Source organism: Dysidea avara, chromosome 7 (assembly GCF_963678975.1).
Source record: "Dysidea avara chromosome 7, odDysAvar1.4, whole genome shotgun sequence".
Taxonomy (NCBI): Eukaryota; Metazoa; Porifera; class Demospongiae; order Dictyoceratida; family Dysideidae; genus Dysidea; species Dysidea avara.
Window position 1 is genome coordinate 10,026,665 of NC_089278.1, and position 240,603 is coordinate 10,267,267.

Sequence of the window (240,603 nt, forward strand, 5' to 3'; positions counted from 1 at the left end):
TAGTAGGATATTTGATAAGTGGCACTAATCCGCAGAATGTGAAAAAAGACGGGCATGTGATGAGCGTGTTAGAGAGGTTGAGAGAGCTCAGTTGCTTTTCACCATTGGTGTTTGCAGCTACTGGTGGCATGGGGCCCACTGCTACAACGGTTTTCAGGAAGCTTGTTTCAATGTTGGCTGAGAAGCGTAGCATTAATTAGGGTTTCCAACTCGATATAGGAAGGTGCTTTCTTTTGTTGTTTCTGGAGATTTTCACATAGACTGACCTTTAAGATACAGCAAACAAGTGGTAATTTGTTATTGGACTGCTTGTAGCATTGGGCATCAACATAAGTTTAACACAAAAACATACAAAAGGTGGCCATGTGACCAAAAATACTATAATGGTTGTGGACAGCTTATTTGAAATTCTTGGCATTTTAAGTCACACTCAGTGTATTTCTTATCTTATAATGAAGACTTCTACATCTTCTAGCGTTATAGCATATCCTGTGTAGCTGTAATGGGATTATTGACCACATGACCACTTTTTGGGTATTTACAGTCAAAACTGCACACAATACAGAGTTTAATAATATATTAACACTTGTTCATTTTATCTTAAGGTCAGTCTGTGTGAAAATCATCAGACACAATGAAAAGAGCTGAGGCATCATCCTATTTTGCAGTGAAAATCCTATATAAAGAGATTTTTGGTCACGTGACCACTTTTAGGATATTTACGTGTGTTAAAATTATGCTGATACCCAAAGCCGCAAACATTCTAATAACAAATTAGCACTTGTTTTGCTTTATCTTAAAGGTAAATCTATGTTAAAATCTTCAGAAACAACAAAATGAAGCATCTTCCTATTTTGAGTGGAAACCCTACATTAATTACAGCAAATGCTTATTCTGGCTGCGATGTAGGCTTTGCTTTTCATTGTTAAGATCTGCAGTGATGTGTTTGAAGGGTCATCGCTCTTCAGTTGGCTGTCCATCAACCACTGATATTGATTTGGCCTACTCCGAGGGTCGCTTGGAGTCTGGTGGCCTTGTTTGATTGCTGGTATTTCCAGCTGTCCAGCACTTTAACACCTAGTGTTGGGGGTGGTGGCAAGGGCAGTCCATCTAGCCCGGGAATAAAAAAAAGAAAGAAAAAAAAAACTAATCTGCAGAATATTTGGCACTTGGTGAGTGCCAAAGTTACTGTCACAGTCTCGGTCACTGTGTCAATTTCATCATGCTGCAAATGCCAAAACTTTCAAGTTTCAGTTACAAGGTACAAGTAAACACATGTAACAGCTAGTACAAGATAACATAGATACAACACACTTAGCAACTGGCGCACCTGTAACGCATGCGTAGTTTTGCTAATGGTGATATTTTCCTGAACCAAAAATCAGGCCTGTCAAACTAGTTGATAACATTTTGTATAAACAGATTACTAGTTTGGCTTCTTGTCTAGGGCTCGACGGAGACATTTGTTAGAAACAATGTTTTTAGTGCTTGTGATATGAATTTAAAAATTAATGTTGTGACCACAGTGTCTTGCTTTAGGCCATATTGTAGCAGCAACTATACACATTGTTCACAAATCCTCTTGTCAGCCCCTCCTCACAAGTGATGTTCTCCAAACCTTAAAATTGTTAGTGAATTCTCATGGTTCTTTATTGGTCTGGTTTTTGGTTCACAGTTTTCACTAATTGGCATGGGGACAACTCATGTTTCCATAACAACATTTGAATTTCATGTCGATTAATGAGAAGTTAAGAATGCATAAATATTTGTTAACAATGGATTAAGAAAAATCAAAACCCTACATCATGAAAAATGATTGATAGTGTACATGTGGGTTTACAGTATCCTGTAACCTTAACACACTAAATGTGGTTATACATAAAGGGATTATTATATGTGACCTAATTTTAGAAAACCATCGATATCCGCACAATTTTCAAAATGCATTTTATTTGTTCTTTGTTTTTTACAGGGACAGAGGAATGGACTAGCTAAGTTTCAGCTTCATAAGTTAAGCAGCGTTGGAAATACAGCACTAGATAGCCGGACGAGCAAATAAATTGATATGTCAGAAGCTATCAAGAAAAGAATCTACAGGCGCTTACATAAACCATCGTAACTTACTGATACAACGGAGTTAGAAAAAAAAAGTAGGGAACAAGGGAGGTCACCTACACGGTATAAGGTTTATATTATCTATGCCTATATACACCTGCAGATATAATAGTGAACATTTAATCCCTACTTTAGGATTAAAGATAATATCAAGAGTTAATAATAGTGAAACACTATTATTAACTCTTGATAATATATACCTTACTGTGCATGTAATTCTATGATCCCTAATCGAACTTAAATTCCTAAAGTTTTCTACAATTCAGTCATACATCATTTGGGTTTAAGTTTATTAAATCATCTCAGTTTGTGGTAGTCCTTCATTCTTGTTTGTGCCCCTCCCCTTGCCAGCTCCTGGATCCCTTGTGTTGATTACGTTTCATATATATGGGGAGCCCAAGAACAGACAGCATATTCTATAACTGTACATACATAGATCTGGTATAGATCACTGATCAGACATGCAGGCATATCAACATAATTTGTATAGGTGATATACACTGCAGTGATGATTAATTTTGTAGCATAATTGCTTTGTTACCCTGTTATAGCCTTCAAGCTAGGGCATGCACTCAGGTCATCACTGATAGTGTATGGGGTCAATGTTCATTTGCTGTGATCATTTCGATCTGAAAACTATTATACTGTTAAAACTGATGCATGTGCTATGGCAGCATCTTAAAATTATTATTATTAAAGCTTTACAGTGACTAGCACTGAAGGTCTGACAGCAACTTGCGCTGCAGCCTTAGGATTACCTAACCTAACAAACAGAGTTGGAGACTTGGTTAATACAAGTTAAAAACTTAACTAAGGTGAAACAGAAAGAAAGGAGAAACCCAGGATTTGAAGCACCCACATGCAACTACCTTCTCCTGGAGGGATGGATTTTTCCTTTGAACTTATTATTATCGAGTCCATAATAGAGAAGAAAGTGCAACTCAGTATTGGTCCATCAAAAATTAGCCCATTAGCTAATATGGTGCTATTGTAGTGTCAAAATTATAGCATATAAAGTTTTGTAACTATATATTTTTGAAAGTATATAATTCCTATTTTGTATTTAGGTATTACTTGTTTAAGTTCATGCTAATATTGTTACTTATATATCATACAATGCAATAGTACTGTATATTAGGGATCATGGAGATTTGGGTTTTCCTAGCCAAAAAATTCACCCAAAAACCAGCTTCACAACTCCATCCTGGCACCTTGGCAGTATTGCAATGGCGGATCCAGGATGGGGCATTTGGGGCAAATGCCCCCCCCCCCTCTAACCTTGTGGAGGAGCTGGCTATAGCTAGCTACTTCTGATTACAATACTAAACTTTGCCAGGCCAAGATCAGTTTTTCTATAAAACTCATGAAAATATGCACATTTTAGTAGCATTTGGCTGAAATCAAAGCAAACCAGCCAAACTAGTTGTAAAATTGTTACCCACCACCTTCGTGCATACTAAACTCCTCTAAAAAATTATTGTGTTGCTGTTTTTTTTATCAGGAAAACAGCTTTTATCAGCTTTTAATCAGCTTTTAAGACTTCACAACCATCTGGAAAGGCCAAAATTTAACAGTGAGACACTGTTGAGAGGTGATTATTTGCTGCTTCAGAAATGCAGCAACTAACGAGAATCTGGTTCCTACTGTTTGTGCCCCTCCCCTTGCCAGCTCCTGGATCCGCCTCTGTATTGGTTAGGTACAACCAAGCCCAAAAGTGCCTTCAGTATAATCCTAAAGGCTTCCAATAAATAGTTACAAATTTTTTTAAAAATTAATTCAATGGAATTCCCTATACTGACTATAGTATGTTCACGTTGAGCTGAATCCTGAAAAACAGCTAAAAATTAAAAGTGGATTTTTTCTCAACAGAGTTATAACATTTCAGCCAACTAGATGATTATTGGTAACAGCAAAGGTGTCAACAACAAACATGTATGGTTTGGTTCCATTACAAGTTTGAGAAAGGGCTGTAATGGATACTGTGCTTATATGACTTCCCCATAGGAAATGTATTGTGAAAATTTTGATTGGCCATAAATATTATGTCAAACATTTGAACAAAAAGATTTTGAAATATTTTTAGCGGGTCAAGCAGTACTACAAATGAACCAAATTTCAAGATCATGTGCAATTGCATCCATGAGTTATTAAATGTTTTTGAGGATTCAGCTCAACATGAACGTACTATAACTGCCTGCCTAGTCTGGCGGCGCCCGCCCCTTCGCATAGAATAAGGCTTACTCTATGCATATACTCTATGCGAAGGGGCGGGCGCCGCTAGACTACTGCCTGCCTGCGTAACTCAATAACGGCTAAGGTTTACTGTTAATAACCATGGTGGTTACTGTTAATAACCATGGTGGTTACTGTTAATAACCATGGTGGTTACTGTTAATAACCATGGTGGTGAATTTTTTCCCCTGGTTTGCGAGTCGTTTGGTGTTTGGACACCCTTTGCTTTATCAACCTTATCCACGATTGCCGACCGTACCACTGTTAAAAGTGGTATTCCCAGACAGTTTGCAAGGAAACAATTGCTTCAGCGCTTGTCAGTTACTCTCTGGCGATATAATGCCAAAATGATCCTGAGGCATTATGGCTTATGCCCAGAAGATGGCATAGACTTGTTGAACTAAGTTATTAATTAAGGTTGTTTTGTAGTTAAAGTAGCTAGTTTTGTAGTTAAAGTAGCTAGTTTTGTAGTTAAAGTACTTAGTTTGGTAGTTAAGCTAGTTAGAATTTTGTATTTAATATATCTAATTATATAACGGCTAAGGCTATGGGCTTGATTTTTTCACTATTCGACGTCGCTTCGTCCTGAGACATGCCTTTTGGCATATACGTACACGCATCATGGAGTTACCTTTGTCCTCCTTTGTGTCCCATTTCTTTCTGCTGACAGCCATGGGTGTCGATCCGCAGTAGCGTCAGTGAGCGTGATGCATGGCTTCCCTTTTGTAAACGGGAATCGTCCGTATAACTGTTTTCCGTGGTGAATGGACTGATTGCAGAGAGGCTTTTCTCTTGGCAACAAGCTACTCTTCCTATGAGGTTGGGAGGTTTGGGCATTCGTCAAGCCTCAGGCATGGTCTATGCAGCTTACCTTGGCAGTTGTTCAGACTTCAAGGACATAGTTCGTCAATTATTGGGCATCCAGAGAGATAGCGATTTCACAGGGGCGGATCCAGAGGGGGTTCAAAGGGTTCCATGGAACCCCCCTTTTGAAAGAGCCTCTCTTACTCGAGATACTCTAATAGAGCAGTCAAATCGAGATACTCTAATAGAGCAGTCACAGTAGTCTTTTGAGGAGCAGTGTAGGAAGCTATGTATCTAGTTATAAATAAGGAAATATAGTTGGTGAGGGCATCTATGGTGAGGGGCAGCTATTGTCAGCAGGTGATGACCTTTTTTTTTTTTTTGGTTTTCAACTTACAGCTAGGCTGAAGTTGCAATTCCAAAGTGGAAACCCCCCTTTTTAAAAGTCTGGATCCGCCCCTGTTTCATGTTGGTGGGAGAAGCTGCAGCACAGCAAAATATGATTGGTCTACTTCCATCCACTTTCAGCTTCTCCCCTGCTTCACAAACAGATCTGCAGTTACATCTTGATGAACATTTTTACTCTGAAGTTTTGCTTCAACGGAGTATACGTGATAGGGCTCGTTTACTAGCTTTGTCATATTCCTCTGGTTTAACTTGTGCTTGGCTTCAAGTGATACCTTGCCCCCAACTTGGGTTAGCAATTCTACCTGCTGAGTTTGTTGTTGCTCTCCGGCTTTGGCTGAGTATTCCAGTTTTCTCAGATGCAGATTCACCATTGTGTGTTTGTGGACAAATGTTTGATCATTTTGGAGATCACCTGATAGGATGTCCACTTCACATAAGACGACATAATGCTTTGTGTGACCTTATTTATTACGCACTTTTGGAGGATAATTCTGATGTCCGGAAGGAACAGAAGGTGTCTGGGGAATCTGCTGCTAGACCTGGTGATATTTTTCATCCGGATTTTTACAATGATCATCCAACCTACTTTGATGTTTCTGTTCAAAGTGCCCTCCATTCTGGGGTTCTGTCACACTCAGCCATCACTCCTGGGTTCGCAGCTCTCAGAGGAGAGATGGAGAAAGATGCTAAGCACAAGGCGCTGATAGAAGCAGTAGGAGGTGATTTTTTACCCTTAGTAGTAGATAACTTTGGTATTTGGACACCTTCAAGTGTAGAGATTCTTCGCTCAATTGCTCGGATTTCCACTGTATGGAATGGGCTGTCCACAGACAAGGCATTTTGCTACCTTGTTGAACGGCTGAGTGTTCAATTATACTGTTATAATGCCAAAATGATTTTACATTTTTGGGCACTTCACCCCCACTCTGAAGATGATTGGTTGCAGGGTTGTTCGGTGGAGGAGGAGGAGGAGGATTTGCCCCAAATGTTGTTGAGGGAGATGACAGTCAGCCCTGTGTCGATATGAGTGAACAAAGTTGTATAGAAGTATCATCTGGCTTCTGCAGGAACAACACAGTGTCTGATGATAACTTTCCTTCTGCAGTTCCTGTCACCAATAGGTTTTCATCGCTCTCAGTTGAATATGCTTCCTTGGACCCCAAAGATGCGGTTCCTCAAGACGTTGGTATTGAAGATTCACAGATTCAGTTCACTTTTGTGTCATCTCAAGGAGCTGTTACAACTGAGAACATTGGGCCAAATGATTTTGAGTTGCTTGAGGAGGCTATTGCTGCTGTTGCAGAGCAGAAGATTTCACATTTGGTAACTTCGGCACCCCCAGATGCTGTGAACTCTCCTTTAGTTGTTGCTAATGGGATTGCTTCTGAAACTGTGTGATGGACAACCACATGATTTGAGGCACTCTAGTTATCGAGCTCACTACCCGTTAGAATTGCCCCTTTATCATCCACCTACAGTTAGTAGTAGACCTTTAGCACTTTCCGGACCAGATCTATCTGTTTATGAACTGACTTCTGACTTTAATGCTACACACTATTCCAATGTTTACCATCCATTCATCTCTTAATTCAATCCACTAGTACCTACCAGTTCCCACTTTCCCCCTTTACCTCCTTCCCCACTATGCCTAGCGTCTCCCTTCCAACTTGACTGTATATTTAGTATAAGGCCAGGCAAAGTTGATTGTTAGTTTCCCGTTTCAAGATTTTCAAAATATCACGCGGGCGGGTGGTCATTATTCATTATGGCTAAAACCTTGAAGAAAACACTAAAATAAGCTAAAACCTTGAAGAAAACACTAAAATAAACCGGCCCACTATTACAATAATGAAATTATTGTGAATATTTGAAAATCCATGCGGTGGAAATAGCCATATAATGAAAATTTTGTGGCATTTCTATTAAACCATGCGGGCGGAAACGGAAAACTAACAATCAACTTTGCTTGGCTTAATTGTGATCCAGTCTGAGAAAACCGGTCTTATCGCCCATGTCAGCAGATTTGATTTTCCACCCAGGACACAAAGCTACATGAATAAACTATCTAATTCCACAATCAAAATCAGCTAGACTGACTTGAGTGGTCTGGTTTTGCTGGCTGCTCAGTTTTTCCAAGCCCAGTGGCGATCTGTACGTGCGGTGTGGGGCCTTATTGGATCGAGCTCTGGTCAGCCTGGGGATGACTGTATGTGGCTGCACAGCTCTGTGGTGTTGAATAAGTACCTCTGCTGTGAATTTCCTATCATTTAAGCCAATTTTGAGACCTCAATGGCCCAACACTTGGCGTAATTCATCCTTACGCCTTCCTTTCAATTTTTGAACACCATCTTGATTCGGATTGATTGATTTTTTTTAATTTAAGCTTGCCCGCCTCCCACCCATTTTGCAGCTCGCCTGATACAGTCAACCTTGGTTTAAAAATTATCTAAAATGGCGGGAGACTTAGTTGTTGCTACTTGCACAGTGCATGCTGTGGAAGGTAAGGAATTGGTGTAAAACGTGAAAATTTGGTACACGGCGTAGCTACAACCATTGGCAAGCTACAACACACTAAATACTTAAAACCGTTTCTCGATACTTTTAAATAGGCGATAAGCCCGGTTTCCCAGACTGGGTAGCTAACATTTATTGTTTTAGCTCACATGTGTATGTTGTATTAAATAGTGGTACTGTTCATTTAATTATTTATGCTTTTCAAATCACTAATTACAAATTATTGCAGAGACGATTCTAACACTGTTCTTCGTTTGTAACGCTGTGTAATGGGCTGAACATAGTTGAAAGCGAAGCGTAATGGCCACTGCACTTTCGAATTTTTGATAGCTGGGGCGCGCGTTCAGACGAAAATATTTATTCAGGCGCCATCCTTTTGATGCGGTATGCGTGGGTTCACCAGTAATAATGTTACAAAAAAGTAAGCAAACAAGTTTAAGGAAAAATTACTTTCCTTATTACTGTAGCTATTTTATTTCGTGTGGCAATTTTTTATTTCTCTGAATTCCTACAAGTGCCTATAATGTAGCCACGCGACACTACCTATAAGGCCACTCCAAATAAATTCTCTGTTTCCCGTCCTGGACTCAGGCATATTTGCATGCGAGCGGGCGGTCCATTTCCATTATTTCATAAGATTGGCTAGCTTTTCAAGCCATTGGCACAGCCAAAAAGGCTGCATAAAAGCATGCTTAAGCTTGTTCCTTCTTTGTAAGTTGCAAAAATAACTCATTGACCAATTTGTGTTGACTTGATAGCACTGCTGACACTGTTTCAAGATAGCTTTTACTGAGCCTATCAGTATGCAAGAATAACAAAAAAAAACTTAGGTACTTAAAAAAAGTATGAAAGAATAACCGGATAATAATGGAAGAATACGGAATAATGGAATATTTAGAGCTGGCAGTATAACCAGATGCGGGCGGTCGACGGGAAACAGAAAATTTATTTGGAGTGGCCTAATGGCATGCGCCAGCTCTATATGATCAACCACTTCCTCGATGACACTAGTACTGTTCTGATGTATAGTCTGTGTCTGTTGTGTCCACTGTTCTGCTGTATTCTGTGTGTCTGTTGTGTCAGTCCTCTAGTGTTACTCTGTACATCTGTTGGTGTGTCCTGTATCCACTGTGCATACTTTAGTGTCTGTAGTGTCCAGTATATCTGGTGCCCGTGTCCACTTTGTGTTATGTTTGCTGTGTCCAATGTGTCTGCCATGTCCACAGTTGACACCACAGACTCCATTGTGTCCACCGTTTCTGCATGTGGAAACAATTTTGCGACATCAGTGAATGTTCTATTAGAGTATTCATGGATATAAGCGCCGAAGGAGCATGATACTAGTGGCCAACATTTGACTAATTACTTAAACCTCAGTCCATGTAGGGCATTCATCCTATATTCACTGCTACTTAGAGGTTTATTGCATCATCACCTTCAAGCTGTTTATCTTCAAAGGAAGCCATGATGAGTCTAAGTACTTGTGCGCTATCTGTAAACTAAAAGAAACTGAACAACTCTTAACAATGAACTAAGTAGCCATATGTTTTGTAAGCTCTCTGTGCTGTACTGAGGACCAGAAACAGAGCTGTGTTGAAATAATTCTTAGATATAGCTCTAACCAATTTTGATGGACTAAGCCATGTTGACACTTATACAAACCTGCCAGCGGCTAACCTGTCATCTGACCACTACATGATAATCTTTACTATTGAGCACATCACTGAAAAGCATTCACATTCAAATTCATTTGCCACAAGACTAGACTATAATCATGCTAACTGGGAAGACATGAATCAATTTCTTTATGAATATGACTTTACTTTAGCTCTATCATCGAACAACACTGAGTTCATCTGGTCATACATTAAAACAGCCATCAACAGTTCTATAGACCTGTTCATCCCAATGGTCCCCATTAAAGACACAAATCAACCTATAGTGGTTTAATTCCACTATTCGCCACAAGATAAAATGTTTACATACACTGTAAAGGAAAAACACAACAGGCACCCTGCTAAAAACACAATGCTCAAAGTAACTAACCTACAAGAAGAACTGCAATCAATGATTGCTGAAGCTAAATCAGAATTTGAATCCAATCTTGCACTAACCTATGCCCATACCAACAATAACAAAATATTTCAGTACATCTCTAGTATCAAAGGTCATGACCGTCATCCCAATCAGATGTTCTACAATAACAAGACTGAAAGCATCAACTGATTCTGAAAAAGCCCAGCTATTCAACAACTACTTCTACTCTGTATTCTCATCTAGTGACCAGCCAATAAACGACTTCGACACAACACCCAGCTCTGATGGTTCACTACATGACATTGTAATGTCTCAATCTGATGTTTTTGATATCCTTACATCCCTCGATGCAAACAAAGCAAGTGGAATTGATAACATTAGTCCCAAAATATTCAAATACTGTGCTGCACCACTGCTCCAAGTTATCTGCCACTTGTTCTCCACAAGTTTGCAGAATAACTCCATTCCACAAGAATGGCGTACTCATTGCGTGATCCCTATTTATAAAGCTGGGGACAAGTCCTCTGTATCCAACTATCAACCCATTTCCTTACTGTGTATACTCTCCAAAGTTCTAGAAAGAATTGTTTATAACAACATCATTAGACACGTACAAGGTAAACTTACATAACTCAATTTGGATTTCTCCCAAATAGATCAACATTGCAACAACTGCTACTATTTACTGAAAAACTTCTTGAAGCCAAGTCAGAAGTATACATGGATTTCAGAAAGGCATTTGACTCAGTATCCCACAATGGCCTTCTCAATAAGCTCTACTCTATTGGAATAACAGGCAAACTATGGAAGTGGTTTCAAGAATACCTGCTACAAAGATTTCAGTGTGTTAGAATTGCTCATTATCAACCTTCTGTAATGTCCTCTCCGGAGTTCCCCAAGGGAGTGTATTAGGACCCCTTTTGTTTGTCATATTCATTAACGACCTTCCTCAACACATTCAATCTGCATTACCCTTTGTATTTGCTGACGACACCAAATGTCTACTGGCAATCAAATCCACAGAGGATATTGGTAAACTACAAAGCGATGTCAACAATACAGCTATGTGGAGCCACTCTACATACTTATTATTTAATGAAGCCAAATTTGTACATGTTTGTTTCTGGGTTAAACCACCCTTTGATCTGGACACCACAACTTACACAGTTAATGGAAACCCTATAAAGCGACTCCTACAACACAAGAATCTTGGTGTCATTTTCTCCTACAATCTCAATTGGACAGACCACTATAAAACTATCACTACTAAAGCATATCAGATTCTAGGCTTGATCAGACGTACATTTAGGGTCAATTGTATAGAAGCTAAAAAGCAACTCTACATTTCCTTGGTTAGATCACAAATAATGTACTGCTCACAAATATGGAGACCTCAACTAATAAGAGATATGACTACCCTGGAACGTGTGCAGCGTACAGCTACTAAATTCATACTGAATGACTACATCTCATCTTATAAATCAAAGCTACAACAACTAAATTTATTACCGTTAATGTACATCTATGAACTGAATGATTTAATGTTTCTGATCAAATCCTTGAACACACCAACAGACAACTTTGACATCAGAAATTTTATCTCTTTTAACACCAACAGCACTAGATCTGGAAGTCACTTAAAACTATGCCATCCAAGGACAGTATCCACCACTGATCATCATTTCTATTTCAATCAAATTGTAAGACTATGGAATCATCTACCTGTTATAAACTTATCTTACCACTTTATGTCATCAAACAAAAGCTCACTAAACATCTATGGGACCATTTTACAGTTAACTTCAACTCTGATCAATCCTGTTCATTTCATTTCTTATGTCCATGCCACCGATGCTCAAGACAACCAATCTCCACCAATTTTCTCCCTCTTTAATGACACTGAACTACAAATTCGTAATAAGTACATAGTTACTATACATAGTTAAGTAATAAGTAATTGTAATATAATTAATGTATAGCTGTACATTTCTGGCTGTGGGCACAGGTTGCCCACAGACCTTTGATGCAGGTTCTCCTGCTTCAAAAAGCTTTACAAATAAATAAATTTTAAAAAAAATTCTTTTAATTACCCTACCAGCATTACTGACACTCTATGGCTGCATATTAACTGCTAGCACCTGTTAACATAACCAAGCACAGCCCAGGAAATTACTGCTCTCTTTATAAGGACATGTTTCATTAACAAAAGATAGAACACAGCTATACCCTGAGTGCTACGCTCCTTCCTGATATACATAACACCTTCAGAATGTTTGTGTGTATAGACACTTAGTAAAGTGCTATATACATCATATGGACCAATGAATTTGCTTTAATAATGAATAACATTTAAGAAACCAAATATGTCATACCTGTCTCATTGAGTGGTATGAATATACTTAACAGTTGTAAGGATTTCATTACCTGAATAAGTAAGTAGCTGACCACTAAAGAAGGCAATACAGAGCAACTGACTTTAAGTACAATTATTTCTGATATACAATAACAATTATTTTGAAGTTCTCTAATAAAGCAGTCGGCCAGGTTTGGATTAATTTGTTTACAGTAAATAGTGATCACTTGAAGAAAAATTGAAGGGTTTGCCTTGAAGACAATTATTATGTGCACTGTATGAGCTAATGAATTCCCTTCAATAATGAATCATGTTAAAGAAAATTAATGCGACATAGAAAAGGCTTACTGTTGCATATTGCCATATGAATATAATTTGTACTTATAGGCAACTGATCAACAACTAAAGATGTTTGTATACATCAAACATCTCTCAGTATGGCTATCTCTGTTATATGACAGAAAGATTTTCAAACACTCTAATAAAGCAGTCTGTCATTTTTTTGTATTGAATTCTTCCATATGTGTGTCTGTCGTGCAACATGGATAGTGGACATGGCAGACACAGGGATACAGCAGACACAATCAACACATGTAGAGGACATGACAGATACGTTGGACACAACAAACGCAGCAAATGTAACATGTGCAGTGGACACAGTAGATAATGGACACAACAGATGCAGAGTATCAGAAGACACAACAGACACAGAGGATACAGCAAAGCAATTAATGGACACAACAGACACAGAGGATACAGCAGAACAGTGAACACAACAGACACAGAGGATGTGGACACAGCAGAACAGTGAACACAACAGACACAGAGGATGCAGCAGACCAGTGGACACAACAGGCACAGCTAGAGGCTAGAATTAAGACACAACAGATACAGAGGATACAACAGAATAGAGGACACAATAGACACAGAGGATACAGCAGAACGACACAACAGACACAGAGGATACAGGAGAACAAAGGATATAACAGATACAGAGGATACATCAGAACAGAGGACACAACAGATAGAACAGTGTCATTGAGGAAGTGGCTGATCATATGAGTTGCACATTCCATTAGGCACTTGTATGAATTCAGAGAAATAAAAAATTACCACACAAAATAAAATACAGTAATAAATTTTATAAGTATGTACTTAAAGTAACAATATTAGCACGGACTTAAACAAGCAATACCTAAATAACAAAATAGGAATTATATACTTTCAAAAATATATAGATACAAAAACAAATTATATATGCTATAATTTTGACACTAAAATGGCACCATACCAGTAACTGTTTGACCACGTTTTTGCCATATTATTTTCAAAGAAGCCTTGCTATGAACTCAAAGTGTTTAAAGGGCTTCTGTCAAAACTCACTAGGTTTCTTTAGGCTAAAATATGGTCACACAGGGCAATTACCACTATGTACTTATGGGGCTCATTTTTGATGGGCCAATACTGAGTTAGACACCTCTCTATTATGAACCCTTGTTAGGGGGAATCTCCAAACTGATTTTGGTACATTTAACGTCATAATGACGTTAAGGGGGAGGGGGGTTCAGCCCATGATGTATGTTATTAAAGCAACTATAGTGTAAACAGCTAGGAATAGAGAAAGTGAAATGATTGAGCAGCAATACTGGTTGTAGACTATGTTTTAGTATGATGCTAAAGTAGGGGGTCTGAAGTTAGCATCATTAAGATGTTAAGCATACCAAAATCAGTTTGGAGATGCCCCCTTATTATTAAAACCTATACAGTGACCATGGCCAGTACTGAAGGTCTGACAGCAACTTAATTGTGCTGCAGCCTTACAAGTACAAGGTGAAACAGAAAATGGGCCAAAGAAAGGGAAAAAATGCTGTATGGTATAGCACCTAAATATTGTCTGATCTTGTCTATATATGCATGCGCATGCAGGCTACACATTTGGATTTTTCAGTAAAGATGGAGCAATTCACAACCTTTAAGAGCAGCTAGTGGCCAAGATAATCCCTGTAGAGTTTCCCGCCATTTTATATAGGTTTTTTCACCAGTGTTGCTGTATCACGAGTCCTCAAAAAGGGGTGGAGGGTGGGGGTGGCAGGGTGGGCAAGAGATAGACTACAAAATGGACTAACTGAAGGCACCAGACCACAAAACAGCCCAGCCCGTCAGAGGCAGGAAATAGACTGAAATCTACAAAACAGACATACATCACACGTTCAGCTCCCTGCTTGTCTGTCCACAGTGTATGAACCCCCTAAAGCACTTCCCTGTTATTCACAGACCTGTAAAGACGTCTGGGGTGGTTATACAGGCCGCCAGAGAACAGTCCACCAAAAGCAGACCCGACAAGTTGAAGGCGAGTTTGATATGGAAATTGTTAGCCTGATAGTGCAGCAATTTCATGCTGGTGTTATCTCACTTTTGGCTTTTGCACCCATATGGTTGATTTTGCTAAATCCGGTCACATATATGCATGGTGCTATTTTTTGACTAGATCAGACAATATTTAGGTGTTTATACCATTAACATGCAGTGTATAGCCTTCAAGTACACGTAGCTATAGTTCACACCAGCTTCACTGTACACAATGACTTGATTAAATTCATGCAACCTGTATCACAATGGAACTCACAATATAGTATTGCCATGGACCACATGCATGGCAGTTCTAACCTAATAAGATCATCCAATTGTATAGGCCCCAACCAACTATAATGTACACACTGAATTTACCATCACTATAAAATACTATAGAGTTTGTGAAGACATGCATAGCTATAATTATGATAATCCATTTAACATAAGATTCATTTATTACTGCTATAACTACTGTATCCATCGGTCAAACCTTGAACAATATCAAGCATGAATCAAGACACACCGTAGGACCAAGAAAGTTGACACACCACACTGGGTGTATTGATATGAAAAAAGAAAATATGATTTTCACATGCACATATGTAGCTCAGTGCTCCCTTCCCCACATGAAATGATTTTATGCTGCCAATTCCCTCCACCTTCATCACCCCATGTACCAAATTTGAGCAAGATCATAGTATGTATTTGAGTAATACGAGCCCTCAAAGTTCAGGTTAATTTCTGTAAAAAGACTGATTTTTTGTCAGATCCCTACATTGCGGGGTCATTGTTATTTTTAGCATTTTCCCATGTTTTTGGCATAAATTTTAGGCTGTTTTCAAGCCTTTAAATTGCAAAAATCCTGCAGCTTCTGGGGGTTGCACTCCCAGACCCCCCTGAAATTCTACTTTATACTACCACCAAACAACAATAGCTATGCTGTTCCTTACTTGGCCCCCCTGAATATGAGGTCTAGAATTGCCACTGAACTATAGTAACTAGTTATATTATTTTGAAGTATAAACTCTGCCCCCATTTGTAATTAATTCTATCTTTTGTACTAATTACATGATCAAAGAAAATACGCATATGGGCAAACCAGACTTATAATTTAAGTATAGATTACAACACAAGTATACAAAATGAACTAAGACAGTTAAGATGTATTGTATATGATCAGGTCAAGTTGAACAATGTACCTGTTGTTGCTATAACCCATGATCATGCACATTATACCAGTCAACATACCCATGTTTGTATGGTCCATCTATATAGCACTGACATCATCTATATAATTTCTGCGTAGTATAATAAATAACAATTATCTCACTAGTAAAAATGAATGCCATTTTATTGGACAGTAAATGAATTACTATATATGCATATGGCAGTGGCTCCATATAGCAATAGGAGTATGGCTAGGCCTGTGCCTCTAAGATCTACAATAAACTAGTGAGATGTTGTACTGATACTGATAGTCCTCTAACAGTTCAGCATCACCGCCATGTATGCATGCAATTGTCAAGAGCAACCTAGGTTGATCGACCACCAGATCAAGAAATGACGTGAAGTCAACCAACTTTTTTCCAATAACCATCCCCGAACTGATTGCCACAGATATTGTTCATGCTGACAAATTACAGAGTTTCAAAGATATACAAGCTGTAACATGTGATATAACCTTTATGGCCCAGGGTAAATAATAACAATAGACTATAATAATCCAGCAAGCGGCTTCCAGAAGCTAGGGAGTTTTATACATTTTAGTGCTGAAGATTTTAGAATAGTTTTAGCCAAAATATTATACTTTCCTTATTATAGTTTCTCATCCACTAATACTCAAATTTGCAATGTGAGTGGGCAGATTTAAATTTTATTTTTATACATGGCTGAATTTTATATTATATATATCAGGCAAAGCACAAGTGACTGTGGTATAACTGATGTGTTCTACTTTGACACACTCGGCTGTTATCTCTTCTCTTAGCTATATAGGAAACCAGATAAGCTGTGATTGAGGGATTGAATTTTACCAAATAAGATGTGATTGTGGGATGGAATTTTAATGCAACAACAGTAGTTTATGCTAATACAGTAATAAAAGGAATGTAGAGGTGTTAATTATGTTTCTTTTATTACTGTATATATGTATTAACAATAAAAACCATAAACTACTGTTGTTGCATTAAAATTCCATCCCACAATCACATCTTGTTTGGTAATATTCAATTCCACAATCGGTTTCCTACATTATAAGAGAAGAGGCATCAAACATAACATAACAGAAATCTGATGATTTCTGGGTAAGATACTGCAAACCTATTAGGTATGCAATGTCTTGAGTTTACGAGACATACGCACTGCTTTAACGAGATATACGCACTTTTTACAGTGTGTATATCTTGTTAAAGCAGTGCGTATATCTTGCTAACATTTTGAGCCAGTGCAATATGTGATATATTATGTACTGGCTTTCCTTTGATCTGCATGAGGTGTGAAAGTGGTACATGTATATATATATAAGCTCACATGGCCAACTTTCTTTAGTTTGATACTAACACTTCATTCAGCTACCTATATAGTTTAAAAAATCATTGATGCAGTGAGCCGGGAAAACAGCAAGGCTAGCGAGGATGAGAAATTATGCAGTTATTTGGTTTATGTGACCTATAACTGTGTAGTCACATGTGTAGTGACTGTTCTATTAGGGTATTACTATTTTATTAGAATATTATGTATGCCACTGCTATTATATCTATAATAGCTAGCTCATTGCATGCATGTATGATGCAGGTGAATAGTCACTGCAAATCGCACTCCTGATTAATAATTGTGTACTGCATGCGGCTTTATGAAACTCACTGACAATTACTGGATGTCAGTTGCAAGCCAACCAGAATGTTTATGACAAAAAAGGTTACTTCCAGTCTGAAATGGTAACTACATGATTAATATCTTGTGTACATAATATAGTTAAAGGTAATGAAAAATGTGTGTGCATGTGAAGTTTTATACCCAGACCAATTTTGGTCTGGCTGGACTGTTTTTGGCATTCAAAAATGGTCAGGACCACTTTTGGTTGACCAAATTTGATCTGGGTGGATCAATTATGCTTACCAGAAATGGTCTGGTCGGACTGTTTTTTTCCCAGATCATTTTTTTTTCTGTGACAGCTAGGTCAACCACTGAAGAGAATAACTTGAAAATCGGTCTATGTATAGGTTAACCATCATAGCTTAATTTTTTTTTGTGGTTGAAAAGAAATTGCAGTGAGAGCTATTGAGTTACAAGGAAAAACAACCTGGTGTATATAATTGCTAGATACTATAATAGAACAGTCACAGGAAAAAATTGGCCACCAGGACTTGAGTCCGCAACTTGAAAAAGTCTTGTACAAGATTAAAATTCTATGGCAAGATTTCAAGATTTCAGAGCAAAATCTAGAATAATTGGATCATAAGATGTTTGGTATACGTATGGAAATTCTTTTACAAGAAAATCTCACATTCTCTAAGATGCTATACGAGAGTTATGTAGTCTTCATGAAGCTGCAAGGCATAACACAAGTGAAGCTGCATATATGGAAATATACACCAACAAATTTTTCAAGCATTTGAGATTAAATTTGTGACCATATTTGAAAAACCATACATTTGGGCACAAGCAAAATTTGTGGAAAAACTCAATTGAAAATTTCAGAGATTTTTTTAAATTTTTGCACATTCTGATGAAGCCATTATTAAGCCTTCTTGCTGTGAAGTTTCACACCCATAGCTTCTTTTATCTAGGAGATATACTTAATTATATCAGACTATGTAGCAGTTTCACATTGCGTGGGATAACAATTAACCTACAAATTGGGTGATTTGTTCATTTATAAAACCAAACATTGTTTCTCTTTAGACCATAGGCATAGTACATGTGATTTAATTGAAGAAAAGCACTAAGAGCACATAATTAAACTATCTAGGATCCCTTTTTATCCATTTTAAATTGTAGGAATGGAAATATATGTCAACAAAGTGATTTGTCATCATTTGTCCCACCTGATCACTATACAATACTATAAACTGATATTGAAAAGTTAGTTTGTTATGCATTAGACAGTAAATTAGCCATAACTTTGGAATGCTTCATTGTATCATCACAAAATTTTCACACAAGGTAGATAACCACTCAGTGCTTCATTTTAGTAATAAAACAGAAATTTGACCAATTTGCCAAAATGTATGGTTTTCCAAAATAGTTAACTGTATGGGATTTCAAGGAGTTGCGGGCCCCTTGGAGCCTCACTCCCAAGCCTTGCACCACTGAACCACTGTTGTCAGCTGCTCAGCTCACTTATAAATCAAAATACTAGTTTAAATCTACTCAATACTAAAAGTGTGTAATTTCATAGATCTACCAATGGAAAATCTAGATTGTTCTAGAGCATTTTATACGTGTTCTATACTTCTATTAGAAATCCTCCAAAAATTTGCACTCTATTAGAATATTACAAAAATAATTACACAGTCAAATAAAGTCTGCAATACAATACTACCGTCTTCTATAATCATCATTCCATCTGCCAGTTTATGGTTGGCTTTGGGGGTATTTAAAATACACAAAGAGTGTAAAAAAGGGTAAAAAGCCCCATGCAGGTAAAAAAAAAGAAGAAAAATAGCAGTATCATGATGATAATGCTAATAAATATTGATAATGTACAGCCTGTGGAACTAATTGCCACAAGATATCTTTGATCAACATTGCAAAGATTTACATGACTAATTCCTAATCTGTAGCAACATTATATACAAATTTTGCACCAGTTTGGTAAATCAATTATTAAATATTAGCTAACATCATTGTAGCCATTTTTCTTAGCCGCTGACTTTGATTTTCACCCAAGGTTTTTAAAAGACTACACCCACTTGCATGCAGAGGTCTACATTTTTACAGTAAGAGCTATTCATTATCAATATTTTATCCAACCGCTTCCAACTTTATATAGTTGTTATATAATTGCTATGCAATTATCAATTAGCTGATTGGTTTTTTGGTTTTTGTACAGGTCAAGTGTTACAAGACCAATTCAGTTTCTATAAAGTTTAATAATCTACCTGCCTGAATTGCAATTTTGAGTACACTGAGTATAAAGGGGAGACTTAAAACGATAATTTGAGTTAATTAGCATCATAATTAGAAAAACAAAACAGATTATAGGGTACAACAACTAATCAAACTACATAACTATCTACTTACGTGTACTCTACATACTACTACTAATACAAGCAGGGGAATACAGCTAAAATTTGAGTTAATTGGCAGGTCAATCCACTGTGATTTTGGCCAATTAAAGTTTCAGCATTGGTGAATGATAAACTAGTAATTATTTTTACATGTCCTTACAAGTTAAAGGTTGGGTTGTACACTGACTGCTCTATTAGAATATATTATTTTTTGGTGGATGTTCCACTTCTTGATCCACCCCTAGGACTGTTTGGAATTAACAAATAACCAACACATTTATGCTTAAAAAATAATCCATTTTTAGCAGTAAAATTATATAGCTAATGAGGTTTCACTGAACCTACGCCCATAGAGTAATATTGTTAACTAACATGTATGCTACAGTATAACATGAGCTATTCAGGATGATGTTGCATTTATAATTAGGTATAGTAACTACTGCATTAGTTACTATACTCTTGCTATAGCTAACCACTAGCTCTGGCCACCAAGTTGACCACCAACGTTACTTTAATAATCTCAGTAAACCACAAGGTATATGCTATACACAAGCAGTGACATAAACCATCATAATACACATTTGCTGTTACCATGTGCATAGGGCACGTATATATTATCTATGCCATGTGATACCAGTCACAAGGCTAGTCTGGCGGTGCCCGCCCTTTATGTGAAGGGGCAGGCGCTGCCAAACTATCACAAGGCACAGTCATTTTGAACTGCTGTTGTTGTCGAGCTCCACGCCAAATATTGAACTGCTACATATTCTGGCTTTTGTACTACAAGTAGTATTGCCAACTTGCACAGTTATTATTATTATTTAATGGGCTTGTAGATACCCAGGCAATGATAAATTGTGGGCCAGGCTAGGCCGTAGGCCTTTGTAGGTGCCCATATCTAGATTGCTTCCAAAAATTATCCAAGCACTGCTTGAAGGTTGCAACTGTTGGTGCTGAAATGATGAAGTCAGGTAAGGAGTTCCATAAATTGACTACTCTATTTGTGAAAAAAGTTCTATCTAACAAGTAATTGAAATTGATAATGATGTACAAAATCATCCATGGACTAATTTATATCCAGCATAATTTACCACTAACTTACTCCAACTTAAACAACATCTCCCAAGACCATCTTTATAGATTCATTCAGCCAGCTACCAGGGTTGACTCATATAAACATTCATTTTTTCCATCAACTATTTGTATGTGGAACAGGTTACCAAGTGTCGTGGTGATGTCAAAACCGTTGTCTCAATTCAAGAACAGTTTAAGTAATCTTTATAATTAATTTGTACTTTTACACTCAACTTTGAGTTCTGTACAATAATCACTAATAATAATCTCGATCTTTCTTTAAAAGCTTAAGAGAATGGCCCCTGGTGGTAGCAGTATTTAAAGTAAAAAATGTAGATGGGTCCAAGTAGTTGTAGTAGTAATGTAGATGGGTCCAAGTAAATCAATGTAGTTGTAGTCATTTTCCCCACCTATGATTAAAACTGTATGGGAAAGTAGCTATGTTGGACTGGACAGAACCTCTAATGGAACGTACATGTGAACACAGGGTTTGACCATAATCACAACTTGCTTCATTGTCAGGCACCACCCACTGCTGCTGCAGGAGATGCGTCGACCATATCTCAGATTAGATTCACAGGACGGCACGAGCATGGAGGTATTCAGCACGTGATCATGACTATAATTATTATTATTATTTAATGGGCTTGTAGATGCCAAGGCAAGCTAACTTGCCAGGCTAGGCCGCAGGCCTTTGAAGGTGCCCATATCTAGATTGCTTCCAAAAATTATCCAAGCGCAACTTGAAGGTTGCAACTGTTGGTGCTGAAATGATAAAGTCAGGTAAGGAGTTCCATAGATTGACTATTCTATTTGTAAAAAAGTTCTGCCTAACAAGTAATCTTGATCTTTCTTTAAAAAGCTTAAGAGAGTGGTCCCTGGTGGTAGCAGTATTTAAAGTAAAAAATGTAGATGGGTCAAAGTCATAATGTCGTTTAAGTATCTTAATCATATCACCCCTTTGACGTCTGCAATACAGAGAATAGAGATCCAGAATTTCAAGACGGCTTTCATAAGTCAAGTGGGCTAATCCGCGAAGGTGTTTAGTTGCACGTCTCTGTACCTTTTCAAGGGTGTCGATGTCTCTGGCCAAGTACGGACTCCAAGATTGCACACAATATTCCAAATGCGGTCGAACATACATCTTATACAGAAATATAAACATATCAGAACATATCAGTAGAGTCAATTCTAAAAGATCGCCTAATAAGCCCAAGAACCTGTGTAGCCTTGACTGCAGCTTTTTGGCAGTGTAGAGATGGCTTGAGATCACTTGTGCACCACACTTCAAGGTCCTTCTCCTCGTTCACTAGTTCTAGGTCAGTAGATACATTTGTAGTGCCATCGTACATGGTGCATGATGCAGGAAGAGAGTTACCAATCTGCATTACTTTGCATTTGGCTGCGTTAAATCTAAGCAACCAAACACTTGACCATTGCATTAACTTGTTGATATCATGTTGTAGTTTAAGGCTGTCATGAAAAGATTTAATGACCGAGTATATCTTGGTGTCATCTGCAAACATCTTCAAATTACTCTCAATGAGGTCAGGCACATCGTTGACATACAGTATAAATAATAAGGGACCCAAGACTGAACCTTGAGGTACTCCACTCTGAACATTAACCCAATCTGACTGAGACCCATTAACCACTACTCTCTGAAAACGATCTGTGAGAAAATTGGTAACCACAGGGACAAGTTTCCACGCACACCGTATGCTTCAAGTTTAGATATAAACTAATTTAATAGAATACACGAATGATAGCCACGAGGGAGCACAGAAAGCGGAAAAAGCACCCCGTCTCGGTGCTAAGAAGGTGTAACAAAGCATTTAATGATTGGGATAGTAGAGCAAGCGAGGACGAGCAGTATAACGATACGAGGGTAGCGAGTGCTAATTATAGCTCACCAGCTGAAGAGTTAGAAGTAACTAAGAAACTGTCTTCTTTAAAATTCTCCGTTCGACCAGATGTTCACAACAGTTCAGTGTCCCGTACAAGCTTAACTGTACCAGTTCATATGCAGCCAGCTAAGTCTAGTAGCAGGAAACGACCAAAGCTAAGACGAAAAAGACTCCTCAAGTATAAAGGTCAAAAGAAAAGGAAATGGACAGGTTACATCAGTGATTCTAGTGTAGATAATTCACAGAGGAAACAGAGAAAGACTGAAAATTTTAAGAAAATGGCTCCAGTGTCAAGGACCAATACACAAACACCAAATGATATTGAGATGGAATGTAGCAGTGATGATGAATGGGAGGACATGCCAGTGGACCAGTGTGACTTGAGCTCTGATAGTGAACTAAGTGAAACTGCTGATGAACAAGGCCGTGATGGTGATGATGAAGAAAGTAGCTATGAACAAGCTATCACCATCAAGAACAAATGGTGGGAAAACCAGCACTCGGATTCTGATGATATGTGCCTTTCTGATGATGAAAAGGTTTTTCAGAAAGTCCTTACTGGTAGTTTTCAGCACATGTCAACTGAGAGTAAGATGAACTATAAGGAGCAAGTATTTACAGAATTCAAGATTCCATCAAGGGTCAGACTGAGAGATATCCACAGCTCCAAGCAGAAACCAAGGAGGAGTACTTCTAAGTCACATCTTCACAGTGCCAACCCAGTTGATATTAATGAACGTATCAAATCATTTGTGGGATGTAGTGGTCACCAGGAACTTAGACTGCCTCTGTTAACCAGAAGGGTTTACTCCATTATTGTAAAGTTAGCTGATTTGTACAATTTACAATATTCTATTGATGGTGGTATGCAGTCACCTGTAATATCGTTGACATTGTCCAAGACATCTACCACTAAACTACCAAGTGCTAGTGAAGTGAAGTCATTGTTGTGTTCAGATTCTCTGACATCAGCACCTATTGTTGTTGGAGGTGATGCACCACCACTTGGTGAGGCTAATATTGGGAGCAGAATGTTACAGGGAATGGGATGGACTCCTGGTACCGGCCTTGGACCCCACAGCAATGGGATAGTTGACCCGGTAACAGCAGTAAGAAGACCAAAACTGAGTGGATTAGGATTCCAATGAGCAAGCATCAGTCACTTAGCACAGTCACCATAAGTAGTGAATTTGATAGCCATGATTATCATATCTACAAAAATGTGTTAAATTCCTTCTGTGTAAGTCAGTTTAGATTTGATCAGTTCATCAATTGGTGGTTGTCATTCATAGTAGAGGCCATATACAGTGACCACAGCTATCATAGTGGAGTTGTGTTTGCTAACTGAGATGCAGCGATCTGTTTCAGTATTCCACAGGCACCTGCTCCCCACCATAACTCCTTGCTTCTTATCAGCCACAATACTGACAATACAAACTAGCTTAAACCTGTAGTGAAGAAATATTTAACTGTTAATCAACAGATTACCTTGTCACCTTTGTTGATTAAATGGTTTAACCCTTTCCAGTAGCAAGTCTGCCAGTGTAAGACACAACTAAGAAAATAACAAAATTTTATGTAAATTGTGTACATGTGCATGTGTTACTTTTTTTGATTCTTGACCATCGTAAATTGCTGGCATAAAATGTTCTTCCAATGTTTCATCCAATACTTGCTTTATCTTGTATTCCTGCAGTAGCTTGTCTTCAGGTGGACACAGTCGGTATGTGTTTTCATATATTGGACTAACTCTTGTACCTTTAAACCAGTTGGGGTAAGCATCAGTCTTCTTGTTTTTTGCAGTAAAATGTGTTAATGTGATGTTTGAGCTTTCGCTCACAGTAGAATATCGTCTACTGCTAGAGCTACCAGCAGTGAAAGTGCTTTGCCTTCTGTGGAATGGTATAGAAACAGTACTGTGGGTGTCTGTATCTTGTAATAAGTCCCTCTCCTCCATGTGGTCACCAATCCGCGTGTTCATGACCTATTTACTAATGACATGTAAACTACGTAGGTATTATTTACCGCTAGTTTACGTTGCTCACGTGCGTCAAGAGGTAGGTTCGTGTTGATGTAGCGAGTGAAGTCCTATTCAAGGTTGAGTTTAATCGGTGTCCATTTTCTTGTTGTTCGACGTAACTGATTATTTATTCCTGTCCATCGATCGTTAGATGATTGTTTACCCGTCTCCATCGTAGCCAGGTCACATGAATGGCTTCGCTGATTGATGGCTTCGCAATCTAGAACTGTTTACCCGCGTGATTATAAATAAAGTACTTTGGCAGCAAGTGGTCTGCAATAAACCCAAAGTGCAGCTTTTCTAAATAGCTGGATTTTCATGTACTAAGCTAGACAGCATTTTGTAGGCTTGTACCGGACGACAGAGAAGGTGATTCATACAAAATTTAACTCAATTTTGCATTGTTCGTGATTTTTTGTTTTTTTGCAGTACAAGTGAAGGCATTGTAAGCCAGCGAGGAGCTAATGCGATTACAGCTGGCCAGCTTGTGTGGAAGAGTCAATTGACCAATTACAGTTAGCCACAAACTGTTTTCTTGTCTCGCGTGGAGGATGTCTGGAGGCAATGCTGATTGCGTTCTAGCTCTGCCCGAAGATTACACAACCAAGTATGGTTTCCAGGTGAGTAATATCGGTGTGGTTATTATTTGTTAACGTGTGCTAAACGTATTTCGTGCTCGTATTTGGTACACACGGTACAGGCCTGTGTTTTGCTTGAGCCAAGTAGTGGTAAGTCTGAGGTGAGAAATCTGGCGAAGCTTGATAGTCTTTTTGTGGTTATTCAATGCATTTTTATTGGTTTTGGGGTAGTAGTTTCTTTACAACCATGTGCTACAAGTTTACATACTACACTTCACTGTAACATATACAACTACTTAACTGTAATGGTAGGTCCTATAAATCTTGGTATATTTCTACTGTTGTGTGTTTCTAAATAAAGTGCGCTGCTATATTTTGGATTTCTTTCACAGTTTTCCCAGTTCTCGCCGATAGCAGAAGTTGAAGAGGAAGAACCTAGTGTTAATGATAAAAATCAAGATGAGCAGTGAGTTTATTTATGGTTGCTCGTTTCCAAAGTTGTATGAGATAACAAAGTTACCATACACTTGTTAAATACTGCACCTTTCCATGATGTACAGACCAATTGTCAGTGTGGTGACTTGTTAGGAGACTGGATCATTTAGAAACTGATAGCATACACAAGGGGGATAATATTACTGCAACACAGCTAACCACTTCACTATAATAGGAAGCAGTAGGTTTGAGATGGTCATGAATATCGTAACAACTGCTTAAGATCATTAAGTGGCTTGTTTACTGAGTGAACCTGTCTGGTAATGTTATCCCAAGTGTCTAGGGGGTTAGTTTAGTTATTAACCCTTGTATAGCTCAGTCTTGTTTGTATGTGTACATTGCCTACATAGCCTACATAGTGATATGCTTGATGAGTGAAATTGTTATATGAACACAACAAACCAAAGTTTGCCAGCAACATTCTGTTTCAACTCACCACTATGAAATTGTTTTAATTAGTGTGGATTGTGTTCACAAGAAAATTTAACCTGGCTTGTCACTATCAATCAACAAGATAGATGCTGTCAGTGCACAATTGCACATATAGTATTTTCTTGGATTCAGTCAGTTAGTGTTATTACTTTACACTGTGGGGTACTTATTGATGGCTACCTCATGAACACTTTTGTGATGTATTGGTATTGTTAATTTTACTTGTTGTCAAGGAAGATGATGTTATTAAGTGTGTCCTTTTGTAACTGCTGGTGTTTATTTTGTGCTAGGTCATTAATAGTGAAGAAGAAACAGCTGCTCTTATCTCACCAAAAGGCAAATTTGTACATTCCCTTGTCAAAGTCTCAGACACCACCCGTGAAGCACCCCAAGCCTACAGCAAAACAGCGAGAAGCTAACAGGCAACAGCAACAACAAAGACACCAACAACAACAAAATCAGCAACAACAGCAGCAGCAACAACAACAAAGTCAGCAACCCCTTTCACCAAAGTCACAAAAATCACCATTGTCACCTGTGCGATCTCCACCAGCCACTAGGCCAGTGCAACCAGTATTTCCCTTACCAGACAGACGGCCCGGAGAGGAAGGTGCCAGTCCTCCAGTTCAAGACGCTGCAGTGCATATGCAGCACTACAAAGTACATCAATCCAGTCGGTCACCAAATAGTGGTTCACCCAATGGAAGAGCTCATATGTTGATCAGTTCACCTTCTTCGTCTGTAGAACACAGTCCAAATTCTGACAATAATTCTGGTACTTCCACCCCAATGTACAGTGAACGTAGCTCCCCATCTGGTAGCAGTTGTAACACTTCCACTGGTGTACACAACAAGTCATATGTTAGACCATCCATTGCTGTAATGCAACACTCTTATACCGCTGATCCCAGCAAGAGAGGTACTGACATTACTAAAGTGTATTCTTTTACTGAACCAATGGATGGTATTAATCTCTCACAGTGTTCCAATAGTTCCAGAGACAGTAACTCTTCTAGTCGATCCAAACGAGAGATACGCTCGCCAGAATCTCAAAAACCTAAATTCCCTTCCCCAGAAGGTCAGTACAGTATGGACGGACAGTTTAGGAGTACAGATATGCCAACAGCTGTTGTACGGCATCATGCTACTGGTGTACATAAGCAACGACAAAATAGAGATGAACAAGACATGTATACACGCCTTCATCCTAAGGGACTAAGTGGTTACATTTCTGATGGTGGAATGTCAGTAACTTCAAGCATTGAAGAACTCTCGGCGATCAACCAAACCAGTGACTATACTGACCTATCTACACAACCTAATGTAGTGATAGTTAAGCCACAACCAGTGGCTGGTACTGCGTACTACCATCAAACTGGCTTCAAAGATCACATGCAGTCAACTAATGACCACAAGCAGCAATCTCGAGGTGGCATCCCCCCTCCGAATCAAGGTGTGATATCACCACCAAACAGCAAGCAAGGAAATAGTAGTTACTCTTACCACACACAACCCCAGTTTTCCACTAAAGGCTTTCCACCCAGCCACCATGGCCAGTTTAAGCAGTCATATCCCCCTACACAAACTGTATCTGCTTCCCCACACTGGGCCACCCAAAGGCAAGGACCACCCAGCAACAACTATAGCAAACAGGGCAAACCAATTGAGTACATCAAGACTGCTTCCCCTCCTGGTGTGAAGGAGGGAAAGGCAAGGAGCTACTTGGTAGCTGATGGGACTGATTACTCTAATGAAATGATTGTAAGTATTGTTGTTGATTTTGTAGGTATTCACATTATGTGTATGTGTGTGTTCCATGTACAGTAGCTAAATAGTTAAATCAACCATTCAGTTGTTCCCATTGAAGGATGAAAGTGTTGTTATATAGTATTAATGATGTAATTCTCTTACTGATAGGCTGCTTATAGGGCACATGAAGCTGCAGTTAATGGTGATTTTATGTACCTGGTGAGCTGTGTATTGTATCATAGCAGTTTTGTTAGTTAAAAGGTATTTTTATCTTCTTAGTATCGTGTTGTGAGTTCTGGTGAGATTCCACCAACGCTTGCTGACCACCACAAATCTACACTAATCCACAAGTCTGCACTAAATGGACACTTGAAGTGTCTATCATTTTTAGTGAAGAACAGTCATCCTGATGCCATTAATCTTCTTGATGACAACTTACTGACTCCAGTCTTGTTGTCTATCCAAGTGAGCTTGACTTGTTCTTTTGTTAAAGTAGGTCTCATTGGCTGTGTAATATGTTCAGGGTGGACACCTTGACTGTGTACGCTGGCTGGTCGATGAAACAAATGTGGAGATGGTAGTACCTGATGCTGGTGGTGAGACCTTACTCCACCATGCTGCATTTCACGGCAAGGTAAAGTTTAGACATTAAAATCTCCTGACTGATTTATATCCCATACACTGTTTTTGTTGTGTAGGTAAATATTCTTGAGTGGTTGATAGAGAAGATTAAGAGTCGGGGAGAACAGCTACCGGACATAGTAGACGACTCTGGTGTCACCCCAGCACATTTTGCCGCTCAACAAGGTCACTTAGATTGTTTACAAGTGAGTGAGTGTTACTGAGTAACCATGCAACCATGTTAGATTTGAGTGTTTCATTTATGTTGACTTGTATGCTTATTACAATATGCATTGAGCCCAATAACTGTATGCTTTGTGAATTTAGAACCAGTTCATTAGGATAATTGGCGTACTAAGTGTCCCTTGTAGTCTAAGTATGTTTTTCCCTTGTGTATATTTCAGAGACCATCTGGTTTGCTTATGGGAATGATATTCACAACATGATTAATTACTATGAGCCAATATGTTAGGTGCTAGACTGGAAGTATAGGGTGTGTAGTTCAGTGATTTAATTTTATGTCACATTTGGGGTTTAGAATAATGGGGTTGTATTTCGTGTAGCTGCTTTATGATAAGGGCTGCTCACTTACATTCGCTGATCACGATAACCAGAGACCAATGGATTGGGCAGATGCCTCAAACCAGATGCTTTGCTCACACTACCTACTAATTGTAGAGACTTGTTGGCAGCTCTCCAATGACGTTGCTATGTTGAAACAGCAACTAATGAAGTTAGTTAAATGTGATTTGTTTTGATGTCATTTAAGAGTATCTTTCAAGGGTCCAGACTGAAAACCAGAGTCTAAAAGACATTATTGGTGGAATGGAGAAGGAGCACAACAAAAACATGAGTAAAATACAACTACAGTATGAGGCAAAGATTGAAAAAGTGAGATGCCTTGTGTAATGAGATTTGATGAGGTCACTAATTCAATGTACTAGATTCGTGAGAATTATGTCGACTTAACTGCAAAGTTGATTCAAGATGTGAAAGAGAACCAACAAGGTACTGGAAAACTACCAACATCACGAACAATGTCAGATTCCACCAAGTTAGTGGTGTGGTTAATTATTCATGAACATTTCCCTTCATGTGGTGGTTCTTATTATTTAGTGCTCACTATCATTTCCAGCAGGCTGATGTAGATAAGGCCAAAGTAAGTCATATACTTGTGTAGTAGTACTACAGACATGTCTGCTATTCTTTTAGGTTCCAAAAGATACTGATTATGATGCCAATATTTCTGGCTTAGCACAAGAGGTGTTGAGGTACAAGCAAACAAACACGCAAACACACAAAACTAGTTGAGTACTTTGTTGTGTATAGGAAAAGACAATCAACAGTGGCACAGCGAATGCTGGAGAACCGTGAAGTCCGACGCAGGCAGCCAGTCCTTGCAGGCAGAGCATCGCCCCTCTCCCCTTCATTACATCGTATGGAACAATTTAACACAGAAGTGTGTTGTGCCATCTGTCATTATAATTTCATTTTAGTGTGTAATTTTTATATTTACAGAATGAGATGACCAAAAGCCATCAACCTCACCAAAAGTATGTTGTTTTTCAGTCACTTAGTTTGTTGATGTAACCTATTTTTGTACCTGTAGGAAGGCTGGTGGCCGGGTTGTCACTTTTGCTCCTCATGTTGAGGAATTTCCCAAGTCTCCGTCACCCAACTACACTGTAGACCATGCCCTTCACACACTTACTGAAGAGCCACCCATACAACCAGATCAACGATATCATGAAAATACTGATTAAAATAGTCATGTCTATAAATCACATTCCAAAATGTAACAAACCAAATCAAAATTGTGTACGAATCGTAATTACCTGCATAAGTTATATCGATACTGTACTCCTCAGCACGACAATTATACGCATGCGCGTTCCACAAGGGCGTGTCACTTGCTGCACCGGCTTGGGTGTGTCAGTTAACACGGCTGCTGCTTTTTTGAGAAGCAGGTATGTTCATCAGCGAACTCATATAACATGATTTCATTATAGCTGTTTTCGTGTAGGCGTTGAGTGATCAATCCACACCTTGAAGCCGAAATGGCGAAAAATCCGCCCCTGAAGAGGACTCAGAGCAGTGCTAGCTCACTTAACATCGAAGGATACTATAACTGTTCACGAGAAGAAGCTAAGGAGCTTTTCCAGCCATTCATACTTCTAGATGGCATGTACCTGGTTAGGCCAAGCGAAGCTCAGAGCTCGAACATTTTATACACCATGAGTATCACGTGAGTTTATGCGTTAGAAAACTTTGCTATAGTTAAATTGTGGTTGTAGGAAAGAACGAAAAGTGTACAATTATCGTATACAACAGGATCCCAAAACAAAACAATATTTTGTACAAGAAACAGACAAATTTGCTGATGTACCAAGCCTGATCAAAGCCTATAAAGAGAAGCCAATTAATCCCAAACTGAATGTCATACTAGTAGCTCCACTTGTGCAGGGAAAAAAGCGAAAGCAAAATTCACAGGCCTTTCTGGCTAACTTCAATAAGGGACATCAGCAGCAACAAGACTTTGAGGAATTGCCTGGGATGCATCAGTACTTGCCTAGATCTGAGGTAGCTAAATGATGTATGTGAACCAGTTCCTGATCTTATTTTTTTTGCAGATTAAACATGTGATGGCAGGATACATGAATAGGCCAGGTACTTTCTTGCTTAGGCCAAGTTTGACTTCTGAGGGCAGTCTTACTTTAACAGTTGTGTAAGTACTAAGCTATACTAACTGGTAATAATGTAATGTAAATATCTTCATATAGGCATAAATATGAACTTCTAAATTTTAAAATTACACAAGATCCTAATACAAGAGAAGTGTGTGTTGCAGCAAAGAAGTTTACAAATTTTAATGAACTATTAGAATTTTATAAATATAATCCACTAAAGATAAAAAGTCGTCCAAATGAAAATATTTTGTTAACGTTTCCACTACCAGTTGACAAGAGCTTGGAAAATGTACACAAATCAGCACAAGAGGAGTTGTATGCAGAACTATCTGGTAAGAGCTTAATACAAGTTTTTTTTCTCAGCACCATAACTAACTGAGTACCTGCAGTTATTGTTGCATTCATCTATAGGTACTGTTGAATGTGTTGTTGCTATATAGTTACTAAAGGAAATGATATTTATTTTGTAGGTGTCCAGCCTTTACCACCAGATTGGACTGAACATTATGATGATAGCTACAAAAGAAATTATTATTACAACAACAAGACAAGGGAAACAAGTTGGACAAAGCCAGTTCCTGGGCCACCCAAACTGCCAGCTAGACCACCTGTGTCTCCCACAAGCTCAGTTGGTGCACCCAGTTTGCCACCTGCTAGAAAGCCTATCTCTCAATCTGTATCAGCACCTATTATAGCACCACCACGAAGCCGTGCATCACTAGCTGAGATTCCAAAAACAGATTTACCACCCACTGGAGATATGGATGCAGACTCGGAATATATTGCAGTTGGTGATATACCAGCCTCCCAATATAAACCAAACAAATTAAAACAACCAGATTTTGAGGAAGAGGACGAGTATATATTGGTGGGATCACTACCTCCTGTACCAGAAGACAGCGTTCTTTCTGATAACACTACAAAACTATCAAGAGCAACTTCTGCTCCAGTTACTGGAGTAAAAAGGATGAGTGTAATTAAAGCAAATAAAGATACCATGAAAGAAGAAAAAGAATTGTTGAAACAACAGAAACTGGATGAGAAAAACAAACTAAAACGGGAGAAAGAAGAAAAGAAAGAAGCTGCTAAAAAATCAAAGGAAGAGGCAAAAAGGCTAAAAGGTGAAGAAGCAAAAAAGAAAAAAGAGGAAGCTAAAAGATTAAAGGAAGAGGCAAAACAGCAAAAGGAAGAAGAAAAGAAAAGAATCAAGGAAGAGAAGCAAAGGAAGAAGAGTGGAGCTCAATCACCAGGTCCAGAAAGTGTAACGTTGGAGAGTGCACCATCGTCATCACAGACAATGCCCGCTTCTATGAAACCTGGTCCCCCATCTCCACCTCCTTGTGTTGACCTAGGGGAGCAACCAAGTGCATCCCTTAGTTCTGGTCCTCCATCACCACCACCTCGTGTTGACCTAGAACCAGCTGAAGAAACTAAGCAAAGAGCTTCAACTATGTCGGGTCCCCCAGCTCCTCCACCACGCGTTGATCTTTTCCCTGAAGAAGACAAACCAAAAGCATTAACTATGGGTGGTCCTCCTGCTCCACCACCTCGTGTTGATCTTGAACCCCAAACAAATTCTGGTCCCCTTGCCCCACCATCACATGTTGATCTTGAACCTCAGACTAAAGCATCTGGACCCCCACCGGCACCCCCACCTCCACCGCTGTCTGAAACAGCCCTAAAAGCAGCTGCAAACACAAAGAGTAGTCAGCAGGTTGAAAAAGATAGAAAAGCTGCTGAAAAGAAAAGGAAACAAGAAGAAGAGCGCTTAAAGGAAGAAGCAGCAAAGAGAGAGAAAGAAGAAGCAAAAAGACAGAAAGAAGAACAGAAGAGAGAAAGGAAAATGAGCAAATCCCTTTCTAAGACCAGTACTACAACCTCTACTAGTGATGTTCCTACTACTGATGTACCAGCTGCTACTACTGCTCCACCACCTCCTCCAGCTGGTAATGTACCAGCCCCTCCCCTACCTCCTCCAATCAGTGGTAATGAAACATCTGCTAGTAATGTTCCTTCTCCTTCCAGTACCACTCCAAGTCAACCAATACTGCCACCACAAACTACATCTATGCCACAAGTAGCTCCTACAACATCATCTGCTCCAGTTTCACCATCACCCCCTCCTGTGGCTCCTATCACACCACCAGCTGCACCACCAGCTGCACCACCACCCCCACCCGTGTCACCTATATCACCTGCTACTGCACCAGCTGCCCCACCACCACCTCCTTTATCTCCTCCACCTCCACCTGTCTCATCTCCTACCTCTCCAACCTCACCATCATCTAGAGGATTTTCTGCAGAAGACCTTATGGCCGGCCGTAACAAGCTTACAATGGCAGCAGCTCCTATAGAGAAAGCCCCACAGAAAGCAGCAGGTTTGGGAGGCATAATGCAAAGTGCTTTTGATCAGTTTAATGATAAAATTGGTGCAATGCGATCATTTGTTGAATATTCTGATGATGAAGACTTTGAGGATATTGAAGAAGATGAAGACTGGGATTAACACTACTGCAAACTTTAATACTGAACTATAATAGTCATGTAAGTTAAGTGTCTTTTGTATAGAGAGTCGTTTATTGCATAAACTTCTATTTCTGGTTAAAGATAATAGGTATTACTGACTAGTCTGGCGCTGCCCGCCCGTTAATCTATCGGGTACATAATAAAAAGAATCACGTAGTTAAAATTAGGCGCCTAATATTATGTGCGCTTAAAATTAAAAAGTGGGCGTAGCTACACGAATTGCAACTATGTCTGACGCTGGTGCAAAGAAAGCTAGCCTAGCTAGATCTCTCAACTTTGAAGGTTATTACAACTGTTCTAGAGAGGAAGCAAAAGAACTATTCAGACCTTTTGTGTTTTTTGATGGTATGTACCTAGTTAGACCAAGCGAGTCCAAGGGAGCCTTGTATACTCTCAGTGTAACGTAAGTATCGTAGATCTATAAACCAAGACATTTCTTTCAGCTCTTTCTTGTAGAAAAGACGAAGTTGTGTACAACTACAGAATTCAACAGGACACCAAAGTAAACCAATTTTCTCTAAACGAACACGACAAATTCCCGACTATTGATGCTTTAATTCAAGGCCACAAGGACAAGCCAATCAACAGTCAACTCGACATCAAACTAATAGCTCCAGTAGTACAGGGGAAGAGAAGGAAGCAAAACTCGGATGGGTTTATTAACAACTATAATAAAAGACAGGAGGGATATGGCACTATACCAGGCCTGCATTGCTTTCTACCTAGATCTGAGGTAACTGCACATTGATTAATAATTAAACACTGCACCAACTATTTAAACTATAGCCACCACATAAAGTATAAGAGTCCTTCATTCAGTTGAATACGTAAACAAAACAAATCGTATTGCAGAACATTTCTAAGTGATGTGTTATACTGTGTTGATGACACTAGGTAAAGAAAGCCATGCAACCCTACAAAAGTATGAGTGGAGCATTTTTGGTACGACCAAGCTCTACAGATGAAGGAAGTCTCACCTTGAGTATTGTGTAAGTATATTTTGTATGAAGTACTACAAATCAACTCAGTTTCCTTTCAGGCACAATGGCACTATCCTCAACTTCAAATCTATTCAAGATCCAGAAACAAGGGAGGTATTCATTGCTTCCAAGTCATTTTCAAGCCTAGAAGAAATGCTTGATTATTATACTAAACATTCACTCAAAGCTCGTGGTCGTGAAGCAGAGAAAATATTATTGAGATATCCTATTCCAGTTGACAAGAAGTTGGAGATGATTCACAGAATGGCACAAGATGAATTGTACACTACACTAGCTGGAAAGCTGCCTGCTGCAAAGCCTGCTCCACCGTCACCTTCAACTAAGCCAAGTCTTAAAAAGCTGAGTGTACAAATGGCAAATGAAGATGAATCAATTAGCAAAGAGAACGTTAAACGTCAAGAGACCACCTCAGTGACAGTTAACCCTCCCAAAGATAATTCTGCAGAGAACTTATTAGATCAAGCCTTACAACAACTTGAAAATTTTAAAGATGAGCTTAACACAGAAATAGCTACATTGTCTTCTGGTGCAACCCACCATGATGTTCCCAGTGTGCCATCTGAAGAAGTGGTAGTTGAAAAACCTGTATCTCCTCCTCCTGACAAAGTCACCACAATATCACCTCCAAAAGAAGCTGAATCACTACCAGCTACAATTCCCAGTGAAATTGTCAAACCACCTGCTGCAAGTGAATCCATCACTCCTCCCTCAAGTGAACAAGTAGTGGCATCAACCACCAACAAAGGAGATGTAACAACAACCACATCACCTGTGCAAAAATCTAAGACAGCTCCTCCCCCAGCACCGCCACCCCTCCCTCCCATAGCTGAACCAACAGCAGCCAGCACACTTGTAGGATCAAAGATTCCGCCCACAACTCCTGGAAGCGTTTCCTCTGAACATCTACTAGAAATGCAACAGAAATTGAAGAAGACACTGCCTAGAGATACGAGCCTTAGCAAGTCAGGTGGGGCTATGCATGATATATTTGCTCAGTTTAATGACAAGATCAGTTTAATGCGATCCATGGTAGAACACTCTGACGATGAGGATTACGAAGAGTTAGAATGGGACTAATACACAAACACATTGCAGACATTTTATATTACATTTTAATACATTGTAGTGTTTCTTAAACTTTGTGTACTGCGAGTGTGATATCTCCATGAGATTTCATAAGTATATTGCTACATAAGAAAGAGACTCTAACACCAAGACATTACAAAGTAGGCTTACCCTGTGTCTAGTTCAATAGTTACAACTGGTTGATCATCAGGTGCCTTTCCATGTTTTAGTTCTTGTGCTTTACTCACTAATTCTTTGACTACACCAGCAGCTGATGGCTGTAGTGTGCCATGAGCTACACATGGTAACAATAGCACAATACTAAAAAAGTGTGTATACTACAAATTAAGTAGCAACTCTGCATGCGTGGGTGTATGTGTGAATTAGTACTAAAATTGTCAAGTACTAATATAACTATCCTGTGTTTACAGTCGTCTCTTCATTACAATATAGCATCAACTACTATAAGCATTAAAGATATAACTCAAACGTGTATGTAGCTAAGGTCACTTCACATGGATAGATTGAGTGAGCGTCTTTGCCAAATGGTTTGCTGATGGCACCAGTATTAAAAGTTCTTATGAATAAATAACCCATCACAGAGTCATCATACAATAACGCATTGCAACCTCAAAATTGATCACTTGACCTTGTGACAGGAGATTGGTCACACGTCATTAAACATCTTGTGATCTCAAAGAAAAGTTAATAATCCCATTCAACTCTGACACCTCAGTTTTGACTAGTCTGGTGCCAACACCCATTCGAAAAAAGGAAGGGTCTGGTGAAATACAAATATCAAATCATTTCAAAAGGAATTCAATTAGACAGTGTATGTAACTGCTTGTTACATCAGATGATTGCCCTTCAATTTGAACAAAAACATTGCATTGCCAAGGCGATTTCTGTGTGAATGTAATTGGCACACATTAATTGGCTACTACTGAATCTGGATGGTAGAAATGATTTAGTATCTGTATTTCACCTACTTTTAAGGGGTGGGTGGTGCCAGACTATGGAGCATTCTAGTGTACAAATTGATACTGACAAGTGACAGTTCCTAGAGCCCTTCTTGCAGATACCAACATTACTTTTGCATGCTAAGAAACAACACTACTACATTGTGTGAATGTGAAAAAATTAAGACTTGATACTAACGATACCAATATCAACCACCATGTTTGGTTGTGTAATCACATGTACGTAGCAATACGTCATAAGGCTATCCGATTAATGATATATATCACATATCTACAACACCCTACACAATACTAACCAGAAACACACAGTCCCTGGTCGTCTGCACATAATGCCCCTATGATACCAGGCTGGGCCATTCTGTAATGAAGAACACGCACGCATCTTTTAAATTGTTACACCATAAAAAAACACTCACATATCTTCCATCTGGTTTTCAACGGCTATCTCCATATCTCAGTTTGATGTCGGGTTTACCTTTTGGTACAATGGCCGAAAATATTAGGAACTTTAGGAACTTTAGGAAGCGCCTGTGTGCTCGTGACTGTCTCGTGCCCAGAGAAACAAAAACCTGATAAACTGGCTGACATTTAGACCTCTGCACTGACGCTATGGCGGTCCCCCTTTCCCGTGCTTCGTTCTCCGTTGAGTCTCGTCCGCTGAACAGGTCAAAACCTGTATACACCAGGCTCAGTGAAAAGTCTTTAGACGAGTCTGAATTTGGTCCCTCCAATACTTGTAAGTGTTCCATATTTGAGTAGTTATTTTGTGAGTGGTTTGATTTTAGCACCAAGTTGTCCACAATACATACAGTCCAAACTATGTATTGTCACTGTGGGCTTGCCTGCACGTGGAAAGACTTATGTAGCAATGAAGCTGGCTAGGTACCTACGCTGGATTGGAATCAATACTAAAGGTGCACTGGCTCATACCATTAGCTAGTATTATATTACATTGTGCGTAGTATTTAATGTTGGTAACTACCGACGAAAGAATGTGGGAGCTCGACAGTCACACACTTTCTTTGACCCCACTAACAAAGACGCTATCGAACAAAGAATGTGAGTGTATGATTGTTTGTGCTACCTCATTTGTGCGTGTGTGTGTGCATGTATTGTGTACGTGGGTTATCCTACTTCTTATGAGTTTTCTATTGTGTCTTTAATTTGGAGAGTCTTATAGGAGAGGGTTCACTATATTTACACCTACAGGAAGTGTGCACATGAGGCACTCAAAGATGTGGTCCATTACTTGTATGAAGAAGACGGTCAAGTTGCTGTAAGTGCATATGGCCTCTTTACTGCTACCATCTTGTGGACCCATTAGGTGTTTGATGCCACTAATACTACGAGGGAGCGACGACACATGATAGCCCAAGAGTGTCATAAAAATTTGATCAAGGTTTGCCAGAGGATCTTTGTAGTAAACACACATGACCAAATACAATAGCTGTTTGCCTTTTTGATTCTCTTGGCTTGTTGAATAGATCATGTATATGATGCAGTGCCTGGTGAATTATCTGGCAAATCCAATCAGGCAATTAATGTGCATGAAATATCTGTAGGAAAATTCTAGCATTAGGAAGCATTCTCTAAAAGGTATGATGATCACTAATTGACTGAAAAATGTTGACACTTGCTCACTGCATTTATCCTATTATATAGTCACTTAGAAGGTTTTGTTAAGTGCCTATTGCAACTATCACACTTTGTTTACAGCTAACCTTTATTAGTGCACACTCTTATTTTGTAACAACATTATGGGGGCAGTGTGTGTTTTGATTGTGAAATAGCTACACTCTGGGATATACAGCAAAGTGAACTAGTTATTGCTAAAGTAGTACCATCAAGGCTTCAGAATGATATGTTCTATGAATATTTGATGTTGCCCACTATGCAGGGGCAAGGGTCATATGTGCTGATGTGATGTGATGTCTCTCTTACAGGTGTTCTATATAGAGCTGGTTTGTAATGATGAAGAGTTGATCACTGAGAATGTAAAGGTGTGTGTGTGCATGCGTATGTGTGTGTGCTCAGTTGCTATTATCTTTGTATCCTTGAGCAAGAAAATATTTGTTGCATTGCCTAGCTGTAAATGAGTACTTGATGTTAACTGTTTGGCCCCGAACGTCATTATAGTGGCTTTGGTTTTTAAAAACAAAATTATATTTTACGTAAATACGCGTTTCAACATACAACATTCTAGCTTTCACTACTCCCTGTACGAATCACCTATTCTTCCGTGGTAAACATTAAACTATTCCCTATAAACAATCCTACAATATTATATAACTTATGTTTGTTTCCTCTATCCGTTATTACAAGTAGAGAAGGAAGGAAAATCAACTCCAGAATGATGGAAAATTTAATCCACTTTCTGTCCGCCTTCCATTGCGCTTGAGTATGATAGCGCTTCCAAATAAAGCTCACAAGAATGGGCGTTGACCGCAGAGTAGCATGGTCAAATCCGTTTACGCGTAGGATATTCCATTTACAAGATACGTGTCTTTGAATGCATGCGTGTAGTGAGAGCCACTATGGTGGCATTTGCATTTAATGAAACGCTTTTTAATATAAACTTCAGGGCCAAAAGGTTAATTAACTGGGAAAGCAAAATGCCAACTATCTATGTCTAACATAACAAGTAAGGGTACTAGGTGACACATCTTCATTTGTGGGCATGGTACAGCCTCTGCTCCCAAGAGGGTTTGCCTGCACTAACTCCTAGTAGTACACAAGTGACCTCTGTTTCTGACATTCTGGGTAGGCATGACTGTGTATACAAAAGCTGAAGGCTTGTGCATGCGTGCACGTGTGTCAACAGGGGAAAACAAATGCCCAATATCACTTAGCAATGTTGGGGTTGTTGTGGAACTCCAGGTTCGGTGGCTTGTGTGGCTTGAAAAGTTCTCCTACAGGTTTCTAGTTCTGTTTCTGGATGATTTGCACTCAAGTACCTAAGCGGTGCACAGGTACCCCAGTGCTGATTTGCTAGATAGCAATAATTGTCTGCTGGAGGCTTTAGCTTTGTGTGAACATGTGTGGTCAGTGTGTGCACCTGTGTGTGGCTGTGAATGTGTAAGACTTCCTTCTGCTATATTTAATAGGAAGTTAAGGTAACAAGTCCAGACTATGTGGGTGTAGATACAGATGAAGCAGTGCAAGATTTTTGCAGCAGGATAAAACAATACGAGACAGCTTATGAACCATTGGATATGGATTTTGACAGGTGCTTATTCACAAAATTTTTCTTAATGTTTTCATGTTCATGGTATAGAGAACGCAGCTGGGTTAAGTTGATCGATGTTAACAGGAGGGTTGTAGCCAATCGGGTTGTGGATCACCTACAGAGTCGTCTAGTTTATTTCTTGATGAACATGCACATTAAGAAACGCAACATTTATATCTGTCGTCATGGAGAGAGTGAATGTAACATGTTAGGACAGATCGGAGGTGACTCGGATTTATCACCGAGAGGAAAAGAAGTATGATAAGTACTTATGTACTTGTCTGGTGATGATATGTAATTGATTCATTTATTTAGTTTTCTGTGAAACTGGCAGACTTTATTAATGGCAAAAACATTCCAGGACTGAAGGTTGGCATTCGTAAATGATTAGTATGGTGAATATAGTTAGTGCATACAGTCTTTCAATAAAAATTAAAAAAAACAAAAAAAACAAAAAACAGATAGGGCTGGAAAAATAACTATATAATTTACTATTATTAAGTTTTAATACTGAAGACATGATAAATGATAATAGTTCAATAATGAAATTGTGAATTGTGGCATGGAATAGTTTTACAAGACCCTTTCTTATGAGTATACCAGCTGTAGGAGGTTTGCTAATTGTTATCTTTATCACAATACTGTAAGTCATGTAGGTATTTCGATAAGTGTTTTATCACGATTATTGCACAGCCCTACAAACAGACATTACTTCTGCATAAGCAAGTCACTTTCAATTCCCTGATATGTAATTTATGAATGGCCTGCCTAACCTGCTTATAGGGTTAGAATTTTTTTTCCATACAAATGTGGTGACTGACATGTTAACATCACCACTGTAGGTGTGGACCAGCCAGCTGAAACGTACCATCGAAACATCCAGGCATCTCAATGTTGATAGTGAACAGTGGAAGTCACTGAATGAGCTGGACGCAGGAGCATGTGATTCCCTCACTTATGAGGAGATTCAAGAGAGATTTCCTGAAGAATTTGCTTTAAGGGATCAGGACAAGTATTATTACCGTTACCCCAGGGGGGAAGTGAGTGTATTGAACTATCAATCAATGATGGACGCTTTACAAACCTTCTTAGCTAATCACTTTCTTTAAGCACTACCGCATACCAGCAGCCCAATAAACAAGACATATGGCACTTGTGGGCTTCTGCTTTTGCTAGTAATATTTTATCATTTAAAACCATAAAACTTTACAGAGAAATTGTATTAAAGTTTATTTATATATAGGTATGGGCAAGAGTTCATAATATAAAATAGTGAGGGTTACTTAATAATTATTATGAACTCTTGGTAATGGGGTTCCAGTATATAAATGTCAGTTTATCCATGCTCACTTTATCTTTGTGTAGTCTTATGACGATTTAGTTCACAGATTGGAGCCTGTCATTTTGGTGTGTTATTGAGAAAGCTGTAACTTAATAAATGTTAGATTTCCATTAGGCATTGGAGAGACAAGAGAATATTCTGGTCATATGTCATCAAGTGAGTCTGTGTGTGTGTGTTTCTGTATCTGTATGTCACGCATGTATGTATGTATCTACTGTGTGTATGTATACAGGCAGTGATGAGGTGTTTGTTAGCATACTTCTTGGATAAATCACAAGGTGTGTGTGTATGTACATGTATGTGTATCTGTCTGTTCACTGTGTGTCTGTCACTGTGTGTGCATGCCTGTGTACACACACATGCACACATGTGTGTGTACATGTAGTGTACAGTATTTGTGTGTGAGATACACTATCGCTATATTATAGAGGAGTTACCCTACATCAAGTGTCCACTACATACTGTATTGAAGTTGACTCCTAAAGCTTACAGTAAGTGGTAGAGTTCAGTATTTAGGTGTATCAGTATTGTCTCCATTGTATACAATATATCACACGATACAAAATATAAACACTGGTATTTGTTATTACCATTTTGGAATAATGAAACCTAATTTCTTTTCCAAAATGCTAAATAATCATTTTAAGTGTAAAAACTGGCATCTACAATATAGAATACTTTGATTCATGAGAATGTCAGCCATTAATTAAAATGTAGTACATTTCTTATGTCCATGTACCTCAATACATTGATGCGCAACATATTGTTGCAATCTATTGTTGTGTCTCTAGTAAGTGGTAATTTGATTAGTCATTGACAGGTTTCACACGCGCACGCACGCACACACACACACACACGCACACACACACACACACACACAACAATAATAATAATAATAATTGTATCTGTCATTCTTGTACAGGATGTGAAGTGGAGTCATTCCCTATTGATGTTCCTGCAGTAGACACACACCGTTCCAAGCCTAAAGTAAAGTACCTACACTCACAACATAAAAGTGATCACATCATATTCCTCAGATCACTGATCCCACTCGTTCATTAGAAGAAGCTCTTGAAAATCTGCCAGAACATTATTAAATGTTTTCCATACTCAGTACCTATTTATCAATGTACATAATACCAAGAGTAAATAATAGAGAATAATACGTATGAACAAGGAACGATGAAAAAATATTTAGAAATTTTAACATGTGTGAAGTATAAAGGTAACGTCTCACGTGAGTTTACACCGGAAATGCCGTTAGTGTTAGCTAGTGTTGATCTGGACGGATCTAGAATTACGTGACAGTACGGATCAGTAATCGGTGAATGAACTAATTTATAACTCACGGAAATATGTCAAGTACTGGAGCTCCCCCGCCTGCTTCCTCTACTGAAAAACTTAAGCCACCTCCTTTACCGGACATGTTCAAAAGAAGAGCATATTCGTTCGGTGAAGTGGATAACGTTAGTTGTAAGTGTTGAGATTCTGCAGGATTTCCTAGTACAACTTTTATGTGTATTCGCTTAGCTCCAAGTTGCCCGCAGATCTTCAAATCCAAGCTATGTATTGTGACTGTGGGCCTCCCTGCTCGCGGAAAGACTTACAGTGCAGTGAAATTGGCTCGTTACCTACGCTGGATCGGTATCAATACTAAAGGTTTGTTAGCTAAATAAGTCTGTATATGTTTTACTAATTATTGAGTGTGAACCCCTCCTCCCCACCCCTCCTCCCCCCGTTTGTTAGCTCCTTGCTCAGCATCTATCCCATTTGAGATTCATGCTATATACCTTTGAATTAAATTTGATGGCTAAATTTGAAATGTCGAAATTAAGTGACCAACCCTTAATTTGCAAACTGAAGTTTAAGTGTTATATGGTGGTATTAAATCAGTATACACAATATATGTGTGACACGTACGCACGCACGCACGCACGCACACACACACACACACACACACGTGCACATAGTCTGGCAGCGCCGGCCCCTTTGCTTTTAGAGTAAGGGTCTGGTAACCATAGTATATGGTACTTGTGCTACTACCACTATAGTGGTAGAGCCAATCAAATCGCACTATCCAGTTTAAATAAGTATTTGTGACGTAAACCGTGTAGTTTGCGCCATGAAAAATGCAATAACCATGGCGACTGAATTAGGAATAGTTGGAAAGCAGCTGATACTCTCCGAGTGAGACTCCGAGATACACATATGCCTTAATGATTTACGTTGAGAAGTATGGAAGTTTTGTGCTTTCTTCACCGAGTTACAACAGCATGAACAGGTAATTTATTACGTCACGCGCAATTTGAAACCACATTTGAATTCCGGTTGCACAAGTACCGTATACTACGGTTACCAGACCCTTACTCTAAAAGCGAAGGGGCGGGTGCTACCAGACTAATGTGCACGCACACACACGTATTTAAATGTACATGTGGTATGTACTTTGGAATATGATAATTTCATGTGCCGTGCTCTAATGTTATTATATCACACAGTGTTCAATGTTGGCAACTATCGACGGAAGATGTTTGGGGCCTACCAGCCACACCATTTCTACCACCCTGATAACGAAGATGGAGTCGAGAAGAGAACGTCAGTAAAGTGATGTAATTGTACCGGTAAACAACTATGTGTATCACAGGAAGTGTGCTATGGAGGCACTCGGTGATGTCATTCACTACCTGAACATAGAGGATGGCCATGTTGCTGTGAGTTATAGATGTGCGCATTGGTTGGTACATCTCAGTGGGGCTTATAGAGCAGGCATGTTCAATCTGTATACACCATGTGTAGGTATTTGATGCTACGAATACTACCAGAGAACGCCGGAAACTTGTGGAGCAACGATGCAAGGACAACCGGATTGAGGTTAATTATAGATTAGTGCTTGATATTTACACCAACTTCTTTTGTACAAAAGGTATTCTATATTGAAATAGTATGCACTGATGATAAACTGGTAGCTGAAAACATTAAGGTTAGTTCATGGTGACTAAAAGAGTTAAGTTTTAAAAAGTGTTTTTCTGTTTGTGATTCACAAAGCTGAAATACATAGTTTAGCTGTAATGCACATTTATAAACTATACCTACTCTATATGCATACACAATATCCAATGCTACCTTGTAGTGGATCTCTTGTTATTTCAGCATGAATTGTGCACCTAGTCACATCACTGTTTACACCAACCCAAAGTCATTTTCAGCTAGTCTTTAAACGAACTTGTTAACTCAGGCTTAACAAGCCATATGTGTACACGGTATGTGTGTGTGTTGTATAGGAGGTTAAACTGAGTAGCCCAGATTATGAGGGGATAGAGAATGAAGAAGCTATTAAAGATTTTGCTCAGAGATTGAAGAATTATGAAGCTGCTTACGAGCCATTAGATGAGGACTATGACAAGTAAGATATGAATATGTTACTTGTAACCATGTTTGGGATATTACAGAGACCGTAGCTGGGTCAAGTTGATTGATGTCACAGAAACAACTGTTGGCAACCGAATTTCAAACCATCTTCAAAGTCGTATGGTATACTACTTGATGAACACGCACATAAAAAAGCATAATATTTACATTTGTCGTCACGGAGAGAGCAAATTCAATCTGGAAGGACGAGTTGGTGGAGACTCAGAACTCACAGATAATGGAAAAATGGTAGGGACCAATAGGTCAGCCAGGGATAAGACAGGAGGCACATGTCCCTTACCCTTTTCAAACCAATTATTACAAACAGAACTTCATAATGCACTCAAAAAGAGCTAGAAATTAAAAATGCTCTAATTGAACAATCATCACATGTAATGTTGTAAGAATTCTCCAAGTGCATCCATTTGCAAAAATCAGTGAATAAATAGTGCTAACAAATGCAAATTGTAGTGGCTGTCCTTCACATGTACCATGGATAGGTAGCTGTATGTCACAGTTTACAATTGGGTTGTGAACCACTCATAGAAATCACCACTGATACAATAAGCATAAAACTTTATACCAAAAGGTGGAGTGCACCCACTCCCCCCTCCTCCATCCTGTACTTAGTACCTTGGTGTGACCTCCTTGCTAAGACTGACAGCTGAGACTTTCCATAATTTTGTACCTAATAGCACTGGAAAAGAAATCTTATAGATGAGTGTGGTGTGTTAGTGTCAATTATGTACATTACATATATTTTTTTTAGTTTGCTAAGAAATTAGCAGAGTTTGTTGGTCAGTTAGAAGCCAAGCCACCACTAAAGGTGAGTTTTATGGCAGTGTGGGAGCAGTTATGTAAGTAGCCCTATAGGTGTGGACTAGTCAGCTGAAGCGCAGTGTTCAGACAGCCAGCTATCTTAGCATGGACAGTGAAGAGTGGAAGTCACTGAATGAGTTGGAAGCAGGCGCATGTGACGCACTGACATATGCACAGATACATGAAAAGTTTCCAGACGAGTTTGCCTTAAGGGACCAAGACAAGTACCATTATCGGTACCCCAGAGGAGAAGTGAGTACTTCCATTTATGTTGAGTGCTTTTTTAAAATCCTAATCAAACAGTCATATGCAGATCTTGTGCACAGGCTTGAACCAGTAATAATGGTATGTACTATACTATAGGATTAGTTTGACCTTGTTAACACTTATTCAGGAGTTAGAGAGACAAGAAAATGTATTAGTAATCTGTCATCAGGTGAGTAGTATTGTGGTTAATGTGTACCAGCTTATTATATGGCACTGATGTATCCAGTCAGTTATGAGGTGTCTGCTGGCATACTTCTTAGACAAAACACAAGGTATCTATACAGTCTTTATAGAACAGGGGGACAGTGTATATGGATGCTAGGCCATATTGACCTGTGACTCGCATCCATACTCTGTGTCTTCTATTAGAGTGTTCAGTATCCCATTGTTCTGATCCCACCAGCGTTGTTTGTTGCCTTACCAAGTTATCCCAGTTAGGCTTCCACAGTATACACACAACTAAATGTTTGGTGTGATTTGTAAAGCATGCATAAACTCAATTTGGCTGGAAGACAATTAATAAACTTATTTGCGAAATCATAATCATGCTATAGTCATTGACAATCTTAGTCAGTACTTTGATTTCTGTAGCTCATCCTGTAAGTACCAAATGTAGCTGAAGTATTTTATATCTATGCACATGCTCGGCTTATATTTTACTACCAAAACTATGATCCTGGGAAAGTTACTTGTGTGCTGTGCATTCAGGACGGACTGAGGGATTAGCTTGTCCCTTTGTTTCCTGTAAGTATACACAGTGAAATTATTTTATTGAAAGGTTTAGTGGATAATAACTATATAGATAGTTGTTTTCAAATTCACTCATTTTCCTTCTTCAGTTTAATTTCTTACATACTACATTACTAGTTGTGTTGTCCTGCAGAGGAACTACCGTACATCAAGTGTCCATTACATACTGTATTGAAGTTGAAACCCAAAGCTTATGGTGAGAACATTAGATGCCTGATACACAGATATGTTACATTGAGTTTACAGAATGTGATGTGGAGGAATTTTGTCTTGGTACAGGTGTAAATACATACCGCCCAAAACCCAAGGTATTTTTTATCTAATGCATTATTATTTCTATTGTCTGTAAAGGTAACAGATACTCAACGCACCACAGAAGAGGCTCTTGAAACTGCACCATAACATCACTGAACCCTGTTGCATTTATTTCATTCAAACTAGAGTAAATTATTTTTGATAGATGAAAATGTATTAACATGAAATATTTAATGCATTACGTTGGATCTGACCAGTCCATATTCTCTAACTTCTCCTTGATCTGATGGTGGGTTAACCCTGTGGTCTCCACCTCAACTAACTGTTGTGTAGATGAATGGTGCAGTCTGAATCGAAGGTAACTCTGGCTCCCATCATTTTCATATACCAACACTTTCAGTTTTGGATTATGGAACTTCATTTGTGGTATGTGTTGATAGAGGAACAACCTTAAAGGTGAACATATGGTACAACTCTATAGTAACGACATCTTACTGTGACTCACTGTGTCCCCAGCTGAGGTTCACCAGATTGAGGAAGTGACACTTCAGTTTCTTTGACAGCCTCTGGTAGTACCAACTTCCATACCTTAAGATGCTCTAAGGTCCGTTCATAGCCGGATGCGTACTTGATACTAGCAATAACACGAGGGGACAGCAATCGCTCACCTACTTTCTTCATTGCATACTTATGTGATTGTGGGTTTGATTTTAGCGCACGTGCGTATTGCGGGAAGGCACACATGCTTTTGGCGCGCTTTTGTTAATCAATTTCGATATTGTTTTCATTGAGATGGCTGTAAGTTTGTGGATATGTCTATTAGTAATACACATTCTAACAACTTATAGGAACCTTCATCAGACGGGATATTTTCCAGCCCTCGAGGAGACGCCAGTTCTGTGCAGAGTCCCGGATCTCGAACAGGTGATCAATGATCTTGACGTGCTGGTGCAATATTGCTTCCTTTACAGGTAACTTAGAGCCGTCCAGTAGTCCTGGGAGAGACTTGCCACCGTTTGAGGACGAGACAGAAAATGTAGATAATGCTGAGGAGGAGGAAGGAGAAGAACTGTTTGGAGAAAATTTAGAACGGTAAAGAATGTTACACTAGCTGTGAAATCCTGTTAGTCAACTTGATATATTGACAGAGAATATGAGGCAATCCCAGAGCTTGATGTATACGAGAGGGAAGGGATTGATGATGATAATATAGATCATGAAGAGATGAGCATGGAGACACGATTGGCAGCTGAAGAGGCAATGAGGAAACGAGATCGATCGATGGGAATTAGTCAAGGAAGAATGAGACATGATTTGTTGTATGGTGAGGTTATCCTTGCATTTCCAGAACAAATATCATATTTGGATGTTCACTAGACGAAAGTGAAGAGGATGAAGTAGCCCCGCCATTATCTAAGAGGCACAGGATAGCAGAAAGAACTGCTGAAGGCAGAGAACCAATGGAGGAAGTTAGTACACACAACTCAGACCTGCTGTAACTTAAGCATATTCCTAGGGTCCAGAATTGATTGAGAACCTAGAAGATACTAAAGGTCATTCCGTTAGGGAGTGGGTATGTATGACTGGTCCTCGGGCTGAAATCAAGAACAGATTCAAGTCTTTTTTGAGTTCGTGTGTCAATGAACAAGGTCATAATGTATACCGTGAACGCATCCGGCAGTTGTGTGAAGGTCTGTAAAATTCTTGTTTTTCTTGCATGGTTGGATTTATGTTGTTGTCATTGCAGCAAATAAAGCAAGTCTGGTAGTGGATTACAATGATCTTGCTCGATGTGTGGAAGTGTTGGCATTCTTTCTTCCTGAAGCTCCTGCAGAGATGTTGAGTATCTTTGATGAGGTATGACCACGTGTGTACCACATGGACAGTTGCATAGAAAGTGCAAACATTAAAGACAAAAGTGTTGTTGTGTATGACCTGTTGTTGTGTATGACCTGTTGTTGTGTATGACTTTAGCCTTCTGTTATATCGTAGTAAAGCCACAGTTCTTAGTATTTACTGAAACTGTACGTTTGTTACCTAGAGGAGGTCCAGGAGTTTGTACAGAGAACCAATTATCGGGAAGGTATTGCTGCAATATACAGAGTTCTGTCCACACTGGTTCAAAGCGACCAGTACTCCAGTACCTGTAAAAAACCGACCAGTACCTGATTAGTACTATTCTTACATATATCAATGATATACTCTAATATAACACACAAACATTTTAATACAATACACAGCATATCAGTTCATGTTAACGAATTCTGGCAGAACCCTGAAGATAGCTTTATCCAGTGCCCTGAAGGTTGAAGGTTTGACTTCAACAAACGCAACGAACTCTCAATATGAAACTGGGAACAACCATTTACCAGGGAAGGGAATATGACTGAAACACTTTTTAAAAAGTCTCCAGCCTGCAGGAAGCCTTGCAATCATACAACATGGATTTAGACATTGATTTTTAGCAATTTAAAAGTTATGAAAGTAGCATGATTTTTTTTTTTGATAGTGCTTAATAATTACTGTGTCAGCCCTCCTCTGGTAGTTACCCGCCATACATTTCAGTAAGGTGTATTAAAAATTGTTTATTACAAATAACAAGAACAATATGCCTCTTTCCTCTACCAAATGCAGTGTCAAAGATTTCTGTGAATGCTATCCTACTAGGGACCTGTGAGAAGGCTAAAGCCTGGAGTCATAAACATGTAACTAAAATGTTAAAAGAATGCAGAAAAAAATGACCCAGTGGTGACTTGATCCCCAGCAACATGCAGTCTACGCATGTGCTAAAGGAGCCACAACAGCTGGGATCTGAGATTTTCTCTGTATTCAACCTATACTTAAACATTGACTTCTTGCCAGCAATGGTTAGAATGTCCTATATTATTATTAACTCTTGGTGTAATGTGTTCATACAAACATAGACTACTAGACTTGTGAGAGGAATTAAGATATTCTACTCTTTCTGTCTTAAGCTAGTGCTAGCTCTCTTTTCATTCAACAGTGGAATATATGTTTATGTGATTGTTAATCTGATGCAGGCTGGCAAGGAAGTGGTGCTATCTTACTATCCAAACTATGAGAGAATAAGCTCTGTAATTCATGTCAGGATAGCTGAATTACCATTGATTGAGGATCTAAGATCTCTAAGGTATATATGTGCATGGTGGTTTAGAATTTCCCATATTATAATTATTGTGTTACAATTTTTCAGGCAGTTGCATCTTAACCAGCTGGTCAGGACTTCAGGTGTTGTCACTAGTACAACTGGTATATTGCCACAACTTAATTTAGTCAAATACAACTGCCTCAAATGTGGCTTTGTGCTGGGACCATTTGTTCAGGGCCAAGAGCTGGAGGTGAAGCCAGGATCGTGTCCAGAGTGTCAGGCATCAGGACCATTTGAGATTAACATGGAGCAGGTCAGCTTAAATTTCCACGCTAAGAACAAGAACGTGTGAGAGTGAGAGAGAGGCAACATAGCCAAGTGGTTAGAGCACTAGCCTGATAATCGATAGGTTGCAGGTTCAATGGTTGGGTATGCCTGGTTGCTGTTGTTCCTTGAGCAAAAAAGTTTGTTCACATTACTCAGCTGTATAATGGGGACCTGGTGGCCTGGGAAAAACAAATGCCCAGCTCACTTCAGGGGCGTAGCAAGGGGGGGGTTCCAAGGGGTTCAGGAACCCCCCCCCCCCCTGTAAAATTAGACTTCTGAGTTTACAGCAGGACCCTAACACACCATTTAGTGTGGCAGGACAAAGTGAGTGAGTAATAGTGTATGTCACAGCGCAACAATTGATAAAGCTTGCATCATCTCTCAGGGAAGGATTTACAGAGGTACTTGAAAAGATCGATATACTCTAATAGAGCAGTCATGTATACTCTAATAGAACGTGCATTTAAATAATATCCTTATGTTAAGGAACTTCATTAGTGGAGTTTTTCAGACATTCTAACGTTTACTAAATGCAAAACTGCGTTTGACTTTATACAGCTATAGCTTTGGTGTGCAGTGTTTAAAGATATAGAACTCCAGTAATTTATCACTTGGCATGCAAAATAAATCCATGCTATGCATATTTGTAGTTATAATGTTTTGATTGTAAGTCATTCCATTTGTATCAGTGGATTCATGGTTCCTATACTAGTGAGATAGCTATCACTTATATGTGTCTATGTGTTATGCTGTCTGTTTCCACTAGGTAGCTTATCTATTTCATCCCAGGGGCACTTATATGCATTATAATTAATGTACTATTTTTTGCATAAAATATAGCAATTTGCTGAATTTAGACTCATTTAAATATTCAAAGTCTGGAGGCTGTGCCCCCAGACTCCTGCTTGTGGTAACTCAATACTGCTGTTGGAATCCCCCTTCAAAAAAATCCTGGCTACACCCCTGCACTTAGTGGTGTAGGGGTTGCAGTGAGATTTGCTTGTATAGACTCAAGTGCCTTAGTTTATTGGGTGGCAATAGCTGTGTTTCACATAGCTGTCGGAGACTTTGCATTGTGTGTGTACTATTTGGAGACACATGTTATTGATCAAACTTGTTAAATCTGTATTTCCGAAACATATGTTGTTGCTTGTGTGGTTTCTTGTAGACTGTCTATCAAAATTACCAACGCATCACAATTCAGGAGAGTCCAGGAAAGGTGGCCGCTGGTCGTCTACCACGTTCAAAAGATGCCATCTTATTAGCCGATCTTGTGGACAGCTGCAGACCAGGGGATGAAATTGTGAGAAACATATTTGGTTAAAACATGAAATACTTTTGCTTTTCACAGGAATTGACTGGGGTGTACCATATCAACTATAGTGGGGCTTTGAATACTGCTAACGGTTTTCCTGTTTTTGCTACCGTGATTCAGGCCAATCATATCTCCAGAAAAGATGTCAAGGCAGTAGTAGCTGCCCTGACTGATGAAGAAATTAAGAGTATTCACCAGCTAGCAAAAGATGAGAAGATTGGAGAGAGGGTAGGACATTGAGACACATCCAAGACATGCATCTAAAGATTTATTGTCAACAGATAATCTCTAGCATTGCTCCATCAGTTTATGGCCATGAGGATATCAAACGTGCAATAGCTCTTTCTCTGTTTGGTGGAGAGGCTAAAGACCCAGGTTAATTTGTAATGTGTGCATGAGCTCAACCATGTACAGCAGTATTGTGTTTACCACAGGCCAGAAGCACAAAATCCGAGGGGACATCAATGTACTACTCTGTGGTGATCCAGGGACTGCCAAATCCCAATTTCTTAAGTACACTGAAAAGATTGCGCCCCGCCCAGTTTACACAACAGGTACAGTTAACTACTCTTGAACTGTCGCTTGAATAACTGATAAATATTCAGGCCAAGGTGCTTCTGCAGTGGGTCTAACAGCTTATGTACAACGTAGTCCTGTCACAAAGGAATGGACTCTGGAAGCTGGAGCCCTTGTACTGGCTGACAAGGGAGTATGTTTGATTGATGAGTTTGATAAAGTATGTGTAGTTGGTTGACTTGTACCCACTGTGATGATTACAAATAGATGAATGATCAAGATCGCACTAGTATACATGAAGCTATGGAGCAACAGAGTATATCTGTGTCTAAAGCTGGTATTGTCACATCATTGCAGGTAAGTAGAAAATGTTTCCACTTTCACTGAGAACAATTTAGCCATCATGAAGAAAGCTTTCACAACTTTGTCATTTTTTGCTATTGTTTATTTCACCAAACATTTCTGGATTTACGCACATACTAACACACAAAACACAAGTACTTGTGCATACTATAGTTAACGTGTGTATTATTTGTTCACTCAGGCAAGGTGTGCAGTTATTGCAGCATCCAATCCAATTGGTGGACGCTACGACCCTTCACTTACCTTCTCAGATAATGTTTGTTATTCATAACACTGCACATATCGTATTACAACTCATCAGGTTGATCTTACTGAACCTATCCTTTCCCGGTTTGACATACTGTGTGTGGTCAGAGATATAATAGATCCTATTGAGGTGAGGATTTATCATTGTATTATGTAAAGTGATTTTATTGAGAGAATAGGATGAGCAACTAGCCAGATTTGTTGTGAGCAGTCACATGAAACACCATCCACAAGCTTCTCAGGAGGACCTCAATCTTCCAGTGAGTTCCATCTTGTTATAACTACTAGTAAAAAATGTTAATTTAAAAATGAAGTAGGGATCTATGCAATAAAAGTAGTTCATTTTTAAATTAACAATGTTTAAAATACTAGTTTACTTAGTTTTTGCTGTAGCACAGCTAGCTACAATGTAACTTATGACTGTTCTAATAGAATATCATGCATGACTGTTGTATTAGAGTGACTGTTGTATTAGAGTATAACTCGAAAGGTGCAGCTAGCTAGACCAATATGGGGTGAGGTCAGCTAGATTGTTAAGAGGTGTGGTCCCCATACTCTATCGCTATTAGTCCACCTAGATCTTTAATTGATGGGCATGGTCGCAAATTAACCTATCGCAAACGGGATCTTAATTGTGAACTTTCAGATATCTAGCTAGTATATCACCAGGACTGAAGCGCTTCTGAAATCCAGCTCTGAAATAATTCTGTGGTGTCTATATATGTTGCTGAAAGAAAGTGTTGATACAGAAAATTAATGCCTCGATATGGTTTCGTTGGATGAAGAAGAAGACAAGCAGCCTGATTGAAGATAAGATAAAAGACAAGGTACAGAGGGCCTACACTCGTCAGAACCCAAAAAAAAAACACATCCCACTGGTGAGTTTGTTATTGTGGCGTAAAATGGTGGCTGCGCACTGCTTCGTTTGGCCTCTAGCCTTGCGACTGTGGTCAGTGAGGCGGTGAGACTAAAATTCAGGTTTTGGTGATTTTAAAAAATTCTATATCCAGCCACCTGTAAGTGTTTTGTTATATTTAATGCTGTTTTATATATTATGTGGACTAGTACTATTCCGTAAAAATGATTTTCATCGCATAAAATGTCTCTATGGTGATTTTAAAAGGCATAATTTTGGGTGGCGTGCTAAATTTTCTGGGCAGTCCCCGCTTTAGCAGTACTACTGTACCATTTGATATGTGCACTTATTTCTTTTTGTGAGGAAGTGGTTTAATTTGTTAATTGTTTACTTGGCAAATGTAATTTTTCTGTGTAATTTCTTTTTTTCAGCTACCTCAAGCAGTGCATAAATCAGTTGAACCAATTCCTCAGGAGTTGCTAAAGAAGTATATTACTTACTGCAGGGAAAGTATCAGACCTAAGCTACAGCAAATCGACCAGGATAAAGTGGCACGACTGTATGCCAGCCTAAGAAAAGAATCAATGGTAATTTATTTTAAATTTAAGGAAGTTGATCTTTATTATTTAATTTTAGCGCACTGGTAGTGTTCCTATAACTGTACGACATATCGAGTCACTTATCCGGATAGCAGAGGCCAATGCTCGCATGCACCTTCGAGAGTACGTCCATGATGATGACATTAATATGGCAATAAGAGTTCTACTGGAGAGTTTCATTGACACACAAAAGCTTGCTGTGATGAGAAATATGAGAAAGGTGAGATGACTGACAATGGTTCAAATCTTGAAGTAAACTCTGCAGGCATTTGCTCGCTACCTTGCTTACAAGAGAGACAACAATGAACTGCTATACTTTCTGTTGAAGCAGTTGGTTAATGATCAAATCAGTTACAACAGAAATCGATATGGTGGGGAGGAACAAGATATCATTGAAATTCCTGAGGATAAATTCATCGAGAAGGTATCTGTCTTACTGCATAGCATTACTGTTTCATATTTTGCTTCTACTAGGCTCGACAAATCAACATTCACAACTTGTTATCGTTCTATGAGAGTGAACTGTTTCAAGGAAACAAATTCTTTTATGACCACAAGAGGAAAATGATTGTACAAACACTGTTTGAACAATAGTGTATGTACTATTAGGCTTGGTCGCTATGGTAACATAATATCCTTATTAACGCACCCTACAATATTGTATCAAGACCAATTTTACATGAGCAGTGTATATTTTAAGATAAAAGGAAGAGAACGCATTATGTGTATACTGTAACTGCATGTATAACGGCTACAGGAAAGGAAATGAAGACCACGTAGAATTCCATTCGCGGCAAATTGATTTGATCACGTGTACTGATGTAATTTCGTAAGGCGGGAAAACGTTCAAAAGGTTTGCTCCGGGATGGACGTTGCCAGCAGCTCAGGCGAGGATGATATCGGCATTTCAACACTTCGTCGAAGGAGAAGAACAAAATGCGTACCCCAAGACACAAAGGTGATAAGATATGTCCTAACAGATTGGTTTTTATTTCGTTTTGACACTCAGAAGGAAACAGATTCTGAGGACGAAAGACCTTCTGAAATTTCTGTCTCAAAAAGCGTTGTAAGAGGCAGAAAGTTTGTGTTTAAAGAGAGCGACACTTCAGATTCTGACGTAAGAACAATTTAGTGTGTTCCAGTCCCACAGTGTATGCTATTATGGCGTGTTAGGATGAGAGCGAGGAAGTGGCGAAAGTATCAAAGGTGAAAACTACTCGGAGCGGCTCGTCCAGTCAAGCAAGAACTTCAAAATCACCCCCGGCTATCTTAGAAGAGAACCAGTTTGATGCTCCAAGCCCTAAACCCTTTGTTTCAGAAAGGAAGACTCGAAAATCTATTAAGCAGCAAAGGATTAAAGAACTGCAAGAACAAAATGCTGAGTATAATGCCAAAATGGATTCACTGGTATCGAAGCATTCTGATCTATTTGACCGAGAAAGCGATAATGAAGATAATTATTCAGCACCTTCTGCCAGTCCTCCTAATGGCTATGTTGAAGATGAACAAAGTGTTAAAAAAATGAAACGAATGAAAGAACCAAAACCGGCTAGAATGAGTAAAAAGAAGCAAATGGAATTGCACAGTGAATCGCAGAGAATGATACGAGGTTTGTTGTATTGTTGTGATAACATGTTTTAGATCTCTTGTGTCTTGCAGAGGCTGAAATTTGTCTGCCAAAATACCAACCAAAGGTGAAGACACTAGATGACTTCCTAACAAAACTTAAAAGTAGAAACACAGAGAGAATCAAGCCCATCAAAAGGTATTTTATTAGGTTTTGAATTTTGGATAAACTTTTTTTGCAGAGATAAGGAAAATGTCAAACCGGAAGCAAAATTGATGCCTGACACTGTGACAGATGCTACATCTATCTTACCATCAGCCAATAGCCAAGATGAACCAGTTGTCATGTCTGTAGAAACTACAACTGTTAGTCATGCAGTACAGAAAGATGAGCAGGCTTCTCAGGATGCTATTTCTAATATGAATGAGCCAAATCCTTCTATATCACAAACTGATACTCTCCTTCACCAAAACCATGACACTTTTTTGCTGGAGTTAGAGAACTCAGAACAGTCACAGTGGACTAGATCATCTGACATGTTTCGTAGTCAGATCATGAAGGTTGCTAAAGGACGTCCAGCTCCAAGACTTAGCAGCCATTTGGACTGGGAGAAAAGTGAAATAGTTTCTCCAGTGGAAGAACTTCAGAAGAGGCTGTCCAAGCATGCTACTGTGTCTGCAGTTGTAGAGGTTGTAGAAACCACTGAGAAATCAACTAGTGGTATGGTTCATGTGACTCCTATGTGAATTGTGACATTTTGAGTGACCTATATACATCTTGTAGTATGATAATGTATAAACTACGTACAGATTATATAAAATGTTAACTAAACTGAGTCATATTTCTTGGCTGGTAATTTTTCTTCACTTGAATGTAAAGATTTAGTTGAGTAGGATACACTATAAAGTGCCTTGGGGGGAGGGGGGGGTAACAAGGTAGTCCCAGTTTGAACAGCTTAGCCTGTTCATGGCATCAGGGATCGGTAAGCCATGACCAGGGTGTAGGTCATGTGAGCAAGAGTTCATAATATATGCTACCCGTCCCATACTGCCACTCTTAGCTAATAAAGTACTGCTCATAATCTGTGCTGTTTGCTACTGGTTTTTCATTTGTATAGCCTTTACTCGGGACGAGTTCAAGTCAACTCTTCGTAAGCAAATCAGTGAACGCAGAGCCTCAGAAAGAAAGGCCATGGAAGAGGCCACAAAACTGGACAATGAATATATTAGTGATCATGAAAGTGAAGCTGAATTGACTGATGATGATGATGAGCCCACTGGGTTTGGCAACAAGGAAGAAATGAAAGAAGAAATTGGAGAGGCAAAGGTTGACAAAGAAATGGTAGCAGAAGACTTTACAGAGGGTAGTCATGAAAGTAAGGGTAATGATGACACAGGTTGGATGTCTGACTGCAGTGAGGAGGGAGAGGAGGAAGATGGCAGTAGTTCTTCAGATGATCTAGAGAGTGATGGTGCTGAAGGGGATGAAGAATCAGATGATGAACTAGTTGTGAAAAGCAACAAGAGATCTGCTAAACAACTTGAATCAGATTCAGAAACTGATGAACCTATACAAGACAAGTCTCTAACTACACCACCTCCAATCAGAAATTTTCCATTTGATAAAGAAACCAGCGAGACCAATGACTTTACAAATTATGAACCTGAGCTAAAAGACGAAGCATTACAAGACAAACAATCAGTAGCAGGTGGAAAGGTGCTTGTAGACAGTGGACTTGGTACTAGTCTTATTGATGGTGCTTTAGAGGAGGCTGGGAATGACATAACCAGTGATAGTTTTGCCACATCAAGTAGTCAACATCCCATAATTGATGATGATACTAATGGAGAGAAAGTTCCTAAGAGACCAAGTGAAGATGACACCAATATAGTAAGTAGTAAATATGATATATCTTTGATTTTCTGTTTGTAGTTGTGCGTGTGTGTTATATACTAGTACAATTAAAGTAAGGTTCCAGCAATTAAACGTAGATACATGAATGATGATATATAGCTATTGCAACATAATAACTATGTGGGAAAATCCCTACATCGGCATGTTTACCATCTGTTTGATGCCACAGCTAGGAATTTCCCACATAGCTAGCTACCATTATTCATATCTCTTATTTCACTACTTTAATTGTACTACCATAAAGTCAGGTTGTTAAGCGCATGCACTTATAATATTTGGAGAAAACTTTTTGTAAAAATCATACTAACTGTTAGGCGCATATGCCTAATAAATAGTTGTGGTGAGTGTAGCATGGAATCACTACGTTGTGAGAGTAGTAAATAGTTTGTGCCAGTTGCCACACCAGTGTGTAAGGATATTTGACTCCATTTCTGGGTGAAATCCTTCGTGATAAACAAGATTATCACTATCTAGATGGCTGATTTGCTGTAGGCATAGTGAAGGGAGACCTCAAGGGAGATGTAAGCGCTTGAGAAGACATTAATTTTTCAGTACTTTCAGCTTTTCTTGCTGTTTCTTGCTGTGTGTAGCTTTATCGTCGCATTTGGCCATGTGCGCTTATCAGCCATGGTTAATTACAAGAAATGTGTATGCGCTTAATAGATTGCAATGGTCTGGCAGGCAAACAGGCCAAAATCTTATTTTTTTAACATCCGGCCATCTTGAGTGTTTTCTTGTTTTTAATGCACTCCATAAAAGTGATTTTCACCGTGTATGATGTTTCTATGCTTTAACAACAGCATTTTGGATACTGCCTATCATATTTTAGGGGGGATCCCTACTAAACAGTGCTACCATACTGTTTGATATATGTATGTATTGTGTTTGTGTGCATTGTTACATCACATTTCTGTTAGACCACAGAGAGTGGATCAATTCTTTCTGATACTACTGAGCTAGACAGGTCAAGAGGCATGTCCACCTCAATGTGTAATTTTGATGAGGAAACACAATTCCTAGACTCCAATGGGTAAGAGCCACTACATTTGCAGTGCACATTCTTAATTAATGCATCAACTTACAGATTTTTGAATGTTCAAGTAAAGAGCAAACCAACTGACGTGTTCTCTAGCATACCAGAGGTGCCATCTCAATTACTCCAGTTATGCTCAGGACAATTCTCATCCCAGAATATGCCATCAAGTATTGTGACAACACCCAAGAAAGTTACTGATCTCAATCAAAGTTCACTGCAGCGCAAGGACTCTAAGGACCTCCCCACAACTCAGGGTCTTCGTGAGCTGCTGGGATCACAAGAAACTGATAACAAACCTTCATCAAAGCCAACAAATAATATATCATCTCTATTGGGAGTTAGTACTTGTGAAGGAGATGATGGTTCACAGCTATTAGCATTGTGTTCGGGCAAGTTCTCCACTCAGTTGACACCATTTAATAGGGGTAAACTGGAGACTAGCGATGGTTTATCAAATGATGATAGCAGCAGCGATGACAGTGGAGATGACTTAATGGGACTGACTAGAGGAAAACCAGCTGGCTCCAGCCAGGTAGCTAATGGCTTGTTTGGCCAAAACAATAGTGATGATGAAATGCCAAGACTAAGCAAGAGAAAAAGTAGGAAATTTTTGAAGAACAGAGAAAGGAATATAAAGAGGTAAACACGATACATATATGTATGTATGTCTGTATTGCATTGTTTTTTGCTTCAAGGAGAAAGCTAGAAGAGTTTGTAGAATCAGAGGCAGAACTGTCTGGTAGTGATCATGGTGTACCTTCTGATGAGGAACGGGCCTACCTTGATAATGAGAAAGATGATGTGTTTGAGAGATGGTCTGGTGACTCTGATGTAACTGTGTCTGATGATGAACTGCAGAAACAAGTCAACCGTGTTCACATGTATGCAAATATTCTGTTTGTCCTTTTTTTGTTGTCTTACCTGTATTGTGTTCTACAGGAAATACACACTGGCTGATGACAGTGCTAAAATTAAAGATATAAAGGAACAGTTTTTACCTGGTGGGGATTTGTTTGAGGATGGCATGATGCTTAAGGATGGCTACTTCCGTAAGAGAAAGTTTGCTCATGTTGGCTCTGAGGCCTCCTTGGACCTGTTTGCTGATAACCACATGTTGGATAGTGAAGATGAGCAACAGTTTGATGATGAGAGTTTACAGGCTGAAGCGTTACGTCGAAAGGAGTGGCTGGAGAAAGAAGAGTTCCTCGCCCAAATGAGGGTCAGTACAATGGTGTTTATTGCACTTACAATGCCTCACAACACAAATACTCTAATAAAACAGTCACAGCTACATAAAAATTATTGATTGCTATAATTAGTATATTTCACCAAGATGCACTTCCGTAAAATGGTCTTTTGGCAAGAACTGCAAGTAAAAAAATGGTAGATCTTTGTGTTCCTTTGTGGACCCCAGGTTTCTCTGGCCTATCCAAAAAAAAGCCAAGCTCATAGTGTTCACTATAATGAATCAGTAGAAAATCCACTCTATTATTTTAATTCTGTTGAAAACACGTATGAAGGCATTTTGGGCTTGATTATGCCTAACCAATACTGCCAGGCTGTTATGAATTTAGTTTTTGGGGTGATATTTTTGGTAGGAAAGTGCAAATATTTATGACCCCTACTATACATTTAGTCTACTTTTTACACATGGTTATAGTTATTATATGCTTAATCTAATTATATTCCTTCAATATTTACATCAATATCATACACTACAATAGTAGTGTATAGTAGGGACCACAAGGAGTAGGCGTGGCCCCCTGGATAAGATCACCCAAAAACCATCCTCAATTTTCGCTGACGATGAGACAGTATTGGTTAGGTAAAACTAAGCCCAAATAAGATTTCAGATTGACCCGAAACCCTTTCAACAAATTGCTACAGAATTTTTAAAAATATTTATTTAACGGAATTTTCTACTGACGACTGATGCCTTCAGACAAGCATAACTCGATAATGGCTAAGGCTGTGGGGTTGATTTTTTCACTGTTTGACGTCGCTTCAGCCCAACAGGTGCCTTTTGGCATACCAAAGTACGTACAATGCTTTCTTCATGGACTTACCAGTGTCCTCCTTTGTGTCCCATTCATCTTTGCTGAAAGCGAAAAGTGTTGATTTGGCGATAGCACATGATGGCTTCCCTTCGTATGGAAACAAGAACGGAAATTGTCCATATTGTCATAGTGGCTATCATGAACCACGATAGTGGGTTCATAATAGGGATCGCCCATGTTTTTTACAAAAATTCTAATAGAACGCACGCCTAAAAACTACCTTGGAAAGCATCCTTCAACTCAAAACCACCCTCTGGTGGTTATTTGCAATGAGTATTGGTCCACTAGTAAGTATCAAGTGAAAAGGTAACAGTATGTGTATTTGGGACAAAACTGAAATTTACTGTTTTGTTCATATTATTATTATTATTCATAATAATTATTATTTTGTTTCACTCATGTACAGCAAAAGTTATCCACCTTTTCGCGCTAAAAACTATATAGCCATGCTTACTGAGTCCTTCCGCGTGTCCATGACCTATTAATAAGCCCGTATTCCACAGATTGCCAACCACCCTACACCTCTTAAGTTCTCTTTGCCATTTCACTATTGGCAGCAGCTCTGTATACTAAAGAAGCCGTATAACAATAAAATTACAGGATTCCATTGTGTGAGCTTTTTTGGGTTTTGTTGCAGAGTTAATTAAGTACTCAACAGCACTTCTTAGACTTAAAAGATCACGCATAGCATCTCTGCATGGTGAGTATAGTCTACTTCTTCCTGTTAGCGCACAGTAGCGATTTCGCTATGAGCGACCATACAAGTGCTCTCTCAGAGACATAAAGAAGTGATAGCGCTGACACCAGAGATTATTCATTGTTATGAATATAGTTTCTATAAACCATATTTTCTTTCCACGTAAAGCCTAAAGTTGGGTGGAGTCAGTATTAGTTGTTAATTAAAATATTCGTGAGTGCCATAATTGTCTGACCACATTGTGTAAACAACATGGTTTACAACAGGCATTGCAGCTATACACAGTACCTGACTGTTGTTATGAATGATGTGTGTGCATGCACATTAGCTTCAGACCTTCAGTGCTGGTCACTGTAAAGTGTTAATAACACATAACGTTTATGGGAAGTCATGCATTCATATACATTTCAACATAGATTTCTTCACTGTGGTATACTCAATGAATACAATACTCACATAAACAACACTCTAGCTACACAAACTATATTGTACGTAGCATTATATTATCACTTATACTACTGTGCACCAGTGAGCCAATGTTGTAGTCCATGCACCCATGGAAAATCTGTATATGACTCTAATTGTGTACGGTCTTGGCTGAAATAATAAATGCACAGCCACTGACTATTTTAACTTATAATTATATGCTTGCCAGAGTTCCATGTCTTCAATTGTCTTATGACAGGTAGCTATAGCTCAGTATCATACCATTTGGTGTGTGTATATTCATGAACACTGCATTAGGATGCTAATGTGAATAAGAGACTAGAGTCCTGACACATGTAGTAAGACAAGTTAGACAACAGCTGCTCACTGTTGTGTGTAATGTATAGTCTTGTCCACAGTCAAGAGCAGTCAGGTAAATACTCTAATAATGAGGTCAAGTGTGTCTGATAACAACAAAGCTTACACTGAACTTGACGGCCACTAATTGTAAACTGCTCTACGTATATCTACAACAATTATCATTATCAGTAAAACAAATCCATTACTGGGTTAATAAAAAAGTACACAAACTAGATGAATAAAAATTGGAAATTTTAAAATGGGAATAGGGGCTGAAAAAAGCCACCAAACAAGAAGGGATCGCTGGGGTGGTAATGCAAACCACAAATCCCTATTTTGACTCATTTTAAAATGACTCAGGAGAGCATGTAACTAAATATTTATGACAGAGAGTCAAAATAGGGATTTGTGGTTTGCATTACCACCCCAGCGATCCCTTCTTGTTTGGTGGCTTTTTTCAGTGATCCCTATTCCCATTTTAAAATTTCCAATTTTTATTCATCTAGTTTTGATAGCAGAGGTGCTTTTCAAACAGTTCTTGATTCATACTGCTATGTAACAGGTTAACAAAGCCGACAATGAAGCGTAATGGATACTTGACTTTTCAGACGATAATTGATATAACCGGGGGGCGTGGCACCATTTCTTTTGGTATGCGTGGATTGCAGAGGTACTTTTCAAACAGTTCTTGATTCGAAATGCTGCGTAACAGGTTGAACAAAGCTGACAACAAAGCGTAATGGATACTTCACTTTTCAGACGATAATTGGGGCGTGCAGTGCCATTTCAGATGCGGAACGCGTGTGCTCACCAGTCATAATAATTATTTACAAAAAAAAAGTTAATAAACAAGTACACAGAAAAATTTGGAATTTTCAATTAGAGTAGGGACCATAGCACATCGATAAAAAGTACTGAAACAAGCTGGAGTAGTGCACGATATTAAATCACAGTAAAACAATAAGAAGTGTTATATCTCTACTGTGCTCAAGATGCCATAATGGAAATGCACAGTAGGGATATAACACTTCTTATTGTTTTACTGTGATTTAATATTGTGCACTACTCCAACTTGTTTCAGTAGTTTTTATCGGTGTGCTATGGTCCCTACTCTCGTTGAAAATTCCAAATTTTTCTGTGTACTTGTTTTAACTGGCTCCATTTGTTTGTGTATCTAGTAGTCTGGTATTAGTGACCCTATTTACTTCCACTATGTCCCAGCTAGGGACTAGGGCTGGGACGAAGCTTCAAATGTTTCGTGGGTTTGAAGGCAAAGTAAAGTTTGAATTATAAAACTATCCTTTGAAGGTTTGTAATGCACTCATAGAATTACAAATTGCAGCTGCTTATTCATCTTGCATGGTTGATGTTTGTACGAGTTGGGTTTTCTGCATTTATGTACATCCTTCTTAGGTTTTATCATTTATAAGCATTTGAAAAATGTGTAGCACAGCAGTTCTGAATGATGCAATCAACCAATTGCAAATGGAGGTGTCCACTATACTGCAATCATGCATAGGTAAACACCCACTAATGGCTAAAAGAACGTTTTCCATGCATTATCTATGTGTTTTAAGACTACAACTACAGTAACAAGCTAAAATACGATAGTTTAAAAGTGGGCATGGCACATAGCTAACACCAAAGCTTCAAATGTTCAAACATTTTATTAGTGAACGTTTGAGAATAAATTTCCTAGCCCTACTGTATAGGCACACTCACAGAGATACTATAGCACACGTGATGGCCTAGTCTTTGATGCTGTTGGTATAGCACATCTCTTTTGTGACTACAGAAACAAGAGAGTTTACTAGATGATGAAGACAGTCAGCAGGTACTGAAGTTGATCAAAACACCATCTGTCAAAATATCAGCACCAAGTTAGTGGTATATACCACTACCTGTTGTCATGTTATGTGATCTACCTACCACAGCAATTGCAAACAGACAGAGGCCATCGACAATCCAACTGTTTTCTGCTAAAGTTACAAAGGTAATATTTATACATAAGTGAAATATTCTGATATCTTAAGTGTATGTAAAAAGTGTTTCCAGATATGTCATATCATTTTAAATCCAGTATGTATAATTACTGAAGTAAGTTTGGCTTTGCTGTTCTAGCATTCTTGTGGATCATTTTTAAAACGCAACAAAACAGAATTGTCCAAGTTGTCTTCATCAGTAGCAGCTAATATGACTGTTAACATGAGCTCATCCAGAAACTTTGTCTTCCAAACTAAAAGCACACCTACTACAACTCCATCAGAGAAAAATGTGCCTCAGGTATGTGTTGGTGCACATCGGTAGTACACACTTTACACCCAAACTCTTATTCTACAGCTAAAGAAGAGTCACACTGTTAAGCACAAAAATCAGGGAAAGTCTCCAAGGAAGTCAGGATACAAACGATCTCGTTCTCTGCCCCAAGATGAGGACAGTATTTTCAATGTTCTAAATTAAAATATGTATCAAAGAATGTTCAATATAATGGCTATACGCCTGTGTATGTTTATTTATTAACAAAGATGTTTTATTCTCACTGACTCAGCTATAGTGTAAGGCACTCCATAAACAATATGTTACAATGCCAAGTTTGAGAATCTTGGAGAAACCAACTATACAGGTCATAAGAAAACTAAAGATGAGAGTAATTTATTATTGTGGTACTTGTCTCCAATAGCATCCCATAGTTTTCAAAGGCTAAGTCAGCTTACGCAATGATCCTTGGTCGCTATGGTAACCTAATATCCTTGTTAACGCACCCTACAATGTCGTTGGATGTGTTCGCTTCGAAACAGTTTCAAACTCGCGATTTGAGGATAAGCAAAGTCTTTAGAAATTCTTTTGACATATTTGGCGAATCAACATTAACTAGAAAACGAGTCATAAATGCACAATCGATACAATCATTTGAAGAAACTGATTTGCCTCCCAGTTGTCTTGTGAATTCAGTGTACGCTAACCCAAGAACATTTCCTAGTAACAAGAAAAATGACGCGATTAGCAGTGACGATAGAAAGGATAACGAACAAGATGAATACCACAATTGGTTGAAACGGAGGCGAGAAATGCGGGAACAGTTGGAACGTCTAGGTGACATGGAAAGATGGTTAAGTAACAAACAGTGCAATCCTTCGGAAAAGAAAGTGTTAGAAACTTTACAGTCACAAGAAAGAAGACCTCCCTTACATGTTCACGATGGAACACAGGTATCAATGTGTGTGCACGTGAGATGTGTACTGTAGGGCAATAATTTTTCGTGGTATAAAATTTTCGTGATCTCTATGTTGTTCCATACAACTTGTACGTGGGCTGTAAAATATATTAATTTTGTGGATGAGGCCGCATAAACCTAATTATTAGTTTCTCATCCTCCTGTACTCTAAATAGCAGAGGATTTTTAACTAGATAGCTGAATTAGTTGGTTAAAGTAGATTGCTTTAGCAAGGTGTCACTTATAAAAGGTGCTAATTGGCCTCCCTTAGCCACCAGTGGTGTAAAAAAAAAATCTTTGCTGAGGTAAGAAAAATGGCGATGCAGGCAGGGATGTGAGAAACTAATAAAACTAACAATTAAGTTGGTGTGGCCTAAGATGTCCATAAAATCTATGAAAATTTGCATTCTGTGAAAATTTCTTGCCTTACGGTATTACAGGAAGGGAGTGAACGGCCTCAAAGTAACCGAAAGCAGCGACGGTGTACGAAAGCTTCAACTAAGAAGACAGTACCTTCTATCAAACGTCCAACTCCTCAGGCTATAGCCAAGTTGGAAGAGTATGTCAGGAAGCACAGACTACGTCTTGTTGACATGTTTACTAGAATGGACAAGGATAAAGACTGGTTAATAACTTGTAAGGATTGTCAACAAGTGTTCAAAAAACTTCATGTTCCTGTCAGTGACGAGGAGATAAGTGAACTGATGTCTGCACTAGATACCAATGATGATGGTCACCTTGATTATCGAGAATTGCTGTCAGGCAGGTTGTCATACAAATTAGAAAAGCGGAAAAGGAAAAAGGGCACACAAGAGGATACAGGTCTCACTACACCTCAGGTGACAGTTCAATCGCCAGAATTTTTATCTGTGCCAGAAACAAGTAGTGGTACAGAGAGGTATAGCTCTGATTCTGATGATGAAGACAACACTAAGCAAAAAAAGAAGGAGAAAATGAAAAGTAAGCAAAAGCAATTCCTCAGAACTGTCAAGAAGTCTCCAGAGACAGCACAAACCTTCAGAATGAAACAACATGTTGCACCCAGCACTCTTTCCTCAACTACTGGGCAAAGGACAGACCACTACAGACAAGAAGAATTAAAGCACTTTCAGAATCTACTGCTCTACTGTAGATCCCGTGGTGTTGTACTAAACCAGTCACTTCTGGAGAGAGGTGAGTAGCATGGTGTAAAATGATGTAACCATTAGGGTATATTTTCTATGTGTAGCACTGCTGTCACCTGGAGACCAGAGCATGCAAGAATGTATTAAGAATGTCAAACAGCAGGGTCCCATTCTTTTACCATCTCACTTTACTGATACACCTGTTCAGGAAGATGAAATAATAGGAAAGTCAACATTCACTGAATGCTTTGGTGGACCATATCTTGAGTTAAGAGGTAGCAATAACCACATTAGACTCATTATATTAATCATGAATAACTTAAATGGTTTATTTGGTTTGCTTACAGGACCACATAAAGAGCAAGTGGTAAAATTATCCACTGGAACTGCACACATTAAAAGTAAAACAGATTGTTGGCTAACTTTCGAGGACTACAGAAAACTTACAGAGTAAGACACAACAACATATTACACCATATAATTGACAGCTGCTGTTTTCCCCTCTGCAGACACATCAAGTCAAGGTTCCCATTCAGGTATCATGGCATACCTGATGATAGTGTATTTTGGCCAGGACATTTGCTGCACAAAATCAGACTGTGTATGCCTCCCTATAATAAATGCAACGATGACAAAGTTGCATCAATGAAAAACTTATTTCAGCCAATCCATCGTATTCAAGCCAGTGTCTTACCCCCAGTTTCCCCTCGTGTTGTTTGGCCCATGAATAATGCCGGCTACGTGCAGTCAGGAAATAACAATAGAAAAAGCTATGCTATTTGATAAAATACACTCTTTACAAAAAAAATACATCAATAGAAATTATGACATGTTCAATATTGTCTTTATGATGGACAATCATCTGATTTTACTATATCCTCATCAAAATACTCTTGATACCTTTTCTTGCATTCATCCTCTCGCCTGATCCATTTGCACACTTGCATGTAACGGTGTGGATCTAATCTCACACCTACATTGAATCTCCGATGATAAACTGGTGAATACCTGTTCCCTGATAGCACACCTACTACCCTGCGAATTGACTCCTTTGTTTGACAGTTCTCTTCCCTTGTGTAGATTCCAGAGCCAGACACACCATGGATAGCATCACATTCAAAGTAGAACAATGATTGCGTGGTAGCCAGGACAGTGCACCATGAACCCCATGTTTGGTTCAGTGGTTTGTCATCTGGAAATCCTATGAAGTAGACGGTGTCGCCCTCACCATGATGATCCCCGATGCTCAATCCTGGCTCGATGAAACCGCGTGATTTCCCCAATTTACGAGGGACTTTGATCACTGCATAATCGTAATCCGCCCAATCCTCGATCTTCTTTTCTAATTTCCACTGTGTCGGGTAAAATATCTTTTTCGCGTAATGCCATTTCGTCTTGCCTTGTTTATTCAGGTAACCCACACGGATATAGCGGGACTTGACTTCTTTTCGATCATGAATACAGTGAGCTGCAGTGAGTACAAATCTCCTTTCGATCAATATTCCTGTACAACCTGTGGATATCCTAACTACAGTTGAATAGGGAAACTCTTGGTTTGTAGTAGCGTTGAATTGCACGCGGTCATCAGGGTGGTAGATTTCCCGTCGACGACGATTCGCTTTGTGCAATGGAAATAGCTCTACTTCTGATGTAACCTGCCTTTCCCTGGTTACAATTCCATTGTTAAGTGTCACTTCATTCCAAGTGAGCTGTTCAGTCTCAGCTTTTATCAGCCTCAAGAGAAAAAACAGACTTGTTAATACCACACCTAGCTGCATTATACCGATCTTAGTACCATTGCCTTGGCAGAGGTACATTAATAGCTATAAACAAAAGACAATAAACATTGTGGTGGCTCGCACGCGGGCGTGGAAGGGTTTTATTTGCCGCAACTTCAGTTGCTACTTCCTTTGTTAGCAATTTACATGCATACTGCCACAACCAAAGTCTAGTTGGTTGCTTTTCTTAGTAATCGATCCATCCTGGTCATTTAATTACTCCGCCCTCTTCTAAAACCAGCACTATATAGCCCTTAATTGAAAAGCAAGGAATCATCATGTGGCTTGCACAAGCTATTAAAGGTAATACAGTTTGATGGTTGCATACATCATGGCCATAACCATGCAACGTTTCAATTTTAATGGTATCTTGTGCATGCCTAGTAAACTTTGATTGTAACTAGTTTAGCACCCGCCTACTATTAAGGGCATATGGGGGGGGTGGGTCCTGCATGGGGGACAGGAAACCACTTCTGAAATTCAGCAGGAACACCATCATGGCAAACACACAGAACAAGGGTAGGGCAATATATAGTGTATAAACTTACACTGATTCCTCAAAAGTGGATTAAGTAAGAGAATATTTATATACTCTAATAGAGCAGTCAGATGTATATTCTATAGAACAACATAATTATATACATATTTTAAAAAAACAGGTTTGTTTACAGTGTTATACACAGTACTGCACCCACATGTCTGAAATTAGCAGCAAATTCAAAGTGTAAACTAATTTAGATATCTTGAAAATTCTATGATGGTACCTTCTATCACTTAGATACAGAAATTTAAAAATTGTGGGTTGGTTTTGGAAGTTTATGGTAAGGAGAACTATATAGCGTAAGCATGCACTTCAAATAAGCTTTGTCACATCTATATAATTTATATATTATGTGTACCTTAAAAAGTGTCCCAATATGAAAAATCAACACCTATACATGCAGTTTCCTACACCATTTTTCTACCTGATATTTCTTCACAACATATCCATGTTAATATGAACACCATCTGATCTACATTTCATGATAAGGATTGCAGGCAACGCACATGCATAGAACAGATATTCATTGGAAGACTGGGAATAAACTTGAAATAATCCAGCAATGAGCAGCCAGATGGGTTACAATAGAACACTCAAAATTAGTAACAAATACTCTAATAAAGCAGTCACCCTAATAGAACAACCATGTATACAGTATCCTATAGCTAATAGTCACACGTGTTTATCATAGCTATAGAGGACTTGCACAGTGAGTAACCACAGCTGTCAACCATGTTTGAGGATAATCAATGCGGTAACCAAAATAGTTTTCTCACTATTTATTGCATTTCACTTTCATTTCACTTTATGGACACAAGTTCACACAACTCATTAGAAACTACAGAATTAAAATTTATAAGCCACCAATTCACGCACCACTAACCTATAGCCCTATTTTCCACCCAGCACTTTGTTCTGCACCATAGAACTCCCTATTAAGACGTGGTTGTATGATAACCATTGCCAGCTCATGTCAACACAAGTGCAAGTCCACTATAGCAAAAAAGGCTAAAAATATTTTATAGTAAGGATTGAAGTGATAAAAAGTAATGAAACAAGAGATACTGTATGAATGATGGGGCATATAGCTTTGTGAGAAATTCATACATTAGAATTTTCTGTACAAAGCCTTCGAATTCAGTCTGCTCTTCATTTTTGTTTACATGTGAGATATTTATCCTGAAGAGATATGCCATTTTTGGTAGCCAACAAGGCCCACTCTGCCCCATTAGAAAAGTAGTTCATAATGTGCATGTCGGCTACCCATTTCATCTGTATTTAAAAACTGGCACACAGTAACCACTTTCTTTAGCTTACTTGTCTTAAAAGCTTACCAGGTTGCAGTTTCCCACACACTGGCTGCTTTTATAATCGTAAACTTGTGTATAGGTTACACATGTTTTATCAAAAAATGTTCATGCTTAATTTATAGGTTGCACCATTATGACAGACTTTAGTATATCCTTACACCTATGCAAGCCAGGCATGGAGTCTTGGCTTTTTGGTTTACACTCACTCATTAGGCTAGCATGCATGCTTTTGATTTCATTTATCTCTGAGGTTATAAAATTTTCTAAAGTGATCCACTGGATAAAAATCCATTTCCTCAAAGTTGTTTTATGACTTCTTTGTTGTCTAGAGTGAAAACTAATAGTCTGATAAAGTTTTAGGTGAATACTCTTATAATTACAGTGATAGACAGCAGGAAGAGCAATTGTACAGTGCATGATATAATTACAGTCACTCATTTAATTGATTATATCATGTCACAAGTGCAGCAGGCTATGGAGTTGGGACTCATCTCATTTTGTTAGCCATAAACTGGGAAATTCATCAAGGTACAATTTTTGGCCTTAATACATCCACACATGCTTTGGTTGTTCAAACTTAGGAATGGCAACAAAAAAGTTACATTTTATCTAATGAAAGCAAATACACTACAGAAATGAAATATTTTTACACTCCATGCAGAGGTGAGTCCAATTAATGGTTGTGTCTTGTTTTACTATTAATTGAAACGATTAAAACAAGAGTAAAATTATTTCGTAGCATAAACATGTTATTTATCCAGTAGGATTTATAAAAATCAGAATAATGCAACTAGGTTTCCGCTTAGTAGGTACCAGTGATGCAATATATCGTACATCGCAACAATCGTGATAGAAGCATTGTGATAAAGAAAAAGCTATATTGTGATATAAAAAATACAAACTATTTAGTGAAAAGTGACTTGATAGTTGCAAAATATGATTCTGGTAACATGTAATGATGTATAAAAAGTGTCAACTTTACTGTCTTGTGATATCGTTCATGATATCGAGATATTAAAATTTTCATATCGTGGCATCACTAGTACACTCTCCCATTATTTACTCTTGCTAGTACATAACATATTTTGTAATTGTGATGATTATGATGTCTGACATAAGGCCACTTATTGTTTGATATTTAAGTATCCAAACAGGAAAGTCAACTCATAGACCAATGCATGTATGTAGGAAGCTCATTACAATCTTGCATATCTACCAAAGGTGCATGCAGTCAGAATATTTTAGGTGAGGCTAGCCTGACTGCTCTATTAGAGTATTTTTGTGGTACTAAATTTTCTGTTTTCTAATTTTCACAAAGCAGCTGTGTCAGTTGTCTCAATGGTATAGCTACACTACTGCATGCACCTGACTGTTTTATTAAACAAGCTGAATGAATATCTTGATCTCAAGAAGAAAGGGGTTTAGCCAGGGTTTAGCTACATAACACTGGGACTGTTGACTGCTCTATTAGGGTAACTTCATTTATAGTAATAGTAAACTGTCCCCAACACATTAAACCCTGAATGTGTACGGCAGTTTCCTGACTGCTGTATTAGAATGACTGTTCTATTAGAGTACTATATTGATCCTATAATAATTGATGTTTCTAGTTACGCCCAGCCATCTTGTCCCCCTCTCTATGTCTATATGTAAACGAGTTAGTTTATTACTCCCATACAATTGACATGCACACTCTATTATTCAAACAAAAATACTTGGCTTAGCAGCATGCACTATTCACAAATCCCATATTAAACTACAGGTAGCAAACAATGATCCAACTGTTACTTGCAACTATCACTACTTGTAAGGAATTTCTGTTGTCCTGGAAGAACCACTAATCGTAATGATTTTTGCTGTCTATGCTAAACTACAATTGCACTTGTAGCTTCGGATATGTCTTCCTAGCCAGCATACTACCTTAATTTGCTTTATTTTCGTGCAAAAATTTTCGTGTAAAAATATTTTCGTATGATTTACGTGAATGACTGCTCTATTAGAGTAGTTCGATCTTTAGTAAAAATTATCGTGTAAGATATTTTCGTACAAGTTTTGCATACGAAAATTATTTTACAACGAAAAAAAAAGCTAATTACGCTAAATATTTTGGAGATCATTTTACAACTTCCCAGGTTTATATTGCCATAAGCTCTGACATCGGTACTTTCTGTCTTCTGCAAGTCGATTTCATTTCTAGCCATCGTTTACGTCCAGTTGTTAGTCTGGCGCAGCTGCCCCTTCGATTAGAAAATTAAGGGGTGGCTGCGCCAGACTGACCAGTAGTCTCATGCCCAGACCTTTTTTCCTTAGGGGCGGCGCATATAATCCCCTCCCTCATCCTGGATGGGGCACTTACGATCTGTTACAGTTGGAAGTGTACAATAAATAAACTTGAGACAATAAAACAGCTATTCAGTCAGTGTTCTGTTTCAGTTTCATGCTACAGTTAGGATTTCTCAATTTCCAGCAGCTTCATAAGCCCATCATACATGTCTTGGACACACCGCACCTCCGACAGACCAAGACGACGTCTGTTGCTGATATCATACACACCAGCATCTTCTCCAGTTGATTCGCTGTGCTCTCCATGAATACCACGTGGCTGGATGTGGTACTTGTCACAGATAGCTTTGAAATCTGGGTGAGCATGGGCCTTGGGGATCTTTACATGGACACTAGCACGCATTCCTGTACCCAAGTTAGTAGGGCAGGAGGTAATATATCCTAGGCCAGGACTATGCTGGAAGCCAAGTTTGGCATCAATCTCATTCACTGCCTTGCACAATCGACGAAACACTGATCCAATATCACTTCCTTTCTCCATGCTGATGATCCTAAGCTGGTCTTCCTCATTGATCCACACAAGAAAGGTCTTGGCATCATTGTGATATATGCCACGGCCCTCAGGCCATTCTTTGTTGCAGCCAGCAGATTCCAAAAATCGGTCTCCTTTCTTGAAGAGGAAATGGTCATCAACAAGCTTTTGCCTGGTTGCTTCATCCATCCCCTGAAGTGGGTAATACTTGCCAGCAAGGTCTCCAGTCAATGAAGTCAAAACCTCTACAACTTTTCTTTCTATGTCTAGACGTTCTTGTTTGCCAAGATTTGGTGCCAGCCCATATCCCTTTAGATTACGGGCTACACGAATGCGAGTGGAGCGGATATACTTTCCCTCAGGATCAGGATTGGGGCAGTTAAGATGGTCAGGATTCATGTCAGGAGTGTGGCCATCAGCTATCTTATATGGAGCATGATAATCTTCAACTATGTTGTCGAGCACATTCCCAAAGGCTGTGTAGCACTCCTCATCGCCTGCGTAAAGCCCAGTGTCGGAATCAAGGTTCTGTATCCCCGACTGCATACAATCTAGCAAAGTATATCCGCGAGACGTCTTCTTGTTCTTGTGCTCTTCGAAGACTTCCGGGGTTACATACTTCTTCGCGAGAGAATGCACTTCTGGCTTAAGGAAAACTGCAGGGTACTCCATTTCAACCAACCTCGACCGTGACGTTCCACGTAATGCGATCACACCTTGCCTAGCAACGACCTTTCAAATAATGGAATCGCGTGAGTTACCGGTAGTATGCGGACTCAACGCAATACTAAGGGGGCGGGCGCTATCTAATCAACATCAATGTGAGCTGAGATGTGCATACAATGTTATTTCAATGAAATATCTTTCATATCTTGTTCTAGTCTGGTTAATATAGCATGCCACTCATCCATGCTGGAGCTAGTACTCACCAAGCACCAACTTGAAATCCCCACTACAATGCACCACAAAAGGCAGAAAGATAAACACCCAAACAAATATATCAAACACTCAAATACCTGAATTGCTAGGGAGTCGAACAACATGTGCTGAAAAATTAGTACTGTTTCCTCGACAGTGTAATAGCAGGTGTTCATTACACACTACCTACAGGTAAATGATACTGATAATATAAAGACTGAAACAATACCTGATAAAGGCCATAGCTGCACAATAATCCAGACAGTCGGCAAAATTCATTGGATGCTGTGAATTGCATTGGTTCACGGAGGTTACATTTAGCTGTGAGCTGTACTAATAACTGGTACAACACAGGCAATGCAACATGACATGTATCCTGATTCAACATGCACTTACGTGATTTGAATGCTTAATATTTACAGGAAAGTCTTCATCAAACTGGAAATTAACAGAAATAGATTCAGGATCATAAAAGATGTAAACAAACCTCTTCTGACTCTTGTGACACATATGATGAATAACTCTTCTTCATTGACCCACTATTAGCCCAAAATATAATTAACACAAACTAAACAGTCAACCTTACATTTCTGGCAGACTTGACGTGGAAGGATTGCCAATATTGCCATTCACAATGTCATCATCATCAATAACAGTGTCTTCATTTGTCAGTGTATCTTCCTGGGAGGAAGTGGGAATGGCATCTCGGGCAATGGCTTCCTAGAAACTCACTCAGTATACACACCACACATTTTCATAACTTGTTAGATACCTCAACAGCACTCAGTAAACCATTAGCATACTGGAGTATAGTTAAGTCCATGCTACAAGTCAAACTAAATTTAATCATTTACGATACCTCACTCACTCTTCGGAGCTCAGAAACATGTTGTCGTCCATGTATAAGAATCCAACACTCTCGAAGAGTTTAAAGACTGGTGTACCTGGTTTGCACCAAGGCTCTATGGGCATAATTCTGTAAGTGTCATTGTCAGGGTTCTGAAGGATTTTATGGAAAATTTCTTGGATAGTTCGTAAAGTGATCATAACATCGACAACATCAGATGCTACAAGTTCTTCCTAAACGATGAGCATCAAATAAAAGGTGGATACAAATAAGTAGCATGTTCATATAGTACCATTATACCAAAGATCTAAAAACTTACATTCAATTGCTAGAATTACATCATACACTCAACCATTCTGCCAACACTGCTATAAACACATTCCATATAAAATAATACCTGGCATGATTCTAGCTGGAGCACCTCATCAGACCAAACCCACACTTCTCCATCAGTGGCATATCTACATGCCAACAGTTGATCATACAGCACACACTTAAGTGATCACACTCACTGATGGCTCTCGCCTCGTGACAAGCTCTGTCTCAGTGTAGCTTGATCAACTCCTCCCAGCAACTTGTGAGCAACAACTTGGGGATGGGGTTGGTGCAGCAGAGCATCACCAAGATTGGGGCACCTACACAAAAGCAGAAACATTGAAAACACTATTATTTTAAGCTGCTACTGTTTAGTTGTGTTTTGTTCTACAAATAAGTATAAAAGATCCATAAGTTTGTAGTACATTTAAAACCAGGAGGCCATTATGTGCCACAAACCCTATGGCCATGGATTCCTGATAGAACTAAGCATAGCATAGTTAAAAAATTAGCAATGCAATTAACATCCAAAGTTTCCCACACTAAACTACACATTACCGTGACTCCATTTCTTTGCAGACTGCTTCCCCATTAAGGCGACTAAAGGATAACCAGCGATGTTTCATGATGTAACGCAAACTAATCCGACAACTCTAGGATTCAAGTATTTCACTGGTGTGTATGTACAAGGTAACTTACTGGCTCAAAAACAAATATTCTGTTTAAGAGATCAATTATCTCCCTAGAGTGATTCTGATATACATCACACCACTACAGCACAGAAAATTAACACGGTATATACAAAAATATATACAAAACAAACTATCACATATACTGTATCTATAGACACATAAGTGCACTATCGTATACCCAGCAATTTTTTAGTGTTAAACTTTTTGTAGGTTGATGCATCCACCAAAATTTAACACATAAAAATTAACTACTAATGATTTGTAATGGCATAGATACTAGTGCACATATGCAGCTGTACTATTGTCTATTAAATCCAGGAATGCCTCTCAGTCTCTTTACTTTGAAAGAGCAGTGTATGATGGTTTGCCTTATCTGAAGGGACCATTGAAGATTATTTTTTTGAACAAAAGCAATGCCCATGCCTTGTCGCAGGAAAAACTTCCATATAACAGGTGAGTATATAGCAGTTATCATGACTAGCTAGTGAGGTAATTAGTTATATCTCAATCTAGCATATCGTTCACAGTGTTGCTGATCTTTGTAGCAATGGAATGTAGCAGGTTGCACCAACTACGTAGCTAGCTGCACCAACTACATAGCTAGCTGCACCAACTACATAGCTAGCTGCACCAACTACGTAGCTAGCTGCACCAACTACATAGCTAGCTGCACCAACTACGTAGCTAGCTGCACCAACTACGTAGCTAGCTGCACCCACCTAGCTAAGTAACTACATAACTGTCTGCCTATGTACTCAATGAGTACATACAGGATGTGCGACTCCAACACTGTGATGAGAATTTGACACTAAATACTAGTAGTTCTGTAATGCACATGCAAATTTGTGTTAATATTTTTGTGGGTAGCTTAACCTATGAAACTTAATGAAGACAAATAATAAAACAAAATTAATTTGCGAACAAATTCAACAAAAATTTCATATTTGCGAGACACACACACAGTAACCAGGAGGATTAAAAACCACTGCTACTACATACACATCCTTCACTACATTACTCACACATAATCACCTCTTCTTGCCAAAACTGGTCATTACTGGGTGTTCCACCTTTCAGTGACCCATCACAGTGACATTTATCCCACAACTGGGAACAAGTTAACATGCATGAGTCCAACTTGGGAAAGTGTATTGGAAATGGAAACAGCATTCCTAGTGGGGCAAGAGCATTCCTCATGTACTTCTCCAATGATTCACACTTCCTAAACATCACATCAACTGATACCTAAGAAAAAAGCAGTATAACCAACACTGCACAATGGTACACACCAAAAAGAACAAAGTCATTCCAATTGACCAAATATCAGCACATCCTGGGTCATAGCCTGAGTTATGGGAAACCTCAGGAGCTCGATAATATTCCTGTTAATCAGCAACCACAATGAACAACCCTAGTCTTTCAAGTGTATACCCACCGTGCCTGTGTTTCCAGTGTTTGCTCGAAGTACTGTCTTAGGACTTGTCATTAGAATCTGCAGAAATAGTTGCCTTGGCTAATGACACCATACAGTGAGGTAAGCATTGTAAAAGTTTTAGTATTCAACAATTCAAGTACTCTGTAGAGTTAATGATCGAGTACTCCCTAGCTAATCATATGATTAGCTGTACTAACTCAAGTGAATTTCTATACGATCCAAGTACCAATGAGTAACTGACTTACTATTGCCTTCAGACAAGCATAACTCGATAACGGCTAAGACTATGGGCTTGATTTTTTTATTGTTCTACATTGCTTTCAGCATACAATATGTGGTATTTTCAGTTTTTAGTGTCCATGTTAACAGGTACCAATAGCAAGCTACCTTGTTGGTGCCAAAGTCGGTCAGCTTCAGGTTGTAGTCTTTGTCTACCAGACAGTTTTCAGGCTTGATGTCTCTATGATATACACCCTTCTCATGTAGATAGGTGACAGCTAGCAAAAGCTGAAAGATGTAGTGGCAAGCAAGAGGCTCTGAGAATGGCTTTATCCTGAAATATAATTGAAGAATTTGTGTTATGCAGTGTGTGCATTCATGTGTAATTAGCGTGTGTGTGTGTGTGTGTGTGTGTGCATGCGCGTGTGCCTGTTCGTAAACATGCTATGTATGTACACGCAAATAACATCACACTATAAACCACACACACACACATACATTTGCTGCTTTTCCATGGGTCCAGTCACTAAGTAATTGAACAAGTCTAACTTTTCACAATATTCAAATACCACAAACCGCATCGGCATCAGAGGTCCATCTAACAAAAAAGTACAAGAACACTAACACTATAACATCCTGTGATATACTGTTAATTAGTTAGTTAGCTACTAACAAATATCTTTAGAAGGGCAAGAATGAATTTTGATGGTCACAATACACATTGTACAGGAAGACATTATAATATACACATTAGTATGCATAATGTACTATTATTCTACCAAATATTTACATTACAACTACACAAATACTTTGGAATCTTCAACTAGAGTAGGGACCATAGCACATTGATAAAAAGTACTGAAACAAGCTGGAGTAGTACATGATATTAAATCACAGTAGGGATATAATATCGTGCACTACTCCAGCTTCTGGTGTGTTCTGAGATACTTGAGAAATAACATGCTGCTCCTTAGACTGTCATAGATTGCTTTTGGTGCGTTCTCAGATAGCTGGGGCACGTGGCACCATTTCTTTCTCATGATGCCATATGTGTGGGTTCACCAGTCATAATTTCACAAAAAAAAAGTTAACAAACAAGTACACAAAAAATTTGGAAGAGTAGGACTATAGCACATTGATAAAAAGTGCTGAAACAAGCTGGAGTAGTGCATGATATTAAATTACAGTAAAACAATAAGAAGTGTTACATCCATATTGCAGAGTTCTGGTGTGGTATGTTATTCTCAGGTACGCACCTGAGAATGCACCAGAAGCAGTCTAAGAGAGTTTAAAACCCTGGAGCTGCATGTCATTCTCAGGTAGCAGCATGTCATTCTTAGGTACATGAAAATGTACCAGAAGCAATTTACAAGAGTCTAAAATGCAAAAGTTTTTTTGGAGCGGCATATCACATTCTCAGTCCAATTATCGTCTGGAAAGTGAAGAATCCATTACACTTTGTTGTCAGCTATGTTCAACCCATTACACAGCATTACAAATCAAGAACTGTTCAAAAAGCACCTCTGCGATCAAAGTAGCTACTATGAAAAATATGGACAATTTCCACTACAAGGGGAAGCCATCACGCAACAATACCTTTTGCCGTCAGCAAAGATGAATGGGACACAAAAGAAGAGGACGCTGGTAAGTCCATGAAGAATGCACTGTACATACTGCGGTATGCCAAAAGGCATGTGTCCGGCTGAAGCAACGTCGAACAGTGAAAAAATCAAGCCTGTAGCCTTAGCCGTTATTAAGTTACGCTTGTCTGAATACATCAGTCAGTCAGTCAGTCACTAGAAAATTCCATAGCAACTTGTTGAAAGCATTTCTGGTCGATCTGAAGGCTTGTTTGGGCTTAGGTTTTACAATACTGCTTCATTGTTGTTGCAGGGAAAAGTGAGGCTGGTGGTTTTTGGGTGATAATTTTTCATGGGTCATGCCCATGTGATCCTTATTATACAGTACTATCAGACTGTATGATTAGGTGTCTACAAAACATGTACATCCTGGCAATGAATTTTCTTGTGGACTTGTTTATTAAATTACTATTACCACATTATTACAGGTTGTTAGCTACCCCATCCACGATCAACACATTATTAGTATGACTTCTTAATCCTACAGCCTTACCTGGATGGTAAGCTGACCGTGGTTCTAAGGCAACATCAAATATCTCACAAAGGTTCTTATGCTGAAAGTGCGCCTTCTTCAGCTGGTCCAAAATTTTCAGCTCTTTCAACTGCGCTTCTCCTTGACCTTCAAAAAAGCTCTACAAGAACGGGTAGACTGTAACATTTTTTAATATAAGATTCCAAATTATAAAGTTATTAAACTGGTGGTTGTGTCACCTTAATGCACACTTTGTTGTTCATAGATGCAGCAGAAAGATCAGACGCGCGCCATGTAGTCCCGAAGTAGCCGCTGCATAACTCGCCATCTACCTTGTATCTACTTCCTAGCACCACTCCGGTCAAATCCATGTGTACAATCACTTGCTCGACATCACCTACTCCTCTTCCATCTCGACAAAAGTGCCCGATTGTAAAGCGAGAAAACTAAGAACCACAATCAAAACAAATCAGCCTCGCAAAAGATGTATCGAAGGGTGCTTCTTGTCGCCAATGTTGTCACCAGATAGCAGTTGCCGTCATCTTTAACCAGTAAGTAACGAGGGAACCTTTCACCAGTTCAGCAGTAATACTAGTGTATTTGATGCGCGCACGAAATGTTGGAATGTATTTCGGAATGAATTGTATCGTTGTCAGCTGGGCTGTCCAGGCAGTTTGTAGTATTGTGCTCTCCTAATACACTACTAGAGGTTAACCTGTTGCTAACCTCACAGTATGAGTATTTTTTTTTGTTGCCGCACAGGGTCCGACAACGTACGTATTGAATGAGGTTATTATTATTGTTATTAGCGCTTTACAGTGACCAGCACTGAAGGTCTGACAGCAACATGTGCTGCAGCCTTAGGATTACCTAACTTAATTGCAAGGACTTAGACTTAGTGGCTTATAGCTGACAGAAAAGGGGCCAAAGTAAGGGGGAAAAAATCCCAACCCCAGGATTCGAAAAAAAATCCCTCTTGAGGTAATCACTCAGGAGAGGTTTAAGAGTACATGTACATAATGAGCTATTACATTTTGGTTTTGTCTTTTGTAAATACTCAGTCCTGTACTCCAATAATGCTGTGTTTATGTAAACAGCACAGTCCAAGTGGGTTAACAAGAGTGTTTAATGTTTAAGGTAACATACAGTTGCTGGTGACAGCCACTGCAGGGGGTGGTAGCAAGGGCCAGTCCAATGTTTACATCTAGTGACTTTCAGTCGAGTGTAATGTGACAGTTGTCACAAATATTTGCCAAATGCATGTACCCTTCCGCTATGTTATATAGTAATTGTTCTCCTTGTACTTAAGTCTTGTTACAGTGACTAAATTATCGAATTATTTGTTCTTTGCCTGTCAGGCCTTCATCTAGGAAATGACTCAGGGGGGTACTATAAGCATCTCTTCTTACATGGTATCTAGGGGCCACTGTCAGATGCTCCTGGTGCATTCTCAGGTACAGTACCTGAGGATAACATGCCACACCTGAAAAATTTTGTATTTTAGACTCATAGATTGCTTCTGATGCATTCTGAGGCACTTTCATTTAAACTATTAAAATTTAGGGGAGGGGGGGGGAGAATTTGTCAAGGGGCCTCCTGCCCCACCCCCAAATGAAACCCTGGTTGTCAAGTTTGCAGATTTGGGGATATGTAGGACTCTTAGTAATGAGCCTATCCACTGCTACATCTGACCAGCTGGACCAGTTGAAAATTCCAAATTTTTTTTGTGTACTTGTATTAACTGTCTCTGGTATTTTCCTGATTGTGTGGATGCCTTTGGCATGTATACCATTCTGGGTTTCTCAAAATGTAATGTCTTCTTAAGTTAAGCTTTTTTTTTATGTTTACATGTTAACCCATTGCACAAATGCATGTGTATGCTGGTAGTGTTTTTAACTTAGTACCAGCTAAATGCGGAACCGACCAAATTTTTCCTGATTATAGAGTCATAGATACATACTAAGGGGTACTTTGGAACCTTAACTAAGTGTCTGGTATCCTCATTGTCCATGTCACCATGCCTCGTAATTATACTTGTGTGTTTGTTGGAATGTACAGTGAGCAGGGTGGAGGGTCACCAGCATTTTCCATTTGGTATCAACAAGGACCGAGCTACGGAGATAATACAACTTGAAGTAAGGAATTTCCCTGGACATGGCAGAAGTGAAAAGGTAACCATATATTATATATTGTGCTATTTATTTTGTAATCATTCCTAAAGGACTCTGTTTCTTTGGTAAGATTGTCTACATGTTGTTTTGCTGATATTTATTAAACTCTTGTTTGTCAAGCTGTGGGGATCTATGCTGGCAAAATACGTAAGTGAAATAACACGGAAGCTGTTTATGTTGTTGAGTGTGATTGTCTACAGCAACTCACAGTTTTTATCAAATCAGCCGTTCACCTAGCTAAAAAAGATTTGTTTGGTCTAAGGTGTGTGCATGAGTATGTCTATGTGTCTGTTTGTCTGTCTGTCCATTTAGACATGTTTCCTACAATGTAATTCTAATTGTTGCAGTGATCCATATGTGAAGATGTCATTTCATGGTAGCCATTTAAAAGTATTCCCACACTTTACAACTTTTGCTCATGTTGCTGTGCCAGAGAATTACAAGACAAAAACTATCCCTAAGGTACCAGCTTCACTGATATGATGTGATCTCTTTAGTATGGTGTTACCAGACTCTCAACCCTCAGTGGAATGCCACTTTCAAGTTTACGGTGAGCCTTTACTATTGTTACTGTAGTTATGAATACACACCAGATATCAGGCACTGAGGGAACTATTATATTTGACTGCTATGATGAGAATGTCCTGGTAAGTCAGTGTAAATATTTGTGTAGCATAAGACGCTGTGTGTTCTACTAGAGTATATTAGCAACTGAATGTTCTGTTGAACTATTTATTGTTGTCATTTTATTTCCCATGGGATTTCATGATAATGCATTAATAAAATTGCCTTTTATATAAATAGAAAGTGATTATTAACTGGCACTACAGTACCTACTTTATTTTGCTTCTAAATGGTTGTACATAATACAAGCTCAAGTTTGATTAAGGATTCCAGGGATTAAATGTCCATTGGTATATCTGCAGGCATAGATGACCTCCCTTGTTTCACTATTTCTGTGATCCCTAATTGAATTCAAGTTCCATTGTGCTTGTTTGTTTGCTTTTATTGTAACATCATTATGACTGTGGTAGACCCCTGCACATCACATCAAAAGAAAGAACGGTGTTAACATGTTATAAAATTAATTTTGCATTTGAACGTGCGTCCCAACCATATGAAGTGAAATGACCATTATGCTCGTATTAGGCTGTCAGTACATAGTGATACAAAGAACAGTACAAGAAGCAATCAATCCAGTCAGTACGGATAATACAGAGGATTCCTGTTATATATATGTGTGTGTGCACACGCGCATGTGAGTGTGATGGTCGGTCACACTGTCATCGAAAGGAAATGAGACACAAGGAGGACAAAGGTAGGTGCATGCATTGTACATACTGCAGTATGCTAAAAGGTACCTGTCAGGTTGAAATGATGCCTAGCAGTAAAAAACTCGAAGTCTATAGCCTTAGCTGTTATCGAGGTATGTTTGTCTGAAGGCATTAGTTAGTTAGTCAGTCAGTCAAGCAATAGAAAATTCCACTAAATATATATTTAAATTCATAACAACTTATTGGGAACACACTGAAGGCACTTTTGGGATCGGCTACATCTCACCAATACTGCCGAAGCATTGTGAAGGTATTGTGAGGTTGGTTTCTGGTCAATATTTGTGAGGATGCATGCAAATCTCCATGATCCCTAATATATAGTACTACCGTACTGTATGATGATTGGCTCAGTTATAAATATCCAGAGTTTGTAGTTACATCCAATTACCTTCCTCATCTTGAATTTTTTCACTTCTTCTGGTACTGTATGTCTTTATCACTTTGGGCTGGACTTTGTCTCTTGTTCCCATACCACCAGTTTGTATCTTGTCTTCTTGTGAGAAGTACTGCACCTTGAACATTTGAATCATTCTTTGAAATGACGTTGTAAGGGTCCATGTGCCAATGGTGAAACAATTTTCTTACAGGTCCAAACTCTTATCAGGCAGGGAAAGTGTACCAACACCAAATCCCTAACTGTGAATGGTATAGATGCTGCAGACTTATTGTACCATTCCTTGTATTTTGTCTGAGCTTTCTGTGTTGATACTGCTGTTAGTTCTCAAGCATATTTCATTCAATTCTCAGTAACTTCAACTTCACTATTGGGTGAGTTTGGTAACAATGATGCCCCTGTGAGTGATCTGCCAAACAATAGATATGACAGTTTCTCTATGATAGATTGATGAGGGGTATTACAGTAAGCCCAGGAATATGCTTGTCCCATTACATGCCAAACTGTTCAACATGTTTCTTTAGGATGTCAATTAATGTTTGGTTTAATCTCTTGATCATTCCATTACATTGTGGGTGGTATGCCATTGTATTTGTGCTTCTTGATACTTAAGTCATCAAATAAAACAACATATTGATGCCACAATCTGACAGAAATGCCAAACAAGGACACAACTTTGTCAGCTACAAAACAAGTGACTCAAATTGCCCTATGTTCTGGGGCTGGGTATACCATGGGCCACTTGGTTAGGAAGTCTTGAAATACTGTTAAATACGTACTATTGCAGCTATTGTCTTGGAAAGGTTTTGAACAGGAATTGGATGTACACATCAGTGTACATTCCTTCCCTCCACCATAAACAACTGAGTGCAGCATACTCAAATGACTTACGGTAAAGTTACTGTCCTTTTCCTATCAAGCAAGTTGAAACAACTATCCTTTTTGAGTTCAAGGGATAAGGTTTCCCAATTGGAAACATAGTTTAACATCTTTCACCATTTTCGCCTCTACTGAGTGCGGTCCAGACTTCAGCTTCCTCTGCCATGTCCAAATTAGACTTTCTTTGAATTACCACATTAAAATTAGTTCAGGGCTTAGTAGGACTTCTAATGTTGCAGTATGAGGGCTGCTACTAATGGCATTATTAACAGAGCAATAGCGACACTACTAATGTGTCTAAGTGGTAACTAACAAATATGCACACATGTGTACAATAAAGTGATATGATTGGCTACAGTTTATGTCAGTTATAAATATCCTGAGTTAGTAATAAGTCAGTGATACATATGTGCAGTATTGTTGAGCTTTATTTTTTTGTGTTTTAACAAATTTAGTTTCAAAAAGTGACCACAGTATAGTTGAAACTTCGACACATAGGATCATGCTAAAGTAGAGAAATGCCCTCTGAGTCCAAAGTTCTAAATGAGATTATGGCCAAAATAGTGTCAAGGAGTCTGTTTTTAGGGTGTTCTGTTTCTGATAATCACCTGACTGTTCTATTAGAGTGTTTCTATTCAGCTGCATATTGTGGCATGCCATTGTTCCTTCATTAGATACCAGATGATTTTCTGGGTAGAGTCTACTTCACATTCAACTTGACTGATCCAGATAGTCTACATTACTTCCCTGTGGTGAGCCCAGTCTGCTATAGTTGCTAACTGTACTGTACGTGTTCATAGCAATCTACTGGAGCTGATGTTGGCACTAAGGAGTATCCACTGAAGGAGAAATATCAATCTAATACTGAAAAGTGTGTGTATTACTATTAGTAGAGTAACAGGTGAAAGTTCAGGTGGGACACTTCGGGTGCCCACACCTTTATATGGTACAGTCTCTTGCGGATTACTAGTCAAGAGGATTTGGCGTACACTGAATCATAGCACCTGAGTAGTCCATAGGCGTCCCAGTGCTGGTAGGCAGACCATGCCAGCATGCTAGCCAATGGCTTCGATCTGCTTTGTGCTTTTGTCTTTTTTTTTAAAAATTGTGTCGGGTGTGTTGCATAGAAGTAAGTAAAGGTTGCGTGATATCCACTACAATGTGCTTACTACATTTTGTATACAAGTTAAGTATGGTCACTTTTGGTGTAGTATTCCTCATCTGAGAAATATAAATACCTACCTGAAGTCAAAAAAGCGTTTAATGAAGAATCACAAGGTGAAAGGGAACTTGATCATGAAAATTGTGTTTGAAGAAAGAAGTCGTTGGGAGGACCTGATAGAAATGTATGGACCTCAAATGGGATTACCAACTGGTAAGGGATGTATTTATCATGTTGGTGTATTTTTATTGTTTCTATGTTGGTTTACAGGCCCAAGTGAACACTTGCAGTCTTTGTCATTAGAAGTTAGTGTGTAGCCATAGTAACATAGTAAAACAGTGTGTGTAATATGTGCTTATAAACTGTACACGTTTGGTACACTCTATAGGTGTTATTGTTCTGTAGGCATCAAGTCCACAACATGATATATCAGACCCTGATGATTTTGAAGAGCTACCAGCAGGCTGGGAGCTCAGACTTGTAAGTACAGTCACAGTTTTGTGCTAGTTACTTTCATCTTAACATGGCTTATGGCAGGACTCCAATCGTCGTCCATTGTTTGTTCACCATGATACCAGAATGGCATCACTACAACGACCAACAAATGAGCAACAACAACAACCAGAGACATCATCACTGAGGCCTTTTCTACCTCGACTTCATAGTGTGGAGGAGGAGGAGGAGGATGAAGAAGTAAGTTGAGGTTGTCCTCCACTGTGGTGTGTAGAGTATGTGTGTAGTACATGTATACACGCACCATATACAATTGGTTGTTAGTGTCTCTGGATGACCAGGGCTAAGACAAAGTTTTAATTTGTGTATATACACTGTGCTTAGTTATTTGTGTCTGGCTAGAAACAGTGTTATTCGTACAATATTTCATACATTTCAGGTTGAAGATGGGTGGCTACTTGTGGTAGGTGACAGTATTCGGGGTGTGGTCACTGTGAGATATACTAAATGTGTCTTCTCTGGCTAGGGGAGTCCGACAGCGACCATCAGTCAAGCTTCTTCTGATTCTCAACAATCCACACAATCACAGGTGAGTTGAAGTATAGGTATCATTGTCACATCAAAATACTCTAATAGAACATTCACTAAATAAGCAGCACCAATATATATACGTACTTGTGTTATTAGTAAATACCATTTTGGAAGTAAACTTTGACCTGTTGAGATAAGTGTTCTTTTTAGTTCATGGGATCCTTCAAATGTAACATAACTGGTTTCCTTTATACTACGTACAGGGAAACCATGTAGCCAGTTGATTTGAAAATGCCATTTAGTCACTAATAGTATTGTATGTTTATGACTCTACTATATTATCATCTGCGTTTCATACTATCACCAGTATCAACACTATCTCATCAGATTTAATAGTCAAAAGAATACCTCAGTTCACAAAGAATTTACACAGGGTTAAAACTGGGTGTCTCGGTCATCCGGGTCTGACCCACTTCATAAAATATCCTGGGTTGACCCAGAATGGATCACATGTGAAAATGAATGAATTAACTTGACATAGTCTAATCATACAGTAGTCCAACTTTTATAAGCCACACCCACTTATAGTGATTAGGCAAACATGGAGCCACGCCCATTTATCAGTAGGTGTATTGATGTCCATTGCTTTCTACTGGGCTTTCTATAATTGGTTGTTACTGTATGACTCATAGTCAAGTCTTACAGCAGGCCAGTACTGGTAAGCCATGCCCACTTATCAAGAGTGTTCTGTAAGCATAAGTGGTCCAGGAGCCATGCTAATTTATCTCAGTCAGTCAGTAAGTCAAGTCATTAGGTCTAAGTCCCTGAAATTAGGTTAGGTAATCCTAAGGCTGCAGCACATGTTGCTGTCAGACCTTCAGTGCTGGTCACTGTAAAGTGCTAATAATAATAATAATCATTAAGGTGCGGTGAAGTTTTGTAGGTATGTACAAAGCCACTTACAGTAAACGTATTTTGCTATCTGTAGACTTATGTGGGACCACGCCCATTAGCTGATCTTTAATTATAAAAACTTACCTGTTTTGTTAGCATATACTAAGCTACTCATTCACTTAATATGCTGCAGAGTGCCCAAAATGTATACACACTTCAATTTTAATTAAATCTGGTCATAGTTTTCAGCTCTCAGTAAAGATGAGTAAATTAATTAATGGTGACTTTCTTTTAGACTCAAGAGAGCACAGAAGAACTACCACCTGGATGGGAAAGAAGATATACCAATGATGGAAAACTATTTTATATTGATCATAACACACGATCAACATCTTGGGTATGTATGCTACACTAATACCACCTCCTGTCATTATTGATATGTGGCTAGACACTTCCTAAGAAGCAGAAAAAGAAAAAAATACCTCCTCCTCCTCCTAGAAGAACAGCGAGCATGAGCTCTTCTGCATCTGTGCAAGCACAAAAACAAGTGAGTTGTGTTTGGGCTGGAGAAGTTGTAGACACTTTCCTTGACTGAATTAACCATGTACCGAAATAGTTGCTTTGCATTTTGTTTAAAGTACACAATCATGATAGAAGAAATCACTCAACTTTGTTTAGTGCAGTAAGTAGATACCATGTTCATTGGGTAATCCATTTCAGCCATTTCACATGGTTGACATTTCATTGCCAAACATGTGATGCAAAAAAATTGAGACACTTAGTGAAATGCTATAGTCACTACATGTATATTGATATCCAGGCTATATCCACAAGTTCAAGCTATTAAGCCACTGGTTGGCACACGGCATCTTGAAGAAACTTGCACACTGTTGAAAGGAAATTTAAAAATCAGTAAGTAGCTAAAATCTGAGTCAAAAATTTCATACTCAATGACTTGTCAACCATGTGGTCAAGCACTACTTTGCAGTATGCATCTATTGAATTACTGCCCACCCCTAATTTGTACGTTTCTCCAGTCTTTATAATAGCAGTAGGTATTGTGATAGTGTAGGCCATGTGTTTACTACTGTAAGTGTTACATAAGTGTTGAAACTACTGTTGTTGTTGCTGTTGTTTAGGATGAGAATCTTCCACCTGGTTGGGAGACGAGACTCACTAAAGATGGCAAGTTATACTATGTAGATCACAATACAAGGAATACAACCTGGGTTAGTGCATTGTCATAACAACATCCATGTCATGTGTGTTGTTTCCTTTTCCAGGTACATCCAAACAAACAGGGAATGGCACAAGTTCCCTTACCAGTAAGATGGACTTACCTACATGTGTATACTATTGTGTGTTTGATAACAGTTAGGGTGGGAGGCCAGGAAACACTCTGATGATAGAGTATTCTACATTGACCATAGTAAGCAAATCATTTAGGGAGCGATTTTAATTTTCTATGTTACATTTCCTGTGTGTGACTATATTTATTAATTTTGTGCTTGGTGCTTACTTCCTCTGTGTATGTGATTCTATGTAGATTTTGTGTGTGTATGTGAGTGTGTGTGTATTGTGTGTGTATGTGAGTGTGCATAATTATATTTTTTACTGTCTTGCAGATACAAAGTCCACACAATGGACCGATCCCAGACTTGAACTCAAAAACAAACCAACTGCTGTGAGTGAGATTCTGTATTGTTTGTTCTGATGTGGTTATGGCACAAGTGAAGTATTGTTTTTGATTGAGTGCATTGTTACTATTGTCTTCATGTTGACTTCTATTAGAAAATTGAGTATGACCGTGACTACAGACAGAAGTATATTAACTTCAGAACAAAACTTAAACAAAAGGTATGTAACTGCTAGCTGTGTATAGGCTTCATATTATTGGATATTACCAGCCTGGGATGCCAAAGGAATATCGGTTACCAGTGGGCCGCACTTCTATCCTGGAGGATTCATTTAACGTAATTATGTCAGTTAAAGATGCCGATGCAGAGAAACTAAAAAGTAGACTCTACATTGTATTTGAAGGAGAATCAGGGCTTGACTATGGTGGTCTAGCAAGGTAGTCAAGTTAATAAGTTGATCTGGTAGTCTATTTGTTTTGATAGAGAATGGTTTTACCTTCTGTCTCATGAAATGTTTAATCCTTACTACGGATTATTTGAATACTCAGCTAGGTAAGAAGATGTACGTGCTCATTTTACATGTTGAGCAGGGAGTGTGCTATAGTGATGATTTGTTCTCTTCTTCTTTTTATCCAGTGATGACTACACGTTACAGATTAATCCTGATTCTGGTTTCTGTAATGGGAATCATCTTGAGTACTTCAAGTTTGTGGGCAGAGTGTGCGGGATGGCTGTTTACCATGCTAAACTGGTTGATGGTAAGTCATAAGGACTTCCTACATGGTATGGAGTGTGTGTGTTGTGTGTGTGTGTGTGTGTGTGTGTAGCATTCTTTATTCGTCCATTCTATAAGATGATGTTGAAGAAGAAGATTTTTCTGGATGACATGCAGTGTGTGGTATAGAATGTTAGTATTTCACATTCCGATATGTACCCTTTCACAATTCCCAGGATGTGGAATTCTACAACAGTTTGAAATACATACTAGACAATGATCCTGAGCCACTCTGTTTGCAGTTCACAACGACAAAAGATCATTTTGGAAAGGTAGTTAATGGCATCATCTTTGTGTAACCCTTCATAAGCTATGTCATAGGTTAGTGAAGTGGAGCTTAAGTCAGGAGGTGCTGATATTGCTGTTACTGAAGCAAACAAGAAGGAATATGTAAGGTGAGAGTTGTGTTGAAACTTGGCCAGCATATCTCATAGGAATGTGTTGTCATAGGCTAATGGTACGGTGGAGATTCACATCTCGGATTCAACCTCAAATGAATGCATTTCTTGATGTAAGGCCATTTGCTTCATTCATTTTGTGATGTCTACTGTATGAGGTGGTTTGTTGTATTACAGGGTTTCTCCAAGTTAATTCCATTACATTTGATCAAAGTGTTTGATGAAAAGGAACTAGAGGTTAGTGTATATTGGGTAGTGCCTTTCATAGTATTGGCATGCAGTACTTGATGGGTGGACTATCAGAGATTGATGTGGGTGACTGGAAGAGACACACTGACTACCAAGATTATATTGCCACAGAACAACCTATCGTGTGGTTCTGGAAGGTACTGAGTTTGTTGTTGCGTGTAGTAAGAGTGTAGTACATGTGTGTGCTAATGTTAATGAGCATACATACCTGTTATTTTTGTTCCTTTAAAGGCTGTAGAGACATTTGATAATGAGACACGTGCAAGACTGCTACAATTTGTTACTGGAACATCTAAAGTCCCAATGAATGGGTTTAGTGAATTACAAGGTACCATTGTTATAATATTAGTTACCATAATCATTTATATATCCAATGCAGGGAGCAATGGTCCCAAAAAGTTTACAATTAAAAAAATTGGTAACATCAAGTCTCTCCCATGTGCACATACTTGGTGAGTTGATATATAGCCAACAGTGATGGATTTGTTAGTGTTTATGTCTTGCACAGCTTCAATAGAATTGATCTACCACCTTATAAGAGTTACTATGACTTGAAGGAGAAACTCAAACTGGCAGTGGACAATACTGAGGGCTTTGAAATAGAATAATGTGATAATGTGTATATAGTGATTACCAAAACATAATATTGTATATAATTATGTGTTATAAATTTGTATTTTAATTGTTAATAGCTACTCCTGTAAAGCAAAACTCTATAAGATTTCAATATTGCCATACAACAAAACCTCATTAATGGGGCCACTTATGGGATCCTGGCCCTATTAATGAGGTGGCCCTATATTAATGTGGCCATAAAGGACAGTGGGTTTTTGTTATGCTGTAACATTTTATGAGGAATGTAACTTGCAGACTTTTAACTGTCACTAATACTGCATGTTGAGAGATTTCCATATACCGGTATATCTGCATGAGAATAAAGTATAGATGCATGTACAAACCTGTTTACTCCAATAGTTTTGATTTTGTAAATGACAACAATCAATATACAAACAAATAACATAACATAGATATAAATAATCTATTTATTGAGGCCGGTATACAAATCCAACTTATAAAAACTGGTGAGCTTAGAATTGAAAATGACAATATTTTTCTTGTCTATTTTTACTATGCCTCAAGTGACTTCACAGCCTCCACCAATAAACTTAAGGTGGCGGTATACTGGAAACCCATGTAATGGGAAGCCTTATGAAGTGAAGCCATAATATTACCACAAGAATTTGCTTTATCAGATCACGCGATTACACTTACGTAATAATAATATGGCTACGTTGCATGTTAAAGCGCGTGGCTTTGTTGTAAGAAGAAATTCATCGTTGTTTAATATGTAGTAGTAAAGAAGACATTCACAAAAGTAAGTAGGGTAGTATAGAAACTTAGTTTAAGGGGATTCGTATCCTTTGCGCGAAATTTTGGCGGCAAGGGTAATTTGTGGTTTTAGTATGGTATCCTTAATGGTGAAGACGGCTTTTCTACGTCAAATTTTTCTAGTATACTAGCTTTAAATCCTTGTATAACAAGATGCAGTTGTGCAACAAAGGTGGGCGAAGGGCGCAATACCCGTAAAAAATTTTCCGTGTACGTAATCCTGGCACTACCGTCCACTTTTCATAGTCGTGGACGCTTGGCACAAGGAAACTATATAAATAAAATGATGTCTGCTTACGCTATTACTATGGTAAACTCATTACGCCCTAGGCATTGCCTGGGAAAACCTGAACAACCCATCGTTTGATCCGTCTTGGTATAAGGCTGCGAGTAAATTGACGTAAAGATGATTATAAAAGGGGTTCCTGAATTGCTCTGTATCCGCATTTCCACGTGTTTTAGCAGTGTGAAATTTCTTATGGCCACAGTGTAATGGTCGTGCTAAAACGTGATACAGCATATAACTTCGTGCACTCTTTATTCTGTGTTTTATGAATTTTATAAATCCGTGTATCGATTAATAATTTTGCGGTTACCGCCACCTTAACCATAATATTATAGTTTTTCAATTTTGTCAAAGTGACAGGGATGCATGTGTACAAATGAATAAGCCTAGAAATAAACATACGTATCAGATGATAACAAGTAAACACAGCATTACAAAAAAATCAGTAATACAATTATTATAACAACAGTGAAAGGCTGAGTGGAATAAACTCGACTTCTTAATGATACAGTGTTCCAAATGAATTGATTGGCTGTTTATAAAACTACATAGTTTATAGACATAACTATAGCCAGATGGATAGAGGATGAGATCTGGTTGATCATGGAACTTGAATCCTTGTGTTAGACAGTGTATATGACAGAGACTCATGTAGGAAGTATAGGTGCTTTACTGTGCTTAAGCTGCTATACTCACCACCCGGTGATGTCTACAAATTTCAAAATCAGTCAAATTGAAAGGCATTTCAAGAAAATCTTCATGATGTAACTATCTTTATAAGCATGCAGCAACCCATTGAATGTATATGCTCTACTGATTAGAGTATTAACACAATACCCCAGACTTATAGAGAAGTATGGTATAGCAATCTGTACGAACCAACTAATGGCTATAATATGTGTTTTATTGCTGTCTTGTGGTCAGTGGTGGATACAGGGGGGTTGCAATGGTTTCAGCTGAAACCCCCTCTGAAAATAGCGTGCGCCCCTAATTTATTTATGATTTGTGCGGGTGACGATTCTCAATCGAGAGTTATTTATATTAAGTACTGGCATTTCAAAATCAGCATTAACAGCAGGTAGTAAACTTTTTTTTTTTGCCTTCAACTTAAAGCTATGCTGAAGATGCAATTCCAGAGTGGATGCCCCTGACAGTTATTGAAAACTTCCTCAATCTGAAACCCCCTCTGAAAATTTCTAGATCCGCCACTGGAGGTCATAGCTAATTGGCTATTAGCAATCACTTATGCAAACAAGCCAGATTGAAAGTTTTAAGTCAAATATGGGTACCAGGTAGCTATCTGAACACTTCTAGTAAACGGCTAGATCCCACCCCCCATCCTGCCTAGCTACTCAGTGTCAAAAGTACTCAAAATTCTATTATGCACTCTTGCTATAGGAGACTAGCAAGTGTACAATAGTAAAATATGTACAAGAAGGCTTCTGGGCTTCTGTATGGATTCTTACGCAGTGGAAAACCCTCTGAGCAGTTATCTGATCTTAACTCACTAGTTTTGAGGTAGCCAAAGTTGTGATCATCATCAGACAATGCCTTTTAAATAATATGTAGCTATTTCAAATTAATCTGATAGAGTGAACAACTACTTGAATCTTACATTTTGGTTTTCCAGTACTCTGGTTGTTCCAGCAATCTGAGTCAAATAACTGAAGTGGTCATCAGATAACCAGGTAGCTAGCTATCAGCTCATTAGCACCCCCAACAAAGATTTCACATTTTGTGGTTAGTGGTTTCCACTCTGGACTTCTCCTGTTGCAGGGTGTAGGAGTGATAGTTTTGGATGCGGTGTAGAACTTGCCTGAGTTTCAGTAACTCAGTGCTGAGCTACACTGTCTCATTAAGAGACATGAAATGAGGTGACCATGACCGATAAGGATCACTAGGTGGCTAATTATCAACCCTTGGTATTACTTTGGCCATAGATAAGGGGTGTCTATTATCTATGCTTTGGCAAACTAGCTGTAACAGATAAGAAGCGCGGGTGTTTAAAGATAGGTACGAGGTTACACGAAATTATCGCGCAGGTTGCTTCAGATACTGTATTCTAACATTTTAACTCGCAGGTTGGTCAGGAGCAACGAGGCACTGAGCAGCGAAGGCAACAGATCTGTACGTGATAATAAGCACGGGAATAAATTAAAAAGGTAGCAGTACAGTTTTGTTTCAAGTGTGAACTTCACAGCAAGCTATATAGTCACGGTTACACCATACACACTACACTCCTCAGGTAGAGATGGAACGGCAAGCTGACTACCCGTTTGGATTAGATGAAGCTAGGGCAGCAGTAGCACTGTATAGTGAGACATTTAAATTGCCAGATGTAAGTGCAGTTTAATTCAAAGTTTTAATATTTATAATATAACTAAGCTAAGGTACTGTTTGTGAGTGTTTAATTAAGGATTGCCAGATATGTCATTATGGCCTCAATATTTCAATGTACTTTGTGCAGTCACAATCTGTTTACTTACCAATCTTGGACTCAAATTATGACCTGACATGATAACATCTTGTCAGTAACATGCCATGACTCTGTATACACTGTATAGTTTATTTTACTGCTTTGTGAATGATGCCCTAAATTCTTGGCCAATCCTCTTTTGTCCTGCAAGAATTCATAGGTACTGTATATGGTATATTATGGACTCTTGATGGCATGCATTAATGCAAGCCATACATGGATATAGTCTCATAGGATATTTGATATCAAGTACTGTATTGGTATTTGTTATATTGAGTGTTGTTTTACAGGATCAAGATGATCGATATGGCCGAGTAAGTTTTCAAACAACTATTAATACTACCAATAATGATTTTTTTTTGTAGCTATGGAGGTCAATGAATGCTTCGTATGTGAGTTATGTGTAATTATGTGTGCACATGTGGAATAAATACTACGGTACTGTTCAAACGTAATGTCACACTCGCTTGCACCGCCCGATTAAAAAACCCGCTAATTAAAGGGCGTGGCACCTGTTTCCTTTGCGAGTATTCATCCCGTTTCATATGGGATGAATACTCGTGAAGGAAATGGGTGCCACGCCCTTTAATTAGCGAGTTTTTTAATCACTCACAGTTGAGTGGTGCGAGCAAGTGCGATGTTACATTTGAGTGGTACCATATACGAGTAAAGGTATTTTTTCTGCTAAAATACATGCAACATTAATTTTGATGCATGCAATTGTCACTAGTGTATGTAATAGTGCCAAGATTATGTGTGGCAATCTGTCAAACTGCAAGCATCAATCTTTGTGATAACACTATTGATATTGGTGAATGGGCTTTTGTTAGAGTTTTGTACATATTTGGTCATGTATAAACATGTGAGCCAGAGGAGGTTGGACGCATTCATGTGAGCTGTACTTTAATTGCATTCTTTGATTTGGTATTTCACGTGATAGTCAATACTCACAATACAAAACTGAAAAATGGTGGGGATCGTTAGATATTCAGATCGTCCTTCATGTAAGCTTCAAGGCAATGTGCTTTGTTTTGTAATCAGTGCCTTGAAGTCCTGGTGAAATTAATACCTTGTGGTTTGGTGTACACTACTTCACCAGCCTTCATGTACGTATTCTATAACGAAACATGAGATGATTCAGTGAGTTACTCTGAGATCGCGATGTATTAACCTCCTCAACAAAAGGGATTTTGTGTAATTTGTTTTAGTGGCGCTTAAAGCGCACCCAACCTCCTCTTCATGTGAGCTTATAGTTTAAGCTTGAGTTCGTAGAGAAATATGCTGGACTCAAAAGTTTCAAAACTGGGCCTGAAGTATGGAAAAGACAACAGCAATGCCATTCTATATTCCCCCATGACTTGGAACCTGTGAACTTACACCATTTCCACCATATTGAGTAACACTTTCCATGTGCTGCATGTACCTGTTACAGATATTGAAACTAAACATAAAGTCTGCTGATAAACTTGCTAAAAAAGATTTCTTTGGTTTGAGGTATGTTTGTGTGTACATCCTCAGTGCCTTACAAGTGCTCACCTCATAGTGACCCTTATGTGAAGTTCTCAATTCAAGGTGGAGAGGACATGGAAGTGTTTCCGCATTTCATTTCTCTTGATGACCACACCCCTATGGCGTACAAGACACGTGTCATTCATAAGGTAGCTCAATGTTGCTGGGAATTTGTCTTGACATATGTTTCTCTGTTTAGACTCTGCACCCCAAATGGAAACAAAAGTTTCACTTTTCAGTTAGTAACCATGTAGAACAAGTTAACCCGGATTGTCAGGTTTTGTCCTTGTAGATGACTTCTCCTGTCGGATCAATAATTTTAGATGTGTATGATAAGAATGTTTTAGTACGTATACATGTTGCTGTATTGACCGACCCTGTCTGTACTTGTCCATACATGGGTTGTGTTCAAAACATGTGCAAGACCTTTGTTGTGTGTAATATTATTTTTTTGTTTGTTTTGTTTTTGGTCTGGTAAATTGACCTTATAGAGTAGTATGACCCGAGAGTTTATTTTCCAGTACATTTGTCTTAGTTGTTGTGGACAAAAGGCTATTTGTGTCTGTTCTAATTGTTTATACATAATGTGAATGTCATTACATGTACATTATAACATTCACTGTAGATACCTGATGATTTTCTGGGAAGAGTTTACGTACCTTTCAACCTTACTGCCACCCACAGTGAAAACAATTTTCCCCTGGTGAGGAAGTGTAAAGATATGACTGGTATTGTGTACATAAACATTTTCAGCTATGCAGACTTGTAGTGAGTAATAGTAAAATCTCAATGCTAGGACAACCTATGGAATCAAATATTATGGCCTCAGGTGGCCAATGATTTTTGGTATACCTTTGTTTTTACTAAGAGTGACTGCTAAAATGAGATATAGTCTTATCAAGGAAGTGGCCGTTAAGTTTAGTTGAAATAGTCAAGATCCATTTTGAGGATACAGTTGCTGCATAGGAAAGGGGCTAACCCCTCAGACTAAAATTTCTAAAATGGCACTGAAAATTAGCATACTCTAATGGAACATTCAAATACTCTAATAGAGCAGTCAAAAGCATTTTCATAAAAGCATATTCCTAAAAGTATGATTATATTTATCCAAATGACTCCTATCCAGAATTGAACTTGTGTCTAGCTTGTGTATCTACTAACAGTTCACCATATTTCTACAATTCTACATACTCTTGTATGATAGAAGATTTGCACTTCCCTGCCAACAAAAAACATGCAGCCTGTCTATTATATTATCAAGAAATATGCTTTCAGAGTGGCCTGAAACGTCTTCAAAGAATTTTTAGTTTTGAATTTAACTGACTAATATAGCTTTAGCCTCAACACTGTAGGCTTGATTTCTTCAATGTTCAACAGTAATAAGAAAGTTACAGAAAGGTAAGCAAACAAATACAAGAGGAATCATAGAAATAAAAAGTAATGAAACAATGGAGGTCATCTACACCTGCAGCTATACTAGTGGACATTTAATTCCAATTTCAGTCATGGGTATAAACTGAAGTGGGGATTAAATGTTCACTACTATATGCAGGTATTGTCACTTTTATTTTTATGATTCCTACTTGAATTTAAAAGTTCTTTGTACTTGTAATAAGACTGCCACAATGCCTGGTATTGAGATTGTCTAACGTTAAATAACCTGACAAAAATTGTCAGTTGATGTAGTTGAAATTTTATTATAGTTACTTTTATTTCTGGCAAACTTTTACAATGGCTATGCTGGACTCCTTGATGATACATGATTCGCTGGATCTGTGCCATGGTCAACCCTCCTCACTTCAATGACTTCTGCCATTGAATTCCTGAAAATAAAGTTATCAAAGATTGCTGCTCCATATATGTTTTAATGTGTGCAATCAATGCATGTATCTTTAGTGATAGGTCACTCTAGCATGTTAGTTAGATTTGTAAATCATTTAGGACTCTGATGATTATCCCATCACTTTACAACTTGCACTAAAGGAGAAATATCAATGGGATGTTCTTACCAGGTTGATGTGCTGTAGCTGCCATGTTGCTGTGCTCACTTGTCTGCTACAACTAGGGTGCCACATCTTCAGGCTATTTATAGCCATTTGTCAGCCAAGAAAACACTTGGCACACTAAAGGACCACAAAATCACGGGAAATCTAATTCTGGAGGTGTCCTTTCATCGCAGGCAGGAAGAATGGCAAGGCCTAATTGACCGTTACGTTGAAACATTCCAGACCACAAGACGGCAACGTACACACAGTAAGTACAGTATGTATAGTTAGTATTAGCATGCTTGCTGTGAGGAGGACTCATGTGTGCGTCTTCACTTTTACATATCAACATGGATGTCTGTCTGTCTTTCTGTCTGTGTGTGTGTGTATGTCTGTATGTATTCATTGACTTTCACCAGCATGTATAGATCACAGATCAGTTTACAGTGGAACTTCCATTATCCAAACACCTGTGTACGAGTCCAGTTGCAAAAAAAAAGTTCAGATCAGCAAATTTGTATAGTTAAATGATAAAATGCTCTACTTGAACAGTCACTGCTTAACTGGATAATTGAGAGTTTGAAATTCAGATAATCAAGGTTCTACTGTATCTGTCTCTTGAATAAATGGTCTTTGGAATGTAGGTTGTAGGTAGAGTGGAAAGTGAAAGTCAAACACAGGGTTACAAAATAAGCGTGTTATGTAGATAGCTAAGCACTTACAGCTGTTTCTTAGTGTGTTTGTACATATATTGTATGTATGTGTGTAGATGTGATGTCTATCATTATACTAGGTATGGGACCCAGAAGAACAAGTGGTCTGTCTCACAGTATAGGTGGACTATTTTCTTCTTTAGTTGATGTGAGTTAGCTATACAGTACATCTTGTGTGCACACACACACAACACATGCACATGATGATGTATGTATGCATTGTATCAAACAGTATGATAGTACTATTTTTAAACCAGGCACGCGCCCACAACCGGCCTTCATGGGTGCGTGCCTGGTTTACTGAATTTTTTTTCCGAAAAGTGTGTGTGTGTGTGTTTATATGTATGTATGTTTGTTTGTATATTTGTTTGTCTTTCCGCACCCACGTGAGCAAAACTTTGTTCGCTAAAAACAGCCTTTATGTGAGAAATAAAGGCCATATAGAGTCTGTATTAAACTTCTGGGCAGGTAAGCTGTGGTTTAAGACAGTTAATACGTGCCAGTTTGAAAAATGGGTGAAGTGGTGAAGGCCTTTCCCAATGGGCTTTATGGACGTCAAATAGCCAACAGCTGGCCTCCTAGGCTATCGGGTATTATGAATTCCTTCGAGATGAAAAGGGGCATGCCCGTACATACACGAACGAAAATGAAGAGCAGCTTCAAGGCTTTTCCTGGAGAATTTGCATAAGAAAATGCTATAAACAAACTATAAAACGGTTAAGAAGATACTTCTGTGTATTATTAGTGGGATAAAGTGATTTGTTTGAGATACACCTCCTTATGCACCTGTCAATGTCATGCCCCACCCCCACCCCAGGGTAGGGTGGGGGAATACAGGGGATTTGACAAAGTGGCTAAGAAGCTTGTCAAAACCCCACTATGTTCCCACCTCAAGAGAGGGGTTTCTATAAGGGATTTGATTTACCTATTAAAATAAGTTTTGGTTCAGCAAATTGCTGCCGTCAAAAGTCCCAAGGGTGGTGAAGTGTAGATGTCAAATCCCCAGTAGTTGTATGGGGACCCCTGGGGGTGGGGGGTGGGGCATGACTTTGATAGGTGTATTAGCAGTGCTTAGCAATGTAATTACAGAATTACAAAATATTTCATCAATTACAAAATTACTATGTACGTATAGCAGTTCATACATTGTTAGTTAGGTTTGTTTGCTGCATGGCACCTGGTTTTTAGAAGTAGCACAACATCAACTTGTTTAAGTAGGGATCCCCCTGAAAATAATGTACGCCGCCTAAAATGCCACCTTCGAAAATCATCCTAGAGACATCTTGCGCAATGAAAATCATCTTTACGGAACAATATTAGTCCATCTAACATCAACTACAACATTGAAAACAAGAAAGCATTAATAGACGGCTGGATTTAGAATTTTTTTAAAATTGCTAAAACTTAGATTTTAGTCTCACTTCCTACCTGCCTGACCACAGTCGCAAGGCTAGAGGCCAAACGAGGCAGTGCACGGCTACCATTTTACGCCACAACAACAAACTCACCGGTGGGATGTGCCTTTTGGGGTTCCGATGAGTGTAGGCCCTATGCGCCTTGTCTTTTCTTTTATCCTCAATCAGGCTGCTTGTCTTCTTCTTCATCCAACGAAACCATATTGAGGGGTTAATTTTCCTTGTCAACACTTTCTTTCAGCAACATATTTAGATGCCACAGAATTATTCCAGAACTGTATTTCAGAAGTGCTTCAGTCCCAGCACTACTGTAAGAGATATACTAAATATCACAACCTCACGATTGTGATCCCAGGTTTGCGGCCACGTCCATCAATTAAAGATCTAGGTGGACTAATAGCGATAGAGTACGGAGACCACACCTTAACAATCTAGCCATTTACTTAATACTAAACAAGATGACCTCACCCCTCATTGGTCACACCCCTTGGCTGACTTGAGATATGCTAACTAGATATCTGCAATTTCGTGATTGGGATCCCGTTCGTGATAGGTTCACAACCACATCCATTAATTAAAGATCTAGGTGGACTAATAGTGATAGAGTACAGAGACCACACCTCTTAACAATTCTAGCTGAGATATACTTTAATACAACAGTCACTCTAATAGAACAGTCACTCTAATACGACAGTCATATATGATAATCCAATAGAACAGTCACAAGTTCATTGTAGCGAGCTGTGCATGCTACGACAAAAACTAAACAAACTAGTATTTTTGTAAAAATTGTTAATTTAAAAATGAAGTAGGGATCTGTGCAATAAATAGGAGTGAAACAAGAGATAAATGATGGTATTACAGAATAGCTCAGTGGGAAAGTCCCTACTTTGGCATATTAGCTATAACAATTATTTTGCTCAATGCCAAAGTAGGGACTTCCCACCGAGCTATGCTGTAATACCATCATTCATCTCTTGTTTCACTACTTTTCATTGCATAGGTCCCTACTTCATTTTTAAATTAACATTTTAAAAAAATACTATAATATATGTAATATTTTGTTTGTGCATACAGCAATTGTAATAAGTGTCTGATTTTTTTTATTTTGGGACCTTAACTTGCTTTCTTTATTAATGGTAATGAAATTGTTTTGTTTTAACTTTTCAGACAGTTCGTTCTTATCGTTCAAGTCATGAGGACAGGTCTGATGATGAAGAATCTGATGGTGAATCTGATGATGATTCTGATAATGAAGAGGAGCCACTTCCTGAAGGATGGGAGGAGAGAATTGTAAGCAATGACTAACTTCAACAAGGCCACCACAGCAAGCCTGTCCTTCTGTTGTCCTTGTGAATGTTATATCTACGGACCATTCAAATGTCAGTCTTACTCCATGTGACCCTAATACATGCTAGACAATAAAGCTCAGTGACTTACACAATGTATTGTTTGTACAAAGCACTCTAATTGAACACTCGCCCTTTAGGTCAATCAAAAATTTTTGGAGCCGTGTATTACTGAGAGTCATGCATTAGAAAGATGGAGAGTTGCCAATACATTTTATTTCACTGAAAGAATGACTAGTTCATGTTATAGGCTGTCTTGTACTTGTGACTGTTCTATGGTGTATTATAACATCAAGTCTTGATAACATGTAATGGCTCTTATAAGTAATAATGTCATACATGTTCCTTGCTTCTTGGAGAGAGAATCAGTGTAGTAGTGCTTTGGGAGAACAGTAGCTATACTTTGAATTCCAGGGTTGGCAGGATCTTTTTCTTTTTTTCTTTTTTTTATTCGTTAATTGTTGAAGGCTGTAGCACAAAATGTTGTCAGATGGTTAGTACTTCAGAAATCTACTGTGAAACTGTCAATTATATTAGAATTGTACTTGTTTTACTGCTGTTATTGTACAAATCTTGTATAGGACTCCAATCGTCGTAGAATGTTTGTTAATCACGGCACTCGGAGAGTGTCAATGCGACGGCCACAGGAGACCCAGCAATCGTCGTCACAACAACCCAGAGTGTTCTTACCACGTTCACATAGTATTGAGGAGGTACTGCCACCATGTCATAAAATTATGTATTAGTGTGTGAAATTGACTATATGTAGAGCTAGGGTCAGTCTTCAGTTTGTGTTATGTTTGTGTACGGGGGGGTGTACATACACACATTTTGTAAACAATGATGTTGTTAAATGTTGTTTTCCTTTTAGGAACCGGTTACCCCGGTTGCTGCTGCTCCTCGGACTTCTAGGACATCAAATTTAGATGTGCCAGAATCTCGCCAGAGAGCTCACAGTATCACCAGGGTACTGACCTTTGTCTGTCTGTCTGTATGTATGTATGTAATATGTACGTACGTGTGTATTGTATGAAAATGCGTAGTATATACTTTTGGGAAACCTTAATGCTTATAATATTCATTCGTTTATTATTATATAAAGGATACAGACATTCGTGTTGAAGAACACTTTGGGCAACAAACTGGTAATACTTCTTCACTACAGTCTAGGCCACAGCAAGGTTTACGGAGAACTGGCAGCTTTGACGAGGTAATGATCTATGTCCTGTGTCATTATTGTATTAAGTACTGTACAGTACACATATATGTACTATTCTCTGTTATCAGGCCTCTGCCATTGGCGCAGCTACTGAAAGGAGACCTCAACAAACACCACAGCCTAGACCAAGACGCCGGCAACGAGCTGGAAGCATGGTAGACAATCTCAGTAGTTCATATGCCATCTTCTTCTTCTTCTTTGCTGTTGTGGTAGGAAGAGACAAGGTGGGAGTTCAGGAGTACACCACAGGGGACTAACTTTGCTGGCTTTGTCAATCTTGATGATGTGACACCATCCGCCGATGTGGTTGAGCAGGTCAGTGTATTACTGTACAAGAGATATAATCATATCAAATATTTGTGTACATGCAGACTAGAAATGTGGATACAGAACAAGTGAGGGTTATGTGTGTATAGCTCTTCTATTCATGTGTGTGTGTGTGTGTGTGTGTGTGTAGGGCCGCCCAGAGAAATTAAGGGGCCCAGGGCAAAGAGTTAAAGTGGGGCCCTTGACCCAAGTTGTAAGGTGAAGACCAAAAAAAAAAAAAAAAAAAAAGGTCACAACCTGCTGGCAATGACAATAACTACCCATCACCAACCATATCTCCTTATCTATAAGCTTGCTACACTGCTCCTCTGAAGAATACTGTGACTGTTCTATTAGAGTATTTAGATCTGACTGCTCTATTAGAGTATATCGATCTTTTAAACAGGTATTCAGGGGGCCCTTCATGGGGCCTCCTGGGGCCCGGGGCAAAATGCCCCAGTTGCCCCCCCCTGTGGGCGGGCCCTGTGTGTGTGTGTGTGTGTATGCTTGTGTTCATGGTAGTGTGAGTAATATGGACTTTGGTTTGTCTTTGTGAACATAAGGTTTGTAGGTATGGCATTATAGTGTGTAGTGGAATAAGTGTGGTAAATCATTATCAGTCAAATTGGATTAGAATAGTTTGGAGGGTAATAGTTCCACACAACTACTCTAATAGAGTGTACACTTTCCAGAGAATAGTCATTTCTAGTTACAGATAACTGGGTCTACTGTACACCAATATGGTATTTAAGTGTATGTATGTAATTCCTTTAGCACAACTGTACACAATTCTTATCGTTGATGTGCTATTTGTTACAGACTGAACAGTCAATAGAAATAACTGTGCCGACAGCACCTCCCCTACAAGATCTGCTTGCTCAGGTGAAATAAGCACAATAGTAATGGATAAGTATTACCCTAACCTAGCCCAACCCCTTGAATAAATAACCCTACCTGCTATCATTATAAAACTGGATGACAACTAGCTTATAGTACTCTAGTTCATTAAAGTGGTTAGTATTAAGGTAGAGAGTATGACATGATAGTAGCCGTATGGTATGTATTTACTGTAAATGTACTATTACATAAATGTGCTATTACGTAAATGTACTATTCCTCCCAGGAAAGCAATATACCTACCACCGCTCCTACAGGACCACGGAGGCCAGAGGTAGGAGACTTCTTTTTTATTTTCATTATGAATATATCTTAGAGTGAAGGGCTGTTAGAAAGTACCACCTCAGCACCTGAACAACCACAACAGTCAATGCCACAACCTCAGGTAAGTATATAGGTCACTTGCTTGTACAGTGTAGTAGTTGTTGTACATTCCATACTTATAGCTTCACTGTACAATAATACAATCTACTTCATGTGCTGTGTTATTTTGTATGATATAGGCTGAGGCTTTACCACCAGGGTGGCAAGCTGCTGTAACTTCTGATGGGCGGACATTTTATATCGACCACAGTACAGAAACCACCTCATGGGTAATATAGGTGGACCCTACCATTACCACATACACTGTGTTATTTGGAATAGGTACATCCTGCCAGGAGGGAGGCAGAGAGGAGGACTGAGACCACTAGTGCTAGTGCTAGTGCAGGAATTGGCATTGAACAAGTTAGAATGGAAATGTTGTTCACACCATATTGAGTGTCCTGGACAATACTGACCAAATTAGTGTAGTGTTTACACAAGTGTTTCTCTGTTTAGGACGTGAGTCTTCCTCCAGGTTGGGAACAGAGACAGACTCCAGATGGCAGAGCATTCTATATTGACCACAATACCAGAACTACCACTTGGGTTAGTTAAGTGCAAGATGGTGCACATCAGTGGTACTGGTGATTTTTGTGTTAGGAACATCCTCAAAGACACAGTGCATCAAAAGGACCACTGCCAGTAAGATTCATACCTGTGTATGATTGGTTATTTAATAGGGAATATTGTAGCGTAACTGGGAGGCTGGACAACTTCCTGATGGCAGAGTGTTTTACATGAATCATAGTAAGAATAAGGAAGGGTTGTGTGTGTGAGCATGTGTGCAAGTGTAGTTCACAAATTCATAAACATCTTCTTCTCATCCAGTAACAAAAGAGACACAGTGGGCTGATCCAAGAATTTCCCATCAAGCCCAACAAAACCAGCAGGCTCCGGTTAGTGGTCTAATATTGTGATCATATTTTATCACTTCCTTGATCACTTGTAGAAGATACAATATGATCGTAACTACAAACAGAAGTATATGAATTTCAAGGCATCACTCAAACCCAAGGTAGCTAGTTTATATATACAAATGGATTATTTAGAGTACCCAAGTTTCATGCATGGTCTCACGATTTGTATGACAGTTAGCTGGTACATGTCAAGACTGCATTGCTGGATTATTTACTGCATTGCTGGATTTTGCATAACCCATAGCTAACTACATACATAAACCACTAGGGCAGTTGTGGAGACTACATAGCTCAACAAGTAGATTTCTATTGCAAAGAAATGTTCTCAACTGGTATTTGATACATACAACTATGTGGTTGTCTGTTGCATGCCCAAGACTTAAAGGCAAGAGGGAATAATCTCATCTAATGTAAATGTAAACTTTGACAAGGATGGGAGCTGAGCTAAAAAGTGATGCAGTGCACAAGAAAGTTTCTTTTAAGGCAAAACGGAGTATTCGTGAAAATTTTGTTACTAGTGAAATGTCTTCTTGTGTGTACTCTTCTTACATTGTTTTTATTCTATCAGCACACTATTCCCAATCAAGTGAAACTATCAGTCAAACGGACAAATTTACTGGAAACTTCCTACGAGTCAGTCATGAGAGAATCTGATCCAGAAAAGTTAAAGAGCCGGTTATACATCCAGTTTGAGGGAGAGTCAGGTCTCGACTATGGAGGACTGGCAAGGTAGTAGTAACCATTGAGGGTGTAGTGTCCATCAACCTTGTACTGATTATGTAGAGAATGGTTTTATCTGTTATCACATGAAATGTTTAATCCTTACTACGGCTTGTTTGAATACTCAGCCAGGTCAGTGTGATACAGTCCAAGTTAGTTGTAGTTACTGTTTGGTGTTCCATTAGTGACGACTACACCCTTCAGATCAACCCATACTCACATCTTTGTAATGATAATCACTTGAGATATTTCAAGTTTATTGGTAGGGTGTGTGGGATGGCAGTGTATCATTCTAAACTGGTTGATGGTTAGTAGTGACATGGCTGAGTTGTGTGTTAGTAGTAGTAATCTTTGTAGCTTACTTTATTCGACCATTTTATAAGATGATGTTAAGGAAGAAAATAGCACTAGCTGATATGCAGGCTGTGGTATGTTGATGTGTGAAAAAACACTCACTGTTTGCTGTTATAATCAAATAACTAATGTAGGATGTGGAGTTTTACAACAGCTTGCGTTACATACTAAACAATGACCCTGAGCCACTTTGTCTACAGTTCAGTACAACTAAAGATTTTCTTGGAGAGGTAAGAATATAATATATGTATGTAGAAAGAACTGGCTGATTGTTTTGTTGCGCGTGTTCAAGTTTGGTCACTGCTGTCTAGCACAAAATTTAACAGACTGTATTTCCAGATTACTGAAGTGGACTTGAAGCCAAATGGTCGTAATATTCCAGTAACAGAGAGCAATAAAACTGAATATGTGGAGTAAGTCACAAATCCTGTGGTGTGGTAAATGAATTTGGGTCTAATGCATTCCATTTGTAGTTTAATGTTGAAGTGGAGGTTTGTTGATAGAGTTCGTGACCAAATGGATTCCTTTATGGAGGTACAGTATCATACTGTGATTGTTACGAACAACTACAGTACAACTTGTCTTCGTGGCCACCTGTATTTCTCTGAAAACTAGTGATAAGTTTATACTAACTTACCAGCCACTTGTCTAAAAATTTTGGCCCGAAAGTGACTAGCTCAACACTAATGTAAATTTGTGTACATGCACTCTCAGGTATCTTTAGGGTGTTGTATCATTTTCTGTGGGCAGTTAATATATTGTGTGTCATTATTTCATAGTCAACAAGGGAACTGTAAAAAAATCCCAAATGTATCTATTTAGCGAAAAGTGCTTGAAAATTCTTATAAGTTACTAAGGTTAGGGAAACTAACCATATACTACCAAATTTTCCAGCAACTTTTTAATGTCATGCAACTTATCCTGTGTACAATATGTTTCAGGGATTTTCAGAACTAATCCCCTCACGGCTGCTTTCAGTGTTTGATGAAAGGGAACTTGAGGTATAGATTTTTGAGGATGTGTGCTGTTTCATCTGTACCATTGACAGTATTTGTTGTGTGGATTATCTGCTATTGATACAGAAGACTGGAAGAAGTACACTGAATACATTGATTACAAAAGTACTGACACCACAATCCTGTGGTTCTGGATAGTAAGTACACCTACCACAACTTAAATTGATAAAGAAAAGCATTTTATAGCTACAAGACTTAATATGTTGTTTTGATACATGACTATGGAATCAAGACACATGGTATTGAGTCATGTGACCAAGAAAGCCAGCACCACACCACACCCTGGGTATATTGACAGGAAGAAAGAAAACAGCTTTTTCATGCATGCATAGCTCCGTGGCCCCTTCTCCAATGCACACCATTTTTGCATTGTAGCTGTCCACCAGGAAGGGTAGGCCACACAGCAAATTTGATAAAATTCACACCAGCCATTTGCAAGATGTGGGTATTCAAAATCTTATTTTTCTTCTTAAGCCATGGGGGATTTGATTTCTTTTCACATGCTTTGTAAAAATTGTTATAAAACACAAATGCATATCTCGATTGCCTTGATCTTTGGCACAAATTAAGAGCATATAAAGGTGAATGCGCTTACTTAAATTTATTGTGAATCTGATGAATATCCAAGAAGTTGTGAGCATTTATTCATGTAAAAATTTATTATAGAGTTGCAAAGTTATAAAGCAAACACCTGTAAATCGTGGGATCAAGATACTCTAATAGAGCAGTCACTGCAGGGTAAAAAAGATACACAAAAAATTTACTTGAGTACTTCCATACCTAACACCCGCATCCTTAACCACTGAACTGCTGCTATCTTTGCTGATCACCTCACTTAATTTCTGCTTTATAAATGAAAATTTGTTCTGGTTTAAATCTGCTCTACCAATAGAAGTACTAGATTTTCTAGTTATGCACTTTATTAGAGTAGTACAATAATATTATCAAAATATTAAAGTAAAACTCTACCAAAGGAAGTTCTAGATTGTTTTAGAACATTCTACATATGTTCTATTGGAAGTCCTTAAAATGTGTAATCTATTAGAGTATATTACAAGTGAACCATACAATAGATCTACCAATGAAAGTTCTAGAACATTCTATATGTATGTTCTATTAGAAGTCCTCAAAAAAATGTGGACTGTATTATAGTTAATAGTTACCACGGCTGTGAGGGATTTGCTGATATATACACCCAGAGCCCCAGGGCTGCGGGTGTATATATCAGCTAGTACCAAGCAGCCATGGTATACATGATATTATGTCACTTGGGGTGCACTCACCTAATAGGTGAAAGAACTAATGAGAACTCATCCCGTTTGTTTTATATAGTAGCATTTGAAAATCGATTGTGGTTTTAATAGCGTGGGCTAATAGCCACCAGAACTTTATCCATACGTTAAAACGTCATTAATATGTTACTATACTTCAACACGTAATGTTAGAAAACTTGTGATTGTGGGATATTATTGTACTAAGTTAAGCCAACTAACTTCGCTATTGGGACAGTAAGTAAGTTCTTAGGACTGTAAGTTACTAACCTATTTCAGTGTAGCAGTAGTATTGCCATTCTGTGGTCTGTTCAAAGGCTGATACTTGGTGGGTATAAATACGCATCCACGATCACCTAAACAATTATTTTGTGCCTTCATTATACTAACAACCAACTAGTTTATCTTAGCAAATATACTCAGCTTAGCAACCACTACAAAAATGAGCCCCACAATACAAAGCTCTATGTTGCTCAAAGCGAGTCTTTGAACTGGCTGGGCATCAAAGTCATTGACAAACCGCTTTTCCATGATATTGCCCGGGCAATATACGAGTTAAACCCTGAGTGGCGCTTTTGAATGCCCGCACTAAAGTGGTATATTATTACAATAATATTACCAAGTATTCTGTGAATGCTATCCCTGCACTAGGGACCTGTGAGAAGACTTAAAGCCTGTGAATACAGGGAGTCAAAAGCATGTAACTAAAACATGAGGAATGTTGAAAAAACCCCAGATCATGTGGTGACTTGATATATTGGAGTAAAGCATCCAGCACAATACATTTATATGTCTTCTATAATCATCATTGTGTCTGTATAGAAAAGAAGAAATGTGAGTAAAACAAATCCACCCAAAGTCAGCCATAAGCTGGTTTTGGGACCTTATAAAGTACAAAAGAAGTGAAATCCACATGCGTGCATTATTAAAATTTATTATCATCAACATCATTGCAGCCATTTCTTGGCCGCCACTTTTGATTTCACAACTTTTTTTACCCAGGCTTTTTAAGGCTGCACCATTTTTTCACATCTTGGCAGTTTTTGTGTGGTATAACTAACTTGTAGTAGCTCATGTATGCAAAACCCTTGTATGATTTTTTCATTATTTCCTGCATACTTTTTTTCAGGCAGTGGAGAGATTTGACAATGAGACACGTGCAAGATTACTACAATTTGTTACTGGAACCTCTAAGGTCCCGATGAATGGATTTAGAGAACTACAAGGTGATACTTAATAATCGTCTATGATATTCACTTGTCTTATAGGGAGTAATGGACCTAGAAAGTTTACTATTAAGAAGACTGGAAGTCCAGACTCTCTACCAGTTTCCCACACCTGGTGAGATGAAATACTGACACGAGATGATTTTCATCTTGTACCGTTGTAGCTTCAACAGGTTGGATCTACCACCATACCAAACTTATTTTGCTTTGAAGGACAAATTAACATTGGCAGTTGAGAATACTGAAGGATTTGATATTCAATAAGTTTTGTATGTAGATATAATTTCTTTATCAAAAAACCTCTTTTACTGGTTGCAGGTCTATAATTTTGTATATTTTATTAATGAATTTTGTGTTGATATTACACAATGGAAATTGGTTGAATAGGGTTGAACAAATATAGTAACGTATAATAATTTACAAATGTCATCAGGGGAGTAGGAAGATATTAAGGTACAACTATTGTGATGATTTAATTAGTTTATAAAGCAAGTACATTAAATTCCTACTTCATAAAGCCTGTGTGTCAACAGTATAGCCTTGACGAGCTTGTGTCCACTATAATAGCTACAGTTGTAGATGACCTCCATTTTATTTCTATGCACAATTTCTGACTTTTCTTTAGTAGCTAACATACATAATTCATGACTGGTGAACCAATGCATATTACATCAAGGGAAAGAACAGGACCAATCAAGTGCCCTGACCAATTACTATATACATTAATGTGCACGCATTCTGCTTTGTTCTGAGTTATGTTCCACCTGTGTTATGAACAAAGAACTGTGCAAGAAGTCGCTCTGCAGTCTATCTACTCACTACTAAAATTAACAATGATGGCCACAAGAAGCCATGGCATGCATGCTACCCATGAATCGACACCTATACGTGGTAGGGGACACAAAGGAGGACAAAAGTAAGTCCATGATGCTAGTTATCTGAAGGCATCAGATTGTAATAGCCAATTAACCATTGCCACTAACAACCTGAATTTTATATTATGTATGTGTCAATGTCTAAAGTAACCTCTCCAAGTTATAAAAACATAGCATAATTATATCAAGAGTACACAATACCCTATGTACTCTTGATTATATAGGTCATGAGACACGATATTTTGAAGTTTGTAGTTTTCCCATACATTGTCTATGTGTGGAGTAACAGTTGTACTGTTTTCGTATAGATAACTAATGCATGGAAGCTCAAATTCAAAAAATGTCATTATCTCAATTTACATTATGATAAATGTCAAAAATATTATTGTATATAGGCCATAAAATATAACATATTTCATTGTAAAGGTGATCAAACTTCAAAATGTCATGAGATTAGTGTAGACTTTGACAGGTCGTGAGGGGCAACGATTAATTTTTCCTAATCTGTCTATTACAAGCATGCATATAAACACAAAGATTAGTCCTTTCACAGGTTCAAGGAGGACGTCACAGTAAATTAAATCTGTTGAGGATGATTAAATAATAACCATATTGAGCTATTGCAAGCAATGCCATGTAATGTAGCACTGTCCAATATACTTGCAGAAATAGCAAATGTGTGAACTGGTATAGTTATTATTTATCTATTGGCATAGATTTGTAAATAATGTCCAACTCTGTCCTCATCCACAATATGTGTATGAAACACCTCACTGATCTATATACAAGGGATATCTTAACACACATAGTGAGAAGGTGTTAGCAGACCATGTTGTAATGGTTGTCTATCAGAAATTGCTCCAGTATCTATAGTAACACAAAAGAATAACATATAACACAACAATTAGTATCCACTTACTGGTGTTAGGGAATTGTACATGACCAAATGAGAAGGCAGATCTACAGGACTGGGGTACTGTGTGCTTAGCCACTGATGTGGACTTTTGTAAAACTGTTCTAGTTCATTATTCTTTTCACTGTGAACACACCAATACAAATTGAAGTAGCACTATAGTACACTTACAATGGAGTACAGGTCAGTATCCTCATTGATACGTTTCTATGAACATGACTAAAAGTATATACAAAAAAGGAATTGTGATGCTAGCATCCATACTATGTTACGTAACAGCTAGTGATTGGGCCTACCCGGCTACGCATTAGAGATTTCAGTGAAATTTGATCAAAGATTTAGAAACTATTGCTCATCTTTCTACATGCTGAAATTAGTACTTTATTTAAAAACTTCTAACTATTAATATCTGTGGATATGTAAAAGGGTTGCTGTAAACTCCTCAAGTGTGGAGGAGGCAGTAGCATGTTCACGTAACCCACTGTATTATTGTGATGTCAATAGTAAAACTGATTTCTATAATGGATCCAATAGTTGTCAAAATAATCAACCAAACCGGAAACATTAATTAATTAACCCCTCCAGCACACCTGTAGAAAGGTGTAGAGTGACAGGGAGTGAGAAACAAGACAGATGGATTAGGGTAATCATCAATAGCCTACGAATACAATACAATTTATGGCAGTTACTCAGCAGTTATAGTTTACTAGTCTGAGCTCATCCATCACAGTCAGCGACCCTCTCTGGTGTATCAGTGAGAAATATGCAGCCATAGGAATATTGCTAACCAAAATCAACACAACTACACACTTGTACACTGCAATGATATCACATGGAATTCAGGTTCACACACTCCAAACATTACCAGTGTGTTTGTACTTAGTCCAGACAGTGTGCAAGTGGTAGCCTGGAGTAGGAACATCATTGACAAAAGCAATAAGAGATGTAACTGACCAGCATAAATACAAGCAAATGGAACTACAGGAAATATAAATCTGAATTCTTTGTGCTGCAGTATACTACAGTGACAACACCAAAATGTAGATACAGTTTGAGTGCCTATATGTAGGCTAACCTATGGATCATAATGTACCAGAGGCTGACAAAATAAAGACTTTTGTGATTGGCAACCTTTAGTCCACCAAGCAGAAAAGATGGGTATAAACTGAACAAAACAACTGGAACTCCTTGACTAAAGTACCTAAATGCAAACTTTCATATAATTATGCACATGCCAAATTCTATGTTACCAATGCCATGAATGTGTCCCATAGAAAGCTGATTGTCCCTCAAAGACATTGAATAGTAAAAATCGGTACTGAACAAAGGTCCACTAAAATGCATATATTGTGACCAACAACACTGCATGTAATAGAAAATATTACCTCTCCGTAGAAAACTCTGTCCACTGCAAGAGACCAACAAAGTGCACAGCAACTACATAACACACAAGCTACCACATAATAACTCAACTACATAGAATCAACATACCCTACTATGATAGTTTTGAAGACACATTTTAGTCTTTCACTGGAGTTCAACCAGTACAGGTGAAGTATTATAACTGGTAGCCAGAATATAGCAGCTGTTGGACGTATCAAACAAGAAAAAGCCGCAACTCCAACTCCACTTATATAGCACCTAACAGAAGACATTATATGTATACAAAATATACTACTGTACTACAGTAAAAAATTGTGGTAGCATAGACCTTTTAGTAGACACATAAATACAGTGGAGAGTAACTGATGTGAGGTAAAATGTTCAATTAAACAATGTTTCTCTGTAGGCCAGTGTTTGATAAAATCAGTGATTTGTTCTTAACGGCACTGCTTAAATACTCTATTAGAACATACACTGATTATTATTATTGTGGAGCAGCAACATTGTAGTTACTTGAGAATGCATGGAATATCTCAAACAAATAATAGATAACAAAAAAAAAAGAATATTTCTGGAAAAATCGTTAGCAATAGCAAAAAAGTTCTCTTGGAGGCACCTCTTAAACACTGCTAGCCATTAATAAAACACACAAGTAGGATCTATAGTTATCACCCCAAAGACACTGAGGCATTAAAACCAGATATCCTGTGGGGTATAACTGATCGCTACATGTAGTTTTGATTGATTTCTGACCAATCGTTGTCTTTTCTCTGTTTACATGAAATCGTAACCTATGGCTAAACTAGGGCTGGGTGGTATCAAGACACACGGTAGTGTGTCGTGCGGCCCAAGAAGCTGGCGCGCCACACCCGTGATCAAGACACACGGTAGTGTGTCGTGCGGCCCAAGAAGCTGGCGCGCCACACCCGTGAGTATATTGACAGGAAGAACGAAAACGTCATTTTCACACATTTGTATCTCGGTGATCACTTATCTGATTGGAACCAAATTTGCTACACAGTTGCCCGCCAGCCAAGGGAGTCTACATTCCAAATTTGAAGGAAATCGCTCCAGCCATTTCCGAGATACGAGCTGCCAAAGTTTCGTTTTTTTTTCTTCGTTTTTTTTTTCTTCTTCTTCTTCGTCTTTTCGCACACTTGCAAAAATTGCTATAACACGCAAACGCGTACTCCGATCGCCTTGAAATTTGGCACACAGAAAGGGAGTCCAACGGCGAATCCTAGCATCAAATTTGGTACAAATCCGATGAATGGTTCAGGAGTTATGACCGATTATTCGCGTAAAACAAGATCGATTTGTTGTCACGCCTACAGGGTAAACCGCTTCATGGAATGAGCTGAAAATTGCTATGTAGATGGAGTAACCATCGTAGGAGTGCCTTTTGGTGGTTTGAAAGGAATCGAGATAAAGACCACGGAGATATGACACAAAACCCAACCTGTGTCACAATTACGCGATCGATTTTTATGAATAAAAAAGTATTAGTTTTCACGCCTACTAGGCAAACCGCTTAGAGCAATGAGCTGAAAATCGGTGTATAGCTGGAATAATCTTCATAGAAAGTCCTTGCAGTAGTACAGAAGAATCGGATTACAAACCACTGAGTTATGATTCGAAAGCCAACTCCGTGTAGCAGATGCGAGATCGAGATACTCTAATAGAACAGTCACCCTAATAGAGCATTCGGCTAATTTATTTATTCCATTATAGAATTTTATTACATCACAAGTTATTCTATAGGGAGTTCAGCTGCAAACAGTTAATCTTATAGACAGTTCAGCAAGAAGACAGTCACCATGTGGAGAGTTAAGCAAATATATCACTATAGAGATTCAGAACATTACAAGTCACACTGAAGAAAGTTCAGGTCATGCACTGTGTAGAGAATTCAGCTACAATTAAGTCACTCTCTAGAGAATTCAGTTACACAGAATTCAGCTACACACAAGTCACTGTGGAGAGAGTTCAGCTACAAACAAATTACCCTTTAGAGTGATCAGCTACAAACAAAACACTTTGCAGGGTGTTCAGCTGCAACAAATCAACCTTTAGAGCGATCAGCAATGAACAAATCAACACAAATCTACCTTTAGAGAGATAAGCTAGAAACAAATCACCCTGTAGAGAGTTCAGCTACAAAAAATCACCCTGTAGAGACATCAGCTAGAAACTAGACACAATGTAAGGAGTTCAGCTACAAGCAATCACACTGTAGAGAGTTCAGCTAAAACAAATCAACCTGCAGAGAGATCAGCTACAAACAAATCACCTTATAGAGAGTTCAGCTACAAACAGATTACCTGTAGAGAGATCGGCTACAAACAAATCAACCTGCAGAGAGATCAACTACACACAAATCAACTTGTAGAGAGATCAGCTACAAACAAATCACCCTGTAGGGAGATCAGATAGAAACTACACACAATGTAAGGAGTTCAGCTACAAACAAATCACCCTGTAGAGAGTTCAGCTAAAACAAATCAACCTGCAGAGAGATCAGCTACAAACAAATCACCTTATAGACAGTTCAGCTAAAAACAAATTACCTTGTAGAGAGATCGGCTACAAACAAATCAACCTGCAGAGAGATCAGTTACACACAATTCAACTTGTAGAGAGATCAGCTACAAACAAATCACCCTGTAGAGAGATCAGCTAGAAACTAGACACAATGTAAGGAGTTCAGCTACAAGCAAATCACCCTGTAGAGAGTTCAGCTATAAACAAACCAACCTGTAGAGCGATCAGCTAGAAGCAAATTACCCTGAAGAGAGATCAGCTACAAAAAATCACCTTGTAGAGAAATCAACTACAAACAAAACACTTTGCAGAGAGTTCAGCTACAAACAAATCAACCTTTAGAGATATCAGCTAGAAACAAATCACCCTGAAGAGAGGTCAGCTACAAAAAATCACCTTGTAGAGAAATCAACTACAAACAAAACACTTTGCAGAGAGTTCAGCTACAAACAAATCAACCTTTAGAGCGATCAGCAACAAACAAATCAACCTGTAGAGAGATAAGCTAGAAACAAATCACCCTGTAGAGAGTTCAGCTAAAACAAATCAATCTGCAGAGAGATTAGCTACGTACAAATCACCTTATAGATAGTTCAGCTACAAACAAATTACCTTGTAAAGAGATCGGCTACAAACAAATCACCCTGCAGAGAGAACAGCTACACACATATCAACTTGTATAGAGATCAGCTACAAACAAATCAACCTGTAGAGAGATCAGCTACAAAAGTAAGGAGTTCAGCTACAAGCAAATTACCCTGTAGAGAGTTCATCTACAAACAAATCAACCTGTAGAGCAATCAGCTAGAAATAAATCACCCTGAAGAGAGGTCAGCTACAAAAAATCACCCTGTAGAGAGATCAGCTAGAAACAAATCACCTTGAAGAGAGGTCAGCTACAAAAAAATCATCCTGTAGAGAGATCAGCTACAAACAAATTGCCCTGTAGAGAGATCGGCTACAAACAAATCAACCTGCAGAGAGATCAGCTACACACAAATCAACTTGTAGAGAGTTCAGCTACAAACAAATTACCCTGTAGAGAGATCGGCTACAAAAAAATCAGCCTGTAGAGAGTTCAGCTAAAACAAATCAACCTGCAGAGAGATCAACCACAAACAAATCACCTTATAGAGAGTTCAGCTACAAACAAATTACCCTATAGAGAGATCGGCTACAAACAAATCAACCTGCAGAGAGATCAGCTACACACAAATCAACTTGTAGAGAGATCAGCTACAAACAAATCACCCTGTAGAGAGATCAGCCAGAAACTACACACAATGTAAGGAGTTCAGCTACAAATAAATCACCCTGTAGAGAGTTCAGCTAAAACAAATCAACCTACAGAGAGATCAGCTACAAACAAATCACCTTTTAGACAGTTCAGCTACAAACAAATCACCCTGTAGAGAGATCAGCTAGAAACTAGACACAATGTAAGGAGTTCAGCTACAAGCAAATCACCGTGTAGAGAGTTCAGCTACAAACAAACCAACCTGTAGAGCGATCAGCTAGAAACAAATCACCCTGAAGAGAGGTCAGCTACAAAAAATCACCCTGTAGAGATATCAGCTAGAAACAAATCACCCTGAAGAGAGGTCAGCTACAAAAAATCACCTTGTAGAGAGATCAACTACAAACAAAACATTTTGCAGAGAGTTCAGCTACAAACAAATCAACCTTTAGAGCGATCAGCAACAAACAAATCAACCTGTAGAGAGATCATCTAGAAACAAATCAACCTGCAGAGTGATCTGCTACAAACAAATCAGCTTGTAGAGAGATCAGTTACACAAAAATCAACCTGTACAGAGATAAGCTAAAAACAAATCAGAGTTCAACTAAAACAAATCAATCTGCAGAGAGATTAGCTACATACAAATCACCTTATAGATAGTTCAGCTACAATCAAATTACCTTGTAGAGAGATCGGCTACAAACAAATCACCCTGCAGAGAGATCAGCTACACACAAATCAACTTGTATAGAGATCAGCTACAAACAAATCACCCTGTAGAGAGATCAGCTAGAAACTACACACAATGTAAGGAGTTCAGCTACAAACAAATCACTCTGTAGAGAGATCAGCTACAAACTAGACACTAAGTAAGGAGTTCAGCTACAAGCAAGTTACCCTGTAGAGAGTTCATCTACAAGCAAATCAACCTGCAGAGCAATCAGCTAGAAACAAATCACCCTGAAGAGAGGTCAACTACAAAAAATCACCCTGTAGAGAGATCAGCTAGAAACAAATCACCCTGTAGAGAGATCAGCTAGAAACTAGACACAATGTAAGGAGTTCAGCTACAAGCAAATCACCCTTTAGTGAGTTCAGCTGCAAACAAATCAACCTGCAGTGAGATCACCCAAAAAAATGCACTTGTACAGAGTTCAGTTACAAACAAATTACCCTGTAGAGAGATCAGGTAGAAGAATTCACCTTGTAGAGAGTTCAGCAACAAAGAAACTACCATGTAGAGAGTTCAGCTGCAAACAAATCACCCAGTAGAAAGATCAGCTAGAAGAAGTTACCTTGTAGAGAGTTCAGTTACAAAGAAACCATCATATAGAGAGTTCAGCTACAAAGAAATTACCCCGTAGAGAGTTCAGCTATAAGAAGTCACCTTGTAAAGAGTTCAGCTACAAAGAAACCATCATGTACAGAGTTCAGCTACAAAGAAACCAACTGTACAGAATTCAACTACAAACAAATCACCCTGTATAGAGATCAGCTAGAAGAAGTTACCTTGTAGATAGTTCAGCTACAACAATTCACCCTGTAGAAAGATCAGCTAGAAGAAGTCACCTTGTAGAGTGTTCAGTTACAAAGAAACCATCATGTAGAGAGTTCAGCTGCAAACAAATCACTCTGTAGAGAGTTCAGCTACAAAGAAACCGCCATGTAGAGAGTTCAGCCTCATACAAACCACCTTGTAGAGGATTCAACTACAACAAATCATCCTGTAGAGAAGAAGTTACCTTGTAGAGAGTTCAGCTACAAAGAAACCATCATGTAGGGAGTTCAACTATAAAGAAACCACCATGTAGAGAGTTTAGCTGCAAACAAATCACCTGTAGAGAGTTCAGCTAGAAACAAATCACCCCGTAGAGAGATCAGCTGGACGAAGTCACCTTGTAGAGAGTTCAGCTACAAAGAAACCATCATGTAGACAGTTCAGCTGCAAACAAATCACCCTGCAGAGAGTTCAGCTACAAAAAAATCACCCTGTAGAGAGTTCAGCTAGACGAAGTCACCTTATAGAGAGTTCAGCTACAAAGAAACCATCATGTAGAGAGTTCGGCTACAAAGACACCACCATGTAGAGAGTTTAGCTGCAAACAAATCACCTGTAGAGAGTTCAGCTAGAAACAAAATACCCTGTAGAGAGACCAGCTAGAAGAGGTTACCTTGTAGAGAGTTCAGCTACAAAGAAACCATCCTGTATATAGTTCAGCTACATTTCAAGTCACCCAGTAGAGAGATCAGCTGCAAAAAAATATCCTGTGTGGCATAATGGGCATGTAATAAATATATGTATATAATTTGTATAATTACTAATAAAATCAAAAATAATTGAAGTGCTAAAATTCTTCTTTAAGTTCTTTTCTTCTTCCTGTGGTAAATAAAAAAACACATGGGTTAAAGAAGCCCCAAAGCCAGCCATAGGCCGGCTTTGCAGTATACAAATACAAAAAGAAGTGATATCTAATCAAAAACAGCCAAGCTGTAAAAAAAGGTGCGGCCCCCAAAAAGGCCATGGTGAAAAAAGATGTGAAATCCAAGGTGGCGGCCAAGAAATGGCTGTGATGGTAGGTTAATGGTTACATTTTAATAACGACAATTCAGGTGAATTTTGTGCCGCTTGATCTTGGCACCAAATTCACCTGAATTGTTGTTATTAAAATGTAACCATTAACCTACCATCACAGCCATTTCTTGGCCGCCACCTTGGATTTCACATCTTTTTTCACCATGGCCTTTTTGGGGGCCGCACCTTTTTTTACAGCTTGGCTGTTTTTGATTAGATTGACAATATCATGGCGATCTTAAGTCAACTTATAAATGCCAGAATATTCTAACAGGGTAGGTGACTGTTATATTAGAGTGGCTGACTGCTCTATTAGAGCATCTTGCATCTTGATCTGCAAGTTGATTGGCATCATGATGTAATCCCTTTAGACTAGAACAATATCACTAATATTCTAGAGCAGAAAAGCAATTAATCATCAGTGCTAAATATTGCAGAAATATTTTGTGATTTTGCATTTTACGATTATACCGAGTTAATTTCTAGCATTGCTCAACAAGATAGAATACTGAGATATACCTTAATAGAGCAGTCACCCTAATAAAACAGTCACCCTTGTGCTATATAACTGTTTTATTAGAGTTTCAATTACTGCAAGTTAGCAATTCTATTCATTGTATTGGGTAATTGTTTCCCCAAGTCAATTATTATCCTTACTTGTGATACAGTAAGTATATACCAATGCTCCCAAGTATAGTCTCCAGTGAACTTGTGAGTGTTCGGACAACACAATAGAAAGTGAACCAGTTAGAGATGCTACACAATAACTTGCAAGTGTTAAGGACAAAAATCACCTATATTGTGATAGTTTTTGTACTTAATAAAGTTATAATTCTGGATGCACGGGTGAAGGATACAGCAAATATGCCAACAGATCTACTGTACATTTTACATGTCACTTTGTACAGGCACACATCAGCAACAGCTGCACACACGGCTTGTAGTAGTCTTGGCAACCTAATCTATTAGCATTACATATGGCAATCCATAATGAAAACAAAATAGCTCACCAATAAGTAAGGCCAGTCCATTCCGATCAGTTGTAGACACTTGTAAAGAACAGCAAACAAGAGAGGGTGTGTGTAACCACGAATACCCTTCTGCCACTCCCACGTCAAGTATCCATATCTACGTGATATATCACGTGCATCAGTCACCATCTACCCACCATACTACAATTACCTAAATACCATCCTGTGTGCAACCTCCAGTGACTGCCAGGGCTCATCTGGGACAAATATAGTTTGACACAGCAGTGCATTGAGTGATCTAAAAGCTAGCAAAGCCAAGAATAACAATCTCACGTGAGCCGACATTTGACTATCTAATAAATGCGCACCGTTACTTTCAGGTAGCTCGTTACAAGGTAGTTATTTTCTTGTGTTTATTAGCATGCAATCGTTATAGGTTGTCATGTTTAATCGATTACCAAGTCCGCCAGTTGTAGCTGTCACTCTGGGTGTACTAACGTCATTGTACGTATGGTATCCTACCATACAGCAACATAGGTTTGAGAAGAAACTGAAGAAAGAACAAACTAGCAGTAACAATAATAAAGCATCTTAATTTGCTGAATGTAATATTAAGGTTATAATGATACAGATATCACCTAACCTGTTTACAAGTGTATGTGCTACAATACTGAATAACGACCAGGTTTCTGGAAAGGTTGTGCTGAGCTGGTGATCTTTGTTATTTCCTCTTTGATAATCTGTTTCAGTTCTTGTTTAGCTAGTTGAATTGCCAGCTCAGTCATGCCCTCAAGACGGAGATACAATCTCTTTTCTCCTTCCTTCAGTTGCCGCCCTTCAGGAATGTAGAGACCTCTGACGGATATCATGGCCTCAGAATATTCAGTGACTTGATCAAGTGCATCACGATTAGTGAGTTTCCATCGTATTTGCTGGGGAAAACTGTTGATTTCTATTTCTTCCTCAAAACGAGAATCCTTCTGAGCACCATGCTGAGATCCTATTGTCATTCCAGCTGGTAAGACAGTGTCCTCTGCACTGGCTGGACCTACACCCAGCTTGGCATTGATGGCAGCAGCTGCTTGGGAAGCTACAACGGCTTTTGGTACAGCCACATCAGTACCTTTCATGATATTGCTGGCTGCTTGCTGGGTGGCATCAACAGCACTAGACCCCAAATTCTTGTTGGTTGTGATTTTACTGGCTATTTTAGCTGCCATGGCAAGTGCCTTTCCAGCAGCACTATTGGGTTTGGGGAGATTCTTTTGTTGCATTGAGTCAGGCACAATTGGGGCATTTGGGTCCCTCAGTCTAGGCTTGCCACCAAATGCTTTCTCCATTTTTTTGTCAATGGTAAGGAGGGCAACCTCATCGCCTTCATCATCAGAATCCACCATCAGCGTACTTTTCTGTTTCAACCTTCTCTCTGTTATTTTCAAAGCTTCTGCTTCATTGAATTTGAATCCTTTACCATGAAAACCAATTGCTAGTCGCTGTTTACGCTTTTTTCTTTCCCTTCCTTCTTCTTTAAGCCGTTGAGTATATTTTTTCCACATCTCCTCCAGTTCAGGAGGTACCGGGCAATCAGATAACTCCAGGGCTTTGATTATTTCTCCAGAGACCTTTTGGTTATCATAAGTCATAAGCGTGTAGGCAAATCCTTTCCTGCCAGCTCTCCCAGTACGTCCACAACGATGTACATAGTCCTCATAGTGGTTGGGACACTGGTAGTTCACAACCAACACCAATTGCTTGACGTCCAACCCTCGAGCAGCTACAGATGTTGCCACAAGCAGTTTAACTACTCCATTCTTGAAGTCAGCTATAGTACTGTCTCTGTCAAACTGGTCCATGCCACCATGAAGAGCCATACATGGATACCCAACCTTCATCAGTTCCTTCAGTAGTGAGTCAGCCTCTTCTTGTCGCTCTACAAATATTAAGACACTGCCTTGTTCTTGGTACAGTCCTAGTAGCTCAAGAAGTTTGAAATACTTTTGATCATCTCGCAAGACTACAACATGCTGTTCAATGTCCCTACAGACAATACTCTTCCCTCCAATGTTGACTTCGATTGGCTTGTTGAGAATCTTTCGTGCTAGAGCTTCCATCTGTCGAGGAAAAGTAGCAGAGAACATCACAGTTTGTCTATCAGGTCGGACGTTAGCAATGATGCGGGTCACTTGAGGCTCGAATCCCATGTCAAACATTCTATCAGCCTCGTCCAGTACAACATAAGTAACACGTCTCAGATTAGTGACCCTGCCATTGTTGGCTGCCAACATGTCAATCATTCTTCCAGGAGTGCAAATGATAATCTCTGCCCCTCGTTTGAGATCAGCAATCTGTTCACTGATGCCTGTGCCCCCATACACACAAACAACCCTCAGCTTAAGTGACTTGCAGAATTTTTTACACTCACTGTAAGTTTGAATGGCCAGTTCTCTGGTAGGGCTCAACACTACAGCTACTGGACCATCTTCATATTCCAACGGTGGTTGGTCAAGAACATGTCGTAATAAGGGCAGAAGAAACGCAAGTGTTTTACCACTTCCTGTCTTGGCTGTACCAATCATATCTCTACCTGACATGACTACAGGAATAGCCTGGGATTGGATAGGGGTTGGCTTCTCATAGTTATTTTTCTTGAGAACATCTGTGATTTTATTACTCAAGCCACACTGTGCCCAAGTTCTGACTGGCTTAGGACAATCTTTGCCCTTGACTTGTATATTTTCTAATGACTCACGATAGAGTTTAACATCTTCTTCATTCATTTTAGCAAGTTCTGGGACTTCAACATAGAGGTTCTTGCGGAAAGGCTTGTAGTCAATTTTACTGTGATCTACCAACGGCAGTTCTTTCTTTTTATTTTTAGCTACAAGTTTTGATAAGACTGTACTAAAGTCATCTTCTTCTTCATCAGAGTACTCAACAGCATCTTGATTGTTGAGTAACAATTCACCTTTGGCAGCTGCTGCAGCAGCTGCCACCTGATCATCTCCTTTGGTAGACACTCCTTGAGCTTTGGTCACTGTCACTACTGTTGTTCCTACTGTCTTCTGCTTGACCTCTTCCTCTTGTCTTCTCTTCACTTCTGCATTAACGTCCACCATGAAAGCATCTAAAGGGTCAACCTCCTCCTTCTCTTGTCCATTTTGATCAGATTTAGTTTCTGTTGTATCAGACTCTTGTGGAATTTCATCAGGTTTCGAGTCATTTTCAGTCAAGTCCATCTTTTCATCACTAGTTTTTTCATCTCCAACATTCTCTTCTTCTTCTTCTTCTTCCTCGTCATCATCGTCGTCGTCATCAAGTGTCCAACCTTTCTTCTCTTCTTTCAGTTCTTCAGTTGATTCTGCCTCCTCCTCCTCCTCACCTTCACCATTCTCGCCATCCTTGGCTTTCTGTGCTGCCCTCCAGGCTTCCAAACGTTCACGACGTTTCTTCATTTCCTCCTCAATCTTTTTTTGTTCAGCTTTGACTGCCTCAATAGAAGTTTGCTCGTCTTCTTTTCTGCTTTTAGAATCATTGCTTCTTGCACCAGACCTTCTTGCCTTTCTGGACTCTGCCTCCTCTCTTGGTTCAACATCATCTTTCTTCATTTTTATAAACTCTTTCAGTTCAGCTGTGTTATCAGTCTTCCTCCTTTTTGGACTAACCGATCTACGCTTTCTCCGAATAGGACTATAAGAACGACTGCGTGATCTCCTTGGTCTCTCACGCACTGGACTTTTAGATTTCCTTTCACGTACTGGACTTTTAGATCTCCTTCTTTCACGTACTGGACTTTTAGATCTCCTTCTTTCACGTACTGGACTTTTAGATCTCCTTCTTTCACGTACTGGACTTTTAGATCTTCTTCTTTCACGTACTGGACTTTTAGATCTCCTTCTTTCACGTACTGGACTTTTAGATCTATTTCTGTCACGTACTGGACTTCGCCTTTCTCTACTCACTCTTCTTTTCTTTACTGGAGATCTACTTCTAGATTTATTTCTCCTGGAGTCAACTGGAGATCTATTCCTTCTTATGGGAGATTTGCTTCTGTTTCTTCTTGAGGCCCCTGGAGACCTACTCCGATTTCTTTTAGAAACTGGTGGGGATATACTTCTATTTCTCTTCGACCGCTTAGCCTCGTTACCAGTAAAGTTTCTCTCATCTTCAGGTGATTCTGATCTTTCCCTCTTACGGTAGTGTTTTTTGTCCCTTGGCATTGTCACACAACTACAGAGCGAGAATTTGCGTTACTAAAATAGGATACAATATAGCTTAAACTAAGGCAGTTGAAGTGTAATTTCACATGTGTGTGGCATTAATTAGAAAACTAACTACAATATATCACGTATTTACCCCTCAATCCTACAACATATTTAAATCACACACAAATACACATGTAAATTAAAACCTCGAGCTCACAGGCGTCAGAAAGAGCTGCGTGCAAAGCTAGCACGATCGAGCAAGCGAGAAGTCAACGAAAAGAACCGATTGTGGTTTATTACTTGATGTCGCATAGAGATCGTTTGCTATTGGAGCTCAGTCAGATCTATCAAAATGAACATAATTATACTATCAGCGACCAAAATATTATCCACCTCGTAAGTTTAGCTGATTGAATCTTTTTTTTTTGAGCTGAAGCCTAAGCCTTTTCGAGCCAATTCCTCCAATTACTGGCAGATAATTTTAAACAGCTGCTATGATGGTAGCTACTTTTTGTATTTTGTTTCAGGTCACAGAGATGCAAAGTGATGATAAATTTGTTAGCTATACAGCAGCTAAAGCCTTGCATTCTGTCTTGATCAAATCAAAAGAGCTGGTAAGTGGTTTTGAACTGAAAGTGTATGCTATTATGTTATTAGGCCAATTAGAATCAATTGTTTCCCATACACCGCCCGCATATGGTTACTTTCAGCTCCATTATTCCGTATTCTTCCATTATTTCCCAGTTATTCTTGCATACTGACAGGCTCAGTAAAATCCATCTTGAAACAGTGTCAGCAGTGCTATCAATTCAGCACAAACTTTACATTTGTGTTAATTTTGCAACTTAAAAAGGAAGGTACAAGCTTAAGCATGCTTTTATGCAGCTTTTTATGGTTGTGCCAGGCAAATAATGGCTTGAAAAGCTGGCAATAAAGTAATGAAAATGGACTGCCCGCCCCCTGCATGCAAATATGCCTGAGTAGCGTTTATCACTACACTGATAAGGTTCTTGTTCATCAATTGCCTCTGCTGGATGCTTCTTGTGTAGGCCTGTAGCAGTACTATCCTACACATGTATACAACCACATGTGGACAAACTACTTCAGCATCCACTCTATCATTCATCTGTGGCATTGTGACTAACTAATCTATTACAACTTCTCATAACTTGTAATTATAACCTACCATTGTGTTAACAACTCTCACACTGCCATACATTTTGTGTGCTTGCAGAGTCTTCACTCGGTGATGCTAACCAGGTTGTTTGGTGGGATTCAGACTGGTACGTAGACATGTCACTTAATATACATGCTGTGTTCTGTGAACATGTAGTAATTGTAAACTGGTGTACTACTAGCAGTTGTACCATACACCTTTGGCTCTTTTTGGTATCATAATGTTATTTTATGCTTCAGGTGCTTTACAGTCAGCTCTGTTTATTGGATTCAGCCTGGAGCTAATTTCTAAATTACTGAAGAGTTTTCATGACAATGATCAATTTATTAGAACATCTGGTTAGTTTTCAAATAGACTGTGGAGTATCTTAATATACAAACCCTGTGACTAATTATAAGCTTTGCAGTGGTATTTTGTTCTGTGAGTGTACACAATTATTTTTCACACTTAACAGGATTTGGTCAATTATATTTTGGCAGTCTGCAAAAAGTGTGGCCATCATTGCTGCAGCTTCATTTAACCAGTCAGTCTACATGTGGAATAATATCATTTGTAAGCTTCACCTCAGACATTTTGAAATACCGGTTTGATGGTTGCAGCCCTTGCAGAACTGGTGAGGAGATATCATCACTTTTGAGCACCCTCTCCCATGATGAAAGAGCAATATTGTCTTGTCAAGTATCTATAATTGAGATTTTCACACATGAGATCGTGTCAGGCCTTCTCAATCTCTGCATCAGTTTATTTGAAGTCAAGAAGTGTCTTGGGCTGTTTACTAGAATTAGTAAATTCACTTGTACTCCACATGAATTGTGTGGCACTGTACTAAATGTTCTCACAACATCCACCTTAGTGCAACGTGTCCTATTGGACTGGCTGTCTTGTCAGTCCAGTACAACAGATGTGTGTTATATCAGAGACATATTTGAGGTGACTACAGTAAGAACAGAAATTGACAATTCTGGCAAGAGCTTACTGGCAACTGTAGTCAGAAAACTTCTTGTGCTCAGTATTAAATGTCTCAGTGTAGTTGTGACCAATGGAAAAGGTAATTTTTACAACAAAAAGTTTACATGTTAATGTTTGTGTAACAGATGGTGGCTGGCTAGGGCAGTTAGAAATGTTGTGTAACATCCCAGGATCATCATCAGAAAGTTTTAGCGAGAACAGCCTCAGAAATTTGATACTGGAAGTTCTGTTGGATCAAGACACTGCCATTGTTGATGCATTAACCTACTGCCTGACAATCACACAAACGATGGCGGCCAGGTAAGGTACTGTGATGGTGCCACAGTTAATGTTATCAGCAGGTTGTGTAGCAGGGTAGACAGTGGAGCAGTTCTTCATAAGGTACTGGACGTCAACTTGCTATTCATCAAGTTCCTGTTCTCCATATCACATGACCATTTGGTACTGGTAGATTATGTCATATCAAATGAAACCTGTTTTGTAGACTTCTTAACACAATACATGATGTACATACACGACAACTGGTCAACATTTACTGCCTCACTTTCAAAACTTCAAGACATTACAAGAACGGTACACGAACCAGATGACAATAAACCCATGACACTAGTTTTGTCATCTAGAAAGAGAAAACATGATCACCTTACCCAGCCCATAGCTATAGTGTTACCAGATTCTCAGTTACAGTGTAACCTCAATGCCCAACCTACACCACAGTCCCTTGTCTCATATGACTTGACTGATAGCAGCGACAGTGAAGCGGAATATCTCCCAACTAACAAGCCCATCCTCCATGACACCATGAGCTGTATGATCAGATTACGATTGGCATTGGAGCGGATGTTGGACAAACAGATCATTTTAAATCCACAAGCTCCAACTGAGTTAGTGAACGTCATGGAAAAGGTTGAAGTGCTCTACGAGTCTATCGATTAGCAGCAGACAACAGATATATTATCAAGAGTTAATAGAATTACTAATATGTACATTCATTAAATTGCTAACACATATACATAATATAATAATCACTAACAGTGCATATTTCTAAAGTGAAAATTGACAATATATTCATAGCTAGTTCGCTGCATGGAGATGATAAATGGTTCATAGGGGTGGAAAATGAAGGCAGCTAGTCTTCGAGTGGACGTTGTTGAGTTCTGTTGTGGTGGACTAGTATGGATTGAGAATTTCAATAATCCTCCATTTCTTGAGAAAAAGCTGTCAGAACAAAAACACAATTCTGGATAAACAATATAGGAAACAGGAAATATGCATAGGAATATAATGAATAATGTGGAATAAAGTTGAGGGAAAAGCATAACAACAATATCCTTGTATATTCTTACCTAATGGGCTGCTCTGCACTTAACTTGGGCCGCTCAAGAGATGACACCCATTTATCATCATAACTGAATAAGGCTAAATCTAAGTAAGGGCTAGGAGAAAAAGATTGGGAACTAATCGGCAGCTGACCAAGTAGGCGTTTCACGGCCTCTAATGGTCCTCCCATTTTGGCATTGGTGATAGTCTGCTTGAAGCGTTCATGTATTAGTCGAGCATATGAACTGCAAGCAGTAGAACAATTCATTTGATAAAAACCATCAGGACGAGAACTTGTATTTCTAAAGTGATCAGCATAATCTTCATAGAGCCTCAATAGCTCATTGGAAGTGTTCTCATAAACAGAAACAATTTCTGTAGTCTCAATGTTGTAGAAAACAAAGAGGGAAGGATGACTGATGGAAGCAGCCATTTGTAGGGTCACTATGGCCTCATTGGTGTATTTCAACATCAAATGTTTTTCATCAATCAGCTGCATCTTCCAAATTCTAAGTCGTTGAAAGTAGTCATACTTGTAGTAAAAATCAGATAAACTATTTTTGTTTCCCTGTTTATATAACTTCAATGCTTGACGATACAGGTAGGTCATTAGTCGATGTCTCAGTGAACTAAATGTCTTCTCAGTGAATGGAGTTTCAGAGTTAACAGCCTCACTAAAAACTAGCTCATCATCTGGGTAACAAAATCTTCCAATAGCTTGTTCATACACAAAAGAACCTGTTGGACCGACTTTGAATATATGAATGGTTTGATGGAGGACAGAGAGCACCGCCAATGTGTCATTGTATAATGATATTCCTTGATTATGTGAGAAGTGAATAAAGTCATGTCTAAATGAATGACTATGTGTTACTCGACCACCAAGAAGATCAATCAGATATAAGGTTGAATGCTCCAGGGGGCAGTTTTCATTTGAGAACACATATTCATTGTTTCTAATTGACTCGTACACCTCATTTAATGAGGTATCTGGCAATGTTCTGGTTGACACAACGATGACATAGCGATTGTCGATGGTGAATAAGCTGCACTCTCGATTCAAATGTTCACTATTATCTTGTATAACTGAAATGTCATGTCTCAGACGAAAGAAAGTATCAAACAATTTCAGTTTTCGTTCGGACAGAGCAAACCCCTTATGATACAACTCTTGTCCAGCTCCAGATCCCATGAATGCATACACAAGAACATTTCTCTGGTCAGAACTGATAGCAATGAGGCTATTACCATCTGGTGTAAACTTTCTGATGTAACACAGTGGAGTATGCACATCCAATTCAGTACAATTTGGCACAACACTTTGATACACTGCTCTTTGTCGGTGTAGCATAACATTAGTTGAAGGGGTGCATATGGTTTGTCTGTCCATCAGAACCTTAATAATATTTTGGTTTGGTAATTCTTTGAAGTGAATTGGCTCCTGAGGGTCAGTGAATGACTCAAGTTCTGCAGAGGAACCATTCTTAGCTACACCAAACATGGTAGCTACGGAAACAGTAGCTCAGCATTCCATATTCCAAAGAAAACTCCCCCCGGGACACGGTAGAACAATCGTTTATAAAAACGGAGACGGAGTGAAACGCTACAGTCGTAATTAATTTTCTTATTCTAATTAACGCTCATTTGGTTTATAACGAGTACTCGGTGAAGATTGTAACGAGGTCGTTGATTTTCGCGCGTGTTGTGTTGTGTTTGTTGTACAGTAAGATACATTAAGGTGAAGCAGTTGAAGAATTTATGGTTTTGTTCACTGAGATTTTTCGAAATTTGTAGGGAGGCGTTTCCGCCCGCTGTGTGTGAAATAGTAGTTCGTTTGTAGTTACTGTTTGTTGGTATCGTACGATGTCAAGTACTCAAGATGGTTGTTCAGCTAGAGAAAGTGAAGAGCGTTGTAAAGTGAGTGTATTATTACAGCTATTTGCTAGTATACACCGCACAATCGCGTAGTATTGATAGAGTCTGTGCTGCAGTGTAGTAAGTAAAAGGAAAATAAGTGCATGATATAAAAAGTAAAGCCAAAAGGATGTTATGATCCACTGGAAGTGTGTAGGAGTGAGAAGTGTTTATATAATAATTTCTAGGAATATTTTTGTAGCAACTGCATCTTCATATTGTATGGATTCTTACACTGGACCATTAGACATTGATAGTGTATCCCACTATCCAGATTAGGTTTTTAATGTGGTTCCAATGTGTACACTTATTCATTACCTGCTAGGCTCTGTGATTTCAGTAATGAATTAATTACATTAGCCATAATCATATTATGGGATGTGAGGTTGTGGTTCAACTTGTGGTTTTGTCATGTGACTGAAAGTGCTGTGTAAGCAAATATATTGCACACATCTATATTTGGGTATGGCACCCACACTCAACACTTAATGTGTGATTATTTGTTTATATGTGTATGCAAAGTGCCTATTGATTTATGATTATTTTTTGATGATGTTTGTAGAGACTTCTTCGGAGTTTTCGGGTAGCTGAATTACAGAATTTGTTGCGTTTGTACGGACAGCCACGGACTGGAAGAAAGACTGAATTGTATCAAAGAATTTTGAACATGTTTCGGTGCCAAGACCACAAACAGCTGGAGGAAAGGATAAAGCACCTTTACTCACAAATCCAATCCTCTCGTTATAATAGTTACCCTTATCTACCAGTCTCATCTTCATCATCTAGTAATAACAATAGTAGCAATAGCAGCGAAGATGAAACTTCAATAAAATTTAAATTACATCATAGTAAAATCCAGGGTAGCATGAAGGGGCTTACGCCACACTGGGGAGTGAGAGCACCCTACCATCATGGTGGTGCACATTCTGCTGTTATCCATCCAGATGTGAAATTTAAGGAGTTGGCATTTTATACTGTCGTTGATAATATCATTCGACCAACTGCTTTAGGTGAGAAATATTTACATCATTGATCTTGTACTCCCAATCTCACAATGATTCTATAACTACAATGTGTTTCAGTCTGGATAATAGTATATTGTATATGTGGGATTGATAGTGGAATTCATCACCCATTTGTCAATTTTCAGTTTCGCAAAAAAATTACAGTAGAAGTAATTCTGGCCACACACAAGATGCATCATTTCAATTTCATCTGTCACCACAACAAACACACAGCATTGTCGCTTCAAAGTATGTTCCATTTTTCTTATTGTATGTGCTTATTAGCCTTTTGCTTTTAGAACTGGTAAAATTTCTTATGGTGTACAAGTACAACTGAGGTAAGAAATTAACTGATGTGTTGTCTTTGTTATTTATGTAATTGATGGACACAGAATTTGTCGACAAGAAACTAGCTGTCCACAAGATGATGTCTTTCCTAAAATGTGCTATTTAAGAGTAAATGGGGAGTATACTCCACTGCCTGTGAGTAAATGGGGCGGCTGTAATACAAATTACTTGTATCCATTTATGTAGGGCTATTATCCCCAGCTCTCTCAGAAGCCAGGTTATAAGCCATCTGGTCGACCCATTGATATCACACATCTTGTCAAGTGAGTTACCTTCTACTGTTGAGTGTGCAGGTCCACTTTCATTACTTTATAGGTTGTCAGCTTCAGAAGTGAACAAGTTCACTGTCTTATGGCAGTATGATGTATCTGTGCCACAGGTAAAACTATTACACTGTGTGATGTAGTCATGATATGCTGTAGGGTCATGTGATCTGTGTTGATCTGGTGAGAAGCCATTCAGCTTATGATCTGTTGATGAAGTTGAAAACCAGGGGAATAAGAAGTGCAGAATTCTCGAGGGCATTATGTAAGCTGTTTTGGTTTACAATTTTTACATTATATTTAGCTTTTTTTTGTTTGCAGTAAAGCAAAAAATGTCACATGATTTTGATGCAGAGGTGGCAACAACCAGCCTAAGAGTTTCCTTGATGTGTCCAGTATGTTCTTTAGTTTGTGATATAGACACATGCATGATAATTACATCACATCCTTTGTGTAGTGTATGTTCTATTTATGCTTGACATCATTGCCACTGTATTTGTTCTCACAAAACTCCCTTGATATTGGTAATATTTCTCCCTTACTTACATGGGAAGTAGTAATTGTGATTTCATGTGTTGGAACTTTTGTTACGATGTAGCATGTAATTGTAAACACTTTTGTGCTCTACTTGTTTGTGTAATGATCATGAGTGTTGAGATACTAAAAATAACTTTCATTTTTTTTTTAGCTGGGAAAGATGCGGATGAAGATTCCTTGTCGGTAAGTTGTTCTGTGATGGTTTTGGGGTTCTAGTTTATATACCATGTGCTTTCAGGTCGATATCTTGTAACCACTTGCAGTGTTTTGATGCCAGCTTGTACCTACAGATGAACGAGAGGTAGTTACCCTGTGTTCTAATGTGGTTTGTGTGTCAGGAAACAACAGAGGCCAATTTGTGTATGTATGTTTGTAATCAAATTACTGGCACTGCTGTATGTGATCTGTTTGTGCTGCATATTATTAACCAGTTACATCACAGTGTTGTTTACTATACCAATACCATGATACCAATGCTTTGGATTTTACCCTTTGACCTTTGTACTTGCTTCTAGGAAAACTACCTGGATATGTCCAGTGTGTGATAGGCCTGCTCCATTTACTGAACTTATTATTGATGGGTTAGTTAAAGCTATCATAATTATGTTACAAGGTTACGGTAATTTGTCTTCTTTAGTTTATTTCAGGAAATCCTTTCCTCCACAAATTCCAATGATATCGAGTTCTTCCAGGATGGGTCATGGAAACCAATCACAGAAACTGAAAGTATGTGTTTGTGTTTGAGAAACTCTGGGGTGCCTACCTCACTCTATAATGCACTTGTGTGTTTGGTGTAGCAAATGGTGTGGCTGTGTGTTCCCCTGAGAAGTTACTACTTGATAATGGTGTACATCAAGAGGACGGTGGAACTTCATCAAAGAAACAAGGTGTGGACACTGACTGTATCTGTTGACAGTGATGTACATGTTGTATGTTGGCTAGCAGCAAATGTGATTGATCTTACACTGAGCGACTCTGAAGATGAAGAAACAACTCCAGAGAAAAATATCATTAGTGATAGGTTAGTATCAGCGTCCTTTGAACTACGTATCAGTGTGTAGGGTGTGTGAGTATGTGAGTGACTTTGAATGGGTACAATCAAAAAGTATATAATAGAAACCAAGAGTATCGAACGGGTGTATTACCCCTTGACTAATGATTGCGTGAAGTAACACAGATATTTCAGTAATTGTTCATTTATATTGCCATTAAGGGTTGCCCCAATTTGGCCACTAAACCAAGTGAAAACATGTTAGCATTAAAGGGAAATGGCTAATGTTAAAAGTTCTGGCACTGCCAAGTGGATCCCTGAAGGTATGGCAACACGCTCATTTGTACAACTGTTGTTTTAGCGAGCTGGAGTTATCTTGGATCCATTCAACACTTTTGGTTTTTATTATATATTCTTGGTACAATGTGTGTGCATGTGTTTGATTTAGATTTTCGTTTTGATACCTTTTACAGTGCTAGTACAACATCACTGTCATCAGGACACTCATCAGTGGAGTTGACAGCATGTCAAGAGCAGCCACCACTACAATCACAACAACAACTATTACTACCACCATTACAGCCCCATCACCATCATCATCAACAACAACAACAACCACCCCATCATCATCACCAACAGCACCACATACACCAACAGCGTCAGTTGCACCCGACTGCCTTTAGACTGCTCATTCCATCATCTTCATCATCACAGTCCAATGAACTGTCTAACTTATTCCCCACAGGAGTTCAATATATACACCCCATTGATCCTGTTATGCTCTCTAGCCCACAAATAAGTGAAAATGTTTTGGATAGAGTAAGTATTGATTGATGGCATTTAACGAGTTATTTTAATGAATGTTTCCCCCTTAGAATTCACCAACTGTGTTATTGGATTTAAGCCAGTTGAATGTAAGCCAAAATACCATTGATGAATTATATTTTTAAATTCCCACAGAGAGACAGTCCTGTGTTATTTGATAACAGATTAAATCATGTTTAACTCAAGATGCCATCATCACTTCAAGTGTACTACATGCTATATGCAGTACAAATTGTACATGAGAAAAAGCAGTGCCATTATTAACGCACCTTACCATACATTACACATGTCTTTTGATGTTTTTGTATCGTTCATTCCATATGCATACCGTGTATTGTAAATTGAATTTACGGAAGTCCGTATTGTAATGCACTTGAGCACAGGGCGCGTATTAAAGGATGTGACTTACTCTTAACTACGTAGTACCGGCTGCCTTTTCATTTTATCTCGTGACAAAAATGTAAGTAGCCTCTTGGTTACGTTAAAAAATATATATATATGTATAATCATTTGATTAGGTCACGGAAACGAAAGGCTCCGTTGAAGTGTGACAACTCGGTGTCTGATGCGGGTAAGTCATTTATAGGCTACTCCAAATAAATTCTGTTTCCCGTCCACCGCCCGCATCAGTTATTGTCAGCTTTAAAAATTCCATTATTCCGTATTCTTTCATTATTTTCCGGTCATTTCTTGCATACTAACTGTAAACTCACGTGTCAGCAGTGCCATCACTTTTGTGTTATTTTTGCAACATAAAAAGGCCAGCTTTTTATGGTTGTGAATAATGGTTTGACAGTCTTATGATGGAAATGGAGTGCCTGCATGCACGAGTTCAGGACAGGAAACAGCAGTGTTGGGCAAGTTACTTTGTAAAAGTAACTAGTTACATATTACTTGCAACTGAACTATTTAGTTAGTTACATATTACCCATAAAATAAAGTAGCTATAATAATATTACATATTATATTACTTTGTGTCCACAGCCTTAAGCTGTCACGTGTGAAACTACCACTTTATCATGTGACATGATTGCGTTGTTGGACAATGTGCAAATCTTGGTTATAAGTAAGAAGCTGGTGAATAAGCTCCATTACTTTGTTGTGGCTAGGCGTTACTCAGAGGATAACTAACAAGATTAGTAACTTCGTTACTTGTAGAAATAATATTGCGTAATATTAGACTCGTTACAGTAACTATATTACTTAGGTAACACGTTACTTTTGTAAGTAAAGTAACTTGAGTTATATTACCCATTTTTATAGCATATTTCGTTATATTACTTAGTTACCACAAATGTTATAATATTACGTAACACGTTACTCCCAACACTGGGAAACAGAATTTGTTTGGAGTGGCCTTACCAGTAAATTATCGAAACACTTCTCAGCTGTAGAACTTGAAGAGCCCTTTTGTCTGGAATCTACTTAAGGCTATCATTGTGAGCACCCCTATTTCTTTCCCTTTTTTAAAGGGAATATTTAAAAGGAAGACTATTCATCATAAAACACTGCTTTTCCAGCAGTGCCCCCAAAGTACACAACACATCTGTATACATGTATATCCATTTTTAGTGATTATTAGCTAAGGTGCTTTTTAATCTCAGTACAAACAACTGATACAGGTTTCATCCAACATAAAGTAAGGTCCTAGATTTCATTCAAATATGAACTCGTGCAGGTTGAATACAAAGGAAATGTGTGAGTAGTTGGGAATCAAGTTCTGTGTCTTAAAACAGAACTTCATTGTTAAGGTTCTAACTTGCTATTCTTACAGCTAGGTCTCTAGTGAATAATAAACAATTTATAAAAATTGTGTATACAACAGTTCTGTCTTGTGTGGCTGCCATACAACACATCACAGTACTTCACAGTCCCTAAACCAACCATCTAGTTATAACTTAATATATACCACTTCATTGTATTGTTGCTAGTGTTGACATTGTATGTGTTGTATAGATGATTCAAGCCTTGATGAAGACTATGTGGTAAGAACATCACAGTCAGTGAGAAGTGGTATGGTCCACCTTGTAGGCTGTAGACACATCTCATGAAGTGGAGTTCAATATTCCACAACAGCTCAAGCTACTGCTAGAAAATGACTCATTTTATATCCAGAGAAGGAACATGGTAGGTACCAATTGTTTAAATGATTGTGTGTGATTGTTGTTTTAGCTGATCAAGTTGCCAAAGAGTCCTAATGTCTTTTCCTTGTTGCAAGAATACTACAACTATTGCTACTGTAGAGTAACACATGGGATGAGTGTAAAAAGGCATGTATAATTTTGTGTTTATTACAGCACAAGTTTATTCCTTTGTCTACAGTTTAAGTTTATTAAAGGAAGTCCTGGATGGAATATTGACCTACTTTGACTTCACCCTATATGACCATTTGCTGTATGCACCAGAGAGGAAGCAATATGAGAACGTTGTTAAGAAGAGGGTCCACATTGTTATGCCTACAACAGATAACAGTGACAAAGAGGCACCATCAACTGCACAGTTCTGTAGTGATAATTCTGAGCTGCCATCACGCATATATGGAGTGGAACACTTACTGCGACTATTTGGTATGTTTGGAATGTCAGCATTGACTAATGTAGTGGAACTAGATGTCCATTGAATTGAAATGATCCACCAAATAAATGCAAACAATGTGGTAATTATTGCAACTAAACTAAAAATAGCCGACAAAAAAGTAATTGTTCCATATATGGTATAATTACACACTGCAGTTGAACTGATTAAAGTCTTATACGTTTAACAACCATAGTTTAGACCAAGCAAATTTGCTTACCAGCTTACATTCCACTGTATACAGTTTCAGAGTCAAAACCTTGTTCTAGTTACAGTTCTGGGATCAAAACTTCTCCTAACTTTAGTACCAGTTCCAGTTTAGAACTGAAACTCTGGATACCAAAAATAACTATAGTTCCAGTATACTGACACTGGAAATACCAAACCACAAATTTTATAGTTTTTTAACCATTCTGAGAACCTCTAGTTGCATGTGTATCTGATGATTACAGCTATCTGGCACCAATGGATTCAGAATATAGCAAATGAATATATTCAACAGATTTGTCTTGTGGCACAGGGATAGTAAACTGATATTAGTGTCTGTTATTACTCTATATAGTGGTGTTACCTGGATTCTTAGCAAGAACTAAGATGCCACAAGAACACAGCACGGAACTACAACAGTACATTGAAGACTTTTTAATGTAAGCATGCAACGTGGTGTGTGTGTGTGTGTCTTTATGATTCATATTACCTGTAGGTATTTATGTTCACAGACACACTTATTCAACAAAGACAGATATGAAGAGTTACCTTTACTATTATAATACTCTTTTGTACATAACAATACATATTACCTTTCCTTTATTTTTCATTGCTGGGTGGTGGCTACAACCTTTAAAATGGGTAAATCCCTCAATCACCAACTAACGTATGGTTGATATCATATTTTTTTACATAATTTAACCACACACAGTGTGCAATACTGTATAATTTTACTGATTGGTGATCTAGCCTTATTAATTAGGGTTATTGGTGAGACTGAAGTGATCATCATACTATAATGGTGGCTGTAGTGCTGCACATATAATAATAATATAAATTATACCAGTAATGTTATACTGCTTACATTTTGGGGGGAGGATCAATTGTTAAATCAATTATATCTTTGTCACCTGTGAGTGAAAAAAAAAAAAAAACAGTATTCTATATGACATCTGGTGGGCAAACATGCAACTTGCAAACAACTCTAATAGAACAGTCAGCAGGGGCCAAGAGTGGATAAATAAATGAAGACCCTCTCTTGGCACTACCAGTACAAACACAATAGTGAGAACCTGGATAGGGAACTTGTCCATAGAAACAACAAAACATACTTACCACAATGTTTTTTGACAGGTGTAGTAATGTCAGCATCCAAGACTAGTGAGACTCTGTTTTTGCTCTCTAACAAACAAATCAAAACCAAATGTACATCTATCACATGTAGGAACTTTCAAGTTTTACACATTTTAAAAGCAAATGAAAATGTATCAGTATCCTGTGAAACTATCCCCCCAGAAATAGCACACTTTTGTGTGAATGGGTGTATGTGCCTGAAGTTATGTTTTGGAAATGATCTGACAAATCCTGCTATTTGGTCGGACATACTCAATAGTACTGTACAATTTTTCTAAAAGTGTTCACAAAAATGGTTGGAAAATGTCTGACCATAATTTCGGGTTCTGTGTGTGTGGTGTATGTTATGTATGTACACAGTACATACCTTCCACAGGGAGCCAGTGACCATCAGAGTCGAATTTCACTTGAGAAACAAGTGGGTGATTTAAAATTATTGTCTGCTGTAAGCTGCATAAAAATACACATTGCTGAAACTACTCTGTGTGTGTGGAGAACAAACACTCTAATAGAACACACAGCTTACCCGTCAATTTCTAGTTCTGAAATTGGGGTGAATTTCTGACACACTGGACAAATCCAGTTTGGTTTCCTGCATGAATCAAAATACAGTTGTATCACAGCAATGTCTAGTTACTATAGTATGTTCATGTTGAGCTGAATCCTCAAAAACATTTAATAACTCATGGATGTAATTACACACGATCTTGAAATTTGGCTCATTTGTAGTACTGCTTGATCCGCTAAAAATATTTCAAAATGTTTTGGTTCAAATGTTTGACATAATATTTACGGCCAATCAAAATGTTCACAATACATTTCCTATGGGGAAGCCATATAAGTGCAGTGTCCATTACAGCCCTTTTCCGGACTTGTAATGGAGTCAAACTGTATGTGTCCGTTGTTGACACCTTTGCTGTTACCAATAATCATCTGGTTGGCTGAAATGTTAACTCTGTTGAGAAAAAATCCACTTTTAATTTTTAGCTGTTTTTCAGGATTCAGCTCAACGTGAATGTACTATAATCTAGGTGGAAAACCAAGGATAGTATCAAAAAACTAAACATTTTTACAATTCACATACATCAGGCAGTGTCAGTCTAATAAAAATGTAAAAATGATAATCCAAAAATCAAAAAAATACTGTGAAAACTGTAAACAAGTACTGCTACATTACAATAAGAACTAACAAATTATTCAGCTGCAAATAGTTGCAAGCATCAAAACACTGAAGGTGTTTGCAGTTGGTACCCCTGTGAAGGAGAGTAATAATAGTAAACAAGTCCAACATGCAGTTAAGCAACCTGCATGGATCCTTTAATCTTGACATACTTAACTAGAAAAAAGATGAGTACATAATGTAGTGAGCATGCTGTGTGTGTGTGTGTGTGTGTGTGTGTGTGTGTGTGTGTGTGTGTGTGTGTGTGTGTGTGTGTGTGTGTGTGTGTGTGTGTGTGTGTGTGTGTGTGTGTGTGTGTGTGTGTGTGTGTGTGTGTGTGTGTGTGTGTGTGTGTGTGTGTGTGTGTACACATTTATGTGACCATGTTACGCAGTTGCTACAAAAAGTGATTAACTTACTGGACAGTTGAATGTCACTTGCTGGCTAGTTGAAGACACTTCACTAGACAGTGACAACAATGACGAGTTCTTAACTACAAACAAGACCAGTTATGTAAACCACAGCCATAATTATACTACCAAGTACTAAGGTTGATAAATAAATAATGAATGAAATAATTTATAATTGTACATAAAAACTACAATGAAAATGTCCTAACCAGCTATACAATCGCTGGATGATGGCACAACCATAACAATCATGCATTTTCATGCTGGTAATGTGTAGGGATGGGCTTATAGTGATAATTGTGATTATTCGGTTGGCAATAATTAATGGCTCATGACAATAATCGTATGGCAGAAAAAGATTTATATATATACATATATATATATATATATATATATACATATATATATATATATATATATATATATATATATATATATATATATATATATAGCAGACAACTTTAACTCTATCACATATTTAGAAATTCAAGGCGATTTTGAATTCGATTACATACCTATATATATAATTATATCAAACATACATACAATGCACTACATGCTTTGCCCTGTTGTTAGGATGTCCATCGGTTTATGTACTTGGTTGTATGTGACCTGGTAATGTAACAATAATGATAAAGAGTCTCACTTTGCTCCTTGATGCATGAGGAATTTTTGACAGGTATTACTTTTGCTACATCTTCAATGCGACGTCTCTTCACCAAATCAATGCGGTATACAAAGCCCTGTATGTTGATGTAACATGTTTTGTTGGGGATAATGTTTTACCTTAGAATCTTTATCAAACCATTTAAGCAGCAATGTCACTTCATTACCCTGGCTGTGAAAAGAAAACAAACAAGTGTGCATGTGTGTATGCATTAACATACACAAGAGTGACCATATTAAGCAGGTGATTGGTTGTATTAGGCAAATAATTTTGTACACAAATTACAACATTAATGGTCAGTAACCTTATTATACAGTGACCAGATTAAACAGGTTGCACGTGAACACTGCCAACATGGATATGTACCTTTGTCTACAGAGCATGGTGACATCAATTGAGCCAGCTTGTGTTTTAGCTGCAGTCTGCACATTAAAAATTAATACAGTATTGTATTATTATGAACTCAAAATACTTACCACAGATATGGGATACCACTCAAAGCTCAATTTTATGCCAACATCACAGAGTGTTGGAATACAGTCACTCTGCAGTTCACTGGTTATGTTACGACAGAACCTAGCAAACACAATGCAAACTATTCTATCAACATAATACATCATTTCTGTCATGGAATTTTGTGAGCTAAGCAGCGGAACGTCAGGGTTTTTGATAAGTATATTGACTCTGAGCCAAACTGGCCCAACCCAGACATCTACTGCTCCACCAGTAGTATACCACTGGGCCAATCAGCTTATGTTTGATGTGAATTAGTCACAAAGCTGAACTAGTACTGAGAAAATTGGAGCAGAAACCATGAGTTGTGTGGGTCCTTTTGTGTTTATGGAGTACCATATCGCCTTATCAAATACCATGCAGAACGTGTGCTTTCTAGGGAGTCTGGGAGGGAGGGAGTTGAAAATTTTCTTTTGAGATTAAATTTTGTGACAATTTTGACTAAACTTTGCTTTTTTTAAAAGTACATGCTGTTCTATTAGAGTATTTGACTGTTCTATTAGAGTACGTCAATCTTTAAAAGTGGAGGGGCTAAGCCCTCTCTAAATAGCAATCACAGAGTGTAAGTCTAAAGTTTCACGGGAGACAGCAAAGAATCTACCCCCCCCCCCCCCATGTAATATTTACCTAGCAATAACACACACCTGTGTATTACAGACAAAACTTTAGGCTTGGACAGGTTACACAGTATAATCAACATTGGAAGTCAGAATGTCACTGTCACAATCACCATCTATTACACCAACAGTGATATCATATGCTAAGCTGGCACTATCACAAACAACTGATGAAGCCAACAGCTGCTGTTGATTTACTCTTCCCCTTTTTTACTATTGCAACATACCTCAAATGAACATACACCTTGGATGTTTCGTCATCAGTTGTGCTGCAAAAGAAAAAGGAAAAACAATCTTAGCAGTAGGAAAGCGTTGCATTATGACTTTGCACCAAGTACACTATTAACACCTTAATGTATATTGCACACTAAAGAAGGTAAAGGTTCACATAAATTGATGGCACAGCATATGTGCAGATAACACTCTGGTATGGGGTGAATATAATGTGTTTTAATTATTATATGATACAAAAATTTGGTGGGAGAAAACTTTCGGTGATTTTTAAAACTTGAGATGGAATGTGGTGGATAATATTGTGGCAAATACTTGTCATACTGCACTCTTTCTATTTAGTTGGCTAAAATTGGACAAGAACTTTTTTGGCAAATTAAAGTCAATTTGCTGAATTTGCCTTTTTCTACCACAAAATTTTTAGTACCTCTGAAGGGATTAAACTGTCTTTCGTTAATTAGTAGTGCAGCAATGCAAAAAATTTGTTTAGTTTTAATAAAGCACCAACTTTGTTACAATGTTTGCCGAAGGAGATATATAAAAATGCACGTGGAAGCCATAAAGTGTTCAATAGCAAAACTGTATTTTCCTAGCAAGCAAGGGATGGTCATCTAAAGGGGTGATTAGTTGCAAACCTTAAGAATGGCAAAGGGTTGTGTTATATGAAGCCATAGACGTATAACACTTCTTTTTACCCCAAAATATTGGCACCTTTAGAAGAGCAGTTTATTTTACCACGAGTTCCTGACTGGATCTGTAGCACTGAAATATAATATGTGACTGGATCTACGAAAACCGTTCTTATCGCCCAAGACAGGAAGTTTGATTTTTTCACACAAACACAAAGCTTAATAAATGCACTATCAAGTTTCACTGCCACAGTCCACCAGAGTAAAGTGGTCTGCTTTTGCTGGCTGCTTTTCTAGAGCACAGTGGCGAGCCGTACGAGTGGTCTGGGGTCTTGATGGAGCCCTGGCCAACCAGGAGATGGCTGTGTTTGGCTGTACAGCTCTGTGGTATTGGACAATGACCTGTGCTGTAAATTTCCTTTCATTTTAGCCAGTTCTGAGCCCTGAATGGCCTATAACTTGGCCTAATTCATCCCAGCACGTCTCTTTTCAATTTTTGAACACCATCTTGCCCGCCTTCCAGGGCCCCCGCCTCCCACCCTTCTGGAGCTCGCCTCCCACCCTTCTGGAGCTCGCCTGATACAGCCAACCTCGATTTAAAAACTATCTAAAATGGCGGGAAACTTAGCTGTTGGCTACTTCTTCAGTGGATGATCAGGAAAGTAAGAAATTGTTGTGAAACGTGTGAAAATTTGGTATGCGTAGCTACCACCATTGGCCAGCTACAACACACAGAATATTTAAAACCAACGTTTCTCGATACTTTTAATGGGCGATAAGACCGGTTTTCCCAGAGACAGTCACATATATTATGGCATGTAAAGTAAACAGACCCCCTTTGAAAACATTGTATGTCTTCCTGGGTAGTTAGTTAAATTTCCAAAAAAATGCCCTACAGCAATGATTCTGATGTGGCACCATATCTCAGAATACCTTACTTAACTTCCAGCACAAAGTGAACATTTTTTTGTATTTGCAAATTTGTCACTTAGCCACTCTACTAAATGTTGAACATATACACTGACTATCAAACTTTACCCCTCAGCTGACCTAGAAGGCTTTATCTTAGATTTCTGCTCATCTGTCAAGAAAAATTTGACTACTTCACGTCTTGTGTACGAAGACCTCTTGTCAAGGGTAGCACTCCTTACTGTTAAAAAAAAAGCAAAACTAAATATTATTTAATAGCTAATATAGGTAATAGTCCTGTACCAAATGTAATGTGCAATAACTGTAACTTGTCTTACCTAAAAGAGTGGGCGGGACTAAAGACTCCAACACTTCGTTGAAAGTTGGTTCTTTAAATACTACTGAACACGGACGTGGCTCCACGGACTTCTCTACTCTTTCTTGGGAAGTCACGGAAATTGGTCTGGTTGGTTGGACTGTAGTACTAGCTTTTCTGCTGTAGCCAACAGATTGGACGCGAACACGTGGATTTGTTTTAGCAATGACATTCTGAATAACTGGACTAAGTTTACTAGGTCCCTGCTGTCGTAGTAAACTAAATGCTCTTTCCTTAAGAATAGGCTTGTTTCCACTGAGTGGAAACCCAAACTCCTTCAGTAACGATTTGAGATCAGCTACTCGAAATGTTATTAATTGGGCCTGTCAACAAATAACAGCATGTGTAATTAGGTGACTTAATCAACATGAGGAAAACAACACTGTTGTACTTTAATTATTTCCATCAACCGTTAGGAAGTATTTAACCTTCATAATCCAGAAAACAGGATTAAATATGCATGCCTTGCACAAAGCACTGTACCTTTCGAAGTGTCCATCCTATGGTTACACAATTTACGTCATTCTACTTGTGATGTAACAAGCATTAAAGTGATACATAGGGTTTTACCGTAACGCTAAATGGTGAGGCCAAAAATAGCCGTGTAAATAACTTTTCGGTAAGGAAACACGCAAACCCTTTACATACTTTTATCCTTGCAAACAAGTTCTGTTTGATTCGCTATTAAATTTTCAATCAGGCCATATATGACTCACATGAGTGAACCCACAATTGAAATTAAATATGTGGCTAGAATTTTGAAACACAGAGACACAACTCACTGTAACAGTGTTGTTCATCACTTCATAACAAGCCGCTGTAGTTAAGTGTTCATTTAACCTTCTCCACGTAGATTTTTGAAAAATGTGTTGTAGGCTATAAGAATACCACCTAGTGTTGCCATATATGCCCAGTGCAAACATGCATTCCCCAAAAGTTCTTTGCGGGGTTAAACTGGTAGATGCAAAGCCAGCAGAAAGAATACAGAATTTAAAAAAAAAAAAAAAAAAACACCACCTACCCACCTTCTACCTTATAAACGCAAGTCAAAAAGAAACTTGTACAGATAGTGAAGAAACTATGTCTATAATGAAGAAAAATTGAACTTCACCCAAACTGAGGTTTACCTCTTATGCATATTGGCATTTTCACTGTCTGTATAAAGGCAAGTTTTTGTTGAGTTCTAAGCAATTGGCTCTTCACACTCTCCAACAATAGCTTGTCTCAATAAACAGAGTGGCTCCTTGTATATATATACTAGTGGCACCCGCGCAAAATGCGCGTGATACTAAGACAATTGTTATGTCCCATTATGTGAATACACTTAAATTCGAACATTACTAATGATCAAGGAGTAATCACATCATTACATACCATCAAAGACCTTATTACACATAGCTACTGATGTGCACGCATAATTTCCTCAATTGTGTATGGCACTAACATCTAGTGTGGCCTTGTGCACTGGAATTTCTGCACAGTACTCATGCAGAACACAGTTCACATGAAGGTGGTGTATCAAGATGTGTGGCGCTAACATCTAGCTATAATATTAGTTGGTGACCTTGCATCGACAGTGACTGATGTCATAGTTTACATATGTAGGTTGGCCCTGTGCACTGGAATTACATTATCTGTGTCAGAGGCATGTTAATATTATTTGTACCCATGCAAAATGCAAGTGATACTAACACAATTTATATGTGAATGACTAATATTTATAAAAGTATAATATTTGCATCAATTTAGATATATATATACACTCAATTAAATTAATGTAATTCTATATAATAATTCTCTAACTCTTTTCCGGCACTGCCCCGTATTTACCTCCCAGCAATTGCCAGGTGGTGTATAGTGAGATGTGTAGATGAGTCTGTGTAGTGTCTCCACTCACAGATGTGTGTGGAGGGTGCAGAGTGTGTATTACCCGAGAGTCTTCCTTCCATAGCCTCTGTCAAGTAGCCTGATCATAGCTCGTAGACTTGCCACACCCACTACGAAACTCTCCTTTTATACTGGTGGGTGTGATAAAAAAAAATTTTTAGTTGCCGGATGATAGCGTACACACCAGATCACATGATCAAATTCGCTGATGTGATTGGTTAAATCATGAAAAAGTGATTGATCCTATTTCATTGTAAGCTTTTAGACCAATACGTCATCTGATTTCTATTGGCAACGCGTGTATACCGGAATGCCGTATACGCGTATCGTAAACTTATAATGGCCATTGACAGTGATTAGTATCTCGCAACCAAGGTTAGCACGTAATAATAGACACGAAAACCACCTTATGACACATTGATTTGGATGGGTAGTGGGTCTAGCGAGTTTGAAGCTAATCGGGGGAAAAACCAGGGAGGAGTTTTTGTTTAAAAATTTTATGGCCTCGATTTTCCGTTTCTCGTTCTGTCGTCCACAGGGGGAGAGAAACATCTGGTGTAAGCTGGGATGGGGAAGGCTGGTAACACGATAAAGGTCTCCAGAAAGTTTTGGACACATTCGTGTCTTCCTCCGGTAGCTACAGTGGTTTAAAGGATATTTTCCGTAGTTTAATGAATCGCCACCAATCCCGGATCAAAAGATTCGCCTCAAATTTTAGATTTGAATGGTACCGATCCTATTGGAATCCGACCAAGAACGACGGGGCAGTGCCGGAAAAGAGTTATAGAATTATTATATAGATATTTAAACCAGGCACGTGCCGGATGTGGGCGCACACCTGGTTTACTGAAATTGTTTTCGTAAAAGTGTGTGTGTGTGTGTGTGTGTGTGTGTGTGTGTGTGTGTGTGTGTGTGTGTGTGTGTGTGTGTGTGTGTGTGTGTGTGTGTGTGTGTGTGTGTGTGTGTGTGTGTGTGTGTGTGTGTGTGTGTACCTATCTAGGTTTGTCTGTATGCACCCACGTGAGCAAAATCGTTAAATAATGGTAAAAGCAGCTTTTACATAAGAAGTAAAAGTGAAATGAAGTCTATATTAAACTTCTGCACAGGTGAACTTTGTTCTGAGGTGGTTTCTTTTCGGCGGACTGAAATACGGGTGTGGCGACTTTCCTCAGACTACCTTCCCCTTGAGGTTTTCAGCAACTGAAAAACAACGGTGCAGGCCTCATACACTACTAGGAATAGCCTATCGCTTTGAGTTGAAAGGGGGCGTATCCCTTACGTATGCAAACGAAATGAAGAGCAGCTTTGAGGCTTTGTTGAGAGAATTTGTGGGAAAAACACGTTAGTCTAATTCTGTGTGTAACATGTCGGTGTAAACAAACGCTTCCTTAGCAGTGCATAGCAATGTAATTGAACGAATTACGAATATTTCATGAATTACGAGAATTAGCTAATAATATTATTGCACAACCCAAAACTAACCCTACTGTAAAAATATTAATAGTAATGCATAGTTGGTTAATTCATAGTAGCATATACTGTCTATAGTTAATTCCAGATGAGTTAGCTAGCTGCATGGCACCTGGTTTTTAGAAGTAGCACAACATCAACTTGTTTATTTTCTTAGTATTTGTATGGCAATCATCCATCAAAACTCTAAAATCAAACACACTAACTGTATGCAGGTAAACTGTTAGTGGGTTCGAGGTGAGCTAGGTTGGCCCTTTTGCTGGGCCAACCCTACAGTAGGTCACTTTTACTCTGGACCAACCCTAGAATTCACCAAAAACTTACCTTCACAGACAGTGAAAAACACCATTATGCTTTAACAGGCAAACCTATAAGATGGCGTTAGGGTTGGGTTGAGCTTTGGTTTCTTCTTCAGTCAGGTGTGTCTACATACATACTCATCATTTTAATGTGCCATTAGCTAGAAAACAAGTGTATAAACTATCATACTTCCCGGAATGCTTTGCCAACAGAAACTACTTCATCGCCTAACCCTGAATTTTCAAAAACAGATTAAAACATTCAATCGTTTGATTTTATATGTACATGTGTTGGCGAAATGCCACATCTTATTTGTAGGCCGCACTTGAGTGGTGCCACAATTAATTTTGAAAACAAAGGCTTAAAAGCATCAAGTGGTGACCGATTTTGAAGTTGCCACATCAATTTTTGGAAATGAGGTAATAAATTCTGTGACATTTAACCAAGCAAATACGGCATATAGGTTCTTCTTATTGGCTCACATTTATAAGATATAAATTATAGGAAGTGGGTAGCTAGAAGCAGTGTAGCATGGTTAGTAGTAGAACTATAGCCCAACATAGGGAATCCTTGGTTTGAGTTTTTCATTTGAGACCCCAAGTTTTATATATTTTACTTTCATGACTGCCTTACAAATAGTAATTCAGACATGGGTCAAGCACTTCTCAAGCACTTGCAAAAGGGCTTATATCACAAACACAAATACTTTACTCCACGGGGGATGATGATGCAGGAATTCTTGGGTTATATTTTGGATATTTTTGCTCAATCAGATATTGTCTTGGGTAGTGTTTGCATTTACATGTAACCTTTAAAAATGGCATTCACACAATCATAACTGACTCAGTATAGATGGCAATATATTCTCTGCCATTAAGTTCAACTTGTATAATGCAAGAAGCCAAAACATCAGAAGAAACAAAAATGCTTCGTCTGTTGGCATATTTTGAATGCCAACTGTTAAATTTAATTGCTGGCAGCTTTTGTGCTTTATAAGCATTTTTTGATAAAAGCACTGTGAAACAAATGTGATACCATATGGCCAAGCAACTCAAAATCTTGCCCAAAAATCATGAAATATCACATCTTAACTGTTGTACTGGTGACCTGTCAATATAATGGCTCAAATAACAAGTGAGTTTTATATCATAAACGGTAAAAACATAGTATCACTTTGTGTTCTTCAAAATTTTTCAAGCTCACGTGTTTTAAACAAAAAAATCTTTTTACATTTCTATTTGCTTTTAACTAGATACAATTAATACATCCTTTACTTCTTTATCGCATGTATTGGTTGTTCTTTGTGCGTGAACGCCAGATAAACGATTGTTATGGTTCGCGGTATGCCCCACACTACTCAGTCACCCACTTTTGACACCATACACTACTGATAAAGTATAACTCACTCTACATCTCATTTCAGCATCAGAACTGTTGTTGTCGCCGGAAATCAGCTGGGCCATTTCTCCGTCTTCAACCTTTTCGCGCGCACTTTATGACATCATACAATTTGAAACGTCACGTGATTCATACACAAATGAGTTTAAAACACTGCTACAGTACACAAGATGTATCTGTTACAATAAATTATATAACTGTTTTTTTATCCTGCAGTGACTAACAACTCCACTGCAGCTGATAATTACATGTGACGTAGCTAAAAGTGAATTGGTGCCATTTCGCCAGTCATTACTTTGTAGATCAAAAGGTGCATCATTTTAATGTTTATCTGTGAAGATAAAACATGAACAGCTGTCTACTAATTTATTACCTCACCTGTCCCACAGCAGTATGTAGAAGATGAACAATATAATCATGAGATTTTTTTATAGTATTGTTGGTACCAATTTGAATGATCCGATAACCAACTCTCACCCCACTACGATCTGCCATACTACTGCGAATCAAGTTACACACCTAACGAAACAAAGACATCACAAATAACCTCTCCATATTAATCAAAGGTTACTGCTGTAACTAATAACATTGAACTAAAGAATTGGATTCGGTAAAATAGGCAAACTAGCTCTCAATGGTGTGACTCGTGATTTTCAACCATTTCAACACACTAAAGGCAACTAAGATGATTAGCTGGAAAGCTTTGTAACAAAAAGGAAGGTATAAGTCTCAGGCAGTGTATTGTGTACAACACTGAAACACTACTTGATTAAGATGGCAAAAGTTGTAGCATTGTGATAACTATCATGCAGGATGGCAGATTGTTTTTTTTTTTAGCCTTCATGAACCTGGGCACTGAACACATAATCACAAAGAGTATAATCACAAAGTACAGCATCAGCTGTTTGCAAAGAAAATACTTTTTGCAGGTGATAAGCAAGATCAGCAACCACACTGTCAACAATTCAATACAAATGTTTAAGCACAATCAGCATTTTATACTTTTACTACTGAAAGCAATGCAGGTGAATTCCTATGAGCAAGGTATAACAGTTTCCTCTGCTTCTAATATCATGTTGTCTTCATAGTCTCCAGCTCACTGATAAGACCACCTCATTTACAATAATACAATCATAACAAACACTTTGCATATATATTGTACTTTGCGTGGGAGGATCAAAGCAATGTCGCGTACCGTATTGTCCATACAGTAGTTAATCAACTGCATAACTGTACTGTATGAGTCATACAGTACAGTTATGCAGCTAATTGGGCAAATACAGTACAGTTATGCGGAGAATTTATTTAAGGAATGTTACGTAAACAACACACTGTAAATCGCTAAAACCCGCCAAACTAATCCTACGAGTTCGTTCTACGGCTAAAAATAAATTTTATAAACACTTACTGATTGTCTGATCACGAAGCTTTTTGAACACGACTCCACCAAGACAGCACGATTGATCATGTGTGTGACATTGTAAATCTCTTTTAGTTCGTTCTACAGCTAAGAAATAGATTATATGAACACTTACTGATATCCTGATCACCAAAAATCGCAGTGGTTTGAGTACTAGAGAAAATCGCTCCGAGCCAGATGACCAGGAAGTACAATATAACACTTAAAGCACCACCTTGCTTGTGTGTACGAAAAATACAGTACTCGAGGGGTGTCTCGAGGCAAATACAGCACTTGGCTTCGCCTCGTGCTATATTAATCTCTCAACACACCCCCTCGTATTGTATTTTCCGTACACACACATGGCGGTACTTTAACTCTGCCATTTATGTGAATTACGACATTTCGGAACAGCCCATAAAGAAGATCTTCCATAATATACGTGGAGCCATACATATGCATGTTGAGGCCATCTTTGTCCTTAAACTCCTCATTGCATTTTTTTCTATTTGGCAGTTTGCTAAAAGAGGTATGACTACCAGCATCTACAGCTTAGACACTACATGGCCACCACTTATTGCACAACACATATATCATGACAACACATGTCAAACCACCAGTGGGGTAGCTACATCATCAAGCATGATTAAACAACAATCAAAAACATAACAGGTATCATTGCAGTGTCAAAATAGAAGTAGCACATACCACTCCTTCTTTGACACTAAACCCCAAAGGAAATTTTGTATCCGGTCTAAAGATGCTAACTTCTAACACGGGAGGAACAGGAAGTATCACAAGTTTTGCTAACTGGTCAACACGAGCATCCTACATCATATAACATCATACAGTGTACAGGGTCTGTACAAGTGACTACCTTTAGTTGTTGAATGCACTGTGGTATGGACAGGCCAACAAGGCTATTACCATTAACTGATAATAAATAGTCTCCAACATTGACTTGTCCAGATTTATGGACCGGGCCAGTTTTAGACAAGTGAGCTACAACAGCAGTCGGGACAATAGATCCGATCCCAGCTGCAACTATCATAATCCCTAGCATTTCTCCTCTCTTTTTACCAATTGTTACCTGCATAACGCATTTTTCATCAAAGTACTTGAATGATTACATACACACCTGTTTGGTTTTACCATGTAGCACAGGGTCTACCTCAGTGGATGGGCTCTGCTGAGCACTTAAAATGCTGGCATATTCCACCTCTTGTAGTAGGTCCTCCTTGATGCCACTGCTCTTTAGAAATTCATGATATGCCACATTGAAGGCTTGCCCTATGGCCAATGCCATAATCCGAGCCTGCTGAATTTATACAAAACAGGTGATGGAAGAGATCTATAGCAATGTCTCAAACATACATTAGATGCTTGCAAAACATGACAGGAGATCTTGTTTTTTAAACTTGGCTGTTCATTGTGTTCTCTTGCAACTCCTGGAGTAGAGCCATCTCTCCGTACCATGATGACCAGTAAATCATTTACATCTGTCACAAATGCTACCGAGCACAAGTGAAAAGACATTAACTCCACCTGTACAACATATTACTACTAATTGGTAACACTACTTAAGATCTCTCACATTAGACTGATCATTGATCATTGTGAGATACTCAGATGATATCTTTAGTGAGACAGCAAACTGTGGCTGTCTTTCATCAGCTGGTTGCTGAAGCACATAAAACATACATCAAAGAATCATACATGCCATATCCTCTAGGAATATAACACAGCATAAAATGCCTATACACAAATGTGTGTGTATGCAAAAGCAGCAACGCAAAATTGGTGAAATACCTTGACGAGTGAGATCACTTTATGAGCATGCTGTGTCCACACCACCGAACTACATGAGTCCGCAACAAATATGAACGTAGACCCAAGGTACTGTAGAGTAATAGGTCATTACTATATAGTAGCTCGACACATTGTGACCTCACCTGAGCATGATACAACACACCTCTGATTAAATCAGATGGCTTGTGGGGAGGTGTAGCTAAAGTGCACAAAGAAAATGACTGACAGCAGAGCTGCTGTACTACATGAATACTCACCAATTCCAATATTTACAGTGCATGGCAACTACAAGATAATATTACATTATGACAACACTGATACACATGGCATTTTACTTACTCTCCCCTCTTTAGCAGCTACTTGAGCCTTCTCTTGTGGTGACGGTGGTACGGATGGTATTACTGGCAGACCAGGATGAACCGGTACAGTGTATCTATCACTAATATTTGTTGGTATCTCCAGTTCTTCATCTGACGTTAATGTAAGTCTGTCTGGCAGTGGTTTATGTCTAGCTGAGCTCCTTGAGGGACTAATGTTACTTGAATTGTTAGTGTTTTTACTTGAACGTGCATTACTAAGCGATAGCTGTTGGTCTGATTCATCTTTATCAGATTCTGCACTCATGTAGTCCGAACAACTGTCCTCATCTTCCAAATTGTGCACACCATGAGTATGCCCCCGACCAGCTGTAGATTTTAGGACTTCCTGCTCAGCCGACCGCTTGTGATAGTCTGTCATTTCAGTAGCCAATCAAGTGTACACTTCAGTTTAATCGCATTGTTGTCATCATAAAAGGATTCCAAAACACCACACGGCATAACTTAATCTCCGTACTCGCTCCGCATACGTAAAATTTTCATGGATGTGACTCGGAGTAGTTTATTACCTTACAGGCGCGCCAACGGCATCTTTGAATTTCGGTAAGTGTAGTTGTGTGCTACATACAATGCCCAGTCGCCTGTAATACATGTAAACCCTTTGTTGTTTATTTACGAGCCAGTTGTGAGTAAACATTTGTGTAGCGGATTTATAGTTAAAGAGAGAACTATTCACAGTGTGTCGATTTAGCTACTGACTGCAAAGTTGGAATATGCTGTGTGTGTATTAAGTAGTTAGTTATTTCTCTTGGATGTATATTGTTGTTGTTGTTATCTACCATGTCTACTTTACCAGTTAGTATATTAACTACAGAGGTAAAGCTATACGTTTAATCTGCATCCAAATATGCTGTAGCCCTTCTCTTGAAGTGTTGATTTTTATCACACGTTGGTTTGGTGCTAATAGGTTCATCTATTAGCAGCTAATCCTGAGGCATATCTACCAGGCCAATGTTTACATGCTATTAACAGGGGCGTGTGATAATTGGTGGTGGGCGGAGTGACGAATTTATGTGATTGTCACTGTAGGTGTGATGAGTCAGGGTGTGCCATCTAGTCAGTGTGCAAGATCATTTATACCTGGTGAGATATTTTGTTGCACTCGTCCATTGTTTACACCCTTAGTCTCTTACATCACCAGACTGTTCCTTGTGCAGGCGCTTATCGTAAAGGCTTCTGCACAAAAATAGTGGTAAGACTGGTCACTAGTACATTCCCATAGCCTATCATATGTGAAAATTTATAATCAATATATACAGTCTAGTGTTATCAAGTGGTGCATAGCAGAGATAGTTTTTCAACGAGATCATAATTTCTTTAAGTGGCTCATATAATAATGACCGCACAAAGACCTACACCTTACACACGATTACATAAATAGCAAACACCAACTTAGCTTTTATGATAATGGTGAAAAGTACTCAAGGAATTCTATAATTCTACTCGTAAACAATAGTGTATATCAGAAACTGCTTGTTGGGCCAGCCAAAAGATTAGTGACTAACTAATCAATGCCATCAGACAAGCTTTAAAAAGTACATGCTTTGTGCTTCGCTTTGGTTTTTATTGGCTTTAGTGTGTTTGCTAGCCATACACCAAAATTAGATTTGTCAGTAATTTTTGTGCCCTGCTTCGTGCAGTCAAAGTGAGCACTTAAATGTAGACATACTTCTTGTTCTCCATATGTGCTGTGTAACAGCCAGAGCATAACTGAAAGCTAAGTACGATAGCTGCTTTTGCCTCCCAGTGATTAGTATCCTTTTGCTGTGCAATTTTAGCCTAACAGTTGTCTAGCAACACTTGGCGAATTCACTCCTATTTTTAGCCATCCTGTAGCCACACCCTTTTCTTCCCATGGCACTTATCAATTTAGAGTGTGAGTAAGGGATTTATAATCTGTACTTGATAAGTGTGGTGCATGTGGAGATAAGGGTCTTGCCAACATGATAGGGATTTAATTTACACACCTCAAGTGCTGATCTTCTTGTTTGGCACTTTAATTGTATTACTCCTATAAAATTTCCTTCTGCTTGTATCAAGTAGAAGGAGAGTGCCTAACTAGAGCATATTTAGTAAACACAAGCATCAACACTTCAGTTTGTTCTTAAGGATTTGCCTTATTCGACACCAATCAACAGTTTTCTATCATCATTATAAGTATTAATTGATCAAATATGAACTTTATGGGGATTTTAGCATAGTAAGGAGTTCAGACACTCTTTCTTAGTATACAAAGTCTTGGCATATGAACCACATCTGTAATTTTACAGACCAAATATCACAAAAACAATGCAATTTTCACCTATATATAAGTGAAGGAATGTTTTGTAAATATTGCTGTTAATGTGGCATTACTATGAGGTGTGGTTTTTACAACACTGAAGTGAATTGTCCAGTCTTCTATCTCATTACTATTAGTACTTTGCACGTATCATTTATTCTTCATGATGGTCACCTAATTTGTTTATTTTTTTACAAAACAGTGTTAGATAAAAACCACCATTGGCCTAACGGAAAGATAAACTTTGTGATACCACAAATGACCACAAATAAACCATCAAAAATTCCAATTTCACAACCACATTGTAAGCAGATTACACGAATCTCGGTGACACCACCAACATCAAACATGAGTAGCTTGGATACAGTCAACCAACATTCAGATGTATCAGTTGCTGATACGGTGACACTCACAGATCGTCATGGATCAAATAAGAGAACAGATGCCATTGAAGTACAACATGCCGAACATGATCTGTCCAGTTCATTACGCACCAGTGGAGGGAAGAGTGCAGATAGTGGATTTGAGGATGTAAAAAATAGACAACAAACTGATGTTTATCAGACAAACCAGTTTGTTCCTTTTTCTGATTCAGTAGAACATAGCGATCACACAGATACTACTAAACTGTTTGTTCCACTGGAAGAAGACAATGAAGTAGACCAAGGTTTGATTCGTACCACATCACAGGGATCTCTAGCTAGCACGGCAGCTTCCACAAGTTCTTTAAGCCTAGGAGAGATGGTTGGTGATGAACGTAGCAGTAGCGGCCATGACTACATCAGAATGTCGTTGGAAAAAACCAGTGAATCAGAGGAAAGGAGTGTTTCAGCTCAGTTTTATCGTCCTCATTCTGCCACTGCACATAATCAAGATCATCAACGTCTCATGGATGACCAGCAACTTAAAAGACATGGCAGCTTACCAACCTTGGAGTCTCCTCCTACACTACTGGCATCAAAGATTAGTTTATTGTACAGTGAAAAGGTACGTTTATAGTGATACTTATCAATAGGGCATGTGACCAAAAATATGCACTCAATAATTGATGCTGTGACATACTTATAGGATCTACTCTTAATATTTCCACCACTATAATGAGGTGCAAAGATATGATGCACTTTACTGTATTCAATGCATACTTGTTTTACAATGGTGCTATAGATCTAAATTTTCTATGGTTTTATATTCGTCGGATCACATGGTCAATGTAATTCATATGGTCAATGTAATTCATTATGGAGTACCTTACACTGTTGTTTTTTTACAACTTGTTTTAGCACGTCAATGTACATATGTGTGTAGATTTGTTGTTGATAGTGACAAGTTAGCGGAAGACTTGTTATTATGAACACTGCACAGGCTAGTATGTTTATTATGAATTTATAGGAAGCATTGGAAAGTGAACTACGACTGTGCCAATCCAGAAATACTTTAGCACAAAATGAAATCACAGCTGTAAAAGAAAGGGAGAGTCAGCTAAAATGTTAGTATTAAAATTTGTCTTTAGTAGACTTTTTCTTGATGTACAAAATGCAGTCACTGTTACTTCACTACAAACATCACTTCAAGAAGTCAACGATGAAGTGGAGCAGCTGAAGCAGTCTCAGCTCTTGGAGGTAAATCAGTTGAGGAGACAGCTCTCCAGTGAGCAGGACAAAGTGGTGAATGAACTACACACTCAAATAAGACAACTAACTCTTGAAAGAGAAGAAGCTTTAGCTCAGGTATGTAATTAATAGTAAGATATGTTTGTACATATCAACTGTATGTTGTAGGTGACCAGCCTTCACCAGTCATTGACTGAGACACAAAAAGAACTTAGAGATGCTGGAAAGAAGGAGAACGATGAGTTTGCGGTATCAGCCACTCAGGCTGAAGTAAATTCCCTACAGGTGAATGTTTTATTAGAGTATGAATGTAAGTACCCCATAGTTACTTTACAGATTCAACGTAGAGCTTTAATTTTGTATATGCAATGTGGCATATGCAATATATTGTATAATAAGGAGTAGTTTCTGGTCCATATGTATAATAGTGCTGAAACAAATAGCATTTTTTTCTATTTGAATTGTTATGAACAAAAACTACTGAATATTTAATTATTCTTTAAGCATACATAGAATAAGTACTGAAACCTTTTGTTAGGGAGCAAGGTAAGAGTTATTTTTATCTTTTCTAAAATAGAATTTTTACGGCACAGATACATCACTTCATTCACAATCTTAAGTTTCAAGGCTGGCTTGTCCATCTGAATATAGTGCTAATGATTATTCGAATAGTGTGTTAATGAATCGAATAGTGTCATGCCTACTAAATAATCAAATAATCTAATGTGTAATGTTCTAGGTGGAGCTGAAGGCTTTGAAGGCATTTACAGCAGAGGCTGAGTCTGCTAGAACTGCCCTCCAGAGTAATCTTGTGAGACTCAACAAACAGATCAGTGGACTACAAAAGGAAAAATCAGATTTGCTCCTACAACTAGATGAAAAGACCACCACATTGTCTAGCCCAATTGTGAGTTTTAATCTAACATCTACTCACTTCTGTTACTGTGTGATGTTTTAAGGTAACAGAATTGAAAGTTAAGGTGTCAGTGTTGGAAGGCCAACTGGCTGGAGTAATTGAAGAGAAGTCAAGAGCTGTAGCTGAGGTGGAGCAGAGGATGACAGCAGAAAGAGTCAAACAACAAGTACTTACCTGTTTTGTGTCATATTAGTATTATCGTCATAACTGGTAGTTACATTATGAAGAGACTCTTGATCAATTGAGACAATCCCTAAGTCTTAGTGAAGATACTATTACAGTACAACAACAGAGGATAGAACAGATGGAAAAAGATTTACCTGAGTCAACCTCAAAACCTAGAAACATACGATCACCTCGAACTAGGAAGCAAACCATCACACCAGGTATAATGGTATAGTATAGTTGATTCGTTGTGATGTGTTTATGATTATAGAAAAGAAAGCTGCAGGAGCTGGCAAGAGGACTCACAAAGAACGATCACGATCTCCTTCTCCTTCACCTCTTAACATTAGCTTTGGTGGCTCTAATTCATCTTTTCCTTCATTTGGTCGATGGACAGCTCACAGAGCTTATGTTAAGAAGGTAATTGCTATCCTTGTATAAATTCATTGTCTAAATTACATACAAATTACTTTCCCTTCTTGTATAGCATGCTGAGGAAATGCAAATGATCATGGCATCATTAGCAAAGGAAGGCTTTATTCCTGGTCAGAGCATCGTTGATGAAGTCATCAGACACCTGTGGTGGAAAAGAGAACACTCAGCTGGGAAATTACGACTTGCAGAAAAGGCTATCAAGAAAATGAGCGGAGGAGACAAACTTGCTTTTCAGGTTTGCACTACATACACTTATGTACAGGTGTGGTTCTGGGGGGAGGGAGGGTCACCAGTTTGCAGAAAACCAATCTTTTTCCGGAACAATTTTAACTAAATATTTACAATAGTCTAAGAAATGATCATACGTTTTAGTCAATAGAACAGTCATCTACTCTAATAGAACAGTCACCTTTGCACAGAATGTTTTCTGGGCCATCACGATCTCTGGACATGCCTGTCATTCATTTTTTATAAGGTACACATGTTCACAAGACTGGATGTTTAATTTTAAAAGTGGTGATGACACCGCAGAGGAGGTAGGACATATGTGTTGCATGCCACTTATATTATACCCTCGTGAGTCTCAATAATCGCATTACAAACCATGGGGTTTACTCAGAGTTTATAGCACTTCACATAAGTTTCAAACATCGAGAAAATGTACTTGTTTTGAAAGATCTGCTCGATAAGCATAGGAAACAGCAAAAATCCAAGGATTATGTATGAGACAAAGTGCATAGGCTTATGTGAAGCACCATCTAAGTATTCTACTAAGCCTGAGTGAAACTCATCATATGCTGGTTTTGTACTGACAACACTATGAAAAATGCCAATGTGCAATTAAATGAGTGTCACAAAACTCATGTCCTACTTCCTTTAATAATACCGTGTCAGAAAATTCAACAGAGTTACTCTGTTTGATACCAAGATGTATACAAAAATGCAACAAAAGTCAAAGTAAAAAGTAACTTTAGTTTCAGAACAAGTCAGATAGTGTTATCAGTTGTTGTATAACATTGCAGTGTGAGGAAATGACTCACTGAGGCTATGTATGACGAGCAAGTGTCAGAGTCTACTGATGAAGTAAAAGCTGTAGCATGATGGGAGATTTGAGCATTGAAATCTTACATAGGGGGGCTGGATTTATGAAGTCTATTTACTTGGGGGAATGGCTTACTGGCATTTATGCAGGTTATAAATTTATAGAACTGGTAAGTTGTGCTCAACTATGAAGAATGGTGTGCTTGTATGGCAGTTTTGGGTGTCCAGTTGGAAAAATTATTTAGTCACCAGAGCTGACACTTGAACCGTCCCTGCTTGTACACATCTAATAAGTACAATATGTCTATTACTATCCAATGTATATACATGTGTGTAGGAATGGAAACAAGGTCTGTCTAAACTGGAAGCCAAAATTGAATCTGGAGAAGAAGACACAGAGCAGATTCAAAGACGAGAAAGAGAACTAGAGCAAGCGATACAGAGGTGGGTCTTATGGCTGGCTGTGGTGTATAGATTGCAGTGCATATTGTATACAGGCAACTGCAGGATCTTGTGCTGATAAAGCAACAAGCTGTTGATGAATGTGTAACACTGCAGCAAAAAAATGAAGTATGCAACCAAAAGATATTTGAACTGGAAGAGAGAAATCTCACAATAGAAAATGAGTTGTCACAGTCTACTAAGAACATGGTCATAATTAAAGGTATACTTATACAATTACGCTTTGTTTTTGTTTAGTCCAATTTTAAAAATCCAGATAAATTGGATTATAACACTAAACAGAATGAAGCTTGCCAATCTGAACTGAGGCTGGAACAAAAGCAGACAAGCTTGCTAAAAGCTGAAATCAACACTCTAAAGTATGTTTTTGCATGAAAGTTTGGTGCAGTGAACACCTTGGTATATATATATATATATCCATACACAGCAGTGCTTATGTTGTTTATTTCATTTGTCGTGCTCTATACTAATTCTTTGCAAATCTGGTCAATATCTTTGATATTTCTAGATGTCAGCTTGATCAACAAAAACAGCAGCTGACTCTATACTATGCTGAGAGGGATAAGGCAATAGAAAAGCTTGACAAGACTGGGGCTGATATGCAGCAAACCAAAGAGCGAGCTGTAGTAGTGGAAGCTAAGGTACTTGTGTTTAGCACTTGGCTTGTGTGTGGAGGTATGTTTGGTTGTCTGTTAAACAGGTTAACCAGTTAGAGAGAGACTTGAAGGCTGCTGAAGAAAGATATTCCATTGTAAATGAAAACAAGTTAGCACTGGAAGAACAGCTTGATGGATTAAGAATACAGAAGAGTTCTTTGGAAAACATGCTGGAAAAAGAGAAAAATGCCAAACAGACATTTAAACAAGGTTTCTATCTTTAGTGTTTGTTATCTGTATGATATTTCAAGTATTTTAGAGCTGGACCAACTCTCACAAGAATACCAACAGAAAGTCCAAGCATTGAATGAAACTAGCTTGCATGAAAATGAATTAAAAACTGAAGTATTAAACTTGCAAAAGAATCTTCAGTTAATTCAGCAACACTTCACAGAGTCAGAAACAATGGTAAGCACTAACAATGTATTGAAAATGTGTAGTTTATCATGTACAAACTTGCAGCTGTTGACTACTAGTACAAAGAATGCTGAACTCCAAGATCAGCTTGTTCATAAAGAGAGCCACTGTAAACAGCTGAGCAGTGAAGTAGCAGCACTTAGTTCTGAGCTGGCTAGCTCTCAAACTACATGTAAGACTCAACAAGCATCATTATCTGAGACCCAATCTGAACTAGACATGAGTAAAAAAGAAGTAGATATACTGACAGTTGAAAAAAGAGAGCTACAAACAAGACTAGTGTCTGTGTTGAGTGACTTAGATTCTGCACATAAAAAGCTTGAAGTGAACGGAAAGGAGAAATCAGAACATGTGCATGTGATGGCTATTAAGGACCAACAGTTGTTAGAAGTAGAGGCGGAAAAGACTAAACTACTAGATGAGCTGAGAGAAAGCAAGACCATCGCAGAAAGCACACAAGAAAACTTGCAGAAGATAGTTGATGAAAAGAATGCAGAAATCTTCAGAGTTAAGCAAGATAATCTCACCACTGGAGCTGAATTGACAGTGGCGGAGAAAAGGATTGAAATAATTGACAAAGAATTGCACAAACTTCATTCTCAGATGGAAGAATCTAGCAGCAATTTTTTAAAAGATAAGAGCACTCTGAGTGCTGAGCTTGCCTCTATGACCGAGCAGCTTAGTAAAATGAAAAGTGAACTGGCTAAGAAGGATGAAGTTCTCAATAGTAAAGAATTAGACGTAGCAAATTTTAGTGAGCAAAACAAACAATTGTCAGTAGAGTTGGATAAAATCAAAGCAGACTTGAGTAAAGCTAACTCATTTGGTGACAGACTGCAAACACAAATTGTAACTTTAACTGAAGAAGTTGATATAAAGACAAGGTAAGTTGTATTGGAGAGTACAATAGCAATTTTGTGCTGTTTTTTTTTGTTTTTTTTTCGTAGACATATTGAGACCCTTGAGAATGACTTACAAATAATCAGACAGCATATTCAAAGTCTAAACTTTGTAGCGAAGGATCAGTCTACTGAGCAACAAGAAGCTGCTGATGTTGAACAAGATCAAATAGTCCAACATTTGGACAGCATACAGCAAGAGATACAGGATGTGACACAGGCTAAGCATGACCTTGAAGTACAAGTATCATCATTGTCACAACAGAAAGAATACAATGAAAAGTACTACTCTTACTTCCCATATGATTTATGTGTATACTACTTTCTATGTAGGGAGATACTTAGACTACAGGCAGATGTTCACAGCTTAAGGAAAGACCATTCCCAAGTTACTGCACTAAAAGATCAGCTCAGCAATGAAGCCCATCAGTTGAGGAATCAGCTTCAAGATGAGGTGAGCTTCTTGTGTGGTCTTCACTTCAGAGTATTTGAAAGGTTTCCCAACCTGTTTTGTGTTTTTGGCAAAGTAGAGAATTAGAAAGTGAGGGTGACAATTTGAAGTAACTTTGATTTGCAAGTGTGAATGTTGTCATGGAGAGAGAGTTTGAATAGTACAATGGTGGTGGTGGTTGTTTAAAATCTTGTCATTGAATGTTGCAGGCTCAGTCCAGTAGTGAGAAGATGGCTAGAAGTCAGCAAGATTTACAAAAGATTTGTAAAGATTATGAACACAGAATCTCAGAGGCTCAGTCAAAATGTTTGTTACTAGAGTCACAGCTTGGACAAAAGGAATCAGCACTAAGAATCGCTGAAACAGAGAACTCTTCCCTTAAGTCTCGCATTGCAATGGCCAGTACTGACTTGGAGACCACCCTAGCCACTAACAGAAGTCTAGAAAAGGCACTTAGTGAGATAAGAGAGGCTGCAGGGCAGCAGCAAAGCAAGTTGATGCAAGAAACGTTAGAACATAAGTCAGCAAATGAAAATTTGCATATAGAAAAAATGTCTGTACAGTCCCAATTGAAACAAACAGAGCAACATCTTGAATCAACAAAGGCTCAGCTGAAACATGAAAAAGAGCAAGTGGCAAAACTTAATGGTGACTTGCAGGTTACTATGAAGACATCCAGTAGTCTTAGCATGCAGCTACGGAATTCTCAGGAAGAATGTCAAGTGTTAACCAATAACGTTAAGAGCCTGAACAAAACTGTAAATGATGCCAAGAAGGAAAATGCTGAGCTGCAAGAAAAGCTGAAGAATACCATGTCTGAGGTCAGTATACTTGTTTAGCAACATAGACACCTTGTAATCCTTTAGCTTTCAACTGCCCACAAAACTGCTTCTGCTGCTGATAAGAAATTCAACACTACGCTAACAGCATTACAAAACAAATTTGGGGAAGAGAGAATGAAGAGCAGTAATGAAAAGCAACAGCTTTTAGGCAACATTTCACAAATGAGGTATATACAGGGTATGTGTTCCCTTGTATTTCATGATATGAGTAGGAATGATAGTGCCAGTCAACAGCACTTACTCCACAAGACACAACAAGAGTTGCAACAGTATCAACTGACCCTTGAGAGGAGTGATAGAATGAGAAGTGAACTGGAAACAACACTTCAGTCAGAAATCAAGTGAGCTACTTTGTATGTTGTAGGTTGGCTCTGTACATTATACATGATAAATTCTTGTTGTGCTTACTAGGTATCGGGAAGATCTTCAAGCACGTTACCAGGATGTAGAAAATCAGAAGGATAGCCTCAGGGTGAATATTGAACAGCTGAAAACACAACTAACTTTAAAGGAGGAGAAGTGCAAACAAATTGAGGTCCTTCAGTAACCACAATGCTATTAACACATTTTTATGTCACTCATATCCAGGCACAGCTAGAGAAAGTTCAGAAGGACTATGGTGGTCTGTTAGAGCAGCTACAGATCCAGAGAGAAGCAGCTGCTGGCTCATTGAACAAGTTACAGCAACAAAGTAGAGGTCAAATCAGTGAACTACAGAGCAGAATTGATAAGCTAACAGCAGAGTTACAAGGGGTAATGATAATCATAGTGTTCCAGGGTCGATGGAAGTTGTAAATGGTGACTGTGTAATGTCTGACCAGGATTTCTGACAGAAATTGAAGCATTTTAGGTGTAATCAACAACAAAACAACAACACATTGACTGATCAATTAGAATGATTGCCTGTTCTATTGATCTATACTTTTTCAACCAGCAAGAACCTGCTACAGTCACTGTCATAGCACTTACACCCACCCTGTGTTTATTTTATGTATTTTGCTGTGTGGTACAATAAAGCTCAGAATTAACTAGTACATTTCACTGTAAATGTTTAATTTTCATTAACTTCATTCAGGTTCAGTCGAACTTACGTAATACTGAGTTGTCAGCTAAGTCATTGTCTTCAGACAACAGCTTATTAACTAGAGAAGTAGTAGATTTAAGGAGCACCTGTGATGATCTAAAGAACAAGTTAAGAGAAGAGGTATATTTGTGGGGTGTGAGTGTGTAATGTTTATGGTTGCTGTGGTCACCTAGGAAACAGCATTGAAGCTAGCGCAACATAAGATGGAACAGTTCTGTGTGAACTTGGAATTGGAAAAACAAAGCAAGGTCGAATAAACAGTAATTTGCCGTAGTATATTGTAAACATTTTATTTAGAGCAAACTGCATGGTGAAGTCACTGATTTGCAAACAACCAAATCATCTCTCCAAAGCAAGCTTATAATGGAGAAAGACAAAGTCCGTTCAATCAAAGCAGAGAAAGAGGCAGTGGAGGAAATCTTAAACAATGAACGATCTTTAATGACTTCACTAAGAAGTGAAACTAGCCAGCTCAAGGTAAATTCATAGATAGTAATTTACAGCAAAGAGTGAAAGAGCACATTGAAAATTCATTTTGTACATACACAGTTGCAGTTGAAAGCACTAGATCAAGAACTTGAAATAGAGAAGCAGTCCCACTTGAGCACTTCAAAAAATGCTACAAAGGAATTATATCAACTCAAGTACACGTTATCAATTTACTCTGTTAACATATTCATAGTTACTCATATACTCATAGGGAAAAAGTCAGTGAGGAAAAGAAAAACTTTAAAGCAAAACTAAAAGATTTAAATAACCAACTGCTTGAACAAGAGTACGTAAGCTTGTTGTATCAGGAGTTAGTTTGTAGTTCTGTCATAAGTAGAGAGCAGTTAATAGCTAAAATCTGCATACATTATGGACAATTTCTATGTATTAGATCTGAATTGCAAAAGAAGGAACTTGATTTGGCCCGAGTCAGAGATGCAAACTATGACTTAACTGAAGAAAGAGTACAACTTACAACAAAACTGACTGACCATGATAAGAAAATGAAAGAAAGAAAAGAAGAAATCCAAAGGCTGAAAATTCGGTAAGCTATACATACCTATATGTGGTATATTTAAGCTACTGTTACTGTAGCAATCACGAAATTGAGCTGCAAGTGTCCCAGTTAAAGTTAGAGATCAACACACTCCATCAGATGCAAATGGAGTGGGAACAGTATAAGAAAAAGCTTGAGGCTAGCTCCAGGTGAGTTGTGCTTTTGTGTCAGCCTGTATGTACCACATTTTATAGGGCAGAGGTACAGCATGTTCTAGCTGAAGTGACTGAACATATGGCTCAGCAACATTCCGCTCACAAAAGCTTGGAGAAGCTCAGATATGAAAATGAATCATTGGCCTTAAAGGAAAAAGAACGAAAGGTACTCCTTATAGTACTGTACATTATAATGTGGGGATGAACTCTTGATTGTATTTTGCATAGATACAACACTTGAAAACAGAATTACGACAAGCCAAACATGGTCATAAGCATGATAGAATGCACATTGACAATCTTGAGCTTGAAACATCTCTGCTTAAGTCACAGAGAAAAGAAGAAGAAAGGTAATCATTATTAACTGTATAGCTATTTATCATTCTATTTCCTTAGAGCCCGTAAGAGGCTGGAGATGAAGTTACACTCAGTCAACAGCAGTTTGTCACAATCACTGAGGTCTCCAAACAGGTCGTATGAGCGACCACAAGCCATTTCAACTCCACACTGGAATGACTCTCTGTCAGATATCAATTCATTGTGATATATAGCCACTGTGTTGAATATAGTTGCGTTGAGTTACATAATGAATTATGATAGAGTTAGTTTGCGAAGATATTCCCGCTCCGTATATTCGTTTTAAAGTGGCTCCAATAGTTTCGCGCGTCACTACAGGTGTTTCCAACATGCACACGTCTGCAGCTATAGGCATTAAATCGCAACCGTCACGGTTTGCAGCTCTTATGAAGGACTCTGATTCTGATGAAGAAACTGAGGTAATTAAAAAAGACACAGCAAAATCCGCCGCAGCAAGAGGAGACGCGAAGGCAACGTCCAAGTCCAAAAAGAACGAGACTGCACTTAAAAATGCTAAGAAGCGAGCACGTAGAAAGAAGAACCAATCGAAAGCAAGTCACGATCAACAAGAAGTTAGAAATGCTATCAACTGGACTTGTTCCAGTGTTCTGTTTTATATAGCCCACAGGTGCAGCAGACGATACGGAATGGCAAGAAATATCTGAACAGGTGATGTGTCAGCTTGTAATCTGTAAATTTTAGTGAACACATAACAATACACATTACACACAGTTGGAATTGTTGAAGTACACAATACACTGAGGGGTCCTGAAATAGTATTGATAAAAGTGTTGAATATGAATTTTGATGGCCAAATTTACATAGAGCGATTGCACAAACAAGGTGCACGGTGCACCTAAAATGTGTGACAAGAATCCATTACTGCAATGCATAAATAATGACCACAGCCGATGTATGGATACCACTACAGTTTTACATTCACCTATCAAAGTATTAACACACTGAACGTAGCTGGACTGGTTTCTGATATTACGATAAAAGTCCATGCCTATTAATCCTTTCCATCGAGTTTCCTGGCCCAGTTATGAAGAAGGAAAATGATGCTAACTTAGCTGTTTCGAAAATGCATGGGCAACTAGATGATATTTCACCATGTAGCCAGAAAGCAGACTGACTATACTCTCACCTTTCTATAGTATGTTACTGTTATACGTTAGTCACTCTACAACGAATTCTAACACTTATTTGTACACGTATGATAACAGAAAATGGAACAGCCTACACTGCTACTGTTGTGGTATGTTAGTAGTAGGTAGTTACCATACCGAGTCTCCTCCAGCCACCTAACTCCATAGAGTTTTGTCCCATGCTTTATTTAAATGCTTATGTCACACTCATGCAACTGGTATATATACAGTGGATAAGACATACGTAATTTAATAATGATAGAGTCTATGTATACTTCAATTTGTTGCATCTTTCTTGTAGGTGGCTGACGATGCTTTTGAGAAGGACCTCCAGGTAAGGCCAATATGTAAACACAGTAGTGATGTGTCAATATACCAGGAAGCACTGATGATAAGCAAGCTAGAGATGGAACAAAGAGCGATCATGGAATCAGAGGCTGTATGTAAAATTCACATGACTCTTTATCACATATTGATTGCAGAACCATTTCAAAGAGGTTGCAAAGAAGAATTCCAAAAAGGGAGTAAAACTTACACTCCAAGAGCTTCATACTGGAGGTATAAGAGCTGTCATATCTTCATCATTGCTCATCACTGTCCTGTAGGCCTTGAGAAGTCACTGTCATCTCCAACAACTGTAGAAACAGTGAGTTATGGTAACCAACACTTTTACACCTGCTATTGCATGACTTGCCACTATTCAGCCACCTCCTCCTCCAGATGATAAAAATTTCTTTGAAGATTTAAGTGCTACAGTTGAAGAAGAACTTCAGAAGGAGAAATCAAAGAAGAAAACTGTATCATCTTCAGAGGTCGGTGAAAGTCAAAATGACAGTTGTATTTTGTGCATTACAGTGTATGTGATGTGCTTGTGTACTTTTTGTAGCAACCGGCTAATTCAGAGAGCTCACTGGCTAATGCACCTCGTGTTGCAGACTTACAATTTCAACTGGAAAAGCGAGACAGCACTATCATTGAACTGGAAGCTACCATTGATAGATTAAATGTAATACTGTTAGTCTTTTATATGTATGAACAGTAGCACTCAACTCTCATACTTAGTGTACTTGGATGTTAGATTTTTGTATTTCAGAAAGAACTTGAAGAAGTAAAGACACGAAATCAAGGGTTATGTATGATCCTAGCCAAAGGAGAATGTAAGGAGCACTGGTGACTAACTGTTATATTATCTTTATCATCAGTTTGTACCAAGACTGACCTGTTAGAACAGGTAGAACAACTCACCAATGTCAAGGATGAATTGACTACAGAGGTACGTATGTGGAGTGTATTCATATGGTAAGCCCCTACCACATCTATCACTAGGTCACTGATCTCCACAAGGCATTGGAGCAAGAGAAGTCAAAGAACAAACATTTAAGACTGGAACTTGCCAAGTACCAGGTCAGTTATATATTGTTTTCCGGTGAACACAGTATAAACATTTTTGCATTCAGGGATCTCGTAACAAAACAGCGTCTACCTCTTCTGCAACATAAGTATATCAATTTTATTGACAGACTTAAAAATTCGAAATTCTGTACAACTGCATTCAATGCATAATAAATAAACAATTAGATTGAAAATCTTAACTGGCGGTAAAATTTTTCATTGGGGAATGTTTCAAATATCCCGGCAGAGGTAGTAGTTGAGACTGTTACAGTTTGTGGTACTACATATGACCTCCCTAATACATTCCTTGTCACATTTTGTTACATTAATGCTCTGCACTTGAAGATTTTGCTGATACTTCAAGACCATAGTCTTGTCTTTGTAGAATCTGTACATATATGTAAAATTTATATACCTTCCACACAAGAGAACTATTCATACCTTTTCACAAGACCTGCCCAAGAGTTTGGTGTAAGGTCATCCAAACCATACTCTTCTCTTGCACTGTAAGACTTTTTCCATGTAGGGATGACATGTGGTGATTCTATGGTGAGAATATAGTGGAATAGTGGTACATGTTGGTTTCTTACTGTTAGCTTCAGTAAGGTCAAGGTAATACTGATCATAGTCAAGCAATTGGAAGGTGACAGGGTCCATGGTATAAACACGATAGGATGGGTTGACATGGGAAAATGTGGTAACTGATGGTGACACCAACACAACACCATACACACCATCTTTATCCTGTACCTGTAACAAGAATAAATCATCTTAAAAACAGCTGGAGTTTCTCTTATGGGGATTTCTAATACAGCAACCTTATGATGCAGTCATGACACGACTTCCTGTGATGCTCTTGGTGGGTTAATGACCAAACTTCTGTTATAATTATGTTATCTTTCACACAAAGCATACATCCTCTATTGTGCTCAATAGACCACCTTCTTAGCTGCTTACCAGTTCAAACTGATCAAAATGAGTATGTCCAGCCAGAACAGCAACTATGGTGTTTTGATATGTCTTAGTAATGTTCAGGTACAACTGCCCGAGTTCTGGTAAAGAGGTAGTATCCCCAGGTGGGATATGACCAGCTAGCAATACCTTAATAGGAAATAGGTCACCTTAAATTGAGTACTCGACATTGCTGTAAGCATACCTTCTCTCCTCTGCTTTCAGCTTCATCCAGAGTGTCATAAATCCATTTGATGTACTTGTGATAGTAAATGTTCTGGCCATTCAACATTGTATAAAAGTTCAAAGCATACCTGTATGTGTGTGTGCATGATAATCACCATTTGCTGATAATATAGTTACCCATAATCTGTGTTCAGAGAAACAAGACGTAGTTTGGAATTTAGCAAAGTTGTGTAGTAACCACCGATCCCAATAGTCTCTTGTTGTTCAGATGAAACATCAAACCAGTCCTTCCATATTTCTGACATGTTGAATGTTAAATTCTAACAAAACCAATAAGGTCATTTCAATTAAGCTACACAATACACCTACCATGTATAGATCTGCATAGTACTGGCTTTGTGGATAACTTTCTTCACCAAAATAAAGACATCTGTGTAACACTCACAGCACACAGACTAAACCTTACCATGGTTGCCAAACACTGGGTATATTGTAGTGTCAGGAAGTTGCTCAGAGAAGTAATCTACTAAGTACTCTGACGCCTGCAACTGTCCATTCCAAGTCTCCATCCACACATCATGGGGAGGATTATCTCCTGAATTAAGATTGCAATCACCCACTCTCATAAATGATTGCTGAATTACTCATTGTAACTTTTACAATCTGCACAAATACTCAACAAATTACCTATGTATAATATAATATCTGGCTGGGGCTCCATTGTTTTGATTTCACTGATCAACAAATCAACAGTGATCAAAGGAATATCACAATTGTAGTCTCCGTATTTTCCAGCAAATCCCTAGAAACATGGATATTAATACAATAACATGGTTCATGTTTCCTGACTGACTGTTCCACTGAATTCTTCTCCTGCTCTACAACATATAAATAACCCACAATTAGTTGGAGTGCCCTACAAAAAAATGTAACACCTCTTGCTCAAACTTTCATGACATTCACCCACAAATTTGGCAACCCACTTCTTTGTAAAGTCTGTCCACATGCAAGTCCGATATCTGTAGAATCTTCAAGAATGTATTGTTTGTACCATCTGAGGTAATTTTCTGGTGCTCATTTTTAACGACTGGTTTGTAACTACTCGAGCATGGCAATTGTGTGTGTTTGTCAAGAACATCAGGATCAGGCTGATCATGACTGCCGTCATCTGGTAACATTTTATCAATCCATTTTTGTAGTACAATGAGATGGTCATCAGTTATATTGACACTATCATCAGAACACATGTGAACAGTAGCACAGACAGCAGTGGGATCGATCACTCGCTTGCTGAACACAAATTGTATCTGTAAGTAATTAACCTTATGTAAAACTCATAGCTAGAGAGGCCATACATACCACAGGTCCATAAGCTGCAACTAGCCCAGGGCATAGCACCTTTCCTTTCATTTCCATTCTGGATAGTATTAAGCTGCATGACTCTATTAAAACAGGCTCCAAATCTGCAAGAGTGGCTTTAGAGTCAGTCGCATCCTGAAGCAACTTCACTGTGCCCTTAAATGACGGGTGTCAAACCGTACAAATACCACGAATACTATCAATACACACTACCATTGATATTTTCTAATACACCACTACTATTGAATAAGTAAAAGGTGTTGTATAAAGATGTACATAGTTAGTTTACTCATAAATATCTATGGTTTACTGGTCTTGCATCACAGGCTATAACCTCTATCATAACAAAGGAACAAAGAAACTTACCAGGCACATTTGACATTGATCAGCTGTGTACAGGTCTATTGGGGATACAGGTACAGGAATAACTGGTGAAATACTGGCCACAAGCACCAGCCACAGCGAGAACATTATACACGCGCATTTCATCATCCCGCACTAAATTTGATTGTCACGTGCTCCGTAGAACCATCATAAGTGTACACTACGTAACACGGAGTGGTTCTGGAAGTCCGCGGAGAATTTACTACAAGTACCTCGCCCCTTCGCACCCCCTTAGTACCTCGTTTAGTACTCAACAGTCAGGTCCAAGGGTCAAGTCACAGGCAAGATGTTACCTAAGGTTATGAAGGCTCTAGTGAAAGAAGAAGAGACCACTTCTTATCACTACAAGGAGGTTCCAGTGCCCACACCAGGGGAGGGAGATTTGTTGGTCAAAGTTAGGAAAGTTGCACTGTGTGGTTCTGACATTAGCTTATACCAGTGGAATGAAGGTAACTACTAGTATACTCACAAGAGAAAAAAAAAAGAAAGTATACTTACATGGAACTAACATGCAGTCCTCTATCCTTTTGTAGCTGTAAGGTTTCTTGTACTTGGTTGTTTTCTCTCCACAATGGAATGTTTTGTTGATTGTTGTGTGTAGAATTGTTGGGTGCTACTTTAAATATGCTAATTGATTGATTGATCAAAGCTAATTGATTGATTGATCAAAGCCGTTCTTCCGTACTGAAGTACACAACATTACAAACACATACACAGCTACACCATATGTACAAAACTACACACAACACCAACTATTATAACCATAGTAAAACTAACAGTTCAGGATGAGTCATGTAGGTACTTGAGCAGACCGTTACGAAAATTAGTAATATCAAATAAACTAGATGGCAATGAATTGCACCACACTAGCCTGGTGCCGAAAGAAGTGCTGACTAATAATAGGAGAACGGGTCTGGTGACCCTGTGGCATTTGTACAACTGCCAATCGGCATGCAGCAATTTGTTAATAAGGATCCCTTGTTTAACTATAAAGAATGGGAGAAGTTAAAAATGTCATGCACAAACTTACAAAATCTTTTTGCCATTGTGCAATGGCTATCTATATGCATGTTATGTAGGTCACTAGATTTTGCTGCAACTAGTATTGGAAGGGTAGGACACATCATTTGTACAAATGTATCTTCTGTTTTTGATATCTTCAGTTGCTAAAGTTGTGGCTAAAGTACCATTCACTCCTGGTCATGAGATGGTTGGTGAGGTAAGGTGTTATATAGTGTACAACACATCATTCATGGTCACTATAGATCGTAGCTGTTGGCTCTAATGTTCCTCCAGAATATGCCATTGGTAAAAGAGTGTGTGTGGAGAATCACTTCTACTGTGGAGAATGTTTCCAGTGCAAACATGGTGAGTTATTTGTATTTTGCTGTTGTTGTTGTGACCTCGTAATGTATCTGTTGTCAGATGAACGCCACATCTGTCAGAGACTGAACCAGTTTGGTCATGGAAAAGGAACCATTTATGGAGGTATAAACATCTGTGATTTCATAATTCACATCCTAATCCTTAGTTCTTTCCTGCCCATTGTGTAACAAATTAAATCACTGTTATAACATTTACTTAGTGTACTTTTATGTACAGTGAAACCTGTGTGTTATGGACATCTTTTGAGACTGACTGAAAGCGTCCTGTTTTATGATTTTGTGTTATATGCTAATGGATACTTTGGGATAGTACTGAGCAATATGATAACATTTTAGTCAAACCACATTATCTGCTTTTGATACCGTCCAATATTTGACTACTGTAAATACCGTGGATTCTAAAATACAAACCTTATAAATGCTAAAATAATAAGCCTATATGAAGAAGGGTACTTGTAGTACATGCGTATAAATGGATACATATCATGGCTTTCAATACAATTCTATCATTGTTTTAGTTGTTTTAGTCATACCGCAATATCAAGCTGACGATACCATTCTGTTTATGAAATATTAAAACCGCTCAGCACTACTTTGTCCACTTGTCCAGATTACAAAGCTTGTGGCTCACTTTGAAGTGTCTACATTAACAGGTTCCACTATAATATTATAGAGGTGCCATCAAATTTGTTGATTTTTTCTTGCACCAAAATTTTCCTATTTACAATTTCATGGTAGTCACTGGTAGTAGAGTGTGTATATTATTGCAGGTTGCTCAGAGTATACCATCATACCAGCCAGGTATGCTTACTTGTTGCGTACTAACATTACTGATGGACAAGCTGCTGTACTGGAACGTAAGAATTGTGTAAAGATTTTAATTATAGTGTGATTTGGGTTAGTTTAGCACTCAAATATTTCCCACATCATTTGCTATTCACACTTTAAAATCACTTTGAGTAATTTTCTAAATTCCAGTTATCCGGACTCACGATTATACGAATGACTGTTCTATTAGAGTATTTTGACACTGTATATTCTGTTAGAGTTGTTGCTGTATATAAATGAATGGAATTCACTTATCCAGACAAATTCACTTATCTGAACACATTTGTAATTGAACTGGCATGCAGGTGTTCGGATAATGGAGAACCTGCTGTACCTGAAGCCCACAATACCTAGTATTCCCAAAATTATGCCAACAAACTCACCACATCCCTAGTGATGTTCCTCTGTTGAGAAATTGTATATACATTACCATTTTATCATTCTTTAATCAATTGATTTAAGTGTGTTGTATTTTAGCATTTGGCGTTGCTCATCAAGCATTGGAATCCATCGATCCAAATGGAGAGAGCATCCTAATAATTGGTGATTGCTGATCATGGTAAAAATTGCTATACTTAATTATGTGTGCAGGCTGTGGACCAGTAGGTCTACTGGCTACTGGTATTGCTAAGGCAATGGGTTCTACTAAAATGTTAGTGTTATAGTCATGCTAATGGATTGTGTGTGTTAGCTTTTTCATAGCATAGTTACAGATATCATCAAAAGTAAACTTGAGACTGCTAAATTGATGGGTGCCACTGTTACGATTAATGGGACACAGGAAAATTTGAAGGAAGTCGGTGAGTGTATGTGTGTGTGTGATGATGATGATGTCTGTGTGACTGAAGTAAAACAAGTGTGTAGTGTGATTGTAGATGTGTACGTATGTGTGTACGTATGTGTGTATGTGTGTGTTGTGTGTATGTGCATGCGTGTGTATGGCCCATGGTGCCAACTTACTAGTGGTGGGCCTGGCAATGCATCATTTGCTGGTGGTGTAGCTAATGGCTGCATCCCTGACCTTGACCATGTGGTAGAGACCAGGCAGGGTCAAGTTTCTCTTGTGTTATATTCAATGGTGCATACAGATTATGCACTACTGGAGAGCAAGGAGACTCAGGTCCCTGCTATAATTCAATTAGAATAGTTTAATGTTTTGTGAAGCCATATAAGTTTTCTATTTATCATGGCTGTGGTGCTATTATAATCAAGTGGGATATTGTGATGTTACTATGGCTTAGGCATGACAACTGGTGAAGATTGGCAGACAACTCTTTCACAACAGGTTATAAGTGTTACAAAATTAATTTGTGACCCAGTCTGGGAAAACCAGTCTTATCGCCTATTTAAAAGTATCAAGAAATGCTGGCTTTTAAAGTATTAAGTGTGTTGTAGCTCGCCAATGGCAGAAGCTATTGTACATGTATCAAATTTTCACATGTTTTATACCAATTTCTTACCTTCAACAGCATCCACAGTAGAAGTAGTAAACACTTAAGTTTCCCGATAGTTTTTAACTCGATGTTGACTCTACCAGAAGAGCTCCAAAAAGGGTGGGAGATGGGGGCCAGATGCGGGCAAGGGACAGTTTTAAAAAATAAGACCATAATATAATAAGACCAGATCCATCCAGTCAGGCGATAAGACCAGATCCAGTCACATTTAGTGAATGAGGCCTATTGTCCGTGGCCCATCCACCTTCCCTGTGAGTTTTCAGACTTTTCACTTATTTGACCTAAATAAATTGATCATAATTAAGTTATCTATCATCCTTTGGCTATGCGGGTGGATACTGGTTGGGGCAGGGATGAAGATCTTCAATTAGGAAGTCAAGAACGTGTATGCATTTGTACATGTGTGTGTGTAGTGCCAGATTTGGGGTCTATATAAATTGTAAATTATTGCATATTACTTGTTACTTCAATTTAATGTGCTACAATTACTCCCAGAATAAAAGCAATGAGTTATATATTACACGTTACTCTGAGATCTAGGGTTGTAACTAGTAATAATACACCTGAAATTCAACCTTACAAATACAAGCTACCAGATGTGCACATTTCTGACACGAGTGAGACACAAGTTTGTCAGGTATAGTTCAGCCACATGAGCATATTTTTATTATAGTATCTTGGCCTCAATAGCACTCCATCACAACAATACGCATTATTTTCAATTTCCAAATGTTACTCATTGTTCTGATCTGTCATGTAATGCATTATATTACTAGTTACTGCAAAGTGATATTATTATGTAACATGTTGCATTTGTAATGTGTGTGTGTGTAGTGTGTGGATGTATGTAGCAGATTTAAAGCATATCTTTGGGTGTGTTTTAGTGATGAGGGAGACTAATGGTGATGGTGTTGGGAGAATAGTGGATGCCAGTGGAGCAGCAAGTATAGTGAATAATTGTTTCTCCATGTTAAGGTAGTTTGGGAATTTGTGCATGTCAAGGAATGTGTATTGAGTTGGCAGTATTTAATATTGCAATACTTATTTTAGAAAAGGTGGAAAGGTTGTTCTTATTGGACTGCTAAAGGTTGTGCAGTAATTGCTTTTCAACAGTTTGATATAAGATGCTGTAATTGTAGGCTCCACTACATGTGGAGAATCCACTACAGAACATTGTGTTCAAGTCCATTACACTAAAGACTGTCCATGGTAGGAAGATATTTCATTCTTGGGAAGAATCAGAGAGGCTAGTATCAGAGAACAGGTATGCATCAGCACTATGCGTATGTGGGAACAAGGGTGTTTAGATAATTAATAGGCACAGCCACAGATGCACAAACACACATACACTACACGCATATTTACTTTCAGTGGACCGCCACCCTTATTTTTGACCTTCATGTTTCAACTATTCTAATAGAATGCACATCATGTACAAAACACTCTAATTGAACAATCATTTCACAGTGTTACATTTGTGTTTCAATAGGGTTAATATAGATCTACTAATATCTCATGATATTGTTATGAGCAAGTTTGAGGAGGTTGGTCGTACAAGTTGTGTATAAGGCCACAAGTACTAATATGTTCTTAGGCATTCAAGATATTGATGAATGGAGAAGGATGCAAGATTCTCCTGAGCCCTGATGAATGACCTAACCCCAAGATTAGCAACATAATTTTCTTAATTTTTATGATATATTTTTAAAAATATATATTGTGCGTAGTGCCCAGCTTGCCAGTGTCTGCATGTACGTATGTAACCCTCTGAGTGCATGTTTGGAGGATATACTGCTAGTGGACTATAAGGAAGAATTACTGTTATTGAAAGCATCATAGTGGACAATGATCTTATAATGTAGTAGATGGATGTGATCAAGTAATTAAATTAAATCTGACATTTATTATTACTCATACTTGATAGCTAGTGTAGCATACAGTGTATTGTCACATATACTTGTGGGTGAAGATTTACCATCGTTTGATGATTCCTAAAAAATGGATATATATATATTAAATCTAAAGCTTTTCAAGTAGCTAAAGAGAAGCCCTTCAGAATGATAGCTGGCTGAAATATTTTAGTATTGGGGCTGGAAAATACTCTAATAGAGTGTTCAATTTTTTTAATAGAGCAGTCAAGTTATTACAGTACCTTGATTAATAATAATCCAGCATCCTGAGCATCAGATTATAGAGGTTTCACTGTAACTTTCTGTACCTAATAACTTTACCTGCCCTTCTCCTTGTCTGTACATGTACTTTGTAATGCGGTTATATATACACTAAACCGGCAGCTTATATTATACAACTGTCATTGTAGTTAAGAAATTATTTTGTCAACTACCATATATACTTCAACTCCCCCCATCATAGTCAGCTACCTACATAAACAACTGCCCAATAGAAATCATGTGAGCCTAAGCACTCCCATGAAGCTGATGTTATTGTGTCTTTACTACTGAAGGACCAAGACCCTTCTCACTTTGGAGTTATAATGTCAGGAAGGTAAACATTGCTAGCATTGTAGTAATTAACTGTGTCTCATGTTCAAAGATATCACATTCATCTCATCTCAAAGCTGTATTATACAAGCTACTTCTGCAAAGGCACTATAATGGTGTTCCAGTCAAGCTATAGGAAAATGTCTAGCTATGACTGGTCAAATAAAGTGATACAGTGGAATGGGATAGTTGATGATTTTTAATATTACCTCATGGCTTCCTGTTATCCCACTCTGAGAATGAGTGTGCAAACCAATGACCATTCCATTTACCAAGGCTATAATCAAGAGTTAGATATTTGACTGAGAGTGAAATCCTCACAGTGACAACTTTAAAAAAAGCTGTAGCTATAAGGCAAACAGCCAATAATTTCATTCTGTTTTTTTTGGGTCATTAATTTCATCATTTCTTTTTCTTAACCACACACAGCGCCTTGCAGTACCCTAACGAGTAAGTTATCTGAAAGCACATGCGCGTGTTGGTTGAAGCCACACCTCTTCGTACACCTTTAAGGACCACACCTTTCTACACTAATGTTCTAACACGTGAGCAGAGGTATAATCGAGATGTTACCTTCAACAATGAAAGCTTTAGTAAAGGAGCAAGAAGGACCTTCCTACCAATATAAAGACGTGCCGGTACCCAGTCCTGGTGATGGAGATCTTTTAGTAAAGGTCAGAAAGGTAGCACTCTGTGGCTCAGACATTAACGTCTATAAGTGGAATGACAGTAAGTCGAAAAGCATTCAATTAATACTAAATTCATAAGTGTTTTAGTTGCTAGAATTCTTGCTTCAGTCCCATTAACCCCCGGCCACGAGATGGTTGGAGAAGTAAGTTCGTGTGAAAGAACGATAAATGCTCTAATAAAACGGTCACCATATTGTGGTGCTGCTGTACCATTAGGGTCTTGTATGATTTGAATTATTTCAGGTAGTAGCAGTTGGTCCTAATGTTCCTCCAGAATATGCCATTGGTAAAAGAGTGTGTGTGGAGAATCACTTCTACTGTGGAGAATGTTTCCAGTGTACACATGGTTGGTTGATAGTGATAGTTTTAGGTCACATGGACTTTATTAGTTTCTCATCCCTGCCAGCTGTGTCACTGTTTTCCTTACCACATCAAATATTGGTGGTTGAATGCAGCCGTTAATCAACTTTTAAAGCTAGTGACTAGCTAGAGCAGGTTGCATACTGAGCTATTTAAGCCAGGAAAATTAGATCACCAGTTTACTACTTCCTCAGTTTTGTGTGGGCAGTCATTATTTCTTTATCAATTAAGCCATACTACTGAAAATTGCAGCAGCAGCATGCTATGTGTCACTTGCCAAAGGCTTTATGCTAACCATAGATACTATAGAATTGGTACGGAGTCTATAGTATCTATGTGCTAACATTTTACCGCCTTTCAGGAGCAGAAAAATATGCTCTCTCAATTTGCTCTAAATGATGGCTAGTCTGAGGGCTAGTCTAACATTGTAACACTTGCTCACATGATCAATATGAATTTTGAGGCTGCAGGGTGGAAATTGATGAGAAACTGGGACTCATTGAGCCTTAATAAAATCTGTACATATCTGCATTGTGATTTTGAAATGAGAAGCTAATAATTAAATTTATGTGACCTTGTGTAATCTCACTTATTCTTTGTTCAGACGAAAAACACATTTGTCAAAATCTTAACCAGTTCGGATATGGTAGAGGAACAATTCATGGAGGTACACATAGTATAAGGTTATATTAACTGCCTAATGATATACATTTATATTAGGTTGCTCAGAATATACAATAATACCAGCTCGATATGCTTATCTACTCAAAAGTAACATCACTGATGCTCAGGCTTCTATTCTAGAACGTAAGATAGTATTTTATAGCTGTATGAATGTACTTGTAGGGTTATATTGCCTGTGATGTTAGTGCTATAATTAAGACAAAATCTTCAGGGAATCAAAACAATGATCTCTTATGTGTTAAATTACAGCAATTGGTGTAGCACATCAAGCTTTGGAAGAAATTGATCCTAATGGGGAGACAGTACTTGTAATGGGTACACAAAATAGTATAGTTATTTTGTTAGTTGTAATGACTCATTATTATAGGGTGTGGTCCAATTGGATTACTTTCAGTTGGTATTGCAAAGGCAATGGGAGCAACAAAAGTGTAAGTACATTATTTGGAGGAGGGGGACCAAATGGGAAACAAAAAGTCCTGCATATATAGCCAGATGACTTTTTCTCCTTGGTGGTACTTATTTTTTAGAGACTGTAAAGGATTCTGATTATATGCATGATGACTGGCATGGGATAAGGACCTGAACAATAAAAGCATTAACCTGTCGAACAGCCAATCATGCACAAAAGTATAACTATTCAAAAAAAACTGAAGTATCCAATAATGAAGAAGATTATTCACATTGTCTGCTTTAATATGGTCATGTGAAACCAATCAGCATTCAATACACTTCAGTATGAGTGTAATTCATCAGACCCTCAGACACTTATAATCTCTAATTGAAATCTCCACACTGTATGATAACTAATGCAACCTTATTGTATATTGCAAATTTTTATTATTTAATTTTTTATACATTAAAATCTGTTTATACATCAGCACTGTTCTATAGCATTGCCTCAGATGTTGTTGCTAGCAAGTTGGAGACAGCTCAGATCATGGGTGCTGATGTTGTCATAGATAGCACAAAGGAAAATCTACAAGATACAGGTATAATGTCAAGGTGATGATGTATAATATATTTATTATAACTCAATAGTGATGAAGGAGACTAACTGTGATGGGATAGGATGTATTGTTGATGCCAGTGGAGCACCAAGTGCTGTGAACAATTGTTTTACCATGTTACGGTAGTAGGAAGATCTGTTGTCTATGGTTGTGTGTTAAATATATTTTGTATAGAAAAGGAGGAAAGGTAGTGTTGATTGGTCTATTGAAGGTAGTTACTATATAGATAAAATTAGTAACTGTAATATATCAAATGCTGATAGGGAACACTACATGTGGAGAATCCACTACAGAACATTGTGTTCAAGTCCATTACACTAAAGACTGTCCATGGTAGGAAGATATTTCATTCTTGGGAAGAATCAGAGAAAATGGTGTTTGAGAGAGCGTAAGGCTATTGTCTATAGCTACTTGTATAATTATTGATGGGTGACTGCTTTATTAAGGTATTTCAACTTCACTGTTTGCAACCATGCTATTATTACAGCCCATGTCATATGCTGTGTTTGTCTATAATGATTACAAGTGCAGCTATCAAAATAAATATTTTGGCATCTATATAATAAGTCTGAATAGAAATATGTTGATATTTATATATGCCTAAATGAGATTTCCTCAGATAACAACAATGAGAAGGATACCGGGGGCGGATCCAGGGTTTGGCAAGGGGGGGGGGGGGGGGGGGGGGGGCAGTAGTAAGTATATGGAGCAGGGGGTCTGGGGAGCTGTGCTATTGCATATGTTTTAGGAATGAAATTTTGATGTAGAGTAATTTTATGCATAAATATCTAAAATTCTATTGCTTTCCTAGCGATCAAGAATTGTATAGGGATCATGAGTATTTCAGTTAGCTATAGCTATTATGGACTTAAATAGTGGCATACACAAGACCATGTGACTAAAATTGAGTCAGTTTATTTCAAAACTGAGTTGGTGTTAACCGAGGCTCTTTGCTTGGAATCGAGTCGGTTTTAACTTGAAAATTGAGTCGGTTTTCTTCAGAACCGAGTCGGTTTATTTTAATCGGTTTATTTTAGGATCACCGAGACTCAATTTGCAATCAAAACCAGTCGATATTATCACCATTGCCAGTGCATAATTTTGAAACAAATGGCACACCATAAAATAGTTAAGCAAGTTTTAGAAATTCAACAACCAGTTTTGTGCATTCACACAATGTTTCTTATGGTGTAGTATTAGTGTCTCATTTACAAAATGTCCATAGCAAGCTAAGTGTGTCTATGTGACCATGCATGGGATAGTACTGTAGATGCTACTTTAGCAACTGTGGAGAATTCTCTCAATAGTGGTGTGTGTCATGACTGTTCTATTAGAGTATTTGACTGACTGCTCTATTAGAGTATCTCGATCTTGTATGTTTTTGTTGTTTTTTTTGGGTGGGGGAGGGGGATCCACCACTGAATACATAAAGACAAGGTGTAGCTGCCACAGAAATATGATTGGATTTTTTTTGGAACCCAAAAAGGCACATGTCACACATGTTTTTGCTTATACGTTTGTTATTGTCGTGTATGTAAAATGTAGGTTGTACAATGCATTGTTTATAGCTTCTAGCCTTTCAACCAGATAGGCAAGCAGGCATGCAAACCAAAAATCACATTCTGGAATTCTGTAATGATAAAACACTATCATACAGTATGATAGTACTGTATAGTAGGAAAATGAATGTGTGGGCGTGGCCCATGATCAAATATCACCCAAAAACCTGCCTCGATTTTTCCTCACAATGACATGACAGTATTGGTTGAGTAAAATCAAGCCCAAAAGTGGCCTTCAGATTGATCTGAAACGTTTTTGTTAAGTTGCTACAGAATTTTTACTTTTTATTTGACAGAATTTTCTACTGCCTGCCTGATGCATTCAGTCAAGCATTACAGCTCCTATATGGATCAGCATTGAAACCAGGTCACTACTGCTGACTCGGATAACCCAGCAATCCGGGTCAGACCCGGATTTGACCCAGATTAATTAAAGCCGAGGCATGCGATAAGAGCTATGTTTTGGGTAGTCTCAAGCGAGCAGGACTACGTTTTGAACGTTCGATTCATGTTGAGTAAACAAGCAGTTATGTGTGATAACTAAGCCGGTAAGTTTATAATTTAAAAATCAGTCAGTGGGTTTGGTTCCACATAGCTACTGTGTGTTTACAGAGAGCAATTGGGTGTAGCTTTGTGCATACCTAGTATTACAATTTCCTGATATATTAAAGTGGGTACTTATCCTGCTGCAAGACTAGACTATATACAACTCATACAATTATCGATTAGTGGGCGTGGCTCCATGTAAACTTGCATACAGCAACGGACACAGTTTTGTGCTACAGACTGCACTTACTAACAAATGGGCGTATGTTTGTAACATGATAAGTGGGCGTGGCTCACAAAAGAGCTACGCGATTAACGTTTATAAGTTTCCACGTCATCAAACAAACAATTTTGTTTCTCACGTGATCCAATTCGTAAACTGGGTCGGACCCAGATGACCCAGAGAAAATGTGACCCGGTTGACCCTGATGACCTGACCCAGATGACCTGACCCGGTTTCAACGCTGATATGGATGGGTGTTAAGACCTGTTTTCGGATTAATTTGCACTACTATACAGTGTGTTTAGTGGTCATGAACTTGCAGAGAAAGTTCACAAACAAGTATAAGAAAAATTAGGAATTTTAAACTAGAGTAGGGACAAAGTAGTACCATGATAAAAAGTACTGAAACAAGGGAGTAGTATATGTAATATCCAATTGCTGTAAAACAATAAGAAGCAAATATCCCTACTGTGTGTTTCCAGCACAGTAGGGATATTGCTTCTTATTGTTTTATAGCAATTGGACATTACACACACTACTCCAATCTAGCTTGTTTCAGTACTTTTTATCATGATACTACGTTGTCCCTACTCTAGTTTAAAATTCTTATACTTGTTATATTATGTTGACCTATATTTTCTTGTCACATAAATGTCAACTTTTAATGGCAGCAGTATGGAGATTCTATTTTGGGGGACTCTAAAGACTTGTATAACTAAAGTATTAATTCAAGCTTTGAGATATATATTGATTGCTGTGTAATAAATATTTAACAGAGCAAATTTTTTTTACAGGATAAGTGTTGATCCTGTTATTACACATGACTTCCCTATGAGCCGATTTGAAGAGGTAAAAGAAATTTGATCAGCAGTATAAATAAATACAGAGAGGTTCAACCTGTTGACTTTCTATAGTCAACCAGGCTGACTTACAGGATTGTGATTAACCATGTCATCAGGCTCTATCCCTGACTGAATAAAAATGATCGTCTAGCAAAGCTATACTCAACTCTCCATACTTGTCAAAAAAATCATAAAGCATTTATATATACATGACATCTTTTCTTATTTTATAGGCATTTCATGTTCTAATGAGTGGAGAAGGAATCAAGATCATTATGACACCTGACAAATAAAGTGACAACAATGTCATTATCATAAAATTTATAAAGAAAGTAAAGATTTATTTTAGGAGTCCAGAGGTGCTTAAATATAGACCCGAGAATTTTACATTGCATATGTGTATTATGTATGTATAGGTATATTTCTAAGCAGCAGGGTAGTTACTTCTTTTCTCAGTAAATGGACTAAAAAATTGGTCTACACATAATGTCTGCTTAAATGTTGCTAATAAAGCATAAGTACTGTACTGTGTCTTAGGCATTAATTTGTACCCGTGCCTGATGTATGCATATGATTGCTATCCAAGAAATGCTGAGGCACTGTAAATACCACAAGTGCTATGACATAATCTGTGTACATCTCATATTAATTCTTGCTATGGGACATAAGTTCATTTATCTTGTGGGATCAAGCAATGTTTCATTTATATCCGAACATGAAACAGTGATGGTTGGCTAAAACAAAGTCATGTAATTTCAGGTTTCATGCATCATTATACATTAAGTGAATGGTGTACAGAAAGTGGTTGTAATAATTATTGCTTTTAGAGTGCAATTAAATCTATCAATCTGTCTGTATTGTGGTGGTGATGTTTAATGTTTACACAAATTGGCCATTAAGTTGTTGCTGGTGAGGTTATCAAATTAAAACAGATTCAGGTACACTTCTAGTTGATGAAGTTTCTTGCAGCCGTTATGGAGCACCTTCTCAACTGTAGTGATCAAGGAGCAAACATGCCAGCATGGGGAAGGCTTCGACCTATTTAGAAAAAAAAGGTTTTTAATGATGACAATATAATGATTTCCACTAGCAAGCAACCCATAATGTCGCATGACAACTTAAAAAGGTATTTCTGAAGGTATCCACACTAGTGGTGCCTAGCTGTTGAGCTTGGTGGTAGATCCAAGATGACCTGATGGTTATGAAGTTTTTACATAATATTTAAGCTGGTTGAGTTAACTATTTGGATGTGACTAATGGCCAAGGATAGGTATTGTAATCAACACAACACTCCATCCTGTAGGAATACACATCAGAAACCTGGATGGGAATATGGCTTCTGTTCTTTATCAAACCTGGCATCATGCAGCTGCTTGTGCAGTCTGTGTCTTAAGAACAGGGTGGCATCTGCATTGTAATAAGCCTTGCCAGGACAATTGACCTGATGATGGTTATGAAGCTTTATCATTAACTAATCTTTAAGCTGGTTGGGTTAACTATTTGGATGTGACTAGTGGCTGAGGATAAGTATTGAAATGAGCAACACAACTCCATCCTGCAGGAATACACATCAGAAACCTGGGTGGGAGTATGGCATCTGTTCTTGTCAAACCTGTACTACTATAAGAAAACAGGGTTGGATACTCTAGATATGGCATCTGCATTGCCATAAGCCTAGCCAGAACACTGTTGCGAGTACAACATCTATCAGCCACTTGAGATCTTTTAATGAAATCAGTTGTGGTTGGTAACCAGTGTGAACTGGAATCCATAGAGGTAAGGAAAGGTAGAACTCCTTGACTGCATCCACCACAGCCAATTTCTCACATTCTAAAGTGAAGTAGTTCCATTATGCCATTGTTAGTAACTGTTAACGGTGACGGAGTGACCAAGGCATCACAATTAAGTCCGGGTAGGTAACCAAGGATTGGTGGAGAAGTATGGCCTGCTGACATATATAGTAGTCCATCGAAAATTTTTGGCCTGTATGCATGCAACTAATGCTACGTATAGTTATGGATGTATTTTCTATGGTAGTTAAAAGAATAAATAAGGCAATGTTATTTTAAGACACTTCATTAGCCTCTGGAAGGTGGCATGATACATCAATCAACCAAATCATGGCATAACAATAAACTTATGTGCCCATTTCTTGTAGAGAAAGCAGTTTTCTTATTTTCAAACTCCAAGGCAACCTGCCAAAAATGCTAAATCAAGGGTAGTGAAAATATCAGGTGATGCTGTTCCAGCTAGTAGTAGTTGTAGATTAAGTGATAGGGTATACCTGAAGATCTTGAAATGAGTGTCAATAATAACTCTGTAGTAAACTACATTACTACATATGCTTCGAAGTTTTAGACACAGCACATGCAATGTTGAATAAAGAGGTTAAGAAGAAGTGGCTTAATTCCAGTGCACACTGTAAAATAATGTGTGTTCTATCAGAGTAGTTGACAGTTCTATTAAAGTATGTAGATGCAGTGGCTGTAAGAAAAAACACGTGGCAATGTTGAGTCATTTAGGGTCACCTGATTTCCTCTTTCTGCTACATAGCAGTATTTGTCTGTTCAGAATGCTCCGTACTATATATAGTTACTGATAAAGTCTATTATGTTTGTAGCTTACAGTATGTGGTGCTCTGCTGGTTATTCCTCATGTCTATTTTTATAAGCCTGTACAAAGGTGGAATGCTTTTGCATAGCTATATTAAGCACATTATTTTTTAGTTATTCATTTAGATTCCTCATTGTTATAATACAATATCATGGTGTGATGTGTGTAACTCAAGAAATCAGTATGCCATACCAGTATGTTTTTAACTGACAGGATATATAACAATAAGAAATTCTTGTATAATTATAGCTCTGCATTTCCCTGATGGTTTTATAGCGGAATTTCCCACCTTATAATGTACTTTGTATCAAAATTATGTAGTTCCTTCCAGGGATTTAGATAACCCTCAGGAGCAATGAATTCAACAACTTTCCTTCATGTCTATATAGCTACAGTGGTTAGGGGTTTATGCAGCTAAACAGTTTTCCTTTTCATCTGTAATCATGCCAGGGGTGGATCCAGACTTTTTAAATGGGGGGTTCCACTCTGGAATTGCAACTTCAGCCTAGCTGTAAGTCGAAGACCAAAAAAGAAAACAACTACTTGCTGAGAATAGAGCTGCCCTACATCTCCCCACCAACCACATCTCCTTATTTATAACTATATACATAGCTTGCTACAATGCTCCTCAGAAGAATACTGTGACTGCTCTATTAGAGTATTTCGAATCAGAGGCTCTTCCAAAAGGGGGTTCCATGGAACCCTTTGAACCCCTCTGGATCCACCACTGCACACTGCAAAGTGAATTTAGTGATAGATTTTTTCACTTAAATCAGAAGTTTTTGAGGGACCACTTTTCACTGTTACATTGTCTATTAAAAACCACAAAAAACCTATATCCCTGAAAGTAGCAGGCTCCATTCTTTGTGTAACGTGTACATGGTATCAAATCCTCTCTACATCCTCAAACAGTACCTTATAGTGTTGTTTGAATATTAAATATTTTGTGCCTAGTTCAAAAGTTTGAGTTATAAGCTGGACATATAATATGCTCCATTGTATTTGTAGGTCTGTGCATATCTATTCATTTTCATCAAATATTTCAATCATAGAGAATATTATATATGTGAAGTTCAATATACAGAGGATAACATTTAACTAGAACTATGTTAAAGACTCTTCTATTGGTGTGCTGAATGTGGCATTTTTGCGAAATGGTGTGTCTTTTGTTGTTACATTGCTTAATCCCTGTTGATACACATATTATAATCTGTAGCTAAATGATACACATAACATTTTCCTTACAGATAAATGTGTGCCAGCTTCAATTTCATTTGACCAAAATGTCACTGGCTGTTCAGTATAGATGTCATGGGCCTTTGAGTAAATAATTACTATAACAAAACACTTACATTGAAATTGCTACTAACCTTGGTTGGAGGAATCACCCTTGGATCAAAATCTATAATAGTGAATTAATAGGATCTTGTGTGATAATGCTATTGCATGCTGTGTCATGGTTGTATAACTCATACCTTTACTGAAATCTCCTTTAAATGTTGTAGTGTAATCCATTGGTGGTGGTTTAGGTGTACATTCTTCTTTAACTTCAGCACTGTAATAAGTTGTGCTCAATTGTGTCATCTTATTCTAACTATGCAATACCTCACTAGGTCATATAGTTGCTTTTGTAACTGTGTTTTTCTGGAGCCTGGAAATGACATATCAATAACTTTAGTTACTATACAGAGTACTTATACCTGTTGTCCTAACAGAAGATTGTTCTGGTGACTTGAATGAATCATGAATCGTGCTAGTTTCTGTTATTGCATTGTGTGAATTAGCAGTCAAAAGACCCTGTGTTGGTAAACAAATTTAACAGGTCATGCACATAAATAGTCATAAATGCAGTATTAACCACTGCTTTTGTGATTCAGTACAACAAAGAATGTCTGCTTATTTAAATATTAAACTGAAATGAATTAACGAATATTTGATGCATTGCCATGCCAATTTACCACCTTTACACTTATCATATAGTTAATTATTAGTACATGGCATTAGCGGATGCCCCCCCCCCCCCTCACCTTGTGGAGGAGCAAAAAATAATACATATAAACTTAATTTAAGACCAAGATCATTAAAACTCATGAAAATATGCACATTTTACTAGCATTTATTACAAATTCACCTGAAATTAAAGTGTAAACTGGCTGTGAAATTGTCACCCAGCACCTTCGTGCGTACTAAGCGCCTCTAAAAAATTAACATGTTGCTTTTAAGACTTCACAACCATCTGCAAAGGCTATAATGGCAAAAATCAACAGTGACACTACTAAGAGGTGATTATTTGCTGCTTCAAAAATGCTAGATTATCTGGCTCTCCCCAACCACTAGCTTGTTTGTGCCCCTACCCTTGCCAGCTCCTGGATCCGCCTCTGCATGGGGGAAAGTTTTGTAGCTGAATTGTGTTATCCACCTCAAATATGTTTATGTACGGTAAGTGATAGCTATGCACAAACTTAACTCTGATTTAAAAGTATTCATATGCGAAAGCACAAGGCAATTAGGCCTTGTTTGTTTGGCATCTATGGGTGTATGCACTCACTACCTAGTGGAAAGGCCAACTAAGGCCACCATAATTTTACTTCTTGCTTCCTGCATCAATTTTAGGTACAGCTGCACAAATTTTTAGTTATTGATTATAGTTCACGTAAATGCACTGCTTTATGATAAAGAATTAAGGTACTGAATGACTGACTGTTAAGGTAGATGCATTGGCTCTGTGCACATAAACATAGCATGCAGAGAGTAGCTAGGCCCTTCAACTTTCATTTCACAGGATGCATAGACCTTGCAACTTTCAAAAAGCTGAAAAGCTGTCTTTCTGTCTGCCATTCTTTCTGCAACCGAGGCACATATTGACATGGGACTTCAGCAGCAAAATTAAACACTCATCACCAGTCAATTCATTGTGGATTGGTAGATCGCTACACACTTTCGTTTGTTCCCTAGTCTTAGTGCATAGAATTGTTAACCCAATGGTCAAGGGTTTGATTCCTGCCTATGAAACCTTTTTCTTCTTCTCAGTGCCACCATTTCATGGCATAGTTTTTCATTGCACATATCAACATGATTCACCAGTGAAATGAAATGGCTACCCCGCAAGGTTCTACATGCTTTTCCTTGTCTGCCACAACACATTGAATGCCATGATGTAGAGAGACTTCTGCTGCATTCTATTGCTAACCACAGGACAAACAGTTCAGCTGATACAGTGTATATGTGCCTCCCTAAAGTTATTGCAGTTGCTGTAATGTAGGATGCTGGTTTGAATCCCGTGATGATGTATTGATAATTAATTTAGTTCACATGCAGTTCTGCTGTTTAGTTAACTAATAGAAGGAAACTTTGGCAGGCAAAACTTTGGCAATTTGCTACAAATTTGCTAAAGTTTAACCCTCCAATTACTTGTAGCACCTGAGATCAGCATCTTCATAGCTAAACAATTCACCAAAGTTTATTTCGCCAATTACAATTTAGCTGACTATTTGGCAAAGTTTACCCTGCCAAAGTTTCACTCTATGCAGTATTACTTGCATGATAGGATTATTAAGGTTCATGTACAGAAATTTAAAAACGATATCACCATGCTTGCTTCACTTTAGGACATGATCTTTAATGCTTCCCAACTTGAAGTATTGATATTTTGTGGTTATTGTGGAATGTCCTGCATATAGGGCAGGTAGCAATGCTAGTACTCTAATAAATAAAAAAGTCAAGTACAATGCGTATGTGCCGCAATCACCTCTGCATCTAGGGATGGGATATAACCATGAGTGCCACAGGTGTAAATCTTCTTGCGGCACCTATAAGGAACAGTAATAATGGAGAGAAGCCTGTATTGTGCATCAAATCAATTAGGGTTGTGCAGACATTGCCTTTCGTACTAATGGACTTGATTAGTCTTACATGGTTTCCTTTCTTTGCTGATTACTGGATAGGGATGATTTTCCCAACCCAACAAAATTAATTGACTCATTCAGCTACTGTCTTTGTTATCACAGCATAATAGTGTTACAAACAGATATTGGTTTGGCATGCTTCAAATGTAACTTTAAAAAGCCTAGGGATCAATTTATATACTTATAGCTCTACTATACTAGTTAAAGCACCACCGCAAGTGCAATATGGAAAAAATAGCACAAGGGTGTGGGCGAGAGAAACTGAACTACACATGGTACTCCAAATTTGACACTCGTTAAGAAAGTCGGTTGTAATTTTATGATGTCATTCAGTTTGAGACTAATATAGCATGAGGCGAAGCCGAGTGCTGTATTCGGCTCAAGACCACACCAGAGTGTAGTTTTTTTCATATTGCACAAGTGTGGTGGTGCCTTAACTTTAAAGTGCTTTCTGGTCGTCTTTGGGGTGGAGCATAAATTTTGTAGATTCAAACTGCATCAGTTTTCAGCCATCAGACAATCAGTAACTATCTATGTAGTACAAGTTTGGTCATAAAACAAACAGATAGCATCATTTTACTTACTTCTGGTGATGTGATCAACAGCGCATACACAGCGCTGAATGGAAATAATAGCACTCTTATATTCGTTTGATCTACGCCCACTCAGGTGCTTTAAATTAACTTATAGCATTTTACTCTAGACTTGCTTACAACTCATGAACTGATATACTCAGTGAAATTTGTTATTTTACAGAACTCAAGTGTTAATCCTGCAATGGACCATGTTATGCCAAAGACACACTTTAACTAGTTACATGCAATTACTTCCCCCTAATCCTTTTATCTATAATCATACCTTGTGCCCATTTATATGTACATCATTTGACAACGTGCCATCTGGTTTTCTGGTGCCTATTTCGAGGTTTGTGCACTGCCGCTATGTATTCACAATGTTGTAAAACACTTCTTTTTACTATTAAACATACCTCTTCAACCCAGTTCCCTAAAAGTGTTTTACTCTCGAGATTGATGGCCATTTTTCGTTATGTTTACTTACGTTTCCACAGTAACACATACCTTTGGTCACGTGTCTTTACCGAGCACGTGAACCGAACTACATCCGCCCTCTTTTGGCGCAAGGATCCGCGTGGACAGTGAAGTTTCTGAACGCCTGCGGCTCCTGCTACGATGGCTGTGCCGGAACAACAGCAGCAACAGTCGTTGCGTATTGGGGACGTAATATTCCTCCATTCGAAGGAAGGCAGAGGCTATGTGTTCTCGGAGTCTTCCAGGTCGGTTGAGCGGCAATTAGTCTCGCAGTTTTGTAGAGATGCATTGATCGTACAGAACCTGCATTTCTTAGTAGAAACAGTGAAGCATATCATGCTTATTCCTGCTGGATGATTGCTGAAATGTTTTTTTTTTCCTTCTGATTGTAGCTCGGAACATTTAACTTTATCGGTGCTTCCTGTGATATCTCCAGATGATCCGAACATCCCAGACTTGCGAAGTGGGTTTAAATTGCATTACAATATTGAAATGTTAATCATTGATAAGTGCATTTTGACAATTTTATGGTTGTATGCATGCATTACATTGCAGCTCTGATTTTCTTGTAGTGGCTGCTTTTAAAGTGATAGCACCAAACAAGAACAAAGCACAAGAGAGACTTGCTAAGCTGAAGAGAAAGCAGCAGTAAGTTCTGGAACTTGTGTATGCAGTAATTGTGTACATAGACTCTATTTGGTGGTGTGCTATGTATACACCCACACATTCCAAGCAATAAGGGCAGTACTGTGTGGTAACTGTAATTACCTTTGGTCTGTTTATAGCTGTAAGGAAATTTATACTGGTAGACCGATGGTGCCAGTCATCCTTTCAACTATTATTTAGGTGAAGTGAGAATCATTCTGGTAATGAAGCTATGCATGAGTGGTTAATTGGTAGCTATCTGTGTATAGTCTGCCAGAATATGCAGCTCTTTACTAGTTAATAGCCAATTTTCAACTTGATGAATAGTTTGTCATCTACAGCAACAAAAACTATTTACTAAATATATTGTTGTGATTACAATAGAATTTGTAGAATTAGAATTCATTGCCTTGGCAGTTGAATTCAGCATGCTTACGATAGAATTAGGCATGCTTACGATAGAATTAGGCACTATTAGCTACATTAGAACATATCAAAACATATGTATGGGATTTGTCAAATCAAGCATTTTCAGGTTGTCAACATGAAGAGTTTTCAAAACACTGGGTTAAACCCTTAGAAGTTAAGAATTATGCATTTAATATCTTTTTTGAAACCTTAGCTTGGTAAAACAGGCTGATCATAAAATTTCACCATTCCTTGTCATTCGTTGCCCAATGCAAAATACATGTATTTTACACTACATACAAAAACACTAATTTACAACCTTTAACTCACAAAAGCTCTACAGCACACCATACAATAAAAGAAAGCCCTTGAATTTCTCTATCCGATGCCAACCGTACAAATTGGAAAATGTTGCCTTTGTGACAGTTATTTACTGCTGATGATGACATAATACGTGCTCCATACATTAGCCTATTGGGAAATTTAATTATCTCGACGGGAAAATCCCAATTTACAAGTTGTTATCCTCAGCTAAATTTGGTATCATTCTACGCAGCGAAGGATGCTTAATAAGACTCCGACCGTACAAATTGTTAAACAGCTTAGTTACAGAGATATGTTGAAAAACACATGTTTTTACAGGCATTATGAACATGTAATTTTTTTTACGTGATACAATGCTCCTTTTTAGCTTCCCCTTCACTACACACAAAGAACTTGCACATATATTGAATCACCTTTCATCAAGGAATCTGATAAACCGAACTTCATGTCTATCAACCAGAGTACGCGGAAGTTATGGCACCTTGTTTAGAAGACAGTGTTATGTTATATGAAACGGGCATAACCCATTCAGAAAACTGCTTTGATACATGTTCACCTTTTTGTATTTGGCGGGGCTCAGGTAAATGGTACTGACTATAACAAACTTTTTTTAGCCATTTACTGCTATTGATCATTACTAAATTTGTCTACAGCAAGCTTGATGCTTGATAAGGATTCCTACCAGTAGTGTCGTTCATATAGACATTATGCTTGAATTTACACTTCTGTAATGGAACAAATGAACATTATAAAATCTAAGCCAGAAACTAGGCTGAAAACACACAGTTACTTTATACTCAGTCTTGAATAGACTTATTGCTTATTTATTTATTGTTACTGGGAAGACGGCAATTGTCGATGCGCCCAGGGGGCGATCAACACCCCAAAGAAATCACACATACACATAAAATATACAGCAAACAATTAGATAGACAATAAGTAATTAGTGAATGCATCTATGCTTATATCGAGCCATAAGCCTAAAAAGCAAGGAAATAATTTTGAACAGGCCATACTAATGGTGCTACTGCATGGTGTAAGCAGACACGGTCTGGTGAGTTACTTGTTAAATGATAACACTACTCAATTCTCATTGGCCAGTCAATATTTTGGCTGGATCACACTACCAGACCCAAGAAAAAGTTGTTCATTGTCACTAGATGGTGTTTGCGCTTTACGGGCCAGGCTGTGCACAAGATTAATTATGAAGCATGAGTTTGCATGAGCTACTGGTACACTTGTTACAAACACATAACTAAGTCTTGTAGCAGTGTAAGTAGGCTTAGTTTCCATTTCCAAAGTGTATAAAACTCTCTTTCATGGTGATTTGTTAATTGTAGTGTTACAGCCAAATAAGCTAGCAATGGCATAATAATACTATTCTACTATATCAGACAAAAGTTGAGAGGATTGTAAGTTTGAAAACACCCTCATAATACCTTCATGGCATCTTGGCAGTATTGGTTAAGTATAATAAAGCCCAAAAATGGGGGTTACTATTCAGTGGACTGGACTACTGGACTGGAACACTGGACTGGACTGACATATTTTTGGTTTTTATACATTCTGAGGTTGGTTTTATTGAGTCTTGCTAGTAAGAACCCTTTGGGTACCTGCAGCCCACTTCTAAACACTGAAGACAAACAGTGGAATATGCGAAAACTGTCTCTTAATAATTTCGCTACTGTTCATTATGCCACTATACAACACTTATTCCTTACCTGGTGTGTAGTAATGCTGCAGGCAGTGCGGGGAACTGAATATGACAGCAATAGTTAACCAGCGATCAACTAACCAGTAGACAATCTTTCAAGATAGCCTTGAGGAGCAAGCTAGTCTCGCCAGCATGGCCAGACCTCTCTAGTCAGTGCAGGGGCTTACCAATTAGAGATTTTTCAGCATGGGCGCTTATAATCTTTATTTGATAAGCCCCTACACTGAAACAGTGAGACTAGTGAGAGCAAGACTAATGAGACTAGCTTGCTCCTCAAGCTTGCTCTAAGGATATATCTTGAAGGATAATGTCTACCGGCTAGTTGATTGCTGGTTAACTATTGCTGTCACATTCATTGGCAGAATTCCCTGCACTGCCTGCAGCATTACTACACACCAGGTAAGGAATAAGTGTTGTATAGTAGCATAATGAACAGTAGCGAAATTATTAAGAGACAGTTTTCGCATATTCCACTGTTTGTCTTCAGTGTTTAGAAGTGGGCTGCAGGTGCCCAAAGAGTTCTTACTAGCAAGACTCCGTAAATCCAACCATAGAATGTGCAAAAACCAAAAATATGTCAGTCCAGTAGTCCAGTAGTCCAGTCCAGTGTTCCAGTCCAGTAGTCCAGTCCACTGAATAGTCACCCCCGCCCAAAAATGCCTTCAGTACAACTTGAAGCATTTTCAATAGGTTGCTACAAAATTAAATAAATTAAATGTATATGTGACCTTCTGAGCAAAAACCCAGACTTAATTGTTTGTTTTATGACTTTTTTGTTGTCTAGAGGGAAAAACTAATGGACTGTTAAAGTTCCAGCAGGCACTCGTTTAATCGATCATAATTATCTCTCGAGTGCAATGAGGGTACAGAGTTGGGACTTGTGCCTTTCTATTCACCATGAACTGGGGCATTCATCAAAGTATAGTTTTCGACTTAAATACACCCATGCTATCAAGCAAAACGGCTGTTCAAGCTTGGCGACAATAAAGTTTTGTTTTACTGCAACGTAAACAAACACACGTAACGTACGTTTGCTCCATGATACAGAAACGAAACAAAGATACTCTTACTCTCCACGAAGAGGCGAATCCACTGCTATATTAGATTATTTGATTCAAGTCTTCTTTCGCTGTTTACTAAAGCGATTAAAACGCTGCGTAAAATTATTTATGTAGCACGCTTTTTAACCCAATGTATAAACAGAATTATGCAAACAGTCGGATTTTCGCTCAGCAGGTCACATATAAGTAGAAGCAAAAATTAGTGATTTTAAATTGGAAAAGGGATCAAAGAAAAAAGTAGTGAAACAAGGGAATAGCTAATTGAGTTGCGTGGTTTGTAGACTGAAGTTTAGGGATTTAATGTCCACTAGTATATCTGCAAGGTGTAGGCAACCTTCCTTGTTTCACTACTTTTTAGCTACCGTATAGCAGGAAATTTTTGAAAGGTTAAATTTTCGAAAAACAATGCTTGACAGCAAGTTCAAAAAAATATTTTCAAAACTAGGCTTCAATAATTAGCTAGTAAGGATTCATGAAGTCACACAAAGCTGTAGCTAAGTGGCAGGGCCGCCCACAGGGGGGGGCAACTGGGGCATTTTGCCCCGGGCCCCAGCCTGAAAGGGGCCCCAGGAGGCCCCATGAAAGGCCCCCTGAATACCTGTTTAAAAGATCGATATACTCTAATAGAACAGTCAGATCTAAATACTCTAATAGAGCAGTCACAGTATTCTTCAGTGGAGCAGTGTAGCAAGCTTATAGATAAGGAGATATTGGATATGGTTGGTGATGGGTAGTTATTGTCATTGTCAGTAGGTTGTGACTTTTTTTTTTTTTGGTCTTCAACTTACAGCTTGGGTGAAGGGCCCGACTTTAACTCTTTGCCCTGGGCCCCTTAATTTCTCTGGGCGGCCCTGCTAAGTGGTTGTGTTGATTACCTAGTAACTAACACTAATTAGCTAATGTGCTATACTCATTTGGTTATTTGGCCATGGTGAGAATGATGGTGGACAGTGGCAGTGCAACATATTGGACAACGGCAGTACCCTATACAACATATTCATTGGAGTCTGTTGTTCGAGGACACCATGTCTACAAAGAGATATGGAACAGTTTCATTGGCGAAGAACTGTCATGCCAAAGAGAAGATGGTAATATACATGTTATGTATGCTGTAGAAGGTAATATACACGATATGTATGCTGTCTCAGTGATCAAAGAGTTATGTGGGCGAGAAGCTGTTGTAGGTCATCTCCCAAGACAAATTTCAACAGTTTGTCACTTGTTTTTGAGAAAAGGTGTCATAATAGCTTGCCACGTTACTAATAGTCGCCAGTATTCTGCTGATCTTCCTCAAGGTGGGTTGGAGGTTCCCTGTAACTGACCAAAGATAAGAAGTTGCTTGATAAAACTAGCTAGTCACCGATTCTACTCCAGCTGTGAATCCAGTTGCAGTTTCTGGAGCCCCAGCATCTTCATCAGAATTCTTCACCGGCTGCAGTGCCCCCATTTCCCTTGTTGAAGAGGTAAACGAGGGACAAGAAGAGCCGAATCATGATCCCCTGTGGATGTACATTGGAAAATGTGCATTACTAAATTCTGACAAAGAGTGTTTGTTGACTTACAGCCACTCGCTCAATGACAAGCATACAAATGCTACTCATGCTCTTAAAGAGACAGTTCAGCAATGCAGTTGGCCTACAATCCACTTTGTTACAATATAAAGTATTGCCAGTAAAGATGACAACGGGATTGCAGATCGTTCATTGCAATGGATGTCACTGGGTTACTGTCTACAAGGAAGACAAGGACACCAGCATAGTAAAAGTATTTGATTCTGTGTATGCTTATTGAATCAGCTCAATGTTTCAACAGTGATCAAGAATATTTTCTGTTCCGCAGACTCTAGACCATTAAGGATAGAGCTTTTTAACCCACAAAGGCAAATAGCTAACTCCAATAATTATGGTCTCTTTGCAGTGGCAGTGGCTACAGCCATTTTACATGGCCAGGATCCATGTACTAGGAGGAAGAAATGAGGCTCCACCTTTGCAAATGTTTTGATAAACAGTCTCTAACAATGTTTCCCTGCATGTAATTAGCATGTAATATAGTATTCTGTGTGACACACTCATACTCTATACAGTAGTTAGCTACTTCTAATTATCACAGTCAAACAAATGTAGCTTTATTTTGTTAATGTACAGGTTTAAATTTAAAGTAAACCAGCTTTCCGGAAGCCATTTCTAGCTATTTCAGGGTGTGAATGTAAATAACCAAATAAGTTAATTAACCAAATCGCTCCCACAGGCTTCACCACAGAGAGGGAGAGATGACAGCTTGCACTTTATTGCATTCATGAAGCTGTGAACAAACTTCACCAGCATACCAATTGTGAAATTGGCGCCTTAGGAATTCTTTTACAGATTTGTTGACACTGACATCCAGTGGTTGTAGTCTATCGGTACAGTTAGCTGGCACCAAAGTGATAAGGATATTGTTGTCTTTAAGGACTTCAAGTACTGTGGGAGTGTATTGGGCCTTGAACTGATCAAATATCACCAGACAACTCTGGTCATCTGGTAGCTTGAGATCTTGCCTCTTCTACTTTACATACGGCAACAGAATCTCATCAATATATTGCAGAGTGGTCAACTCATTGGCCCAGTGATTTTCTGTAAAGGTTACATTCCAGCCTGCAGGAAACTTAACAGTAGGAAGAGATCTTCTTGTGGTTCCTTTGTGAATGATTTGTGGTGGCAGAAAATCGCCAGACATGGTGATACTTAAAACTGCAGTAATTTGCCTCTTATCATCTATGCCTGCAATTGCCACTCTTTTGCTTCCTTCTGCCTCCATAGTCCAGTTACTAACAGGAACGTAATGGATTCTAGTATGGTCCCAATTTATAACCAAGTCATCTGGAATCTCCTCAAGCTCCATGATTGCCTTCACGTCATTGACAAAATGTGTCTTATTTTCTTCAAAATTTACATTTGATATTTTTGCCTTGATGTGGCTTTCCTTTTTACAAAATTCATCCGTATCATCAGAGACTTTGCCCAGTACTTGGTATTCAGAATGGGACCACCGCTTTTTGCCGGTATAGATTGCTATCCTTGTTACAGACAATACCTTCTGCTGTAGCCATCACTATAGCTGTGTTTATCACCACGCCATTCACTCGTAACTGCCGCTGAGAAGTCAAGAATGTCTCCACATGTTTGTCCAGTTCTTTACCCAGCAGTAAAGGACGTCCCCGCTTCTTCTTTGGCAACGCAGTAACCTCTGCACTTTCACCTGGTCCACGCTTTTTGTTTAGTGCATCTAGATACTTCACCTTCCAACCATGCATAGTACTGGGAGAAAGTTTCCGTTTTTGATCAGTTTGCTTTTCCAGATTCCATCTTAGAAAAGTGACATATCGCTGATGTAATTCCACTTCAACTCGCTATCTTGGCAATCTCTGCTCTTTCTGTATCACCAAATACCTGGTATATTCCATGAGTATTGGAAGACTGTGCCTCATCGTCATCGCAAGTAGGTGCTGTGCATCCCTTAGTTGTTAAGAGATGCTCATGTACAAAAGAATTTACTGCTTCGATTGCTGAACTAGGCTTTGACGTCAACAAAGGTCCGTCAGACTTTGGTAGAATTGCTTCCACCGCTTCTTCCTTCGTAGGTTCCTTGCTCGTTATATTACTTCCATAATGCAGTCTGCTTTGACATTTTCACCTCGACTTATCACCTCGACTTATGAATTTTCACCACGAATTATTGACACTTGTATTTCTATAACTATGAAAAAATATTTTCAAAAACGCATTCACGTTTTCGAATTTTTTGAAAATTTCCTGCTATATGGTATTCCCTTGTTTCACTACTTTATTTTCGTGTAAAATTCCTAATTTTTAACTTCTACTTGTTTGTTTACTTTTTGTAGCATAATTATGACAAATGAACCAGCATTAAAAACAGGAATGCCATAAATGTAATTTGCATCAGAACATGCATCCCGACAATCAATTACGGAAAGGAAGGTGGCCATTATGCTTTGTTTTCAACTATGCTCCGCCCTTTACACAGCGTTGCAAACAAAGAATAGTACAAGAAGCGTCTCTGCAATCAATCCCAGTTGCTATGGAAATATGGGTGATAAGCATAACACAGCCACAGGAAAGTCTCATCACGTTATCACGAATTGACACCTTGTGTTGTCAGTGAAAAGAACTGAAACACAAAGGAGGACAAAAGCAAGTCCATGGTATGTGTGTTGTATGCACTATGGTTGACGAAAAGGCATACGTTAGGGTCTAGCAGTGAAGAAATCAGGCCCATAGCCTTATCTGTTGTTGAGTTATGCTTGGCTGGAGGCATCAGTTTGTCAGTCAACATAAAATTCTGTTAATTAGAAAAATTTTAAAATAGCTACCATAGAAACGTTTTGGAAGAGTTTGGGGGTTGGTCTGAAGGCATTTTCAACCTTGACTGTGCCTAACCAATGCTGCCAAGCTGTCACAAAGGGAAATTGAGGCTGGTTTTAGGGTGATATTTTTGGCTGGAAAAGCCCAGTTCTTCATGATCCCTAATATACAGTACTAGCGTACTGTATTATATATATTCAGTGGAAATTCTACTGACTAACTGACTACCTGACTGACTGATGCCTTTAGACAAGCATAACTTGATAATGGATAAGACTATGGGTTTGATTTTTTCATTGTTTGATGTCGCTTCAACCTGACAGATGCCTTTTGGCATACTGCAGTATGTACAATGCATGCTTCATGGACCTACCTGTGTCCTCTTTTGTGTCCCATTTGTCACACTTGATCATGAGTAGCAAGCTAATCTCACATGGTGCCAGTCTTCCATTTCAACACGGGCTGAGATTTTTCAGCGAGGGCACTTATAATCTAATTGATATGCCCCTGCAATGAAATATAGGTCTGGCCATATCAGCTTCTCAAACTTGCTCTAAGAATATATCAACTTTTGATCACTATGCTAGCCATCGCTTTACTATACACCAGGGTAAGTGCTGTCAGTATATTGGCTTAACAAATAATGTGTAGCGAACATAATCATTAAGACAGTTTTTGCATGTTCCAATGTTTGTATTCAGTGGACTGCAGGTTCTCAAAGGGACCTTATGTAGTGAGACTCAGTAAATCCAATCACAGAATGTGTAAAAAAAAAGTCAGTCCAGCATCATATCATTCATTCTCACTTTAATGGTGGTGTTTTAGAGGAGATATTTAGCACTGTAAAAATGATTGTGTAGTGTTAAACGACTTCCTTTCCAAACAACATAGCAGATTTTGCGTACGTTATCCCAGCCAGACATGAGGATCAATATGCACTCATGACATATCAAGCAAAGGTGTATCAACAAGAGTAGGACCATTGTCAAGAGCACAATAGATGGATGACAATTCCAAGATCCATGAGAACCATGTCTGAGGAACAAACAATTGGAAACTCCAGTGACAGGTGATCAACCTGAGCATATAAACCTGTGTAGAGCGATGGTTCCGTGGTACGAGACATGATGAGGGAGCAGCCCAGAACTTATAGATTGAGGGACAGTAAGACCACGGAATATTACCATCATCAGAAACAAGGAAACCCTTGAAGTGTATAGTACTGTCCATATTATATCCTTGGCTGATTGTCTTAGAACATTTTCACACATTCATCACCATGCAGCTAGCTGAACACTCTGTTTCATGGAAAGGAAGTGGTTCAATGCAGCACTAGATGGCATCAGATATTCTCCTTTCCTATATTATAAACTGTTGATCAGCTGCTTCAATTTGTGACCATTGAAATACTTCACTACGACAACTAAAGCTATACCTTGTCATTGTGTGGTTTTCTCAACTACAATATAGTTCTCTTTGGTTTATTAACTACTCAAAACCCATTTACTTATATACTGTGGTATACATCTAGTTGACATTTATTTCCAATTTAACAATATAAAGTTATGTTCTTGATTACAAACATTTGAGTATAACACGTGGATGTAAGTAGCCACACATATTAAGGGTGTCAGTGTCTGAGAGTATCATATCTACTGCATCTGATCATTTGATAGTTGCATGATGAGAATTGTACAATGCATGCTTGCCACGTACTGCAGAAACAGAGAGTGTGACTTCTGGGTTGGTTTGGTCACACCACTGCTATGTTTATTAGTTGCTGCATTATCAAATTTTATTTATCTATAGTCGTGACAACAAGCATGGTGATGGTATGGTGATACAGACTGCTGAGGTTATTATCTAGCATTACTATTGTATATGTGATGCTTGATGCATTATTCAGAAAAATGCTAAAATTGAGTTGAAAAATAATGAGTTAGAACAGGAACGTCAAAAGGGAACACCAGTTTTATATGGATCTGTCATTCAGGTAACCTCCAATATGGTTTTAATAGTCATCGTTATTCTGTCCTTTTGTATAGCTTTTACACATATACAGCAACAAGTATGTTACTATTAGTACAGTACAGACATCAAAGACAGAGAACACTAACATGCAGGTATGTGATGACTAGTAACCCAACACAGTGATCAGTGAGGGTAACACACATTATCTACAAACATGTCCAGCTTAGTGTGCTGCCAGCAGAATGACCTCAGTAGGTCTAATGAGCGTGTGTGCATGTGTTTTAGCCAGCACCTTAGTGTAGTGTTCTAGGCTTTGTGAATCACTTGCTGCACATTTTGTAATGATTACCATTACTATCATTATAAAGAGCAGGCTTTTGTCTAGGTAGTGTCCTGTTAGCTTTGATTATATACGCTGCCATCATAACCGACTTTGCTTGAGCTATTGAGTAGCACAATGGTTGATTCTATCATTTTCACGCACAGTGTACATACCTCCAAAAAGCAATCACTGTTAATGTCTTATCTTTGTTTTGTTTTTCTTTACAGATGTATCTTCTTTCTCATGACTCTGAGAATTGCTTGTTTAGAATATTGCCTCGTTACAAAGTTAGATCAGTTGGGGATGAGGTAATGTTTTAGCAAGGCTAAATTTTGTATGCCAGTACTAACTTTTTGCAGGTTCGAATGGAAGACCAGGTAACCTTCTCAAGTGAAAAAACGGAAGGACAGTACATTCATACAAGTGGTAGAGTATTTCGTCAAGTTGGAATTTCCCTACATGAAAATTGGTTAGATCATCAAGAAAAAAATGTAAATATTATGTATTAGGAACGACATTCCCATATAGCCATGAGGTCAATGCTTCAGCAACAGAATCAGGATACACTGTCAAGTCCCATTATCGTTCAATGCCCAATGAAGAAAATTCTATTAAGGTGATGACTACTTTGTGCATGCTGTTTGGTTATGTGTTCACTTGTAGGGTGGTAGTATTGTCCGTCTGTTCCATCGTGAGCTAGAATCCTATTTGGTGGCAGAAGGATCATTTGCAAATGAGAAGGATGAGGTGGTCATAGAAGAAGGTACGTATCTGTATAACATGTTTACACTAAATAGAATGATGTAATTTAGTGCATTTACGGAAACGGAAATCTGAGCATGGAAAGTTGAAAGCTTCATCAACCTCTGCAATTACTTACTGGCAAATTGAAAAGGATAAGGAACCTTTGAGTGGTAGGGTATTTGCAATATATATTGTAAATGTTTCTGTAAAGTAAACCCCTAATTGTAAAAAAAAAATACTCATCTTAGAAATGGCTGTATTAAAAGTGAAGTGAAATTGGCAAATCAAGGATGATGCATTGCGAATAGTGGATCAAATTTTATTACTAGTATTGTTTTATTATGACAACATTACCATCACTATACCATCACTATACCATCACTATAACTATGGCTTATACACATTATTGAGGTGGTGGTCAAGTAGTTATAACTGATTTTTAAGCTGTATGTCTCTTTGTTCATGGAGCTCAGAGGAACAGCTAAGAAAAAGGATGCCTAAGCATATACTGCAGCATGAAGGAGACTTTTCTCTTTGATAAGATGGTTTTAAAATGTCATTTGCACAAATGAATGCAAAGTGATAACCACTCCTCATTTTGATAAACAGTGATTCTTAGCTGTCTTCATATTCCTGTGTATTCCTTAATGGCACTAAAGCACACACACACACACTGTAAGCTTGGAAAATCAACTCTACTAAACTGCCTACCTACAGTGTGATGAAAACCATTATTAATTAACCCTCTCACCGCCACAACCACCGTATGGCGGTTTCGATATATAAATGCCCATAGCATCACATTCTAAGCACTCTGTAACTTCAGATGAGCATTTTAGTAGCTCCTGTGCTTATCCTGTTGTGGTCACACTCTTAAGTGAGCAGGAACATGGATAACCGGTCTCTCGCGCACTATTGCACGGTTAGATGATGCAATCACGTACTTTCGGAGTGTCGATAACAAGCATTGTAGACGATTCTTCGAAATGATCAAGGTATTACCAGGAGCTTATGAGCCACCAAAGGCGATGAAGGAGCAGAAACGTACACTGCCTGCCGGGTGCTATCACAATCCAAATTGTTTGCCGATTAGTTTCCTTATAAGGAAACTAAAATCTTGTTATTGGAAGTCGTATACGGAATTGTGTGTGACGAATTATCAAGGGCGGTAGTATCCCGAGCTCAGCCATATATAGCAGGCCGTGTTCATTGTCCAGGAGGCCTAAGTACATGACTGAACCGTCACCAAAGCGTGTACGCTTTGACAATGAGGGAACACCAAGGCGTCACAGAAGAAGTACAGGGAGACGACTGGCAGTGACCCATGGCGACGGTGAAGCTTAGCCTAGCCTTTCTTTTCTTCAGCTGGGTCTTCCTCTTTTTGGACGGTGGCGAATTGGTCTTCACTTCCACCTCAACTACAGCAGCCGGGGCATTCATTACTGCACGTGGAATGACGCATGCCAATTACATAATATTCGCGCGTGTCATATCCAATTTATTTCAAATGATGTGACGTAATTTGGATTGTGATGGCACCGAGTTTCATGCTCCATAAGCTCCTGGCACTACTAATGAAGAGAAACAATAAGGAGAAGGATTATATAGGTTGGAGTGGCGTGTTGCTACTTCTTTACGCCTCGAAACAGTTACCTCATGTCTGTTTGTGCATGTGTACTTGCTCAAATGCTGGAAAACCAGACTTGGTGATCATCGCTTCAACTGTAAACAGATTAGTGATGTTTATCGTGTTATTATAAACAGTCCTAGCCTGTAAAGTAGTGAAATTTCACGTTTGGTTTCACTTAGGCCAATTTTTGCACTTTGAAGTTATATAATGGCTTTGTGGTTGCTCTTGTGTAAACAGCAACTCAATAATTGAATTCCTTGTTCTATAGCGAGTAAATTGATATATAGTTTTATAGGATTATATGGTATGGTATGTGTAAGTTATAGCATTTTAGAAGCAGTAGATTAGAAGCCTCTACAAATTTGGCAGTGAGGGGGTTGATTAATCCATCCATGACTGGCATTCAAAAATTTGGCCTATTACAATGGGAAGTTGTGGGAAAAGTGGTTGAACATGTACTCAATTGTGCAAGTTGTATAGTCAATGCAAACGTTACATGGCATGTTTGACGCAGCCTTCTGTGGGAGTTTCTATTTTACAAGTGCATGTATCCTACATATGTGAAACTCCCTCACAAGTATCAACCGACTGCCAGGGACTATGCTAACTTATGGGATGCCTGTATAGCTAATCTGTGCATGCATATTTTCTTTTAGGTTTCTAATAGCCATTGGCTTGACAACTAAACTGATCAAAAGCTATCATTGCTTGTCTCATTGTTGCAATAAACTGTGCCCAAATTTATGGAATACTATTTTGTGGTGATATCATGTATGGAGATATTGATGTAATTTTCACACAAAGTCGAATGCGCATTGAAGCCGGATCAAACGATTTCACACCCGAGCCAGATTGACCACAATGCACATTTAATCCAGCTTCAAGTCAATCCACCTCGACAGGTGAATTGGCCGGACTTAATGCGCATTAGCACAATTAGCAAGGGGGTACGATATCTTGTGCAAAGCATGGCTATTGCACCAAGACTAAAGCGATGCCATACTTAGTGTTATACTCATACAGTAACCATGAGTTAAGTGTTGATGGAATAGCGTACCCTTATGAAATCATCGTGCCTGGTACAGGTTTCCTCCTAAGAATTAACCAGCTTCTTGGCACCCAACATTTTGTAAGCGTACTAACAATATTCCTTGTTGTGAATACTTTTCTGACTCCAAGGAATACGAAGAAGGTAGTACAATAACTAACGCCATTTAAATTTTTGTTACCTAATCTGGTAATTAATTAACGTGCTATGAAAGCAAATTGAATTCAGTTGCTGCACACGTAGTGTGAAATGGATTGATGTGCATTCGATCCACTGACTACAGCTGGATTCGCATTCAATATGCATTAAATGTGAAAAGGCCTAAAACTAGAAGACAGCATTACTAACCATTCAATTTTATTTGCAGAATGCACACTTTCATTGCTGATCTTGCATCTATTACCTGCCTATTCCCTATAACAACAATGCAAGTGGGTAGTTTAAAACTACTACCAGTTTTCAAATCATTTATAAATCTGGAAATTCTTGATGAATGAATGTAAATCCAGGCTAAAACATTACAGCTAAATATTAGTCTTGTTACTACATCTCTAGTAGTGTTTGAAAACAGATAATCGTCTTAGCTTCATGAATTCTTGGCCTGCACTAGGGCTATAAGCAGTTGAATTTGTATCATTGGTGGTTACCTCTTCCATCAGTGTCTGCTTTTTATTTTTTCACACACTAACACTAAAAAACACATTTAGTACACTTATTTGGTCTGTATCTGATTTGTAAACACTCTGGTCCAGGTTGCTAAAAATCAGATACAGACTTTATGGGTGCGTTATAATCACTGCACATATGTTTACCGTTGCACTATGAACCTGACCAATATAGGTCAAGTGGTCAGTTGGGGAGAGCGTTGCAGAATCAAACACTTACCAACGAGATTGTATCTGGCAATTGTCAAAGAAGAAAATGGCTATACAGTATGTAGCAACCTGTATCGCTGTGTTATGTATGTGTGTAAATTAATACAGGTGACATTGAAAAGACGGGGGCTGGATAAAACTGATCTTGATACAGTGTTTAGGTTATTTCCTGTTATTGAAGTCAGTAATCAGTTTTATTTATTTTGTTTGACAAATACATGTCTAAATAGGAAGACACAGGAATCCAGTTTGACTCTTATGCTAGGATTAGTCACCCTCACACTAAAACTTGGCTGGTAGCTAGAAAAGGTACAACTTTGTACAGTTAGTACAGGAAAATGATTAAGTTATGATTCAGGAGAACGTTACACACGTCAAGCATTTGACCCTAATGCTCCAGGACTAGCTAGCTTACAGTGGGATTCAGCTGAACTAGTACAAATTGGTGTCCAAGACCAAATGAGTTATGATGATGCTTTTACAATAGAACAGGTCGATAAACAAGATTAATAGATTGCTTAATATTAATTGTATATCCTAAAAGGTTGACGATAGTTTGATACAGAAATTTACCTATGTTGCTGGAGTTGTCCCTGTCTTTCAAGCATACATTAAAGAGGTTAGAAATAATTCCCATACTGGATGTAGTACTGAGTGGGATGCTATAGAAAAGTTTACAAACTGATAAAATTGGAGTTAAAAAGTCATCTGCAATGCGTAAAGTATGTTATTGTTGATCAGCAATAAATTAATTAATCATTTGCTGTGTAATTAGGCCCTTGGTGAATTAGCAGATTTCATGAAATATGCACACCCACGCATGAAGGATCATCAAAAGCTGTTAAGAAATTTAATGATTATTGAACTGATTGTACGAATCCTGGAAGGGTATGATCCTAAAGCATCTGATGCTCGGTATGTGTGTGTATCTGCTTTTAAATTTCTTTCTGTTAAAATATTTTTACATTTAGTAACCATCAGTCAGTCTGTCAGGCATGCTACAAAGTGATAGAGGTGTACTTGCTAGGACAAAGTCGGTATGTGCTATAGGTTAGTATGTAGCAGTGTTTAGCAGCTTAATATGTACAGCAAGAATGAAAACTATCTTGCACGGTTTATCAGTTTCTTTGAGCAGCAAATAGGAATGGGCCTTAATGCTGAACAAATGTTAACAGAATTGGTTAGAGACAACAGGTAAGTAGCTGTAGTTATTTAGTTGTACATAGTTGAACACTGGTGTGTTAGCTTGATTGTATCAAAATTTGATGAAAAGGAAGTGGATGCTATTATCAAAAAACTGATTGACAGCAAGGTACAGACTAGAACAATTTAAATTAGTATCCAATTACATAACACTAGGATCATCGCTTTTTTGACTACCTTGGTGTCTTGTGTGTTTGTAATGATCGTCCCATTCCTGAAAATCAAGGTACGTAAATATATTTTTGTGGATATTTTATAATTTTGGTGTTGCAGACATGATTATTAAAAAGCTAGTTCTGCGTTATGGAGAGGTACCAGTTCCTTTGTTTCTATACCTGTATGTATAGTAATGTATTGACAAATGTTAGGAATTGTTTTACCTAACTGAAGTTCGTGATGTCCAAGGTCGTCTATATGGTGCTGATCCCAAAAGAGAGATACAGTATTATCCACCCAAGTCTCAAAGATGGTACTCACTTGCTGAGATTGCTGCCAAAGTATACTTGTAATTGTTCATGCATGTCAGTATTCATGTACATAATCATACACACAGGGTAAACCCACGAACACACCTGAGTATCAATTTTTGGTGGCTCAGTTGGATCTGTTTGGAAAACTATGCAAAGTATGTGTGTGTGTTGTAAATTAGTCATGTTATGTGTTTATTGTTACAGGGAAACAACACTGAAGCAGTTAGAATCATAGATAAGGTACATCACTCTGGTTTTCATGGTACTGTAAATAACTCATAGGAGCCAGTTCCCACTTGGTTACCCAAACCACAGAATATGGTAGTAGAGAATATGTCTTAATGCTAAGAGAATGAAATTTGTCTAACTGTAATAGTGATTACACACTTGACTGTATAATTATTCCTGCTTGGAGATGAAGCAAACACTAAGGGGTCCAGTTGTCACAGGAAGGCTTCGATGTTGGTTTGTGTATTGTCAAACCACGTACTGCATGCATTGGTCTGACTATTGAGCACACAGGCTCCAAGCCTTTTTGTGCTTACTATTTTTGCTCATGGTACTTTTAGCATGTGTCTTGTGATACGTTAATTTTTGGTAGAGCAAACTAACTATCCCATGTGTTGTGTTGTAGTTGACTACGTTTTGGGTCTCCATGATGCGAGGAAGAGGGCTAAAGCCTCTGAAGAAATTCCTTGTGATGCAAAGGATTTCTGGATATGGGCCATGCCACTAACTCCAGAACTCCTTGGCTCATTATGAACTCCTGGCCCGTTGGGAGTATCACTAGATCCTCCCTCGCTGGTAAAATACTGGGGTAATCCTCTTCCTAGAATTGTTGGGTACCATGATTGCGATGCCCACAAGGGGGTGATTATCCCCACTCTTGCCATCTGTCTCTTTATCTGGCTCAGGCAACGTGCTATTAAGACCCCGGGGGGTTGGTAAATCCCCTCATCTGAGCCCAATCTTGGTTGAAAGCATCTGTTGCAACCGCTTCCGGATCTGGTCTCCAACTGTAGAAGTTGGGTAGTTGCTTTGTCAGTGGGGATCAAACAAGTCTATCTACAGGAGGCCAATCTGCCGTTGTATTCAATTGAGGATCTGGGGATTTAGCATCCAGTTGCAGTGATCCTTCGTTGAGCGTGACTCCCGATCTGCTGTTATGTTGTCCTTCCCTGGCAGGTGTTCTGCCACCAGAAGATGTCCCTCTGAATGCACCAGTCCCATATCTTCAGTGAAAGCTGACAAAGTATCTTGGAGTGCATTCCCCCTAATTTGTTATTGTATGTCACTGCTGTGACATTGTCCAACTTCATCTGAATTGTGATCCCACTGCTATGCTTGGCAAAGCACTGTAGTGTTAGAAAACGCAGCTAGTAGTTCTAGATAGATTGTATGGCGAATGGCTTCCTCTGGGGACCATTTCCTACCTGTCTGGTGGTGGCCTTGTCAGGCTCTCCATCCCATGTTGGAGGCGTCTGACTCTATGGTCATTGATGGTGGCACCTGGGGCAGGAGGGGAGACTGCAGTTGGACTTTCCTGTCCAGAGCATGCCACCACTTCAGATCGTTCTGGGCCTCCATGTTTAAGATCAGGCTGGTGCTGAATTTCATTGCCATGTCCTTGGTCTCCATGGAGTGCCAAGACACCGAGTTGGTTGAGAACTGTAGTGAAGGGGAGCTTGCCTTACAGCTCGTGTCAATGCTGAGGCCTTCCCAACAAACCTTGCTATGTCCCTCACTGTAATACTCTGTTGGTAAAGGGGGTGTTGAGCTAGCTGCTTTATTTTCCTCAGCTTCTCGGCTGGGAAGATCAGCTGGAGTCTGACTGTGTCTACCTGAAAACCCAAAAACTCCAGTTTCTGGTCTGGAGTCAGTTTTGACTTCTGATTCACGACCAGCCCCAGAGCCTTGAGCAGCTGGTAAATCAGTGGAGACAGCTGAACCAGCTCCTCTTTCGACTGGTGTAGCAGTAGAATATCGTCCAGGTATATGACTAGACGAATATCCACGTGCCTTAGTGCTCCCACGACTGGTTTCATTACTTTGGAGAAAACCCACAGGGCTGATGTCAACCTGAATGGGAGGCACTGAAACTGGTAGGTTTTGAGTTCCCATTGGAACTGGAGGAGGTGTTAATTGGCACTCTACCTGGATTGGTATCTGAAGGTGAACATCCTTCAGATCCAACTTTATCATCTAATCCTCTGGTTGGATGAGGTTGGGAAGGATATGTAGTCCCTCCATTTTGAAATGTCCATGCTTCACAAACATGTTGAATGCCTTCAGGTTTATCACCAGCCTCTGTCCCCCCTCCTTCTTTGCTACTTGGAGGATCTGTAACACAAAGCCTTCCTGGGAAGGGGTGGTCCCTACCACTGCACCCTTGGCCAATAATTCTCTGATCTCCTTGGAGATTATTTCCCTTTGCTCTATAGAGCAGTTTATTGCTGGCATAGGCCTCAGCTGCCATGGTGTTTGATAGTTGGTATACCCTTATGGCTTGCAGGACCCATCAGTCTTGCATTACTTTCTCCCAGGGGCTGGTGATGGTTAAGTACATCTGACTCATCAACACTACCAGGTGATGCTTTGTAGAAGCCACCTGTGCTGACAATGGGGTATAGGGTTTACAATTGTATTTAAAATTGTAACGTGTGGTGTTGACACAATCAAAGTTCTAGTCAAGACCTCCCTCGTGTGGTCTTTGTTCCTGCTTTCTTCTTTGTAGTGTAATTGTAAGGCATTTTAATTTTAATAGTTACAGTTATTGTTATTGTGGGGTTCCAAAAATTAAATTAGTTATAGTTATTAATTGTTAACAATAAGTCAACCTATAAAGTTGTTGTTATTGTTGCGTACTATTGTTATTTGTTACTGTTATTGTTTTTTGTATTATGTATCCTTGGCATGCAAGAATTAGTTTGTAAAACGTAATCTCTAATAAGTACTGTAGGGTCAATTACTTCAGTGTTAATAGTAATCTAATCCAAACAGCTAAGCTGTAAAAAAAAGAGTGCGGCCCTCAAAAAGGCTATGGTGAAAAAAGATGTGAAATCCAAGGTGGCGGCCAAGAAATGGCTGTGATGGTAGGTTAATGGTAAAAATTTTAATAACAACAATTCAGGTGAATTTTGGTGCCGCTTGGTCTTGGCACAAAATTCACCTGAATTGTCGTTATTAAAATTTTTACCATTAACCTATCATCACAGCCATTTCTTGGCCGCCACCTTGGATTTCACATCTTTTTTCACCATAGCCTTTTTGAGGGCCGCACTCTTTTTTTTACAGCGTAGCTGTTTTGGATTAGATTTCACTTCTTTTTGTATTTGTATACCCCAAATAGGCCAGCTTTGGGGCTTTTTAAACCTATCTTTTTTTTCTTTTCCACTGGAAGAAGAAAAGGTGAAGCAGATGAATACTTTAAATATTTCTGATTTTATCAATAAATGTACAAATTATATATATATAATACATATATTTATTACAGAACTCTACATGGTGCATGGTTTCTTTGTAACTGAACACTCTACAAGCCAGTACGAGGTGAGTCCTTCTAGCTGATCTCTCTACAGGGTGAATTATTGTAGCTGAACTATCTACAAGGTGACTTCTTCTAGCTGATCTCTCTACAGAATGATTTGTTTGTAGCTGAACTCTCTACAAGGTAACTTCTTCTAGCTGATGTCTCTACAGGGTTACTACTTAGTAGCTGAACTCTCTACATGGCGACTTCTTCTAGCTGACCTTTCTACAGGATAATTTGTTTGTAGCTGAACTCTCTACAGGTGATTTGTTTGCAGCTGAACTCTCTACATGATGGTTTCTTTGTAGCTGAACTCTGTACAGGGTAATTTCTTTTAGCTGATCCCTCTACAGGGCGATTTGTTTGTAGCTGAACTCTCTACATGGTGGTTTCTTTGTAGCTGAACTCTCTACAAGGTGACTTCTTCTAGCTGAACTACGTAGTTGAACTCCCTACAAGGTAACTTCTTCTAGCTGATCTCTCTACAGGGTGAATTGTTTGTAGCTTATCTCTATACAGGCTACTAGTTTCTAGCTGATCTTTTGAATTCTTTTCAGGGTGACTACTTTATTAGGGTGACTGCTCTATTAGAGTATCTCGATCTCGCACTTGCTACACCAAGTTTGATTTTGTGTTATAACTCTGTGGCTTTAAGTCTAATTCTTCTACACCATTGAAGATACTTTCTAAGGTGATTACTCCATCTGTACAGCGAATTTCAAAGTATTGCCCTAAGCGATTTTTCTGGTGGGCATGGGAAGTAGTTGTATTTTTATTAGTTAATCTCGATTGCATAATTGTTACACACTGTTGGTTTTTTCGTTGTATCTTCCTGGTTTTTAGCTCGATTTCTTTCAAACCACAAAAGGTTTGAGGTTCAATAGTTAACCTATTCACCCACCGATTTTCAGCTTCTTCACGTCAGCGGTTTACCCTGTAGGCGTGACAACATATCGGTGTTATTTTTCGTGAATAATCGCTAATATCTGTTTGCCTGTTTATCATATTCCAGCCAAACTTGGTACAGAGATGTGCCTTTATACCCCCCTTCTGTGAGCCAAATTTCAAGGCTATTGGATATTGCGTTCGCGTTTTATAGCGGTTTTTGTAAGTGTGCGAAAAGAGGAAGAAAAATAAGAAGAGGAAGAAGAAAAAAAACGAAGGAACTAAGCCAATTTTTGAAGTCGCATATCTCGGAACGCTTGAAGCGATTTCGCTCAAATTTGGAATGTGGAGTACTGAAGTTGGAGGGAGTGTCCACAGCAAAAATCGTCTTGTTTCATCAAGGCAGCACAGAGCTACGGAGGTGCGAAAATTACATTTTCTTTCTTCCTGTCAATATACTCATGGGTGTTGCGCGCTGGCTTCTTGGGCTGCACGACATGCTACCGTGTGTCTTGATATTCCTCATTAAACTCTGCTCTGCATGGCTTCAGATTCTTAAGCTGCAGGTGCATATACGTACACTTTCATCTAAGGTGAGATGTGCATGTTCATAGAGTGGCATTGTTTTCTGATAGATTTTTTCTGTGTTCAGTGCATGCAAGGTTCTATAAATGTGACAATTTGGTCACCATTTATATAGGAGATATTTTTAATGTTTTACATTGATTTTAATGACGAGAGAAGCTGTTTGTCATGAATTGCAATGCACAAAGGACTGTTACAGGTCTTGTGCAGCTTTTGTGTAGAAGGCTGAATTTGAACTTAAGTATACCATATGATCTTTATTTATGATCTGGAATTCTGTTGTAAATATGTCAAAAGCGAGTTGTTATAAATTCACTGCCAGTGCAATAATTTCCCTACGTTACAAAAAAAATTTTAGAATTCTTGTTATTGCTATCAATTGGTGTGTTAGATTAAAATATTAGTTATTGTTAACAATAATTTTTAAGTTGCTACAAAAACTATTTTTGATATAGTTATTGTTTAATGATTACAACACTACTTCTTTGGCTTGCTTGCAGGGCCACAGGGTTTTGGTTTGCCACCCTGGCAGCCCCAGTTGTTTCGTTGAGGGTGGCTTTTTGAAAACCCTTATGTTTCCCTTTGTCTCCCAGGGGGTTCACAACTTTCTTCAGGGCAGCCGCCGCTTCTATCCTTGCCTTGGCCTTTTCTCCAAGTCCTCTCCAAACAAAAGGGGCTGAGATTCTTTAAAATCCTCGTCCTTCATCAGTGTCTGCAGCTGGGGGTTCAGATATTGCATAATTGCTTTCCTTCTCTGGGATGAGTGATGTTGGGCAGCGTCTCCTAGCAATTGAATGGCCAACTGTATCGTGGGAATGGCTTCCTTGAGGGTAAAGGATTCATCATCTGTGTTCTCCAATAGAGCTGTAAGCAGAGCAATGGCCTCCATGTACATCTCTTGGGTTCGGAAGGCCAACTTGTTGTCCTTAATGGTGGTATTGGGGAGGGTTGCCGCCACTACCGGAGATATCTTGGGACAGGTTGTCCACTTAAATCAGGCTCGCCGTAATTGGTGATCCGGGCCTTCCTGCCTTTATAGTCCAGGCGGGAGTCAAAGGTGGCCTCCAAGAAGACCTTGCCTCCCTCAGAAAGTGGAAATCGGGTGGTATGGGAGTCATTGCTTCCAGCCTCCTCGATGTTTTCCCCATCCGAGAGATTGTCATCACGATGTTTCTCTTGCTGCCACCATCATGGCAGCATTTCTGGGGTAGGTTCTTCCGCCATCCTTCTCCTTCAGTACATTAATGTCATTCGTCAAGGTATTAACTTTGGCGAGCAATTCCTGTAGTAGTCTCTCAGTAGAGTTGTCGCCAGGGTTTGACATTGTTTGATGAGTACCGAGTAGAAACGAATTGCTGTCACAGCAAATAAAAAGTCGGGTTAGAGGAGACACGTGGAAGTTTATATAGTCCTGATACCAGAAGATGACATCACTTTTTTGTGAACTCTTTAAATTGCTGTGATAGTGCTTAGTTATGTTCATTACATGCTGATTTTGAGACAGAGCCTTCCGAAATGTAATTGTATTCGAGAGACAAGAAACTGTTCGATAAGGTTCATTCATTAATTTGAGGTGGGCTTCATTACTTTGTTGTGGGTAGGCATTACTCAATGGATTGGTAACAAGATTAGTAACTTCGTTATTTGTAGTAATAAAATTACTTAATATTAGATTCGTTACAGTAACTTTATTACTTAGGTAACACGTTACATTTGCAAGTAAAGTAACTTGAGTTATATTACTAGCTTTTATAGCATATTTCGTTATATTACTTAGTTACCACAAAAGTAATAATATTATGTAACTCATTACATAAGTAACATGTTACCCTCGAACATTGATGGGGAGTGACAGCTGTCTGTTTTGCATTGTGTGTAGGAGTTAAATTATTTGACTTTTGATGAAGCACTTACTGGTGCCAAAGATGATATGCTCCACCCATCCCTTCGCTCCAAATATGTAGAGCTGATAGTTGGTATGTATTGCCAAATGTTTGTGCAATGATTTTCATCCAGTTATATCACAACAGTGTTGTATGTTGACGTTGGAAATAATAGAGCACTTCTGGACAACCTTCCACTGTCTTTTGTAGGTTGACATTTACCTAGTACACCTCTTGTTTAACATTTGTGTATGTAGATATACAAGAAAATAGTAGCCGATCCTTATAAATCAGCTGCAGCAAATCCTGAAAAAGCTTTAACTGGAGTGAAAAATGAATATTTTCCAAAACTCAAGGACTGGATACTGCAATATGTTACAAACATCACGGTTGTGAAATTATTAGTGTATATCAATCAATGTAGTGATGGTGTTTTTTTTTGTAGTCTGTTATTGCATCATCAGTTGAGGTGAACAACCTTAATGCTGAAGTAAGCCATTAAGTTCAATTTACAAAATGGATGCATTTCAATAATGTATAGATATTGGATCTTTTGTACTTGCTGGTCAAATATGGATATTATGCTGCCATTGATGATATCAATGCTCTGATAGTTCCACTAGTGTCAATGTTAAATGGTATGAATGACAAGCTGTTTCCAGATGTCACTCCAGATGCAAATGAACAGTTCACAATGGTAAGACTTACAGTTTCTTTAATTTTCTGTTAATATTTTATTGTAATAAAGGAAGGAAGATTTGAAGACAATTATACAAACAGAGCAATCTTTAAAATGAAAGTTAAGGCACTGAAAGTGATGGACTTGTTTTTTAATTTTCGTTTTTATTTAAGATTACAGGTTAGAGTCGTGTTTCATAGAGAATGTAATAATCACTGCTTCTCTCTTAGCATTTTATATATGACTACAAACTACTGAAAGGAGATGTTGATCCTAATGAAATAATTGAACAAGAATCAGATAACGAAGAAGAAGAACAGGCAACAACAGAGAAGCATTCAAGAAGATTTGGACGGTTTCTTCCAACTCCTGCTCCACTACAGCAGTTAACAAGTGGGATAACACAACAAGTTACCAATGTCACTCACCAAGTAACAAACGTGACACAACAAGTGACACATCAAGTATCGAATGTAACACAACAAGTGACACAATTAACATCCGATTTGATTCAAAGAGGGTCACATGTACGTGCTTATTGGATAATACTTAGTTTTAGTTCATATTGTCTTGTGTTCATAGGGTGGTGCTGAACAGTATCCGCAACCTCCTGATGAGCTTAAAGCCTTTCAGAGACCTGCTCATAAGCTTAAAGTTCACAACGATGATAGGTATTATGCAGTGTAAACTTCATTACCTCAATGTTGTGTGCAGATTGATGAGTCTTGCTGCACATCGACTGAAGCAAATATTTTCACTGAGTTGGTACAAGTGTGATGGGTCTGTTGAGAATGGACAATGGTTTCATCATATCTTGATAGTCAGTAGTTATCACTAGTTTTAGTAACACAAAACATAATTCCTTTACAGGACTTGTCCAAATATAAAGATGACGAGTTACTGCACGAATCTCTTCATTTTCTGGGAAGGTTTTATTCTGCTGAAGAAAATTTATTTGAGAAAGCTATTCAGACCCAGGTACATATTAGTATTACATTAATATTTAATATTTAGCCGCTTTTATTTTCAGCTATTGATAACTTCTGAATCAGAAACTGTGTACAGTAAAATATCCAGTTTACTTCCTACACTTCGTCACCTTGCAGTAATTGATGTAGATGAAACACAGTGCCAGGAATTGGTTGATATACTAGAGGAACTGACTTCGTATGTTGTAGTTTACATGTTCAACTTATTTTATAACTTTAATAGATTATGTCACTTGGAAGGAGATGAAAATGAACCACACAAACAAAACCAGACAATATTGTATAACACAGGTTAGCTATTAGCTGCTATGGTCTTCAACGTTGATGACAAAATTCAACTACATAGGAGTGTTTGCAGATGTGTTGAACCTGATTTTTCGGGATAAATCGACTCGACAGATCAGTAGTGATGGAAAAGTTGAAATTGCAACCCAGGTTGACTCTTCTGACATGAAGCAGAGGGAAGAAATCTTGTCAAAGTGTTTACAGTTTCTGAGGCTGCTAGCTAAGTAATGTGTAGCAATCCAATGACACATAATGTGATCATAATTTTAATAGAAACAATCTAACTGTTCAAGAACGGTTGTTTGATCGTATGGATGATCTACTAGAACTTGATGTTGCTATTCCAGACATGGCTGAAGTGCTTACTGAGGTTGATACTTACTATAATATTAATGTTTAAGTGCTTTCTTTACATTGTCACTATAGATTTTCACTGGTGGACAGGAAATATGTCTTAAATTAAAAGAGCAACAAGTAGAGCATTTGTTTTATTTGATTGCATATGGTGGTGATGTAGGCCGTGCTGAATTGTTGGGGACATTACAAGCAGCCGTAAAGGTACATATGTGACCTGATTTTACAAAGCCAATCCAAATATCCCAGCAAGCTGATATGTGATTTGGATCGGTTTTCCAAAATCCAGTCACATATAGTGAATCATGCAAATATGTCCATGAAGCAATTTTTGATAGGTTGAACATTTGGACCTTCCCCTGAAACGTAATCAAGCTTACATAATGAAGTACTTTGGTAAGATGAGAGATAAGTTTTGCAATGAATTGCTAGGTCTAGAAGAAGAGAAAGTTAAAAGAAGGTGATTGAAATTACTATGCATGAGTTATTTGTGCATAAAAAGTGTTGGATGTTGTGTGTGTCATTGTTATGGATAGGGAGCAATTGCTAGTAAATGCAATAGATGAGGATCCAAATTTGAAGATGTTGTTAAAACTGATTGACCTTCTTGCTTCTTGTTCTGAAGGAGAAAATCTGTTCATAGAGTCCATCTGTCAGAATATAATGAGCGTCAATGAGCTACTGAAAGTATTTGATGAATAATATTGTATGTTTTGTACGTAGCTACATACTTTGTTTCTATGCAGATCCTTTCATTCCGTGATCTTAGTCCACCTCGAAAGAGACCATTTGTACGCTTCTTGCTGTGGGTATACATGAACACTGGAGGTGACAAGATACAGACTGGCTCTATTATACTATTCCACGATGGGTACTTAATTTTTTTCTCTACATTATGTATCAACTTGTTTTTGTTGTAGGCAAGTCTGGGCCTTTTTGGAGCACATCAGGATACTATTGGATGGAATTGTCAGAGCATTAAAAGGCCTGCCTGATAGTGAAGCAGTAGCAGCTAGGTCAAGTCTCACTGCTCGATCTGTAAAACTCAAACGTAGAAGAGATGGCCAATTAGGAACTAGGAAGAGAGTTGGCACCATGTCTGCAGTAACGAATGTTCCTTTTGTAACAAGTAAAGAGGGTGAATTAGTGCCAGGTCTTCTTATTTATTTAATGGAAGGAATTGTCCCTATGCTCAAGGTAGTGGAATAGCACTTCTGAAATAATATCATGTACATTATATGTTTAGGTCTTTTATGCTGAATATTTTCGTCCTTTCGACACATCCACTGAAACTACTGGTGATTCAGATGAAAGAATATCTTCTGATAGAGAAATTCAGGTTTCTGCTGAAATTGCCAGTGCACTATTGGTGAGTACGTGATATATATACCACACCTGTGGTTGAGATCAAAAGCGCCGTGCTGTGGTATATAACTGATAGTATATAACTGATATATTACGGCAAACTGTGGTATATTATATAGTTATACAACGGCCACGAGTGCACGTTGTATAACTGTTATGTACCACTCACCTAATAGGTGAGAGTCTCACAAGACAGCTGTAACACTTATAAAGGCCAGGTTTCTAACATCGATTGTGGGTAACCAAGCCGGACGTTGCAATGACGTTCCCCCTGCAGTACTGCAGCAACCTAAGATATTGAAAGCTAGTACGCTATGGGTTATATCACTAACCTGCATTCGCTGTTCGACTCTCATTATGTAGTGCTCAACATGCCAGCGTGATCACTCAATCGCCATATAGACTAAGCGCCAGACTAATCGCCATAGTGATTCCCTCGAGCGAAAAAAAGTAGCTAAATAGACGTTTTAAGTAAACAAAACCCAACTACTAAACGATACTAGTCTAATTCTTACTATTCACACTGGCTAAACTCGAATCTGGTGGCATGACAAAACTGGTTACCACAATCGAACGTAAAGGTTAGTATTATTTAGAATATATTTGTTTTATTGAGTCATTGTCGAAGTGGACTACAGTTTAATCTGGGCTAAGATGGCACCAGACTAGTAAGGTGTATAAGTACGTTTATATATATGTAGACTAGAGTTGTGGCCACCCGTGTTGGCTTTTTCGATCGCCATTGGCTGCTTGTAAACATTATACGTATTGGTGACGTTATGGCCCACAATCGACCTTTACATGTCAGGCTATAAAAGAATTCGAGTGATCTGTGAAGTGTTCTTCCACCTATTAGGTGAGGTGTCGTAGTGGTCTTCGCCACCAGCACTTGTGCTATGCTGCATAAAACCGCAGCCAGTGCAATATCTGTATATTGCACTGCGGTCGGTGCATTATAACTTATAATGCACTCGTTGTGGTCTAAAAAACCGCAACCAGTGCGTTATAAGTTATAATGCACTCGCTGCGGTCTGCAGCAGTGCAATATACAAATTATGGCACTGGCGGTGCCTTTGAACTGCCCACGCAGAGTGGTACATAACTGATATACCACACTTTGTGGCTACGCTTACCATATATAGTGTAACTTCACACATTCTGTAAAATCCTTATCTAAACGGTAAACAAGTCTCTAACAACAAGCGCCTAAATCAACCAACAATTATTCACCTCAGCTACTGGAACGATTTTTGATGAACTCTTGTCTCCTTTGTGGATAACTCACTAATCGCGACTAGGTGAGCGTGGCACTGCTAATAGTCTAAAATCTCTGATCCATCAAGAATTTCTACTGATTTTGATCTCCAGGAGGTACTGTTTTACTATAAATTGCTATCAGGAGCTTATGAGCCGCCAAATGCGGTTAAGGAGCATGAAACTGAATTCCATGACTATCCAAATTACGTCACTGTGTTTGTTTTACATCATGTGCAAATGGTGCTCCAGCCACACGAAGTAGAGATGAGTTTTCCACCATTGAAGAATAGAAAGACCTTGAGGAAGACTCAGCCAACTTTACCATCGCCATGTGTCACTAGTGGTCGTGCACAATTTCATATACAACTTCAAATAATGAAATTTTACTTTCCTTATATGGAAACTAATTGGCGATTGATTTGGATTGTGATGGCACCTGTCAAGCAGTGTAAGTTTCATGCTCCTTTGCCACCTCTGGCGGCTCATAAGCTCCTGTTGCTATCTATAATCGTTTCATCTACTGGGGTATAGAATGTAACAGTTATAACACGATTACTCAGGATATGACTAAATATACGCACTCTCACTTGAGTGCTGCATGCTCTCGTGAATCGTTCATATATTTTAGTCATATCCTTGTAAGCATGTTATAACTATAAAATATATGTTGGTTATAATGTCATTGTCATTTTAGTACTTGGCTGATTGTATCAAGAACTTTCTGAGCTCACAGGAACAGTGGGATCTGCTGCGTACAACCATTCTTACTATTCTTAACCATGGCTGTTTTGAGGAAGGAATGATTAATGTTGATCCTGCGGTATGTGCTGTGTATCAATTGTATCTCTTGATCCATGTGCTCATATTCGATGTATCTGGGACCGTAAGCATAGCTACGTACCTAATTTGTTTATTAACATCTTTACAAAACATATTACACATTTAAAAAGGTGTTTTGGTTTCCACAGTTGAAGTGCTATGAGCTACATGTAGGTACACTATGCAGAAAAAGAAAAAAAGTAGGAAGACCTGGTGGTTGCCACAATTATGGAAGATTAATTGTATTTATAAACTATTTTCCTTTATAGAGCTATGAATTGCTGTGTTTTTGTGTGCTTGCACAAAAGAAATATCAGTGTTACATGCAGTGAATCTCACAAAATGCAATTCTTTATTATGTGTGGTATCCATTGAATAGGTACGAGCAAGGTTTGAAAATAGTGTCACATACAATGTGACTAGTAAGAATCCATCTGTTGAGGTATGTAACTGTAAGATAAGTAAAAGATTAATATTCAAATATGTATTTACATTTAGAGATACGAAGACGTCTATCAACGGGAAAGATCACTAAATGATGAGTTCAACAATTTTGTTAGAAATTATGAGTTGGCTTACTGGGGCCCTAACACTGCACAACGTCAGATTGGATCACCATACAAAATTGGTAAATACATTTGATACAATAGTAGATTATGTTTAGTTTTGTACAGATTACAGTGAATTCGAAGACAAATTGCTAGACAACAAAGGTGACGAGTGGCTTCCTTTAGGACCATCTTTCCAGCAACATGTTACTCTTTATGTTGAGTAAGAAATAGCCTTTGTTTAGGACATAAGATATATGTTATTGTTACAGTCGTGGTGTGTCTGAAAGTAAAGTTCAACCAGAAGCTAAAAGAATAGTCGATTGCCTTGAGTAAGATGAACTGTGACATAAGTGTGACAGTAGTTAAAGTGTATTCTTTAGATCATCATATAACAATTTGGCTGACATCGATGATGAGAAAGAACGACAAAAACAAGACAGAAATGATATCAGATATTTATATGTACTTCGAACTATCATTCATAATGAGATCATGTTTGTTGATCCTGACCTCAGGGAAGAAGGACAAGATCCTGTTTTGTTTAGAAAGTGAATTAGCTTTTTTAACATGTGTTGTGCTTATGGTGTGTGCAGGTTATCTGAAAGAGTGGTGTCAGTTCAAAATCAAATTCAATCACTTGGGAGTACTGTTGAAAGAGTATGTTTTCACTGTCAATGGAAACTGGTTGTTTACGATTATTATTTTTAGATTGTAAAATTGCTCTCTCATCCTAATGAAAAAATTGCTGCAGAAGTTTTAGCTTTCTTATCAATCCTGCTGTACACTGGTAATAAAACTGTTCAGGTTTGTCTTTTATATAACAAAAGTATCAATGACTAAGTTTAATAAATACAGAAAGGGTTTAGCTATCTGATGCACACAAGAGAAGAAAAGCTTTTTGTTAGTATGCAACAGCGTTTACAACAAGCTGCCATAAATGACCGTGAAAGAAGGACACTTCTAGCCCAGCTTGAATCACGTGAGGAGGCACAAAAAGTTTTGGTGAGTGATTTATTTACTTACATGGGCAATGTTTTGCATCATGTGTTTACAGAGGGACACATTTGTCACTCATTCTGCTCGTGGTGGGGGAACCATTCGACCAACTGCCCAGGTATATATATATATATATATATATATATGCTTTGTGTTGTGTACTGTGTTAAAATATGTCATTGTTTCCTTTAGGAAGCATTAAGTCTTGGTGGTGATATAGGCATGTCTGAGAGCACAGAGATTCTAGATCAGGTTGGAGGTTCAAGAAAGCCTTCTACGTGGGAAGATACGATGGATGTAGCTAATAAAAAGTTACTTGTATCGGTATGAGTTAATGAATATATTGTGTCTGCAATGGCTATTGTACACTCAAGAAGGACCATTTGTTTGTGGTACCTGGTGATCACTGCTTATATGTAGTACTGGATTGTCAAATTGTCATGATGTACTAGCAGTACTTTTAGTCATTGCATCGAACCTCAATGACCTACAATAAAAAAAACCTTTCAATATCTACGCATACCTTGTTAAACACCACAGTAGTCTAGTGTCAAAAATTGATGTGGGTACTTAAGGACAGTATTTTATAGTATAGGGAGCTCTTAAGTGTGGCAACTTTTTAGAACAGTAGTACTGTGTAGTAGGGATCATGAAGGTTTGCACCTTCTCACAAATCAACTTCATAATACTTTCATGGCACTTTTTAGCAACATCGATTAGTATTATCAAGTTAAAAATGCATTTAGGGCAACTCACAACGTTTCCAAAATGTTGCCACAGTTTTTTTGACTGATTTGCGATGTACATGGTATATGTGGTAAACCGGTCTATCGCCTGTTTAAATGTATTGAGAAATGCAGGTTTTAAATAATTAGTGTGTTGTAGCTTGCCAATGGTTGAAGTTACATGTACCTAATTTTCACACATTTTATACCAATTTCTTACCTCCCAGAGCATAAGTAGCCAGCACCTAAGTTTCCATCCCTTTTAGATAGTTTTTAATTCGAGGTTGACTGTATCAGGCGCTAGCTCCAATAGGGATGGTGGGAGGGGGGTGAAGGGGAGGTCAAGAGGTTATTGACAAAATGAAAGAGGAATGTGTAGGCATGAAGTAAGCCAAAATTATGGATCATTTAGGTTTCAATTGTTTTTGGAGGGGGTGGTTGCCTCAAACCTGGGATTGATAATTGGAGTCTTAAGCTCCAAGAGAGCATGAAGGTGGCGTTTGCCTACCTCTTCCGGGGGTGTGGCTTTATTGGAATCTAAGGGAGGCTTCATGGGTTGTGACTCAGGAATGTTGTCGAAGTTAAGGTCCATCAATAAATCTTCCTCCAATGTTATGTCATTGATATTGAATAATTGCTCTCTCATCCTGCTTTGGGAGTGAAAGTTTAATGACACTTTTAAGAAAAAAAGACAATTTCAACACTATGCTTTACAGCTACATACAACCATCCCCAAGCTGGCCAGAGCTCCATTAAGGCCCTAGACCACTTGCTTTGTGGGAAAATCCCTACTTTGGCATTGAACAAAATAATTTGTCATGAGATGCCAATGTAGGGATTTTCCCACAGAACTAGGTTGTAATGCCATCATTCATCTATTGTCTCACTAGTTTTTTATCGTTTGGATCCCTACTTCATTTTTAAATTAATAGTGATACTAGCAACTAGTAACAATAGTAGAAAGCAAAGTACAGCAAGTAGCTGCCTGAAGGCAAGGACACACATACTATTGTCAAGACTCAGGAGCTACCATTTGAATATCAAGTGTACTGAATCCACTGTACTGTTTAGACAGCTGTCATGGTAGATAAACAAAAAAACCATTTCTGGTTTAACTGCATTGCAATACAAACTAAAATCTTTTATTACATTTAGTATGTTGCACATTGTATTAGGACGATTCAAGGTAGTATTTAATGTGCCAACTTCATGAGAATCCATACTATTGTGGTAACCTAATAAATGACTAATAATCTTGGCAGGGTGAAGCCTATGAAATGCAGCAGCTGTCCCCTGTACATACTTCTGCTCCTCCTACAAGTGGTCGTAGTGGCCGTCTGACTATCACTGATCCTAATTATAGTGGTAAGAAGAGGAAAAAGCGAGCAGACCGAATGAGTGTGTCTGAGGTAATAATTATAAAGTTACATACAACTATTGATTGCAGTTTATTTATTAGCTGTTAGCAGAAGCTGGATTAGCAGAGAATGAAATTCAGCTGCAGAAACTACAAGAAGAATATGTATGTTGTTTGCTACTACCATTAAAAGTATTATGTTCTCTGAGATTATTCTAACTGTATAGCCAAGCTAGATTTAATACTAGTACTGTTTGTTGTGTCAAATGGATGCTATATATGAAACCATTTTTTATTCAGGACAAGAAAAGCACTGGTGAAGTTACAAAGAAATCCAGTTCACTCCAATTCAAGGATACATCCTATATTGAACTAGCACTTAGAGTTCTTGGTTTACTCTGTGATGGTCAATATCGGCCAATGCAAAACTACCTTCGAGAGCAACCAGATAACATAAAAACTATCAATCTTGTATCCGAAATCTGCATTTTTCTATCATCATTTTATGTTGATGTCACAAAGGATAATATTGTGCTTATTACGCAAGTCCTTAAGACTATGATTGAGATGAGTGTGGTATGTTTCAGTCGTATTGTTGATGTTTGTGAAGTGAAGTGAAGTGACATCTTTTGAATGGGGTTAGGTTTTCTATCTTGCTATTAAGCACTTGAGTGTTTAGTAGCTAATCATTGTAGCCAGAGAATTTTGTGAGGCTTAGGGTATTTTGCAAAGTGGCTTACTCAAAGACTATAGCTCTACATCATGTGGTGTCCAGTTTTTCAGTTCATTTTGAAAGCCTTTCCTCAAAGTAATTTGTGTATACATAGCATGAGTGTTTATTTGTTTAGTGTTGTTATGTATGTTCCATTGCCTTGTGGAAAATGTTATGTGGCTAGAATTAGGTCAAAAGTAGGCAATAGAGCTAGGTACAGTGGAAGGGTGGTGTGTATAGCCAGGAAAATATGATATAATCATTCTGTGTTTCTGTATAATTATGTGTGCACATATATTAAATCCATGGTGATTGTACCCGGGGGTGTGCACTGCTCGAACCTGCCAAGTGCACATTGCCCAGGATATTACCACACCAATCAGCAGAATATTATTATGACCTTCTAGCGCATGTAGTAGTTGTAACATAGACATGAGGGCTTTTCCTGATATGTATTCCCTCGGGCCGCATATGTAATAATATTTAGTGGCTGTGCAGCCCGAAGGCAGAGGGTATACGTATCAGGCAAAGTCTGAATGCCCCGTGTTACAGCTAATATGTAACACTTATCAGGCTGATAGCCTATATAGGGCGATTGATCACCCAAGCCAATATGAGTCCAGCCACTAGATATATTATATATGCATACCTAAAATTTTTGATTATGGGTCAACAGCTAGTATGTTCTAGTTATGTTCGGTTACGATGAACAGACATATCCTAGAAATATCACAGAGAATTTCGGTATGCGAGTTTAATGTTTTAATCAGTGCTATTGAATCGTTTATGGAAAAAGTACGGAGTTCACTAAAGGCCTAGATTGGTAAGCTTGCTTGTAGAGTGGTTACTCCGTGCAGAGTGGTAGCTTCGTGATGGGGGCATGTCCATATTTGACAATGTGCGGAAACGATCGGTGAATAAGCTATAGGACTAGTTCTCACCTTAGTCCAACGTTTTTCAACTCGTAGGATGGTGAGGATAACAAAATACCCTCCGTCTGAGTGGTTTTCATGGCGAAATCCAAGTCGTGCATCCTAATCACGTGAGTATTAATTGATCTCCACAATCGATTCTATATAATCGCTGCCCAGTTGTAGCCCGGTCTACATTTCGTATGTAGCCCGGCTAGCTGAGCTACATAAGAATGTAGCCCAGCTAGCTGAGCTACATACGAATGTAGCCCAGCTAGCTGAGCTACATACGAATGTAGCCCAGGCAGCTCCTTTGATCCGAGGTGTGAAAGTTTTACATATAAAGATATTTGCTTCACAACTCGTAAAGATTATTCAGAGGTTTTGCAGAAGGCTATGTTCAAAGTCCATTTGAAAGTCATAAATCAAATCATTATTAAACGGCAAAAATTAGCACCTGTATCTGTTACATTGCTGACAGTTGAATGCTGCATGTAACTAACTTTGTGTATGTGCAATTTCTTATTTCAATACATATTTTTATTGCTATGATTGTCTTTTTAGGGAAATTTTGCTAATCAACAAGTCCTGTTTAATCATCAAATTGTGGATACTATTAATCGCATCATGCAAACTTCTGTAATTCAGCAGTGCTCCTTAACAGATGTATGTGAGACATCATATCACTGATAAACATTGTATGCTAATGCACTGTAGGTTCTTGAGTTAAAACAAGCAGCTATTGAGCTGCTAGAAGTTATGTGTGAGGAAACAGATCCAGGATCAGAAAGACTTGTAAAAAGCATATTTAAAGGAATTGATGTTGAGGCTCTTCAACGTACTTTGGTTTATTTTTACAAACTTAGTCAAGATCAATCAATGGTAAGGAGATTAATAACCATCTGTCAATATCATTCAGTGGCCCTAAAATGGTCATGCAATTTGAGGGGGCCTGAAGTTAAATTGTATATAGTGAGATGGATGAATGTAATTCTTGTATTTCCTTTTAATTGTAGCCAAACTCTCTTACTACTGTATGACTTGTTTGTAGCTGAACTCTCTATAGGTAACTTATTTCTAACTGATTTCTCTATAATACAAGATACATGTGCTGAACTCTCTACAGGGTGGCTTATTTGTAATGGAATCTCCACAGGGTGATTGGTTGTTAAATTTTCTATACTGTGACTTTTTGTGGCTAAATTCTCTACTGGATGATTTGTTTGTAGCTGAACTCTCTACAGGTAACTTGTTTGTAGCTGAACTCTCTACTGGATGACTTGTTTGTAGCTGAACTCTCTACAGGTAACTTGTTTGTAGCTGAACTCTCCATCAGGCAACATGCATCCAGTTTATCTACAGTTTATCTACAGTTTATCTACAGTGTATATAGTTAGTTGCTGGTAGCTATGAAGTCCTGTGATTTTTTCTTCAACAAAAAAACAGTATCAAATGAATAAAAATAACACAATGAAGTGACTATATAATTTTGTAAGTTGAACTGCATCGAAACTGAATGCTCTAATAGGGTGACTGTACTATTAAAGTATCTCGATTGCGTACTTGCTACACATAATTGGATCTCGCATTATAACTCAGTGGCTTTTACTCTGATTCTTCTATACTACTCCATATCTATGATGATTACTCCATCTACATACTGGTTTTCAGCTCACTCTTCTAAGTGGTTTACCTGGTAGGCATGAAAATTAATAATTTTTTATTCATGAAACTCGATCGCGTAATTGTGACACAGGTTGGATTTTGTGTTATATCTCAGTGGTCTTTATCTCGATTCCTTTCAAACCACTAAAAGGCACTCCTACAATGGTTAGTCCGTCTACATAGCAATTATCAACTCATTCCTCCAAGGGATTTACCCTGTGGGCGTGACAGAATTTCAACCTTATTTTATGCAAATAATCCTGTGAATGTTCATTGGATTCCTACCAAACTTGGTACTGAGATCCACTTTAATGAGCCCTCTAAGTGTGCCAATTTTGCAACCCGATTGGGGCACGCATTCGTGTTTTATGGCAGATTTTGTAAAGTGTGCGAAAAGAAGTAGGAAACAAAACGAAGAAATTAAAACAAAATTTTGGTCGCTCATATCTCAGAATGGGCTGGGGTGATTTTTTTCGAATTTGATATGTAAACTCCACTTTGATTTGTACAGCAAGTATAGGGAAAATAAATTACAGGCGCCTACTAAAACGGTTGTAACTTACCACCAAAGTGAGCTACAATTTTCACCATCGTGTTTGCCATGAACAGGGGAATCAATTACTGGGTAAGTTTTTCCTTTACTCACCCTTCTTCACTGCATACAAAGGCAAAATCTGTGAAGAAAAATCAATCATGTACGATCACTTCGACTTGACGTAAGCAAACGCTCATAACTTCCATATCCTTGGGTCTACTGCAACGCAACAAAGATTTTCTAACTCCTCTTGAGCAAGCGAATAAGATGATATCCAGGGTTTTATTATTGGTTCCTTCTTGCACTAAGAAAGAGACGTTCAAAAAATTTACGGACTTTTTTCAACAATACACAAGTATTTCACCCAATGTATTCAATGCTTTATACTGTAAATTTAGGCTTGCGTGATTGTGTCGGGGTTTTGCAGATCCGGTCATAAATAATGAATTGATGTATGTGAAAACTACAAGATCTATGAAGATGTGCTAACTGGATATTCAATCAGCGATGGATGAAAAGGTAAACTAACAGTAAAGGAGATTTTTGTGCTCGTGGTCGAAAATATGTGACATTTTCATTCAATGCTGATCAAATATGGCACATGTGTCAACCACTACACGACCATGTGGATTCGCGTAGATACGGCAACTTTTCTCTGGTGTAAGAGCAAGTTAGTGTGTTATTTGAATATTTTACAGGTAGACACTGTAATAGCCAGACTTTTGATTGGTGACCACACCCACTTAATGAGCAAAATTGATTGAAAGTCACTATAAAGTCACACCCTATCAAAGTTTTGTCCCACGTACCCCCATGCAGGTTAGGAGGTGATTTGACCCAACTCTAAGTATAATTCCTCCTACACTGATAGGTCTAATCTGTTCCTTACTCCATTTGAGTATCTTGATCCTTTGTTATAAGCATCACCTAAACCCACACACACAGAGCATAAATATAAAAATCCCCTTGTTATGTCCCAGCATGGGAATAGATTGGGGGGGGGGGGGATAGGTGCATTTTTGTGTAAGATTATAGTTTGTATTTGCTTAACAGAGTCATTCCAGGTGGCCGCTAGTCTTGTGTAGCCAGACTGTAGTTTGGGTGGATAGTGAGAGAAAGGTATACAGCCAGACCGTCATGCAGAGAAGGCGCAGTCTCCAGCTGGGAAGTTTGTGTGATAATGTATAGCTCACAACCTGAACGTATATCCACTGCCATGTATCCATGCATCCTGATGGAGAGAACAAACACAACATACTTAAATGTGCCCTTAAGCTGAATTGCTGTGTAGTTATGGACCTATGCTTTCTATCTGTATTTACCTATATACTGCTATTAATGCAGCTTAAATTGCTATTAAGTATTATACTGTATATTAGGGATCATGGTGGTTTGGGTCTTTCAGGCCAAAAAAAAATCACAAAAAACCAACTTCACAATACCATCCTAGAGCCTTGGCAGTATTGGTTAGGTATAACCAAACCTAAAAGTGCCTTCAGTACAACCTTAAATGCCTCCAATAGATTGTTACAATTTTTTTTAATTATTCAATGGAATTTTCTACTGACTGACTGCCTGCCTGCTTGATACCTTCAGGCAAGTGTAACTTGATAATGGCTAAGGCTACAGGTTTGAGTTTTTCACTGTTCAACGTCACTTTGTCCCGAGACGTACCTTTTGGTATACCGCAGCATGTACAATGCACGCATCTTGGACTTACCTTTGTTTTTCATTTCTTTTTGCTGACTGCCCGAGGTGTCAATTCACAGTAGCGTGATGCATGGCTTCCTTACATTAGTAAATGGAAATTGTTTGTATTTTCTGTGGTGACTGGATGATTGTAGAGGCACTTCTGATAGTGTTCTTCATTTGTTATGCTGTGTAACAGGCTGAAAATAGGTGAAAGCAAAGCACTACGACCACTTCACTTTTGAGTCAGTAATTGATAGTTGGGGGTATGCAGACCATCCATATTTTTCTTGGTGACTGGGTTGATTGCAGAAGCACTTCTACTGTTCTTCGTTTGTAGTGCTGTGTAACAGGCTGAACATAACTGAAAGCAAAGTGTAGTGACCACTTCACTTTCGAGTCAATAATCAATAGCTGGGGCATGCCTTCAGATGAAAACATTAACTCTGGCGCCATCCTTTTCTTTGATGTAGTATGCACGAGTTTACCAGTCATAATTATGTTACAACAAAGTAAACAAACAAAAAGTAGGGATTTTAAGTTCGATTGAGAATCATAGAAAAAAGAGTAGGGAAACAAGGGAGGTCAGTAAGAGAGATTAAATGTTCACTAGTATATCTGCAGGTGTAGCCGACCTCCCTTGTTTCCCTACATTTTTCCTAATTGAACTTAATTTTCTGTATACCTGTATTATTGTGTCCACTATATTGAATTCTGGTAATGCATTTTTATTGTTTGACTCTGAAGGCACTGGTATCTTTCGCAATGATCAGCCACAACCGCTTCTTCTCCAAAGTTTGTCTTACATGGCATCACATAATCCTTTCAGGACACATGGCCCAGGTGTAAAAGTATAAATATAACTCAGAGATAACAGTTGCATGTTACTGACAGTTGAAATACTTCCCAAATCTAACTGTGGACTACTTTTGACCATGTCTTAATCTGCTAAATCTAGTGTTCTGATCCAGCACACCCCAGTATCATGTGAGAAGGATCACATGATACAAACTGTGTACAGATCCATAAATATCCAAAGCTTTACAGAGTTTATTTAGTGCCTCTTGAAAGTTTAAGTTCATTGCTTAGGCATGAGATTGAATACCTTGGGTGTGAGAGGGTGAGATTGCATCTTAAATTCTGATAATCCTCATGACCATTGACAGATACAAGGGAGCAATCATTCTTATATAGCAGTTCCTCAGAATACTGATAGCTAATGTATCATTCATATTTATATTCCGTAACTGTGTTACATACTTTACACGTTTATCTTTCCCCTCACACACACATACACACACACACACACACACACACACACACACACACACACACACACACACACACACACACCACACACACACACACACACACACACACACACACACACACACACACACACACACACACACACACACACACACACACACTACCATAAAGGTCACGTGCTATTCATACAGCTGTATGAAGATGCTTAAGATATCAACTCGGCAGTTTTGCACTTGTGAACAGCTAGTCCTCCTTTGCTATGGAACCATCAGTGACACAATGGACATTTAATAGCTTCTTGTTGTTCTTCTACTGGCAGTGGTCTTTGTGCCAGACACTTGTGTCATTTCAGATTGCTAGGCCAGTTAAATGATCTTTCACATATAGAACAATGCACTCTATTGTCCAAAGCTGAAGTTGGTACAGTACATGTTCTGAAATATTACAGTTAATTGAATTATATTCATGACAGCAATGTACAGCAAGACCACCCTTATTCCTAAACCACCTTCCACGAGCAGTACACTATAGTGCACCTGTTAGTGGCTTAGTGCACTGGCTTCAGTACATTTATGTCTTGCTTTGTCTTGTTTCCTACAGAAAGTCCTGCTGCACACCGTACACTGCACTGTTGGTAAAACTGCTCTAGATAGATGCTGACTGTTGCACATCATTTCATTGTATAGGTTGTCCCACTGATCTCTGTGAAGTGCTGAGGTATACCAAGTATCCAATAGTTTAGGCATCTTAAGGTCTGCCTTCTAGTGTTGTTTTAGTAATGCATTTAGTTATAGTTTACCATCATTGATATATTTTAGTTATAGTTTTAGTTTAAGATGTTAGATTTTTATAGTTTAAGTTAAAGTTTTTAGTTTTAGTTACCATCTTCAATACATTTTAGCTATAGTTTTAGATCTTAGATTTCAACAGTTTTAGTTTCATTTCCCATACGGTACCATTCATTACAAATACTGTAGTATTAAATATAATCATTTGGTCTTTTCTGGCCAAAACATCACTGTTGCCTTGTAGTTGATGACCAGGTAGATGCAATAGGGTAAATGGGTTCCACAATGCAAAGTAGACAGGAAACGGTGAACATTATAATCAGGATAACTCTCAAAAGCATGCATCAGAAAAGAGTGCACAGATGGCTACATGGAAGTTGGAAAACGTTTGTCCCCGCCCAAACCCCACCCCTAGATCTAGGAGTCTACATTCAAAATATGTGTATATTGTGATGATATATAAGCAGTGCAAATAATAATAATAAAACAAACAAAAATCATGAGCTAAATTAATAAATAAATAAAAGATACATGTCAGGCTGGGAGGGTTATGCACCCACATGCGAGTCTCATGGGGTGGACATTTGCCCCATTCCATGTCCATGAGTTGCCTCCAACTCAAAGTTGAGGCGTGATAGTGCAGGGTTTCATTAGGATTGGTAGGACGATGTTAGAAATTCCTGTGGCTTCAAATATAGGAGAATTGTAGAACCCTGCACAACTTACCAAAACAACCACCATCACTAGACAGTGGTGGACAAGTGCCACATGGCAAAAAAGTGTTTGTGTTATTGTATTGAGTAGTGTGTGATAATTGTGAATAATCGATTATTGTGAAAAGTCATTATTGTTATCAAGAAAATTTTCATTATCGCGTTATTGTGATAACAGGAAATTTCCAGATATTTCTGTAAACTACATGTGGCCAACCTGAAATAAGACAATGTTACAATTCCAGGTATAATTCTAACCAGGAGCTTATGAGCCGTCAAAGGCGGCGAAGGAGCATGAAACTTACGCTGCCATCGAAATCCAAATTCATTAACAATTAGAATCACCCCACATCAGACGAGTTGTCTCAGAAGTAATATGCTGCTCCCACTGCTTATCCCAAGAATAGTTCTTCTAATACACTGATGGTGAAAATGGTTCAGATGAACAAGATGTCACTTGTATGGTGTCCAACACTCCAATAGTACACTTAGTATATATACACACCTGATACAGAAGTCCTTTAGTTGTAACTGACAGCATTCTGTCTTGAAAAATTGCATGGCATAGTGCACCAAATGCTCTGGATGCAGCAGCTATACGTTTTTCTACCTCTGTGTCCAGCTTCCCATCAGGGAACCATGATATACAAATTCAGACACACACTCCACATTTCCTCCTGATTCTACTATTGGTTGTTTATCTTCCTCTGTTATACCATGCCCAGCCACCAAGAACTTGATTAACTAACTGACAATCCAAGACCAGCTGCAGTAGAGTGATGCTCTATTGGCCTCTTCAGCTCCGGCACATGATGTGGCTAATAATGCCACATCATCAGCAAACTGACACTTGTCAATATCAAATTACTCTGCCCCACTGGTGGGTCTGCGGAAAGCTGTCAGTCCAACTTATACAACAATGTAGTGCCTACACTCTTTACATTCCTTATTCGTGAAAACCATCTTTCAGTAATGGCACAAGAATAGAGATTAAATAATGTTGAGGCAATGGTGCATCCCTACCTCAAGCCATTGTTCACATTAACTCTCCATCAATCTAATCTGAGCAGTCATGTTTTCATGAAACCACCTCACGATGTTAATCAGCACTTCCAGTACTCTAAGCTTCCCAAGCACCTTCCAAAGAGCCTCACCTTTCTTTAAATCCACGAATATGAAAAAATTGCTTTTCCCGATGTTCAACAGCTTTCTCTGAATCGTTTTCTCTGAAATTTGACTGATGGTGAATGTCATATCATTACAGCCCCGACCCTTCCCGAAACCACACTGTGATTCAGGGAGCAACTTCTCAGCAAGCTCTTGTAACCAGTTTTGTACAACTCTAGCTACTACTTTGCCAACCACCTCCAACAAAGAAATCCCTCTCCAGTTATCACAGCATTTCAAATTTCCCTTCTGGGAATGGGTATCAAGATGGCAAACCCATTCTTGTGGGACCCATTCTTCCTTCCACACAACTCTCAGTAAGTTGGTTAACAAATCACAAAACTCACCGTTATTAATTCCCACCTTAATCATCTCAGGTAAGATTCCTGAGCTACCCGGAGCTTTCCCATTCTTCACTTTAGCAAGAGCAGCAGCAACTTCCTTATTAGATGGAATTGCAGCAATCTTCTCAAATACTGGCCTCTGCTCCACAAGGTCCAACTCACAAGGATCAAAATCGCTACAAATGTTAAGTACTGATGTTAAGTGTCTTCTCCAACAAGCCTGCTGAGAGGCCAGATAACTACACGGATTTTCATTCTCATCATCAATGCATGGTCACTATCCTAGATGGAGTTAACCCCATATTGTAAGTCTCTAATACCTCTCCATGTTTCTACTCCACTAAACTCCCTTGTTCAATCTCACTTGCTTTAGCTACAAACCTATCATTCTTTCCTTCCTAATTGCTTGTTTAAATTTTACATGATCTTCTTCACCTGTAGCCAGGCAAGTAGTGTACAGTTCATTTCTATGTTGGAGGAATAGGTTTAAAGCAGCAAAAGACTCTCTAAACCAATCCAGCTGGTGTTTCTTCTCATAACCTAACACAGATTCAATCAAGGCAGTGCGAAATGCATACACACACTATGCTAGCGATGCACTGTACATGTAGGTTGTTCGGTTGGTGATTGTACTTGTATGTGCCTCCAGGCCTAGTAATAGTACTAGTCATGATTTAGCAAGAACTTATGAACTAGCAATTGATAGCCTTTACCTAGAACATTGTTTAACTCTTTGTGATATGTGATTATTTAGAAAGAGATGGACAAGGATGATGATGCAGAAAGAGCAGCTTTTAGGACCTACCATGCATTAGTACACATGGCAGACTTTGAGGGAATTTCACTGAGCGATGTGGGTAAGTATATTGATATGTGCATGGAGATGTTGATATTACTCATACAGTAGTGTAGTAGTTATTTTATGACTTGTGGTTTGGTACTCTTGACATGATTCTAAATTTTACTCAGAACCAGCCAGTGTTGGGCCAAAGGATCCTTTGCAATCTAAACACCATTCTGATCTTATGGAGGCTTGGAATCACTGCAAAAAGTGGTCCAAAAGTATAGAGCTGTTCTATCACTATGAAGAGGACCAGAAAGTGTTGGCAAAAGTTCATTTTAGATCTTATCCTGCTGTAAGTGTACACAGTAATGTGAAGATGTGTTTAACAAATGGTGACCATTAGGATGAACTTCCAGAAGAAATAATTGAAAAGGTAAAATATCGGGTAAATCGTGAATCCCCTGAGGACAAAACTCGAGATTTTCTAGAATGGATGATGTCTGTAAAGAAAGAAATCCACCATTTGGTATTTTAAATACTATCGTTGACATTGTATGTAATATTTTATTTCAGACTGTTCTACGTGGAAAATGGTACACTAACATGTTTGTATACAACCTGTAAGGTATCCAGATATATCCATTAATACAATACATTTTATAACAGAAAAATGAGAAATTACTTACTCATACTTTGGACACTGGTGATGAACATAATGTTGGTGATTGCTTGGAGTGATGTTAACCTCAAATTGTAAGTTGTTTCATCCTTGACGCGATTTAAATTTACTATGTTGTCTATCCAGTGGATATACTTACAATGCTCCAGATGAAGGAACAGAATATTCACCTGATGAAATGGCACTACATACCTATTGTTTGGAAACTTCCTGTTACAATAACAACAATATCTTAAGCACTAATAATTTTACGGCTAATAATTGTACTCGTGATCTATGTGCAATAGAAAAGTCTCTCACTCCATCTATACCTGAGAATGATGGTAGAAGTCATTGGTTTTTTGGCTATGCTCTTTATATTGGAGGTGGCATTCACCTTCTGATGAGTATTGCAATGGTCATGTCTTACTTCCTCATCAACTCATCAAATTTTGTCCTGCCAGAGTTTTTCTATACATACGTGTATGTAATCTGTGTACAGTAAAGTACAATAATTACTTGTACCTGTTTGTGTAGGCTTCGGAAAGAAAGAACTCCAACTTACTCAGATGAACCATTACTGGGATTGAGATCATTGTATCACATAGTAAGACAATGTGTATGGATGAGTTATGTTTTGTATGCTTATGTGGTGTAGATGTTTGTGGCATGCTCAGCACTGTCATTACCATTTTATGGATACTTCTATTGTGTTTGTCTACTACACATTGTGATTGATAATGACATTCTACAACGAGTGTTGAGATCTGTTACTAAGAATGGTAAATTTGTTACAAACTTTGTGGTATTTATATCAATCACAAATTGCAGGCACTTCATTGCTCTGGGTTGGTGCACTTGGTCTGGTAGTGATGTATATTTACAGTGTGGGTACATTCGCACTTTTGGCCAATGAATTTCATGAACCAGATCCTGAAGAAGATGGCGATAATGTTAGATTTTGTCGATCTCTCATTCAATGTTTTATCAGTGTGTTGGAGTATGGTTTACTGGACACTTTAGGACTGGTAAGTCAACCTAGATGAGTACATTATTAAATAATTATCTTCACAAACCTTTATCATGCCTAACTTTTTAATATGGAATATTTATATAGACTGCTGATTTGCCAATGACATTTAAAGATGCTGCCCTCAGAACTGTCTTCTTTGATCTAACCTTCTTCATCATTGTGACCACTATTGGTCTGAACATTGTGTTTGGTATCATTGTGGATACATTCTCTGAACTGAGAGATGAAAGGGTAAATATGAAAGTTATAGTCACAAATGAGTGATAGTTACAGTGTATTATTGTGAATGTAGTGGCGCATAGAAGAAGATAAGAAGGGAGGCTGCTTCATTTGTAACATTCCTAGCTATGATTTTGAAAGAAGATCACAGGTATGTAATCTATGGTGTCCATTGTAGATGAGTATAAGGTTTGTTGTACTGTAGGGATTTGACCATCACGTGAAACATGAGCACTGCATGTGGCATTACATTTATTTTTACTTGCACCTGGAGAGGATTGATGTCAGTGACCACAATGCTATAGAGAGCTTTGCATATCGACAGGTAATCTATTATATGAAGTTTGTGTCAGTTGCTAGTATTCATTGTAGATCAGGGAAGGCAAGACTGACTTTTTCCCATTGTTCCAAGCAAAAAGTTTAAGAGTTTCTCCTGATGAAACCTTAACACAACTTGCTGAGTTAAAGGAAATGGTAGCTGGAATCATGGAGCGCTTCAATCGCGAGGTACGGTAACATTTTACTGTTTTGACTATGCAATATTTAAACAGGAAAGGGTTGCAGCCTTGCGTAGAAAACGTGAGGAGCAAGCACAGTGGGAAAAAGAGCACACTGCTGAAGATCAATGAAGTTTATAGTTTTGAGACCTCTAGTTTTTTTTGTGAACCATTTCAGAATTTTTTCTTGCACCACATTTTGTTTGACCAAACATCTTCACAACCACATGCACCATATTAAATATGTTTCTTTATTATGTGAACTACACTGACTTGTTTACAATTAACTGTACTTTGTGTAAAATCTTAGGATCAGGACTTTGCAGGCTTTTACCTTTCATACATAAAAAATGCATGGGGCATGGCTACTAATTTGCATGTAGTTTGTCTCTTAACGTGACCTACACTGATGAGGTTAAATAAGGTCATTAAGGAGCAGCTTTACTTACCACTTGTCAGAAGTCAGTTTTTGTTTGGTTCTGTATTGTGGAAACCCAACTTATTGAAAGACATTAAAACATTGGAGCGACTTCAACGCAGAGCAACAAAATATACTCTTAATGACTATGCTAGTGATTATAAACATCGATTATTAATGACTCAAGATTTTTCCACTTACGTATTTTCTATACATCTCAGACATTATGTTTCTGATAAATTTCCAAACAATTTATTAGTTTCGCATCAGGAAATACACGTCTAGGTACAATTAAGGGTTACCATTATTCCACGGAACGGCACGGAACGGAATGGCACATTCCGTGGCATTATTCTCCGGAACGGAACGCCTAAAGTGCCTAGATATATCCTCTAAATCACTTTCAAACACTGTACTATGTTACTTTTGTGACAAAAAAAAACGAGCCGGCTGTTTCTTGTAGCCGATAACTAGCCTTTCGGCTATAATTATGCCTCGAATTATGCTAATGTGGGATTTTATCACGTGACCTGCAGCTGTCATCAGGTTACAACACGAGGGAACAGATGAGTTGGTGACGAATGCAAAGAAGTCATTTTGTGGTGAATTCAGTCTTTGCTGTAGTTATAGAAACGGTGCTTATAGCAGGAAGAACCAGAATGGAAGGCAATTCCGACGGCAGAACCAGAGTGGAAAACAACCTGGACGGCAGAACCAGTGTGGTAGACCAGAGCTAAGAAGGACTGAGAATTACATTTTAGGTACTATAGCAGATCTCCGTGATTTTGATGAGAGATTCAGAGTTTTATAAACAAAGACCACTCAGTTGAAAACTGAACTTTTGGCTTGATTTATGAAAGAGAAATTTAGTACTGTTGTAGCTATGTTGCAATAAGTATGGGCCCTAACACAGAATTTGAAAACTTAAGTGAGTGGACAAGAATCTTTTGGGTATCAGTAAAAGTGGTGAGTGTGTGTTTGTTTGACATGTTGTCTCTCAACGGAACAGCCTGACTGCTCCAAACCTAGCTACAATTTTATAATCTTCTTAAATGCAACAACTTTGTAAAGATCTGGCATTACAGGCTCCTTGAGCCTCCTTACTTGTAAACCTAATACTAATACTAACTTTAGAATGGATTTACCATCAATTGAGCAAAATGAACACTATAGTGGTGATAATTTTAGTGGCTGAAAGTTAAGTTAAAATTTTATCAAATCTCTTTTGTGCTGCATGGGTTTGCTAAGCCTGTGGTGGAGTTACTGAAGTGTTGGTAGCCTGTAGTTGTTTACTAGGTAGGAAAACAATGGCAAGGCCAATAAAAAATGTCATTGCTTACTTTCTGGACAAGAATAGCATTGATATTAGCTTTTTGATGCACTGCAGTATCACATTGTGGTGGTGATACACAAACATTTAATGGTAGTACCCATTTTTTGCCACTTTCTCTCAATACTTTTCTTTGACTGCTTGGTTCACACCAATGAAATTATTGGGGCGAGCTTGAGCGAGCCCCACACTAGCGAGTCGCCCACGTAACTTTCGTCTCAGCGACCATGCCCAAAAAACTACAAAAGAAATCGGAAAGAGACCCTGAAATAAACGGACTTACCGTGAAATAAACAGCGTAAATCACAGCACTTCCATATATGTTCGTCTCATCGACCATGCCACGGAGAAATATACGATGTAGATTACAGCACTTCCATATATGTTCGTCTCATCGACCATGTCACGGAGAAATATACGACGTAGATTACAGCACTTCCATATATGTTCGTCTCATCGACCATGCCACGGAGAAATATACGACGTAGATTACAGCACTTCCATATATGTTCGTCTCATCGGCCATGTCACGGAGAAATATACGACGTAGATTACAGCACTTCCATATATGTTCGTCTCGTCAACCATGTCACGGAGAAATATACGAAGTAGATTACAGCACTTCCATATATGTTCGTCTCATCGACCATGTCACGGAGAAATATACAACGTAGATTACAGCGTATGAAACACATGTATCAGCGCGTGAATATGAAAATCACCTAAGGTTGGCTAAATGAATGCAGAAGAACGACTTAGAAGAAGGAGACAGCTGTACAGATTGAGAAGGGACCGAGAAACACAAGAAGAAGCTGAAGAAAGACAAAGGAGAAGCAGAGAATACTCCAGAACAAGATATGCTAGGCAAAGGGACACAATCTTGCAGCAGAGAAGGCAGAATTAGTATGTAAAATAATGAATCAGTCACACAACAATAACATTGATTTATCTACATAATAATTTTGTTTGCTTGCTTATGCTTTACGTTGTGTTATCAGATTTGTATATGTACCATGCTAACATTGATTTTATTTCTTTTGATAGTGCTTCGAATCTCAGTACAGACACAAATTCTGATGTAAACATTAACGGATCACAGGATGCCGAATTGCCACCATACAATGACCCTGCTGTTATTTCTAAGATTGCGGAATTTCATGCTGAATTAGCTTCATTGGATCCAGTCGGATGTTCAACGCTACCACGTTCACTTGAATATACACTCATCATCAGCTACCTATTGCTGCTATGCATGCTCCCATTAAATATGTTCAGGCTCGCCCCACGATGCTGTTTGCATCTGTCTAGTATAGAACATGCTGACCAGGTTTCTACTCTATTTAGAGCTAATTTTAATATGGGCTCTGCTACTAACAATTAACTGTACCTTTTTATGTTTTAGCGGGAATAAAAGATTAATATTTCCTTACTTGTTTTGTAGTTAATATCATTATGTTAACAGTTGTTATGTTTGCTCCAACATGCAGATCATCTAGTGTGCAGTGAGGAAGGCTCATCACACAGTGGATCACTCCTTTTGGACAGCTCTCCATCGAGTCAACCTGTCAATGAAGCTTCTAAATACTTGTTCAAAAGTATACGACTCAGTGAAATGAAGCAGCATCCTCCTGCAAAATAAAAGACTGCTGATACATACAGAGAATCGTCCAAAGATGAAGACACCCATTCCTGGATTGATGAATTACACTTCATGGATGGGGACAAAGCTGTGGTATTGTTGGGTGATTAGATTAATGTTGCAATTATCAATGCTAACCAATATAATAATGAACAAGTAGTTCAACCAAAATTTCAAGATGTTGGCTATTGAGTTATTTGATTGTTGAAAGTGCTTTCGCTCAAGTTATACTTGACAGCAACAGAAATCACTTGGTGACAATTAGTAACTCAACCAGAAAAGATGCGTTGGTTTTTGATAGTATGTTTTCTTATGACAACTAATGCAAGTGGCCTGTTTACTGCACACCAACAAAATCAGAATTTACCCTGAACTTTGTAGATGTTCATAAACAGACTGGATGTAATGATTGTGGTTTGTTCAGCATTGCATATTCAGTGCTCCTGTGTTTAGGTGAAAACCCTGGCACATTAGTATTTGGCTACCCTATAAGATGTGTAACCATCTCTCATCTTGTATTGAACAATAATGTTTTTCTATGTTACCAATCAGAGGCAAAAGAAGAAAAATCTGAAAATAAAATAAACTGAACAAGCAAAGGCTTACTGGATGCCTGGCATGCCACGTTGACCTCCAATGATATGCTGTTTGGAGTGTTCGGAATGGTACCATGGGGATGTATGCATTTCTCCAGTTTCTTTTGAAGCACCTTAGACAAAGAATGGTCAAAGCTATGTTGAAACTAATTAGTGTTTAGTAATTGTTACAGTGTAGTCTATCATTGTACCATTTATTTGCTGTACTGCTTTTAATTTGATTGTGTTAATTTACTGTATATGCTAATACTTTGTCACTTATTTTACTCGATAATGTTGGTGTTATCAACATAGTTAATTGTATTCAATTTTTGCTGTTCAACTGTATTCTTGCTTGGTTAAATTAGACATGCTGTATAGCTACA

The 240,603-nt window shown here is 38.4% G+C and overlaps 31 protein-coding genes and 2 long non-coding RNA genes across 54 annotated transcripts; 19 read left to right on the plus strand and 14 right to left on the minus strand.

The window, feature by feature from the left end:
* Positions 1-21,307: 21,307 nt before the first annotated feature.
* LOC136262236 (uncharacterized) lies at positions 21,308-22,122 on the minus strand. Its single transcript, XR_010704153.1, has 2 exons — positions 21,596-22,122; positions 21,308-21,530 (listed from the first exon to the last, which is right to left on the minus strand). It is a non-coding gene; the product is annotated as an uncharacterized lncRNA (long non-coding RNA).
* Positions 22,123-22,837: 715 nt separating this feature from the next.
* Positions 22,838-24,659, plus strand: LOC136262205 (G patch domain-containing protein 2-like). The gene has a single exon (XM_066056400.1). It carries the CDS (start codon positions 22,883-22,885, stop codon positions 24,173-24,175), a length of 1,293 nt encoding a protein of 430 aa, XP_065912472.1. The 5' UTR covers positions 22,838-22,882; the 3' UTR covers positions 24,176-24,659.
* LOC136262225 (dynein light chain Tctex-type 5-like) lies at positions 24,213-25,266 on the minus strand. 5 transcript variants are annotated; one of them, XM_066056433.1, is made up of 5 exons: positions 25,073-25,265; positions 24,786-25,018; positions 24,634-24,731; positions 24,524-24,582; positions 24,213-24,475 (listed from the first exon to the last, which is right to left on the minus strand). In XM_066056433.1, the coding sequence occupies exons 2-5, from the start codon at positions 25,006-25,008 to the stop codon at positions 24,310-24,312; spliced, it is 546 nt and encodes a 181-aa protein (XP_065912505.1). In that variant the 5' UTR covers positions 25,009-25,018; positions 25,073-25,265; the 3' UTR covers positions 24,213-24,309. The 5 variants fall into 5 exon arrangements, with proteins under 5 accessions (XP_065912505.1, XP_065912503.1, XP_065912504.1 ...); XM_066056431.1 differs by having other exon boundaries at positions 24,634-25,011; positions 25,073-25,266; XM_066056432.1 differs by having other exon boundaries at positions 24,634-25,011; positions 25,064-25,266.
* On the plus strand, positions 25,053-34,224 carry LOC136260122 (uncharacterized). The gene is made up of 21 exons (XM_066053751.1): positions 25,053-25,416; positions 25,477-25,667; positions 26,018-26,091; positions 26,843-28,313; positions 28,470-28,520; positions 28,581-28,766; positions 28,825-28,935; positions 29,000-29,128; positions 29,486-29,655; positions 29,705-29,813; positions 29,867-29,976; positions 30,039-30,081; positions 30,135-30,193; positions 30,252-30,381; positions 30,441-30,475; positions 30,532-30,679; positions 30,953-31,167; positions 31,217-31,502; positions 31,553-31,647; positions 31,703-31,941; positions 32,080-34,224. The coding sequence occupies exons 2-21, from the start codon at positions 25,599-25,601 to the stop codon at positions 34,113-34,115; spliced, it is 5,766 nt and encodes a 1,921-aa protein (XP_065909823.1). The 5' UTR covers positions 25,053-25,416; positions 25,477-25,598; the 3' UTR covers positions 34,116-34,224.
* Positions 34,225-34,311: 87 nt separating this feature from the next.
* Positions 34,312-36,273, plus strand: LOC136262195 (uncharacterized). The gene is made up of 4 exons (XM_066056384.1): positions 34,312-34,538; positions 34,592-34,868; positions 35,030-35,124; positions 35,175-36,273. Exons 1-4 carry the CDS (start codon positions 34,363-34,365, stop codon positions 36,211-36,213), a joined length of 1,587 nt encoding a protein of 528 aa, XP_065912456.1. The 5' UTR covers positions 34,312-34,362; the 3' UTR covers positions 36,214-36,273.
* Positions 36,183-37,878, minus strand: LOC136262234 (ragulator complex protein LAMTOR5 homolog). The gene is made up of 4 exons (XM_066056444.1): positions 37,598-37,878; positions 37,478-37,539; positions 36,373-36,496; positions 36,183-36,323 (listed from the first exon to the last, which is right to left on the minus strand). The coding sequence occupies exons 1-4, from the start codon at positions 37,630-37,632 to the stop codon at positions 36,269-36,271; spliced, it is 276 nt and encodes a 91-aa protein (XP_065912516.1). The 5' UTR covers positions 37,633-37,878; the 3' UTR covers positions 36,183-36,268.
* On the plus strand, positions 37,663-42,914 carry LOC136262199 (6-phosphofructo-2-kinase/fructose-2,6-bisphosphatase 1-like). Its single transcript, XM_066056392.1, has 16 exons — positions 37,663-37,917; positions 37,967-38,095; positions 38,144-38,240; positions 38,391-38,457; positions 38,506-38,580; positions 39,125-39,181; positions 40,286-40,407; positions 40,456-40,663; positions 40,723-40,776; positions 41,250-41,447; positions 41,773-41,814; positions 41,864-41,905; positions 41,982-42,027; positions 42,178-42,240; positions 42,672-42,736; positions 42,787-42,914. Exons 1-16 carry the CDS (start codon positions 37,791-37,793, stop codon positions 42,844-42,846), a joined length of 1,452 nt encoding a protein of 483 aa, XP_065912464.1. The 5' UTR covers positions 37,663-37,790; the 3' UTR covers positions 42,847-42,914.
* Positions 42,915-42,970: 56 nt separating this feature from the next.
* Positions 42,971-47,475, plus strand: LOC136262201 (6-phosphofructo-2-kinase/fructose-2,6-bisphosphatase 4-like). Its single transcript, XM_066056395.1, has 16 exons — positions 42,971-43,222; positions 43,280-43,408; positions 44,248-44,344; positions 44,394-44,460; positions 44,546-44,620; positions 44,673-44,729; positions 45,031-45,152; positions 45,199-45,406; positions 45,927-45,983; positions 46,031-46,228; positions 46,280-46,321; positions 46,371-46,412; positions 46,470-46,515; positions 47,127-47,189; positions 47,240-47,301; positions 47,345-47,475. Exons 1-16 carry the CDS (start codon positions 43,105-43,107, stop codon positions 47,393-47,395), a joined length of 1,434 nt encoding a protein of 477 aa, XP_065912467.1. The 5' UTR covers positions 42,971-43,104; the 3' UTR covers positions 47,396-47,475.
* Positions 47,474-47,971, minus strand: LOC136262233 (uncharacterized). Its single transcript, XM_066056443.1, has 2 exons — positions 47,754-47,971; positions 47,474-47,697 (listed from the first exon to the last, which is right to left on the minus strand). Exons 1-2 carry the CDS (start codon positions 47,927-47,929, stop codon positions 47,487-47,489), a joined length of 387 nt encoding a protein of 128 aa, XP_065912515.1. The 5' UTR covers positions 47,930-47,971; the 3' UTR covers positions 47,474-47,486.
* On the plus strand, positions 47,910-55,262 carry LOC136262179 (DNA replication licensing factor mcm2-like). The gene is made up of 22 exons (XM_066056347.1): positions 47,910-48,046; positions 48,097-48,172; positions 48,220-48,340; positions 48,397-48,572; positions 48,626-48,717; positions 48,765-48,939; positions 48,996-49,105; positions 50,290-50,399; positions 50,463-50,670; positions 51,853-51,987; positions 52,036-52,227; positions 52,281-52,374; positions 52,434-52,553; positions 52,605-52,735; positions 52,783-52,872; positions 53,060-53,134; positions 53,180-53,254; positions 53,304-53,384; positions 54,412-54,567; positions 54,617-54,799; positions 54,845-55,003; positions 55,054-55,262. Exons 1-22 carry the CDS (start codon positions 48,041-48,043, stop codon positions 55,171-55,173), a joined length of 2,685 nt encoding a protein of 894 aa, XP_065912419.1. The 5' UTR covers positions 47,910-48,040; the 3' UTR covers positions 55,174-55,262.
* Positions 55,263-55,313: 51 nt separating this feature from the next.
* LOC136262172 (claspin-like) lies at positions 55,314-65,179 on the plus strand. Of its 2 annotated transcripts, none has more exons than XM_066056333.1 (14): positions 55,314-55,537; positions 55,592-55,696; positions 55,753-56,188; positions 56,239-56,344; positions 56,388-56,866; positions 57,264-58,036; positions 58,978-59,090; positions 59,145-59,735; positions 59,792-59,977; positions 60,036-60,315; positions 64,432-64,516; positions 64,571-64,629; positions 64,758-64,919; positions 64,977-65,179. In XM_066056333.1, exons 1-14 carry the CDS (start codon positions 55,445-55,447, stop codon positions 65,094-65,096), a joined length of 3,588 nt encoding a protein of 1,195 aa, XP_065912405.1. In that variant the 5' UTR covers positions 55,314-55,444; the 3' UTR covers positions 65,097-65,179. The 2 variants fall into 2 exon arrangements, with proteins under 2 accessions (XP_065912405.1, XP_065912404.1); XM_066056332.1 differs by having other exon boundaries at positions 55,377-55,537; positions 55,589-55,696.
* Positions 65,180-65,328: 149 nt separating this feature from the next.
* LOC136262188 (EF-hand calcium-binding domain-containing protein 12-like) lies at positions 65,329-67,840 on the plus strand. Its single transcript, XM_066056370.1, has 5 exons — positions 65,329-65,845; positions 66,291-67,023; positions 67,079-67,249; positions 67,322-67,424; positions 67,484-67,840. The coding sequence occupies exons 1-5, from the start codon at positions 65,354-65,356 to the stop codon at positions 67,755-67,757; spliced, it is 1,773 nt and encodes a 590-aa protein (XP_065912442.1). The 5' UTR covers positions 65,329-65,353; the 3' UTR covers positions 67,758-67,840.
* LOC136262217 (serine protease 23-like) lies at positions 67,730-68,839 on the minus strand. Its single transcript, XM_066056419.1, has one exon. The coding sequence runs from the start codon at positions 68,789-68,791 to the stop codon at positions 67,820-67,822; it is 972 nt and encodes a 323-aa protein (XP_065912491.1). The 5' UTR covers positions 68,792-68,839; the 3' UTR covers positions 67,730-67,819.
* Positions 68,840-72,965: 4,126 nt separating this feature from the next.
* On the minus strand, positions 72,966-74,162 carry LOC136262215 (arginine kinase-like). Its single transcript, XM_066056415.1, has one exon. It carries the CDS (start codon positions 74,088-74,090, stop codon positions 73,050-73,052), a length of 1,041 nt encoding a protein of 346 aa, XP_065912487.1. The 5' UTR covers positions 74,091-74,162; the 3' UTR covers positions 72,966-73,049.
* Positions 74,163-74,240: 78 nt separating this feature from the next.
* Positions 74,241-80,539, minus strand: LOC136262182 (uncharacterized). 2 transcript variants are annotated; one of them, XM_066056356.1, is made up of 19 exons: positions 80,196-80,539; positions 79,978-80,116; positions 78,343-78,442; positions 78,013-78,178; positions 77,626-77,682; positions 77,480-77,572; positions 77,223-77,435; positions 76,198-76,269; positions 76,057-76,151; positions 75,696-75,818; positions 75,581-75,644; positions 75,205-75,416; positions 75,109-75,160; positions 74,923-75,056; positions 74,824-74,875; positions 74,733-74,774; positions 74,566-74,676; positions 74,435-74,518; positions 74,241-74,370 (listed from the first exon to the last, which is right to left on the minus strand). In XM_066056356.1, the coding sequence occupies exons 1-19, from the start codon at positions 80,325-80,327 to the stop codon at positions 74,344-74,346; spliced, it is 1,968 nt and encodes a 655-aa protein (XP_065912428.1). In that variant the 5' UTR covers positions 80,328-80,539; the 3' UTR covers positions 74,241-74,343. The 2 variants fall into 2 exon arrangements, with proteins under 2 accessions (XP_065912428.1, XP_065912427.1); XM_066056355.1 differs by having other exon boundaries at positions 74,435-74,522; positions 80,196-80,535.
* On the plus strand, positions 80,374-91,528 carry LOC136262178 (uncharacterized). The gene is made up of 35 exons (XM_066056346.1): positions 80,374-80,507; positions 82,015-82,127; positions 82,178-82,192; positions 82,248-82,274; positions 82,328-82,389; positions 82,475-82,589; positions 82,639-82,677; positions 82,721-82,774; positions 85,409-85,486; positions 85,535-85,605; positions 85,946-86,109; positions 86,167-86,201; positions 86,302-86,376; positions 86,434-86,589; positions 86,789-86,812; positions 86,876-86,938; positions 88,070-88,171; positions 88,223-88,321; positions 88,914-89,003; positions 89,058-89,099; positions 89,149-89,203; positions 89,400-89,458; positions 89,566-89,631; positions 89,682-89,848; positions 89,895-89,963; positions 90,048-90,169; positions 90,239-90,309; positions 90,363-90,458; positions 90,508-90,581; positions 90,637-90,697; positions 90,762-90,821; positions 90,866-90,970; positions 91,065-91,161; positions 91,213-91,285; positions 91,342-91,528. Coding segments are annotated over exons 1-35 (2,700 nt in total). The 5' UTR covers positions 80,374-80,506; the 3' UTR covers positions 91,442-91,528.
* Positions 91,529-94,549: 3,021 nt separating this feature from the next.
* Positions 94,550-110,628, plus strand: LOC136262174 (uncharacterized). Of its 3 annotated transcripts, none has more exons than XM_066056337.1 (41): positions 94,550-94,670; positions 94,754-94,846; positions 95,275-95,298; positions 95,350-95,376; positions 96,417-96,478; positions 96,528-96,642; positions 96,693-96,731; positions 96,786-96,839; positions 97,119-97,196; positions 98,435-98,505; positions 98,559-98,746; positions 99,272-99,339; positions 101,777-101,899; positions 102,537-102,668; positions 102,827-102,922; positions 103,058-103,165; positions 103,243-103,329; positions 103,388-103,489; positions 103,546-103,569; positions 104,300-104,362; positions 104,604-104,651; positions 104,694-104,762; positions 104,881-104,970; positions 105,023-105,103; positions 105,197-105,286; positions 105,341-105,382; positions 105,433-105,487; positions 105,569-105,636; positions 105,690-105,755; positions 106,226-106,386; positions 106,441-106,509; positions 106,563-106,684; positions 106,735-106,805; positions 106,866-106,961; positions 107,071-107,144; positions 107,205-107,265; positions 107,673-107,732; positions 107,780-107,884; positions 110,148-110,244; positions 110,287-110,359; positions 110,409-110,628. In XM_066056337.1, the coding sequence occupies exons 2-41, from the start codon at positions 94,760-94,762 to the stop codon at positions 110,506-110,508; spliced, it is 3,246 nt and encodes a 1,081-aa protein (XP_065912409.1). In that variant the 5' UTR covers positions 94,550-94,670; positions 94,754-94,759; the 3' UTR covers positions 110,509-110,628. The 3 variants fall into 3 exon arrangements, with proteins under 3 accessions (XP_065912409.1, XP_065912410.1, XP_065912411.1); XM_066056338.1 differs by having other exon boundaries at positions 94,556-94,670; positions 94,721-94,846; XM_066056339.1 differs by having other exon boundaries at positions 94,561-94,670; positions 94,758-94,846.
* Positions 110,629-111,799: 1,171 nt separating this feature from the next.
* LOC136262200 (GPI mannosyltransferase 3-like) lies at positions 111,800-121,257 on the minus strand. 2 transcript variants are annotated; one of them, XM_066056393.1, is made up of 16 exons: positions 120,951-121,257; positions 120,779-120,896; positions 120,626-120,730; positions 120,426-120,535; positions 113,524-113,673; positions 113,418-113,469; positions 113,283-113,365; positions 113,108-113,233; positions 112,987-113,051; positions 112,898-112,939; positions 112,740-112,849; positions 112,623-112,690; positions 112,204-112,251; positions 112,039-112,156; positions 111,948-111,986; positions 111,800-111,897 (listed from the first exon to the last, which is right to left on the minus strand). In XM_066056393.1, the coding sequence occupies exons 1-16, from the start codon at positions 121,082-121,084 to the stop codon at positions 111,820-111,822; spliced, it is 1,446 nt and encodes a 481-aa protein (XP_065912465.1). In that variant the 5' UTR covers positions 121,085-121,257; the 3' UTR covers positions 111,800-111,819. The 2 variants fall into 2 exon arrangements, with proteins under 2 accessions (XP_065912465.1, XP_065912466.1); XM_066056394.1 differs by lacking the exon at positions 120,951-121,257 and having other exon boundaries at positions 120,626-120,725.
* On the plus strand, positions 120,957-121,701 carry LOC136262235 (uncharacterized). Its single transcript, XR_010704152.1, has 2 exons — positions 120,957-121,134; positions 121,176-121,701. It is a non-coding gene; the product is annotated as an uncharacterized lncRNA (long non-coding RNA).
* LOC136262173 (probable ATP-dependent RNA helicase DDX46) lies at positions 121,313-125,263 on the minus strand. Of its 2 annotated transcripts, none has more exons than XM_066056336.1 (2): positions 125,159-125,263; positions 121,313-124,966 (listed from the first exon to the last, which is right to left on the minus strand). In XM_066056336.1, exon 2 carries the CDS (start codon positions 124,954-124,956, stop codon positions 121,402-121,404), a length of 3,555 nt encoding a protein of 1,184 aa, XP_065912408.1. In that variant the 5' UTR covers positions 124,957-124,966; positions 125,159-125,263; the 3' UTR covers positions 121,313-121,401. The 2 variants fall into 2 exon arrangements, with proteins under 2 accessions (XP_065912408.1, XP_065912407.1); XM_066056335.1 differs by having other exon boundaries at positions 125,148-125,251.
* Positions 125,198-128,155, plus strand: LOC136262190 (uncharacterized). Of its 3 annotated transcripts, none has more exons than XM_066056372.1 (7): positions 125,198-125,337; positions 125,469-125,555; positions 126,176-126,224; positions 126,358-126,456; positions 126,573-127,166; positions 127,213-127,387; positions 127,429-128,155. In XM_066056372.1, exons 1-7 carry the CDS (start codon positions 125,245-125,247, stop codon positions 128,021-128,023), a joined length of 1,692 nt encoding a protein of 563 aa, XP_065912444.1. In that variant the 5' UTR covers positions 125,198-125,244; the 3' UTR covers positions 128,024-128,155. The 3 variants fall into 3 exon arrangements, with proteins under 3 accessions (XP_065912444.1, XP_065912445.1, XP_065912447.1); XM_066056373.1 differs by having other exon boundaries at positions 127,438-128,155; XM_066056375.1 differs by having other exon boundaries at positions 127,441-128,155.
* Positions 128,040-130,040, minus strand: LOC136262191 (DET1 homolog). Its single transcript, XM_066056376.1, has 2 exons — positions 128,434-130,040; positions 128,040-128,305 (listed from the first exon to the last, which is right to left on the minus strand). The coding sequence occupies exons 1-2, from the start codon at positions 129,906-129,908 to the stop codon at positions 128,116-128,118; spliced, it is 1,665 nt and encodes a 554-aa protein (XP_065912448.1). The 5' UTR covers positions 129,909-130,040; the 3' UTR covers positions 128,040-128,115.
* LOC136262184 (E3 SUMO-protein ligase PIAS2-like) lies at positions 129,997-134,661 on the plus strand. Of its 2 annotated transcripts, none has more exons than XM_066056359.1 (19): positions 129,997-130,145; positions 130,202-130,324; positions 130,884-131,331; positions 131,472-131,574; positions 131,625-131,663; positions 131,718-131,808; positions 131,860-131,936; positions 131,989-132,052; positions 132,096-132,201; positions 132,258-132,331; positions 132,625-132,656; positions 132,712-132,774; positions 132,989-133,054; positions 133,111-133,199; positions 133,271-133,360; positions 133,416-133,494; positions 133,938-134,283; positions 134,340-134,378; positions 134,425-134,661. In XM_066056359.1, the coding sequence occupies exons 2-19, from the start codon at positions 130,271-130,273 to the stop codon at positions 134,467-134,469; spliced, it is 1,905 nt and encodes a 634-aa protein (XP_065912431.1). In that variant the 5' UTR covers positions 129,997-130,145; positions 130,202-130,270; the 3' UTR covers positions 134,470-134,661. The 2 variants fall into 2 exon arrangements, with proteins under 2 accessions (XP_065912431.1, XP_065912432.1); XM_066056360.1 differs by having other exon boundaries at positions 133,419-133,494.
* LOC136262221 (uncharacterized) lies at positions 134,662-137,673 on the plus strand. Its single transcript, XM_066056423.1, has 8 exons — positions 134,662-134,749; positions 134,808-134,860; positions 136,246-136,274; positions 136,321-136,416; positions 136,462-136,559; positions 136,612-136,856; positions 137,426-137,510; positions 137,567-137,673. Coding segments are annotated over exons 1-8 (675 nt in total). The 5' UTR covers positions 134,662-134,747; the 3' UTR covers positions 137,634-137,673.
* A 48-nt stretch (positions 137,674-137,721) lies between these two features.
* On the minus strand, positions 137,722-148,888 carry LOC136262203 (E3 SUMO-protein ligase PIAS2-like). The gene is made up of 16 exons (XM_066056397.1): positions 148,779-148,888; positions 143,678-144,038; positions 143,481-143,580; positions 141,798-141,839; positions 140,917-141,016; positions 140,807-140,862; positions 140,560-140,611; positions 140,420-140,516; positions 139,783-139,856; positions 139,509-139,540; positions 139,395-139,457; positions 138,731-138,796; positions 138,572-138,654; positions 138,187-138,252; positions 137,936-137,981; positions 137,722-137,884 (listed from the first exon to the last, which is right to left on the minus strand). The coding sequence occupies exons 1-16, from the start codon at positions 148,833-148,835 to the stop codon at positions 137,860-137,862; spliced, it is 1,320 nt and encodes a 439-aa protein (XP_065912469.1). The 5' UTR covers positions 148,836-148,888; the 3' UTR covers positions 137,722-137,859.
* LOC136262196 (amyloid-beta A4 precursor protein-binding family A member 1-like) lies at positions 148,877-152,843 on the minus strand. Of its 3 annotated transcripts, none has more exons than XM_066056386.1 (11): positions 152,318-152,843; positions 152,236-152,263; positions 152,122-152,177; positions 151,979-152,068; positions 151,764-151,850; positions 151,544-151,714; positions 151,308-151,484; positions 151,047-151,259; positions 150,878-150,997; positions 149,149-149,289; positions 148,877-149,101 (listed from the first exon to the last, which is right to left on the minus strand). In XM_066056386.1, exons 1-11 carry the CDS (start codon positions 152,714-152,716, stop codon positions 149,030-149,032), a joined length of 1,554 nt encoding a protein of 517 aa, XP_065912458.1. In that variant the 5' UTR covers positions 152,717-152,843; the 3' UTR covers positions 148,877-149,029. The 3 variants fall into 3 exon arrangements, with proteins under 3 accessions (XP_065912458.1, XP_065912457.1, XP_065912459.1); XM_066056385.1 differs by having other exon boundaries at positions 151,308-151,487; XM_066056387.1 differs by lacking the exon at positions 150,878-150,997 and having other exon boundaries at positions 151,308-151,487.
* LOC136262170 (early endosome antigen 1-like) lies at positions 152,794-165,419 on the plus strand. 3 transcript variants are annotated; one of them, XM_066056329.1, is made up of 35 exons: positions 152,796-152,898; positions 153,385-153,438; positions 154,839-155,623; positions 156,026-156,122; positions 156,176-156,363; positions 156,415-156,531; positions 156,986-157,153; positions 157,206-157,328; positions 157,377-157,548; positions 157,599-157,747; positions 157,815-157,997; positions 159,141-159,247; positions 159,301-159,467; positions 159,522-159,624; positions 159,774-159,906; positions 159,966-160,131; positions 160,181-160,329; positions 160,384-161,222; positions 161,286-161,519; positions 161,571-161,691; positions 161,898-162,509; positions 162,555-162,697; positions 162,743-162,871; positions 162,942-163,065; positions 163,119-163,283; positions 163,606-163,734; positions 163,788-163,862; positions 163,912-164,091; positions 164,164-164,258; positions 164,315-164,389; positions 164,495-164,647; positions 164,698-164,808; positions 164,854-164,980; positions 165,043-165,164; positions 165,211-165,419. In XM_066056329.1, exons 2-35 carry the CDS (start codon positions 153,390-153,392, stop codon positions 165,356-165,358), a joined length of 6,438 nt encoding a protein of 2,145 aa, XP_065912401.1. In that variant the 5' UTR covers positions 152,796-152,898; positions 153,385-153,389; the 3' UTR covers positions 165,359-165,419. The 3 variants fall into 3 exon arrangements, with proteins under 3 accessions (XP_065912402.1, XP_065912401.1, XP_065912403.1); XM_066056330.1 differs by lacking the exon at positions 153,385-153,438 and having other exon boundaries at positions 152,794-152,898; XM_066056331.1 differs by lacking the exons at positions 152,796-152,898; positions 153,385-153,438 and adding an exon at positions 153,524-153,547.
* Positions 165,408-167,905, plus strand: LOC136262210 (G kinase-anchoring protein 1-like). Its single transcript, XM_066056409.1, has 12 exons — positions 165,408-165,743; positions 165,793-165,840; positions 166,621-166,653; positions 166,699-166,758; positions 166,802-166,877; positions 166,925-166,965; positions 167,024-167,131; positions 167,206-167,325; positions 167,413-167,476; positions 167,522-167,592; positions 167,646-167,723; positions 167,777-167,905. Exons 1-12 carry the CDS (start codon positions 165,408-165,410, stop codon positions 167,816-167,818), a joined length of 1,077 nt encoding a protein of 358 aa, XP_065912481.1. The 3' UTR covers positions 167,819-167,905.
* LOC136262187 (sphingomyelin phosphodiesterase A-like) lies at positions 167,807-170,742 on the minus strand. 3 transcript variants are annotated; one of them, XM_066056368.1, is made up of 13 exons: positions 170,574-170,742; positions 170,208-170,363; positions 169,832-170,155; positions 169,702-169,764; positions 169,536-169,650; positions 169,315-169,443; positions 169,218-169,258; positions 169,026-169,168; positions 168,868-168,976; positions 168,669-168,812; positions 168,302-168,461; positions 168,153-168,255; positions 167,807-168,099 (listed from the first exon to the last, which is right to left on the minus strand). In XM_066056368.1, the coding sequence occupies exons 1-13, from the start codon at positions 170,697-170,699 to the stop codon at positions 167,943-167,945; spliced, it is 1,770 nt and encodes a 589-aa protein (XP_065912440.1). In that variant the 5' UTR covers positions 170,700-170,742; the 3' UTR covers positions 167,807-167,942. The 3 variants fall into 3 exon arrangements, with proteins under 3 accessions (XP_065912440.1, XP_065912439.1, XP_065912441.1); XM_066056367.1 differs by having other exon boundaries at positions 169,698-169,764; positions 169,812-170,155; XM_066056369.1 differs by lacking the exon at positions 169,702-169,764 and having other exon boundaries at positions 170,574-170,741.
* A 15-nt stretch (positions 170,743-170,757) lies between these two features.
* On the plus strand, positions 170,758-175,991 carry LOC136262211 (L-threonine 3-dehydrogenase-like). 2 transcript variants are annotated; one of them, XM_066056410.1, is made up of 13 exons: positions 170,758-171,040; positions 171,755-171,810; positions 171,857-171,959; positions 172,017-172,079; positions 172,747-172,833; positions 173,282-173,347; positions 173,396-173,456; positions 173,507-173,604; positions 175,143-175,233; positions 175,309-175,345; positions 175,398-175,522; positions 175,748-175,802; positions 175,853-175,991. In XM_066056410.1, exons 1-13 carry the CDS (start codon positions 170,878-170,880, stop codon positions 175,910-175,912), a joined length of 1,065 nt encoding a protein of 354 aa, XP_065912482.1. In that variant the 5' UTR covers positions 170,758-170,877; the 3' UTR covers positions 175,913-175,991. The 2 variants fall into 2 exon arrangements, with proteins under 2 accessions (XP_065912482.1, XP_065912483.1); XM_066056411.1 differs by having other exon boundaries at positions 170,907-171,040; positions 171,671-171,810.
* Positions 175,992-177,256: 1,265 nt separating this feature from the next.
* Positions 177,257-183,017, plus strand: LOC136262212 (L-threonine 3-dehydrogenase-like). The gene is made up of 13 exons (XM_066056412.1): positions 177,257-177,488; positions 177,536-177,591; positions 177,692-177,794; positions 178,413-178,475; positions 178,529-178,615; positions 178,742-178,807; positions 178,860-178,920; positions 179,384-179,481; positions 179,531-179,621; positions 179,674-179,710; positions 179,763-179,887; positions 182,622-182,676; positions 182,903-183,017. The coding sequence occupies exons 1-13, from the start codon at positions 177,326-177,328 to the stop codon at positions 182,960-182,962; spliced, it is 1,065 nt and encodes a 354-aa protein (XP_065912484.1). The 5' UTR covers positions 177,257-177,325; the 3' UTR covers positions 182,963-183,017.
* Positions 183,018-186,291: 3,274 nt separating this feature from the next.
* LOC136262227 (sperm-associated antigen 8-like) lies at positions 186,292-190,279 on the minus strand. 2 transcript variants are annotated; one of them, XM_066056437.1, is made up of 9 exons: positions 190,176-190,244; positions 190,046-190,126; positions 189,031-189,091; positions 186,983-187,079; positions 186,888-186,933; positions 186,758-186,837; positions 186,653-186,684; positions 186,528-186,599; positions 186,292-186,470 (listed from the first exon to the last, which is right to left on the minus strand). In XM_066056437.1, the coding sequence occupies exons 2-9, from the start codon at positions 190,054-190,056 to the stop codon at positions 186,387-186,389; spliced, it is 483 nt and encodes a 160-aa protein (XP_065912509.1). In that variant the 5' UTR covers positions 190,057-190,126; positions 190,176-190,244; the 3' UTR covers positions 186,292-186,386. The 2 variants fall into 2 exon arrangements, with proteins under 2 accessions (XP_065912509.1, XP_065912508.1); XM_066056436.1 differs by lacking the exon at positions 189,031-189,091 and having other exon boundaries at positions 190,176-190,279.
* Positions 190,280-190,290: 11 nt separating this feature from the next.
* Positions 190,291-236,527, plus strand: LOC136262168 (inositol 1,4,5-trisphosphate-gated calcium channel ITPR1-like). The gene is made up of 76 exons (XM_066056327.1): positions 190,291-190,481; positions 190,629-190,699; positions 190,809-190,884; positions 200,559-200,604; positions 200,656-200,742; positions 200,795-200,872; positions 201,270-201,350; positions 201,402-201,511; positions 201,571-201,658; positions 201,706-201,805; positions 201,855-201,956; positions 205,305-205,396; positions 205,448-205,519; positions 205,570-205,648; positions 205,698-205,831; positions 205,884-205,958; positions 206,008-206,061; positions 206,115-206,254; positions 206,311-206,376; positions 206,429-206,533; positions 206,585-206,651; positions 206,699-206,768; positions 206,816-206,853; positions 206,911-207,039; positions 207,096-207,167; positions 207,217-207,252; positions 213,891-213,987; positions 214,042-214,100; positions 214,152-214,283; positions 214,340-214,384; positions 214,436-214,591; positions 214,643-214,753; positions 214,804-215,100; positions 215,156-215,244; positions 215,288-215,393; positions 215,444-215,551; positions 215,604-215,740; positions 215,786-215,853; positions 215,909-216,071; positions 216,121-216,217; positions 216,274-216,405; positions 216,540-216,661; positions 216,738-216,888; positions 216,948-217,072; positions 217,122-217,398; positions 217,448-217,570; positions 219,518-219,643; positions 220,022-220,084; positions 220,141-220,270; positions 220,317-220,413; positions 220,463-220,522; positions 220,574-220,741; positions 220,787-220,850; positions 220,902-220,997; positions 221,049-221,195; positions 221,248-221,307; positions 221,382-221,513; positions 223,177-223,323; positions 223,374-223,436; positions 223,572-223,847; positions 225,459-225,560; positions 225,612-225,776; positions 233,819-233,921; positions 234,034-234,200; positions 234,252-234,374; positions 234,422-234,468; positions 234,515-234,601; positions 234,654-234,989; positions 235,044-235,113; positions 235,165-235,288; positions 235,338-235,534; positions 235,624-235,770; positions 235,832-235,909; positions 235,964-236,083; positions 236,131-236,265; positions 236,310-236,527. Exons 1-76 carry the CDS (start codon positions 190,378-190,380, stop codon positions 236,385-236,387), a joined length of 8,475 nt encoding a protein of 2,824 aa, XP_065912399.1. The 5' UTR covers positions 190,291-190,377; the 3' UTR covers positions 236,388-236,527.
* Positions 236,528-240,603: the final 4,076 nt, after the last annotated feature.

Coding starts and splice junctions, on each gene's coding strand:
- LOC136262205 (XM_066056400.1), top strand. CDS start 22,883: ATGATAGCCACGAGGGAGCACAGAAAGCGGAAAAAGCACCCCGTCTCG.
- LOC136262225 (XM_066056431.1), bottom strand. CDS start 25,008: ATGAACACGCGGATTGGTGACCACATGGAGGAGAGGGACTTATTACAA. Junction 24,583..24,633: donor ATGGTCAAGAATCAAAAAAA/GTAACACATGCA, acceptor TTATTTTCTTAG/TTGTGTCTTACACTGGCAGA. Junction 24,476..24,523: donor AAACCATTTAATCAACAAAG/GTGACAAGGTAA, acceptor TCTTCACTACAG/GTTTAAGCTAGTTTGTATTG.
- LOC136260122 (XM_066053751.1), top strand. CDS start 25,599: ATGTCTGGAGGCAATGCTGATTGCGTTCTAGCTCTGCCCGAAGATTAC. Junction 28,521..28,580: donor ATGGTGATTTTATGTACCTG/GTGAGCTGTGTA, acceptor TTATCTTCTTAG/TATCGTGTTGTGAGTTCTGG. Junction 30,194..30,251: donor TTAGCACAAGAGGTGTTGAG/GTACAAGCAAAC, acceptor TGTTGTGTATAG/GAAAAGACAATCAACAGTGG.
- LOC136262195 (XM_066056384.1), top strand. CDS start 34,363: ATGTCTGACGCTGGTGCAAAGAAAGCTAGCCTAGCTAGATCTCTCAAC. Junction 34,539..34,591: donor TTGTATACTCTCAGTGTAAC/GTAAGTATCGTA, acceptor TCTTTCTTGTAG/AAAAGACGAAGTTGTGTACA. Junction 34,869..35,029: donor GCTTTCTACCTAGATCTGAG/GTAACTGCACAT, acceptor TGATGACACTAG/GTAAAGAAAGCCATGCAACC.
- LOC136262234 (XM_066056444.1), bottom strand. CDS start 37,632: ATGGAGATAGCCGTTGAAAACCAGATGGAAGATAT. Junction 36,497..37,477: donor CCAGGGACTGTGTGTTTCTG/GTTAGTATTGTG, acceptor TACCATGTGTAG/CTCATGGCACACTACAGCCA. Junction 36,324..36,372: donor ACTATTGAACTAGACACAGG/GTAAGCCTACTT, acceptor TTTCTTATGTAG/CAATATACTTATGAAATCTC.
- LOC136262199 (XM_066056392.1), top strand. CDS start 37,791: ATGGCGGTCCCCCTTTCCCGTGCTTCGTTCTCCGTTGAGTCTCGTCCG. Junction 38,458..38,505: donor AAGAAGACGGTCAAGTTGCT/GTAAGTGCATAT, acceptor TGGACCCATTAG/GTGTTTGATGCCACTAATAC. Junction 41,448..41,772: donor ACCGTTACCCCAGGGGGGAA/GTGAGTGTATTG, acceptor ATCTTTGTGTAG/TCTTATGACGATTTAGTTCA.
- LOC136262201 (XM_066056395.1), top strand. CDS start 43,105: ATGTCAAGTACTGGAGCTCCCCCGCCTGCTTCCTCTACTGAAAAACTT. Junction 46,322..46,370: donor GGCTTGAACCAGTAATAATG/GTATGTACTATA, acceptor ACACTTATTCAG/GAGTTAGAGAGACAAGAAAA. Junction 46,516..47,126: donor CTTCTTAGACAAAACACAAG/GTATCTATACAG, acceptor GTTGTCCTGCAG/AGGAACTACCGTACATCAAG.
- LOC136262233 (XM_066056443.1), bottom strand. CDS start 47,929: ATGAAGAAAGTAGGTGAGCGATTGCTGTCCCCTCGTGTTATTGCTAGT. Junction 47,698..47,753: donor GAACCTCAGCTGGGGACACA/GTGAGTCACAGT, acceptor TTCACCTTTAAG/GTTGTTCCTCTATCAACACA.
- LOC136262179 (XM_066056347.1), top strand. Junction 49,106..50,289: donor TGTTGAGTATCTTTGATGAG/GTATGACCACGT, acceptor AATCTGATGCAG/GCTGGCAAGGAAGTGGTGCT. Junction 52,554..52,604: donor CCGCCCAGTTTACACAACAG/GTACAGTTAACT, acceptor ATAAATATTCAG/GCCAAGGTGCTTCTGCAGTG.
- LOC136262172 (XM_066056332.1), top strand. CDS start 55,445: ATGGACGTTGCCAGCAGCTCAGGCGAGGATGATATCGGCATTTCAACA. Junction 59,091..59,144: donor CAATTCCTAGACTCCAATGG/GTAAGAGCCACT, acceptor ATCAACTTACAG/ATTTTTGAATGTTCAAGTAA. Junction 64,920..64,976: donor CAGAGAAAAATGTGCCTCAG/GTATGTGTTGGT, acceptor CTTATTCTACAG/CTAAAGAAGAGTCACACTGT.
- LOC136262188 (XM_066056370.1), top strand. CDS start 65,354: ATGATCCTTGGTCGCTATGGTAACCTAATATCCTTGTTAACGCACCCT. Junction 67,024..67,078: donor CCAGTCACTTCTGGAGAGAG/GTGAGTAGCATG, acceptor TTCTATGTGTAG/CACTGCTGTCACCTGGAGAC. Junction 67,250..67,321: donor ACCATATCTTGAGTTAAGAG/GTAGCAATAACC, acceptor GTTTGCTTACAG/GACCACATAAAGAGCAAGTG.
- LOC136262217 (XM_066056419.1), bottom strand. CDS start 68,791: ATGTACCTCTGCCAAGGCAATGGTACTAAGATCGGTATAATGCAGCTA.
- LOC136262215 (XM_066056415.1), bottom strand. CDS start 74,090: ATGGAGTACCCTGCAGTTTTCCTTAAGCCAGAAGTGCATTCTCTCGCG.
- LOC136262182 (XM_066056355.1), bottom strand. CDS start 80,327: ATGGATTTGACCGGAGTGGTGCTAGGAAGTAGATACAAGGTAGATGGC. Junction 76,270..77,222: donor ACCAGTTTTGGCAAGAAGAG/GTGATTATGTGT, acceptor TCTGTGCTGTAG/TGGTGTGATGTATATCAGAA. Junction 74,775..74,823: donor TGTCACAAGAGTCAGAAGAG/GTTTGTTTACAT, acceptor GTTAATTTCCAG/TTTGATGAAGACTTTCCTGT.
- LOC136262178 (XM_066056346.1), top strand. Junction 82,275..82,327: donor GATCTATGCTGGCAAAATAC/GTAAGTGAAATA, acceptor GATTGTCTACAG/CAACTCACAGTTTTTATCAA. Junction 86,110..86,166: donor TCAAATGGGATTACCAACTG/GTAAGGGATGTA, acceptor GTTGGTTTACAG/GCCCAAGTGAACACTTGCAG.
- LOC136262174 (XM_066056337.1), top strand. CDS start 94,760: ATGGAACGGCAAGCTGACTACCCGTTTGGATTAGATGAAGCTAGGGCA. Junction 105,756..106,225: donor AGGCATCACTCAAACCCAAG/GTAGCTAGTTTA, acceptor TTATTCTATCAG/CACACTATTCCCAATCAAGT. Junction 106,806..106,865: donor TAGCTGATATGCAGGCTGTG/GTATGTTGATGT, acceptor TAACTAATGTAG/GATGTGGAGTTTTACAACAG.
- LOC136262200 (XM_066056393.1), bottom strand. CDS start 121,084: ATGTCGGCTCACGTGAGATTGTTATTCTTGGCTTTGCTAGCTTTTAGA. Junction 113,366..113,417: donor ACAGAGTTTTCTACGGAGAG/GTAATATTTTCT, acceptor TATGCATTTTAG/TGGACCTTTGTTCAGTACCG. Junction 113,052..113,107: donor TGGTACATTATGATCCATAG/GTTAGCCTACAT, acceptor TTGTCACTGTAG/TATACTGCAGCACAAAGAAT.
- LOC136262173 (XM_066056336.1), bottom strand. CDS start 124,956: ATGCCAAGGGACAAAAAACACTACCGTAAGAGGGAAAGATCAGAATCA.
- LOC136262190 (XM_066056372.1), top strand. CDS start 125,245: ATGTCGCATAGAGATCGTTTGCTATTGGAGCTCAGTCAGATCTATCAA. Junction 126,225..126,357: donor GTTTGGTGGGATTCAGACTG/GTACGTAGACAT, acceptor TTTATGCTTCAG/GTGCTTTACAGTCAGCTCTG. Junction 126,457..126,572: donor TCAATTTATTAGAACATCTG/GTTAGTTTTCAA, acceptor CACACTTAACAG/GATTTGGTCAATTATATTTT.
- LOC136262191 (XM_066056376.1), bottom strand. CDS start 129,908: ATGTTTGGTGTAGCTAAGAATGGTTCCTCTGCAGAACTTGAGTCATTC. Junction 128,306..128,433: donor AGTGCAGAGCAGCCCATTAG/GTAAGAATATAC, acceptor TTGTTCTGACAG/CTTTTTCTCAAGAAATGGAG.
- LOC136262184 (XM_066056359.1), top strand. CDS start 130,271: ATGTCAAGTACTCAAGATGGTTGTTCAGCTAGAGAAAGTGAAGAGCGT. Junction 131,664..131,717: donor GGTGTACAAGTACAACTGAG/GTAAGAAATTAA, acceptor TGATGGACACAG/AATTTGTCGACAAGAAACTA. Junction 131,809..131,859: donor GGGAGTATACTCCACTGCCT/GTGAGTAAATGG, acceptor CCATTTATGTAG/GGCTATTATCCCCAGCTCTC.
- LOC136262221 (XM_066056423.1), top strand. Junction 134,861..136,245: donor CAACTCGGTGTCTGATGCGG/GTAAGTCATTTA, acceptor TGTGTTGTATAG/ATGATTCAAGCCTTGATGAA. Junction 136,275..136,320: donor GCCTTGATGAAGACTATGTG/GTAAGAACATCA, acceptor TCCACCTTGTAG/GCTGTAGACACATCTCATGA.
- LOC136262203 (XM_066056397.1), bottom strand. CDS start 148,835: ATGGCCCAGCTGATTTCCGGCGACAACAACAGTTCTGATGCTGAAATG. Junction 143,581..143,677: donor AGTCCCGCCCACTCTTTTAG/GTAAGACAAGTT, acceptor TTTTTTTAACAG/TAAGGAGTGCTACCCTTGAC. Junction 139,541..139,782: donor AAGTGACATTCAACTGTCCA/GTAAGTTAATCA, acceptor TCTTTTTTCTAG/TTAAGTATGTCAAGATTAAA.
- LOC136262196 (XM_066056385.1), bottom strand. CDS start 152,716: ATGACAGACTATCACAAGCGGTCGGCTGAGCAGGAAGTCCTAAAATCT. Junction 151,260..151,307: donor TACATGGTAAAACCAAACAG/GTGTGTATGTAA, acceptor TGCGTTATGCAG/GTAACAATTGGTAAAAAGAG. Junction 149,102..149,148: donor TACATACTGCTGTGGGACAG/GTGAGGTAATAA, acceptor TTATCTTCACAG/ATAAACATTAAAATGATGCA.
- LOC136262170 (XM_066056329.1), top strand. CDS start 153,390: ATGAGTCAGGGTGTGCCATCTAGTCAGTGTGCAAGATCATTTATACCT. Junction 163,284..163,605: donor TAACAGCAGAGTTACAAGGG/GTAATGATAATC, acceptor AACTTCATTCAG/GTTCAGTCGAACTTACGTAA. Junction 164,648..164,697: donor ATCCAAAGGCTGAAAATTCG/GTAAGCTATACA, acceptor CTGTTACTGTAG/CAATCACGAAATTGAGCTGC.
- LOC136262210 (XM_066056409.1), top strand. CDS start 165,408: ATGATAGAGTTAGTTTGCGAAGATATTCCCGCTCCGTATATTCGTTTT. Junction 167,132..167,205: donor AAACTGTATCATCTTCAGAG/GTCGGTGAAAGT, acceptor TACTTTTTGTAG/CAACCGGCTAATTCAGAGAG. Junction 167,477..167,521: donor GATCCTAGCCAAAGGAGAAT/GTAAGGAGCACT, acceptor CTTTATCATCAG/TTTGTACCAAGACTGACCTG.
- LOC136262187 (XM_066056367.1), bottom strand. CDS start 170,699: ATGATGAAATGCGCGTGTATAATGTTCTCGCTGTGGCTGGTGCTTGTG. Junction 169,765..169,811: donor GTGGGTTGCCAAATTTGTGG/GTGAATGTCATG, acceptor ATTTTTTTGTAG/GGCACTCCAACTAATTGTGG. Junction 168,256..168,301: donor TGACCTTACTGAAGCTAACA/GTAAGAAACCAA, acceptor TTCTCACCATAG/AATCACCACATGTCATCCCT.
- LOC136262211 (XM_066056410.1), top strand. CDS start 170,878: ATGTTACCTAAGGTTATGAAGGCTCTAGTGAAAGAAGAAGAGACCACT. Junction 172,080..172,746: donor AAAAGGAACCATTTATGGAG/GTATAAACATCT, acceptor ATATTATTGCAG/GTTGCTCAGAGTATACCATC. Junction 173,348..173,395: donor AGAGAGCATCCTAATAATTG/GTGATTGCTGAT, acceptor TTATGTGTGCAG/GCTGTGGACCAGTAGGTCTA.
- LOC136262212 (XM_066056412.1), top strand. CDS start 177,326: ATGTTACCTTCAACAATGAAAGCTTTAGTAAAGGAGCAAGAAGGACCT. Junction 179,622..179,673: donor AATTGTTTTACCATGTTACG/GTAGTAGGAAGA, acceptor TATTTTGTATAG/AAAAGGAGGAAAGGTAGTGT. Junction 182,677..182,902: donor CTATGAGCCGATTTGAAGAG/GTAAAAGAAATT, acceptor CTTATTTTATAG/GCATTTCATGTTCTAATGAG.
- LOC136262227 (XM_066056436.1), bottom strand. CDS start 190,226: ATGGCCATCAATCTCGAGAGTAAAACACTTTTAGGGAACTGGGTTGAA. Junction 187,080..190,045: donor TACATATAAATGGGCACAAG/GTATGATTATAG, acceptor TTACCAACACAG/GGTCTTTTGACTGCTAATTC. Junction 186,934..186,982: donor ATCTTCTGTTAGGACAACAG/GTATAAGTACTC, acceptor TGTCATTTCCAG/GCTCCAGAAAAACACAGTTA.
- LOC136262168 (XM_066056327.1), top strand. CDS start 190,378: ATGGCTGTGCCGGAACAACAGCAGCAACAGTCGTTGCGTATTGGGGAC. Junction 221,514..223,176: donor ATAAAAAGTTACTTGTATCG/GTATGAGTTAAT, acceptor TAATCTTGGCAG/GGTGAAGCCTATGAAATGCA. Junction 235,910..235,963: donor ATTTTGAAAGAAGATCACAG/GTATGTAATCTA, acceptor GTTGTACTGTAG/GGATTTGACCATCACGTGAA.